The sequence below is a fragment of the Coptis chinensis genome, chromosome 1 (assembly GCF_015680905.1).
Source record: "Coptis chinensis isolate HL-2020 chromosome 1, ASM1568090v1, whole genome shotgun sequence".
Taxonomy (NCBI): Eukaryota; Viridiplantae; Streptophyta; class Magnoliopsida; order Ranunculales; family Ranunculaceae; genus Coptis; species Coptis chinensis.
This window is the reverse complement of record NC_141456.1, coordinates 23305988-23563274: the sequence shown is the minus strand read 5'-3', so window position 1 is coordinate 23563274 and position 257287 is coordinate 23305988. Positions and strand designations below refer to the sequence as shown.

Below are 257287 nucleotides of genomic sequence, written 5' to 3'. Positions count from 1 at the left end.
AATTATTCTTTTCGGTTAGTTCAATACATTTGCATCAAATTCCCAATTTTCTATTAATTGTTTTTTGAGGTCAGTTCAATGCATTTGTATCTAGTTTCTGATTTCCCGTTAATTATTCTGTGAGATTAGTTTAATGTATTTGCATCAAGTTTTCGATTTCTCGTGTTTATTATTTGATAAAATTGCATTTGCATCTGGTTTCCGATTTCCCGTTAATTATTGTTTGAGGTTAGTTCAATGAGTTTGCATCTAGTTTCCGATTTCCCGTTAATTATTTCTTGAGGTTTTGCATCTAGTATATTTTTTGAGATTAGTTCAATGCAGTTGCATCCGGTTTTCGATTTTCTGTTAATTATTTTTTAAGATTAGTTCCACGCATTTGCATTATGTTCCCAATTTATAATTAATTTTTCTTTGAGGTTAGTTCAATACAGTTGCATCCAATTTTCGATTTCCCGTTAATTTAATATTTGAGGGTTAGCTCAATGCATTTGCATCCAGTTTCTGATTTTCCGACAATTATTTTTTGATGTTAGTTGATGTATTTGTATCCAAGTTTTGATTTTCTGTTAATTATTCTTTGAGATTAGTTTAATGCAGTTGTATCCATATTCTGATTTTCTATTAATTACTTTTTAAGATTAGTTTAATGCTTGCATTTGCATCCAGTTTCCGATTTCCCGTTAAATATTATTTGAGGTTAGTTCGATGCATTTGCATCCAGTTTTCCGTTCCCCATTAATTTTTTTTGTCGTTAATTTCATTCAATATTATATATATTTTAAAATATTTGTCATTATTGCTTTGTCGTTATTTTTTTTTTCATTTTCTATTATATATTTTGTATAATTATTTTTAACTATATTTTGAAGCCATGTTAAGGATATATTCGAAATAAGTCGGTGTTTTATCATAGATACTAAAATTGTATGATTTGTAATATGAAATTAGTTTATACAAATCACCTATTTTTTAGCAATTTTTTTTTATTTGATCAAATATAAATTAGTTTTTACTAATCACCTATTTTTTAGCAATTTTTTTTATTTGATCAAATATATAAGAATTGGAACACTAAAAGTGTTTGATTCGTATTTCTACAAATCACCTATTTTTTTAGTAATTTTTTTTTATTTGATCAAATATATAAGAATTGGAAATACACTAAAACTCTTCAAATATAAGAATTAGAAATACACTCAAACTCTTCAAAGATCTTTCATATTATAGTGCCACATAAGATATAAAAAAAAGTTAACTCTCATATTATAGTGCCACATAGGAGAGAGAAAATCCTTCTTTAAAAGTCTCTGCTTTAGTATATATACTAGATAGATATTGGACCCGGACATACGCCCGGGATCTATTAAATATTTTGTGGGATGAAAATGCTTTACAAAATGTCTCACACACATTTTCGAATCAGAATATATTTTTATTGAAAATAAACCGAAATACATTAATGACCAACGATTATGGTACATAAGTACTTGGAAACTAATTAAGAGATCAAATTGAGATAGCCTCATCACTTTGTGGTTTAGGATATTAATCCGTAATTTTCAAATAGAATTATCTTAAACTCGATCTATCTTGTATAATAGTTTTATTATATTTATGGTGATTTAGCGGCAAATTTTTGAATCATAATATATTTTTATTAAAAATAAACCGAAATACGTTAATGAGCAGCGATTATGATGCATAAGTACTTGGAAACTAAGGGATCAAATTGAGATAGCCTATTCACTTTGTGGTTTAGGATATTAATCCATAATTTTCAAATAGAATTATATTAAACTCAATCTAGCTTGTATAATAGTTTTCTTAGATTTATGGTGATTTAGCGGCAAATTTTTGAATCAGAATATATTTTTATTGAAAATAAACCGAAATACGTTAATGAACAGCGATTATGGTGCATAAGTACTTGGAAACTAAGGGATCAAATTGAGATAGTCTATTCACTTTGTGGTTTATAATATTAATCTATAATTTTCAAATAAAATTATTTTAAACTCGATCTAGCTTGTATAATAGGTTTATTAGATTTATGGTGATTTAGCGGTAAATCATCACCGTTCGGCTTACGTACTAATGTGTACAAATCACTAAAACAGATTGATTATTTCCATATCCTCAAATAATACACTACTCTCACTTGAAAAGATTTATCACATGAACATGTCCTACGAACGGGTGTCGTTATATTAAATTATTCTAAAAAATATTAGCAACTATGCATAGCTATGAGATATGAAAATTATATTAATTACTCATTTAAATTTCTTGCACCACTTTCTATAAAAAGAAAGCATCAAACCTTGATAAAATTCATCGACTTTTTTTTATTGTTAGGTTTAACAATAGAAGTTTGATTGAAGTTTTGTGAGAATATCCATTGTGGCGAAGATAATATTGAAGCTACTTGAATAGCAAGGTATTCCCAATCATAATAAAAATAATTATAATAAACACTGCTTAAAATGCAAAACTATATTTGTCGAGACATTTATTCCCCCTACATAAAATACAAATATGTTTTAGGGTTATTAATTCAATGCATTTGCACCAAGTTTATGATTTTCCATTAATTATTCTTTGAGGTTAGTTTAATATAGTATGTTGCATCCCGTTTCTAATTTCTCATTAATTATTCTTTGAAGTTAGTACAATGCAATTGCATCAAGTTTTCGATTTCCCGTTAATTATTATTTGAGGTTAGTACAGTGCAATTACATCCACTTTATGATTTCCCATTAGTTATTTATTAAAGTTAATTTAACGCATACATGTTGCATCCAGTTTTTGATGTTTCATTAATTAGTCTTTGAGATTAGTTCATTGCATTTGCATCCGTGTTCCAATCTCCCGTTAATTACTCTTTGAGGTTAGTTCAATATATTTGCATCCAGTTTCTGATTTCCCGTTAATTGTTTTTCTAGGTTAGTTCAATAGTTTACAATTTCTATACAGTTTGCATACATGTAAGAGTCTGTTTTTATAAACTCACTTTTATTTTGGGTTCATAATTACTTGTAATTATTCATATGAGAAGGCTAAAAAAGTGGATATTTATGCCTTGAGGTCAGTGCGATGCAGTTACATTCGACTTCCGATTTCTAGTTAACCATTTTTTTATGTTATTTCAATGCATTTGCATCCAATTTTTGATTTCCCGTTAGTTAATCTCTGATTTTAGTTTAATGCAGTTGCATCCAGTTTTAGTTTTCCGTTAATTATTCTTTTTAGATTAGTTCAATGCAGTTGCATATAATTTTAGATTTTATATTAATTGTTCTTTGAGGTTAGTTCAATGCATTTGCATCAAGTTTCTGATTTCGGTTAATTATTTTTTTTGTTAGTTCAATGCGCTTACATCAAATTTATAATTTCCCATATTCATTTAGGTTAGTTCAATCTGCAGTTTCATCCATTTTTTAATGTTTCATTAATTAGTCTTTGAGATTAGTTCATTGCATTTGGATCCAGTTTCCGATTTTCCGTTAATAACTTTTTAAGGTTAGTTTAATACATCTGCATCTAGTTTCTGATTATTTATGCTTTGAGGTTAGTTCGATATAATTATATCCAGTTTTTTATTTTTCGTTAACTATTCTTTGAGGTTATTTCAATGCATTTGCATTTAGTTTTCGATTTCCCACCAATTATTTTATGAGGTTAGTTCAATGCAGTTGCATTCGGTTTTTGATTTTATGTTAATTATTTTTTGAGTAAAGTTCAATGCATTCGCATTCAGTTCCCGATTTCTCATTAATTATTATTTGAGGTTTGTTTGATGTATTTGCATACCGTTTCCGATTTTCCGATAAATATTTTTCAAGGATTTGCATTCAATTTCTAATTATCCGTTAGTTACTCTCTGTCATTAGTTTAATGCAATTTGCATAAACTTTATGATTTCCCATTAATTACTCCTTGAGCTCAGTTATATATTTGAATCAAATTTCTAATTTCCTTATAATTATCCAATGTGGTGTATAATATCAACTTCTACTGATCCATCTGTAGTGTCCTTGAAAACATGACATAAAAAGTAAATTATGCTTAATTTACTATGTGGGATTATCGAAGATTATCTAGTTTCCGATTTCTCGTGAATTATTCTTTAAATTATGCATGACTCACTATGTGGAATCTTCAAAGATTATCTACGAATGGGTGTTGTTATATTAATTATTCTAAAAAATATTTGCAAATATGCATAACTATTATATATTAATATTATATTGATCACTCAACCAAATTTCTTATAACGTGAAAACCTCACTCTCCATTAAAAAAAAACTCACCTTTGATAAAATTCTTCAACTTCATTTGTTTTGTTTAATAATAGAAGTTTAATTGAATTTTTGTGAGATTGCCTAATAAGGCGAAGTTCATATATATTGAAGCTACTTGAATAGCAAGGAGTTCCTAATCATACGGAAAGAGATAAGATAAACATCATTTTAAATGCAAAACTATACTTATCGAGACATTCCCACAACATATAACCCAACTATGTTTTGAGGTTAGTTTAATGCATTTGCATCTAATTTCTGATTTTTCGTTATTTATATTTTGAGGTTAGTTCAATGCAGTTGCATCCAATTTTCAATTCCCATTATTTATTTTCTGAGATCAGTTCATTGCAGTTGCATCCAGTTTCTGATTGATCGTTAATTATTCTTTTCGGTTAGTTCAATACATTTGTATCAAATTCTCAATTTTCTATTAATTGTTCTTTGAGGTCAGTTCAATGCATTTGCATCCAGTTTCTGATTTCCGTTAATTATTCTGTGAGATTAGTTTAATGTATTTGCATCAAGTTTTCAATTTCTCGTGTTTATTATTTGATAAAGTTGCATTTGCATCTAGTTTCCGATTTTCCGTTAATTATTGTTTGAGGTTAGTTCAATGAGTTTGCATCCAGCAGTTTCCGATTTCCCGTTAGTTATTTCTTGAGGTTTTGCATCCAATATATTTTTTGAGATTAGTTCAATGCAGTTGCATCCGGTTTTCGATTTCCCGTTAATTATTTTTTAAGATTAGTTCCACGCATTTGCATTATGTTTCCAATTTATAATTAATTTTTCTTTGAGGTTAGTTCAATACAGTTGCATCCAGTTTTCGATTTTCCGTTAATTTAATCTTTGAGGGTTAGCTCAATGCATTTGCATCTAGTTTCTGATTTTCCGACAATTATTTTTTTATGTTAGTTTGATGTATTTGTATCCAAGTTTTGATTTTCTGTTAATTATTCTTTGAGATTAGTTTAATCCAGTTGTATCCATATTTTGATTTTCTATTAATTACTTTTTAAGATTAGTTTAATGCTTGCATTTGCATCCAGTTTTCGATTTCTCATTAAATATTATTTGAGGTTAGTTCGATGCATTTGCATCCAGTTTTCCGTTCCCCATTAATTGTTTTTTGTCGTTAGTTTCATTCAATATTATATATATTTTAAAATATTTATCATTATTGCTTTGCCGTTATTTTTTTTTTCATTTTCTATTATATATTTTATATAATTGTTTTTAACTATGTTTTGAAGCCATGTTAAGGATATATTCGAAATAAGTCGATGTTTTATCATAGATACTAAAATTGTATGATTTGTAATAGGAAATTAGTTTATACAAATCACCTATTTTTTAGCATTTTTTTTTATTTGATCAAATATATAAGAATTGGAACACTAAAAGTGTTTGATTCGTATTTCTACAAATCACCTATTTTTTTTAGTATTTTTTTTTTTTTTTTATCAAATATATAAGAATTGAAAATATACTTAAACTCTCAAAATATAAGAATTAGAAATACACTCAAACTCTCCAAAGAGTTCCATGTACCTGGGGAGACTATTAGAAAATATTATCTTTCATATTAGAGTGCCACATAAGATAGAAAAAAAAGCTAACTCTCATATTAGAGTGCCACATAGGAGAGAGAAAATCCTTCTTTAAAGGTCTCTGCTTTAGTATATAGATAGTAGATATAGTAGATATATATATAGTAAGATAGTTGGATGGGGAAACATACCCTGTGACCACCTGACTCCATTTCATTTTTCTGAAAATGTTTGAAATTTTGGATACTTCGTATTGGTAGGAAATTATCATTGCATCCAAGTGGAAACAAGGACATAAATGAGAAAGATCACATTTCTCTCTATTTGGCTGTAGCCGACCAACTCTCTTCCAACTAGTTGGGAAGTATACGTATTTTTCAGGTTTTTTCTGTATGATCAGATCCGAGACAAGTATGTGAAGGTGGAAGATAATCTCTTGTCCGATTTTCTTTTATGTAGTTTGTCATGCCAACGCTTTTGCTTCACAATATTGGTAAGAATCTAAGAGAATTGTTACTGCCACTTAATTATTGCAACAATTAGACCACGCACACCCACATTGGATTTGAGCCATAAGAATATTGTGATGCTCAGATAATGGACGGAGAGTTCGCCGCTTTCATGCAATGAAGAAAGAATGGGGCTTCCCCCAATTCATATCCCTTACAACCTTCTCAATGACACTTTCGTTTTCGGAGCTGAGGTTTTTGTTTGCAAGAATAAAGGCCAAGGTGAATGTCTCTCACTTATAACAGACGCAAGTAGTATAAACTATTCATGGAAGATTGAAAGAGTTTCACAGTCGAAGGATGATTTTTATTACTCAAGGCGACTACAAATGGTAAATAAAATGGAACTATCCATTCGGCATGTGACTTATGTCATTTTCAGCTTACGAACAAGAAGAATCTTCAACTCTTCTCCATCTTATCTTCTTCTTCGTTTCTCACTTGATTCAGGCAAATTAAGCTATCTCCCAGGGGCTCTGGAATGACCAAAGATGCTAGCATTTCTGTGTATTTAACATTGGATCGTTCAACACCATTTCCTAAAGGTCAGAAAGTGTATGTAGACTACAAGCTTCGAGTCAGAGACCAAACCCAGAGCGGACACACTGAGAAGAAAAGTAAAATCTTAACTTACATTACTACATGATTCTCACGGAGTTTTCTCATAAGGTAAGCCTGAACCCCCTTTTTTTTTTCTTTCTTTTCTCAGCAGCTAACTTTTGGCTATGGCTTTCCACATTTCGTGTCACTTGATGCTCTTAACGACAAAAATACGAAGGGTTTCCTGTTGAAAGATACATGCATCATTGAGGCAGAGGTTCTTGTAACAGTTAGTAAATTTCCATAGACCCTAAACCCTACGGAGCAAGGTCCAACACCACTCTAACCTTTTAGACTCAGTTAAAGTACAACTTAATACCTTATATTACCTATGACCTCGATGCCCTCGAGGTTCTCTAAATTGTTCATCTTTGTTTTCATCTTGGGTTCAGATCTATCTGGTACAAACTATGAAAATATTATTTAAGCTTTTTTCGTTTTGTAAATTTGAATTGCCCTTCATGAATATATTTGCTCTTAGCCTCTTGCCAGTTATCAATCATACAATGCAGTATTTAGCCACATTATTTCTGGACTCCACGTTAGTAGCCTCCTTTTCTGCTCTAAATTACTGGTGACGAGAACATAGGTGAACAGTATATTATACAACCATTGTAGAAATTTGAGATTATCATACAAACATCCATGTTCGTTATTTTCGTAATACAAACACTTCAATTCAGTGTGCCAAGGACATCACGCTTGAGATGACTGCATTATCTCAAATGAATTGATTAATTTTACACCATTTCAGCACATAACAAAGGGAAAAGGAACAATAACAAGGATGAATATTTTGACATTATTTTAACGACATATGGTGTGTTCCTGTGTACATTTTCTGATTTTCCATCTGCGCTTCTTCGGGAGCATACCTGAGTCAGGTCCTACAAGCTAAGTATAATTGGTTTCCTAACTTCTGAGTTCTGACTGGATTATTTCTACACATCATGAAAAAGCCTCCGTATTTGCTCAACAGTTGTAGACATCAAGGTCACTGGACAGCGCTTATACTGTTGTGCAAACAATGAATAAATAAGATCATTTAAAGGTGAAAATTGACATGGTTCAAATTTTTGTAAGGAATGGCATGAAGTTTCCCACCTGCGATACATATCTGAATATGCATGGGTAGCAGAAAACAAACCCTGAGACTGCAACCACCGATGGATTTACACGCTTCTGCGAGCACAGGGGGCAAATTGTTCCATCGGGGTGTAATGGAATTCCCGCCTCTGCAACCTGCTTTACATGTGTTTTTTCCACAGAGTTGGATTTTATTAATTGGGAAATGAAATTATCTAAACTTAAAGAAATCACTATCCAATAGAAGCTAACTCTGGAATCACTAGTAGATGACACCATAACACCTAGTCGGTAGAAAGATTAAGATGTCATTGGTTGCGTCTCCTACCAAACAGTAAACATGTAACAAAGTGGCAGGTTCTAAATTACTTTTCTTATTAAGAAGCCCAATCTTGCAACTCAAACATTCTATGAGAGCAATTAAAAATGCAAAGATTAAAGTTGATGTGAAAGGAGACAGTAAGGAAATATGTGACAGCATGCACAACTGATTCGAGATTAAATAGGTTACATGCTCCTATATTAGCTATTGAGATTTGTTTGTGTGATCATGATTTGTTTACCAATCTCAAGTGTGTTGTGACTGTGCAAGACGAAAAACATTTTATTTAGTAAATCCCTTGCTACTTGGAACATAGACCACATGAGGGAAAATGCAGAAATGTATTAAACAATATGAGTGAAATGGTACATGACAATTACCTTTGGAGGTGGTGGCGGAGGAGGTGGTGGATATACAGTAGGAGCTGACATTCTTTCTTCCGCAGACTGGTACCACCACTCCATCATCTGTAAAATTTCAGTGGTGTGTTAGTTTCTATTAAAACTTTGGAGCATCCAACTCAAAACTAATTGGTGATGAGTGGAGATGCCCAGGAACTTATATACTGTTATGCAAGGTATTCAATATCCCATATGGAACTATATTCTCAACACGCCCCCTCACATGTGCCGTTACTTCAGCCTAATACGTGGACAACATGCCTGGGAAACCTGGAATAAACAGGGCCCTTGGGCAAAATACAATAGCTTGCTCTAATACCATATTAAACCCTAAAGCATCCAACTCGCAACCAATTGGTGGTGAGTGGAGAAGCCCGGGAACTAATAACTTTTTAGTTTTTTTTATAAACCCGGGAACTAATATACTGTTATGCAAGGCACTCAAAATCCAATTTAGGACTGTATTCTCAACTCTTCCAAACTTTTATGGTAGGTGACGCTAGATGAAGGAAAAGAGCAAGCCTGAGTTTAATACTTTGACTGACGAAACATCTGAACTAATCAAATGCATGCATCTCCCTTTATGTCTTTTGAACTAAACATCACCAATATTCTAATTTGATATGAGTGCAATCATCTTGCTTAATACCAGCAAAACAAACTTCCCATTGGCTCCTAGGGTCCAAGGAAAACAAAACCAATCTGACTTCCCTCCTTGACTATCCGCCCATTAAAAACAAATCAAAACAACAACCATTCAGTTCCATCTATTCATCAAACAAGAAACATTTTTAATGAATGACATCAACCAAGGGACATTATGTTCATATGCAGTCATTCACGTGCACTATTGACATGTCTACGTCCATTGTGATAATAATTAAAGAATAGGACAGTGAATGCAACATGAACCGAAGAATTGTTATATAAGATATGAAAGTATTGCATTACCAACCACAGATCACACAGCAATGTTCACAAAATAGCAATGGCACACTCACTTTGAAGAAGAACACTGCAGCAATGAGACCAGTTTGTGCATAGTCCAGTGTGGTGTACATACAACTCAGTAACACTCTTTGTAATGTCTGAAAAATGAAAAAGCATTCGAACGAGAAAATTAAATAGAGCTCAAACACTATCAATTACATGTAAACTGTGTAAGATAATTTATACCTTTAACCAAGGAGGTCCACGAAGTCTCTCACGCTCCCGGCTCCTTATTTTTGAAATTCTAGAAGAAGTGTCCATCTACCTTGACATCAAAACAAATTAAAATTAAGTACAAGGTACTGAGCTTTTGGAAGGAAGGAAAACAAGTGTAAATGGCCCCATCATGTCCTATTTATGAGGATAAAGGGAACATAAGCATAAGAACAGAAAAACGGGCTTATAAAGCCATGTTACCAAGACACGCCAACTTTCACTACGTGATAATAAGAATAACCCCAACGGCTACGAGATGATTTAGTAATGGGGCATCCCTAACTACCCTAATAATTATTCGATATAGAGGTCAACATGGATAGTTGTATATCTGGTTTTCACCTTTACTAAGCCAACACCATAACAAGGAAATCATATGCCATCATCACAACCCATCAAAAGGACAATCAAGTCAACATTGCCTGGGGTATCCACATTGCCAATTTTTTTCCGATAAGGGTATTATTGTCCACATAAACTTAAATTTGCAGGTGAAATATTCTCACAAGTATTGTAACCAGCCCTTGGCTCATCTCCATGCAGGCCCATGAGACATCCTCAATTTAGTGTAGTAGTATCAAACATAAATTTGTGTCATGATAGTTCTCAATTCTCATAAATATGTTATCTACGTGTTTGGGATGGTAAGCAGGTAATCCAACCATAAAGTTCAATGCAATTTGAGTAAATAGAAAGCGACTGGAGAAAGCTTACCAGCTCTTGTCCTGTTGCACGACAGACATGAATGCCAAGTGCATGCAATCCAGGGGAATAAAATCCAGTAGCATCCAACAGATATAACAGCTGGTAAGCAAATGTGAGTCCTGCACCAATTTACTATAGAGCTGAGAGCCTGAGACTGAGCATTCAATGGCAGATATTTGCAGAAGGTACAACTGAAAATAAAAGCCAACAAAGAGACTATAACTCTTATGATTACTTAAGGATAGCTAAGAGTGCCTAGAAATCATTAATCCTGGTTCTCTCATCCGAGTTGATGTTCTGTACAGATACAAGTCAAATCAATGTAGAACTGTGAAGGAGATCATCCAATAGTCTTATTGTTTTGTTCAAAATTCTTTAAATCAGAGAACTTTTATCATGGAACTAAATTAATGTATAAAGGTAATGCCATGCTCAAAATACAACATTGACAGGTTGTTCATGTGCATCCATAACTTTCAGAAAAGGATCATGAAAAACAATCTAAATATGAATTAGATATAATGGTTAGCAAGATATTCATTAAAATCAGTTCACGAAATGGTAGTTTCATTAAAACAAAGAATGGTTTGTTTTCTTCAAGATAGGGCACGAGTCGAGCTACAAATATAAAGAATGAAATTTCAACTCCCATGTCATATAAATAGAAGACATGTAAGCAACAATTACAATATGATGCATTTGATAGTCTCGGAGGAATATTAGGCCTCATGCATAATGCTTTAAGTAGAGACCTTCAACAACATATAATAGACTGCACCGAGTTTTATCATCGTCAATAAGCTCCACTAGTGCAGTAACATTGGCTTAAACTCATATTCACTGCAAAACTTGCTTCCACTAAATAAGCCATTTTACAGGAGACTCAAACCCGTACCACTCGGAAACCAATTTTTTATATTTGCATACTTTTTCCCACTATTACCTCATTACATGTTTCTTCCTACCTGTTCACGGTTTGCCCCCTCGTAAGTCGTAACCCTTAGTGTTCCCGATTTCCCACATCAAGCAAAAAAGTTTAGAGGCCATTTCCAATTTAGCTTTGCCGAATCATTTATGACACGCCCTTCATACTATGGCAACTCCGTAATCTACTACAAATGAAACAACAATATTACATAGCCACACCTGACTAATGACTAATATGCACTTGAGAATAATATGTAAGATCTAGATACTCATACAACAAGGATATTAAAATGATGTGAGTGAGTTTACTGTTTGAAAGCAAACCAAAATAATCCTTCAAACTGATGTAGCTTCTAAACAGCGAAATCTACCTTCATTGCCTGCATGTATCCATGGGTAGCAAGCACCAATAATTGCCTCAATCCTCTTCTGAATGTGTGTCCATCGCGAACCTTCCGAACTCAAAGTTCCTGAGGTAACATGAGAAGTTTCACCGCTATCAAAATAGTCAGAATCATCAAATCTCACATCACTCGGTCCCCATAGACTAGCTTGAAGTGTAGCTTCCCTCTCTTTGTTGTAGATAGAATGCAACTTTGATTTGAAATATGGCAGAACAACCTACAAGATCAAGTAGAAACTGAATATCAATATGTGAACTTGAACGGGGGAATACGCATACACATACATAGAAATATGCGTGCTCCAAAAGATTGTAAGCAAATTAGATAATAGAGTTTATTCCAGGAAGCAAAGGCAAAAACTATCACAATAATGAAATACAATTTAAAAAGTAAAAAAGATATGTAAAAGCGAGACTGCAAAACGCTACAAAAAGGCGCAACAGAGATTGCTAAAGAAGAAGGTTGTACCAGAAATGCAACAGAGAGGACTCTTTGGTGCTTCTCTAGTCCCGAATGATGAAGCCTATCACCTTCTTTTGTATGAGAATTGTCCTTGCTCACTTTTAACTTCACTGCTCTCCTTCGCAAGCCATACAGAGACTCGGCAAAAGAAGCCTCTGCAAACAAGTTTGTAAACCAGAAAACAAGTGTGAAACGTCAAGTGAGGTAATGACTACAAGTTGGGAACTCTATTCACCCAATTCATCCTTATCGAGACCAACCAACTCAAATATTATTGGAAAGGAAATCAAACTCCCAAATCCCAATAACTAGATCTCAGCCAAGTCACTGTTCAACAATCTTTACATAAAATACATTGATGACATGCATATGACAACATGACCAAGTGCTAAATCACACATGGATGACATATATAGAAGAGCAGTAATAATCGACATGAATGACGTGGACATGACAATATGTTGATAGTTGATACATCAACTCTCACTAGGAATTTGTCATGCACTTATTGGTCACCTTATACCTTGCACAATTCTAATACATGTTTTCGTTCATCAAGCACATAAGTTTTTGTGGCTAGCAGTTGTGTGACACTGTCATACTGTGGGAGGTCGTGGGTTCAAACCGAAAGCAGTGACTAGGGAGTTTAATTACTCGTGCAACGATGGCTCTTCGATAGTCAATACGTTCTGGGGCTGGTGCCCTTGAGACACGGTGACGTGGTTTCCGAGCAGTCGAATAGTTTCTGAGCCAAAACATGCTCCTAGAAGTCGTATATTTGTTGTCAATGTCCAAGATAAACAACGTTCGATGAGATCCACTTTGTGGATTTCCAAGAAGAAGTAAACTACATATTTAGTTAGAGAAATGCTAAAGCAGGCTACCCACTTTGCGAATTCCATACATGTCACCTCAAAAAAAAAATGTCTTGGGATTCAACAATGTACTTCATAGTTCAAATACCAAGACCAAAATAATTTCTTTTAGTGATGTGGCATGTATGAAATTCACAAAGTGGGTTGCCTTCTAGCTTTGCTCTAATCCTCGTTCGAAAATCCCAACGAACTCTTTGAAACTTTAATACCAAAATTAAGAGGATACGCAGTCTGCTAAACAAACAAAACAATGGGCAATCTCTAAAACACCTGAAAACACAAGCAATAACTCAAAATTAACAAAACAGACAGCATAACAAGAAGAAAAAACAAACCTGTAGTTCTCAAGCTATGAGTTTCAAGGACCAACATCAACAATGCAAAGAACTCATCATCATAATCCAACACTTTATGTAGAAAAGTTCTTCTCAAAGCCAAAACCTGCATCAAACCAACCAAAAAAACAATTACCCAAACCTTAAATTAACTAAAAAACATCCAAAAATCATAAATTTAAAAACAAAAAGGTGGGACTTACACCAATGGAGTATGTTAAAGCAGCTCTTAGACTTGCTGGAAGTTGTTGTGCTGCTGCCATTTCAAAGAAAGTGGGACGAACCCCTTGTCCACCCACTTGAAACAACATATTTTTTTGAGATTTCAAGTTTGATTAAGTGTTGGGGTTTTTGAGGAATGAGCTCAATGAAGCACAGAAAGAAGGGGGTTCTTCAAATTGCTTTGATTTTGGGTTGGAAATTTACCAAATTCCTATTTTCGATTTCTAGTAGTGGAGGTCTGGAGGAGAGAGAGAAGGGTTTTTTTATGGCAGAATTAAAATGAAATTTGGGAGAGAAACAATTAATTTTACAAAAATACCCCTGTTCGGTTTGGATTTTGTTCATTGATTTCTGATTTAGATTTGGTGATCGAACGGCCGAAATTTTGCTGCCTACCTAGCCGGACGTATAATTGATGTCTACGAGATTGTGATCTATTGATATGTTTTTTGAATGAAGGCCAAGAATGGAAATACAAAAGTTCAATTTTGTTGAGGTTCTCTTAAGATTGTCTTAAGAAAGGATATCAGTAGTCCTAGGATTATACACCAATTTTCACTTGCAAAATTTAGGTTTTGAATCTTACTTGTTAATGCTTATTCATGTACTTATCTTAATTTAAATATTAGTTGTCAAAGACTAAAACATAAATGAAATTTGACTAAATATGCTCCATTTAGTAGGGATTTGATTTTCTTATGTGTCATAATTTATTTGTATTTTGTGTTGGTATTAATAGGCTACATCAACATCTCAACTTCGTTTCGTGTGGTCTCTCAGATTTAATATGTATTCAATTTAAGTCTAGAACCAGTTTAATGTTTATTCTCTTCTACTTTTCATTCCTATAACTCATTGTACATTTTTTATTGTACAGCTTTATTGGCTGAGATTAAAGAAATAAAGAGGACGATGTCCTTCTTGCAGTTGCTGTTGGGAATAGACGTTCTATAATTCCTAATATAGAATTTGAGTATTCTGATTCAGACATCCATGAAGACTTACATCAGATCATAAAATACTCATGTAATGAGGTCTGTACAACCACAGAACAGTTGGAGAAAGTTATGAGGATCTGGACGACTTTTTTAGAACCAATGTTGGGTATTCCTCCTAGGCAACAGGGGACAGAGGACAGTGAAGATGTTGTAAAGGCTAAAAGTCATGTAAAAAGTCGTGTAGCAAGTATAGGAGAAAGCAATGGCAGTCCAGATGATGAAGTTGCTATCGATAATGTCAAGCAACCCAACTCTCTTAGCAACGAAGATGACAACATTCCACCTGAACAAGCAAGTTTTTGCAGGGATGGATTTGTAAATGGGGGAAAAGCTAAAGAAGATGGTGTTCATGGTATAGATCAAATTAGCTGTAGGAGAGATGCTCTTCAAAATGGAAGAATGTCGAATAATGTTCCTGTGGTTGAGAAATCAGCAATAATTAGCGCACAAGCTAATTCTAATAAAAAGCTAACCAACAACAATGCTTCACTTGCTATTAGAGCACAACAAAGTCATGATAACCCCTCAAACATAAATTGCTTATTTGTCATCACTTTTCTATTTTGAAGGTTATAATTTGGATTTATGACTGCTGTGATACTTTCTCATTGCAAGGGCTTAGTGTAACACCACCCAAAACCTGTCATGCTTGTCACAGCCCGATTTTCTAAACAATTAAAATAATAAATATTTGAAATATAAATATCTCAAACATCATTATGTTCAATTGTCTAAAAACCCAGGCTATGACGGGGTGATACAACACATGTCAAAACCTAAAACCCACATCACAACAGGATCAACTTAACAACAAAAATCTCCAAATTCCTCAACTATCACTTTATTCAGAACTTTCTTCCATCCCAATACAAACATAAACAAACTTTAAGAATAAAAATTTCCAACATCGTATTCTCATGTCATATAAAAATGTAACCTACGTTATTACATCATTCCAAAGATCAGACCTAATAAATTAAACTCCCGGGCTGCTCGCCTCCAGAAATCCAAATCACACGCCATGGTTCCATTGCCTTCCACCTATGTTCCTAAGAACACACCCACGTTGCCAAAACAAAGCAAACATGGGTCAAAAAATTGAATTTCTTTGGTATGAGTAGAATAACCACATATAAACATTATCATACTTTAATTATCCAAATAACCACTTTATATTTTCCCATAACTTAATCATTATCGGCTTGGAAGGCAGTAGTTCCGTCATTTCAACCCAAGATAACGTCTTCCCAAGCAAGACTTCCATTATATTAACTCATTCAAATCACTCATTTTAATATCTAAATCATTGCATTAACACTTACCGATATATCCACTCACCAGATAAGGGTAGGACCGGCGTCCTCCAAGAAAATGTTATTAAGTCCTACCCTCCCCAAAAGAAAAAGTTAGAACTTCTATATAATATGTGTAGATATCCTATAGGTATTCAGAAGTAAACCCAAACACACTCGCAATTTCAAATTAATTTCTCTTATTAATTAATCAATTACTTTTCTTATACACATATTTCACAACCTATGTACCTTAGGTCATTCCCGCCACATTCAAGGAATACCTAACCTTACATTCCTGTACACTCAAGGAATACAACTAACCCGCAAGGCGTATACCTTAGTTCCTCTCTAGGGTAGTCCAAACAATCTGGTCATTCATGGCACATTCAATGAATACCCGGGTCATTCATGGCACATTCAATGAATACCCCTATATAACGCTAACGGGCCATTTATGACACATTCAATAAATGCCCACCTAACATATGACATCAACAGTCATAAAAGTCAATTATGAAATTTTAGGCGTGGAGAATTCTAAAAGAGTGCGGTAAATTTATTTACGCATTATTGAACTTTATTTTATATATCATTTAAGATAACGAATGCGTATCTTGATTTCTGTATTTTTTATTTACGCGTTATTAATTTCAGGGATGTCTTAGTGTCATAACGTTGTATATAATAAAATACAGCAAAATCACATAGTAGTTAATACACATACACACGTATATATAGAGGTCTTAGCCTAAAGTCAAGTATGATAATAGCCCTAGACCTATCTTAATAACCCAAATCATAATCCGAGTTAAAAGGTCAAATTTGGTCAACTGGTCAAAGTCAACCCTGGTCAAAGTCAACCATTATGGTCGAAGTCCAACTGTCGTTTCTATATTCAACAGGTTCAGGGTCATAGCCATGGTTCATGACTAAAGTCAAAGTGCGTGGCTCATGGGCTCGTGACTAAGGTCATAGTTCGGACCCAACTGGCCAAGCCCAAACCTTAGAACCCGAAAGTCTCAAACCAACTTATTTATTCCACCTGACCCAATTGGGGTCATAAGGACCAGCCCACATAAATTAGAAACCGGTCCAAAGAAAACTAATTAAACTGGTCCAAAACACAAATGGGTTCGGCCCAACCATCGAATTAAACTGGCCCAATCAATATTAGAAACGGGCCCAAAAACTTATACTGAACAGGCCCAAAACAGCTAATTAGTTTGGCCCAAATCCGGAATAGAACTCGGCCCACAACTAACACTAAACTGAAATTTCGGTCCAACCACTATTGAAATTTCGGCCAAGCCAATAAAACATTTCGGCCCAACCACTTAAAATAGAAATGGGCCCAACACAACTAATGGGAAAAGGGCCCAAACAAAATTAAAACAAAGTCGGCCCAACCAAAACCAAAACCGGGCCCAAGCCCCAAGCCCAAATTCGGTCATCTTCCTCACAGCTCTAGCAGCTCCACCACCAGCAAAAAAATCCGGCCACCAAAAGCTCTAATCGACCACCCACTTTGACCCCATGGTTTCACTCCCTATAACCAACCCTACAACTTTACTCAAAGCCACAAACTCAATTCTTAAGTTTAAAAACTTCAAACAAAACTGGATCTGGAACCTTCATTGCCGCCATTAATGGTCTGCGACAAGCTTCCAACAAAGATTCACGCCTCCTCACTACCCCCTCACACACACCCCTCACAACCAAACATCAACCCATTCATCCACAAAACTCAACAACCAATTAAACCCAAGAAAAAAAACCCAACACCTACGCCATTAACGCCTCCAAGCTTCATCGCCCTCACTCGACATCCCCACACACACAACCCAACAAACCATTCAAGCCGGCGAAATTAAAACAAACAAAACGATTTACGTGGGTCGACGCATTATTGTCGTCTGTCGGAAGCTTCGACAGAGCTTGCCCGACATCAACCAACGAATTTCAACCAACAAAACGCGAAAACGCGTCTTCAAACCATACAACAAACAACAATGACGATCCACTCATAGAGGTTTCTTGGCGAGTTATCGATCCGCCATTAAAACCTCCGAGTTCGAACAGTTTACCCAATTAACAAAGTTCACGACGGTTTAATAACAAAATTCAAATTTAACAAAGTTTAATAAAACGGATGTACCGCGAAAACGATAAATCCAAAGGAAATAGCAAAATAGCTACTCACCTTAACTAACTTCGGCCAATTTTCCTAGCCCGAATCGTCGTGCTCCACCCTCTCCAAAGAAACCAGACTTCTTTCTCCGCTCCATTTTTTTATATTTTATTATCTTCCAAACCCTATTCTCTAGAACAATGTGTTTATATACTTGGGTCCGAAACCCAAGCCCAACACCGACTCGGGCCCAAAACCAAGCCCACGTATCCCCGAGTCCAATCCGACAAATTTTTAAAATAAATAATTAAATTAATTAATTAAATAGAAAAATACGTATAAAAAAACACGGGGTGTTATAATGCTGCTGTTGAGGGTGCGCTTGAGGCTGGACTTTCAAATGAAGCCATACCTTCATCACATGTATGAGCTTACATTAGGATCCCTTGAAGGTCCTAACTATCCTAGTTAATAGAGATGTGCAGTGTACGAATGAAAACCTAGAATAAGCACAGACTATTATGGCCATATTTTTTCCGTAGCTTGATACTAAATTCTTTTACTGCAATGATCACAAAACTCTTGGCTTATTGTTAGTCTGGATTAGGTCTAAGTAGCTATTCGGTGCTCAAAGTACATTTCTCATTCCCTGTAGGATGGTGATAGTACAAAACCAGTTATAGCGACAAATGGGGTGTTGGCAGAAAGCACTAAGGTTGATGATTCTGTTGGTCATAGCAAGGTCGATAGAGAAGAGGGTGAGTTTTTTCCAACTGAAGGTTTTGAAGAGGATAATTTTCGAGTCTATAAAACTTCTGGCACAGATGTCGTGCCAAAAGCTAAGGAATCTACTCCAAAGAGGCAATATGAAGCCAAACATGGACAAGAAGCATTATGCCGTCGTGAGGCAGGAGGCGAAAATGGTGCTGATGCTGATGATGAGGGGGAGGAAAGTGCACAAAGATTGATGGAGGAAAGTGATAATGCTTCCATGGCTGGTGAAGATGTTTCAGGGAGTGAGTCTGGTGAAGGTGACGAATGCTCTCGGGAAGATCATGAAGAAGATGAGGAAGATGTAAGTCATGATACCAAGGCAGAAAGTGAAGGAGGGGCTGAGGGGACTGCTGATGCACATGATGTATACGGAGATAGCATGTCATTGCCATGTTCTAAGTGTTTTCTAGAGAATGTGAAGCCTCTTGCAAAACATTGCAAAACATGTCCCTTCTTTGTTGCATGGCAAAGAAAAGAAAAATTCTCGAATTTTTTATGGGAACGACTCCTTGTATGTGGTTTTTAGGCTTCATGAGGTAAGAATTTGTTTTACTTTTTTCATAAATATACACTCCTTGTAGATACAAATCTTATTTGAAATTATTCATGAATACATGGTTTAATCGTTGGTCACAGACACTTTATGAGAGAATGCTGATAGGAAAAAAGAGCTCATCGTCTCGTGAAAGGAAATGGAGAACTTCAAAGGATTTAGGCCAACCTGACTACTACGCCTGGTGGTTTAATTTCTGACGGGATGTCCTATGTAAAGTGGATTGGTATATACTGATTTGGATTCTCCTGTTTGCAGATTACTGAATGCCATATACAATTTAATTGATGGTACTTCTGACAATACAAAGTTCGAGGATGAATGCAGAGCTATAGTTGGAACTCAGGCATATATTCTGTTCACATTAGACAAGTTAATACATAAACTTGTCAAGCAGGTAAGCTATGTTCTTTTGGTTTTGAATTAGGTCTTAGGTTTTCCCTCTTGTTGATAAAGGATTTATGCTTGGTACTAGTAGTATAGCAGCATGGATATTATTCTTATTCGTGGTTAATACAACTTCAAACGGTTGCGACTGATGAAATGGACAATAAGCTTCTTCAACTGCATGCATATGAGAACTCAAGGAAACCTATAAGATTTGTGGATTTAATCAGTATACCATGAAAATGCTCGTGTCCTCCACGATGAGAATATATATCGATTTGAATGTGAAGTCTTCAGTTGCCAGTTTTTAGTTTCCTTAAGCAGGGTGACTTTTCTTGGATTGCCATGATAATTTTCTTTTCTTTGTTGTGCAGTCTTCTAGTCCAACCCGTTTGTCTATACAGCTGATGGATTATGGTTATGAAAAGCCTGAAGTAACTGCTGTTTCCATAGACCCTAATTTTGCAAGTTATCTGCACGATGAATTCCTGTCAGTTGTTCCTTGCGAGGTATTTAACAAGGCACATCCACATAGTAGTAACTTTTTACGGATTTCTTTAATTCAATGGTTCATATTAATTTCAAGCAAAAATAAGCGAAAATATGCTACTGAAGACGAGTTTTCTGCTTCATGCACTGCCATGGAAGGAGTTAGAGTGTCCAATGGTCTTAAGTGTAAGATAGCTTGCAATTCATCGAAGGTATCACAGGCTGTGTTCTCTAGTCTCAATGTTTAAGTATCTTTCTTGTGCTCTCGTATAGTTTTGTTATATGGGTGTGTTCATGGCTGTGGTAGGTATCTTATGTTTTGGACACCGAAGATTATTTGTATCGAATGAAATGTAAACAGGGAAAGCTCTCATGCCATGACCAGGCAAACTGCTCAAATGGCAATGCTCTTAAAGTACACAGATTCCACAAATTTTTATCCTCCTAATGCCGTTGGTGCATTGATGGTAAATTTGTTACTTATTTTTAGGGTTTTAGACCACCCCCAACTTTAACGTCAACTAGGTTTGACTCTCATCATTTTCGGTTCGAGATCTCTACAACCGGTTACAGAAATTGATCTCTGTAACTGTGTTATCTCACTGTCGATTCGAAATCGAGATGTGTGTGTGTGCCTCGATACCTGTGTGAATACTCCGAGATGTGTGTGTGTGCGTCGAGATACGAGACGTGTGTGTGTGGTACAGAGATCAATCTCTGTACCCGGTTATAGAGGAACCGGACTCTTGACAGTTAGTCGGGTTTTTCATTTTCTTCTAATAAAAAATAATAATAATTAATAATCTAAAACTTCTATGATGAAATGCTGACTATTCCCTTCGTGATAATAGTAGATAAAAATCATTTATATATTTTTGCAGTTCAGAAATCATCACATGCATAACAAATTCCCTAGGAGCTGATTTTCGCAACTGTCCTGCTTGATGTTGTTGTTAAGTGTAACACTGAAGCAGAATTTTTGGACTGGCAACTCTATCAAATTTTTCATATTTTTTTTCTTGTTTAGTTAGCCGATGAATAACCACATAACGGGTCATATGGCTCGTAAAAATCGACAATGTAATGTTTTATATATACTCTTATGGGCGTATTGAGCCACCATCTTGTAAATAGCAGTAATTACTGATGTGTAACTTTGGATCATGTAAAGCTCAACCCTCAACCATTTAGGGAACTAGTGCCAGGTATCCTTTCAAATGGTAAAAGTACGAGTTTTTCGTTAAAACATTTGACATTTTAGGTAGATATTGTTGGAGTTATCCCTCACATGAGGAGAGAAAACAGAGCTGGAGAGAAACGGGCGAATTCGGCGTTGGAAATGTCGAGGCCAGCGCCGGCTTCGGATGAAGCGACTTCGCTCGGGGTTCGATAGAATAGAGGCGACCAGCTCATAGAGGGGCGACCAGCTTCGATCTCGATACATTGGCCTTCGCTTCTCAAAAGAGGGCGTTCTTTATTTCGAGTTTAATTTTAAGTGGGCTTTGCTTCTGATTACACGCGAAATTTGGTTTTGGAGATAAAACCAAAATCAAGGTTTTGGAAAACCTAACCTAACAAGTCGAAGGATTGGAATCCGGACTAAAACAAAAGAGAGAACATTCTACGAGATACAACCCTCAGAAAGAGATAAGAGTGATCTAGTAAGGTGAGAGACCGAAAGGAGAGATTGTAATCTTCCTTCCCACTTTATTAAGAACTGGCTCTTGTGGAAGTAGGCATCATTGGCGAACCACGGTAAATCTTTGTGTTGTGGTTTGCTTTTACCGCTTTTTACATTATTATCCGTTGTTAATAGTTGTTTAGCGAGTTGGGCATGTTAGTATAGGTTGTAGTTGATATTTAGATTTTGTCCGGAGTTGAATTGTGCTAAAATACAAGTTATCTGTGTAGTGGGGAATCGATTGGTATTGATATAATCCCCAACAAGTGGTATCGAGCCTTGGTTAGAATAGCCTTAGGGTGTTATCCGAATCTTGGTCGAGGAAGGTGTTTGACGAAATTCACGAGAAAGATTTGAGGTTAAATAACTTGTAGAGATGGACCATTCCGTGAACACTCGTATGATGAGTCTGAATAGAAAGAACTACACCATCTGGAAAGCCAAGATGGAAGACTTGCTATATTACAAGGACTTGGCACTTCCCATTGAGAATGAGGGAGTAAAACCAGAAAAGACTGATGAGGCTGAGTGGAAAAAGCTTGATAGAAAAGCGATTGGATACATTCGACAGTGGATTGACGACAGTGTCTTTCACCATGTGTCCCAAGAGACTACAGCCTTCAGTCTATGGAAGAAACTCGAAGACCTTTATGAGAGGAAGTCGGGGGGAAACAAAGTGCTAGTCGTTAAGAAGTTTGCGCAACCACGAAGTACCAAGAAGGTTCTTCAATGTCCGAGCATCTTAATGAAGTCTGAGAATATCATCAATCGGATGCATTTGATGAAGATCAATTTGGGAGGCGAAGTTGAGGCTTTGTTTCTATTAGGCTCTCTACCCGAAAGTTGGGAGACATTAGCGGTTTCTACATGGAGCGACCAAGGATGGAATTGTTACCATGGAGATGGCTACCACGTCTTTGTTGAATGAGGAGACTAGAAGGAGTGCAAGCGGCTCTTCTCACTCGAGAGATCCTTTTCACGAGAAACGGGGAGAGGTCAAAACGAAAACCATCTCGTTCTAGAGGTGATGGCGAAATAAATCTAGGGGTGAAGCTAGAACTCCTAAGGCGAGAGGCAATGTTACTATTGTGCCACAAAAGGCCACTTCAGATATGAGTCTGAGAACGAAGAGGGATGAGAAGAATAACCGTGTACATGAAGACATAGTACGCGAGGAACGGAAACACGCGGCGAGATACTACCGCACTAGTCGGCGACCTAGTGGGAATTGTGTCGGTGTGGTGTGTCTTTGCCTTAGTACCTCATGTCGATCTGAGTGGGTGATAGATACGAGGGAGCATCCTATCACGTCACACGCCTGGGGGATTCTTCACTACCTACGGTGTGGTGAATATGGTGAAGTGAGGATGGGTAACGATGGCGTCTCGAAGATTATAGGCATTGGAGATGTTCATATAGAAACCAATGTCGGCTACACCTTGACACTTCGAGGATGTAAGACATGTCCCCGACATACGGTTAAGCCTAATTTCGGCTAGGAAATTAGATGACAATGGCTTTGTAAACTTCGTTTTGGTAACGGGGTATGGAAACCGGCGCAGAGGTTCCATTGTAGCGACCGGAGGGAAAAAAAACTTGCTCTCTTTACAAAACACGCTAGTTTGTGTAAAAGCGAATCTTAACTGTAAGAAGAAGAAGCTTCATCCGAACCGTGGCACAAAAGACCGTGGTCACATGGGCATAAAAGGGATGGAAGTTCTTGCTAAGCAAAAGGCCGTGCCGGACATTAAAAGGTACACATTTAAATACATGTACTCATTGTTTGGTAGGAAAGCAACACCGGTGTCTTTCCAAAGATTCCCGCCTCACGAAAGGACAACGTCCTTGAGCTAGTGCACACGACTTATGTGGTCCTATGAGTGAAGAAGTCCCACCGGGGAGCCGTTTCTTGACATTCATTGATGATCGTCAAAGAAAGATATGGGCCTATAGTCCGAAGACCAAGGATGAAGTATTTGGCGTGTTTGAGAAATTCCACAGCATGGTGGAAAGAGAGACTGGGAAGTTGTTGAAGTGTATTCGCTCAGATAATGGGGGTGAGTACATTGGGTCATTTGAAGAGTATTGCCCGAGTCATGGGATTAAGTCATGAAGCGGACCGTTCCCAAGACACCGCCGCAAGAATGGAATAGCAGAGAATGAACCGTACCATTGTAGAGAGGATGAGATGCATGCTATCTCACTCTAAGCTACCTAGAAACTCTTGGGTAGAAGCAATCGCGTCTGGCCGTGCATGTGATCAACCTGTCGCCCGAAGCAAAGCCTCGAATAGTGATTATCCGAGAGAGTATGGTCGGGCGAGATGTTGATTATGGATACTTGAGGGTATTTGGGTGCGGGGCATTTGTGCATATTCGAGGATGAGAGATCCAAGCTTGATGACAAAGCCAAGCGGTGCATTTTTCGGGTTATGGAGATGAAAAGTTTGGTTACAAACTCTATGATCCGATTAACAAGAAGGTAATCCGAAGTCGAGATGTTGTGTTCTTAGAAGACCAAACCATAGCAGACTTTGAGGAGGGTGAGAAGTTACGAGGCTTTCACCAATGATCTTGTTGATTCGAACTAGAAGTTCCCTCTTGTGGAACGTCACGAGAAGGCATTGAGAATCACAGAGAACCATGAGTTTGAAGCTCATGATGAGAATCCTATTGCTCATGGTGGGATAGACCTATTGGTATAGAAGATGCAGATGAGATGCATGAACCACCACCAGAGCAAGTAGAAGTGCAACCTCCTGAGGCACCAGTAGATGGGGCAAGGAGGTCCGACAGCGGAGGAGACTAGCTTCAACCAGTATCCACCACATACGTCGTCGTGCTACTATCGGATGGTGGAGAACCTATGTACTATCAAGAGGCACTTGAAGGTACCGACAAAGAAAAGTGGTTGAAGGCCATGCGATGACGAGATGGATTCTTTGCATAAGAATCACACTTATGAGTTAGTTGAGAAACCCACAGGAGAAAAGTTCTCAAGAATAAGTAGATATACAAAGTCAAGCATGAGGGAGAACAATCCTCACCCAAGGCACAAAGCTTCGCCTTGTTGTGAAGGGATTCGGTCAAAGAAAAGGGATTGACTTTGATGAGATTTTTCTCTCTCTGTAGTAAAGATGACTTCTATCCGGGTGGTATTGGGTATGGCCGCAAGTATGAACCTAGAGGTTGAGCGGCTAGATGTTAAGACGACTTTTCTTCATGGAGACCTTGAAGAAGATGTCTACATGGACCGACCGGAGGGTTTTGAGGTCAAAGCAAGCAAGGAGCACCTAGTATGCAAGGTGATAAAGAGCTTGTATGGGTTGAAAAAGCACCGAGACGATTGGTACATAAAGTTTGATTCCTTTATGGCTAAGCAAGGATACAAGAAGTCCGCTTCCGATCATTGTGTGTTTGTTCGAGATTTCGGATGGGGATTTCATTGTCTATTCTTTGTATGTGGATGATATGTTGATAGTTGGCCCAAACATCAACAAGATATCAAAATTTGAAGAAAGACTTGAGTAAGTCCTTTGAGATGAAGGATTTGGGTCAAGCAAAGCGGATACTTGGGATGGGATCACCGTGACGAAAGAGTGGGAAGTTGTGGCTTTCTCAAGAAAGCTACATTGAAAGGTGTTGAAGAGATTCAACATGGATCAAAAGCAGAAACCCGTCGGTTAATCCGCGCTGGTGGCCCGTTCATGACCAAAGAGATGTGTCCTAAGGGTGAGCATGAGCAGAGTCGATGGAAAAAGATTCCTTATGCATCCGCGATGGGCGGTTTGATGTATGCCATGGTGTGTACTAGACCGGATATTGCTTTTCGCCGTTGGGGTTGTAAGCGATTTACATCAAATCCGGGTAAAGAACATTGGGAAGGTGTTAAGTGGATATTGAGATATCTCAAAGGCACTTCCAAATCATGTTTGTGCTTTGGTGGAAGTAAGCCCTTACTTGAAGGCTACACCGATCTGCATACATGGCGGTGATGTTGACTTCGATGAAGTCCACCTCCGGTTATCCGGTTACTTTTGCGGGGAGCGGTTTCTTGGCAATCTAAGTTGCAAAAGTGTGTTGCCCTCTCCACTCACTACTGAAGCCGAGTATATTGCAGCCAGCGAGTGTTGCAAAAGAGTTGCTATGGATGAAGAGGTTCTTCGACGAACTAGGGCTAAAAGCGAAAACAGGTTTGTAGTTCTATGTGACGATCGAGGCGCCATCCACTTGAGCAAGAATCCGAAGTTTTCATTCTAGATCCAAGCACATACACGTGCGTTATCATTGGATTAGAGAAGTACTTTCGAAGACAAGCATCGTGTATCGAGAAGATCCATACCGACAAGAACGGGTCGGATATGATGACCAAAGTCTTACCGAAAGGTAAGTTTGATGTTTGTTGTGCTATTGCGGGAATGGCGACACACCTCCTCTGCTGATTTGGCAATTGCATGGAGGTATCCCCCTCACACGTTATTCGGAGGGGAGATTGTTGAGTTATCCCTCACATGAGGAGAAAAAACAGAGGGAGAAAAACGGCGAATTCGGCGTTGAAATGTCGAGCCGCCGGCCTGGATGAAAGCGACTTCGCTTCGGGTTCCAATAGAATAGAGGCGACCAGCTCATAGAGGCGACCACCTTCGATCTCGATACATTGGCCTTTCAAAGAAAGAAAAGAAGCGCTTCAGCGCTTCAGTCTAATTTTCGTGGGCTTTGCTCTGACGCCATGAGAAATTTGGTTTTGGAGATAAAACCAAAATCAAGGTTTTGGAAAACCTAACCTAACAAGTCGGAAGGATTGGAATCGGACTAAAACAAAGAGAGAGAACCTTTACTGAGAGATACAACCCACAGTAAAGAGATAAGAGTGATCTAGTAAGGTGAGAGACCCAAAGGAGAGATTGTAATCTTCTTTCCCACTTTATTAAGAACCGGCTCTTGTGGAAGTAGGCATCATTGGCGAACCACGGTAAAATCTTTGTGTTGTGGTTTGCTTTTACTGCTTTACATTATTATCTGTTGTTAATAGTTGTTTAGCGAGTTGGGCATGTTAGTATAGGTTGTAGTTGATATTTAGATTTTGTCTGGAGTTGAATTGTGTTCAAATACAAGTTATCTGTGTAGTGGGGAATCGATTGGTATTGATATAATCCCCAACAGATATGAAGTACACTGTCAATTTTTTGAACTGTGTTTCAAATTCTTCTTTACTTATCACTTGCTGGCTAGGATGCAAGATTTGGGTCAACTGGACTGTTTCAAGTTCAAAGAAAATTAGAAAAGCAAACGTGGCAGAGGGTTGGTGGTAGCGGAAGCATCCACAGAGAATTAGGGGAAAGCTAGTTCTAAAATATTGAAAACAATAGTTAGATATCTAATTAGTCCAAACCAGAGGATTATTATGTAATAAATATATAACTGGCACCAGTACACTTGTAGGAATGGGTGAAAAATATCCACACCTCTTCTCCAATGGGGTGTGTTGTAGAAACACTCCCTTGCAAATATTTGGGTCTACCACTTGGGTCCAAGTATAAGAACCACAAAGTATGAGATCCTAATTGAAACAGTCCAAAGGCGACTTGGAGGGTGGAGATGCAAACTGATGTCTAAAGGAGCTAGACTTATTTTAGCAAGTAGTGTTCTCTCGAATTTACCAGTTTATTTTATGTCCCTTCTCATCATTCCCAAAGGGATTACAACAACAATTGAACGGTTAATTCGTGACTTTATCTGGGGGTCTTCAAGGGAGCACAGAAAATATCATTTGGTGTGTTGGGAGAAAGTTTGTTCCCCAAAAGAAACCGGTGGCCTCAGGTTACGTAATCTGGCATGTATGAACCAAGCTTTGCTCGGTCGTTGGTTATGGAGATATGTCACAGGTGAAAGCTCATTGTGGTGTGATGTAATATGCGCTAAGTATGGACATGATGAACATAGGTGGTGGCCTAACCAAACAACACAGACTCATGGATGTAGCCTTTGGAGAGGCATTATGAAAGTTCTACCTTTGTTCAGGTAGGGTATGAGCTTCACTGTGGGTAATGGCCGAAAGATTCTGTTCTAGTTAGATAGTTGGATTGGTGGAAAGTCATTGGTAGAGAAATTCCCAAAGATTTTCCAAGCTTCTAACAATAAAAATGGTTTTGTATATGAGTATGCTCATACCCACAATGATCGAGTGACTTAGAACATGTTTTTAAGGAGGCGAAATACTGTTCGGGTTGTACAACATGTGGATGTTTTGTCCAGGTTGTTAGATACAGTGGTATTAAACACAGAAGTGGATAGTTGTAGCTGGAAATGGACAAAGAACAATGTTTTCTCTGTTAGCTCATTGTATGAGGCAATTGTTGCACAAGACCGACATCTAGAGACAACAGTGACCACTTTTCCTTCAAAATTGGTATGGAAAACTCACTTACCTTTGAAAGTGAAAATGTTCTTTTGGGAGGTTATGCTAGGGCGAATTCTGACGGCTGACCAACTGATTCACCGAGGTACTATCGTGTCCCCTACGTGTTCTTTGTGTTCTATGTTCGCGGAGGATATAAGTCACCTATTTCTACACTGTTCATTTGCTTTGGAAGTATGGACAATCCTAGTACACCCTATGCTTATGGCTTTCCCTCTACTAGCTTAGGCAGAGACAATCGAGGAATTTCTTTTTTATTGGCTAAGACGGAGGGACAAATCGTTTAGTGCGAACTTATGAAATATTCCACCTTATGCAGGGATATGGGCAATATAGAAGGCGAGGAACCATCATATTTTTCGGAGCACGGAGCTTTCGATTTGTAACACTGTGCTGGAGATAAAGGGTTTATGTTAGTTTTGGTTATCTAATATGGAGGAAAGACGTAACTTCCACTTCAGAGAACTGGTGCTAGACTGGACAAAGGTGCTTAGAGTCCCTGAGGAGGGACGTTTGCAATAGGGAGTTATTTGTGTTTGCTTTCTTGTTTTTCCTCTTGTAATTCACACTGTCACATGTGAGGTACTCACTCACTCATATACTTGTGGGTTTTTACACTCCTTTCCAATAAAATCAACTTATCAAAAAAAAAAAAAAAAAACTAAATACACCACAATACCTGATATGTAACTAGGGCTGTCAATGGGTTTCGATAACCCGATAACCGACTTGAACCAAACTGATAATAAACGGTTTGGGTTTTGGTAATTTGGTTTGTCCTCCACGACCGAAATCGAACTGATGAGATATTGGTTTGGCACCGACTCAAAACCGAATTGATAAGATATTAGTTTGGTTTCGGATTTGCCCTCCACCAAACCAATATGAATCCGAACCGATAAGATATATGACATTTTAGTAATATTTATGATTAATTTTGTATATATTTATCAATTGTGTGACTAAAATTAATCTATTTAATTTAGGATTTAATTAATTTTATAGTCTTCGGTTCAGGTCGGTTCGGTTTCGAGTTACAATATATCTTATCGGTTCGATTCGGTTTTGGGTTTCCAATTTTCTTATCTGTTCGGGTTTGGATTTTTCAGAACCTGACCCAAACCGATCCATTGACAGCCCTATATGTAACAGAATAGGACAATCAGGAAGAGAATTACTAGCCACACCTGAAAGAATTTTCCAGAGAAAAAAGAGCATGAGGATTGTAATCTTGAACTACACCTTTGTAAATTATAACTAATGTAATGGTACAGGGATCAATGGTTACAATGAATTATATACAATAATATTATGAAATAATGAACATGTCCAAATCTCTGCACCTATAAAACTCTGATGAAAGAATGGAACTCATTCGTCAACCCCAAACTTCAGGGCTAAGGCAATGGTGTTGGTATTGTTATTTGCTGCTTCTGCTGTATAATGTTACAACGCTCAGAAAAGCTCACCTCAGGAGAAACACCATCTAAATATCTCCACCAAGATTTACATTTTCACCCAGCAAACTCACTGATGGGTGGACGGTCCATCACATTAGATGCCATCACCGCAGTTTTTTGCAGAACAGGGTGAATATTGGGTAATTTTGGAATCTGTAACTAACAAACCAGCAGTATAATGTGTTAGAGAGCAAATTAGCAATACACAAATCACTACAATCTGCCACATAAAGCTTCCATCAAGACATACACTCTAATTTTTATCAAGAAAAAAGCACATGTAGGAGATCCAATAGGATACTAGGAGACAGCTGAGGCAATACGAGAGAGTGAAAGAGAAGATCATCACAGAGATCCACATTAGTTTCCCAACCAAAAAGACCTGAAAATTGGCTAGCACACCTTTATTGAAAATCCGCTTTATGGAAATCTCCCATATCAATGTCTCTCAAAACACTTCTATTTATACTAAAAAGGGTGTATTTCCCAGAAGATAAAATTTACGGCTATAAGAGAGCACCCTAAAATCCCCATTGGGAGGAAGTTGGCATTCAGCTAAAACTATGATATGATGATGCAGCAATTGGCAAGTAAATACTAAAAGTCAAACTCTCTTAAAGCAAGAGACTGTAACAATTAAGTGATGAGGATAGTGGTGCATACCTGACACAACAAATCAATTGTTCACCGTAAGAGGCGAGCTAAATCACCCTCATCCATTGCACAATCCATCATAATTTCCCGCCAAGTTAGACCAGAGGCCCAAGCTTCAACCATGCCAGAAAATTGGCTATCCAATCCACATGAGATCTATAAAACGGAAGCACAATTAAAGATGAGTCTGGACAAAATAAGATATGGTCCTAACTCTTTCTTTTTCAATTAGACTTACCTTTACACCATGTTTTTCTTGGAGTAGCATGAAGGAACTTCTCTGGGCCTCAACAATATTTACCACTGCAGTGGAAGGTTCATATATGTAGCTGCAAATAAAATGTTCTAACTCGATGAAAATTCACCTAGAGACAATGTCCAAACTCGACCAAAAAAGTGGAAGCACAATTGGAAACTAAAGAAGTTGAAGGGAAAAAATGGGGGGTGTTGGGGGGAGGATACTACCTGTCGGTTTTTTAGGGACGAATTTTAATTCCTTCCGAAACTAAACTTCCACATACACCAGCAAGCTATGCTGCCTTTAGATCTAATAAAATCTTATTGTGCAGCACAATTGCAAGCCACAAATCATTTTCTCCTCGGATTGCTGCTGCTGTTTCACCTAAAGGAAAGATCATGTGTGTATTGATATCCAATGCTCGGGCTTCATGTATAACTTGGCTAATCTGGTAAACACAGGATATGATAGCAAACTTATAGTACATACTTCCTACATTAAGCATGCAAATTACTAGCATTTTTCTTGAATATACACATAAAGCTCAAGTCTTAGCTAACTAAATAAGCAGAAAACAAAATCCAAACCGTTCACGTAAAAGCTGAGGTGGTTGTTTTCTAGAATAAAATGACTGACATGCAGAGATAGAGAGGAAAGGATAGAGATAGACAGAAATAATTATGAAACTGTATCTCTTATAATTATGAATATAAAACATTGCGACTTATGTAACTAAAAGAACAAGAAAAGAATTATATATCTACTATTGCTCAACCAACAACCAATAGTTTAGTATGAAGTGATTGTTACTTACAATACTATTTCCATTTCTTACAACGCCAATAAAATCTCATAATGCCAATGCCAATGCTAATGAAATCTACTATTGTTTTTTTCAGCAACTTCTACTCGATTCCAATTGTTAAACATACATAACCTTACTAAATATATATATACTTATCAACAGCATTGCACTGCCTTACTGGTGATTCTTCCGTTATAGATCAACCAATAAAGAAACATTCTGAATCTAAGTGCCTAGGTAGTTTATGCCAGATGATATTGAGAAACTAACTTAATTTAAAATGTCCTCGTGCAGTGAGTTAAATACGGCAACTTAATTTTTGGGCTTTTTAGACATACCCCCTTCCCTCTCCAAAAATCCAATTTCCAATGGCTACGAGATGAGTTTTTCTTTTCACTTGAAGTAGCTTTACCTTTGAAATTGAATTTGGGGGCCATGTCTAACTCTGATAATTTCACCATTGTTGTGTGTGTGTTGTGGGGGTGGGTCTAAAAAGCCCTAATTTGAAATGTCCTCATGCAGTGAGTTAAGTAAGGTATAGATACCTGCAGGAATTCCTTCCAACCAGATGGTTCAATTTGCTGTATTCGACCAAGCAAACAAGTAGACCTAGCTTTCAATCGTTCAATCTTTTCTCTAGTAAAGGTAGCCAACTAGCCATATCTATTATCTTCTTATATTCCCTAAAGCCTTTGGTACGTGCAATCTTTTTCTTCAAACGCGAAACTTTATTCCTTTGCTCCTTGTAATACTCAACAGCATCATTGTATGTTTGTGATATCTGAGGCATCTGACAAGATTTAAAAAAATAAAAATAAATAAGTTACAGCAAAAATGAACTTTTGGTGAGGTCCTAAAGACAGATCACAGGGATCATTGCAATAGTTTTCTCTTTTTTGTTTTGTATCAATGAATATATCCGATAGTCAAAATTTACAAAGGGATTACCGGATTACACAATTAGGCAACCACCGAAGCAAGGCGCTACTCGGCTTCTACACAAAGGAACCTTAGACAACAATAAAACCCTCACAACGACATTTTTATTTAATCGATAAACGGGATACATAATTATCAGAGTCACCAATTGCATAAAATCTAATCTAAGTAGCAAGAAGCTACCTATATTAGACATTTAGACCACCACCTAGTACACCCTAGCATAAACCAAAAGAAGAAGAACCAGAAGGGGGAAAAAAGGAAAGAAAACAAAGGAAAATGTACTACAAAAGAGGGGGAAAGCCCAATACAGCTCAAATTCAACAAAGCAAAACATGTAAAGGAATCCCGTAAAGGTATAGATATACCTCGTTGTCACCTGAAAGGGTACTCAAGACCGGCACATTCAAACTCCAAGACCATGTGTCAAGAGATCCTTCCATGCACCATAGCCCTCCAAATTTGGAATCAGCAAGCTTATCCCATTGTATTTGTTCCTTACCCAGGAGCCTCCATATGAGCTCCCGAGGCAAAGCACCACCTTGAGCTAAAGGTACATTAGGTAAGCCTATCCTATAATCAGTTTTAATCCATTTCTCTGTAAATAGGTACCAAGAATTATCAGAACCAAGAGCTATATGATAAGATGGTTTTGCATCAACGTGTTCTTTGTCATCTCCATGATCGAACTCTCTTTCCATTAGTACAAAAGAATCATCCACGTCAATCTGTCACGTAAGAAATTGATGAAAACAACTTAAACTGAGTTATCAAGCATTTAGAATATAATTGTCAAATAGATAGGAAGACTACTAAGACAAAAAAAGAAAAACCGAAAGAATATACAGGACTTTCATGTAACGTATGGCCAGAGAAAAGGGTAAGGAAAGAACTAATACTAAAACGAAAAACCCCTTTATTTACAATAATGGTTAAAAGACATGTATTGCCTTCTCAAATTGAGCAACAGGTTCGACCATATATGCAGGAGAGCTAAAAGGGGGAAAATAAAGAAATAAAATTTAGCAATATTGTTCACACAGTAGTGTAATTCTGAGAAGTTGGATGAAACATCAAAATGAAAGATGTCAATGCCTATGCCTACTTCATTCCCAAAAACTCTAGCCAAAAACCAGTAAAAGTATGAAACACATATATGGCACAGCAGACAGTAAATGTGTAACATGCCAAATGACCAAATACGAATGACAGGGTATATATATGTATGTCCATTTGTGTATAAGAACCTTTGAAAAAAACTCACAAATAGAAAAGGATATTTCTGTGACATTTTCTTTTTCTTTTTCTTTTTCTTTTTCTATTCTATTGTGGTACAACCTTACTTGTACTTGGTGGTTTACCTCTACCTATAGTGAACTAATGGAATAATAAATAAATGAAATGATAAAATGGTTACTTCGAGAGAACCACAATCTCCTGTTTTAACACCAAGGTGCTTAATGATTCTTTTCTGCTTTTCTCATTCATTCAAATGTACTTAAATAGGCCAAGTACACTTAGTGCGACTAAAATAGGTACCACAACTACAACTACTTGACCCCTACGTTCATATCCCTAAAGAATAGGAGAACACCAACAACTCTAATCCTAACTATCATTTACCCATTCAACTTATTATCAACTAAGTAACAATTATTCAAAATGACAATCTACTGAGACCCATGCTCCTGATCCTACGGTACATGCTATGCACATGCATGTAACATATTGTAACATATTTCAAGGTCAAATATTGATTTCTTGGAAACTCAGTAGCAGCAAGAATATTGGTGTAGTTTAGATCCCTGACTTGCAGATCTAGGAGCCTAGAAGAACTAGTCTTATTTATAGACATCAGTACATGACTATGGAACATGACATACAATTTAACTTTTATTCATTTTCAAGGCACAACATTATCAATGGACAGAAGTATGTTTTTATAGAAATGAACCCTATCAGTATTACATTCTTCCACTACTGACGTTGAAAGGATCCGACAGGCATGATAATTGATGTAGCCCACTGGTTCACTTGGAGTTGGAAGTTACAGCTCCATCACACGTTCTGTCTATACAGATTCTTTTTCATAATCATTTTTCATTTAATATGGTTCCAATATCCAAAATCTCGTGCACACCCAAAATAATACAAGAAATAGTGTCTAACATTCCAGTAGGAACTTCTGTACATACAAGAAAGATACAAATAAAAGGATATTTGGAACAAACATTAGATTGATAACATTAAAATCCAAACTTCAATCATATTAAAAATTCTAACAGGCGGAACATATATGAGTATAGCAGGGGATTAGTAATTCTCACCATGCTCTTGACTTTTGAACCATAGAGTGAGTCTATCTTTCCCAGATAAACAGCAGAGACTAAATGTTGAACCCCTTCACTATCTTTATATTGCAAACATGTGAAGGGCAAGTGTCCATCCTCCAACTCTTTCAATAAAGGTTCCAATGAATTCATTCTTTCCAATTCCATCTTTTGCCGCAATTCGGTCCTCAGTCGTTTCTCTGCCTGTGCAAACTCCTCAAAAGTCAATTGTGATCAACATATAAGTAAATGACAACATGTCTGGATGCATGCATCATAATGAACAAAATAGTAGGACCCGATTGTAAATCAAATGATTGGCACTCTGCCACTCTAGATAGGTCTAAACAGCAAAATGCCGATTTCTGAGATTTCCCCGTTAGTTTTTATTTGAGATTAGTTAAATATTTGCATTCAATTTTCCGATTTCATTAATTTTTTTTGAATTTTAAATCGTTAAACCATTTTTTTAGGTTATCGTTAATCATTTCTTTAAGTTTATTTTTTTTTATGATTTTCCGTTAATTATTCTTTGATATTAGACCGATGCATCAACATCCAGTTTTTTATTTCCTGTTAGTTATTTTTTTAAGTTAGTTCAATGCATTTGCATCCAATTTCTGATTTCCAGTTAATCATCTTTTAAAGTTAGTTAAATGTAGTTTTATCCAGTTTTCAATTTCTCGCTAATCATATTTTAGGTTAGTTCCATGCATTTGTATTAAGTTTTTTTATTTTCTGCTAATTATTCTTTGAGGTTAATTAGTTCATTTCAGTTGCCTCCATTTTCCGATTCCCCGTTAATTACTCTTTGAGGTTTGTTTAATGTGTTTGTAACTAGTTGTTGATTTCTCGTTAATAAGTAAGAGGTTAGTTGGATGCATTTGCATCCACTTTTCAATTTCTCATTAGTAATTCAAACTTCAAAGTGGTGTGTAATAATAACTTCTATTGATCCTTCAGTTGTTTCCTTAATTGCAAATATGATATAAAAAAAAAATCATACATGATTTACTATGTGGGTTCAACAAAGATTATCCAGTTTTTTATTTCCAGTTCATTATTCTTTGAGGTTAGTTAATTGCATTTGTATTCAGTTTTCGATTTTCTATTAATTATTATTTGAGGCTACTTCAATGCATTTGCATCGTGTTGCAAATTTCCCATTAGTTATTCTTTTAGGATAGTTTGATTCATTTGCATATAGTTTCTAATTTCCCATTAAATATTCTTTGAGATTAGTTCGATACATTTGCATCCAGTTTCTAATTTTCTATTAATTATTCATTGAGATTAGTTTCATGCAGTTGTGTATAGTTTCCATTTTTCCGTTAATTATGGTTTGAGGTTAGTTCGATGCATTAGCATACAATTTTCGATTTTTCTTTAATTATTCTCTGAGATTAAATCGATGCAATTGCATCCAGCTAATTTATAATTTCTCGTTAATTATTATTTGAAGTTAGTTCAATACAGTTACATCCAGTTTTTTTTATTTCTTATTAATCATTCTTTTAGGTTTGTTCAATGCAATTGCATCCATTTTTTGATTTCCCGTTAATTTTTTTTTTTTGACAATTAGATGCATTTGCATCCAGCTTTTTATTTTCCATTATTTATTCAAGATTTCAAGGTGGTGTGTAATACCAACTTCTATTGATTCTTTTGTAGTTTCCTTGCAAACTTGACATAAAAAAAATATTATACATGATTCACTATGTGTGATCATCAAAGATTATCCCGTTTCCGATTTTCCATTAATTATTCTTTTAGGTTAGTACAATGTATTTGCATCCAGTTTTTGATTTTTCGTTAATTATTTTTTGAGGTTAATTCTATGAAGCTGCGTCTAGTTTCCAATATCATGTTAATTATTTTTTTAGATTAGTTCGTTGTAGCTACATCAAGTTTTCGATTTCCTATTAGTTATTATTTGAAATTAGTTCAACGCAGTTGTATCCAGTTTCTGATTTTATGTTAATTATCATTTGAGATTAGATTAATGCATTTGCATATTATTGTTTCTGATTTTCTATTAATTATTCTTTGAGATTAGTTTGATTCATTTACATTTAGTTTTTGATTTCTCGTTAATTATTTTTTTTTTTTGTTAGTTAAATACATTTGTATCTATTTTATGATTTCCCATTTTTTTTTTAAGGTTAATTCCAAGCAGTTGGGTCCAGTTTCTGATTTCCCGTTAATTATATATTTTTAGTTTAGTTCGATGCATTTGCTTATAGTTTTCAATTTTCCATTAATTATTTATTGAAATTAGTTCAATGTAGTTGCACCACCTACTTAGCTTGCTCATGTCACCAATAGAGTGATCTTCCAAGAAACCCCTCCCTTTCTCACTTATCCAAAAGAAAACCTCACCTTACATGCAAATTTAAACATTTTTGGAGCATTAGGTGATGTCTCTTTTGGGTATAATATTTTAATAAGTTATGGACTATCACAGTATCACTACATAGTGACATGTAATTAGTATTGATAGTCTATACACTACAAAGAGATTTGGGCCTTCTATAGATTTGAGAATAAGATGTTTTCTTCATAAATTCTAAGTCAATCATGGTTCTATTATCATTTTTTCGTAGAGACTCAAATATTGTGTGGTTACTCATGTTTCTTGTCCTTTGTGTAAATTACACTGCTTTACAAGTAAGAAAAAAATGAAAGAAAAAGGACTCTGTTGTCCTCGCTAATTGAGGAAGAATTTCTGTTGTGTGTGTGAGGGGACAGGGGAGTGGTTCTCTCTAACTGAATGCTTGTGTAGCCCAGTGGCTTACTGTTCAACCTTTTGAAGGTTGGGTTTGTGGTCAAACCCACCCATCAGTGGGAACATAGGGACTGTTGGGTTTACAGAAAAATGGTTGGAACTAAAAAAAGAAAATGAACTGTAGTATTGAAGTTCAAAACTTGTGCGATCATTGAGGGTTTTTGATAATCAATTGTAAGTTGGTTTCAGTAACACATTTTTAAGACAATGCACTTTTACATTTCCCCTTTGGTTTTTAGGATCCAATTTCTTAAGAGCATTTCCAATGGGGGTTGTAAATTGTATAGAGTGGAAAGTTTACACCCTAAGTGTCAAAAAACTCTATCCAATAGGGATGCTAAACTGTGGGTAATAGCCTATAGATTGATAAACGGGGATTTCCCATCTCGCTATTAGTTGATAAAATAACCCCAAATTTCATTATGTTATCATTACACTATGGGGGCGGCGACACCCCAAATTTCATTATGTTATCATTACACTTTGGGGTGGCGACACCCCAATTACGATATCTTTAATACTTATATCTATTTTGCCGACCTACCTCAAGGCCATATTACCCAACTCTTATATATTTTGACCGACCTATTTTGATTACCACCCTAAAATTTTCCACCCTCTCATGATATTCATCTAACTCCTTCTTCAAAAATGCATTCTCTTCCAATAGTACCTTGTAGTCTCCTTTAATCCCCTCAGCCTCGCAAATTCGTTTAGCCAATTCCAATTTCTCCCATTTTAAAATCTCAACTTCATCACTCAAAACCTTCTGCTCCCTGAGAACAACAATTTCTTGATTCTGTTTCAACAATTCAGCTTTCATGATATTCATTTTCATCTCATAGTCATGCAAAACTACTTCATTTCTCATAAGTACTTCTCTCAATCGTTCATTCTCCTGAAAGATGAGCGCTCTCTTCTTCCAAATATTTCTCAATCTCACATATTCACTGGCTTTAATCTTATAATTTTCTTTAGCTTCTAAGATTTCTTTAGCACAATCCCCAAGCTTTGATGCCTAAGAGAACAAAAATAATGTGAAAAAAAAAAAAAAAAAAAACACACACACACACACACACACACACACAAAATTACCTCTGCAAGCTTTGAATTCAATATATTAACGGTTTTTCCAAAATCTACACTTCGTTGATAATCCAAACACAATAACTCTGGATCTGAAATATTAGACAAAATAATTTAAAATAATAATATATAATAATAAGTAAATATTATTAAAATAACTATTCAACATCTAACCTTCAATTGCCAAGGCTTGCACGTCTGGAGTGATGAGCACAGGCGTTGTAAAACTGCCGCTCATCCCCTCGGGCATTGAAGAAGGTACAGTTGAGCCCAACAATGATGTTGGTATTAACCACAGTAGACACTTCTGTTGACACGCCTGCATCGGTGTCAATAGAATTCGGCAATCCAGCAGTAGTGCCAATAACAGTTGATACTAAACTCGACACACCAGCAATGGTGCCATCGGCAAAAGTTGCTACATCAGCATTGGTGCCAACAACAGGTGTTGGAACTCCAAAACTACTTCCACCAAAAGGAGTTGGCACTCCAAAGTTGATCTTGACAACAGAAGTTGAACCCTTTGTATCTCCACCATCGAAAACTTTTTCAATCTACATTACCAAAAGAACCATTAAACAATCGATAATGAATATTATTCAAAATCACAGAAACAAGATGAACACTAACATCAAGTCCAGATATACTGTTAGTCATCGCTTCCCCACCGATATCATCATCATCATCAATATCATGCACATCAGTAGTTTTTTGTGCCGGAAGACAAAAAACCTGTCATAATGAAACATCATTCCAAAACATATCATAGGTATTACATATATGATATTTTAAAAGAAATATTATATACATACCATTTCTCGACTCTCAATCTCTTCCTCAATTTTACTTGAGTTATCCCCAGTTTTATTTTTCTTCTTTTTTGGACGTATGCTTCTTTTCTTCTTTATAATATTTTCTTGTCCACTATATTCAGAGTCATCTCCTTCTACTTCTTCGCTATCTTCACTGCTATCATCTACAATAACATTCTTTTTCTTCTTTGAGCCACAGTAAGGTGCTAATTCCCTAGGCTCACTAAGTAGTCCAGTTTCTATATCATGATAATAATCTACAATATCATCTAAAAATGACAGATCATAGACATCTGCATTATGACTAAACAAACTAACAAATTTCTTTTTTATCATCTCGTTGCTAAACAATGATATATTTGGAAACTTCAGAATATCCCCTATAAAAAAAGAACAAGATAATCATAATGTGATGCTAACTATTTAAAATAATTATAAGAATATTAAGTTAATATCTTACTTGATATATTGTTAGGATAATCAATATTTTCGAACCTCCAATTGCTTTTGATCTTAAAACCATACAATTTTGCATTTTTGTAGTTCGAAGGCATCCCATAAAACCGATAATTCTGGTTGTGATGGTTATGATATCCCAACGCATAACTTTTAGAAGAAGGCTTGTTTTGCCGCAGAGGCTTCAATAACTCAAACAAAAGGTCTGACGACATACTCTTTTGATAAACTTTACAAATTCTCGCTACACGGGCAAATATAGCCCAATAGCCAGGAAATAATTGTAAAAGATGTACTCTCCATCGAGCTAATAACTCGGAAACTGATTTTCGAAATGGAACACTACAACCAAGCCAAAAATGTGAAAACAATAAAATTATCTCGTCATTTTCACACTTTTGGTCGATATCGCTACCAATATACTCAATAGAAACATCATCTCCAATATCATACTTAGCTCTCAAACTATCTGCATCAATACTCTTCGCCACCCTATTTATATTAAAATCCCCCTTCTCACCCCATCTCCTCTTCAAGTTATAATTCCTCTCCGTTATCAAATATTTTCAATACTGTCAAAAAAATAGAATAGTATCAAATTAACCCTTATCTCAAAACCAAAGACGAATTTCTTTGCAGAATTATAAGAACTAAACATGGTTTACTGTCTCTTACTAGGACCCAAATCCTAATATACATTCCTCAAAAAAAAAAAAAAAAACCCTTACTATTCATTACATGGCAATTGACTTTTTGTGATAAGAATGAATAAAACAAAAAAAAAAGTGTGAACGGTTAATAGAAACATACCTAACTGCAAAAGTAAAATAAGAACACGAAGGAGATAATTGGAACTTTTATTCTTCTCTTCTCAAATCTAGCTATCTCTATCTTTTAAGTCTGATAATTATTCTGCTCCCACGAGTTCTCCTTTTATAGATATTCTAACTCCAGAGCCGTATACCAATAGGACTAGATTTTCAACACTGACCCAACAATCACTTTCCTAATTCGCTTAAGCTTCACCCTTCTATTAGATTATCTTTAACAGACCTTGTTATATATGAAGTTTGAATTCGAATTTGGAAATTAATTGCAGCATCTTCAACCGACCTTGTTCTATTAGTTTATCTTCAACAAAACTCACTTACTAAAAGTTTGAATATGGCCGATCGAAACATGCCGATCAATTCGTAGAATTCAATGACACAGCTGACAATTTGCCCCATCAATATTTTGAATTGATCAGTTTTTTGGAAAAGAAAGTTGCGGATTTAATTAATTGCCGATCCCTTTTTTCTGATCTCGTTGAACTGCTGATGCCTATTCTTTGAACTGCCGATGCCGCTCGATACTTTGAATTGCCGGTGCGCTGATCCTTTGAATAGCCAAATTGAAGAACTTTGAATTACCGCGGTGGTGCTGATCTTTGAATAGCCAAAAAGAACTTTGAATAGCGGGTGTCTTGATCCTTTGAATAGCCGCTGAAAAACTTTGAGTAGCTGCAACGGTTACCTAAAGGATCATCTTCTGCCAAAATTATCATGAAGAATGGTCTACGGCTCAAATACTTTTGAGGGAAAGAAACGTATTGTGGAGAATGGAGAATGGTCTACGGTTTGAGCTGAATGAATTGCCGCTGCTTGATTTGCCGCTTGTTGAATTTGCCGCTGGCTATAGTAAAATCGAATTGCCGCTGGTTTCATAACAATCTATTTTTTCAAATTGCCGCTGTGATCGAATTGCCACTGTAGGGCATCTTCAAATTAAGTAGATTCGATGTGGTTAAACCCATTCGCATCAATGACTCAGTGACTCAGCAGACGAATGCACGTCTATTGGCAACACCTTTTGCCTTCTATGAGCAAGCTGATAGCATGATACAGAACAAATATCAGCTTTTGATTTGGATGGGTTTATCAAATCTTGTCGAAAATATGACCATTCTTAGCATGCCAGGAACAATAAAGTGTGGCAGAAACACTTACAATTTATCTATCTGGTCCCTGTCCTCATGGCAAATTTGATGAATAGTTTCGATTTTGTTTCATATTCTTCAACAAACTCTCAGTGCTGAGAACACTCAGCATTTGATGAATAAATAATCCGAATTCATAAAGACAGCAACACAGGTAACAGGGTTTGATGACTTTGATCACGCTTTACTGTTGGGCACTTGGGCTTACTGAAGGACAGCAGTGGAATGCATATTCTTGTCCAGGACCACTCACCATTTGTGCATCCTGGGTGTTACCCTTCTAGTTCGTGAATTTCAACTCGCGACTGCACTCTAGCTTTTCTCCTAGAGCATATATGAATGAAACATTCCTTTGTTACATCATGTTATTCATATCGTTAGAATGTGAGCTGCAGTGTCAGTGTGTCACCCAGCTGCTCCCAGCCTCATTTTTCAGCACACCAATACCCAGCCTCTCCCTCATCTTGTCCTTTTCGTCCCACAATCCCCTATCAGCATATATATTTGCCATTAAAAAGTGATCTTTTTGTTTTGATCTTTTTTGGTACATTATTTAGTCCATTTTGCATGAACCCTGCAACCATTGCAGTCCAGGAGATAATATTAGGAGCTGGGATCCCCTCAAAAATGTTAATTGGAGACATCATCCCTTCTTCACATTTTGAGTACATTGTAATAAGTGCATTACCGATAGGCGTCTCACACGCCAACCCAGATTTAATCGCACAACAGTGGTGCTGCATGCCCCGCCCAAAAAAAAAAAAAAAAAAAAAACTTCTTTGCCACACAGGCCTTGCCCATGTAACAAAGAGAGGGCGATGTTCCGGCCCCCACAAATGTGGTCCAATAAAAGCCCAATTCAATATAAAGCCCACGGTCAAAGTCATGCTACAAAAAAGCCCACGCTCAGAGTTTTGCTACAAAAAAGCCCACGCTCAAAACTTATCTATAAAAAAGCCTACGCTCAGAGCCCATGCTTAGAGCTTATCTACAAAAAGCCCATGCTCAGAGCTTATCTACAAAAAGCCTACGCTCAAAGCCTACATACCTACACGTAAAATCAATATCAATTGCACACATGTTTTGCGAGTCAAACAACTTCGACCAACTTCATCCCACGACAGTTCTCCCGCCAGTTTTCCAACTTCATCCCACGATTGGACAGTTCATCCGCCAGTTCGATCTCCAACTTCATCCCACGATTTGACAGTTCTCCCGCTAGTTCTCTAACTTCATCCCACGATTGGAATATTGGAGAACGAGGAAGTAACTATCACCGATCCTACCTATAAAATCTAACCTTCGTCATTTTTCCAAAACTACGCAATCGAGACTTGATCCCAAGCAATACATTTGGGTACGTAGGCAACTTCAAAACTGAAGTCTAGTCTCATATTTTCCCAACCACCATCTCCTTCACCATCTCCAAAAAAACATTACTTCCGACCCTTAACTGGTGTGTTTTGGAAAATCTTGCTAAAACACCTACAATCTTTGAGACTTCATTGTTACCCATATTTACCTCACTAAACTCACCATAGCTGTAGGTAGTGAAGAATCTCATGTGTGGTGTGACGTGATAGGATGCTCCTGTATCTATCAGCTACTTTGTATCCTGGCATGAGGTACTAACACAGTACACACCACATTCTGACACAATTCCCACTAGACCATCGTTGACTAGTGCGGTGGTATCTCTGTCTGTGTTTCTGTTCCTCTGTACCATGTCTTCATATACATAGTTATTCTTCTCATTCCTTTTCAGTGTTCTGCACTTATACCTAAAGTGACCCTTGGTGGCGTAATAGTAACATTGTCTCTCTGCCTTAGGAGTTCTAGCTTCACCCCTAGATTTGCTTCTGTCATCACCTCTAGAATGAGATGGTTTTCTGCTTTTACCTCTCCCCTGCTTCTCTGTGACAAGTATCTCTGAGTGAGAGGAGCTGCTTCGTGAACCCCTTCTTGTGTCCTCATTCAGCAATGCCCCGGTAGCCATCTCCGTGGAAATAACTCCATCCTTAGCGGCTTCATTAAGAGAAACTGTTAAAGTCTGCCAACTGTCGGGTATAGAGTTTAATAGTAACAAAGCCTCAATTTCGTCACCCATATCAATCTTCATCAATTGCAATTGATTGATGATATTCTGTACTTCATTAAGATGCTCATACATTGAAGAACATTCTTTGTACTTCCCACCAGCAGCGTACCTCCTCTTCTTCCTCACCAGCAACGCACCTCCACCATCCACCACTAAAGCAGCCACCACAACCTCCACTAGCCACCACTATTAAACTCATCGGTTTTCATCCCTACGAAAAACCCCATATGCCGATACCATCAAATCTCGATTCCCTCACACTTCAAAAATCACGATTTTGACACCATTAATGACTTTTCAAAACTTCACAGCACTCAAACAATAATTCAACCATTACCCATCATCCCCCGGCAACAACAACCAAGAAATTAATCAACCAAAATTCTCAATTCAAACACAACAACCCATATATTATATTCATTCGGCAGTATACAACAACCCTTATATCTAATCTAAAATGAACAGTATAATACAACCCATATACTCCATCTCAATCGGCAATATAAAAGTATTCAATACCCATTACTTTCAATTTAAGGAGAATTTTTTTGACAGAGCATACAGAATGATTCATAACGACACAAAGTGAATAAAACTTAAGTAACACAGTTATACAGTTATATGTAATCAATTTTGTATAAGAGTTTCGTTTAAGGCACAATTATATGGAATCAGTTTTATGGAATCAATTTTATGAAATCAGTAAACCTTTTGCTTCGAGATAAAACATTCAATAAAAGTTCTGTGAAAGATTAAAAATTTACTCACTCGTGATACGCTCCTGCTATCCGCTGATATCAGCTATCAGTAAATCTCTAGCAAGAAACTTTTCTTCTCCTCTATGTGAAAAACTCTTTTTTTTTTCTTCTTTGTGTAAAAATAAACTCTACCTGTGAACTACCCTTTTGTTTTAAAACCCCCCAAAAAACAAGGATAAAGATTTATCTTTTTACCTATGGGATTTCCTATCCTTACTAATATCTATCCTATTTTTGTTTTATATATTATTATTATTATTATTATTATTATTATTATACTAGGAAAAATAAAAGAAATAAATGGGGTGTTATAATATACACACCTTAAAAGGATCTCGTCCCAAGATTCAAGGTAGAGTGTTAGAGAAAAGCTTAGGATGCATCTGTCGTATTTTATCTTCAAGTTCCCAAGTCACGTCATTTTCCCTTTCACTTCACTGCACTTTTACGAAGTTTACAATCCTCCTTCTAAGGTGTTTCACATCCCTATCTACTATCGTGATAGGCCTCACTGTAAAAGTTACATCATCGTTCAACTTTAGCTCTGCTGGCTAAACAACCTCGGTAGGATCTTTCACACATTTCCGTAGCATAGACACGTGGAAGACATTATGAATCATCGCTAAGTTAGGCGGCAAAGCAAGACGGTACGCCAAACTACCAACGGAGACTACTATCTCATATAGTCCAATATACCGTGGACTCAACTTTCCTTTCATGCCAAACCTCATAACTTTTCTCATAGGGGAAACCTTCAAAAACACAAAATCGCCTACAGAAAACTCAACCCGTTTCCTCTTCAAATCTGCATAACTTTTCTGCCTACATTGTGCTATTTTAATCTTTTCTCTAATGACTTTAATCTGTTCAGATGTCTCTCTCACTATCTCAAGCCCAAGTAATACTCGATCTCCCACATCTGCCCAACAAGCAGGTGATCAACATGGACGCCCATACAAAGCCTTAAAGAGTGCCATACTGATGCTCGACTGGAAACTGTTATTATATGCAAACTCCACCAAAGGCAAATGTTCCTCCCATCCTCCACCAAAATCCATTACACAAGACCGTAACATATCTTCTAATATCTGATTCACCCTCTCCGTCTGTCCATCTGTCTGAGGATGATAAGTAGTACTCATCGCCAAACTAGTACCCATAGCACGCTGAAAACTCTTCAAAAACTCGGAAGTGAACAAAGGATCTCGATCTGAAACAATACTCACTGGAATCCCATGTAACCTGACCCTTTCCCGAACGTACAAGGAAACCAACTTATCTGTATTTCTACACACATCAATAGGAATGAAATGAGAAGACTTCGTTAAACGATCAACAATAACCCAAATAGATTCATTACTTCTCCGAGACTTAGGCAAGCCATCAATAAAATCCATAGAAATGTGTTCCCATTTCCACATCGGTATCTCTAATGGTTACAATAATCCAGAAGGCCTCTGATGTTCTGCCTTAACATACTAACAAGTTAAACACTGAGAAATATATTCTCCGACATCTCTTTTCATCCCTTCCCACCAAAAGGTCATCTTCAAGTCATGGTACATCTTCATTCCTCTAGAATAAATTGTAAACCGAGAACGATGAGCTTCATATAATATCTCCTTCTTTAACTCTACATCATCTGGTACACACAATCTCTCATGAAATCTCAATCCTCCTTCAGAATCAACTGCCCAATCAGACGGACAATCATCTAAAATATCAATGACCAGATCATCTAACTGACTCAAAAGAAATCGATCTCTGTGCTACATGACAATCACTCTATTGAAAATCACTGGCCTAACCTCCAAACTACATATATACCCTTCATCTGTACCTGGTGTAGTCCGGACGTCATAAGCTGCTATAGTCTCCAAACTCTTCCACTCTTGCACCATAAGAGTGTTCAAAACACAAGGCAATCGACTAAGTGCATCAGCAACTACATTGCCCTTGCCTGGGTGATACTGAATCTCGAAGTCATAACTACTTACGAATTACATCCATCTCTGTTGTCTCATGTTCAACTCATTCTGTGAATAAAGATACTTCAAACTCTTGTGATCTGTGTAAAGTTCGAACTTCTCACCATATAAATAATGCCTCCACACCTTCAAAGCAAAAACCACTGCCACTAACTCTATGTCATGAGTAGGATAACGTCTCTCGTGTATCTTCAACTATCGTGAAGCATACGACACCACCTTCTGGCCGGTCTTGCATTAACACACAACCCAAACCAGTTCCACTAGCATCTGTAAAAACCACTAGTTTTCCGTCTCTAGTCGGGATTACTAGAATTGGACCTATAGTCAACCTCTGTTTCAATTCTAAGAAAGCTTTTTCACAATCATTAGTCCACATAAACTTCACATCCTTCCTAGTTAACTTCGTGAGCGGAGCTGCAATAAGCGAGAATTTCTCTATAAATCTCCGATAATATCCAGCTAACCCCAAGAAACTCCTAATCTTTGTAACAGTGGTTGGTTGTTTTCATTCTTTCACTGTAGCAACCTTCTCAGGGTCTACAACAATCCCCTCACTAGATATATATCACATGTCCAAAGAAACGAATTTCTTCTTCCCAAAAATGGCACTTGCTAAACTTAGCATACAACTTATGTTCTCTAAACGTCTGCATCACTATCTTCAAATGCATTTTATGTTTTTCTGTGTTTTGTGAATACACTAAAATGTCATCAATGAAAACAATCACAAATTTATCCAAATAGGGCCTGAAAATACGATTCATCGGGTCCATAAAAATGCAGCGCGCGTTAAATTAACCCAAAAGGCATCACAGAAAACTCATATAAACCATACCGAGTTCTAAATGCAGTCAAAGGAATACTCTTCTCTTCAACTCCCATCTGATAATAACCAGTCCTTAAATCAAACTTTGAAAATACCTTAGCCCCTTTCAACTGATCCAACAAATCTTCAATCCTAGGAAACGGGTACTTATTTTTTATAGTCACAAGGTTCAAATCCCTGAAATCAATACACATTCTCAAGGTACCATCCTTCTTTGAAACAAAAATAGCAGGCGCACCCCATGGTGAATTGCTCAATCGTATGAACCTGGTCATACACACCTTAAAAGATTCAGACCCATATACTCAAAATATGGTTAAGCCAAAAACAAAAATCACAAAAACTTAAACTCTTACCCCTTCCTGAGTAATTCCTCGACTTGTACTTTCATCTCCTCCAATAGCTTAGGCGCTAACCTGTAAGCCGACTTTGAAACTGGTGCAGTCCCTGGTAACAAGTCTATACGAAACTCCACCTCCCTTTTGGGTGGCAAACCTGGAATCTCCTTAAAAACATCCTTGAAGTCTCTCACTACTTCCACATCGCCGATATCCCTCGTAGGTATCTCTATAGAGCATAGGAAACTAGACATCACCGAGTCCTCCTTACTAACACAAGTGTGAATCAACCTCGACTTGCCAGGGGTATTCACTATAACTTCCTTCATCGCACAATCCAAGGTAACATGATAACGCGTCAACCAGTCCATACCAAGGATGAAATGGAAACCCTCAAACCCTAAAACTATCAAGTCTACCATAAAGACACGATCTAAGAAATACAACTTAAAACCTTTGCACTCGTCATATAAGGTAACAGAACCGCCTAGCGGTGTGTCAACACACAAAGGTTTAGATAAAGGTGTAGTTTTAAAACGTTCTTTCTCAACATACTGATGAGATATAAAGGAATGTGAAGCACCCGAATCAAACAAAACTCTGAATATAAACTGAGATGAACTAAAGGTGCCTTCAACATTCCCATGTCCTGGCATAGCTGCATAGGCTCTAGCACGAGTGATTGGTGCTGGTGCTCTATTCTGCTGATTATCCTGCTTGGTAGGGCAATAACGAGATAAATGACCCACCTGCTTACACTCCCAGCAAACCCTTTCAATAGGAACTATGGCTCTAAGTGTTGGTGCTGGTGCATGTAAAGGTAACGCTGCTGGTCGATACAGAAGAGCGGGAACACGACCTTGAAACTGGTTACCCTGCCTCTGCCACTGATTCCTCTGAGGTCTATAGCCTCCAGGCTGCCCCGGTGGCCTATAACCACCCTGCTGTGCAAATCCTCCCTGGGATCGGAATACACCCTGCTGGTGAAATCCCCCCTGAAACCCCTAGGATGGTGGTCTCTGAAACGGACCCCTCTGAGTAATATCATAAGGCCTAAACCTATTCGACTGCCTGCTCTCAAAATGCTGAGGGCCAACAACAGGTATCTCACCAAACTTCCTCTTCCCCCTTGACTCTCTGAGGGTTGCAATCTGCTCCTCATATCTCAACGCCAAATCCAACACACGATCAAAGGTGTCCCCGTCAAAAGGAATTAATTTGTTGGCCCAGTAACTCTCTAGTCCACGTATGAACTTTTGGTTTTTCCTCTTATCAGTATCCACAAGATGGGAAGCAAACCTCGATAACTCATTAAACTTGGTCACATACCCAGTCACAGACTTCTCGTCTTGAGTCAACTCAGAGAACTGTTGAGCCAACTGCTCTTTTATTGCTTCAGGAATAAACTTGCTCTCAAATCTCATCTTGAAGTCCTCCCAAGTCAAAGTTCTAATGTCCAGACTAGGGGTGAGAGCTCGCCACCAAAACCTAGCAGTGTCATCAAGTTGGTGAGCAGCCAACTCCTACTTCTGTACCTCAGTAAGCTGCATACGCTCAAATACATTTTCACAACTTTGAATCCAAGACTCTGCTGTGATCGCGTTCCCAACACCAGTAAACCGCTGCCCACCAAGAGTATCAAACTCTTTATTGCGCTTAGCAAAAGGATCTCCCTGAACAGGCTGGTTATTTTGCATAGCCTGCAACAACTTATTCAACTGTTCTCCTGACATCTGTACTGGAGTGTCGAACATAATGAGTAGAAGAAAAATGCCTATCAAGATCATCTTTAGGAAAATCGACAGTGTTATCTCTTTTAGGGCCTCTTTCCACTAATAAATCTTTGTAATTTTGATCCATCTTATCCCAATTTCGCGGGTCATCAATGTTTACCGGCCCAAATAAGTCAGCCACATTTGTTTGTTGATTAAGTTCTTCATCAACCAAATCCTCATCATCTTCATCCACCAAATCTTCATTGTTTGCAACCACCAAATTTTCATCGTCTTCAGCTACCAAGTGTTCATGTGTGTCATTCATCATATGATCCTCATTATCATTGATAATTGTATATTCCTCATCTACCAAATCTTCATGTGGTGCATCCACCAAATTTTCATGTTCTTCATTCACTAAATCTTCATCAGAACTATTTTTTTTTTCTTTGCCGCTAGAAAAATACTTATGAATAGCTCCTATTTGAGATCGAATAAGTTGTTCTATTTTTTGCTTCTTTTTTCTTTTGCTACTTCCAGATGCATGCATTCTAATTCTAGGAGGCATGATTGTAAACAACAAACACTCCAATCTAATTATCTAAATATTTAATACCAAAAACCAGGTAGAGTGAGTGGAGTTTTGTACCTTTACGTCTTTACTTCTTGAACAGGCGAACAACGACTGAGTTTATCTTTTTTGTTTTGTTTTTTGTAGAAGTTTGGTTTTGGAACAGCGAATAGTGACTGGGGTTTTTTTTTTTAATGTTTCTGTAGGTGGCTTTTTGACTTTTGATTGAAAACATAATAAACTTTCCTTTTGTGGGCTTTTGTAGGCGAGTATAATATGGCTCTTAAATTTGATACTGACTTGGTGGCCCAAAGCAGCGGCTTGGCTTGCTTTGCATCAGGGCCGACATTGAACTAACTCCATCTTTTTCTTACTACTTTTAGTTTCTGAACATATAACATCCGGTTCATGTTCTCGGATGAAGTCCTTAATAGTATGAATTGTCGACACAGAATCCAGACCTCGACAATTTAGGGCTAGAAATTGTAATCATTGACCAAGAGGGATTTATTACTACCTCGAGATATAATTTTTTTTTTCCAGAAAAATGATATTATTTCCAATTCACTATTTTTCTTTGTATTTTCTGAATTTATTTTCATTTAGTGTCTCTCAACTCGAACTCTGTGTAACCAAAAAGCAGATACTGCGTCAAAATTTGTATACTTAAATCACTTCTATGCACTTCATACCTAGTCAACTAACAAGCCTAATCATTCTAATCTCCTACCAAACGATAGTGTCCTTATTTCCTTCTCTAATCATCCATAAGCAATTGCCACAAGTACAATTTCCGTACTTATAACTCATAAGTAGTAGCCATGCACAGACATTGTTTCGCCTACGGTTCTAATCCTGGACCATAACGAAGTGTATACACTTTATGTTTAATGATTAATCACAATAGTTTTTAAGGAAACAATGAATCCAAACGAACAGAACAATCACAGATACTTAAATCCAATAGTTCTAAAATGCAGCTAACCTCTAATTCACTAACTAAATAAAAGTTAAGGTAGAATGAATAATACATACATGAAATTGCATATCGTTAAACCTCCATAACTTGCTCGGTATTCCATTCATGACTCCGTAATCCGCATCATACAATCACTAAAAGTGTTTTCTGATTGGTAGATCTGTTCACACAAAATGAATCTAAATTTTAACTAAAACAAACAAGTGCGTTGCCCTTCACTCATCAAGCAAGGGTTATCTCAACTTATCTCCTATTTTTGGGTTCAAGCAAGGGTTATCTCAACTTATCTCCTATTTTTGGGTTCGTTCTAGATAAGCCAATTAGAATTCCCTCCCTGCATATAGCCAATTAGTCTCCCCCTCCTAAATACACACAAAAAAATATACCGTCAACATTTTTTTTTTTGTATATATTTAGAGAAGATCCTAATTTCCCCATCTAGTGAGGAGAAAAGAATCCTAATTGGCTCATCTAGTTAGGAGTAATACTAGTTAACCCCTTATCTTTTTGCCTACATAATTTGCTCGACTTCATTGTCATTGACACAACTAACTCTTAACTTTCCTTCAATAATTGAAACTTGGACAGGGAGAGTGAACATCCGAACATCCACTCTTTTAATAGTCTGGAACAAAAGAACACGATCATTTCTGTCAACTTGCAAAACAAACAGTTTCCATTGAATCCATTCTCGTCAAATAGAAAGTACCACTAGATGATAAAAGTATGGGAACAAATGACTTGCGCTAGAACAAAATATGAATTACACCTAAGTAATGAAGACAGCTCCATAAAATACTCATGGGTCATCATTTTAAATCCAACAGAATTGGAACCAGAATTCTACCCATTTAAATGTATACTTATTATTACAGCCATATCTTGTGAATTAAAACCTGACAAAGTCACTTGTGTTCATGCATACTTATTATTACAGCCATATCTTGTGAACTAAAATCTGTCAGTGTCACTCACAAGTTCCGTACTTACGGCCGAATTTTCAGATCTCCGCTTTATCATAACATCCATATATGGTTGGATGATTTTTCCTACGGTTAGGAGGTGCAACACAGAAAACTGCATAAAAAGTATATTAAACAGAGTTAACTTGGTATTATAGGAAAAAAAAAAAAAAAACTTGTTATTATTGAAAGAAAAAAAAAAACAGAGTTTACTTGCTCAAGAAGCACTTTTAGCATATTACAAAAAAATTAGTATATCATACTATCGTAGAAGTAACACAAAACAGCTAAGTAATTTCCAACTGTAGGCAAGGATTTCATTAGAGATAGTAAATTCAACGAAAATTAAGAAAGTCAGTATAAATTTATAATTTAGAAAATAGAAAAAAAAAAAAAAAAGTTTAACATTGTTTATAAATTTATAAATTAGACATAACTTTTAAAAAAAATGTGCGGATGACGTACCCATAAAACAAACAGCAAATAAAGATGTGAAACAAACGAAAAATTCATCTAAGATAATTGTGATCTCAAATTCTAAGGCATATTTGTCTTCTTATAATGCCGAAATAGCAAAAAAATTAAATTTAAGATCTAAACAACAGTAACACGGTGAACGACAAAGTCATAAGAAGTTGGTTGGTAGAAATGTCCCTTATTAAAATCAAGGCCCAAAATTTCAATATCGGTTAATATATCGGTGTACCCAAAAACCGATATAAAATATATCGGATATATCGGATATATCGGTTTTTTTGGTGACCAGTCCAAACTATTTAAAATATAAAAAATATCGGATATATCGGACATATAATATCAGAAATATATCGGAAATATCGGATTTATATTTAAAAATGGTCAAAAAGTCAACCGATATATATCAATTATATCGAAAATATCAATTATATCGGCGATATAAAGTTTCATATCGGAAATTCCGATATATCTCGGAAAAAAAGGAGTTCAATATTCGGTGGATATATGTCGGAAATATCGATATCGGTGTACCAATTTACCGAGATATATCGGCGAGATATCGTATATCTCGGCGATATTTTGGGCCATGATTAAAATAAACGATGACATAGATTTCTTACCCTCATTCTCGGTCTTACCACTAACTGAATAATCCAGAAGCAGTACCAGAACATCCTGCAATCCTGCATAGAAACAATCTACGTACGTTAACAACGCTTTAACTTATAAAATATTGGGTTAACTAGTATTACCCCCCACTAGATGAGCCAATTAGGATTTCCCCCCGACTAGATGAGAAATTAGGGTCTCCTCCCTAAATACACAAAAAAAAAAAAAAGTCAAAGTGGGTTGACCGAAATTTTTTTGTGTGTATTTAGGGGGGAGACCCTAACTTCCCATCTAGTGGGGGGAAATCCTAATTGGCTCATCTAGTGGGGGGTAATACTAGTTCACCCTAAAATATTTAATAAATCATTCCTAAACCAGGAATACACTAACCTTTAAGCTTATTTAAGGTTTCCATATCAATTTCAGCAGCAAATCCAAACAGCCCAACACCCTTCCTTCATATCCACTATATTTGTTTCTCCTTAAACATCACCACCAATCATGATCAACTCTCTCTCCCTCCCACTCCATGTGTTAAAGATTATTAGAAAATACACTTACGAAAAACGTTAGTTAGTCAGCACACTTTTGATTTTCAGTTTTTTTTTCCGACACAGCTTTACTTGCGTAGCAAAGTCACCTCAAGACTATAACAGAGCGCTTAGTAAAATAGTAAAAGCTTACCACTGCCGTCCTTGATCCGAGCACTATAGTAGCAATCTTCCCTGATAAACTGAACTCCTCCGCACTCTATAGAGGAAAATATATACAATTAGCTTTAATTGTGAAGAAGCCATTACATACATGATGATATATATATATATATATATATATATATATATATATATATATATATGAGATATCGAAGTCAGCACCAACTAACCTTGAAGACATTTCTGGGTAGCCTCATTGAACTCAGCGCCAAAACCATATGGTCGCTCACACGAAACAAGGTAAATTTTCAGTCTTGCTTGTTCGCTGTTAAGAAACACAAATAATATATAATAAGTTGGTTAAGTTAACATATTATGATGATAAAAGCAGGGTATAATAATAATGTAAATTTTTATTACGTGTGAATGGCAAGAGGTAAAGTTACTGTCCAAGCATAATAATCGAACAACTCTTCCTCTGACAAGGAGTCTAAATCAATGCATTCGCTCTCCACATAAACAAGCCAATGATTTTTATCTCCAAGTTTAGGGGGAGCTTCTAGTGCCTCATCCAGCAAAGATCCAAAACTTTTAATCTTTAGAGGATTCCAAGCATAATCAGACTCGTTGAAGTGATGGTGACCAGTGATTATGATATTATTTTTTTTAATTTCATCAAGAGAAGGTGCTGCGGATGAAGCAGCAGAGTGACGAGCAAGAATGGAATTGAGAAATGATGCTGTTGTTGATTTCATTCGCATTATTGATGTGGATGGAAAAACTGGACTTTTGGCGGAGAAAAGGAAGCTTCTTCGGGCAGCTCTCATTGCAGTAGCCATTGCTCAGGGTTATGAAAAGGTTTCAGTTTCACCTCTAGGTTTTTGTTAACGGCTACATACCGAATCTTTCCTTTTTATTGGAGTTGACCCATCAATTAAATGTGAGTTTGTTTTTGATTTTTGGACCGTTGGATCACACATCTAACGGTCTCGGATCTCGTCCCTATAAAGATATCCTCGGGTAGCTTACTAATATTGGGAAAGTTAACATTTGGGAAAGAATTAATTTAATGAGAAAGAAGATATTGTAGGCCACTATAACTTACAATTCCGTCAAATCCTCCAAGTCAGAAAGCTCATCTGACGGAATGTTACCCGTCAAATTTATTTTGATAGTAAGTAGGTCATTGATCTCTCGAATTTTTTAGTGTTCCAAGTTCCAACTAATTGAGTACATGATTAAAATTGTTTGCCTGCTTAAACCCTTTTAACTTTTCATTCTGCGGTTGATTGAAAAGATAAAACTAAATGCCAACAATTAACAAAAAGAAAATTAAACTGATTTTGTGAAGTAATCACAATCAAATGGATTAAACCGTCATTTTTTGAACATGCCAATGCTCCAGCTATCTGGAGAAGTTGCATGCTTTAGGAACTCTCTCTCTCCTTGATAACTTCTGTTCCTTCAACATCCTTCTCCACTGTTATTTTTTCCACACGCCGAAGCTCCCTCAGTTGCTGCGCTATCTCCTTGAGTAGATGTGTTCCTTCTGTCGCCTTTCTGTAGTGACTGAAAAGCATGCTTTAAGAACTCTCTATCCTTTTCAATAGCTTCCAATCTTGTTACAGCCCGATTTTCTAAATAATTAAAATAAATGAATAATTGAAATATAAATATCTCAACCATCACTTTGTTCAATTGTCTAAAAACCCAGGCTATGACGGGGGGATACAACACATGTAAAAACCTAAAACCCACCTCACAACAGGATCAACTTAACAACAATAATCTCCAAATTCCTCAACTATCAATTTATTAAAAACTTTCTTCCATCCCAATACAAACATAAACAACTTTAAGAATAATAATTTCCAACATCGTATTCTCGTGTCATATAAAAATGTAACCTACATTATTACATCCTCCCAAAAGATCAGACCTAATAAACTAAACTCCCAGACGGCTCCAGGCGAGAATCCCAATCACACGCCCAAGGTTCCATCGCCTTCCACCTATGTTCCCAATAACACACCCACGCTGCCAAAACAAAGCAAACATGGGTCGACAAAATGGAATTTGTTGGTATGAGTAGACTAACCACGGATAAACATTATCATATTTTAATTATCCAAACAATCACTTTATTTTATCCCATAACTCAATCATTCACAGCTTGGAAGACAGGTAGTTCCGTCATTTTAACCGGCATAATTTCTTCCCAAGCAAGACTTCCATTATATAACTCATTATAATACCTCCTTTTAATATCTAAACCATTGAATTAAAACTTACCGATATCCATCAACAGATAAGGGTAGGACGCGTCCTCAAGACAAAATGTTATTAAGTCCTACCCTCCTGCAAAAGAAAGTTAGAACTTCTATATATCATATGTATATATTATATTAGGTATTCAAAAGAAAATCCAAACACTCACATAATCAAATTAATACCACTAACCCGCAAGGCGAATACCTTAGTTCCTCTCTAGGGCAGTCCAAACAATCTGGTCATTCATGACACATTCAATGAATACCCCTATATAACGCTAACGGGCATTTATGGCACATTCAATAAATGCCCACCTAACATATGACATCAACAGTCATAAAACTAAAATTTCAAAAACTTGAGTCGTGGAGCTAGTTCTAAAAGAGTGCGGTAAATTTATTTACGCATTATTGAACTTTATTTTATGTATCATTTCAGAGAACGAATGAGTATCTTGATTCCTGTATTTTTTATTTACGCGTTATTAATTTCAGGGATGTCTTAGTGTCATAACGTTGCATATCATAAAATACTGCAAAAATCACATAGTAGTTAATACACATACACACGATATATAGAGGTCTTAGCCTAAAGTCAAGTATGCTAATAGCCCTAGACCTACCTTAATAACTCAAATCATAATCCGAAAGTTAAAAGGTCAAATGGTCAACCAACTCTCGGTCAAAGTCAATTCGGTCAAAGTCAAAGTCAACCATCATGGTCGGTCAAACTGTCATTTCTATATTCAACAATGTTCAGGGTCATAGCCATGGTTCATGGCTAAGGTCAAAGGTGCATGGCTCATGGGCTCATGGTTAAGGCCATGGTTCGGACCTAACCGCCAAACCCAAACCTTAGAACCCTAAGTCTAAACATTTAAAGACCTAATAGATCTATTTTGAGTCCTATGGACTGGCCCGAACAATATTAGAAACTGGCCCAAAAACTGTTAAGTGGTTCGGTCCAAAAATCTTAAATTGAACTGGTCCACAAATCAAAGGAAACGGGCCATAGACTAATTGGAAAAAGGCCCTAAACAAAACCAACTAAAATCGGGCCCAAAACCAACTAATAGAGTTTTGGCCCAACCCAAAACTTAACCCTTTCGGCCCAAGCCCCAGGCCCAAATTCGGTCATCTTCCTCACAAAATCTAGCGACTCCACCACCACCAAAATCCGCCACCACTCCTCCACACACCACCCATTTTTAACTAGGCGGTTTTACTCCCTGCAAAAACCCCTACCTCTTTAACAAACACACATTCCTCAAATAATTTAAATCCGACATCACCAAACCTAGATCTAAAACCTTATCACGCCATTAATGGCTTCCACCACCATTCAACAGCCCCATATACATCCCCCCACACTCACACTTTAACAAAACAATCAACACAACAATCAACCAAACAGTTCACACGAAAATAAAACAAAATCAATCCTTCAAGAGCCCAAGAACGGCAAGAACGCCATTAACCTTCTTTCCCCGAGCTCCCAAACCATACCCGACCACCGTATTCCATCAAAAGTCAAACAAAAGTCACAACATCAAGACAAAAATCGATGTTACCCCTAGCCTGGGCGATCTCGTCGCCATTAATGGACCTTCAAAGCTTCAGCCTAACTAGAACAGCCCCACTCCTAATCCCGACGTCCATCATATACCAACAACCAATTAATATTAACATCACAGTATGGTTTCAAAACCAAAACCATGAGAGTTCAAATACAAAACGATTTCTGTGGGCTGACGCCATTGATGCTCTATTGAAGCTTCGTCAGTTTACCCAATTAACAAAGTTTCGACAGTTTATATCAAATCCGAATTATAACAAGGTTTAATAAAACAAAAAAAACACAAAGTCCAACACAATCAGTATAATGAACAGTATTAATAGGCCGAAACTTTAGTCGGTATACTCCGATACACGGAAAACCATAAATCCGGTGAAATAGCAAAATAGCTACTCACCTTAACTAACAGCTCGACGAATTTTCCTAGCCCGAATCGTCGTGCTCCACCTCTCCAGCAAACCAGCTTCTTTCTCTGCCTCCATTTTTTATATTTTATTATCTTCAAAACCCTATTCTCTAGAACAATGTGTTTATATATGCTTGGGTCCAAAACCCAAGCCCAACACCGACTTCGGCCCAAAACCAAGCCCCACGTATCCCGAGTCCAATCCGAAGAATTTTAAAATAAATAATTAAATTAATTAATTAAATAGAAAAATACGTGATTTAAAAATACGGGTTCATAGATTCCTCGGCTCACACGCCCGCCATTAACGGCTTCCGAACCGGCGATTTCAACAACACAAGATCATCAAGAATCTGAGTTTGGCGGTTCCATATCAAATCCGAGTTTCTCTAGAGTTTTAACAACTCGACGACATGACGTAGAATAAAAACAAGACAATGAGCAGTATAAAAACATTAGACAGTATACACCGATATACCAAAAACTCTACGTGAGAAAACTCCCCGAAAAACAATGACAACACTTATCCATTTACCTACAGGCTTTTATCCGTAACTGATAGTTATCATCTATCCATTATCTATTTTTATTATCTTTATTATTATTATAAAAAAAACAAATAATAAAAACACGGGGTGTTATAAATCTCTTACTGAGGTTGGATATTTCTCGAGTTAAGACGGTGTTACCTCCATCTCCTACCATCAAGAAAAGCTGCAAGTTTAATGACTCGCAAGAGAAAGGAATTGAAACAACAGCTAGAAAATTTGCAATTCCAAAGTATTACCTTTGCATTCCTCTTCCAGAATAGATATGTCAGAGCTCTGCAGCTCAGAATGAGCTCCAATTTTTGCAGAGTGAATTTTCTTCAACACTCTCAATCGCTCCAGAATATATAATCTCTCACTTTCGTGATCTCACAATGGGTCTTCAAAGAATTCCTAAACAATTGTCTCCCTCGATGGTCCAAATTTGATCGAACTTCACGCTTTGAAATCCTCCACTTCATAGTTTAAGTTAGCAGGAAGGCTACCACATTCAGATATCTAACTAAAGGATGTCTTTGATATGTATTTAAATTTGTGGTAATCATCGTCCGCTTGTGCCTTGCAACCTTCAATGTCAAATGCCTCATCACCCAGCCTTTGTTTGTAAACTTTCACTTCTCCCTCCAGCACCTTGATTTCCTCATCTCTCTAGCTTGGCAAGCAGATCCTTCATAACTTGAACGGCTTCCAGATCATACTCTGCCTACTCCTCCATTATTCTCTGATACTGCAAGGCCTCCATCTGCATTGCTGCCTTCTCAGCTTGCAAACGTGTGATCATTGCCATAGCCTGGTTTGCAGCTAATGCAGAAGCCCTTCTTTCTGTTAGAAAAATGAATTTGCACAAATCTATTAAAATATGAATGAGTAGTTTGTCTCCCAGGTTACCCCACTTGAAATGAAATGAGTTTTTCTTGAAACAGTACGTAAAGTGAGAAAAACCTTTTTAAAAGGATGCACTTATTCAAAACAGTGCAATATGTCGAAAAGGTGCGACCTTTCGAAATGTGCACTGGTTCGAAACAATGCATCATGCCGAAAAGGTGTGACCTTTCGAAATAGGCGCTGGTTCAAACAGTGCTTTATGCCGAAATGGTGTGTCTTTTCGAAACATATGACTTTTCAAAAAGTTGCTTACTTTTTCCCAAGAGTCACTGTGTTGTTTCGAAGAGGCACCACTCACCTATTAATAGTGGATGAATTTGGAAAGAAAGACACCTGATCACACAGAGTTCTGATCTTTCTCTTCTCTCTCTGTTCTTAGTCAAATACTATGTTGTGTTCGCTGAGTCTATAGAATTGAAGTGCTAGCTTTCTATAGAAGGAAATCCGTTCTATCTTGGGAGACAGTTTTCCATCAACCTTCAAGCACTGTGAGGGGGAAAATATGTCTTAAGGACATAGTGAATCTTCACTAGGCTCGGATTTAATCATTGGAAAATTAAGTTCATTAGTTTAACTAAAAGGTTTGTTTGTTTTTTGAACTAAAGGTTTGTTCATGATATATTTGTTATATCAATTTAATTTTCTTGTTTACTTAACAATAAATATATTTTTGGAATAAGTTTCCTACACTTTCTTCATCCAATTCCATGTACAAAGCTATCAGACAATCCCATCCGCATTGAGGAGCAATTTACTAGTTTGTATATGGAATCTGAGCACAAAAGGTTAGTTTAAGATGTCATTTACGAAGAATTAAGTGTGATGGTTATACATTGTATGTTCTTTTTTTACCCTTATCATCTATCTCGATGGCTGCATTGGGTTTTTATGTGTAGAGACCAATGAGTCTTCGTTAATTTAATTCTGTTCAACATTGCTTCTATAAATTGAATTAATGTTTTGAAATCTAGACCAAGTACGTAAGAAAGCCATATAGTTTTAAAATTGTTAAATTCTTAACTGCTGACTCTCTTGGAATGGTCAGAATACATATTCAAGTATCTGCATGGAAGAAGAGTTATGGATCTTATCAAATTTCCTAGTATCTGATATGCTTTTTGACAAGGATTTCTGTGTCTATAATCACATATTTACTGTTGGGTTTGTGGAACCGTCGAGCTTTGCTCCGATGTCCGACCATGTTGCCTTCAGTATGTTTTTCAACTTGGAGAAGAGAGCGCACACACGCTTGACTATAGCTAAAACCAAGGGGCACACGCGCTGAAAACTGCTGGAGGTTAGACACGAAGAAGGCACGCACGCGCTCTCCCCTGCTTTGCCCAAGGCGCGCCCGCGCTCCACCTTTCCGGAATTTTGACAGTTTTACGAAATTTCAGCCCAAAGCCCATTTTCTCACCTTTTTCTATGTATACCTATATAAAGGAAATAGATTAGGGTTTTGAGACAACTTTGAGAGATTCATTTCATGGGAATTGTGGGAGCTCTATTGAGCTAGGGTTTAAGTGAGGTCTTTTTTTTCCGCTAAAGGGTAATTGTATTATACACAAATAAAGGTATCAGTTACATCAAAGTTGCACTGGCTAAATAAGATGAAATAAGGCATCATAATTGCCCTATTCTTTTACATGACCCAACTTTCAACAGAGACTTAGTTCACAAATCTGAAATAGGTGCTCTGTTGGTTCTCTAGCCTATTCATGAATGTTGATCTTTGATCCTACCATTGTTTGACACCTTTAGGTAATCTAGCTCCAAATCTAGCGCATGCGTCTGCACCTAGATTTGTTTCTCTCCAAGCACGTGATAGATTGATCCATTCTACTCTCTGTCTAATATTTTCCCATCTCCCTTTCACATTCCAATGAACTTGGTTGTTTTGAAAGGCTTTGATAGCTGCTTTAGAGTCAGACTCAACCCAGATGTGTGTCCATCCCATGTCTATTGCTATATACTGATCCCTTCCACAATTGCATGACTTTCTGCTATGTAGCAAGTAGTCACCCCAATTCCGCCAGCATAAGCCCCGAGGAAGGTGTCGTTATTGCCTCTAAAGGAAGCCCCCCATCCTCCCATTCCTGGGTTACCTCTACAAGATCCATCTGTGTTTACTTTGATCACACCATTAGGTGGTGCTGCCCAGTAACACTCAAACATTTGTGGTGCTCTTCTTGTTTTGGTGTTTAGTCTTAGTCCATTCAACATTTCCAAGTCTAGTACAGTGTTAGCCATGCAACCCCTCGATAGGTGATAGGCTCTTATCACTGCCCTCCTAATAAAAAAACAAATTTGCTTGATGTTTGACTTCTTGCCATTGTAAATGACTCCATTCCTATTCTTCCAGATACTCACAAGGCATGTAATCGCCCCTGCCTTCCACATACTTTGAATGAGTGTACTTCTAACTTTGAAAAAAGTGAGCATGTGTGTAATTGAGTGTACCTGAAGCTGCTGCTTGAGAAGACCAGTTAAGTATTCCCAGCATCTCTGTGCTAATGTGCATTCAAATAAGACATGATCTTGCGTTTCCACTTCATTTTGACATACTGCACCTTGAGGCGATGTGGAAGTTTTTCCTCATCATTTTATCATTTGTTGTCATATCTCCATGCAATATCTTCCAGCCAATACCTATAGTTTTAGGTTCTGTCAGTGTAGATCGTAAAAAGTCATTCCATGGTGGTTTCACTCCCTTTGTACTTATTGTTTGATAGGCCGAGGCCACCGTAAATTTTCCGTTAGCTGTATGTAGCAAAACTCTAGAATCGGCTTGATTCTGGTCAGGTTGCTGCAACAAGCTAGTGTCGATCCCCAGTCTAATGAAAATGCTTGAGACTTCAGCTGGAAAGTTCCATTGGTTGCCTTGCATGCATGTGCTGAGCTTCGTTGTAAATATGTTGACTCGGTGCATGTCTTCCTAGAAGTAATCTATAATAGCTTTGTCTTGCAACCAGTTGTCCTTCCACAGATTAATGGTTTTCCCATTCCTAACTACTCATCCCTGCATAGAATGCATTTCTTGGAGTGCCCACTTTATGCCTAACCAAACCGTTGAGCTCTTGTAGGTGGACCATCCTCCAATTCTATTTGTGTACTTACCCATCATATATCTAGCCCAATCAGAGTCATCATTGATATTCCATGCCATCTTCATGAGCATTGAGAGGTTCACATCTCTCAGTCTTCTCAGACCAAGCCCTCCCTCCTTAGTTGATTGGCATGCTTTGACCCAAGAGACAGTGACTAGCTTCTTTTTCGTTGGATCCCCACTCCAAATGAAGTTTCTTATGATACTCTCATACTCCTTGATCATAGACATAGGCCACTTGTAAACCGCCATATATATTATAAATAGGAATGCTATTTAGTACATGTCTGGCTGGAACCACTCTCCCCTAGAAAGAGAGCAATTTTCTAGCCCAACTGGCAGCTTTAGCTATGATCTTATCAACTAGAGGTGCTAGAGTTGCCTTATTTGCTCTTTCAATGACCAGCGGAACACCAAGATACTTTTCAGGCAGGGTGCCTTCTGTAATACTCAAGGTGTTTTGTATCTTAGCTTTCCTTCTAAGAGGCATGTGACTCATAAAGATCTTGCATTTCTCCTTGTTGATAAGCTGCCCTGAAAAATCCTGGTATCTTTCCAACATTTTCATAATAACCTTTACATTTCTAATGTTAGCGTTACAAAAAATAAATAAATTATCAGCAAACATGAGGTGTGTGGGGCTAACATATTTAGAGTGTATTACCATTTACTTGAGTTTATTATTGAGAGTAAGCCAATGAATACCTCTACTAAGGCAATCTTCTGCAAGGGCAAAAAGTAGCGGAGATAATGGATCCCCCTGCCTGAGCCCTCTACCTGCTGAGAAGAAGCCCTTTGGACCACCATTAAACATGATCGATATAGTATTATTTGAGATAACACCTTGCAACCATGATATCCATTTCGGGTCGAACCCAAATTGCTTCAGAACAACCCAAAGGAAATCCCAATCCAGAGAATCAAAAGCCTGGCTAATGTCTAGTTTCAAACCCATATTCCCTCCTTGTCGCTTGACTTTAAGCTCATTCACTAGTTCATATGCCAATCCAAATTCTTCATTAGAGTTTCTGTGTGCTATGAACCCGTATTGCTGCTTAGAGACCACCTTCCCAGCTATGATCCCCAGCCTAGAAGCCTTGAGCTTTGTGATCACTTTGAATGCAAAGTTTGCAAGACACAACGGTCTTATTCTATTTAGTTCAGTTGCATTTCTCTCTTTAGGAATCAACACAAGAAAGTTTGAGTTAAAGTGCATAGGTACTCGCGAGTTCTTAAAGCAATAGTGAATAGCTCTTGTTAGGTCATGCCCCACAATTTTCCAGCACTTTTGATAGAAAAAACCATTAAACCCATCTAGCCCAGGCGCACTTTCAACATGTAGATAAAAAACTGCTTCCTTAATCTCCTCCGCGGTTGGAAACTTTATCAGTTCCAAGTTATCCTCATAAGAGATTACACAAGGAACCATGCTAATCAGCTCCATGTCTAACTCATGGTTTACCTTTTTAAACTTCTCAGTGTACTGCTGCACTAATAGGTCGCCGATCTCATCTTGATCAGTGAGCAATTCCCCTTGTGAGTTCTTGAACTCAGTAATCATGTTTTTGTTTCTGTTCATCTTGACTAGTGCATGGAAGTATTTTGTGTTTCGATCATATTCAGTGTCCATCTTGATTCTAGACTTCTGTTTCCAGAGTTGTTCTTCTCAACTCAGTAAGATTTCAAGCTTGTTTTCCTGCTGTAAAACTTTAGTGGCCAATGAGTTGTCATTAAAATTCAGCTCAAGTTCTTCCTGCAACTTCTCTAAAACATATGTTTCTTCCTTTATTTGAGTGCTAAGATGTCCAAAAGTATTTTTGTTCCAGTCCTTGAGTGATCTCTTTAACCTTTTCAAATTTTGCATCAGAATAAAGATGGAATGCCCATAAACCGCTTCAACCTAACTTTCCTCCACCACTGTTAGAAAACCTGGATGAGATGCCCACATATTATGGAACTTGAATGGAGCATTCCTAGGCTTCGGAATCGTGATACACCAACCCACAAGGGGGGAGTGGTCAGAGAAAATTCTACCCAAAACTTTGTATTTCCAACTTGCGTGAACTGTATTCAAATCTACATTAACTAGCATTCTATCCAGTTTTCCCATAACTTTGTTTACCCATAGTTGTTTGTTCCACCATGTAAACTTGCATCCTGTATTCGGAGGTTCCATGAGCTCATTCTGATCAATAGCGTGCCTGAAGTCACCCATAGCAGCACTCCTAGGAGTAAGACCCCCCCTGCTTTTCAGTGGGACTCAAATAAGAGTTAAAATCTCCAAGTACTATCCAAGCCTTGCTGCCAGGATTAATGCTTGAAAGAGAAGACCACAACTGCTTTCTTTGAACATACAAGCAGTGAGCATGTACCACAGTGATGATAGAACCAAGGACATCCACAGTAATGTGTTAGTTTGAAAAGCTAAGAATATTTGGAGTGGGTAAAGTACTCTTCCATAGGATCCATAGGTTAGGAACTCCATTCTGGCTACAATTCATAATGATAGTATTACTCCATCCCAAACTTTGAAGAAAAAGTGTGGGCATGTTGCTACTGTCAATCATTGGTTCAGCTAAACCAATGATGTCAGGGTCCCACTTATGTGTAAGCTTAGAGAGCCTGTCTCTAGTTTTCTCATTTTCTACTCCCCTTAAATTCCAAAAAAGGATCTTCATTAAAAAAGCAAAGAGATTTATTAACTAGTGAGAAAACTCACTTTTGGATTCCCTTCACCGCAGACTTAGCCCTAGTCTTAGGTGGTGGGTTATTCTGAATTTGCGAGATAGATTTGAACTTCTTCTTGGTCTTAGCTAGCCATGCGTATTCATCCATGTCCTCATCCACATTATCATCCATGTCAACCCAATTCACTTTTTGCTTTGGCGACGATTGTTCCAAAGCTTGTCCTGTGTCAAGAGACCCTTTACCCAGATTGTATAGAATGTTTAAAAGTAGCCCTGCTTCTGAGATAGCTTGTTGCTTGTCCTCGGATTTGTCTATGGTACAAGCTGTTGTTAAGCTCTCTTCTACTGGCTCTTTCTCCCCATTGTTTTCTTCAATCAGCACGGCTCATATTGTTTCAATGTGTCCTTCCTCTGCTACCTCAATATAGTCAGAGGAGGCATCCACAAATTCCTCACCTAGTACTCCCCCAATCCCAACAGCCTTGTCAGGGTCAGTTGATACATCCTCAATTATTGTCATTGCAGCCGAGCCTTGCTCAACAATAACTGCTTGTGGTTTAATAATGTCTACCTTGTCACTCTCAATTGACTCTTGTTCAGCCTTATCTGGTTGCAAATGAAGCTTGTCAGGGGTGCTGATCACATTCACTACATCGACTTGCATATTACCCTCAGTGGCCTTGGCAACAGATGTATTATCTTCATCCACCACCACATCTAGAATAGCAAACTGGTTATGGTGAGACTCAATTCCCTTTGCGTTGTCCTTGTTCTGGTGACACTCAATTCCCTCTGTGTTGTCCTTGTTCTTAGTGACCTATTCCACTCTCTTTCTGTTCCTAGGCTTCCTCTTATGTTCTACAGCAAGTGGTGGACTGGTATCCACAACAACTCCTTTAGCCTTATCTTTCATGACTCCTTCCAACCTTTTGCATTCAGTGACCAGATGGCCTACTATCTTACAATGATTGCACATCTTAGGCAACTTCCCAACTATGACATTTTGCCAGAAGTTAAAGGTTGCAGTTTTCACATGCACTTGATCAGGTATATCAACGGCCAAATCTACATCCACCAAGATACTAGCATAATATCCATATTCTCTTCTTAGTGTTCTATCATCAATTTTCATAGGATATCCCACACCCCTAGCAATTGACATGAGAACTTCAGGATCCCAGAACTCTTGACTAAGGCCTGGAAGTCGAATCCAAACCAGGGTAATGTGTTTGCCTTTAGATTTCTGGATTGAAATTAGGACTCCACTGGCTCAGTCTAAGTGGGTTTTTGTCAAAATCCCAAGAACCTTTCGCCCATACACGATTCATATCTTCCGCATTAGAGAATCGAATAAACAAGTATCCCTTACCTATGGGAGTGATAAGCCACTCACCAATTGGCTTCCAAATGCTTTTAGCAAGTTCTCACACTTTCTCAATAGGTACATTCTGCAAATCAATCCTTCCAATGAGGAAGAACTTGCAATATTGCAATCCACGTTTGTATGCCTTTTGAGGGATGGTAACTGAAGGATATTCCCCCATTTTCTCTGGGATTGGAAGGTCATGCGTTTCCACACAATTAAGAGTCACATACCTTGCTGCATCTGCGTAGGAGAAGGGTTTCGCAGCACTTAGACCATTCAAGGTTGATTTTTTTTTCTGTTACAACTTCTCGTGCGCTGGTTTTCGTCAATCTTTTCTTATAGCTCAAATTTTCAAGCTCGTAGAGATCCATCTCACCTTCTTCCTCGTGAAAGTTTAGTGACTATTATCGTAAGTGGAAGTTTTTACTTCTATTATCATAAGGAAAGAGCGAGGTCTCTTGTTCTTGATTCTAGATACCTCTTGTAAACTCTCCAATCTTTACTATAAAGAAAACTCGGCTCTTGTGTGGACGTAGGTAACATTTACTGAACCACCTTAAATCTTTGTGTCTCTTTGCATTTACTTTCTTATTTATTGTTTGCTTGTTATGTGTGATGATAAATTAGTGGTTTTGCTTTGTTGAGTTTGTTGTGATAACTACCAAAGTCTTGGGTGGGTGATTTCCTTGGTGTGAACTCCAAGTTGAAGTCATTTAGGATTGAAAGTAACTAGGTTGAGGTGTGACTTCCTAGTGAAATCTCCTAACAAGTGGTATCGGAGTGCCAGGTTGAATTACTGTATACAAGGTGTGTGAGAAAAAGACTACACCTTTAACATTGAAAGCTAGGTGTTTGTAGAAATTCCTTTGAGAGGTTCTCCACCGTTGTGTTTTGGTTCATTGGAAGTCATGATGACCGATAAAGAAAGCTACAAGATAGAGAAGTTTGATGGTACAAACTTCGGCTATTGGAAGATGTAAATTGAGGACGTACTCTATCAAAAGGATTTGATGGAAACTTTGATAAGTGAGAAGCCCAATGAGATTCCGCAAGGCATATGAGATTTGCAAGATAGAAAGGCATTGGCCACAATCCGATTGACTCTCTCGAAGTCGGTAGCCTTCAATATTAAAATCGAGAAGACAGCGAAGTCTCTCATGGAGGCACTTACTACCATGTATGAACAACCCTCGGCCGCGAACAAAGTCTATTTGATCACCAAGCTCTTTAGAATAAGAATGTCGGAGGGGACCACCTTCAAGGATCACTTAAATGAATTCAACCAAACTAAGGACCAATTGGAGTCGGTTGATATTACATTTAGTGATGAGGAGCTAGCCTTGGCGATACTTGGACAATTGCCTCCAAGTTGGAAGGTGACTATGGTGGCTATTAGTGGCTTTGTGAGAATGACCAAGTTAAAGTTTGAACACATTGCTAGTATGGTACTAACCGAGGAAATCCGGAGACAGGATAGTCCTTCAACTTTGGGGTCGGTATTGAGCATTGAAAGTAGAGGAAGAAATTCATACAAAAGTCGTGTTAAGAAAAAGGGGAGGGGAAGATCGAAATCTCAAGTCCCCCGATTACAAAGCGTTGAACACAATCCTTGAGATATAAGTGAAGTTATATGCTACAATTGTGGTAAGCCTGGCCACTATAATAGCAATTGCCCGGCACCAAGAAACAACAACAACATTAATAAGAACAAGAAAAAGAATCAAGAAGCTAATGTTGTTGAGATGGTAGATGATGCTTTGATATGTTCGATGGAGCATAAGAAAGAGTCTTGGGTACTTGATTCTGGCGCATCTTTCCATGCTACCTCACATCGAGAGTTCTTTGAGAACTACACCGAAGGTGACCTTGGAACGGTCTTTCTCGGTGATGACCAACCTTGTGACATTGTCGGCAAGGGTGACGTGCATGTCAAGATGAATGGCTCATCATGGTTATTAAGGGACGTCAGACACGTTCCAAATTTAAGGAAGAATTTGATTTCTGTGGGGCAATTGGCAAGTGAAGGATTTGTTACAGTTTTCACCGATAATACTTAGAAGGTCTCGAAGGGTTCAATGGTTGTTGCAAATGGTAAGAAAGATGGTACTCTCTACATGACTACACATGGTTGTGAGTCGATTGTCGTGGCACATGACAAAGAGGATCCGAATGTTTGGCACCACAGACTTGGTCACATGAGTGAGAAAGGAATGCAAATCCTTCACTTTTCTGGTAAACTCCCAAAGTTACAGTCGACTGAAATTGACTTTTGTGAGAACTGTGTATTTAGAAAGCAAAAGCAGGTGCATTTTCAGAAGATTGGTCAGACTCCGAAAGCTAACAAGCTTGAGTTGATTCATACAGATGTATGAGGGCCAGCTAATGTCTCTTCACTTGGAGGAAAGTTATATTTTTTGACTTTCATTGATGACCATACTAGGAAGGTGTGGGTCTATTTCTTGAGACACAAGTCAAAAGTATTTGAAGTGTTCAAGACTTGGAAGGCCATGGTTGAGAATGAGACAAGCTTGAAAGTAAAGAAGATGAGATTCGACAACGGTGGAGAGTATGAGGATTCATGTTTTAAGAAGTATTGTGCTGACAATGGCATCAAGATGGAAAAGACTTTGCCAGGGACACCTCAGCAGAATGGGGTTGTAAAGTGGATGAATAGAACACTGACAGAGAAAGCTAGGTGTATGCGTACACTAGCAGGCTTGCCCAAGCAGTTCTGGGCAGAAAGTGTTAGCACAGCAGCTTACCTGATCAATAGAGGACCGTCAGTACCTTTGGATTTTAAGATTCCAGAGGAAGTGTGGAGCGGGAAGGATGTGAACCTTTCCCATTTGAAGGTGTTTGGTTGTGTGTCCTATGTCCACATTAGTGACCAAGCTAGAAGCAAGCTTTGTCCTAATTCACTAAAGTGTACCTTCATCGGCTATGGCGGTGATGATTTTGGGTATCGCTTTTGGGATGATCAAAATTGGAAAATCATTAATAGTAAAGATGTTGTGTTTAATGAGAATGTGATGTACAAGGACAGAGATGAAGCATAAACCAAGGAATTGGTTACAGAGTGTGGCACAGAGTATGTTGAGTTGGAAGACTTTGATGTAAGTCTTGGTATAATGGGAGCCCCACAGTCAGAGGATGACAGTAGTAGTGACTCAGATAATCAAGATACTAGACCGCCGAGTCCATCTCCACCTCGTACCCTAAGAAAGACATCTAGGCCACATATACCGAGTACGAGATATCCACCCTCCACCTATATGAATTACTTGTTGGTTACTGATGGTGGTGAACCTCAATGCTATGATGAAGTATTGGATGTGAGTGATGCAAGCAAGTGGGAGCTTGCTATGCAAGATGAGATGAAGTCCCTCATCTCTAATGGCACTTGGGAGTCAGCCAAACTACCCATGAGAAAGAAGGCTCTACATAACAAATGGGTGTTTAGAGTCAAAGAGGAACATGATGGTTCAAAGAGATACAAAGCGAGGCTAGTAGTCAAGGGTTTTCAGCAGAAAGCAGGTGTTGACTTCATAGAGATATTCTCCCCAGTGGTGAAACTGAATACTATTCGGTCAGTGTTGAGTATTGTTGCAGCGGAAGATTTGTATTTTGAGCAGTTGGATGTTAAAACTACATTCCTCCATGATGACCTAGTTGATAAAATTTATATACAGCAACTGGAGGGTTTCACCAAGAAAGGTAAAGAGAATATGGTATGCAGACTCAGAAAGAGCTTGTATGGTTTGAAACAAGCCCCTAGGCAGTGGTACAGTAAGTTTGATAACTTCATGCAAGGAAATGGCTACTATAAGTGCAATGCTGACCATTGTTGCTACTTCAAGAGGTTCGACTCCAGCTACATCATCCTATTACTGTATGTTGATGATATGTTAGTAGTGAGTTTTGATATGTCAGAAATTAGGAGATTGAAAGAGAAGTTGGCAAGTGAGTTCTTAATGAAGAACTTGGGTGCAGCGAAACAGATTCTAGGGATGAGGATCATAAGAGATAGGCAGAGGAGTTATCTCAGGATGAGTATATTGAGAAGGTATTGAAGAGGTTCAACATGGGTGGTGCAAAACCAGTTTGCACACCTTTGGCAGTCCACTTCAAGTTGTCCAAGGAACACTCTCCCAAGACTGTTGAGGAAAGAAACTTCATGGCTAAGGTACCATACGCCTCTGCCATTGTAAGTCTTATGTATGTCATGGTTTGCACATGTCCAGATATAGCCCAAGCAGTGGAAGCTGTCAGTCGATTTATGTCTAATCCTAGCAAGCAACATTAGGAAGCCATGAAGTGGATATTGAGATATCTTAGAGGTATTATTGAGAAATGCCTATGTTATGGAAGGGGTGTTGTGAACTTGCAAGGGTATGTGGATGCCAATTTTGCAGGTGAGGTAGATCGCAGAATAAGCACTACTGGTTATGTCTTTACAGCAGGAGCTACTGCAGTGAGTTGGATTTCTCACTTACAGAAGATTGTTGCTTTATCTACCACAGAAGCAGAGTATGTGGCCATTACAGAGGCAAGCAAGGAGATGATTTGGTTATAGGGATTGATGGAAGAGCTTGGGATGAAGCAAGAGATGAGTGTGTTACACAGTGATAGTCAGAGTGCTATACATCTTGCTAAGAATTCCGCTTTTCATTCTAGGAGCAAGCACATTGGTCTCCGGTATTATTTTATCTGATCTCTGTTGGAGGATGAGGTTTTGGCACTTAAGAAGATCCAAGGGAGTAAGAATCCGGTGGATATGTTGACCAAGACCATGCCTACTGAGAAGTTGAAGTTGTGTTCAACTTCGGTGGGTCTTCTTGCTTGAAGACCATGATGGATGAGCCAAGTATTTTATTAGTAAATTGGATTTGGATTGAGTTGTTACAATTGAGATGTGATGTGCATGTAGAATCTCGAAGGTTCCAAGTGGGAGATCGTTGGGTTTGTGGAACTGTCGAGCTTTGCTCCGGTGTTCGACCATGTTGCCTTCAATATGTTTTTCAACTTGGAGAAGAGAGTGCGCACGCGCTTGACTATAGCTAAAACCAAGGGGCGCACGCACTAAAAACTACTGGAGGTTGGACACAAAGAAGGCGCGCACGCGCTCTCCCCTACCTTGTCCAAGGCGTGCCCGTGCTCCACTTTTCTGGAATTTTGACAGTTTGACGAAATTTCAGCCCAAAGCCCATTTTCTCACATTTTTCTATGTATACCTATATAAAGGAAATAGATTAGGATTTTGAGACAACTTTGAGAGATTCATTTCATGGGAATTGTGGGAGCTCTATTGAGTTTGGGTTTGAGTGAGGCCTCTTGTTCTTGATTCTAGATACCTCTTGTAAACTCTCCAATCTTTACTATAAAGGAAACTCGAATCTTGTGTGGACGTAGATAATATTTACCGAACCACCTTAAATCTTTGTGTCTCTTTGCATTTACTTCCTTATTTATTGTTTGGTTGTTATATGTGATGATAAATTAGTGGTTTTGCTTTGTTGAGTTTGTTGTGATAACTACCACAGTCTTGGGTGGGTGATTTCCTTGGTGTGAACTCCAAGTTGAAGTCATTTGGGATTGAAAGTAATTAGGTTGAGGTGTGACTTCCTAGTGAAATCTCCCAACATTTACATGTGTCAATTTACTTGTGGTTGGTATCAAAGTCATTGCCACAGGGGATTGATAATACAGCTTCTACCATAACTTTCCATATTGCCAAATTTTGACAGTATATTGTTAGTCAAATGCAAAGGATTATCGGGAAAAGTGAGAATACAGTTTAACTGTTTAAGAATGCTATATTTTTTAAAAAACTTCTTGAAAAGAGTGATAGTTTCTTAAATTTGGGTCATTTTGATAAGATGATAAGAAATGTTTTTTTTGCCTTAGCATAAATAAATGGTGCCTGTTTTTCCCTAACAATAGTTATATGGATAAATAACACATAAGCCTGTTGATGCATATTTTTCCCATTAATTTTATCAATAAAGATTCTTTAGAAGCCCACTTTGTTAAGCTGATATAAGAAGAGTTAAGGAATTTTAGTTTCGGACTCTTTACTTGTTGATACATTTATTTTGTGATCTATTGATATGTTTTTTGAATGAAGGCCAAGAAATTTGAATGAAGGCCAAACATGGAAATACAAAAGTACAATTTTGTTAAGGTTCTCTTAAGATTGTCTTAAGAAAGGATATCAGCAGTCCTAGGATTATACACCAATTTTCACTTGCAAACTCAAATTTAGGGAAATTTAGGTTTGTAATCTTACTTGTTAATGCTTATTCGTGTACTTATTGTGGGAGAAGTCAGAGACATGCATGAAGGCGTGGGTGCGCTCATGATGAAGGCGCGGGTGCGCCCTAGTCGGTTGTGACAGAGGTTCGATAGATTCGTGTGTTTTCTATAAATGAAAGACTCTACTCTTTTTAGAAACAATACAGACGAGTGTGCACTCATGTTGTGCCCATATAAATCCCTGTAACACAACCTTAATCTATCAAGCAATAAACACTTTTCTTCTCCCGTGGACGTAGGCTGCCGTATTGGCACCGAACCACTATAAATCTTGTGTTTTGTCTCTTTGATTGGTTGTTTAATTCTACATGGTATCAGAGCGGAGCGCTTAATCTCTTCTCTAAATCAACCTAAATAAACACAAAACACTATGTCAGATCCAAAACGAAACCCAAAGTCTGTTGTAACAACAAAGACTGATTCTAATCCCGGTTGGAAGCTGTCATCAATTCTTTTGAATAGAACAAACTATATACCTTGGTCTAGGACTGTTTCGCTATCTCTGGGTGGCAAGAGGAAATTAGGGTTCATTAATGGTGTAAAGGTGTGTCCTGCCATTGATGATGCCGAATATGAGAATTGGGTTTCCAATGATTAGCTTGTTCGATCTTGGTTACTCAATTCTATGGAGTCAACTATTGCTGGAATTTTTACTTTCTTTGATTCTGCAAAGGAGATGTGGGATTCAATTGAAGATTTATACGGAAACCAGAACAATTTTTCCCGTGTTTTTGAACTTCAACTCACAATCGGTGCTTTGCAACAAGGTGAGAAGACTTTTATAGAGCATCTTGGGAATCTGAAAAAATTGTGGGATGAGTTAAATATATATCGTCCACATACCACAGATGCTAAGACTTTTTTGGAATGGGCTGAAGAGGATAAAATTTTCATAGTATTTCGTAGTCTTAAACCATAATATGAAAATCTGGAAAGCAATATTCTAATGGAAAACACTCTTCCATCACTTGCTGCTATTTGTGTAACTATTCAGAGAGAGGAAACAAGAAAGAAACCCATGAACTCCGAGGTGAAGTCTTCAATCTCTCAATCCATCAGATATTTTGTAAAACGATTTTCGAAAGAAGTCACATGGATTCGAAAAAGGTAAGGGAAAAAGGGAACCGTCTCACTGTGATCATTGTGGAAAAAACTGGCACACCAAGGACCATTGTTGGGAATTACATCCACATCTTAAAAAGAAACTGTCCAAGAAAGATCATGTTGCAGTAGTCGAGACATCAATGTCCAACTCATATATTAGTCATCAGTTGAGTCAAATTCTCCAACAACTCACTAAGTCCATGCCATTTAGCAAAGGTCAGTATGTCTCAACTCAAGTGTCAGGTAATTTACATGTCTATTTTACTATGCCAGAAAATAGTAATTCTCATGGATAATTGATTCAGGGGCCACTGATCATATGGCTAATTGCCCTCCTCTGTCATAATTTTGTGTCCAAAACTGAAAAACATAATATTTCCATAGCCAATGGCTCCACCGTTCCCATTCTAGGTAGTTGTCAAGTGGATTTTTTTAATCAAAGTCTTAAGAGTGACGCTCTAGTTGTTCCTTCCTTCCCTGTCCAACTTCTATCTGTTGGCAAACTTACAAATTCTTTAAATTGTGATGTCATTTTTTCTCCTAACTCTGTCGTCTTTCAAGATCAAAAGTCAAAGAGGACGATTGGTGAAGGAATTTATTCTAATGGGCTCTATTTTTTGAAGTCGTATAAGAAGGCGTGTCAAGCTAGTGATTTACTTAAGAGTCGTATTTTGCATAAAAGACTTGGGCATCCATCTAGTCATGTCCTGTCAAATTTGTTTCCGCATGTTTCTATAAACTTTGATGATGTTTGTGATGTTTGTCAATTTTCTAAACAAACTCGTTTACCTTTTCCAAACTCGCATACTATGTCTAAATATTTGTTTTAGTTAATCCACTCTGATTTATGGGGACCTGCTCCCGTTAATTCTTATGATGGCTATAAATATTTTGTGTTGTTTATTGATGATAAATCTCGTGTTACATGGTTATATTTGTTGAAATCGAAGACTGAGGTTGTGAATGTTTTCAAAGATTTTCATAATATGGTTACTAATAAGTTTGGTGGAAAAATCAAGACGTTTAGATCTGACAATGGCACTGAGTTTTGCAAAGGTTTGTTACCTGAGTACCTTCGTAGCCAGGGGATAATTCATCAAACTAGTTGTGTTGGCACACCTTAGCAGAATGGTGTGGCTAAAAGAAAAAACAGACGCCTTTTGGAGACCACTCGTGCTCTTATGTTGGGCATGAATGTTTGATAAGCACCCAAAAGTGTATTATGAAACCCCATTGAGACATATAAATTTGGTTCATTATGTGTTTAATAATCATGAAATAAATATGTTTTCATACTTTTGCGTGTATTTGCAAAGAAACATGGAAATATTGGTTAAACCTGCAATAAAGCACGAGGAACGGCGTATATATGAATCCACGTAGAAGCATCATACTTCCAAAGCTCCTACCTCTCGAACCAGGACTCCGAATGCGACAAGAGAGCTGCTCGCATAATCGTATGCGATGAACTCTACGATAGGCGGAAGTTGTAAAACCGCCCAAAATACCGGATCGCCATCGATCGCACATGGACCCACTATGGGGGCCACAAGATTGATGAGTCATCAATCATGGAGCATGTCAAGACAAAGATAACAAATTATTGGTGCAAAGTTGACACCTTGCATGTAATAAATTAGATTAGGTGTTAATAGTGAGAAAAAGGCAAGGTGTCACTTTGTTTTAATGTGGTAGATAAAAATGAATCAATGTGGTTTGATAATTCACGTGGGAGGAAATGAGATTTCTCTCAAATGGAGAAGAAATTAGACAAAGGTGGGGGATACTCCATTTACTCCCTTGACTTATTTTCCTCACATGGCATTATTTTAGTTCCTTAGTGAAAATGAGAAGTAAGTTTTAGTTTTTATTTTGGCAAAAAGCTTGTAATAGTTTTAATGGAGGAACACTTGTTCTTCTAGAGATATAATAGAAGTGAGTTGGTTGTGGATTTTCTTTCTCTCTCTCTCTCTCTCTTTCTCTTTTGAGTTTTTAGTAGTTCATAAGTCCTTGTCCCAAGGATCATGAGCTAACTTCCCTTTTGGGGAGTTAATCCAACTCATGTGAGGGAAAAACATTGGTTGAGAATTTGGTAGGTTTTTAGGATAAACAACTAACACTACATCCTATCCCAAAATGATAGTTGGTGTAGTGTCTAGTTAGAAATCAAACAATGAGCTTAGAGATAAGTCATTGTTTGGTTTCACTTGCTAGCATGTATAAGCTCTTAAGTGAGCCATGCATGCTAGGGATCAATTATATTTTTCCGTTAGGGACTTGTCTATGAGTTTAGGAAGAATAAAACCTATTTCAAATCAACACTAATGGCAGCTCACATGAGGAGGATTAACTCTTCAACTTCTCTTCCAAATTTCTATTTTTAGTATCAAGTGCATGTTTTCAACTTAATGTTTTCTTAATGTTTAAGTAGGAATGATAAAAATCTAACATTTATAATAGACCCTTACTCCTTAGTTCCCTTTTTTGTAACATCCAATTTGTAGTTGTTCTATACTTTAGGTAGTTCAATCCTTATTCTAACTCTACTCAACGAAGATCGTGAGTAAGGAACCTTGATTTCTTTTGCTTCAATTTAGAGAGTTCTAAACTCTAAGTGGTCGTAAAAGCTAATATCAAATGGCGCCGCTGCTGTTCTAAAGCAATAGAACTTGGGCTACAAAGCGAAAGTTGCATCAAGGGGGAACCCCCATTCTCTTTCTTTCTTTCCTTCTAGTTCGTATTACGTTTTTCTTCATTTTTTTTTTTCAGATTTTTGCCTCGCTGACAACCTCGTAATCCAAAAATTTTCGCTCCACTTTCAGTACCAAAAGTTAGGACTGGAAACATCATTTCAGCAAATTCTAAGACTTCGTGAAAATTCAAGTCATTCTCAAAAAAGACCAAGCTGCGGCGCTGCGGAGTCATGGCTGAAGCGAGCCCCAAGGTCCCTGAGTCAATTTTCTTGTTTATCGCTCATCTTCGCCACCAAAGATCTCCTGATCCACCTTGATCCATTTCCAGGCCTAAATATTTGGCCCAAGACTAAAACATTCAATATTCCTTTGGGATTAATCGCGGCTGACGGATCGTTACGCTCGCTTTTCAATTCTTTTTCGCTTAAAACGCTGAAGCTACAGTTCCAATTTTCAAGATTATTGTAAATTTTTTTTATTATTAGTATGTTTTTCTGCATGTATGCCATGTATATAGTATTAGGTAATATTTATGGATCATTATTTAAGTTTTAGCCTCGAATTATGTATGAATCGAAATTCAGATACCGGTAAATATTTATATAATGACACTTGGACATGATCTACATATTAATGTATATTTACATATTAATGGTATTGTTTTGCATAGGTATATGTCTTTCTACGATAAATGTTTCTTGTTACATGTTTGATATTTCACGATAATGCATTACCGGGTCTTGTATATTAAGTCGATTTTGTCAAGAAAGAGGAGAACATTCCAACGGTGGTTAAAATCTTAGTTGGGTAAGTTGTTTCTAAACCCTACACGGGTAAAGTCGCTCTCTATAGGACATTCGCAATCTCAATGAGTATTGTCGAAATCGATTTATTATGCAATACAAGAGTCGATTTTAGTTTGGGTATAATACTTTGCATGTTTAGTTTTGTCATCTATTCTCACAGATGTATAATCGTATTCAGATTCTAAGGTATTTAGATAATGCATGAGTGATTCAAATTCACCTGCTATCGTTGATATACATTTACGTAATATCGATTTACAAATTAGCGCATATATAATGATTATCGATGTATATTTGCCCTCAGACGTATGGAAATATTTATCGATGACACAAGTTTGCCTATTCGTGATAGCTATAATGCATTTAGTAGAGTATCTTCACATGCTAATGCACCTAGTATTGTATGAGTAGATCGATTTTGTATGTTTGTATTTTAAACCTTGCATAAATCTTAAAAAAAAAAAAAAAAAATTAAATTAAATTAAAAATTAAATTAAATTAAATTAAAAATTAAATTTTTAATACCACCTTTGCATAAATTTTAATTCCATAAATCTTAATCATATTCCAATGGTGTCTAGGAAACTTGAAAGATTGAGGTTACTTAATTAGAACCGCGGCTTGCACGGAAATCCTCCCTCATATCTATCTTGTGACTGGCCGCTGGTTTTATGCACACGTATTCCTAGCTTCATCGCTACGCTAGCAGCAGCTTAGGCATATGTTGTTCAACCCTAATGCTTAAGATAATAATAAAATTCGAGTCCTCATAATTCCTTCGTAGTTAGATCTAATTTTATGCTTGCATGAGATTAAGGTCCGGTTCCACTAAAGAAATTGAACAAACCTATCGCCGAAAAAAAATACGATAAGCAATTGCGTAAGTTCTCACATAAAAATTGTTCTCCTTCTCGCTAATTACCTTCATCATAATCCTTCGCCGCCATCAACTTCTCGCCATTATGGCCGACGATCCTCCACCACCCAGAGAAGCCCCCCTCTCGATTTCTATATCGCATTACAGAAGGACCTTCTTCCTCGCATCAAACTTGAGGACATTGTCGGTGATTTTCGTGATCCCACCAAACGCTTTCAGTTTGTTACCAATATATCATGGTTTGGAGCACGAAAAACCCTACAATCATCTTCGTAGACTTCAACAAGTGGCAACAACATTTCATCATCCAAATAGCCTCTAAGGAACAACTCTTGCTTCGACCGTTTCCATTCACTTTAGCGAAAAGCATCAATCCGGGCTAGCAGACACAACAATCACAATCCATAGACACATGGAATAAACTAGTTCAAGCTTTCAGCTTTCAGCTTTTACACTCGAAGAAAACAACCGAATGCTTCGTAAAATTCAATTCTTCCGCAAAAATCCTCATGAATCCTTTTACGGAAGCATGGAGTCGCTTTTATCGATCTTCCTCGTTAGAATGTCCTCACCACCAACTAGAAAAGTCGTCCTTGTTCGCTCATTCTTTAATGGTCCGTTCTGATCATCAAAAAGAAACTCTTGATATAATGAACGGAGGTTGCTTCATGGACAAAGGAGCTACCGGCTTTTATACTTTTCTTGAAAAACAAGCTAAAAAAGGTACACACCGGGTAACACCGAGCCGCCTAGATCATCAAAGGATACCGCTACAAAAGCCACATCTATTTTTGAGGTAAAACCCGATCCCGAAATAAAAATTTGATAGAATCCCTAACTAAAAAGTAGATGCCCTTGCAGCTCAAGTAAACGATCAACTACCAAAACCAAATGAACGTTGACACCACCTCCTTGTGTCCTTTGTCTTAGTCCCGATCATCCCGATGCATATTGTCCTTTGTTATATGCTTCCCCTACTCAACAAGCGGAGGAGGCATGTGCATTCAACATTCCCAATGCACCATGGAGACAACATCCGAATTTCGCCAAGGCCAAAATAACCAACAAACGGGGCTCCTCCCGGTTTCGCTTAATCAACCTGCTCGACCTACCAATAATTTTATTCCATACCGCCAAGGAAATAATCAACAATACCAACAAGGTCAATTTCAAAATAATTATAATGCTAATTATCGCACCAACCGCAGCCTTTGTTCCAAATTTAATCCAAATCCCAACTATAATCAACAACTTCTAAGCAATAATCGAGAACTACTACCTGTTGTACAACCTCAAGCTACAACCATTACGGATAGGACAAATGAGACTTTCCTAGCTTACATGAACCAACAAATTCAAATTTTAACGCCTATCCAACAATCACTTCAAAGAATTGGGCAAAGAAAAGAGTCGAAGGCGTTTTTCCTCGCACAAGCAGCTTCCAAACCCTAAACCAAAAACACACACTTTGAACTCACCAATACCCTCGGTACAAGCACCCCCAACCAAGGTGAGGTGCATGCAATCACTACTTTACGATCTGAAAAACTGCCGACAATCGATACGATGCCGATAATCAACCAAAAGAAAAAGAGGGTTCCAAGGAATCTATTTCTAATAATGAACCTACGGAAGATTCCCCGATTCAACAAAGTCAACACCTCCAATGTAGGAAACAAGCAAGTAGACCCTTTGCCAAATTCACCTAAGGCACCGCTTCAAAGACGCTTTAGCAAAGAATAAACCCGATGACAATTTTGCTGAATTCGAGAGACTTTTCAAAATTTAACAATAAACTTACCTTTTCTCGATGCCTTAAAATTACTACCAAAACATGCAAAATTTCTAAAAGATATGTGCACCACAAAAAGGAGAACTAATGTTCCTCAACAAGCCGCCTCATCAACAATTTCCCATCACCAACACAATGGTATTGTAAAATACAAGGACCCCGGTCGACTTAATCGGTTCCATGCACCTTAGGTGACAAATACACGGCCATCGCTTATTATTAGACCTAGGAGCTAGCGTGAACTTACTTCCATATTATTTATTTAAACAATTAGGTCTTCATGAACTCAAACCTACCACCATGACTCTACAGCTAGCGATCGCTCCATAAAGTATCCAAAAGGAATTGTGGAAAACGCCCTTGTAAAAGTCCAAGATTTCTTCTATCCCGTAGACTTTGTTATTTTGGATACGTAGTTGCTTGTGATTCCATTCCTATCATTTTAGGACGTCCGCTCCTTGCCAATCGCTAATGCTCTTATTAACCGTCCGAGATGGTTCCATGACCATGTCCTTCGAAATCTTTCGGGTCGAGGTGAATGTGTTCAAGCTAATGAAACAAATTCCGAGCCCCGACATTGATGGAGAAGTCAACAGATTGACAAAGATTCCGCAAAGAGTATTTCTCAAACTCTTTTCCCGAGGATGAAGTGTACCAATTTCTTTCCTTTAGCTTAATTCGAAGTTTGAGGACGATAATTATACAAACGGCGTAAATGAGTTATTAGAGTCGTCATTCCATTAATCGACCCTACAAATGTGATGTCTAGTAACTTGATGATCATCCCTCTCAGATACTACATGGATGATGACCTTCCTCAAGAATCTTTAATACCCACCACCCCCCCCCCGAATTAAAACCACTTCCTTCGAATTAAAATACGCATACCTTTGATGTCGATGGTCGCCACCCGCTTATTATTTCTTCACAATTAACCGACGATCGTGAAGCTCGCTTAATTAATGTCATTCAACAACATCGCTCGCTATTGATGGTCCCTCGATGACATTAAAGGCATTGAACCTAATGTGTGCACCCATCGCGATACACCGAAGAAAATGCTAAGACGCCGCAGAACCACAAATACGCCTAAACCCTACCATGAAAGATGTGGTACGAGAAGAAGTGTTAAAATTACTAGATGCGTATTATTTACCCTATCTCCGATAGTGTTTGGGTGAGTCCCGCATTAACGAAGTTCCAAAGAAATCTGCATTACAACTTGTGCGAAATGATAAAGATGAATGCATTTCCGCCAGATCCCAAAGAAATGGCTTAATATGCATCGACTATCGCGAAACTTAATGCCGCCACTGTAAGGATCACTTTCCACTTCCATTTATCGATCGATGCTCGAACGCTTAAATGGTCATGCCTATTACCGCTTTCTTTGATGGTTATTCAGTTATTTTCGATAGTCATAGATCCCGCCGATCAAGAAAAACAACGCTCACCGGCCCATTTGGTACATTTGCATATATAGATCTAATGCCTTTCGCCTTTTGCAATGCACCCGTACTTTCCAACGCCGCATGCTTCATATTTTCAGTGATATGGTTGAACGGTTTATGGAGGTATTCATGGACGACTTTCTCAATTTATGGAGATTCTTTCGATAGTCGCTTATCAAATCTTGAAAAGGTCTTTACACGCCAGAAGAGAAAACCTTGTTCTTAATTGGGAAAAAATGCCATTTCATGGTTACTAAAGGAATAGTTTTAGGACATATCGCTTCAAAGGACGGAATCGGCGTAGACAAAGCTAAGATAGAAAAAATTGCTTCACTTCCTATACCAAAACTGTTCGAGACATTCGCAAGATTCTTAGGACATGCAGTTTTCTATAGAGATTTATTCAAGATTTCTCAAAGGTTGCTAGACCTTTAACCAATCTCCCCGCTTAAAGATGCCGCTTTTGATTTCAATTTCAGTTGCAAACAAGCCTTTGAGGTATTAAAACCGCATTAACTACCGCCCCCTATAATTCAACCACCGATTGGTCTAAACCTTTTGAATTAATGTGTGACGCAGTTTAATTATGCTATTGAGCTGTACTAGGGCAACGCCGGTGAAGATAAGCCGGGTTGTCATTTACTATGCGAGTAAAACCCTTAATGAAGCTCAACGTAACTATACCACCACCGAAAGAGAGTTTCGCGTCAGATATGCCGCTAGATAAGTTTCGCCCTTACCTAGTGGGTTCTCCAACTATTGTCTACACCGACCATGCGCACTTCGCTATCTATTAGCTTAAAAGATGCAAAACAAAGGTTGATCCGATGGATTCTCCTTTTGCAAGAGTTTACTCTCAAATTAGAGATAAAAAGGTAGCTAAAATGTGGTTGCACACATTTATCAAGACTTGTCGCTGATGTTGATACCGACATCGAACCTATCCGTGATTCCTTTCCGTGATGAACACTTGTACTCTATTTTTCGCCCCTTGGTACGCGACATAGTAAATTACTTAGTTACCGAGGAAGTTCCTTTATCTTGGTCTCAGAATGACCGGAAAAAGTTTTTATCCACCGCGGAAATTCTATTTCGATGATCCCTACCTTTCAAGTATTGTTCGCACTAACTAATCCGGCCGCTGCATTCCCGACCGGGAACACAACGATGTGTTATCCTTCCGCCATGAACAATCTTGTGGTGGTCATTTTAGTGGTAAGAAAACCGCGCCAAGGTTCTACAATGTGGTTTTTATTGGCCAACACCGTTTAGAGATGCACATGAGCATTGCAAAGCATGCAATCGCTAAGCCGCCAGCTTAGGTCGCATTACTCAACGCAATATGATGCCCTTAAATCCCATTCTAATTGTGGAAATCTTTGATGTATGGGGCATCGACTTCATGGGTCCATTTCCAAATTCTCATGGCTTCCTATACATACTTGTAGCAGTTGACTATGTGTCAAAATGGATTGAGGCATTGGCATGTCGTATAACGATCATAAAACGGTAGTTTTGTTTGTAAAAGAAAATATTTTCTCTCGATTTGGTGTTCCAAAAGCTATAATTAGTGACGGGGAAAACATTTCTGCAATAAAATTTTTGAATCATTAGTAAAGAAATATGGAGTCACGCATTAAAGTGGCAACTCCGTGATCATCCTCAAACCAAAGGGTCAAGTAGAAGTCTCTAATCGAGAAATAAAATCCATTTTGGAAAAAACATCAATCCATCTAGGAAAGATCGGTTCTACGATTATCCGATGCCTTGTGGGCATACGTAATGCCTTTTAAGACACCTATAGGGATGTCTCCGTGATCGCCTCGCTTTTGAAAACCTTTGTCATCCGCCGGTTGAACTTGAGCACCGCGGCTCTATGGGCCATCAAAAGCCTCAATTATAACACTAACGTGGGGCTTAAAAGAGAAAATTGCAGTTAAAACGAGCTTGAGGAAATTCGAGTGATGCCTATGATCTCTCAAAATCCTATAAAGCCAACATGAAAAGAGTGCATGACAAGCACATATTGCTAAAAGAGTTCAAAATCGGTCAAAAGTTTTGATGTACAACTCAAGATTACACATTTTTCCAGAAAAATTAAAAACTCGATGGTCCGGTCCTTTCATCGTATCTCATTGCCACCCCTTATGGGGCTATCTCTCGTGGAAAAACGTGAAATGATGGTAGCGAATTCCAAGTAAATGGCCAAATTTAAAACATTATCATGAAGTTGCGCTTCCGTGATGTCGGGCAGACTCTTCTCAATGATCCAAATTTACACGCACTAATAGATTCGGCGGTGTATTTTTTCCATGTATTTAAACAGGAAAAGTATGCCATTAGGGTAGCCGGCCCTCTTCTATTTTCTTTTCTAAAATTCCCTAGAGTGAGTGTGGTTGGTTGCAAAACCTTAGTCCACAAAAACTCTAATTCAAACCGAAGTATAAATGTCTTCGATAATCGAAAGCAAACGCGGCCTCCGTGAAAACAATGGGTACCAAAAATTTCAACTCCTTCTTTCTTTCCCTTTTTCTATTCTCTTCCTCGCTAACTCCAACTCATCATTTGGTCCAAATCTCACCCATCTCGAATTGGTAATGGTCGTAGTACTTTTGCTCGAAAAGCCGAAATTTGTAAAGGATGGGATGGGGTGGTATGAACCGGCAAACTCCTTTCTCGTCTGTGTCTTGATCTTTTATCCGAGATGAGCCGTATAAGGTATATTATTGTCCGACACCAGCTCAACAGATAAACTTCGCCGTCCCGCCCCCCACAGCTGATTCCCACAGACGTTGGGATTCGCCTTTGAGAATCCGACGCTAAAAGACTCACATTCGACCTTTCGCCTTGGATCCGACGCTAAAAGACTCCACATTCGTTAAAAGACTCGTTAAAAAAGACTCACATTCGCCTTGAGGATCCGACGTTAAAAGACTCAACATGTATATACACGCTTTTGTTTTATTAGCACCCAAAGATGGTGCCCAAAGAGAGTCGATATGCACCATCGGATATTTCATAGTTCGTGACGGGCAATGGATTCCCCCGTGCCAACCCCATTCAGTTTTCTATGTGATCGCTTTCGGGCGGTTTGAGGCTATACCATATGTACTAAGGGTAATATTATTATTAGACCATTGCACATTGGTCAAGGATGGTACCGCCCTAAACCCTAGGCCCCCAAAACATAAAGGATAAGCCACAACCGGGGCCGATTGGGTTCACCCGAGCCGACATGAAAGTTGCCCGAAAGTTAAGCCGTTTGTGATGTGTTGTTTTATTTGGATTTCCGTGTTGTTGACACGCTCTTCTCTCGACTTGTACATTTGTATATAAAGGATAAATAAATAAAACCAAAAATTGTTAAAAAAAAAAAAAAAAAAAAAAAAAAAAAAAAAAAAAGATTTTGAATGTGATTTTTCATATTCTAATGGATGGCATTTTTAATAATCGATCGCTTCGATATCTCATCGGTAAAATTCGAGTTGAAACGAATCAATTTCCAAGTTTGAAGTTTCGAACATTTCGACATAACAGAATTTCTGTAATTCATTTGTACTTGGGCCAAAATTTTGACCCGACCCAAAACCCAAGATCCGGGTATTAAAGCCCACGCTACAAGGCACCCACGCCGTTCCCTCTATTTTCTTTCTCTCCCACAAAACCGGATCTTGGTCCCCTAACATAAACCCCGCAAGGCTGAATTCTCCACCATCGAAATCGACTCACAAGACGCTGGTCAACCTCCACCAAAACTCCACCCCTTCCTCCAAAGAAGACCTCCTCCACCTCCTCTTACTATTTGCACTATCAAAATTCAATTTAAACCGCTTATGGCAGCACGAAGACGAATTACATACCGAGAGAAATTTCAAAAATCTATATAATTCCTGGATGTTTCACCCATTTTTGATGAGGAAATTGAAAGTAGAGAGAGTGGGAATATCTTTTGCATCGAATCCCAGCTCAATATTCAAGATTTGGTGTTGAAATTTTATAACAATGGAGGTTTCCGGGTGACGAATTTTGATTACGGGCGATGGGATGGAACGTGAACTCACGCCGAGTTGATTTCAATACCGCCAGAGATTTCATTAACTCGATAGCCCGACCCCAAGTTATTGTCGAGTATCCGACCACGAGGGATTTGATGTTTGACACGCTTCGAGGGGAGTACAACATCGCTCGAATCAAGGCGGTACCAAAGATTCGCCGACGTAACCAATTAGCCGCCACTCAATGGTTGGCGACAACGCCATTGGAACTTCAAAGACGCCCGACGTGAACAAGACTTTCTTGCACCTCTGCTGTGGATCCTACAGAGAGGAAGCACACTTTCAGATGGTCCATTTCCGGCCATATTCTTACGATCGCTGGCAAACAGGTCACCTCCTCTTGTCAGACTTGTTACTCACCTTTATGCTTAATTTAGTGGTTCCAAATTTACTACGCCTTTCATTGAAACAAGGGCTTTCGAGAATTTTGGAATTTTTGAGACTTGTGTTTTGGACCATCGGGACCCAAGAGCTAGAGATGACATTGAGCATGATAACGCATCTCCTCCTCCTCCTCTTTCACCACCGATCACGCTTTTAACGAAGATACCATGCTACCATAAATACTCCTATGGATGCCTTGAGGAACATGAATTCTAGTATGCGCAGGATGTTTCTTCGCCAGAAGAGATGATTACTTCCCGCAATGAATTCCAAAGAAGAAATGAGAAATCGCCAAGGCCAATTCCAGAGAATGATGATGGCTAATCAAAGAAGAATTCCAAGATCGGCTTGCTACAAATCTATAGGCCACATTCCCCGCCCAAATAACTCAAATGAAGTTCGTCGTGGGTCAAGACGAGAAACCCGGTTCATCTTCGCTAACCCGAGGATTCCCAAGAGTCGCTTATTTTCTTTGGTTTAAAAATGACTATGTCATTTATTTCCCTAATGCATTGCATTTTTATTTTTAGTGCTAAATTATTATATATCGGGTTGATTTCTCATAATTTTGTATCTCCGTGACGGGTTTAAATGAGAAATTATTTATGTTATGCTAATATAGTACTTTCAAAAATATGAGTTTGCTCCTTGATTCATTGGGCCTACTCTCAAAGCCCAACGGTCAGAACCCAACGGACTGATCCAAACGGTCACATGCCCAACGGTCAGAAACCAAGTTATAAATACAACTCTCCTTTCCTCTTTCACTCATTCCCTTCTCTCAATCTTCACAACTTCTTCTTCACAAATTTTCAATTTCTTGACAATAATGAATAAACTAGAGCGATGGGAAAAGGAGCAACGCGAATGGGCTATCACATTAATTGTGATGACAGTGTTTATCATCATTCTCTTGTCACTCATGCATAACACGATGCAGCATAACTAGATCTATGTAACCGTTTTTCTTTTTTCTGATTTTCATTTTGTATATTAGTATGGTGTGTTAAATAATTCTCACACATTTGTACGGGTTACGTATTAAATGGAGAAGTTCCGTATTAATTAGTTGTGTCTATTAGTTGTCTTTTCGTCTCTAATATATATATATATATATATATATATATATAATAAAAAAAAAAAAAAAAAATAAAAAAAAAAAAAAAAAAAAAATAAAAAAAAATAAATAATAATATATATATATATATATATAATATAATAATAATTAAATAAATAAACAAACCATAACAAAGAAAGGCCATCCAAAAATTCAACAAAATCATTAATGGATACACATGGTGTTCGTGAGAAAATCACGACGCTTACAAGGTACACATAACACTTGTCACACATGCACTCGATTATTCTATCCATATTCTATTACCGAAGTTATGATCATCATTTCTGAAATTACGTAAGTTTAACTACCCCTGTGAAACTTTCCTCCGTATTTTCTAAACATTAAACCATCTCATTAATTGTATTTGGATATCTGACATGACAAAGACTTACTGTGGATCCCCTATGATGCTGTTCATAATCACATGGGTCATTAAATACACTTGGACTCCAGATTGGTATAGCCTCATAGATTGCCTATAAATCTCTTCTTTTTAAAGCCATTCTTATTCATACAATTTTCACTATCCTTCCCTCAGCAATGGCTCAACCAAGAAAAATAACGGCAGAGAAAGACTACCTAAAAACTTTCCAAGAAGGCCGGTTTTCTCCTTATTTTGACACTCAAATCATAATCCGAGGATGGACGCTCTTCTATATCATTCAACAGCCTAGTTATTCCCGAGAATTGGTTTTGATGTTCTACCAATTTAGCGGTTATGAAGATGGAAAATTCTACTTCAATGCCTATGGACAACGATTGAATTGAATAAAGAAATGATCTCCCACATACTTCAAATCCCAATAAAACCCAGAGTCCCTTTGTTCAAGAGTCATCATTTGATTCCGCAAAAAACTTTATCACGAGCTACCGATCTCATGGCGACCTCGAACATACACATCACATGGTTCTTCAACGCTTTTTGAAACAGAATCAACGTGTTGTGCTCCACCGGGTTGGGACATAATGTGGTAGGTACATCACACCAAACTGAAGTCACAAAGCCTCAACTTCACCTACTTTGGATTTTGCAAACTCAAAGAGATGATTTTTGTCTGATCCAACACCTCTGGAACGTAATCACCAAGAAAACAAGAAGGTCGCCAGACTTCTACCCACTTTGGTTACGCAGATTATGATTCGTTGGGGTTATCCAATAATATCTCCAGAGACACCCCTTCAAAGAGCATATATAAAGGTACTTCAAACAGATTACTCCGTTGGTTTTTGGACCCCTGATACTCTGATAGATGAGCAGAACACCTCAAGCTCAAATTCTGACAATTTATTTGATGAAAATGCCATGCTGAATATTATTAATCCCATGGAAGGCATTAAACTTCTTCATCAGGGTTTGAGGGAACTACACGCTCGTCAGAATATCATCATCACAACTCTTCAGATTTCCAAGATCGCCAAGCAACTCATGATGTTGAACAGAAGAGATCTTGGAAACTCATTCTCAATCCTTGCAAAATCACGCTCCTAATGGAAAAATCAAACTCAGACTCTCTCCAGCCAAGGGGACATTCGGATGCACCGCGGCAACAAATAGAAGACCTAAACAAATTGCCGTGCAAAATATGCATCTCCTAGATCAATATCGAATCCATGATATTACTAAGTCAATAAGTATATAATCATATATGTTATTACGCTTTTTTCCGTCGTATATGTATTTTATCTTATCCTTTTGTTTTATTTTGTATGAAATGCTTAGTAGGATTGTCATCATTTCCATTGTGACTAATATAATTTTAACATGTGCTACAGAGGGTCTATTTTCTTACATACTCATTTTTCCATCCAAATGCCGTTATCTAGTTTATTACTTCATCCACTATGGCATCTTCATCAATCACAAAGATCTTCATCATCCATGGTCCCTCCCAAAATCATTCCCCGAAAGCAATCCTTTCAGTCTATGATGGATTCCAATGCCTATGGCCATCTCTTCCATGATTACATCACAAACATTGGGTGGTCCTCCCTAATTCTTCAACCCCACCAAACTTATTCTCCTAGTTTGGCTGCATACTTTTATGCTAATATGGATGACACACCAAAGATTCAACCATGCGCATGGTTTCTACTTAGACGGATTCACAATCCGAAGTTGGTGACACACCTCATATCTTTTCTCAACAACAACTTGCTCTAACTTTGACCTTCCATATCACGAACCTGCCGTGCATCTTGGCAAGACATCTTTCATAATTCTTACCGCCCTTTCAAAGGCAAGCGCTTTCACGACTCTTATGGTGATGGTCTTGAGATCAAACGAGAAGGAGATGGCCATGTGCCATGGCTAAACATCACCATTCCATTAGCAAGCATGACCATGAACATGGGGACTGCCATGTTATTTGTAATTCTAAACATTATGGGAGATTGGCATTTTTCTACGCCAATGAGGTCGCCATGCTGTATTCAGTGCACTAGCTCGTGGTCATGCATTATTTAACATTTTAGGTTGTGTTGTCTCCAAACCAAAACGAGCTCGCGACTTTTTTCAGATAAGTATATACTTTTACCAACACCGCTTGCGAATCATGAAGACACATTTCCCACAGCTTTGCAGCTACTTTTCATGATCGGGTCAAGGTGGATTCCATGTGCCCAAAGAAACGTAATCATTCGCCATTAAGGTTTCGCAAATGGAAGCGCCCCGCCGATACCGAGGCATGTTCGATGTTACCCAAAGGACTAAAAAGATGAAGACCAATTTGAGAGACTCCGAGACAAAGAATGGGCAGAAATTTGGCGACTATTATCTATTGGCTGATGCTAAGGAAATGCATTTCCTTAAAGAGGACGCCGCACCTTCACATCCCGGCCGATGGTAAACTTGAGTTTGCCATTGTACATATATCTAGCTAAACCTTTTGTTTGGTGTGCTATTGTTTTTCATGTTTCATATGTCTTGGGTTTATTATATCGCGGTGCTATGTTTAGTGTGCTATTGAACATTTTCTTGTTCTTTCTAAATAATATATTATGATCTCCAACCTCTGTTCCAAAAGAATCTAGCCCTAATTTTGCTCACGGTTCTCTCGTGTACTTTCTCTTTTAATTATTGATCCTTCGAGGACTAAGCATCATTCCGTTTTTGGGGGTGCTTTAAACCTATAGCAAGAATTAGGCATCTTGTAGCCTATATATAGTTTTTATTTTCATATTAATAATTGTACTTAGTAACAAAGTCTTGTTTCCTTGTCAATGATGAAAATTGTCTAGAAATCTCACATTAGTATCCTAATTAGGATTTGTTTTAAGAAATTTTAGATAATAATGCACGCAATAGTTTTATACATCTTTTCATGAATATTCATGTAATCGAGTATCATTGATTGTACATAGCAAGAAGTTTCGAAACAACGGTTAGTTACTTAAACTATAAATCCCTGTGAGAATCTAACCAAAAGCCTTGATATGAGTGATTTGTGTGTGATGACACAGAGGAGTAGTTTTTCCGATTAGAGGAAATTACGCATCTACTTACTTGATCACCACCCGAACCCTAGGCGAGAATTTAGGCCTTCTTTGGATCGACATAGCTAAAATTCTTACCTGTTACAAATATTACCGCTTAGTCACTCCAATCAACCTTTCATCAAACCTTTCACTTTCACCACAAAAATTCCTTACCCATCTATTAAACCAAATAAAAGAACCTACCTAAGTGATGAGTATGAGAAATAGGATGAAATGTGGAAAGAATAAAGAGAAAGACTTGTCCCAAATTTAAGTCAGTTACTTGCTTCAGAAAAGGAAAATAGAATCATGTTCTTAAGCCTTATAAAAAAAAAAAAAAAAAAAAAAAAAAAAAAAAAAAAAAGTATCCGAAAGGGCTTAAGAACAAGGTTGGAAAAACTCAGTTAGAAGAAGGAAAGGAAAAAAGGATTTCTCTAGTATAAATATATGAAGACCCTATTCTCTCATACTCGTAAATTTTGATTATCCATTTCCATTTTCTTGTACACTATCACCTAAGCCCCACAATACCTAATAAAGACCTCTAGCTCAATTAGGAGTAGGTGGTGTGATAATAAGTAGTAGACGTGATTAATCGACATCGGCTCCTCCTCGACCGTCATTGATGTGTAGGAAACGTGTGCCCACCGCACAATCGGAGTTAACAAAACCCGAAAGTGGAAAATTTTTGAGTGAATATGTGTTTCAACACATACCGTGGAGAACCCATTTAGGTATGCTCTCCAAGGATCCGTAAACAACCCCGCTAGTATATTTCAATGAAAAGTTCACTGCATGAATAATCATATGTAGATGTTTTAATTATTGAATACATATTAACTTGAGTTTCAAAGAAATCAATCCTCGCTCCCTGCTAAGGAGATGTATGGATATCCGAGATTAATTTAGGAAACAAGTTTCACATCGAAGTCGCCAGAAGTATAAATAAAGTTTGTGAGTATCTTTTCTCGAAAACTCTCACGAGGTTATAACTCGGCCCACTAGGGAATTCCTAGTGGTTTAAGGCCTTGTTGCATATGGTCAATGCAATCGCACTCGCTAAACGAGAATTAGTTTAGGACTACACATTTTTGGCCACTTATCTATTTTATGTCTCTTCTTTGCTTCGAGGACAAGCAAAGTGTCGTTTGGGGTAGTGTGATAAGCACCCAAAAGTGTATTATGAAACCCCCATTGAGACATATAAATTTGGTTCATTATGTGTTTAATAATCATGAAATAAATATGTTTTCATACTTTTGCGTGTATTTGCAAGAAACATGGAAATATTGGTTAAACCCGCAATAAAGCACGAGGAACGGCGATATATATGAATCCAAATCCACGCTGAAGCATCATACTTCCAAAGCTCCTACCTCTCGAACCAGACTCGAATGCGACAAGAGAGCTGCTCGCATAATCGTATGCGAACTCTACGATAGGCGGAAGTTGTAAAACCGCCCAAAATACCGGATCGCCATCGATCGCATTATGGACCCACTATGCGGGGCCACAAGATTGATGAGTCATCAATCATGGAGCATGTCAAGACAAAGATAACAAATTATTGGTGCAAAGTTGACACCTTGCATGTAATAAATTAGATTAGGTGTTAATAGTGAGAAAAAGGCAAGGTGTCACTTTGTTTTAATGTGGTAGATAAAAAATGAATCAATGTGGTTTGATAATTCACGGGAGGAAATGAGATTTCTCTCAAATGGAGAAGAAATTAGACAAAGGTGGGGATACTCCATTTACTCCCTTGACTTATTTTCCTCACATGGCATTATTTTAGTTCCTTAGTGAAAATGAGAAGTAAGTTTTAGTTTTTATTTTGGCAAAAAGCTTGTAATAGTTTTAATGGAGGAACACTTGTTCTTCTAGTTATAATAGAAATATATTGGTTGTGGAGTTTTTCTCTCTCTCTCTCTCTTCTCTTTTGAGTTTTAGTAGTTCATAAGTCCTTGTCCCAAGGATCATGAGCTAACTTCCCTTTGGGGAGTTAATCCAACTCATGTGAGGGAAAAACATTGGTTGAGAATTTGGTAGGTTTTTAGGATAAACAACTAACACTACATCCTATCCCAAAATGATAGTTGGTGTAGTGTCTAGTTAGAAATCAAACAATGAGCTTAGAGATAAGTCATTGTTTGGTTTCACTTGCTAGCATGTATAAGCTCTTAAGTGAGCCATGCATGCTAGGGATCAATTATATTTTTCCGTTAGGGACTTGTCTATGAGTTTAGGAAGAATAAAACCTATTTCAAATCAACACTAATGGCAGCTCACATGAGGAGGATTAACTCTTCAACTTCTCTTCCAAATTTCTATTTTTAGTATCAAGTGCATGTTTTCAACTTAATGTTTTCTTAATGTTTAAGTAGGAATGATAAAAATCTAACATTTATAATAGACCCTTACTCCTTAGTTCCCTTATTGTAACATCCAATTTGTAGTTGTTCTATACTTTAGGTAGTTCGAATCCTTATTCTAACTCTACTCAACGAAGATCGTGAGTAAGGAACCTTGATTTCTTTTGCTTCAATTTAGAGAGTTCTAAACTCTAAGTGGTCGTAAAAGCTAATATCAATGTTCCTAAGCAATACTGGTCTCACGGCGTCTTAACTGCTGCTTATTTGATTAATCGTCTTCCCACTCGGGTTCTTGGTTTTAAATCCCCATTGAAAGTGCTCAAATCAAGGCGGTTGGATCTCTCTCATCTACGAGTTTTTGGGTGTGTTTGTTATGTGCATCAGCAAGCTATTTATCGAGATAAATTCGATGCTCGGGCTACTCGATGTTTTTTTGCTGGTTATTCTACCACATAGAATGGCTTCATATGTTACAATCCGGCAACAAGAAAACTGGTTGTCTCTCGTGATGTATGATTTGTGGAATCTGAAGCTTTCTTTCCAAATCCAGCTATGCTTGGGAATCGGTCCCAGGGGAGTGTTTGGCAGATTTGGCACCTCTCCCAGCAGTTATGGCAGATTTGGCACCTCTCCCAGCAGTTGGTGAAGGTATGGGTCCTGTCCCAACGGTTGGTGAAGGTATAGTTCCTACTGTAGAAGTTATTGAAACACATGAAGTTATGGGTTCTACTGAAGAAAGGGGGCGGACAGAAGAAAGGGCGCGGGCACGCTCAGTGACTAAGCAACTAAGGGGAGCGCACGCTCTAGCTCCTAATGACTTTACATAAACAGAAGCGCGGGCGCGCTCACAGAATGAGCAAACGGAGGCAAAATGAGCAAACAGAGGCGCGGGCGTGCTCTAGTGCTCCTCTAGCTCCTCCAGTTTATCGACAATCTGAATGAGAGAGACGACCTCCAGTAACTCTCAAGGATTACTATAAATCTGATAGAGAACTGCATCCTCCAGTAACTCACAGGAATTTTTATTCATTGCATGACGTTTCATATCCTCTACAGGAGTATATAACGTATGCCAATATCACTTCATCTCATAATGCTTTCTTGAGTACAGTCGATGATGTGCAAGAACCCAATAACTTTAGAGAAGCTAACTCTCGTCCAGTATGGAGAAAGGCGATGCAAGAAGAACTTCATGCTCTAGACGAGAATTAAACTTGGGAGATTGTTATGCTACCGTACGGAAAGAAAACATTTGATTGTCGTTGGGTGTTCAGAAACAAGTTCAACAGTGATGGTTCCTTAGAAAGGTCTAAAGCTCAACTCGTTGCAAGAGGATTCACCCAAACATATGGTCAGGACTACAAGGAAACTTTTGCACCAGTTGCAAAGATGAACACGTTTAGAGTTCTTGTATCTCTAGCTGTAAATCAAGACTGGAAATTATTTCAGATGGATGTTAAAAATGCATTCTTACACGGCAATCTTAAAGAAGAAGTGTATATGAGCATTCCACCTGGACATCCGAAGGAGACTAAGGTTGGATTAGTATGCAAGTTAAAAAAGGCTATCTATAGACTTAAACAATCTCCATGAGCGTGGTATGCCAAACTCAGTTCTGTTCTAGCTATGACCGGTCATAAGCGGAGTGATGCTGATCCTTCCTTATTTGTTAAGTCTAGCAGGTCAGGCTCGGTTGTTGTTCTTATTTATGTTGATGACAAAGTTATCACAGGTAATGACCATATCGAAATCTTGAAACTCAAGGATTTACTGCACAATAAATTTGCCATCAAGGATCTGGGTATTATGAAGTACTTTATTGGGATCAAAATTGCTTATTCAAAAAGAGGCATATGTCTTAATCAAAGAAAGTATGTGTTGGATCTTTTGAGTGAATTAGGAAAGTTGGGGGTAAAACCATCTGATTCTCCAACTAACAGTGGAGCCAAGTTGGACAACACTGGTGATCTTCTTATTGACATTGGTCAGTATCAGCGATTAGTTGGTAAACTAATATATTTAACTATTACCCGACCAAATATTTCTTTTGCAATAAGCTTGGTTAGTCGTTTTATGCATTCTCCAAGGACTCCACATATGAATGCAATTTCTAGAATACTGTAGTATCTGAAAGGGTCGCCAGGCATAGGTATTTGGATGTGGAAAAATGGGCATACATCTATTACTGCTTACACAGATGCTGATTGGGCAGGATGTCCAGTTGATTGGCGGTCTACTTCCGGTTATTGTACCTTTATGGGAGGTAATTTGGTCACTTGGAAAAGCAAAAAACATAATGTAATGGCTCGCTCTAGTGCTGAAGCTGAGTACAGGGCTATGGCTTCCACCACCAGTGAAATCATATGGCTTCGCGCTCTTCTAAAGGATTTGTGTTTTGGTTTGTATCTGTCAACTACACTTTACTGTGATAATCAAGCTGCTATGCACATTGTTGCAAATTCCGTGTTTCATGAGAAAACTAAGTATATTGAAGTTGACTGTCATTTTGTGCGTGAAAAAGTGCAGTTTTACATTGTCACTACCTCCTTTGTTCGAAGTGACCAACAGCTTGCAGACATTTTTACTAAGGGACTTCAAACTTTCAAGTTTCATGATATACTCTCCAAGTTGGGATCGCTGGATATCTTCGCACCAACTTGAGGGGGAGTGTGGGAGAAGTCAGAGACAGGCATGAAGGTGCGGGCGCGCTCATGTTGCTCATGATGAAGGTGCGAGCTCGCCCTAGTTGGTTGTGACAGAGGTTCGATAGATTCGTGTGTTTTCTGTAAAGGAAGACTCCACTCTTTTTAGAAACAATACAGACGAGTGTGCACTCATGTTGTGCCTATATAAATCTCTGTAACACAACCCTAATCAATCAAGCAATAAACACCTTTCTTCTCCCGTGGACGTAGGCTGCCGCATTGGCACCAAACCACTATAAATCTTGTGTTTTGTCTCTTTGATTGGTTGTTTAATTATACACTTATCTTAATTTAAAAATTAGTTGTCAAAGACTAAAACATAAATGATATTTGACTAAATATGCTCCATTTAGTAGGGATTTGATTTTCTTCTGTGTCATAATTTATTTGTATTTTGTGTTGGTATTAATAGGTTACATCAACATCTCAACTTCATTTCGTGTGGTCTCTCAGATTTAATATGTATTCAATTGAAGTCTAGAACCAGTTTAATGTTTATTCTCTTCTGTTGTTGAGTTTCTACTTTTCATTCCTGTAACTCATTGTACACTTTTTATTGGACAGCTTTATTGGCTGAGATTAAAGAAATAAATGAGAAGAAGCGTAAAGAGGACGATGTCCTTCTTGCAGTTGCTGCTGGGAATAGACGTTCTATAATTCCTAATATAGAATTTGAGTATTCTGATTCAGACATCCATGAAGACTTATATCAAATCATAAAATACTCATGTAATGAGGTCTGTACAACCACAGAACAGTTGGAGAAAGTTATGAGGATCTGGACGACTTTTTTAGAACCAATGTTGGGTATTCCTCCTAGGCCACAGGGGACAGAGGACAGTGAAGATGTTGTAAAGGCTAAAAATCATGTAAAAAGTGGTGTAGCAAGTATAGGAGAAAGCAATGGCAGTCCAGATGATGAAGCTGCTATCGATAATGTCAAGCAACCCAACTCCCTTAGCAACGAAGATGACAACATTCCACCTGAACAAGCAAGTTTTTGCAGGGATGGATTTGTAAATGGGGAAAAAGCTAAAGAAGATGGTGTCCATGGTATAGATCAAATTAGCCGTAGGAGAGATGCTCTTCAAAATGGAAGAATGTCGAATAATTATGTTCATGTGGTTGAGGAATCATCATTAATTAGTGCACAAGCTAATTCTAATGAAAGGCTAACCAACAACAATGATTCAGTTGCTATTAGAGCACAACAAACCATGGTAACTCTTCAAACATAAATTGTTTATTTGTCATCACTTTTCTATTTTGAAGGTTATAATTTGGATTTATGACTGCTGTGATACTTTCTCATTGCAAGGGCTTAGTGTAACACCACCCAAAACCTGTCCTGTTGCTGTTGAGGGTGTGCTTGAGGCTGGACTTTCTAATGAAGCCCTACCTTCATCACAGGTATATATGACCTTACATTATGATCCCTTGAAGGTCCTAACTATCCTAGTTAATAGAGATGTGCAGTGTATGAATGAAAATCTAGAATGAGCACAGACTATTATGGTCATATTTTTTCCGTAGGTTGATACTAAATTCTTTTACTGCAATGATCACAAAACTCTTGGCTTATTGTTAGTCTGGATTAGGTCTAAGTAGCTATTCAATGCTCAAAGTACATTTCTCATACCCTGTAGGATGGTGATAGTACAAAACCAGTTATAGCGGCAAATGGGGTGATGGCAGAAAGCACTAAAGTTGATGATTCTGTTGGTCATAGCAAGGTCGATAGAGAAGAGGGTGAGTTTTTCCAACTGAAGGTTTTGAAGAGGATAATTTTCGAGTCTATAAAACTTCTGGCACAGGTGTCGTGCCAAAAGCTAAGGAATCTACTCCAAAGAGGCAATATGAAGCCAAACATGGACAAGAAGCATTATGTCATCGTGAGGCAGGAGGCGAAAATGGTGCTGATGCTGATGATGAGGGGGAGGAAAGTGCACAAAGATTGATAGAGGAAAGTGATAATGCTTCTTTGGCTGGTGAAGATGTTTCAGGGAGTGAGTCTAGTGAAGGTGACAAATGCTCTCGGGAAGATCATGAAGAAGACGAGGAAGATGTCGATCATGATACCAAGGCAGAAAGTGAAGGTGAGGCTAAGGGGACTGCTGATGCACATGATGTAGACGGAGATTGCATGTCATTGCCATATTCTGAGTGTTTTTTAGAGAATGTGAAGCCTCTTGCAAAACATGTCCCTTCTTTGTTGCATGGCAAAGAAAAGTAAGATTCTCGAATTTTTTATGGGAACGTCTCTTTGTATGTGGTTTTTAGGCTTCATGAGGTAAGAATTTGTTTTACTTTTTTCGTAAATATACACTCCTTGTAGATACAGATCTTATTTGAAGTTATTCATGAATACATGGTTTAATCGTTGGTCACAGACACTCTATGAGAGAATGCTGATAGGAAAAAAGAGCTCATCGTCTGGTGAAAGGAAATGGAGGACTTCAAAGGATTTAGGCCAACCTGACTACTACGCCAAGTGGTTTAAATTCTGACGGGATGTCCTATGTAAAGTGGATTGGTATATACTTATTTGGATTCTTCTGTTTGCATATTACTGAATGCCATATACAATTTAATTGATGATACTTCTGACAATACAAAGTTCAAGGATGAATGCAGAGCTATAGTTGGAACTCAGGCATATATTCTGTTCACATTAGACAAGTTAATACATAAACTTGGCAAGCAGGTAAGCTATGTTCTTTGGTCTTGAATTAGGTCTTAGGTTTTCCCTCTTGTTGATAAAAGATTTAGGCTTGGTACTAGTAGTATAGCAGCATGGATATTAGAATCACCCAATTATTCTCATTCGTGGTTAATACAACTTTAAACGGTTGCGACTGATGAAATGGACAATAAGCTTCTTCAACTGCATGCATATGAGAACTCAAGGAAACCTATAAGATTTGTGGATTCAGTATACCATGAAAATGCTCGTGTCCCCCACACCACTTTAACGTCAACTATGTTTGATTCTCATTGACAGTTAGTTCGGGTTTTCCATTTTCTTCCAATAAAAAAAAATAATAATCTAAAACTTCCATGATGAAATGCTGACTATTCCCTTTGTGATATTAGTAGATAAAAATCATTTATATATTTTTGCAGTTCAGAAATCATCACATGCATAACGAATTCCCCAGGAGCTGATTTTTGCAACTGTCCTGCTTGATGCTGTTGTTAAGTGTAACTATGAAGCATAATTTTTGGACTGGCAGCTCTATCAAATTTTTCATTTTTTTTCTTGTTTAGTCAGCCGATGAATAACCACATAACGGGTTATATGGCTCGTAAAGATCGACAATGTAATGTTTTATATATACTCTTATGGGCGTATTGAGCCACCATCTTGTAAATAGCAGTAATTACTGATGTGTAACCTTGGATCATGTAAAGCTTAACCCTCAACCATTTAGGGAACTAGTGCCAGGTATCCTTTCAAATGGTAAAAGTACAAGTTTTTCGTTAAAACATTTGACATTTTAGGTAGATATGAAGTACACTGTCAATTTTTTGAACTGTGTTCCAAATTCTTCTTTACTTGTCACTTGCTGTCGAGGATGCAAGATTTGGGTCAACTAGACTGTTTCAAGTTCAAAGAAAATTGGAAAAGCAAACGTGGCAGAGGATTAATATGCAATAATTAAATAACAGCACCAGTAGTACACTTGTGGGAATGGGTGAAAAATATCCACACCTCTTCTCCAAATGTGTACCAAATACACCACACAATATTTAACTAGGATCAGGTAACTAGTGCTGTCAATGGGTTTGGATAACCCGATAACCGACTCGAACTAAATTGATAAAAAAACGGTTTGGGTTTTGGTAATTTGGTTTGCACTCCACTGATTCGAAATCAAACTTATAAGATATTGGTTTGGCACCGACTCAAAACCAAACTGATAAGATATTGGTTTGGTTTCGGATTTGTCCTCCACCAAACTGATATGAATCAGAATCGATAAGATGACATTTTAGTAATATTTATGATTAATTTTATATATATTTATTAATTATATGACTAAAATTAATCTATTTAATTTAGGATTTAATTCATTTTATAGTTTTCGGTTCAGGTCGGTTCGGTTTTGAGTTACAATATATCTTATCGGTTCGACTCGATTTTGGGTTCCCAATTTTCCGGTTTGGGTTTGGATTTTTCAGAACCCAACCCAAACTGATCCATTGACAGCCCTATATGTAACAGAGCAGGACGATCAGGAAGAGAATTACTAGCCACACCCGAAAGAATTTTCCAGAGAAAAAAGAGCATGAGGATTGTAATCTTGAACTACACCTTTGTAAATTATAACTAATGTAATGGTACAAGGATCAATGGTTACAATGAATTATATACAGTAATGTTATGAAATAATGAACATGTCAAAATCTCTGCACCTATAAAAATTTGATGAAAGAATGGAACTCATTTGTCAACCCCAAACTTCAGGGCTAAGGCAATGGTGTTGGTATTGTTATTTGTTGCTTCTGCTTCTGCTGCTGCTGTATAATGTTACAACACGCATAAAAGCTCACCTCAGGAGAAACACCATCTAAATATCTCCACCAAGATTTACATTTTCACCCAGCAAGTTCACTGATGGGTGGACGATCCATCACATTAGGGTTCAGTCTCTTTCTCTCTCTTCTATTACTTCAGTCAAACTGTCAAAGTAGCAGTGGCACTATCTCTACTTGCCTTCACCATTTTTCCCTATCCTCAAAACTCAAAACACACACTCAACACTTCCAAAACCCACAAACCCCAAACACTCACATTCACCATTTCACAATGAACAACACCACTTCAAGAAAAATGCCCCAGCTCCATTTCCTTCTTTTCATCACATTCCATCTCATTTTCATTTCTTTAGCTCAAGAAGATGACTTTAAGTGTCTACAAGGCTTCAAGACTACATTTTTAGATCCGGACTCAAAACTAGCATCATGGTCTTTTACCAACACTTCATTGGGTTTTATATGTATGTTTGTTGGTGTTTCTTGTTGGAATCAGAAAGAAAATAGACTGATTGGTCTACAACTTCCATCAAAATAGACTGATTGGTCTACAACTTCCTTCAATGATGCTTAAAGGTAATATTCCTAAATCACTTAAGTATTGCAAAAGTTTATAGTCACTTGATCTTTAGGGTTTTTAGGGTTCAGGGTTTAGGGTTTTTAGGGTTCAGGGTTTAGTATTCCAAAGTCCTTCAATGTGACTTAAGTATTGCTGAACATAGTACTGAACCAAGGGTTTAGGGATTTCTTCTTCTTTCTATTTTTGTTAATATTTTGATGTACCGAATTAACCCTTGCTGGTATACGTATATATAGGAATATAGTTACTAAAATGACCTTGGGTTTTTGGGGATTTACTTTTTTTTTTAGGGAAGTTATTGTAAAGTACGTTATTATAGTGTGGGAAGTGAAACGGAAAAAGAATCTTAACCAAATCTATCTTTTTTTTTAAGATTTTATTTATCTGGTGCTCTCGAGTTTGTTTAATTTATATTGAGACGTTTGAGGTTATAGAGTGGAGTGTTGTTGGGTTTTGATGATGAAATGGTGGTTGTGGAGAGGGGTTATTGTAGGAGAGTGTAGTATGGGAATAAAATATGATTATTGACTTTCTTGGTGGTACATGGTTTTTATAGTGTCACAATCTTTAGAGATTTCATTTAGGATCTCTAAAGATTTCATTTAGGAAAATTTTGTTCTAACTAGGTTAGTCATTTACATTTTTATCTCTGTTCTACTTCCGTAACGAATAAGAAAAAATATAATTTATTGATTATTTGATGAGAAAATATGATATGCCGGCGAAAAAACTCCATTACCAATTATTGTTGTCGCACATACGACAAAATTAGTGGCGAGTTGTAAATGTGACCAATGAGTAATTAAAAAATACTGACCAATCTAGTTGTAATGCTCACAGTATTAAATGACATTGGTCGTCTTCTAATATCCAATTAGTATACTTAGCTAACAATTTACTTATTCATGGTACATGTGCAATGACTAGTTAATCACGATACATTGACAATCTCTGACACTTTTCGGACAAAGATATTATAGCATCGTACACGTTGAATAAATCATAATGCTAACAATATTAAATAATATTCGTCGTCTTATGAAATCCATACAGTTTAATTAAGATATATTTGTTCATCGTACACGTGCAATAACTATTTAATCATACTACACTGAGAATCTCTGACAATTTCTCATTGTATTCAAAGTTGTAATGCTGAAAATATTAAATTAAATTATCATATTTTGATATCATAATACACTGCTTACAATCTCTAACAAATATCTTATTTTCCGACAACTATTACAACACCGTACTCATATAAAAGTCGTACTGCTAACAATATTAAATGTCATTCGTCGTTGTCTGACATCTAATTAGTTTACTCCACTGATGATTGACATGTTCATAGTACATACACAAAAATGCAATCCTGGTAAATATTGTACTTACACCAAATCTCAACAAAAAAAAATGTACATGCATGGCTCGGATGATTAAGTTATATACAAGCCATATATATGTATGCAGAAAGGGAAACCAAAGTATATCATTAGAGCCTAGTGGTCAATTAGAGCTTAGTGGTGCATCCCTCGAGACATTGCACCAGACATGTTCAGAGGTTAATTCACACCTATACCAAGTTAATGTTGTTGCAAAAGAAGTAGGGATTGGCTTTTACGGAATAGGTTTCCAGCCCACACAGGGACTCCATGGCATACCTACGATGCCCAAGGAAAAATTTAATATCTTGAGAAACTACATGGCAAAAGTTGATTCACATGGCCTTGACATGATGTTTTGCACTGTTCAAGTTAATTTGGACTTCAGTTCAGAATCTGATATGGTGAGGAAGTTACGTGCTAGTCCCTCTTTACAGCCTATGGCCACAACACTGTTTGCAAATTCACCCTTTACTGAAGGAAAACCAAACGGTTACCTAAGCATAAGGAGCTATATGTGGAGTGCCACAGACACTTGCCGCAATGGAATGTTTCCTTTTGTTTTTTATGAATCTTTTGGGTTTGAGCAGTATGTGGACTATGCTCTTGATATTCATATGTATTTTGTTTGTCGTAATAACAAGTACACGAATTGTATAGGGTCGTCCTTTTGTGATTTTCTAGAAGGAAAACTTCCTGTTGTTCTAGGAGGAACGCCTACACTTTGTGATTGGGAGAATCACCTACATACAATTTATCATGAGGTCAGGCTGAGGAGATATTTGGAGATGAGGGGTGTTGATGTAAAGCCTTGTATGACCTTATATGCATTACCAGCCTTTTGGGTTGGGTTGTTATATGACGATGTTTCTCTACAAAGTGTGTTGGATATGACAGCTGATTGGACCTAGCAGAGAGACAAATGTTGAGGGATATGGTACCAAAAATGGGTCTCCAGACACCCTTTCGGAATGGGCTCCTAAGACATGTTGCATAAGACATTTTAAATATGTTGATGGATAGTCCACAAAGAAGAGGCTACAATGAAACTAGATACTTAAATGCATTAGCTGAAGTTGTTACAACAGGTATAACCCCCACAGAAAAGCTTCTGCAATCATACAATGGCAAGTGGAGCCAATGTGTGAATCCTCTTTTCGAAGAGCTGCGTTATTGATGTGAAGTACGTGAGGGAGCAGCTTTATTTGCAATTGGTTCTGAAGTGAAGTACCTTTATGTATTGAATCTTATGTACAATGCACTATATTATGTGGGGTGAAGTGTTGTTTAACTATCTATATGCATTCAAATATAACATTATTAAAAAAAAAACATAAATATGTTATATAGAATATATCAATGGATAGGATGCCTACAAATATCCGATGAGTATTTGCGAAGTTTGGATATGTTTTTAGTGTTAATTTACCCCCTCTAACTTATATATATGATAAGATTTTTGAGATTTGAGGTAGACTTTACACCATTTTTTGTTATATTTATTTTCAACGAGAAAAATTAATCATTTGATTACTTGATTTTTGTTTGGTGTGTATTTATTTCTGATTGAATTTGTTGTGCTTTATTATATTGCCGAAGTCATTGACCTTACGATTCAATGTTCTTAGGTTTATTCATGATGAAACTAATTTTATCTTCATTTTTTATTTGTTTGAGCAAATCTCTCTCCCTCTCTCTCTCTTCGATAATAAACTTTCATTGAAATTTAAACTTTGAACATATGATATGTATTAGGTGCAACTTCTATAATTTTATTGCAATCATGTTGTTTAGGCTAAAATACATGACTAACGGTTTCCATAGAAAAATTTGTTTGATTGTTGGAATAAAGTATTAACCCCGTTGAGAACCTAACAACTACTATAATAGTTTCCCAAATTGGAGAAGTCCCCTACACCCAAAAAAATTATAGTATTATAATATTATATACTATAACATTGTACTCGTATCAAAGTTGTACTACTGACAATATTAAATGTCATTCGTCATCGTCTGATATCTAATTAGTTTACTCCACTGATGACTGAGATGTTCCTAGTACATATGCAAAAATGCAATCTTGATAAATATTGTACTTACACCAAATCTCAACAAAACAAAAACAAAAAGTGTACATGGCTCGGATGATTAAGTTATATACATACCATATCTATGTTATATAAAATATATCAATGGATAGGATGCCTACAAATATCCGATGAGTATTTGCAAAGTTTGGATATGTTTTTTTTTGTGTCGATTTACTCTCTCTTACTTATATGATAAGATTTTTGATACTCCGTTTTTGGTTATATTTATTCTCAACGAGAAAAAACCCTAGAGTTGTTGAATCATTTGATTATTTGATTTTTGTCTGTCGTGCATTTTCTAATTGAAAAAAATTTGTTGTGTTTTACTATATTGCCTAAGTCATTGACCTCATGATTCAATGTTCTTAGCTTAATCGAGGATGAAACTAATTTTAGCTTCATTTTACCTTCGTTGAGTAGCATAATGTATGAGGTCTTAAGAACCTAAAACCCAAAACATAGGCACGACGAATTAGTTAATGATTATTTATTTATTTATTTATTTTTCCCTGATAAAAAAAACCCTAGTCATCTTCATCTTTCCGCATTTCAGCATTTCAGTTTTGCATTGCTAAGCTATGCACTATAATTTATTTTTCGCCTTTCATAATTTATATATGTGTAGATTGTAATAGTCAGTTGGACTTAAAGACCTATTTTTCTTTTTACCAAAAACTCACAGTATGTTTGATGATAATAATGGAAAAAAAGAATTTATAAGCATTAAGAAAAACAAACATTTTGGTGGTAGAAAATCTCAAGTACCAGAGAGAGAAAAAAAAAAGTTTTTTTGTGTTTAATTTGCTCTCTCTACATGTTTCTCATTTACCTCAATTGTTGCATATAAGTCAAAGAGAGAAAAAAAAAATAGATTTGTAAATAAATGTCAATATTATTCGATAGAGAAAAGCTTTGTGTTTGTTCCATGGAAGTCTTCATTTCTAATTTTTTTTATTTATTTCTATTGTATTTTTCATTTAAACTCTCTCTAGATATATTAGTCCATTCACTATTTTTTTTATAAACAAAAAACACTGGAAGCATGAAAGAGTTATTGTAAATTCCAGCTAGCTCAATTGGTAAAACATTTGGGTGGTGATACAAGAGGTAGGTCTAGGTTTCTATCCACGCTTGCACACTATTGAGGTATTCCTTAGATATATATTATAGCTATACCCTCTTGGCTCTATTTGTTAAGGCTTCACAAATCTCCAATTTTTTATAAACTCTAATACTAATTACGAAAAAATAAAATAAAATCCAAAATTATGAGTTTCCATTATCCACGTAAGGGAGGGGGGGGGGGGGGTTCAATGAAGAGTCCTACAAAATAAAATAAACGCTATTTTCCAATTTTTCTTATAAATTAGAAATTTTAACTAGATAAACTTTAGAAAACCCACATATAAAATAACCCCAAAGAAACAAAACCCCCTATATCATAGAGTTAAAAGATTTCATTTTTTTGCAGAAAAACAAGTCAAGACTAAAAACTATTGTTAACAGAGTTGGAGTAGGTAATATGGTTATAAAAGTCAAGCAGTTTACTGGAGAGACATTCAACCCGGACAGTGTTCACTATTTAAAGATTAATGTCAAGTTCAACAGGGTAGATGATCATGTTTGTGACATAGTAATTTTACTGTCCTGATACTTATATTTTCAGTAGCAATATCATGCTTTATATCCTCAACGTCAAGGGAAAATGTCAATCACGTTTTTTTATATGATGACATCCATACACGTCACACGATAAGCCTTTGATAATGAAAATAACTAATGATTGTTAGGAGAAAATTATAACTTCTAAGATATGTAGACCTTGAGTAAAAGAAATCAGATAAAATACGAAACATCGTTATTCTCAAATTCATAGAAGGCCCAAATCTTTTACTAATTTAAAAATCGTGACTCTGACCTACAGTGTCGTAATAGTGATTTATATTTAAAAAAAAAGTGACTCTTGGTCACTTTTTCCTTGTCTGTTTTGCCCTTGTAATTTTGTTATAACTACAAATTTATCCTTACACCCAAACCAAAATCAAATAAATAAATACTATATATTAAAAAAATTAAATAAGTAATTCAATTTTTTGTGATTATTTTATAGATAGAATGGGCTCGAGGTGCGTACCGAGGTATTACGCACCTGCATCAGACTAGTCTCTTTGTAGTGTATAGACTATCAATACTAATTACATGTCACTATGTAGTGATACTGCGATAGTCCATAACCTATTAAAATATTATACCCAAAAGAGAAACATCACCTAATGCTCCAAGAATGTTTAAATTTGCATGTAAGGTGAGGTTTTCTTTTAGATCGGTGAGAAAGGGAGGGGTTTCTTGGAAGATCACTCTGTTAGTGACATGAGCAAGCTAAGTAGGTGATGCAACTACATTGAACTAACTTTAATGGATAATTAACGGAAAATCAAAAACTATAAGCAAATACATCGAACTAAACTAAAAACATATAATTAACGGGAAATCAGAAATTGGACCCAACTACTTGGAATTAACCTAAAAAAAGTAATGGGAAATCAGAAAATGAATGCAAATGTATTGAACTATCATCAAAAAATAATTAACGGGAAATCGAAAACTAGATGCAAATAAATCAAACTAACCTCAAAGAATAATTAACAAAAAATCGAAAACAATATACAAATGCATTAAGCTAATCTCAAAGAATAATTAACGTAAAATCGGAAATTGGATACAACTGCGTTGACCTAACCTCAAAGAATAACTAACTGGAAATCGAAAACTTGATGCAACTATATCGAACTAATCTCAATAAATATTTAACGGGATATTGGAAACTAGACGCAACTTCATAGAATTAACCTCAAAAAATAATTAATGGAAAATCAAAAATTGGATACAAATACATTGTACTAACCTAAAAGAATAATTAATGGAAAATCGGAAACAGGATAAACTTTAATGATCACACATAGTGAATCATGTATAATATATTTTTTCTGTCAAGTTTGCAAGGAAACTACAAAAGAATCAATAGAAGTTGGTATTATTACACACCACCTTGAAATCTTGAATAACTAATGAGAAATAAAAAAACTGGATGCAAATGCATCTAACTGTCCCTAAAAAATAATTAACTAGAAATCGAAAAATGGATGCAACTGTATTGAACTAACCTAAAAGAATTATTAATAAGAAATCAAAAACTAGGTGTAACTGCATTGAACTAACTTCAAATAATAATTAATAGAAAATTAAAAACTGGATGCAAATGCATCGATTTAATCTCAAATAATAATTAAAGAAAAATCAAAAATTGTATGCTAATGCATCGAACTAACCTCAAACCATAATTAACGGAAAAACATAAACTATACACAACTGCATGAAACTAATCTCAATGAATAATTAATAAGAAATTGGAAATTGGATGCAAATGCATCGAACTATCCTCAAAGAATATTTAATGGAAAATTAGAAACTATATGCAAATGAATCAAACTATCCTAAAAGAATAACTAACGGGAAATTTGCAACACAATGCAAATGTATCGAACTAGCCTCAAAGAATAATTAATATGAAATTGAAAACTGAATACAAATACAATTAGCTAACCTCAAAGAATAATGAACTAGAAATAAAAAAAACTGGATAATCTTTGTTGATCTCACATAGTGAATCATGTATGATATTTTTTTTATGCTATGTTTGCAATTAAGGAAACAACATAACGATCAATAGAAGTTAGTATTGCACACCACTTTGAATTACTAATGGAAAATTGAAAACGGGATGCAAATGCATCCAACTAACCTCTAAAAGTAATTAAGGAGAAATCGACAACTGAATGCAAACGCATTAAACAAATCTCAAAGAGTAATTAACGGGGAATCAAAAAATTGTGGCAACTGCAATGAACTAATTAATCTCAAAGAATAATTAACGGGAAATAAAAAACTGGATACAAATGCATGAAACTAACCTAAAAGTATGATTGACGAGAAATTAAAAACTGGATGAAAAGGCGCGCATTTAACTAACTTTAAAAAATAATTAACTGAAAATTGAAAATTTGATGCAAATGCATTGAACTGACCTTAAAAAATAACTAACGGGAAATCGAAAACTGGATGTGGATGCATCGGTATAATCTCAAAGAATAATTAACTGAAAATCATAAACTGAATACAAATGCATGGAACTAACCTAAAAGAATGATTAACGATAAATTGAAAACTGGTTGTAACTTCATTTAACTAACTTCAAAAGATAATTAACGTGAAATCGGAAAATTGAATGCAAATACATTGAACTAACCTCAAAGAAAAACTAACGGGAAATCGAAAACTGGATGTGAATGCATCGATCTAACCTTAAAATATAATTAACAGGAAATTAGAAACTGGTAGCAAATGCATCAAACTAACCTCAAAACATAATTAATAAGAAATTGGAAATTTGACGCAGCTGTATGGAACTAACATCAAAGAATAATTAACGAAAAAATTGGAAAATGAATGCAAATGCATCGAACGAATCTCAAAGAATATTGAACGGGAAATCAGAAACTAGATGCAAATTGATTGAACTATCCTCAAAGAATAATTAACATGATATCGACAACAAGATGCAAATCCGTTGAAGTAATTTCAAAGAATAATTAACGGAAAATCAGAAATAGGATGCAAATGCATTAAGCTAACCTCAAAAAATAATTAACAGAAAATTGAAAACTTGATGCAAATGTATCGAACTAACCTCAAAGCATAATTAACTGAAAATTGGAAACTAGACGCAACTGCATGAAACTTAATAAGACATCAAAGACTTAACTATCCTAAACAACTATTTAACGGGAAATCGCAAACTATATGCAAATGGATCGCTATCCTCAAAGAATAATTAATGGGAAATCAGCAACATAATATAAATGTATCGAACTCACCTCAATTAATAATTAACGAGAAATCGGAAACAAGATGCAAATACATTAACTAATCTCAATGAATAATTAACGGTAAATCGAAAACTGGATGCAAATGCATCGAACTAATCTCAATGAATAATTAATCGGAAATCAGAAACTGGATGCAAATGCATCAAACTAACCTCAAATAATAATTAATGAGAAATCAAAAATTTAGTGCAACTGCATTGAACTACTCTCAAATAATAATTAACGGAAAATTAGAGACTAGATGCAAATGCATTGAACTAACATCAAAACATAGTTGAATTATATATATGTTTATCATAATGTTTTGCTATTCAAGTAGCTTTAATATAATTTTCACCTCCTTGGGTATTCTCCCAAAACTTCAATCAAACTGCTATTTTAATTTTAATTTTAATTAAACAACAAAAAAAGTCAGACCTTTATCAAGAATTGGTTAATTCTTTTTATTATTGAAAGTGGGGTTTTCACGTTGCAAAAAATTTGGATGAGTGATTAATATAATATTCATATCTCATAGTTATGCATAGTTGCTAATATTTTTATAACGTCACCCGTTTGTAGGACGGTTCGAAAGCTAGTGTTCTCTTTATGGCTTGCCCACACACTTTTTTGCAAGTGCCAACTAGCAAGCTTGGTGGGCTCGAACCCTGCTAGCATTCAAGAGTTATTGATCTAATTTAATTTAGGGTACCCTTAATTTAAAACAAGCTTGCCAATCAAAATAAAGAAAGAGATATTAGTTCAAGTGTTTTTTTTAGGCAATGAGAATTGACTTTACATTGTTTTGTTGTATTGAACAAGAGTACTAGGGGTGACTTCAACTCGGATCTGATCAAGGGCTTTAGGAAAAAATTATATATTTTTTTTCCACATGGGCAATTTCTTTTCCGAATTTGGGAAAAAATTGGAATTGGAAAAATCGAAATAAAAAAATCGGATAGTCTTTTTGTCAACCAGTTTTAACTTGTTAAATGTATTAGCTTTTTTCTTCGCAACCAGGCCCGGCCCTGAGCAGGTGCCATGTGGGCGACCGCACAGGCCCTGAATATATAAGGCCCTAAAAATATATGTTTAGGTGAAAATGCCTATTTGGCAAATTAAAATCCCAAACCAACCAAAAGCCCAAAAAATCGGAAATTTCACAATAAACAACCGAAATGTCCTCTCATATTCTCTTTCCTCATTAATTATTTTCGTAAAAAAATAAAATAAGATATATAATAAATGAGGAGATCTTCTCAACGGCCAGATATCTCTCTCTCCCTAATTAATAATATTTTCTTTTGGAAAATCACTCCAATTACTTGTTGCTTGAGTCGCCCCTCAATTACTCAAATACAAAAAAAAAAAAAAAAAAAAAACTCCTCATTTACCTTCTGATCATCTAGTATCCTTTCGTTCTCAAAATTTCTTTATTTACAATTGTAAATTTGTATTAGTTTTCACTTTGATCAATCTCAATTACTTATTCACCTAACTTTTGATTTTTCTTCAAGTAAGCATAGCTTATAGAATTTTGTTGATTGTTCCCGTTATTGTCGCGTTTGCAGAAATAAGTTTTTCAAAATTAAAATGATTGAAATCATATCTTAGATCGACTATATCACAAAAAAGACTAAAAAGCTTCATTGATGATTTTGCAACTAAAAATGCGAGAAGAGCAATATTTCGATGATCCATTTTGTATTGATGGAAGACTGGAAGAAAGCCACATTTTGTTGTTTGCACAGGGCCATTGAAAACTCAGGGATGGCCCTGTTCGCAACCATTTCAAATTTGTTAAAGTAATGATGAATCAGCCAACCAATTTCAAGATTTTGCATACATTTTGAGACCAAACCAGAAACTAAAATAGCCTTTCTAAGAGCCCAAATGCGACAAACTTGATTTCGGACATATCTTGTGCTTCTTATTACTCACTTCAGCAGAACTAGTCACCGGAGTAGCGCTCTCACCCACTGCAGACATTCACCTGTACAGTAAGCAAAAAGAAAATATATATGGTATCAAAATGTATGGACATGGTTTAGTTGAATTAACGAAATGCTAGTTTCAACCAACTGTATCCCAAGTTCACAAACTTAGAAAGTAAACTGTAGCGACCCAATTTGTGATGGTCGAGAGTCCGGCGGGTAATGGATCCAGGAGGAGGACTGGATGTGGGACGAAGGGCCTCTTATTTAAGGTCGTGGACATGGGAGTCAAGTATGGAGGCAGAGAACCGAGGACCGACAGCGTAGAGCCGCGGCGCGGAAGGATAGCTGACTTGGAGTTGTATCATCTGGACACGTGCCCAGCAGGAGCACGGGAAAAACCCTAACGTCGTACGGGAACTTACCACGTGGCAATCCATAGACCGAGAGATGAAGGGATAGATGGAGGGCCCAAGGGAGAGGAGGGGGATTATAAATAGGATAGGAGAGGAGGAGAAGAGGTAGGTCACAACATTTGGCGCCGTCGTGGGGGGAAAAGAGAGAGAGAGAGAGAGAGTGAAAAATAGTGAGATGGCAACAAAAAGAAGAGTGGGGCGACCGAAAAAGACGATGGTCGCCGAGATGGATGTGGAATCAATAAGGAACGAAGGGGAGGAGCAGGATAGGGAAGAGACAGTAATGTCTGGAGCAGAGGAAACAAGGTTGTTGCATGAGGAAATATCGAGGTTGAGGGAGGAAAATGAGGGGTTAAGGAGGGAGAGAGAAACAATAGAGGAGTCGGAAAGGGAGGTGTCTAGAGCAGGGAAAGAGGAGGAAGGGGGAACTGATGCGGAAGAACAAACGGTGGTGGGGCTCACCAAGGAACAAGTCAGGGAAATGATCGCCAGCGATCTGAAGGCTAGCCTGGGACAGACCAAGGGCGTGGGAGGTATGACGAGTCAGGTGGTGGCGGGGTTGAATCGCAACCCACTGGCATATTTGATATGGAAGTCGGAGGTGCCGAAGAGGCTCAACCAGCCAAGGTTTGAAAGGTATGATGGAACAGGGGGCCCAGCTGACCACATTCATCATTTCGCGCCAGATGCCGCCAGTGGCGAGGAGCCGATATGACGGACTAAGATGTATGATGTTCCCGCAAGCTTAAAAGGGGAGCATCCGATTGGTATTACAAAGTTACCTTCTAAGAGTATTAATAACTTTTAGGAGTTGGAGCAGCGCTCATTGATCACTTCATACACCGTAAGAAGCGTGTGGTGGACATCACGCCTTGTTCAACGTAAAGCGCGAGGTCCGCTGAATCGGTGAGAGATTTCTTGTGTAGATTCAAAGCGGAGACTTTGAAAGTGGAGAATCCGGACGAAAAGGATCGGCCGATGATAGCTTTCGAGAGAGGTTACGCCGGGAACAAGCGGGTACATGAGTCGGTAGCAAAGAATGAGATAGCAACATTACGGGGCCTGCCTTGGGTGGAGAAGTACATCGGTATGAAGACACCATCACGCGTAGGAGGTGAGAAGGCCAGGGAAGGCGGTGTTATCGTTGGAGAAAGGTGAGGGGCGTCGGCGATATGAGCCCTCTGACAAAGGGGGCAGCGGATATCGAAGGTATTCGTCGCGGACCGAGAGGAGCCGAGAAGAGGCTAGGAGGGAGAATCGAGACAAAAAGCCCTATCGCGAGGAAGAGCAAGTGCCACTGAATAAATCGTTGAGTGAAATACTACCGTTGATTCAGAATTTGCAGGGGTATGAGGGTCCACGAACCAAGCCAGTGGAGGTACAAGGCAGACCTTATTGTGCCTATCATCAAATACACAATCATGAGACGAACGGCTGCTATGCGTTAAGATGGTTAATTCAGAGGATGATAGGAAAGGGATTGTTGAAGGAATTTATAACGAAAGAGGAAAAAGGAGAGCAAGCGCCTGCCCAGGGGAGGATACTGGGAACGATCAACGTGATCTTCAGTGGAGAGATATTGAGCCACAATGCACACCGAGACAGAATACGGCGGGCGGCAAGTGTACAGCAGGTACATAAGACAGCAGGACAGTCGCGGGCGGATTACTGGGCCGCGAAAGGAAAGAAAAGTATAACGTTCACCGACGCGGACCTTCGAGCCATCGACTCCCCACATGAGGACGCGTTGGTGATCACGGTGTCTATGGGAAATTACATAGTAAAGAGGGTGTTGGTGGACTGCGGCAGTGCTGTAGATTTACTGTTTAGAGGGGCAATGGAAGAAATGAAGATAGAAAGGAAGCAGTCGAGACCCTCACCAACAAATTTGTATGGGTTCAACGGAAGCATGACGGAACCCCTGGGGGAGCTTCTGCTCCTAGTGACCACGGGACCCGTTACAGTGTTTTCAAGATTTAAGGTGGTGGATGCCGACTTTCAAAGATAACGCCATCCCGGGAGGAGGTGGATTCACGAGATGAAAGCAGTTCCCTCTACCTACTACCAAGTGATTCGGTTCCCTACCCCTACCAGGGTACACGAGGTCCGCGGGGGATCGTGTCGGCAAAAACAGCCACCGAGAGTACGAAGAAGAGATTGATCCGCTGGATCGAGGAAGAGACCTCACGCCCGTGAGAAGAGGCGCATAGCAATTACAATTACCCCGTCGGGGGGGGGGCATGAGTTAACGTAAGGACCAAGACCTTGGACGAGATAGAGGTAGTGAATTTGGGGGAGGACGGTGAGGAGAAGTTCACATCAGTGGGGTCCAGTCGGTCTGAGGAATGGAAGGGCAAGTTAATACGGTTCTTGTCTGCCAACAAAGATGTGTTTGCATGGATGATTGAGGAAATCACCGATTAGACCCGCACCGCATGTCATAGGTTACATATGAGGGAAGACGCCGGCCGCGAAGACGTAAGATGCGAGGAATTAGACCGAGGTATGCCGAAGGAATTCGCGAGGAGGTCGCGAGGTTGAAAGCGGGCGGTATATAATACGAGGGTGTCGCTTAATCGACTGGTTGTCAAATGTGGTAGCAGTACCTAAGAAGAATGGCAAGGTGCGGATGTGCGTCGACTTCACCGACGTGAATTTCAAATGTCCCAAAGACAGCTACCCCATGCCGAGAGTAGACGAAGCTAGTGGATAGAACTGCGGGTTTAAAGTATTTTCTTTCATGGACGCGTCAATGGGATATATAACCAGTGGGCCATGTATGGGCGGATCAGAGAAGACAGCCTCAGAAGTGGAAGGTGGGGACGTATTGTTACACAAGAATGCCGTTTGATTGAATAACGCCGGCCACATTTCAGCCGCTAGGGAGAAAATGTTCAAAGCAAGATCCGAAAGGGGATTGAGATTTACATAGACGACATGGTGGAGAAGAGCATGTCGGAGGAAGAGCATCTAGAGGTTTGAAATAGACGCGTTTAAAATACCGCGGTTGTACAATTTAAAGCTTAATCCGAGAAAATGTATCGCTCGGCGTTACTTCAGGGAAGTTCCTGAGATACATAGTTACTCACCGGGGAATAGAAGCCAACCCCGAGCAGATAAGAGCCCTAGTGGAGATGTCGTCGCCTCAGGATGTCAAGGAGGTGCAGAGACTTGCAGGAAGGGTCGCGGCTTTGAATAGGTTCATCTCAAAGTCATCAGATAAGTGTAGGCCGTTGTATCGGTTGCTGAGAAACACTCGGAATTTCGAATGGACCACGGAGTGCAAGGAGGCGTTCCAAGAGTTGAAGAGTTATTTAGGTAAGGCTCCTATGCTGTCGCGACCGGAACAGGGAGAGAAATTGTACTTATATTTGGGGGTCACGGAGTATGCCATTAACTCGGTACTAGTCAGGATTGTGGGTAAATTAGAAAAGTCGGTGTACTTCCAAAGTAAAACACTGCTGGAAGCCGAGACCCGATATAGTAGAATAGAGAAATATGCCTTGGCATTGGTGTTCTCGGTCCTGAAGTTGAAACCATACTTTGAGGCGCACTCTGTAGTGGTGGTGACAAATCTGCCTTTAAAGCAAGCATTGAAAGCAGAGAAGTCGGGGAGGATGCTGAAATGGGCAGTAATGTTGAGTTCTTACGAGATACAGTATCATATTAGAACAGCGGAAAAGGCGCAGGCGGTGGCAGAATTCCTAGCAGAGTTTCCGGCGGAGGACCCCACTTGGGGAGAAGAGATGGTCATGGAGCCGGAAAGGGTCAGGAACAGGACTGGTTGGACCCTTGGGATCGAAGGAATGGATGGAGAGTCTTTGCTGATGGGTCACCTACGCATTAATTTGTAGTGGGATAGAGTGGTGTTGGTCACCGAAAACAATGTAATGGAATTAACCATGAAGTTAGGGTTCGCATCACATAACGGCGAGTATGAGGTAGTAATAGCGCGTGCATGAGAATGGCGAGGATGTGGGGAAAAGAATTGACGCGGTATTCACTCAAATTTGGTAGTGTGCCAAGCAAATGGGGTTTGTAGCGCGGTGCCCACGCATGGTAAAATATTTGTAGGTGCTGCAAAAGAGGGCCGCCGGGTTTGCGAAGGTTAAGTTCATACACTTGGGCCGCGGCGAGAACAGACATGCCGATGCCTTAGCATACGTGGCGGCCGCAATCCCTGAATCTGAAGAGAGAGTGATAAAGGTAAAGCGATTGGAGAAACCTAGTACGAGGGAGGGGGGGAAAGAATGGCGGGATATGTCGGTGAGGGAGGAAAAGGGGGGTTGGATTAAACCCATCAAGAGTTTTTTGTCGGGGAACGTGGTGAAAGATAAAGGGGAGAAAAAGAGACTGGAGCAGACGTCTCGGAGATATGTGATCATAGAGGGGGAGTTATATCGAAGGAATTTCAGTGGGCCTTTGCTAAAGTGTCTCGGGCCGAAGTTAGCCCTAGAAGTGCTGGCGGAGTTGCATGGGGGAGATTGCGGAAGTCACTCAGCGGGCAGAACAACAGCGCACAGATTGATAACACAGGGCTACTTTTGGCCACACATGAAAAAAAGATGCCGACTACGCTTAAACGATGTGAGAAGTGCCGGTTCGATCGATGATCTTTGCGCGCCAGCCAGAACCACTACATAGTGTGTCAAGTCCGTGGCCTTTCGCGATGTGGGCAATGGATATAGTGGGTCCACGCCCATGGCTACCGCAAAAGGAGATTCATGTTGGCGCCACGCATTATTTCACCAAATGGATCGAGGCAAAGGGCCCCGCAACAGTCAAGGAAACTCATGTGATCAAGTTCTTGTGGGGAGAATATCATCCGTAGATTTGGGTTGCCATATATTATCATAGTGGACAATGGAACCCGAGTTCACCGGTCCAAAGTGAAGGCGTTCTTGCAAGCATACAAGGTGAAGCAGGGTTCTCGCCCCATACAATCCGAAAGGCAACGCGCAGGCGCAGTCTTCCAACAAGGCCATTATGAACAATCTCAAAAGGAAGCTAGAGGATAAGAAAGGAGTGTGGGCGATGAACCGAGTCATGTTCTTTGGGCATACAGACCACGCCAAAACGCCAACCGGGAAACTCCATTCTCTTTAGCTTACGGGTCGAGGCCGTGATTCCCACCTGAAATGGTAGCAGCCACGACGAGGACAAGAGCGGTGGAGACAGGGGTTGAACGAGGGCATACCGGGCAAATGGATATGACTTTAGCGTAAGAGAGAAGAGATGCGCGCTTAATCGACTAGAGGAATATCACCGCAGCCTTCGAGACGCTTATAACAAGAGAGTCAAGCCACCTACAGTTCAGTAGGGGATGCCGATATTATGACGAAAGTGACGACGATTACCAAGAGAGAGAATGACGGAAAGTCAGCCTAATCGAGGGGCCCCATATACGGTGGTCGACGTAGGAGGAGCCGGTACTTACAAGCTAAGAACAAATGGAAGGAAAGGTGCTAGAAAAGCCATGGAATGTGAGAATGTTAAAAAAGTTTTATGTTTGAATGTAATGAAAGTCCAGAACGATACACTGGAGCTGTTTGTAAATATATAATACAATGACACTTTTGAGGAGTAAATTTCACCATCCTGCATAAAATGTAACAGTCAGGCTAAACACGGTTTGAGGGCAAGAGACGCCCAAGGACGAGAGGTCCATCTCAAGTTAGAGCCGCGGATCTGAGAGAGCCTTCCGTGGAAGAAAGGCATACGCTGCACCGAGGGCAAAAAGAGAAGCCCAGCGGTCGGCGAAGCCACTCCAAAAGGGGCCGCGGTGGGGAGGAGCCTTCCGCGGTCGAATTGTTTAAATCGGGTCCACGGCATGTTGAGCTGCCCCGATGGAACTCGGTCGACGAAAGTGACTCGGGCGGAAACGACATTCCCGAGCTAGAGGCGTGGATCGCACGTGGGGGCAAGAAGAGAGAAGGCCCCAGTGTAGAGAATGACAAAATGAGAAAGAGTAGAGGCAGGAAAGGACAAACAGCAACATGTCGGACAAAATAGCAATTAAAGCTAAGAGATCATACATATAATCGGGAAGAGTGAAACAGTTCCTAATCAAACCAACACACAAGTAAAAAGGGAAAGGAAAAAATAAGATCAATGGCACACTTAGTTGGAAAAGTCAGTTACAAGATAACTAGTACAATAACAGACAACCAACGTGGGGCTAGTCTAAAGTTTGCAACAAATCTTCGACAAGAGGAACATGGTCGAGAGCACTCGGGACAGGGCCCGGGGAGGTGGCCTCACAAACAGAGTCTTCAGGCAGCGGATCGAGGGGGGCAACATCAACTGACCCAGAAACAGGCTGCTCTGCGGCAATGGGGACCGTGGCTACTGGATCTTCCGACATGGGAGAGGGAGGCTTTTATGGGAGGAGTCGGCCTTCTTTGAGTAAACGTGCATGTTCCTCAGCGAGCTTCTTGGCCACACGTTTGTCAGCTTGAGCTTTGAAGCTTATCCGCAGCTGCTCCATGTCCTGAGTGTGTTGTAGAAGGAGAGCGGCCGTATTCTCCTTATGTTGGAGGACAAGGGCTTCCCGTTGTTTGCTTAAACGGTCATTCACTCCGTCCATAAAGGCCTGGTGGGGAAGCTTCAAAGCCCTCAATTCATCTTCACCGAAGTTTGGCCATGTCCGCGGCGTCGATGATCAGCTTCGAGGCGTGCACATGTGGCCCTTAGTCCATTGAACCGCCGACCTCCTTCTAAGGATTCCACGTAATTCAGGGAAGAGAAGAGGTCGCGATCATATAGGCCATGTCCAAGCTCACCTAGCAAGGGAAAAGCGCATATAATAAGGGGCAAAGCAGAGAGCGATGGAAAAGCAAATGAATAAGGAGCAAAGCGTAAAGTGAAAGGTGGGCAAGAGAGACATACCTTCTCCCACCGCATACATACGAGAGGTGCGGTGTCGCTCAAAGGTCCCGTGAATCGGCATAAGCCAAGTCGCGGGAAGATGGGAGTCGTAGAAACATGGCCGAGGCCACAAAGAGGGTTTTCTAGAGCGTAATCCTCTACATTGACGAGCGGCCGCCAAGACCTTGAAATGGGGCGAAAGTTTCCCGAGCCGCGACCCGTGGAGAGAGCGAAATGGTTTCTTTGCCAGACGCCGTAGAGGTGGAGAGGGCGGAGGAACCGTAGAAAGGCTTGCGGTAGGAGATGATCTGCTGCGCTTGTGGGGGGGCTCTTCAGACGAGAGATCCGTGGACGTGGGGGGGATAGCTGAGGCCGGGACAGCTTGGGAGGGGGGGACTTCACCACTTCATCGCCGAGTCACCGCCGAACGCCTTTAATCTTGGAGACGCCCATGGGGAAGGCCCGAGTCGGCCGGAGGGGAAGTTGGAGGAATATATTGATCATCCCAGTCAGCGAGGGAGCGGAAGGAAGGAGATGTATATTGGCGGGGCGGAGAAAGAAGGTGGGCAGTGGACCTTCTGACTATCTCCTCTAGAGCCCGAGCCCTGGCCTGAGACTTGGTGGTTTTACGAGTGAAGCCGCGACGGCGAGGCTTACTTTGGGAAGGATGGGAGGCAGATAGTGAGGGCGGTGAAGGACGAGGCTTTCGTTCTTTGGGGGGCGGTGGACGATAAAATGGAGCTGAGTATTTACCCAAGGTGTGCAGAGGGTCGGGCCGGTAAAGGGGGTTCCGTGGGAGGGATCTATGCCGAGAACTTCAGCTTTGAGAAGAGCCAGATTATGGATTTGTTCAAAGATTGCGGACTTCGCCGACGTAAAATCGGATTTGGAGTCGACTTCCAACCCGCATGTGAGAGAAATAAAGATAAGGAGAGTCCGTCCGCAAAGATAGTCAATATAAGAAAGAGAGGCAAGAAAGTTTAACTCACCGCGAGGCATGAAGGTGAGATGGTTGAGAGTCACTTCAGATGGAACATCCGCGACAGAAAATTACCAAAGACGCATTGGGGTAATGATGCCAAGTTTTGTCCGAGGTGGTGAGTTTGAGAATGAAGGATCGCTTTATCGAGACGGACGCAGAAAGAGTGATATCCAACGCTCACATCTTTGGTACTCTTGCGTATGTAATAGTGAGAAATTATGTCGCGGAGGACTATTCGGGGCTCATGGTGGAGGTTGTAATAGTTTGCGGCATACATGATACGCCAAAAATTGCCTATACCCTGGCAGGGTGGAATGTTGAAGTGGTTACATACTTCGACATCTAGTCGAGACAGCAGTAGTCGCAAGCCAGAGACAATTTGGCCAACTGTGACCACGAGGCACCCAGGTTTGGGCGGGACCAGATGAGGGAAGTGAGTCACGTCGGGCACGTGCTCGAGGAGGATGTCGCCTGGGATGCCATAGCCAACCCTAATCGCTTCCAGATTAGGTCGGCGGGAGCGTGGGGGAGGCGGTGGAAGTTTGAATTGCCGCCCAGTGGTGGAGGGGGCCACGGTGAGATCAGGCGGAGGAGAAGACTCCTCCGCATATGACCGCGAGGAAGTCGGACCGTCGGATTGGGAATCCGACATGGGAGAGAGCTAAGGAATATGAACGGTTCACGAAAAGAAATGCAAAAGTTAAGAGTAAAGATTACCAACCTGGTGCACCAATCCAGCAGCAAGAGCAAACGCTTGAGCAGGCGAAGTGTATAGAGTGGAGAAGTGGGAGGAAAACTAGAAAGGGGAAGGGGTCGAATGTAAAATGGGGCGAGAGTAGTGTGGGAAGAAAGTGGGAAGTTCAAAAATGGCGTCTGGTAAGGAAGAAGAAGAAAAGTGAGAAAGAAATGAGAAGGAAAGAGGAAGTGAGTGGAAGTTGAAGCGTGAAGGGGGTAAAAGGGGAAAAGAATAGGATCGAAAACCAAGGAGCCGTCAGTTGAACCAGAGGATAGGTGACACGTGGAGGAGCAGGAAATGAGGCGACCCGAACCAAGCACGCGGGGGACACGTGCGCCAAGGATAGGAAGGCGTGAAACAGAAGCCAAGGAAAAAAGCAGGTAAATTGAGTTCTCGAGCCCGCGAACATTCAGGAGGTTCGCGGACTCGAGAGGGGGCATTGTAGCGACCCAATTTATGATGGTCGAGAGTCCGGCGGGTAATGGATCCAGGAGGAGGACTGGATGTGGGACGAAGGGCCTGTTATTTAAGGTCGTGGACATGGGAGTCAAGTATGGAGGCCGAGAACCGAGGACCGACAATAGAAAGCCGCCGCGCCGGAAGGATAGCCGACTTGAGTTGTATCATCGACACACGCGTGCCAGAGCATCGGAAAAACCCCTAACGTCGTACGGGAACTTACCATGTGGCAATCCATAGACCGAGAGATGAAGGGACAGATGGAGGGCCCAAGGGAGAGGAGGGGATTATAAATAGGATAGGAGAGGAGGAGAAGAGGTAGGTCACAACATAAACATACTGTAAAGGTTATATTTCGTCTAACCTTACAGGTGTAGGTAATTTGGAGAGTGGTTGATTAGGTTTGACCGCGTTCGTATGGACGAACTGCCTACGTATTAGGTTCTCTCTCTGGGGGGAAACTTGAATCAGGTCAGACGTAGTTCCTCATTCTCTTTATATAGCAAGGAGCCCGCACCTCGTGCCTTCTTACTTCAGGTCAGATCTAGGTCTTCAGGACACTTATGAGCCATGATGGCGAGTTTTGAAGAATCAATGAGCTGCGGGCCTGAAGGTTGTAATAAAGACATACGTTACCAGCCATTATGGAGCGAGAGGAGCAAGCGCTATAGAGGTCGCTTCGGGGTGAGATCGTCTACTTGACTTGAGTTACTTTGAAGCGAGCTCACAAGTTGAGTACGTGAGATCGGTTGGTGGTGATATCGCTCTGGGTGTGAGTTGAATAAGTTACTTGCTTGAGTGGAGTCACTATGCAGCGAGTTTTGAGGACGAAGATACTAGATTGGTTGGTAGCTCTGTATATGTTGGACACGTGTGTGATATTCATTGGATGTGAATATTACTCCCTCACACATACCAATTATGAAAAAGTAAAAAACACAATATACTAGTATACTGCATTGTAGTGAGGGCATGAGTGGAGAAGGAGTATGTGGAGAAGAGAGAGACATGTGTATTGGTGAGAAAGGAGAGAGAGGGAGAGATGGGTTTTGCAGACAGTTTGAGAGAAGAAGATAATCAAGTGAGGGGGATCAGTGGGCGCGAACGGGGGAGAGGCCAGGTCGGCTAAGGCAAAGTTAGGAGAGAGAGAGAGCGAGTGAAGTCGTGAAGAAGAAGAAGAAGAAGAGAGAGAGAGAGAGTATGAGAGGTACAGACAGAAGACAAATAACATTTTGCCCAATGTTTTTGTCTGTCTATACCGCCCCTATATATACACAATATTTTTCCCAACATTTCTGTATATATATAGCCCGACTCCTAAATTGACATTAAAATAAGTACCAAGTCTAAAACAACCCACAACTTTACTAACAAAATGATTTAAAACTTAATTTTTTGTAGATATGATCTACCAACTATAAATAACTATATATTCTTGAAGGTGTAAGAAACGGCTAGGGGATTTGGTTTCAATTGGTTGTAGCCTAATTGTGATAGTCTTATCAACTATTAGTATGATGGACGGTCAAGATGTGTTTAAATTTCGGAAAAAAGCGTGTGAAAATATTGAAATCGACCGTGTGTTGTATGTAAGTACAAAATAACTTTTCTTCACTTCATTTATCCAGTCTTCCTGAATTTTCTCCCGCCATGCAATTTCTCTCTCCAACAATTTCTCACCCTTCATTATCTCTCTTCCTCCTAAACAACTTCCCTCTTTTCCGTAATAATTACCAAAAACTCCCCACATTAACAAACAAAAACTTGACTACTACTTCACTCCGCGTTTCTCAAAACTCTAATTTTCAACTAAAAAAAAAAACTCTCTCAGACGCCGAAGAAGAAGAAGATGATGACGATGATGATGATGACGAGGCAGCAGAGGAATACGAAGAATATGAGGACGTGGAGTTTGAAGAAGAAGAGGAAGAGGAAGAAGAGGGTAAAGAAGTAATTTCGGCTTCTAGATACGAGGAACATAAGTGGCAAAGAGTAGAAAGACTTAGAAACGAAGTGAAAGAGTTTGGTGAAGCTGCTATTATTAATATCGACGAACTCATTTCTATCTATGACTTCAGAATCGACAAATTTCAGGTACTTTTAACTTTTATTTATTTATTTATTATTACTATTTAATTATTTTAATTTTGTATAAAATAGAAAATGGCAATAGAAGCATTTTTGAGAGGTTCATCAGTGGTAGTTTCGGCCCCGACGAGTAGTGGAAAGACATTAATAGCTGAAGCAGCAGCAGTAGCTACAGTTGCTAAAGGAAGGAGAATTTTTTATACTACTCCTTTGAAAGCTCTGTCCAATCAGAAGTTTCGAGACTTTCGGTATGTTTTGATATTTTGTTTTAACTTGAGGGTTTTGTGTGATGGTTTTTTTTTTTTTTTACAGGGAGACGTTTGGGGAGAGTAATGTTGGTTTGCTTACTGGAGATTCTGTTGTTAATAGAGATGCTCAGATTTTGATTATGACTACCGAGGTTTTAAGGAATATGTTGTATCAAAGGTGAATATGCTACTTTGTTATTCTCTTATTTTAGTAGTCATAATACAAACTCACACAACAGGGTGCAAGCAAATTGGTGTTAAAGTAAGTACCAATTAGTCGTAAGATGTGATGCGCATTGACATTTTTTTTTGGTTCTAAATGATGCCCGCAATGCGACTTATCTTTTTCTCCCTTTAAAGGTTTTGGGATGTTAATTTTCCAGATATGGTATAGTTAGAAGTTTGAGAAAAATCCGACTCATTATGTGATCACAGTTTCTATGGTAAGAGAATGTTTGCCCAAATCAAGGATTTTCTGATACACGAATGCATTTATGTGTATTTTTATAGTTGGGGATGTCATAATATTGAGCTACTAGATACATCAAAAAGAAACTATTCCTATTGAGTTGCGCATTCACACAAACTCACACATGCAATATAAGCTGATCGGTCAGTCTCGAGATGGCTGCTTACTACTGTTTCTTGTGCAGTGTTGGAATGGTTTCCTCAGGCAGTGGATTATTCTCTGTGGATGTCATTGTTCTTGACGAAGTACATTATCTCAGTGACATATCTCGAGGTACTGTTTGGGAAGAAATTGTAAGTTATTCTGCTCCAGTTACCATTTATCGATAATTTTGTTGTATTGGGTGTTTTCATTTCTTTAGGTGGCATTCTAATTGTTTCAGTATGTGCTTCTGGTGTTTATTGCACACAAAGTGTTTCAACTCGTGGCATCCATTTCACAATTTCATTGGGTTAATTGTTTCGTTTCATGCTTCAGGTGATTTATTGTCCCAAGACAGTTCAACTTATTTGTCTTTCAGCAACAGTTGCTAATGCTGATGAATTGGCTGGTTGGATTGGTCAGGTAGATTCATATTTTATAATGATCAGAAAACAATTCTGTAGTGTGACAGTGTTTTTGCTATAATTTTCGTTCTTTTAATTCTTCTCATTTCTTCTTACGGAAAATTGAAACAGGCCTGTGACTAAATCTTGGGCTGGTACTGTACACTTTCTAGCTTGCCCTGGTCTTTTTAGTTCAACTAATTCAGAAATGAAACCCAAACTTTCAAGCATGTATTTGAAAAATTTCCAACTATCATTAAGTGGAATTCAACACATGGGAAAACTAATCATATTAGTGGAAGAATATTCTTTCAACACGATAGCATAAATCAAACATGCCCATAGAAACATGGTTAAATGAGTTTAAGATAGTGGCATATTGCGCTTATCTCTCCTCATTTGCTCTTTTCTCTTTGTATATATAATTCAAAATTTTATGTCAGTAATTCCAATACAAGCAAAAAGGTAGAAGAAGAAATTGTTATCCTCATCTTGTATTAAAACTTTGGCGACTTCCATCCTCCACATCCACACCACCGCTAGAAGAAGAAAGAGAGGGGAAGAAAACATAAAACTTTGGTTATTAATTCGTTTTTGACAAGTCCGGTTGCAAAAAATGTGTATAAGACAATCAATGTTTTTGACAACTTCACCTACAAAATGATTTAAAACCTAATCTTTTGTGCATATGATCTACTAACCATAAATAACATCTCTACAAAAATTCAACTCGTTTGATATCCTCTAACTTATATATATATATATATATATATATATATATATATATATATATATATATATATATATATATATATATATATATATATATATATATATATATATATATATCAGGAAGCTACGCTGTTAAAAGCAACTAGCTGCAGTTTAGGCGCTACAGGTGCCTAGGCTAATGGGCAAGTTTGTTATGTTGTAGTGTCCCTTACTGTTTTTCCTGTAAGTTGATTTCAACGTCTGATGGTTTTGAATTCACAAACATACTATTGATGCATTTGATACCTTTAAATTACATATCGTGACGCTCTTTACTCAGTAGTCAGAAGTTTTTATAAACGATACTGTTTGCTCAGTAATTTAGAGGAACTTTGAGAGATCAGTTGGCTGATTTTCTATATTTGTTCTTGTCTTTCATCTAGATTCATGGTCCAACAGAATTGGTAACATCAACAAAACGCCCGGTTCCTTTGACTTGGCATTTCTCTATGAAGAATTCTATGTTGCCACTTCTTAATGAGAAAGGAACAAGTATTTATAGGTATCTCTCTATGCATTTTCTCCTACGATAATTATTGTAAGCAGTGTTGAGGTTCGATTTTTGTTGGTCCTATTCAATGTGCATATGTAGTAGGAAGTGCCTTAAACCGCTCATATGTGATAGTGCAAAAAAGGATAGAAGTAGTAACTGGACTTCTATGGTCTCATTTTGTTTTGAGTTAAATTAATCCAAGATCATTGAGTGAGTGTGTTGTCGTTCCTCCCTTTATGATGAGTTTCAAAAGCTTTCAAACTAGATACAAGGGAATGTTTAGAGGAAGGATGAAGACAGTCAATTTTCTTATTACAAAGGCCACAATATATCCTTCTTACAGGATAGGAACTTCGTCTTTGAGAGAGGGATTGGTTTGCATGAGTGGAATCAGTGTGACATTGAGTAAGTGTGTTGAGGTTCCTCCCTCTTTATGATGAGCTTCAAAAGTTTTCAAACTAGATACAGGGGAATGTTTAGAGGAAGGATGAAGATGGTCAATTTTTTCTTTTTACAAAGGCCACAATATATCCTTCTTACAGGATATGAATTTCTTCTTTGAGAAAGGATTGGTTTGTGTGAGTGGAATTAGGGTGACATTGTTCCTATTTGTTCTAAAGCATCTAGATAAGTCGTTTTGACCTCTTGGGTGTTCATTTTTAGTTCTTTCAAAAGCCATTACCACCAAAAAGAGGGAAGAGAAGAATATTCTTAGACACGCTTATTGAACTCACTTATCCTTGTTCTTGGAATTTAAACAATGACTTTCACGGGTTATTTGATTTTTTTCCTCATGGTGCAAGTAAAGACTTATTAATACAAGGAGATCATTTACAAAATCTCCAATTTATAATATTCATACGTTTTTAAAGTAATTTGGAGAAACAAGTGCTAAAAGTCTCACAAATTGTACTTGTCGTAGTATTACATGCCTATATAAAACTTGATCATTGAACTATTCAGTGTGTAGTGTACTTTAGAATGTCAAAAAATACCAAGATCATTGAGTGAGTGTGTTGTCGTTCCTCCCTTTATGATGAGTTTCAAAAGCTTTCAAACTAGATACAAGGGAATGTTTAGAGGAAGGATGAAGACAGTCAATTTTCTTATTACAAAGGCCACAATATATCCTTCTAACAGGATAGAAACTTCGTCTTTGAGAGAGGGATTGGTTTGCATGAGTGGAATCAGTGTGACATTGAGTAAGTGTGTTGAGGTTCCTCCCTCTTTATGATGAGCTTCAAAAGTTTTCAAACTAGATACAGGGGAATGTTTAGAGGAAGGATGAAGATGGTCAATTTTTCTTTTTACAAAGGCCACAATATATCCTTCTTACAGGATATGAATTTCTTCTTTGAGAAAGGGATTGGTTTGCGTGAGTGGAATTAGGGTGACATTGTTCCTATTTGTTCTAAAGCATCTAGATAAGTCGTTTTGACCTCTTGGGTGTTCATTTTTAGTTCTTTCAAAAGCCATTACCACCAAAAGAGGGAAGAGAAGAATATTCTTAGACACAGTTATTGAACTCACTTATCCTTGTTCTTGGAATTTAAACAATGACTTTCACGGGTTATTTGATTTTTTTCCTCATGGTGCAAGTAAAGACTTATTAATACAAGGAGATCATTTACAAAATCTCCAATTTATAATATTCATACGTTTTTAAAGTAATTTGGAGAAACAAGTGCTAAAAGTCTCACAAATTGTACTTGTCGTAGTATTACATGCCTATATAAAACTTGATCATTGAACTATTCAGTGTGTAGTGTACTTTAGAATGTCAAAAAATACCAAGATCATTGAGTGAGTGTGTTGTCGTTCCTCCCTTTATGATGAGTTTCAAAAGCTTTCAAACTAGATACAAGGGAATGTTTAGAGGAAGGATGAAGACAGTCAATTTTCTTATTACAAAGGCCACAATATATCCTTCTAACAGGATAGGAACTTCGTCTTTGAGAGAGGGATTGGTTTGCATGAGTGGAATCAGTGTGACATTGAGTAAGTGTGTTGAGGTTCCTCCCTCTTTATGATGAGCTTCAAAAGTTTTCAAACTAGATACAGGGGAATGTTTAGAGGAAGGATGAAGATGGTCAATTTTTCTTTTTACAAAGGCCACAATATATCCTTCTTACAGGATATGAATTTCTTCTTTGAGAAAGGGATTGGTTTGCGTGAGTGGAATTAGGGTGACATTGTTCCTATTTGTTCTAAAGCATCTAGATAAGTCGTTTTGACCTCTTGGGTGTTCATTTTTAGTTCTTTCAAAAGCCATTACCACCAAAAGAGGGAAGAGAAGAATATTCTTAGACACAGTTATTGAACTCACTTATCCTTGTTCTTGGAATTTAAACAATGACTTTCACGGGTTATTTGATTTTTTTCCTCATGGTGCAAGTAAAGACTTATTAATACAAGGAGATCATTTACAAAATCTCCAATTTATAATATTCATACGTTTTTAAAGTAATTTGGAGAAACAAGTGCTAAAAGTCTCACAAATTGTACTTGTCGTAGTATTACATGCCTATATAAAACTTGATCATTGAACTATTCAGTGTGTAGTGTACTTTAGAATGTCAAAAAATATTAGTGTAGAATGTTTGTTCTACTTGTATGTGGTTGCATGGTGAATTTAAAGAATGCAGTTAACTGTGTCTTAGTCATCAATGCGATGCAAAGGAATCTTTTCTTATAAACTGGTAAACTGTAATGTATGAAGACACAACGACTATTCATTTGTTCTTCTCACTGATGTCTCAATGATAAAGATATATAAATGTGGTTTTGCCTAATACTAGGTGCTTCCACACAACAGAGTTGCCCTTTGATGTAGATCAAAATTGATGAAGGAGAAGTTAGTGAGAAAGATTGATTTATGTATTATTTGTTTTTCTCAGATACAAGAATCATGTGCCAGTGTTGTTACTTAACTGGATATTTGGTACAACTATCTACTGGTTAATATGTATGAATCTATTTATCGTAAATATTATCCTTGAGAACTAGTTTAAAAATTCATAATTTCCATATGTTTTTTTCTTTTATCACTAGGATAGGTTGGAGTTCCTCAGACTTGTATGAATCTTTATGCTGCTCTTTTAAACTGAATTGGGTAAACTATTGTGCTATAATAGCTTGTGTGGTGATCTATTTTCCTGGAATCAGTGAGTGAAGCTCTAAGTTCTCTTGGCTTTAAAACAGGAAGCTGTCACTGGATTATTTACAAAATTCATCTCTGGGGATCAAATCTCAGCAGGACTATGGATCAAGAAGAAGAAATTTTGGAAAACGAGAAAAGGAGCAGACCTACAATAGTGGTCCTAATATGTCTGGACAATCACCATTATCAAAGAATGATATTAACGCACTCCGCCGTTCACAAGTATTGACTTTGCTGTCTTCTTTAAATTTTATTCTATGTAGTTGTATTATTATGTTGGGAGTTACCAAAACTTCTATAGGCTAGGAGGCTACAGGTAAATGCCCTTGTAACTTCCATTAAGAACAAGAGATTGGTGGAAACGTCTAAATGAATTCTTCTTTATCAGGTACCTCAGGTTAGAGATACCTTACGGCATCTTAAGGCAAGGGATATGCTCCCAGCTATTTGGTTCATTTTTAGCAGGAAAGGGTGTGATGCAGCTGTTCAGTATGTTGAAGACTGCAATCTGTTAGACGAGTGTGAGGTGGTTGAGGTAGAACTGGCCCTGAAGAAATTTCGTATTCAATATCCAGATGCTGTTAGAGAGGCTGGTATCAAAGGTCTTTTGCAAGGGGTTGCGGCACATCATGCTGGCTGTCTTCCTTTATGGAAGTCGTTTATTGAACAGCTTTTCCTGAAAGGACTTGTTAAAATTGTATTTGCTACAGAAACACTTGCTGCTGGAATCAACATGCCTGCTAGGACAGCTGTCATCACATCTCTCAGTAAAAGGAATGAAACTGGCCGTATCCAGTTACGCTCAAGTGAACTCCTTCAAATGGCTGGACGAGCTGGACGTAGAGGTACAGATGATAGGGGTCATGTAGTTTTGATTCAGACTCCCTATGAAGGAGCTGAAGAGGGCTGCAAGCTTCTCTTTGGTGGTATAGAACCCCTTGTCTCACAATTCACTGCTTCATACGGAATGGTGCTGAATCTTCTTGCTGTATGTGCTGTCACCAATTGTAAGTTCCATGTAACTTCTGGCACACCTCGGTATTTGACATAACGTTTATGCTATTAGGGTGCAAAAGTTACTCGGGGACTGAAGGACAAAGATGATTCTAAAGTTTCTCAAGCCGGGCGGACATTGGAAGAAGCTAGAAAGCTAGTTGAGCAAAGCTTTGGAAACTATGTTGGAAGCAATGTTATGCTGACTGCCAAAGAGGAACTCAGTCAAATACAGAAAGAGATTGAGTTTCTTACTACTGAAGTTAGTGAGGATGCTGTTGATAAAAAGTCCAGAAAGCAGTTGTCTGAGATGGCGTACAGGGAAATTTCTGGCTTGCAGGAACAATTGCGGGTATCTCCATTTGACGTTTTCCTTCAATTTCTTGCATCTGTCACCATGCTTGTTGAGCTATTTATGCTATTTATCGTTTTGCAGAGGATAACATGGACTCTGTTTAGTTAAATTGTTGTTTCTGCATTCTTTTTTTTAATTTTTAGTTTCATGATCTAGATGCTAAATATTTGTTACTTTTTGTTTTTATTTTTTCAATTTCAAACTTTTCAAAATCAAGTGGAACCCTTCTTGGCCATTTTGAAGGTGTGCCATGAAGTGTATACTGACAAATAGATTTTTCTCTGGTTGACATAATGTGCCCCACTGAAAGTTTAAAGGTGTCCAGCGGAGTACTGGTTAAGACTTGGGAGGTTCAGCACTTGAGCCCAAGGTCTTAGGTTCGGTTCCCACCTTCATAGGGGGAAAAAGGGATTTCAGGGGATCTGGGAATAATGGTTGTAATTATAAAAAAGGGTTAACTAGTATTACAACACCCCACACACACACACACACACACACTAGATGGGGAAATTAGGGTCTCCCCACCAAGTACACACACAAAAAAAAGTCAACTTGGGTTGACCGTTTTTTTTTGTTTTTTTTGTGTATTTTGGGGGGAGACCCTAATTGCCCATCTAGTGGGGGGGAATTCCTAATTGGCTCATCTAGTGGGGGAGGGTAACACTAGCTAACCCTAAAAAAAACATAATATGAGATTTACTTCACCTGATACAGTAAATCTCATATATAAGCATGGACGTTCATCAATCCTTCCTCAGATTCAATCTCAATCTTGCATATCTCACGCTCTGATAACATCACATGTCATTTTCACAGTTGATTTGACTTTTGTATTGCGCTATTTTACTTAGTTTTTTTGCTGTTTAGACCTATCTAGAGTGGCAGAGTGCCAATCATTTGATTTACAATCGGGTCCTACTATTTTGTTCATTATGATGCATGCATCCAGAGTCATTTACTTATATGTTGATCACAATTGACTTTTGAGGAGTTTGCACAGGCAGAGAAACGACTGAGGACCAAATTGCGGCGAAAGATGGAATTAGAAAGAATGAATTCATTGGAACCTTTATTGAAAGAGTTGGAGGATGGACACTTGCCCTTCACATGTTTGCAATATAAAGATAGTGAAGGGGTTCAACATTTAGTCTCTGCTGTTTATCTGGGAAAGGTAGACTCACTCTATGGTTCAAAAGTCAAGAGCATGGTGAGAATTACTAATCCCCTACTATACTCATATATGTTCCGCCTGTTAGAATTTTTAATATGATTGAAGTTTGGATTTTAATGTTATCGATCTAATGTTTGTTCCAAATATCCTTTTATTTGTATCTTTCTTGTATGTACAGAAGTTCCTACTGGAATGTTAGACACTATTTCTTGTATTATTTTGGGTGTGCACGAGATTTTGGATATTGGAACCATATTAAATGAAAAATGATTATGAAAAAGAATCTGTATAGACAGAACGTGTGATGGAGCTGTAACTTCCAACTCCAAGCAATGACCAAAAATTAGTTTTACTGAACCAGTGGGCTACATCAATTATCATGCCTGTCAGATCCCAAACTTTCAACGTCAGTAGTGGAAGAATGTAATACTGATAGGGTTCATTTCTATAAAAACATACTTCTGTCCATTGATAATGTTGTGCCTTGAAAATGAATAAAAGTTAAATTGTATGTCATGTTCCATAGTCATGTACTGATGTCTATAAATAAGACTAGTTCTTCTAGGCTCCTAGATCTGCAAGTCAGGGATCTAAACTACACCAATATTCTTGCTGCTACTGAGTTTCCAAGAAATCAATATTTGACCTTGAAATATGTTACAATATGTTACATGCATGTGCATAGCATGTACCGTAGGATCAGGAGCATGGGTCTCAGTAGATTGTCATTTTGAATAATTGTTACTTAGTTGATAATAAGTTGAAAGGGTAAATGATAGTTAGGATTAGAGTTGTTGGTGTTCTCCTATTCTTTAGGGATATGAACGTAGGGGTCAAGTAGTTGTAGTTGTGGTACCTATTTTAGTCGCACTAAGTGTACTTGGCCTATTTAAGTACATTTGAATGAATGAGAAAAGCAGAAAAGAATCATTAAGCACCTTGGTGTTAAAACAGGAGATTGTGGTTCTCTCGAAGTAACCATTTTATCACTTCATTTATTTATTATTCCATTAGTTCACTATAGGTAGAGGTAAACAACCAAGTACAAGTAAGGTTGTACCACAATAGAATAGAAAAATAAAAAGAAAAAGAAAAAGAAAATGTCACAGAAATATCCTTTTCTATTTGTGAGTTTTGTTCAAAGGTTCTTATACACAAATGGACATACATATATATACCCTGTCATTCGTATTTGGTCATTTGGCATGTTACACATTTACTGTCTGCTGTGCCATATATGTGTTTCATACTTTTACTGGTTTTTGGCTAGAGTTTTTGGGAATGAAGTAGGCATAGGCATTGGCATCTTTCATTTTGATGTTTCATCCAACTTCTCAGAATTACACTACTGTGTGAACAATATTGCTAAATTTTATTTCTTTATTTTCCCCCTTTTAGCTCTCCTGCATTTTGGTCGAACCTGTTGCTCAATTTGAGAAGGCAATACATGTCTTTTAACCATTATTGTAAATAAAGGGGTTTTTCGTTTTAGTATTAGTTCTTTCCTTACCCTTTTCTCTGGCCATACGTTACATGAAAGTCCTGTATATTCTTTTCGGTTTTCTTTTTTGTCTTAGTAGTCTTCCTATCTATTTGACAATTATATTCTAAATGCTTGATAACTCAGTTTAAGTTGTTTTCATCAATTTCTTACATGACAGATTGACGTGGATGATTCTTTTGTACTAATGGAAAGAGAGTTCGATCATGGAGATGACAAAGAACACGTTGATGCAAAACCATCTTATCATATAGCTCTTGGTTCTGATAATTCTTGGTACCTATTTACAGAGAAATGGATTAAAACCGTTTATAGGATAGGCTTACCTAATGTACCTTTAGCTCAAGGTGATGCTTTGCCTCGGGAGCTCATATGGAGGCTCCTGGGTAAGGAACAAATACAATGGGATAAGCTTGCTGATTCTGAATTTGGAGGGCTATGGTGCATGGAAGGATCTCTTGACACATGGTCTTGGAGTTTGAATGTGCCGGTCTTGAGTACCCTTTCAGGTGACAACGAGGTATATCTATACCTTTACGGGATTCCTTTACATGTTTTGCTTTGTTGAATTTGAGCTGTATTGGGCTTTCCCCCTCTGCTGTAGTACGTTTTCCTTTGTTTTCTTTCCTGTTTTTTCCCCTTTCTTCTTGTTCTTCTTCTTTTGGTTTATGCTAGGGTGTACTAGGTGGGGGTCTAAATGTCTAATATAGGTAGCTTCTTGCTACTTAGATTAGATTTGCTGTAATTGGTGACTTTGATAATTATGTATCCCGTTTATCGATTAAATAAAAATGACGTTGAACCCTTGAGGGCATGTGAGGTTTTTATTGTTGTCTAGGGTTCCTTTGTATAGAAGCCGAGTAGCGCCTTGCTTCGGTGGTTGTCTAATTGTGTAATCCGGTAATCCCTTTGTAAATTTTGACTATCGGATATCTTCATTGATACAAAACTAAAAAGAGAAAACTGTTGCAATGGTCCCTGTGATCTGTCTTTAGGACCTCACCAAAAGTTCATTTTTGCTGTAACTTATTTATTTATTTATTTTTAAATCTTGTCAGATGCCTCAGATATCACAAACATACAATGATGCTGTTGAGTATTACAAGGAGCAAAGGAATAAAGTTTCGCGTTTGAAGAAAAAGATTGCACGTACTGAAGGCTTTAGGGAATATAAGAAGATAATAGATATGGCTACCTTTACTAGAGAAAAGATTGAACGATTGAAAGCTAGGTCTACTCGTTTGCTTGGTCGAATACAGCAAATTGAACCATCTGGTTGGAAGGAATTCCTGCAGGTATCTCTATACCTCACTTAACTCACTGCATGACAACATTTCAAATTAGGGTTTTTAAGACAACAATGGTGAAATTATCAGAGTTAGACATGGCCCCCAAAATTCATTTTCAAAGGTAAAGCTACTTCAAGTGAAAGAAAAAACTCATCATTGGAAATTGGATTTTTGGAGGGGGTGTATATCTAAAAAGCCCAAAAATTAAGTTACCTTATTTAACTCACTGCATGAGGACATTTTAAATTAAGTTAGTTTCTCAGTATCATCTGGCATAAACTACCTAGGCACTTAGATTCAGAATGTTTCTTTATTGGTTGATCTATAACGGAAGAATCACCAATAAGGCAGTGCAATGCTGTTGATAAGTATATATATATTTAGTAAGGTTACGTATGTTGAACAATTGGAAGGGAGTAGAAGTCGCTGAAAAAAACAATAGTAAATTTCATTGGCATTGGCATTATGAGATTTTATTGGCGTTGTAAGAAATGGAAATAGTATTGTAAGTAACAATCACTTCATTCTGAAATATTGGTTTTTGGTTGAGCAATAGTAGATATATAATTCTTTTCTTGTTCTTTTAGTTACATAAGTTGCAATGTTTTATATTCATAATAATAATTATAAGAGATACAGTTTCATAATTATTTCTGTCTATCTCTATCCTTTCCTCTCTATCTCTGCATGTCAGTCATTTTATTCTAGAAAACAACCGCCTCAGCTTTTACGTGAGCGGTTTGGATTTTGTTTTCTGCTTATTTAGTTAGCTAAGACTTGAGCTTTATGTGTATATTCAAGAAAAATGCTAGTAATTTGCATGCTTAATGTAGGAAGTATGTACTCTAAGTTTGCTATTATTTCCTGTGTTTACCAGATTAGCCAAGTTATACATGAAGCCCGAGCATTGGATATCAATACACACGTGATCTTTCCTTTAGGTGAAACAGCAGCAGCAATCCGAGGAGAAAATGAGTTGTGGCTTGCAATTGTGCTGCGCAATAAGATTTTATTAGATCTAAAGCCAGCACAGCTTGCTGGTGTCTGTGGAAGTTTAGTTTCGGAAGGAATTAAAATTCGTCCCTCAAAAAACGACAGGTAGTATCCTCCCCCCAACACCCCCCATTTTTTTTCCTTCAACTTCTTTAGTTTCCAATTGTGCTTCCACTTTGTTGGTTGAGTTTGGACATTGTCTCTAGGTGAATTTTCATCGAGTTAGAACATTTTATTTGCAGCTACATATATGAACCTTCCACTGCAGTGGTAAATATTGTTGAGGCTCTAGATGACCAGAGAAGCTCCTTCATGCTACTCCAAGAAAAACATAGTGTAAAGGTAAGTCCAATTGAAAATGAAAGAGTTAAGACATATCTTATTTTGTCCAGACTCATCTTTAATTGTGCTTCCGTTTTTATAGATCTCATGTGGATTGGATAGCCAATTTTCTGGCATGGTTGAAGCTTGGGCCTCTGGTCTAACTTGGCGGGAAATTATGATGGATTGTGCAATGGATGAGGGTGATTTAGCTCGCCTCTTACGGCGAACAATTGATTTGTTGTGTCAGGTATGCACCACTGTCCTCATCACTTAATTGTTAGTCTCTTGCTTTAAGAGAGTTTGACTCTTAGTATGTACTTGCTAATTGCTGCGTCATCATATCATAGTTTTAGCTGAATGCCAGCTTCCTCCAAATGGGGATTTTACGGTGCTCTCTTATAGCCGTAAATTTTATCTTCTGGGAAATATACCCTTTTTAGTATATATAGAAGTTTTTTGAGAGAGACATTGATATGGGAGATTTCCATAAAGCGGATTTTCATTAAAGGTGTGCTAGCCAATTTTCAGGTCTTTTTGGTTGGGAAACTAATGTGGATCTCTGTGATGATCTTCTCTTTCACTTTCTCGTATTGCCTCAGTCTCTCTCCTAGTATCCTATTGGATCTCCTACATGTGCTTTTTTCTTGACAAACCTTAGAGTGTATGTCTTGATGGAAGCTTTATGTGGTTTTCATTGGAAGTGCAGATTGTAGTGATTTGTGTCTTGCTAATTTGCTCTCTAACACATTATACTGCTGGTATGTTGGTTACAGATTCCAAAATTACCCGATATTCACCCTGTTCTGCAAAAAACTGCGGTGATGGCATCTAATGTGATGGACCGTCCACCCATCAGTGAACTTGCTGGGTGAAAATGTAAATCTTGGTGGAGATATTTAGATGGTGTTTCTCCTGAGGTGAGCTTTTCTGAGCGTTGTAACATTATACAGCAGCAGCAGAAGCAGCAAATAACAATACCAACACCATTGCCTAAGCCCTGAAGTTTGGGGTAGACGAATGAGTTCCATTCTTTCATCAAATTTTTATAGGTGCAGAGATTTGGACATGTTCATTATTTCATAATATTATTGTATATAATTCATTGTAACCATTGATCCTTGTACCATTACATTAGTTATAATTTACAAAGGTGTAGTTCAAGATTACAATCCTCATGCTCTTTTTTCTCTGGAAAATTCTTTCAGGTGTGGTTAGTAATTTTCTTCCTGATTGTCCTGTTCTATTACATATCAGGTCTTGTGGTGTATTTGGTACACATTTTTAGGTGTGGATATTTTTCACCCACCCAATGGCACAAGTGTACTGGTGCCTGCTATTTTTTTTCTTGGGTAGTTTAAATATTAATCCTCTGGTTTGTACTGACTAGATATCGGACTATTGTTTTCAATATTTTAGAACTAGCTTTCCCCTAATTCTCTCATGGATGCTACTGCTACCACCTACCCTCTGCCAATCTGCCATGTTTGCTTTTCTAATTTTCTTTGAACTTGAAACAGTCCAGTTGACCCTGATCCAAATCTTGCATCCTAGCTAACAAGGGATAAGTAATGACGAATTTGGAACACAGTTCAAAAAATGGATAGTGTACTTCATATCCACCTAAAATGTTATATGTTTTAACGAAAAACTCGTACTTTTACCATTTGAAATGATACCTAGCACTAGTTCCCTAAATGGTTCAGGGTTGAGCTTTACATGATCCACACAGGTTACACATCAGTAATTACTGCTATTTACACGATGGTGGCTCAATACGCCCATAATAAGAGTAAAATAAAACATTACATTGTCGATCTTTACGAGCCATATAACCCGTTATGTGGTTATTCATCGGCTGACTAAACAAGAAAAAAAAATGAAAAATTTGATAGAGCTGCCAGTCCAAAAATTCTGCTTCAGTGTTACACTTAACAACAGCATCAAGCAGGATAGTTGCAAAAACCAGCTCCCAGGGAATACGTTATGCATGTGATGATTTCTGAACTGCAAAATATATAAATGACTTTTAACTACTATTATCACAAAGGGAATAGAATGTTTCAACATAAATAAAATAAGTAACAAATTTACCATCAATGCACCAACGACATTAGGAGGATAAAAATCTGTGGAATCTGTGTACTTTAAGAGCATTGCCATTTGAGCGGTTTGCCTGGTCATGGCATGAGAGCTTTCTCTGTTTACGTTTCATTCGATACAAATAATCTTCGGTGTCCAAAACATAAGATACCTGCCACAGCCATGAACACGCCCATAAAATGAAACTATAGGAGCACAAGAAAGATACTTAGACATTGAGACTAGAGAACACAGCATGTGATACCTTCGATGAATTGCAAGCTATCTTACACTCAAGACCATTGGACACTCTAACTCCTTCCATGGCAGTGCACGTAGCAGAAAACTCGTCTCCAGTAGCATATTTTCGCTTATTTCTGCGTGAAATTAATATGAACCATTGTAAAGAAATCCATAAAAAGTTACTACTATGTCGATGTCCCTTGTTAAATACCTCGCAAGGAAGACATCATGTATTTCGTTCCTGTCAGGAACAACCGACAGGAAGTCATCGTGCAGATAACCTGCAAAATTGGGGTCTATGGAAACAGCAGTTACTTCAGGCTTTTCATAACCGTAATCCATCAGCTGTATAGACAAACGGGTTGGACTAGAAGACTGCGCAACAAAGAAAAGAAAATTATCATGGCAATCCAAGAAAAGTCACCCTGCTTAAGGAAACTAAAAACTGGCAACTGAAGACTTACACATTCAAACCGATAGATATTCTCATCGTGGAGGACACGAGCATTTTCATGGTATACTGAATCCACAAATCTTATAGGTTTCCTTGAGTTCTCATATGCATGCAGTTGAAGAAGCTTATTGTCCATTTCATCAGTCGCAACCGTTTGAAGCTGTATTAACCATGAATGAGAATAATTGGGTGATTCTAATATCCATGCTGCTATACTACTAGTACCAAGCCTAAATCTTTTATCAACAAGAGGGAAAACCTAAGACCTAATTCAAGACCAAAGAACATAGCTTACCTGCTTGACAAGTTTATGTATTAACTTGTCTAATGTGAACAGAATATATGCCTGAGTTCCAACTATAGCTCTGCATTCATCCTCGAACTTTGTATTGTCAGAAGTACCATCAATTAAATTGTATATGGCATTCAGTAATCTGCAAACAGAAGAATCCAAATCAGTATATACCAATCCACTTTACAGAGGACATCCAGTAAGAAATTAAACCACCTGGCGTAGTAGTCAGGTTGGCCTAAATCCTTTGAAGTTCTCCATTTCCTTTCATCAGACAATGAGCTCTTTTTTCCTATCAGCATTCTCTCATAAAGTGTCTGTGACCAACGATTAAACCATGTATCCATGAATAACTTCAAATAAGATCTGTATCTAAAAGGAGTGTATATTTATGAAAAAAGAAAAACAAAATCTTACCTCATGAAGCCTAAAAACCACATACAAGGAATCATTCCCATAAAAAATTCGAGAATCTTTCTTTTCTCTACCATGTAACAAAGAAGGGACATGTTTTGCAAGAGGCTTCACCGTCTCTAGAAAACGCTCAGAATATGGCAATGACATGCAATCTCCGTCTACATCATGCGCATCAGCAGTCCCCTCCGCCTCACCTTCACTTTCCGCCTTGGTATCATGATCTACATCTTCCTCATCTTCTTCGTGATCTTCCCGAGAGCATTCGTCACCTTCACCAGACTCACTCCCTGAAACATCTTCACCAGCCTCGGAAGCATTATCACTTTCCTCCATCAATCTTTGTGTACTTTCCTCCCCCTCATCATCAGCATCAGCACCATTTTCGCCTCCTGCCTCACGACGGCATAATGCTTCTTGTCCATGTTTGGCTTCATATTGCCTCTTTGGAGTAGATTCCTTAGCTTTTGGTACGACATCTGTGCCAGAAGTTTTATAGGCTCGAAAATTATCCTCTTCAAAACCTTCAGTTGGGAAAAACTCACCCTCTTCTCTATCGACCTTGCTATGACCAACAGAATCATCAACCTTAGTGCTTTCTGCCATCACCCCATTTGGCGCTATAACTGGTTTTGTAATATCACCATCCTACAGGGCATGAGAAATGTACTTTGAGCACCGAATAGCTACTTAGACCTAATCCAGACTAACAATAAGCCAAGAGTTTTGTGATCATTGCAGTAAAAGAATTTAGTATCAACCTACAGAAAAAATATGACCATAATAGTCTGCTCATTCTAGATTTTCATTCAAACACTGCACATCTCTATTAACTAGAATAGTTAGGACCTTCAAGGGATCATAATGTAAGCTCATACCTGTGATGAAGGTAGGGCTTCATTAGAAAGTCCAGCCTCAAGCACCCCCTCAACAGCAGCAGGACAGGTTTTGGGTGGTGTTACACTAAGCCCTTGCAATGAGAAAGTATCACAGCAGTCATAAATCCAAATTATAATCTTCAAAATAGAAAAGTGGTGACAAATAAACAATTTATATTTGAGGGGTTACCATGACTTTGTTGTGCTCTAATAGCAAGTGAAGCATTGTTGTTGGTTAGCCTTTCATTAGAATTAGCTTGTGCACTAATTACTGATGATTCCTCAACCACAGGAACATTATTCGACATTCTTCCATTTTGAAGAGCATCTCTCCTACGGCTAATTTGATCTATACCAAGAACACCATCTTCTTTAGCTTTTTCCCCATTTACCAATCCATCCCTGCAAAAACTTGCTTGTTCAGGTGGAATGTTGTCATCTTCGTTGCTAAGAGAGTTGAGTTGCTTGACATTATCGATAGCAACTTCATCATCTGGACTGCCATTGCTTTCTCCTATACTTGCTACACCACTTTTTACATGACTTTTAGCCTTTACAATATCTTCACTGTCCTCTGTCCCCTGTTGCCTAGGAGGGATACCCAACATTGGTTCTAAAAAAGTCGTCCAGATCCTCATAACTTTCTCCAACTGTTCTGTGGTTGTACAGACCTCATTACATGAGTATTTTATGATCTGATATAAGTCTTCATGGATGTCTGAATCAGAATACTCAAATTCTATATTAGGAATTATAGAACGTCTATTCCCAGCAGCAACTGCAAGAAGGACATCGTCCTCTTTACGCTTCTTCTCATTTATTTCTTTAATCTCAGCCAATAAAGCTGTACAATAAAAAGTGTACAATGAGTTACAGGAACTAAAAGTAGAAACTCAACAACAGAAGAGAATAAACATTAAACTGGTTCTAGACTTCAATTGAATACTTATTAAATCTGAGAGACCACACAAAATGAAGTTGAGATGTTGATGTAGCCTACTAGTAATAACACAAAATACAAATAAATTATGACACAGAAGAAAATCAAATCCCTACTAAATGGAGCATATTTAGTCAAATTTCATTTATGTTTTAGTCTTTGAACAACTAATATTTAAATTAAGATAAGTACATGAATAAGCATTAACAAGTACGATTCTCAAATTTGAGTTTGCAAGTGAAAATTGGTGTATAATCCTAGGACTACTGATATCCTTTTTTAAGACAATCTTACGAGAACCTCAACAAAATTGTACTTTCGTATTTCCATGCTCGGCTTTCATTCAAAAAACACATCAATAGATCACAAAATAAATTTATCAACAAGTAAAGAGTCCGAAACTAAAATTCCTCACTCTTCTTATATCAGCTCAACAAAGTGGGTTTCTAAAGAATCTTTATTGATAAAATTAATGGGAAAAACATGCATCAACAGGCTTATGTGTTCTTTATCCATATAACTATGGTTAGGGAAAAACAGGCACCATTTATTTATGCTGAGGCAAAAAAAATCTTCTTACCATCTTATCAAAATGACTAACCAAATTTAAGGAACTATCACTCTGTTCAAGAAGTTTTAAAAAAAATATAACATTCTTAAACAGTTAAACTGTACTCTCACTTTTCCCGATAATCCTGTGCATTTGACTAACAATATACTGTCAAAATCTGGCCATATGGAAAGTTCTGTTAGAAGCTGTATTATCAATCCCCCATGGCAATGACTTTGATACCAACCACAAGTATATTGACATATAAGTAAATATGTGATTATAGACACAGAAATCCTTGCCAAAAAGCATATCAGATACTAGGAAATTTGATAAGATCCATAACTCTTCTTCCATGCAGATACTTAAATATGTATTCTGACCATTCTACGAGAGCCAGCAGTTAAGAATTTAACAATTTTAAAACTCTATGGCTTTCCTACGTACTTGTTCTAGATTTCAAAACATTAATTCAATTTATAGAAGCAATGTTGAACAGAATTAAATCAACGAAGACACATTGGCATCTACACATAAGAACCCAATGCAGCCATCGAAGATAGATGATAAGGGTCAAAAAAGAACATACAATCTATAACCGTCACGCTTAATTCTTCGTAAATGACATCTTAAACTAACCTTTTGTGCTCAGATTCTTTGTGTCTTGTTGCTTGAAGTAGAAGCTTCGATGATCAAGTGATTTGTGATAGTTTTTAGAATAAATCTCAGCCCAAACCTTGTTAAAATCTGAACGACACCTTGACCACTCTTCTTGTTTCTGCTTTAAACGAGTCAATATGATAGGCAACGCCAGAGATGCATTCTTGCGCAGTACATCCATCACATCCAAGCCATGATCACCGTATAAACGTTCAATGCATCTTAGGTTTAAAGCTAGAAAACAGAAAAGACAGAAAATGATCAGAAGGAGCACATCCACGAACAAAAATATCACTGGGTGAATGGAAACATTAAAGTTTATCACTCCTTGTCAGGTTCCATATACAGACCAGTAAAGTGATCCTCAATGCGGATGGTATTGTCCGCTTTAGTTGTATTATCATTCATCTTGTCCAACAGATCTTCCACGCGCTTTGTTGTTGCATTCACAGATTCTAATAGCATGTCTAGTTCAAACCTGATACCATGACATTTTGATACAAATTAGTCATGTTTATTCATAATAATTCTTTTCACCAAAAATAAGTCCAGCAATGAATGATATGCCTAATCATTAAAACTATTTTCTTTGCTTCGCCCATGATGAAATTACATAAAACAACGATATCTTGCTATCCTTCTCTTCAGTGTCTCTGAACAATTCTCAGAAGACAGTAATGTATAGAGTGAAATAATGATCAAGGACAATATGTACAAGATGAACCACAACATGAAGGTAAACACCATTGCAGGACATCTGGAGTAAAATCTTAACCTGTCATCTTCACATCTGAAGAGGCTTTCTTCATATTGGTTTCTGCGCATGTGTTTGAAAGAGTAATCCTCGCTTCCTGAAGTCACTGACACCCAACAATCATTCAACACTTGAGCACCAAGATCTGACCTCTGGCTTGCTGAAGGTATCGGATACTACAGTATGATTAAACATGATGATTAAGCACACAACTCAACTGAAAATCACAGAAGTTTCCATGAGATAAAGAAGAAGAAGATAAGAGGAGAACTTACATTCTTTGGCAGAAGCCTGTAGCTGGGGGTACAACGAGGACAATTGGACAGGTCAAGCTCTGAAATGGGTTTATTCATATACTTATCCTTGCTTGAAGAAGGAGCCTTGTGAACTGCTGATCTATCTCTTTCTCTATCCCTCTCCCTTTCATGGTCTTTATCATTGTCCCTGTCATCCCTTTCACGCTCTTGATCCTCTATCTTTAGGGGCCTCGATAGATCTCCTTCACTCTCTGCATTACAATCAAAAGTTTGGTATCATTTACGACACCTAGGAAGACTAAGACATTTCATTAACAATTAAAACAAATGCCAGTAGAGTTAATACAATAAAGAAAATTTGATAAAAACAAATAATGCAACATTTGAAGAAAGTATATCCATTTACATACTTTTGTTAATAACGCCAGGAAGAAATCCATCTGCAGAGAAATCACTCAATTAGAAACCTTAAAAGCCAAATGAGTAAAAGAAAACCTCTAAACATTATGGTTTTTGCCAATACCAATCTTTTCACATCGTTTCACAAATTCATTGAACCCATCCATAAGGTCTGGATAATTCCCAAGTAAGTCACCCACCTGAAAAACGAAAAATGAAATCAAATACGGCATAAGTATATCATGGCAACATCTAAGTCAGGTACATATATATTACTGAAATGTGAAATGTTGAACAATGTGGATCAGAAATGCTCCCGATGTAAACCAGAAAGAAAGTAAGTTTATAAACTGTTTTATGGGTAATCTGTCATAAAAGATACATCAAAAGAGTCAGTCATTTGATTGGTCAACACTCTTACAACCAACACATAAAATACATTACTGTCCGTGGAATCACAAGATCCTTGTCGCTTTGGCAACTAAAAAGGTATAGTTCTTGTAAAGACACGAAGAGTAGTATACAAACTCAACATTTTATCAATGTGGGAAACCGTTAGCATTCCATCCAAGTTTAGGTAATGTAGTTACCCTAATTGCCCAATTAGGATATAGGTCAATTCTGAAAATGTCATCAAACTCTATCACTCCAATCTCAACCATTTGAAATTGAAATTGATCTAAACCCCAATTTCAATTGAAGAATTTGAAGGTCGAAGAAAAACAAGTGTTAAGAAAATTAGGGACAAAATTTGAGAAATTTTTGAAGAGAGTGAATTGAGTTTCTTTGATTAGGGAGTTTTGTGCAACTGGGGCCATTCAATCGACTAAGTTTGGACGGAATGACAGCCGTTCTTCAGATTGATTAAGTGTTAATAGTTTTGTCCCCAAATTGGGATAAAATGTTTAGAGTTTTGTCCCCAGATTGATAGTGGAAAAAAGTTTTGTCCCTAAATTGATAAGATGGGTAAAGTAAGTGGTCTTTTAGGAAGTTTCTCCTTTTGATACTGATAAAAGAAAAAGTATACGTCTTTTCTGACACAATACTATTTAGTCTATAGTGTTCGTGAAATTGTGATATCCCAAGCAGTAGCACCAAGAGCTATCTGCCACAATAATACTTAACAAAGAGATATGACAGGTGGTATACTATATATCACATAACCACCCATTTATGCACAATCAAATACATAAAACTCTTACGAACCACATTTGTTCACTAGGTACAGTTTTGAAAATCAGTATTTATGGACCTGACACTTAAACAATTTTGTATAGCAAATGTGATGCGTTCATACAACACAAATAATCTCCCTGGTTGATGATGTACATATATAAGAACAAAACCAAGCCAGTGGATGTTTAGCAGCCCAACATAGTTCAAAATCAGCTGAGGATCAAATCAGATTAAAAACATAAAAGTAAGGAACATACCAATGCTTGCAGTTCGGACCTCGTTATGATTTCCTTGCTATAAATATGAAGGCATTTCAAAAACTCCTGGTAGTCATCAGAAGTCCGCAGCTTCTCCTTAACTTTCTCACAGAAAATAAACTCTTGGTTGTACACACCTGCCATGACATGGAGCAAAGCAAGTTATAAAGACCAAGATAAATAATGGAAAAGTAACAAAAAATTTAGATAAATAATTGTAATCCAACTCAAGCATAAACTCACAAGATTAAAACGGCAACATAGTAAAATACCATGATCAAAGACTCACTTTTCAAGACACTTTTATCCTCATATGAAGATGAAACAGAATGTATCCCAAATTTCTCAGTATCTTCCCCCACTTGATTTTCTTCAACCCTACGGGAACTGCGTTTGTGCAGACGCTGTATGTTGAAGTCCCTATTGCTATCGAGATCTACATCCTTCTCTTCTCGATCACGGTCTCTTCTATTGCGGTCTTCCTTCCGCTCTTTTTCCCTTTCCGCCCGCCTCCGCTGATCCCTGTCCATTTTCATCAGCGCTTTATCATGGTCTGGATCAGGACGATCAACACTGAGATCACGATCGGCACGGTTAGCCCTGTCCCTCTGGCAAAACGCAGATTAACAAAATTTTAGGGTTGTGGGTCAGTATATGATGACAACAAACTTAACACAAACAACAGACAAGTGAGAAAAATAATAGATGAGTATGGAAGGACCTTGTTGTCATGCATATGTCGTGAAATGGGAATAGCAGAGCTCCTCTCATCGCGACGAAGAAGAGATGAATTTCTTGCCGCTTGAGCATGCTGGGCAGGGGCTGCTGCCGAAGTATCTGGTAAGAAATGTATGAACTCATCGAGCAGGTCTGCATGGTCATGAAAAAGAGCAGCAACCTGAAACAAAACAGAACAATTAATCAAGACCATAAAAAGCTTTACAAAGAAAAGAGCATTTAAAACAAGAAACAAGCAAGCATTTAAGCCCATGTCAAGCAAGGGAAAAAAAAAATTAAGCAAGTCACTGTCAATGTACCTCACGGATAAAAAAAAAAAAAAAATGTACCTCATGGAAGACCTCAGTGATGGATTTGTTATCCTTCCGATACATATTCAGTATCTCCAAAAACGACTTATAGACACGATCATCATTCTGGAATCTCGTCTGCAGACAATAGTATGAGTTTAACAAGAGAACTTGAAAGCAAAATCACACTTTGCAAATTCAACAAAATCATAGATCATCGTACCTTTATTTTGTTTACAAAATTAATAGCTTCCTCAAACTCAACTGGTTTTTTTGGCAGAGGCTCATCACCCTCAAGTGGAAGGGTGATCTCGTAACCTTTTGGTAAAAAGGTATTAAAACCTAAGATGAGGTCTCTATGCCCTCTGAACAAATCTTTGACCCTCGCTATAACACCCGCAGTGTCAATTCTACAAGCAAAATAAACACTTACAGTTTATTAATGTAAGTTTTACGAAATGGGAAGTTTAATTAAAAATAGTAATCAGACCTCTGAGCCTTGAAATCTTTCATAACATCAAGAAACTCCTCATATTTTTCCCTTTTATCCTGAAACATATCCTTTACAGCTTTCAGATATGTTAGGGCATCGTTCGTTGTTAATGCTTGTACACCACCAGGGGGTTGCCCAGATCTTCATAATAATAATTCAACCAATATTTTTCTTATTACTCAAACAGAAACACTATAACAACAACGACATGAAGAACTGACAACAACAACAAAAAAAATAACTTACGGTTCGCCCCGAGAAGAAATGGGCACTGGCCTTTTAAGTTGAGAAGCCATATAAACATCGTCTCTCGACCTCTTCATCACCAATAAATAAACACACCTCTTCAACAAGTCATTCTTCAAAACATGCAAAAATCAAAAATTTAACCTTATTAAACCATAATTAAATAACATTACAACAGATCTAACAGTAACTTATTCCAGTTTATGAACAGTAACAAGTAAAAAAATATAATATTTATTAAGATTACTTTATAAACACGCAATTATAAACATAGATCGATTCATAAACTTGATAGATAGAAAAAAAAAAATTAGAGAGAAGAAACAAAAGAGTAACCTGTGCTGGAATTTTGTGTGTTTTTGTAAAAAGAAAGAAGGAGAGCGGGTGTTTAGTTTTTTTTTTTTATTTTGGTAAACAGAGAATCAAATACAACAAAATGAGAGAGAGAGAGAGAGAGTAAAATGAAGATGTTATATAGAGAGGGAGGAGAGGAAAGGTAGTTCGACTATATATGATGATGATGATGATATATATAAGGAGGAGTAAAAGGTAAATTTATTAATCATCTTAAGTTCCCTATTATATAACATAGCTAACCTTAAATTTTATGGTTTTTTTCACCCACCTATTATGTTATGTATGGAGTCATTCGAGAGTTTGGTTGCACTTTCTCTTTATTTGTCTAATGTATGGTACGAAAATTTTACTAATACTAAGAAAGTTAGTAGACGCTAGTTACTTGGTAAATAGTTGATTTTTTTTTTAAATGTTATATCAAAGATTCAAATCACCATGAAATTCCGTACATATGGGCGTTAGTGCGCTACCATTAGGGGTGGGCAATGGGCCGGGTCGGGCTAGCCCGGCCCTAAACATTTAAAGTCCTTCAAATATTAGGGCTGGGTCGGCCCGGTCCTAAAGTCAGTATAAGGCCGGGTCACAAGTCTAAACCTTATGCCCTTACCCTACCTTAAGCCCTCTTTAAAGGCTTTAGGTAGAGACTATATATATATATATTTTTTTTCTACATCGTTTTAAAACTCATTTATATTACAAAATGTCTGATAATCTACAAACTCAAAGTCCAACCAATCTAAGTAATAATCCTCAGTATAAGTCCACAAATTTAAAATGCACATTCACAATCTAATGAAACCAAGACATCGAGAGTTCGAATTTGTTCTTCCTTATATACTCAAACCTCACTAAAATTACATTTTAAATTGAAATACATAGACAAAATAATTATATTATCATTTTAAAGGAAGAAGTAATAGATATAAAGAAAAAACATAATAGTTTTGGTTAAGGGTCATGGAAGTTGTTAAACTATTTGTAATATCATAAATTATTTCTATAATAGATTCAAACAAATATAATATTACCTTTCTTCTAATTTAAAAGTGATTCAAGCTTTGTATATGAAAATGAAAATATTGGCTTTTGAACAAGTGATGGAGAAAGGTTTGAGATTACAAATGTCATTTTTCTGACAAATGTTGTTTTTTGGTTTCTATGTTACAAATGTTTGCTCTGTATTTTGCTTTAATGGTGTGGAAGGAAATCTTTAGTTTTAGACTTGGCTTGGATGTGAATAAAAATATAATTTATAAGAAATAAGTGAGAAAAGAAATTGAGAATAATAAGTTATGGACTTTGACTTGATGATCAAAGGAATAAAGTCTTATTTTTTATTAGGTTAGTGCTCATTGTTCTTCATGGTTGTTAAGTTGACAAGTTTTTGTTATATAAGACAAGTTATTGGAAGTACCCTTGGGTGTAAGTGATAAATTACAAAGGACAATGTTATTTTAATTGAAAATATTTAACAAAGAGTTGGACAATTATGGTATGTGTATTTATAGTGAAAGTGTGAAACAGGGCCGATTAGGGCTTGGTTAGGGTCGGGCTAATGAGGGCTGAATTAGGGTCGGGCCTATGTTTTAGAATCTTAGCCCTAGCCCTGCCCTATAGGGCTAGGGCTTTATAGGGCTTAGGGTCGGGTCGGTCAGGACCGGGTTAGGGTCGTTAGGGCCAAATTCCCACCCCTAGTTACCATCAATTGTAATTTGGAAACAGGGAAATCAGTGTACTCCATGGATTTTTCCAATCTGGGCTAAGGATTTGCGTTTTGATTTTGGATCAAAGCTCATAATTGACCCGTTCAAGGCCCAAATTCAATCTAGTGCCAACCCTACTCCTCATCCGCTAGCAGTATATCCATTCCATGGCCCATCTGATATGGGATGCTAACTCTTCTTTAGATATATACTAGATTTTAGACTCGGGCATACGCTCAGGATCTATTAAATATTTTGTGTGCTTAAAAGGCTTTACAAAATATCACATACAAATTTTCGAATCAGAATATATTTTTATTGAAAATAAACCAAAATACGTTAATGAGCAACGATTATGGTACATAAGTATTTGGGAACTAAGGGATCAAATTGAGATAGTCTCTTCACTTTGTGGTTTAGGATATTAATCCATAATTTTCAAATATAATTATCTCAAACTTGATCTAGCTTGTATAATAGTTTTCTTAGATTTATGGTAATTTAGTGGCAAATTTTCGAATCAGAATAGATTTTTATTAAAAATAAACCGAAATACGTTAATGAGCAGCTCGATTATGGTGTATAAGTACTTGGAAACTAAGGGATTAAATTGAGATAGCCTCTTCACTTTGTGGTTTAGGATATTAATCCGTAATTTTCAAATAGAATTATCTTAAACTCGATCTAACTTGTATAATAGTTTTCTTGGATTTATGGTGAGTTAGCGGCAAATTTTCGAATCAGGATATATTTTTATTGAAAATAAGCCGAAATACGTAAATGAGCAGCGATTATGGTGTATAAGTACTTGAAAACTAAGGGATCAAATTGAGATAGCCTCTTTACTTTGTGGTTTAGGATATTAATCCGTAATTTTCATATGGAATTATCTTAAACTCGATCTAGCTTGTATAATAGTTTTATTAGATTTATAGTGATTTAGCGGTAAATCATCACCGCTCGGCTTACGTACTAATTTGTACAAATCTCTAAAACAGATTGATTGTTTCCATATCCTCAAAAAATACACTACTCCCACTTGAAAAAATTTATCACATGAACGTGTCCTACGAACGGGTATCGTTATATTAAATTATTCTAAAAAATATTAGCAACTATGCATAGGGAGATATGAAAATTATATTAATTACTCATTTAAATTTATTGCACCACTTTCTATAAAAATGAAGCATCAAACCTTGATAAAATTCATCGACTTCTTTTTATTGTTAGGTTTAACAATAGAAGTTTGATTGAAGTTTTGTGATAATATTCATTGTGGCGAAGATAATATTTAAGCTACTTGAATAGCAAGACATTCCCAATCACAATAAAAGAATTAAGATAAACACTACTTAAAATGCAAAACTATATTTGTCGAGACATTTATTTCTCCTACATATAATATAAATATGTTTTAGGGTTATTAGTTCAATGCATTTGCATCAAGTTTTTTATTTTCCATTAATTATTCTTTGAGGTTAGTTTAATGTAATACGTTACATCCAGTTTTCAATTTTTCATTAATTATTCTTTGAGGTTAATTCAATATAGTTGCATCAAGTTTCCGATTTCCCGTTAATTATTATTTGAGGTTAGTTCAGTGCAATTGCATCCACTTTATGATTTTCCGTTAGTTATTCATTAAAGTTAATTCAGTACAGTTGCATCCAGTTTTCAATGTTTCATTAATTAGTATTTGGGATTAGTTCATTGCATTTGCATCCAGGTTCCAATCTCCCGTTAATTACTCTTTAAGGTTAGTTCAATACATCTCATCCGGTTTTAAGATTTCCGTCAATTTTTTTCTAGGTTAGTTCGATAGTTTACAATTTCTATACAGTTTGCATACATGTAAGAGTATGTTTTTATAAAATCACTTTCATTTTGGGTTCCTAATTACTCGTATTTATGCTTTGAGGTCAGTGCGATGCAGTTACATCCGACTTCCGATTTCCAGTTAACTATTTTTTGAGGTCATTTCAATGCATTTGCATCCAATTTCTGATTTCTCATTAGTTAATCTTTGATTTTAGTTTAATGCAGTTGCACCCAGTTTTTGGTTTTCCGTTAATTATTTTTTGAGGTTAGTTCAATGCAATTTCATCCAATTTCCGATTTTATGTTAATTGTTCTTTGAGATTAGTTCAATGCATTTGCATCAAGTTTTCGATTTCCTGTTAATTATTTTTTGAGGTTAGTTTAATGCAGTTACATCAAATTTATAATTTACAGTTAATTATTCATTTAGGTTAATTCAATGCAGTTTCATCTATTTTTCAATATTTCGTTAATTAGTCTTTGAGATTAATTAGTTCATTGCATTTGGGTCCATTTTCCGATTTTCCATTAATAACTTTTTAAGGTTAGTTTAATACATATGCATCTAGTTTTTGATTATTTATGCTTTAAGGTTAGTTTGATGCAATTATATTTGGTTTCTGATTTCCCGCTAATTATTATTTGAGATTATTTCAATGCATTTGCATTTAGTTTCCGATTTCCCACCAATTATTCTATGAGGTTAGTTCAATGCAATTGCATTCGGTTTTTGATTTTATGTTAATTATTTTTTGAGTTTAGTTCAATGCATTTGCATCCAGTTTCCGATTTCCCATTAATTATTATATGAGGTTTGTTTGATGTATTTGCATACCGTTTCCGATTTTCCGTTATTTATCTGACATTAGTTTAATACAATTGCATCCAATTTCTGATTTTTAGTTAATTACTTTTTAAGTTTAGTTTATTACATTTGCATAAAGTTTCCGATTTTCCGTTAATTACTCTTTGAGCTCAGTTATGTATTTGAATCTAGATTCTGATTTCCTTTTAATTATCCAATGTGGTGTGTAATACCAACTTCTACTGATCTATCTGTAGTGTCCTTACAAACATGACATAAAAAGTAAATTATACTTGATTTACTATGTGAGATCATCGAAGATTATCCAGTTCCCGATTTCCCATTAATTATTCTTTAAATTATGCATGACTCACTATGTGGAATCTTCAAAAATTATCTACGAACGGGTGTTGTTGTATTAATTATTCTGAAAAAATATTTGCAAATATGCATAACTATTATATATTAATATTATATTGATCACTCAACCAAATTTCTTATAACGTGAAAATCTCACTCTCCATTAAAAAAAAATAACACACTTTTGATAAACCTTTCAACTTCATTTTGTTGTTTATAATTAATAAAATAAGTTTGATTGAAGTTTTGTGAGATTGCCTAATAAGGTGAAATTCATATATATTGAAGCTACTTAAATAGCAAGGAGTTCTCAATCATACGGAAAGAGATAAGATAAACACCATTTTAAATGCAAAACTATACTTTGAAACATTCCCACAACATATAATCCAACTATGTTTTGAGGTTAGTTCAATGCATTTGCATCCAGTTTATTTTTTGAGATTAGTTCAGTGCAGTTGCATCCGGTTTCCGATTTCCCATTAATTATTTTTTAACATTAGTTCCACGCATTTTTATCATGTTTCCAATTTATAATTACTTTTTCTTTGAGGTTAGTTCAATACAGTTGCATCCAGTTTATGATTTTGCCGTTAATTTAATATTTGAGGGTTAGCTCAATGTATTTACATCCAGTTTCCGATTTTTTGACAATTATTTTTTTATGTTAGTTTGATATATTTGCATCCAAGTTTTGATTTTCCTTTAATTATTATTTGAGGTTAGTTTAATGCAGTTGTATCCATATTCCAATTTTCTATTAATTACTTTTTAAGATTAGTTTAATACTTGCATTTGCATCCAATTTCCAATTTCCCGTTAAATATTATTTGAGGTTAGTTTGATGCATTTACATCCAGTTTTCGGTTCCCCATTAATTGTTTTTTGACGTTAGTTTCATTCAGTATTATATATTTTTTAAAATATTTGTCATTATTGCTTTGTTTTTTTTTTTTTTTTTTTTTTTTTTTTTTTTTTTTTTATTATATTTTTTGTATAATTGTTTTTAACTATGTTTTGAGGCTATGTTAAGGATATATTCGAAATAAGTCGTTGCTTTATCATAGACACTAAAATTGTATGATTTGTAATAGGGAATTAGTTTATACAAATCACATATTTTTTAGCAATTTTTTTATTTGATTAAATATATAAGAATTGGAGCACTAAAAGTGTTTGATTCGTAATAGGAAATTACCTTTTACAAATTACCTATTTTTTATCAATTTTTTTTATTTTATCAATTATATAAAAATTGGAAATACACTCAAACTCTCCAAATATAAGAATTAGAAATATACTCAAACTCTCAAAACTCCAAAGAGGTTTTATGTATGTGGGATTGTACACTATTAGAAAAGATTATCTTTCATATTATAGTGCCACATAGGAGAGAGCAAAAAACTAACTCTCGTATTAGAGTGCCACATAGGAGAGAGAAAATCTTCCATTAGAGGTCTCTGCTTTAGTATATAGATAGTAGATTATAGTTGTACCCTCTTGGCTCTATTTTTTGGGTATTCACAAAGTCTCTAATATTTATAAAACTCTTTGACTAATTATAAAAAAGTATGAGACTAATATGAAAAAATCAGACAATTGAAACACTCACCAGACTCCAGTTTTTTCTATACTCTATTACTAATTACGAAAAAAAAAATATATAAATAAGGAAACAATCACATCTAGAGTTTCATAGATTCTTCAACTTTTCATAAACAATATAGCTAATTATGAAAAAAAATATGAGACAAAAAGCTAAATTGCTAAAAACAATAGTTTGCATCGAAAACGATTTTCTTAAAACCCTTACGTCACGAAGAATAGTTTCCACACTAATTTTAGATGAAGTTTAATATAACAAAATTTCTTTTTAGAAAAAGACAATGAAATAACAAAGGAAAAAAAATAAATTGAGTTACCTGAACATTTACTTTCTACCTTTGTTAACCATATATGTGACTGGGACAAAAAAGGAAAATATAAAAGTCAACTAATCATAAAATAAGTAACCATGTACACTCAAAACTAAGTGAACAACAAATAAAATAGTATTATATGCACTATATGTTTATATGGGCCTAAACAAATAAAGTTGGATAGATTTAATGCATCATCCACTTTGGGATTTAGACATTTAGTCATCGTTAATAATTTCAAAAACCACAATAAGTACGACATATTCCAAATAAATTTTTGAATTTATAAAAAATAAAATCAACACTATAATGTAATTTCTAATTTTATAATGTATATATATACCAACCCAAAACAAATTACAGTAGAAAATTAAATTATACAAAAAATAACATCACAAAACATATAATAGAAAATTTTGCGTTCATTCTAATGCAAGCTCACATGTATAAAAAAAATAAAAATAAAAATAATAGCAAACCAATAATAACAAATATTTTAAAATATATATATAATACTACATGAAACTAAGCTCAAAAAATAATTAATGGGAAACCGAAAACTGGATGCAAATCCATCGAACTAATCTCAAATAATATTTAACGGAAAATCGGAAACTTGATGCAAATACAAACATTAAACTAATCTTAAAAAATAATTAATGGGAAATCGGACTATGAATATAACTGCATTAAACTAACCTCAAAGAATAATTAACGGAAAATCAAAACTTGGATACAAATACATCGAATTAACATAAAAAAAATAATTGTCATAAAATAAAAAATTGATTGGAAATGCATTGAATTAACCACCCTCAATGATTAAATTAATGGGAAATCAGAAACTAGACGCAACTGCATTGAACTAACATCAAAGAAAAATTAACTATAAATTGGGAACATGATGCAAATGAGTAGAACTATTTTTAAATAATAATTAATGGAAAATCGAAAACCAGATGCAACTGCATTGAACTAATCTCAAAAAATAAACTGGATGCAAATGCATTGAATTAACCTCAATAAATAATTAACGAAAAATCGAAAATTGGATGCAAATTCATTGAACTAACCTCAAACAATAATTAACGGAAAATCGGAAACTAAATGCAAATGCAACCTTATCGAATAATAAACGAGAAATAAAAAACTGGATACAAATGCATTAAAATAATCTCAAAGAATAATTAACGGGAAATCAAAAATTGGATGCAAATGTATTGAACTGACCTCGAAGAACAATTAATATGAAATTTGATGCAAATGCATTGAACTGACTGCATTTAACTAACTTCAAAAAATAAATAACGGAAATCAGAAACTAGATGCAACTGCATTGAACTAACATAAATAAATAAATAAATAATGGAATTGAAAATCAGAAACTGAATGCAAATGCATTAAACTAACATTTTTTTTTTGCTTAGTAAGTATAAATTGAATTAAGGAAAGAAACGAAATAAAAGAACTGTACATGAGTGGTAGAACCTACATGCTATACGATGTAGGCTCAAAATATTTTAAAATAACAACCATATGGAACCTCCCATTCATATAGCCATGGGGGTCTGCCATTTGATACAAAAACCTCATTCTCAGCTAAAAAAGATCCAAATTTTGCCACCTGATCTGCGGCTAGGTTAGCCTCTCTCCAGTTGTGCAACACTTTCAAGCTTTGTACCTTCGTCGTGCAAATTTTCTATCTACATAGGAGTTGCCAAGGGATGACCCACTGAGTTAAAAGCTATGACAACTGCTGCCGAATCTGATTTTACCCAGAGATTGTTCCATCCTTTTGAAAGGGTAAGCTACACACTCTCCAATATAGCCATGTACTCGGCTGTATAGTTGTCTGCAATTCCGATACCCTTGCTCAAAAGTAAGACAAAATCACCACAAACATTTCTAAAGGATCCACCCAACTTAGCTGGACTTGGGTTCCCTCTAGAATCCCTATCTGTGTTGACCTTAATTTGATCACCAATTGGAGGAAGTATTAAACTAACCTCAAAACATAGTTGTATTATATGTTGTGGGAATGTCTCGATAAGTATATTTTTGCATTTAAAATAGTATTTATATTATCTATTTTCATATGATTGGGAACGCCTTGCTATTCAAGTAGCTTCAATATGAACTTCGCCTTATTAGACAATCTCACAAAACTTTAATCAAACTTCTATTATTAAACAACAAAATGAAGTTGAAGGGTTTTTATCAAGGGTGAGTTCATTTTTTTTAATGGATAGTGGGGTTTTCACGTTATAAAAAATTTGTATGAGTGATCAATATAATATTCATATATAATAATTATGCATTTATAGTTGCAAATATTTTTCAGAATAATTAATATAACATCACACGTTCATAGATAATTTTTGAAGATCCAACATAGCAAGTCATATATAATTTAAAAAATAATTAACGGGAAATCGGGAACTGGATAATTTTTTATGATCCCACATAGTAAATCAAACATAATTTATTTTTTATGTAATGTTTGAAGTTGATATTACACACCACATTGGATAATTAAAAGGAAATCGAAAACTGGATTCAAATACATTGAACTAAGCTCAAAGAGTAATTAACAGGAAATCGAAAACTTTATATAAATACAATAAACCAGACTCAAAAAGTAATTAACTACAAATAAAAAACTAGATGTAACTGCATTAAACTAACGTCAGAGAATAACTAACAATAAATTAGAAATTGGATGCAAATTCTTGAAAAATATTTAACGGAAAATTGGAAACGGTATGCAAATACATCAAACAAACTTCAAATAATAATTAACGGGAAATCGAAAACTGGATGCAAATGCATTGAACTAATCTCAAAAAATAATTAACAGAAAATAAAAAACCGAATGCAACTGCATTGAACTAACCTAATAGAATAATTAGCGGGAAATCATAAACTAGATGCAAATGCATTGAAATAACATCAAAGAATAGTTAACGAAAAATAAAAAACTGGATGTAATTGCATTGAACTAACCTCAAAGCATAAATAATAAAAACTATATATATATATATATATGTATATATATATATATATATATATATATATATATATATATATATATATATATATATATATAGTTGATGCATATATATTGAACTAATCTCAAAAGAGTTATTAACGGAAAATCAGAAACTGTATGCAAATGCAATGAACTAATCTCAAAGACTAATTAACGAAACATCGAAAAATGGATCCAACTGCACTGAACTAATCTCAATGAATAATTAACAGGAAATCATAAATTTGATGCAACTACATTGAACTAATATCAAAAAATAATTAATGGGAAATCGGAAACTTGATATTGAACTAACCTCAAAGAACAATTAACTAGAAATCGAAAATTGGATGCAACTACATTGAGCTAACCTCAAAGAATAATTAACGGAAAATCAGAAACTGGATGCAATTGTATAAAACTAAAATAAGATATTGACTAATGGTAAATTAGAAATTGGATGCAATATCTTAAGAAATATTTAACGAGAAATCAGAAACTTGATACAAATGCATTGAAATAACCTCAAAAAATAGTTAACTAGAAATCAGAAATTGGATGTAACTGGTCGAACTAACTTTAAATCATAAATAACCAGAACTTTGAAACTAAATGCAAATGCATTGAACATTAAACTAACCTCTAAAAATAATTAACTGGAAATAGTAATTAATGAGAAATTGGAACCTGGATGAAAATGCAATGAACTAATCTCAAAAACTAATTAACGAAACATCGAAAACTGGATACAACTCCACTAAATTAACATTAATTAATAACTAACGAGAAATCATAAACTTGATGCAACTGCATTAAATTAACATCAAAGAATAATTAACGGAAAATCGAAAACTTAATGCAACTGCATTGATCTAACCTCAAAGAATAATTAATGGGAAATTGGAAACTAGATGCAATAACTACATTGAACTAACTTCAATGAATAATTAACATAAAATCGGAAACTTGATGCAAATACATTGAACTAACCTCGAAACATAATTGTATTATTTGTAGGGGGAATATAATGTCTCAACAAGTATAGTTTTGCATTTTATATAGTGTTTATCAGTTAAACATCCGCCTGTACTACTCATTGACATCTAAGTTATTACTACAACGTTAAGAGCATGGGCGGACCCAGTGTATAGGTAGGGTATTCAAGTGAATACCCTCAAGTTTCTCCAAAAAAAAAAAATAGTAGGCTTAAATGTTTAATATTTAATTTAACCCATTAGTATTTAGCCAAAAAAAAACTTGGCTCATTAGTTAATGATTTTTAACATTTTGGATTAAGAACTCTCTAAGACCGTAACATAGGCCAAGTCCACACTTTAACTTTTACTCCAATGAGTAATTCATTTCGTTTTTTTTCTATTAAACTTCTCAAATGTTCTCGATTTTTCAATCACCTTCTCTATTATTTGGACATTTTCTCGGATTCATTTATCAAACCACCTCAAATTCTCAATTCAATTTCTCACGGGTATCATTTTGCTTTTTGAAATCATATGTTTATACTCGTTAATTTTTATTTATTTATTTATTTTACATAACACTAAAGAAAATTTTCGTTGTTGAATTTCCGACTTAGCTTGAATACCCTCGACGAAACTCCTGGGTCCGCCCCGGGTTAAGGGGTCAAGTCCTTAAGAATCAATTATGTAATATAGCCGCTTGAGAATCAAGTCCCTTCATCGTCAATATCAACATTTTAATCTCCATATACCAATGAATCTCCATATACCAATGGAAAATGTATCATAGAAAGTAGAGCAACAGTGTTTGAAGTTCAGATATATTACTCGTGCTGGGAACAAGGGTGGTTGCCTAAGCAACATTTTGCCGAGAATTTGAACCATATATTACAAAGTGAAAACAGTTTTCTGTAAACTCCTGAAATGTAAAAGCATAGGCAGTGCAGCTAAATGTATATAAGGTCAATCAGCTCTCAGATCATTCCCCTGGCAAAGGAGGAGTAATAGGTAGGAACATCTTGAAGTCCTCGAGCAAATCCTCGTGAGCACGAAATAGATTGGCCACCTGCACAAAAAATTGATATTTAGCAACAAGCTAGTATATGTACGCTGTTCAACTCAAAGTCTCAAATAGAGAAGGAAAATAAGTCTAGCAAGGTAGCTACATATGGGTAGACTTCAGCGATTGACTGGGTATCATTACGACCTTCCTTCATAATGTCCAGGAAACTCCTATAAACTTGCTCATCACTTTGGAAACGAGTCTGCAAAAGCAAAATAACAATATCAGCCGCATCCTATCATCAGGCAATATACACTTACCAGTCATGCATATAATATATAGTAGATGATGGGGGTTTACAACCTTGATTTTACTCAAGAAGTTCAGCGCTTCATTAATTCCTGAGTCAGCAGCAGTCGAGGGAGCGGGTTCAGGCAAAGATGTATCTGAGGGGGTTCCAGAAGGCAATGGATCGGATGTTCCATCCATTACACGATATCCCGGTAAGAAGATATTGAACCCCGAAATAAGATATCATGCCCTTTGAACAGCAAACTGACTTGTGAAATAACATCTGGACCACTGATTCTGCAAAAATGAAGAGTTACGAAGTAAGTAGACGGTCTAGACGAAGTCACCAAGGCATCTTAAATTCAGAACAAGCTCTCTGGATCATTGATTATTGTTGTTGTTCATAGCATTATGCTTAATTCCTATCAAGGTCTGAGTGCAACGCAATTATTACAGTTAGTACATGATACTAATTGAGCAACATATATAAATCTCTCCAATGGTGACAAGTCTCGCGCATGCATAGACCATATATTGCCATCGTTTGAAACAATTAAGGGTTCATGACTTGTTTTCGACGTATGTAGTGGTGAACTTACAGTAATTAGGACTAAGGATTTAATGTACCAGGGGAACCAAAAACTTAAATAATAGACATACCAATCTTGTATGTGAATATGTGAATTGTGTAGGCCGGCCGGCCGGCCATTGAATGGCGATTTTCACAGAATTTCTTTTAGGGGTGTCCCCATATTCTGAAAGTAACTAGTATTGATCACAAATCTATTCCCAAAAATTCGCAGCAACACGTACTTCAACCACATGTTGGACTTACTTCTCCTTCTCAACTAAATGATTATCCAATAATGCTAAACAAGGAAAAAAGAAAGAAAAACGCTAGGAAACCCTTTCTTATCAAGAATTCTGTTCTAGACCCAACAACTGGAAATAAGAAGCATATAAAGAATCTTGATTACTCATAAAAACTAAAGGAGTAGTACTACATAGAGATAATGATAATCATTCAAACCTTTTCTCATGGAACTCCTTCAAGAGATCAAAAAAAGTTTTGAGCGTTTCTTTGTCATCTTTGAATTCCTCCATGACTTTCTTTGCGTAATTCGAAGTCACTTCAACTGCTGCTCTTGGTCTTCCTACACCTTGAATCACATTTCCAGAACCAGAACTACCACCCCTATAAACAATCAATATAATAGAATTCAGCAAAGAATCCAAACATCAAAAGAAGAAAAAAGGAAACCAAATTAAATGTCGATACTTACACTTGTTCGTTCTTGTTGGATGAAGATTCCATGGAGCAAATTCTTGATGTTTGTTCAAGAAACTAACCCAGGGGAAAAAGAAGAAGAATGTGGGCTGTAGTAAATTAACTGCTACTGTTAAAAGAGTTGCTCGGTGCTATTCCAAACTTAAACTTGATGAAACTGCATGACAAAATGAGAGGGGTGATCTTGACGTTAGTCTGAGACTGGATTTCTGTTTTGCATTTCCCCTACAGGACCACAGTACAATGTGAAAAGAAAGGGCAACCATATTTAATCTCAGCACATACACAATCTAATGTTCATATTTTTTAGTGGAACAATTAAAAAAACAATTCAATAGGAGAAAAAACGACATGGGGCGGATCCAGAATTGCCACTCAAGGGGGCTGCTAATTGCCACTCAGGACTTATACAACTAACATACACCACAAATATCCAGGATTGCCACTCAAGAGAGACTGCTTACAACTAACATACACTACAAATATTTTTTTAGGGAAATTATATACACTATTATAACTAGTATTTTTTTTTTTGACCGAAAAATTGGGTGTGGTGCAACCCCTCCCCCGCGGCATTGGGATTCATTAGGACAACACATGAAAATTTTCGAGACATAGAAATAGCCCATAGGTTTACCTTTGTCCATAATCCCTATTAAATTTGTCCGAGTCCTCAATCAGTAACCAATTTGGAATTCAGTCCTTATTGCAATATGGCCATGCCTGATGCCCCATTGCCTGAAAGAAATAGAGAAATAAACGTAAAACCTTAAGTTGCTCTATCTTGGAGCAGGGGAACCTAATCCACGGAAGCAGCTCATTTATCAAGAGTATGTATTAGGAATGTTGAACGTGTTTCACGAACTTAATATATACTCTTGATAAAGCATAATAAATAGAACTTCAGCAAAATGAGGCTTGAAAGCAATATTGTACCAATATGATAGTGGTGCGCAGGATCTGGAAGATCTCGAAGTATATAATGAATGAACCACTAAAACTCCAGCTAATAACTCGGTGTCTGATATGCAATTACATGCCATTAACAATTGATATGATGTGCCAAAAGAAGTTGAACTTATTTAGCCAACCTTCTTGTTGGTTCTCTCTTTAGAGAACCCGATTAAGTGCATTCTAATATTCTATGCATCAATGCATGTCCGTTCAATACCATTTTACCACTCAGCGAGCTAGTTATTTAACTACCCTTCACAACCATTATTTTCAACTCAATGTCTCCATTGGTCTTGTTGGCCTCTACCATCTTCTTCACCATATTTTCTGTTCACAAGCTTTTTTACCAACGTTCCAGATTCAAGTTCCCAAGTGGACCACGTCCATGGCCCCTAGTAGGAAACCTATACGGCATCAAACCAGTGAGATTCCGGTGCTTTGCGAAGTGGGCTCAAACATATGGGCTGACGATGTCGGTGTGGTTTGGATCAAATTTGAACGTGGTGGTTTCAAATTCTGAGTTGGCTGAGGAAGTATTGAAGCACAATGATCAGAAGTTGGCTGACAGGCAGAGAAGTAGATCTGCTGCAAAATTTAGTAGAAATGGCAAGGACCTTATATGGGCCGATTATGGGCCTCATTTTGTCAAGGTTAAGAGGGTTTGCACTCTTGAGCTATTTTCTCGTAAGAGAATTGAGGCCCATTAGAGAAGAGGAAGTCACAGCTGTGGTTGAATCCCTCTTCAATGATTGCACTAAACTAGGCAAGGCCCAAAATATCGAATTCGGTGAATATTTCGATGTACCCAAAAACCGATATATATAAAAAATATCGGATATATATATATTTTTTTGTGACCAATCCAAACTATCTAAAATATCAAAAGTATTGGAAATATCGGATATATCGGAAGACATAATAGCAACTTTTATTTATCAAGAAAATCATAAAAAAATATTGACAAATAATTAACCACAATGTCATAATCTAATGTACTCAAAGTCTCAAATTACAAAATAGGATAAATAAGTTACATCAATACATAAACGAGTGACGTGGCTGGTCAACTTGCATACTCGCTTTTTGAATCCTAACTGCTTCACAATACCCTACCCAAGTATATACAGAGTTATACCCACCGACGAGAAATTGTTGAACATGTCACTTATATTTTTGTGTTGGAAATTTTAGCATGATTCCAATTCGAAGAGTGTTGGTGTAAGTATACATTGGGCGCAATGCAACAAATCTAGGTGCAGTTCCAACAGATTCATAACTTGGATAGAGTTGTCCATTATTCAATTGCAATTGTATTATTCAAATATCAACTAATTAAATCTACTATCTATATACTAAAGCAGAGACCTCTAATTGAGGATTTTCTCTTTCCTATGTGGCACTCTAATGTGAGAGAGTTAGTTTTTTTTCTTTCCTATGTGGCACTCTAATACGAAAAGATAGTCTTTCTAATAAATTACAATCTCACATACATAGAACCTCTTAGAGAGTTTGAGTGTATTTCTAATTATTATATTTGGAGAGTTTGAGTGTATTTCCAATTCTTACATATTTGATCAAATAAAAAAATTGCTAAAAAAATAGGTGATTTGTAAAAGGTAATTTCCTATTATGAATCAAACATTTTTAGTGTTCCAATTCTTATATATTTGATCAAATAAAAAAAAAAAATAGATAATTTGTAGAATTCCTTATTACAAATCATACAATTTTAGTGTCTATGATAAAACACCTAATTTATTTCAATATATTCTTAACACGGCCTCAAAACATAGTTAAAAAACAATTATACAAAAAATAACATCACAAAATATATAATAGAAAATGAAAAAAAAAATAACGGCAAAGCAATAATGACAAATATTTTTAAAAATTGCTAAAAAAATAGGTGATTTGTAAAAAGTAATTTTCTATTACGAATCAAACACTTTTAGTGTTCCAATTCTTATATATTTGATCAAATAAAAAAAATTGCTAAAAAATATGTAATTTGTATAAACTAATTCCTTACTACAAATCATACAATTTTAGTGTCTATGATAAAACACCGACTTATTTCGAATATATCCTTAACATAGCCTCAAAACATAGTTAAAAACAATTATACAAAAAAATAACATCACAAAATATATAATAAAAAAAAAAAAAAAAAAAAAAAAAAAAAAAAAAAACGGCAAAGCAATAATGACAAATATTTTAAAATATATATAATACTGAATGAAACTAACGTAAAAAAACAATTAATGGGGAACCGAAAACTGGATGCAAATGTATCGAACTAACCTCAAATAATATTTAACGGAAAATCGAACCGGATGCAAATGCAAACATTAAACTAATCTTAAAAAGTAATTAATAGAAAATTGGAATATATATGGATACAACTGTATTAAACTAACCTCAAAGAATAATTAACGGAAAATCAAAACTTGGATGCAAATACATCAAACTAACATAAAAAAATAATTGTCGGCAAATCGGAAACTGGATGCAAATGCATTGAGCTAACCCTCAAAGATTAAATTAATAGAAAATCAGAAACTGGATGCAATTGCATTGAATTAACATCAAAGAAAAAATTAATTATTAATTGGAAACATGATGCAAAATGCATGGAACTAATATTAAAAAATAACTAATAGGAAATCGAAACCGGATGGAACTGCGACCAACTAATCTCAAAAATAAACCTGATGCAAATGCATTGAACTAACCTCAAGAAATAATTAATGGTAAACAGAAACTGGATGCAAATTCATTGAACTAATCTCAAACAATAATTAATGAGAAATCGAAACTAGATACAAATGTAACTTTATCAAATAATAAACGAAAATCAGAAACTGAATGCAAATGCATTAAACTAATCTCACAGAATAATTAATGGGAAATCATAAACTGGATGCAAATGTATTAAACTGACCTCAAAGAATAATTAATGGAATTGGAAATTAGATGCAAAATGTATTGAACTAATCAAAAATAATAATTAACGAAAATCAGAAACCCGATGCAACTGCATTGAACTGATCTCAAAAAATAAATAACGGGAATTGGAAATTGGATGCAACTGTATTGAACTAACCTCAAAATATAAATAATGAAAAATCAGAAATCGGATGCAAATACATTAAACTAACCTCAAAACATAGTTGGGTTATATGTTGTGGGAATGTCTCGGTAAGTATAGTTTTGCATTTAAAATGATGTTTATCTTATCTCTTTCCGTATGATTGGGAACTCTTTGCTATTCAAGTAGCTACAATATATATGAACTTCACCTTATTAGGCAATCTCACAAAAACTCAATCAAACTTCTATTATTAAACAACAAAAATGAAGTTGAAGGGTTTTATTAAAGGTACATGAGTTATTTTTTTAATGGAGAATAAGGTTTTCAATGCTATAAGAAATTTGGTTGAGTGATTAATATAATATTAATATATAAAAGTTTTGCATATTTACAAATATTTTTCAAAATAATTAATATAACAACACCGCTCAGATAATCTTTGAAGATTCTACATAGTAAGTAATGCATAATTTAAAGAATAATTAATGGGAAATCGAACCCGTAATCTTCAATGATCCCACATAGTAAATCAAACATAATTTACTTTTTATGTCATGTTTGCAAAAGACACTACTGATGGATCAAGAGAAGTTGGTATTATACACCACATTGGATAATTAAAAGGAAATCGGAAATTGGATTCAAATGCATAACCGAGCTCAAAGAGTAATTAACGGAAATTGGAAACTTTATGCAAATGTAATAAACTAAACTAAAAAGTAATTAACTAGAAATTGAAAACTGGTGCAATTGCATTAAACTAACGCCGATAATAACTAAAGGGAAATTAGAAATTGTATACAAATCATTGAAAAATATTTAATGGGAAATCGGAAACGGTATGCAAATACATCAAACAAACCTCAGATAATAATTAATAGGCCAAGAAATCGGAAACTGGATGCAAATACATTGAACTAAACTCAAAAAATAATTAACATAAAATAAAAAACAGAATGCAACTACATTAAACTAACCTCATAGAATAATTGGTGGGAAATCGGAAACTAAATGCAAATGCATTGAAATAATCTCAAAAAATAATTAACGGGAAATCAGAAACCAGATATAATTGCATCGAACTAACCTCAAAGCATAAATAATCAGAGACTAGATGCAGATGTATTGAACTAACCTTAAAGAGTTATTAACGGGAAATCGATAACTAGATCCAAATGCAATGAACTAATCTCAAAGACTAATTAACGAAACATTGAAAAATGGATGAAACTACACTGAACTAACCTAAATGAATAATTATCGGGAAATTATAAATGTGATGTAACTGCATTGATCTAACCTCAAAAAATAATTAACGAGAAATCGAAAACTTGATGCAAATGCATTGAACTAACCTCAAAGAACAATTAACATAAATTCGGAAATTGGATGCAACTGCATTGAACTAACTTCAAAGAATAATTAACAAAACACCAAAAACTAGATGCAACTGCATTAAACTAAAATAAGATATTAACTAACGGGAAATCAGAAATTGGATGCAAATGCATTGAAATATCCTCAAAAAATAGTTAACCGAAAATCGAAAGTCGAATGTAACTGCATCTCACTGACCTCAAAGCATAAATGTCGGTTTTTTTAGCCTTCTCACATGAGTAATTACGGTAATTAGGAACCCAAAATGAAAGTGAGTTTAAAAAATGTACTCTTACATGTATGCAAACCAGATAGAAATTGTAAACTATCGAACTAATCTAGAAAAACAATTAACAGAAATCAGAAATTGGATCTGATGCATGTATTGAACTAACCTCAAAGAGTAATTAACGAGAGATTAGAACCCGGATGCAAATTCAATAAACTAATCTCAAATACTAATTAACTAAATATAAAAACTTGATGCAACTGTCTTGAATTAACCTTAATGAATAAGTAACGGGATATCATAAAATGGATGCAATTGCAATCTAACTAACCTTAAATAATAATTGATGGGAAATCGAAACTTGATGCAACTGCGCATTGAACTAACCTCAAAGAATAATTAATAAGAATTTGGAAACTGGATGCAACGTGCTACATTAAACTAACCTCAAAGAATAATTAATGAAAAATCATAAACTTGATGCAAATGCATTCAACTAATAACCCTAAAATATATTTGTATTATATGTAGGGAAATAAATGTCTCGACAAATATAGTTTTGCATTTTAAGTAATGTTTATCATACTTCTTTATTGTGATTGGGAATGCCTTGCTATTCAAGTAGCTTCAATATTATCTTCACCAAATTGGACATTCTCAAAAAACTTCAATCAAACTTCTATTGTTAAAACTAACAATGAAAAGAAGTCGATGAGTTTTATCAAAGTTTGATGCTTCCTTTTTATAGAGAGTGGTGCAAGAAATTTAATTGAGTAATTAATATAATTTTCATATCTCATAGCTATGCATAGTTGCTAATATTTTTTAGAATAATTTAATATAACGGCACCCGTTCGTAGGACACGTTCATGTGATAAATCTTTTCAAGTGGGAGTAGTGTATTCTTTGAGGATATGAAAACAATCAATCTATTTTAGTGATTTGTACACATTAGTATGCGTAAAGCCGAAATGTGATGATTTACCGATAAATCACCATAAATTTAATAAAACTATTATACAAGCTAGATCGAGTTTAAGATAATTTTATTTGAAAATTACGGATTAGTATCTTAAACCACAAAGTGAAGAGGCTATCTCAATTTGATCCCTTAGTTTCCAAGTACTTATACACCATAATCGCTGCTTTCGGCTATCTCAATTTGATCCCTTAGTTTCCAAGTACTTATGCACCATAATCGCTGCTCATTAACGATTTTTGGTTTTATTTTCAATAAAAATATATTTTGATTCAAAATTTAACCTAAATCACCATAAATCTAAAAAACTATTATACAATGTTTAAGATAATTTTATTTGAAAATTATGGATTAATATCCTAAACCATAAAGTGAAGATGCTATCTCAATTTGATCTCTTAATTTCTAAGTACTTATGCACCATAATCGCTGCTCATTAACATATTTTTATTTTAAATTTTCAATTCAAAATATATACATTTTATTGCAACAAATTTAGGTGAGTTCATTTTAAAATATTTGGATAGAGATTATTCAATTGCAATTGCATTATTCCAAAATCAAGTATGGACTATAAATAGAGTTGTCCTAATTAAATTTCAATTACATTATTCAAATATCGACTGTATATCGGATATCTCGCCGATATATATAGAAAATATCGGAAATATTTATATTAAAAATTGGTCAAAAAGTCAAACGATATATATCATAAATATCGTATATATATTGATTATATCGACAATATAAAATTTTATATCAGAAATTCTGATATATATCGAAAAAAAATGATTCAATATTCAGTGGATATATATCGAATATATCTATATCGGTGTACCAAAAACAATATATATCGACGATATTTTGGGCCTTGAAACCAGGTACTTATAATTTTCTGCCACCCCTTCGTTTCAGACTTTCAGCTACACCAAAATATTCAGCCCCATATATATGTTCATGTAAACACCTACTAAATGATGCACTAAGTGAACTTTTTTTTTAGACGAAATGTACTATTCGGGAGGATTCAATTTTTGGTGATTGACCTATATCAATTATTTTTTTTTCGCATATACTGATTTCTTATGAAATTATCTCTATACCACACACATTTTTTTTTTTTTTTCCGCAACTGTGCTCACATGCTTATTGTTTATAGGAAGCTGTGGAAAGAGCGTGGTTCTGAAAAATTACGTGAGTAAAGTAACGTTCAACAACATAACAAGGCTGGCCTTTGGTAAGCGCTTTGTTGATTCCAAAGGCGTGATGGATGAACAAGGAGTGGAGTTCAAGGCAATTGTAGCAAATGGTTTGAAGCTTGGTGCTTCTCTTGCAATGGCCGAGCACATTCCATGGCTCCGTTGGATATTTCCATTAGAGGAGGCGGCCTTTGCAAAGCATGGGAAACATAGGACCGGCTTACAAAAGACATTATGGAAGAACATACACTTGCCCGTCAGAAGGATAGTTGCGCTAAGCAACACTTCGCAGATGCATTGCTTACACTGCAGGATAAATACGATCTTAGTGAGTGTAAAGGGGCGTTTTTCCTTTACATTCAAGGGATAAAGAGGAATGGGATTGGATTTAGGAAAAACTGAGTTCGCTAAGGAGCCAGCTGCCTACATATCTTCTTTTGATTATGGGGGGAGAGAAGAATAAGGTCTCACGTAATTCATGTAGGTGGTATTTATAGGCACAAGGGAGTGTTGATCTTCGAGACACATGTACTGAGATGTACATATGTAAGGTGGAGATTATGAATGTGTGTTAGATTGGTTTTGGTAGGAATTGTGTGAAGAGTGGGAGTGGGTGCAGTAGTTTATATTTCACGGTGATTGGAAGTACAGGTAAGGCTCTGATGATGATTACATCTGGATTAGGAATGGTGTCTTTATTCGAAGCGTTCTACCTTAGGTCGTTCATCTGTCTTAAGGTATTCTTGGGCGAGCTGAAGTGTACCACCTACATGAAGCGAGTTGCTCAGGACTCGATCTTGGAGGTCGATGACATGAGTTCGTTACGCTCTCCGCTTATGCTTAACGCGTGCTTAATATTCCTTAATGAGAATATTACTCCCTTACACAACCCCCTCTCAGTAGATTGTAATGTATATTGAAGCGATCTGCTGAGAGAAAATTGCAGTGCGTGTTGAGCATGAGTGGAAGAGCGGGCTGGTGTGAACGAACCCGACTGGCACACCATAGAGCTCGAGTCGTGTTGTATGACGTCTTGACAGGAAGTGAAACTTGGCACATGGTTTGCGCATGACAGAATCATAGCAGTTGGTAAGGAAACATGTTGCTGCATTTTCCAGAATCTTGAAAAGACAGGTCCTTGAGACATGTGTGTAGGCTAGGGCGTAGGCTGTAATCATAACTCCTTGGTAGCTGAACGGGCGGTTGCACAAAATCAAATTTATGACAACTGAAAAGTTATTTTATGTTTTCTTCTTCAGCAAAACCGCAAGCTAGGGTTTCTCAGGTGAGTGCTTCTGCCGCTTTGCTTTTCCATTTTCAGTTTTCTTTCTTCTTGTTCAAGTGCAGTGTGTTTATTAGGTAGGTCGGTGTTAGGTTTTATTGTTTAAGCTTGGGTATTTGATAAGAAGAAAACGTAAAAAATGTCTGACTCTGATGATACTCAATCTAAAGAGGTTCGAGAGGTCTCTTTAAGTTGTGGTGAGTATGAGAAAGATAAGGAAGAGTCGGTGAGTCTTGGCAGTCGGTCTGAGCATGGTGAGATTGAATTTAGGGAGGATGAAGATATGGAGACGCTGTTGGGGACCATGGATATGGCTACTTGCTTGGTAAGCACTCATATGTTATGTGTTTCTATTTGTTTATTGGGTGACTTTAACTTTGGTATTGTATTTGTAGTTTCTTGCGGGGTATGATAAATTGAAGAATGTTGTGCAACACGCTGGGACTGATGTTAACTCGTACGTCGAGTTGAGATGTATGCGAGCTGCGTGGGGAGTTGACAAGAAAAACCGGAAGTGATGACCAAGAAGTATCGGGATGCTGCTGACGAGAACGCTGTGCTAGTTAACGCTATGGCTGATCTGCAGGGGAAGCTAGCTGAAGTGACCGAGTATGCCAAACAATGTCAGGGGGTGACATGCAAAACGCAATATGCGTATACCATGGCCTGTGCCCAATATGCCAAACTGGATGAGAAATATCACCAGCTGAAAAAGGCGAGTGATGGTGGGGAGCAGGGTACGGGTATGCACGTGGTGCTGAGAGCTGCCAGGCACACTCCCTCGACCAGTGCTGCCTCGAAAGATAAGCATGTTGTGGCTGGTCCTTGATGGTGATTTCTACTCTTGTCTTTGTAATTGTCGAAAATTTATGAGCATTTTGTCTATCCTCCTCTCCGTGTGAGAGTTAAACAATAGAGCTGTGTTTTCAGGCTTGCCTGAGCAGTTCGCCATTTTGATACAGAGAACTGGTTTCCACGAAAGTGGCAGTTTGATATTTTGCTAAGATTGTACGAGCTATCGATCTGGATTTCCTGGGTAGACCCAGCAGATCGGTGGATTTGTGAACTGGTTTCCTGGCGTTAGTCGGGCAGTTCCATTGTTAAATTGTATGGAATGCATGGTTTTGCTTGATTGCTTGTAGCCAGTATTCTGTTTATTATGCTTATGGTGTGAAGTGGTGAAGGAGCCTGAGATTTAGCTTAAGAAAGCGTTTTGCTCGTAAATATCCTTCGCCTTTGGGGCTAGCCACAAATAAAGATAGTATAGGTATGTTAGCAATGTTTTGATATGTGAATTGCCCACACGCAATAACCGTATAGACTGTGAAACCTGGTAGCTTAGGTGAGCGTATTAGTGTGTTATGGCGTAAGACTCGTTGAGAGCGTTCTCGTTGATCTGACCCTAAAATTAAGGGTTTTCCACTGGGTGAATTGGGGAGACGCTGGAGCCTGTGAGCTCAAGAGAGTGTGGTGCTCACGGAGAGCGTGGTAGCTGATGAAAGCATATTGCTCACTGAGAGCGTTCTCGCTGAGTCGATCCTAGAAGTATAGGTCCTCAACTAGCGAGACTTGGAGAGGCTAAGGAGCCTGTAAGCTCGAGAGAGCGTGCTGCTTATGGAGAGCGTGGTAGCTTATGAAAGCGTATTGCTCACTGAGAGCGTTCTCGCTGAGTCGATCATAGAAGTATAGGTCTTCAACTAGCGAGACTTGGAGAGGCTAGGGAGCCTGTAAGCTCGAGAGAACGTGCTGCTCACGGAGAGCGTGGTAGCTTATGAAAGCGTATTGCTCACTGAGAGCGTTCTCGTTGAGTCGATCCTAGAAGTATAGGTCCTCAACTAACGAGACTTGGAGAGGCTAAGGAGCCTGTAAGCTCGAGAGAGCGTGCTGCTCACGGAGAGTGTGGTAGCTTATGAAAGTATATTACTCACTACTGAGAGTGTTGAAACTTCGGACAATGCAAGTGTACTGGTCGTGCTTGCGGTGCGAATTGCGTGATTTGTTGATGCAAGTAAATGAAGTAGATTGTAACAAACATAAGTAGATTAAACTTGAATTTACAGAAAATGAAAACATGGAATATATAACATTGTAGTTTTATTGGTAAAACTTCTTCAACAAATAAGTGTTCCAAGGGCATGGCAATAATTTTCCCTCTTGGGTTTTGATCCAATACGATCCATTGCCTACAATGCGTTCCATTATGTATGGGCCTTTCCATGTTGGTGCTAGTTTGGAGTCATCTTGAGTCCTTTTCAAAACTAGATCGCCGTGTTGAAAAGATTGAGGATGCACTCGTTTGTTGTAGGATTTCTTTAGAATTTGTTGATAAGATGCGACTCTGATGGCGGCTAGGTAACGCCGTTCTTCTAACAAGTCGACCTCTTGTGCTAGGACGAGTCATTGTGACCCGACTCCACGAGTTCGGACCGAGTCGTAGTGACTGTCAGTTTGGTGGAAATAACGGCTTCTGTTCCATAACACAAGGAGAATGGAGATTCGCCTGTGCTGGAGCGAGCTGTGGTGCGATGAGCCCACAAAATGTTCTCTAATTGATTTGGCTATTGACTTTTGTTCTTTTCAATCTTTTTCTTCAAATTTTCTAAGATTGCTTTGTTGCTGGCTTCTGCTTGACTATTGCTCTGGGCGTACTGGGGGGTGAAAAATGCATGAACGATCTTCCACTTGGCCATAAATTCTTTGACTGTTTTGCCCTTGAACTGGGAGCCATTGTCCATCACTAGTGTGTGTGGCAAACCAAATCTGGTGATGATGTGAGTCCAGATGAAATTTCTGACATGTGACTCTTTGACATGTGCTAATGGAATTGCCTCGACCCACTTAGTGAAATAGTCGGTTGCAGCTAAGACGAAGTGGAAACCGGTGCTTTTCTGTGGGATGAACGGTCCCATGATGTCCATGCCCCACATGCGAAATTGCCATGGGCTCGCGATGTTGATCAACTCGTGAGCTGGTTGGATGATGTTGTGGCCAAATGTTTGGCATTTTATACACTTGAGGACGTATGCTTTGGCATCAATTTGCATGCGAGGCCAAAAGTATCCTTGGGAAATCGTTTTGTGGGCCAAAGAGTGACCTCCAACATGGTTTCCACACTCTCCTTCATGAATCTCAGCAAAGATCAATTGACCTTGTTCTGGACTAATGCATCTCAAGTGAGGTCCACCAGCAGATTTCCTGAATAACTTGTTATGGACTAAGCAGTAACAACGTGCCTGATATGGGATTTGTCTGGCCTTGGTACGCTCTTTTGGGAGCATGTCGTGTTGGATGTATTCTATTATGAGCTGCATCCATGTTTGACTCAGCTGATTGTCAGAAAGTGGGCACAGATCGCTGATTGCTGGGGCATGCTCCACTTGATAGGCAGGTCGGTTAACTACCTCAATGAGTAGTTGTCTAGGGGCACAGTTCGGTGTTTGAGTGGCTAAGTAAGCTAAAATGTCGGCGTGACGATTCTCGTCACGCAGAAAATGGTGTATGGTAGCTTTCTTAAAAGAAGGTAGTAAATGATAAACGACTTGGAGATACTTAGAAAGGTTACCTTTGTGGGTAGTGTACTCTTTTACAATCTGGCGAACAACCAGTTGCGAGTCACTAAAGACTTGAAGTTCCTTAACACCAAGCTATAGCGCCATTTGGAGTCCCATGATTAATGCCTCGTACTCCGCCTCGTTGTTGGAGGTCGCGAAGTCAATGTGAACTGATTTCTCTACCATGGTTCCATCTGGGGACACTAAGACGACTCCGATTCTATTTCCTCCAGGGTTACTAGAACCATTGACAAAGAGAGACCATACTGACTTGGTACTTTCCTTTGTGGGTGCGATCTCTGTTTCTGGTTCCCAATTTGGGTCATCGACCGGAAAATCTGCTAGGAAATCTGCCACGACCTGACCTTTTTTAGAAGTGTGAGGGACAAACTCCATGTGGTGTTCTCCGAGTTCTTCGGCCTATACTGCCATGCGAGTTGTCTTGTTTTCCTTGGGGAAGGTCGGTGAATACTTTGATTGGATGCGCTTGAAAATAGGGCCTGAACTTTCTTGCCAAGTATAACAATGCGAGTACTGCTCTTTTAATGTACGAATAATTCTTTTCAGCTGAAGTGAGGGTCTTACTTGTAAAATAGATCGGTTTCTCTGAGTTGTTTTCCTCTTTGAAAAGAACCACTACCAAAAAATTGAGTTTACCCGACAGACCTAATAGAGGTACGCCGACGGCTATGATCTGTTAGATGTTTCCGACGATTCTAGGTAGTTGGCCACCAAATAATGCTCGTCGGATTAGTTATTTTCCATTTTGTTAAAAAAAAATTCTTACTCGACGGACATCCCTCTATTTTATGTTGTCGATATATCTGACGGTTAATAACTGTTATACACTTTTGACGGATATTTCTTGTATGCCGACTGTTTCTAGAGATTTTTAGCAACCGTCATCCCGAAATGGACCCTGGAAAACTCTCACCAACGCCAAAAATATTTTAGTACCCCACAAAAAAAAATAACGTATTCTAAAATTTTTAGGTCACTCACACAACTGCAACAAGAGGGAGGCAAGCTCATCTCCCTCAGCTCACTCCTTAAACTAATTTTCAATATCTCACAAACACTTAGCTCACCTTCAAATTTTTGTTCTTTTTCAGGAAATTCAGCATATATTCTCTCCAAATTGTATCTCTCTTTTCAACGCCAGCAATCAAAGGTAATTTTTTTTTCCCCTTAAACTCATGTGTCTCTTTCCATTCTAACTCGTTCTCAATTTTGATTTTAAAGATAGTATTTTTTTCGACGGGTTTAGCTATTGAGCTCAAATGAAGTAACTTTATTCATTATATTTTTAAAATTGATGTGAACAGGTTTTCTGTGCGTTCTCACATCAAGGTTCATGTTTTTTTTTTCTTCTTTGGATTTGGTCATGAGTAGTCGTTCTTTAATCAGATATGCTTAAAGGTTAAACTAGTATGAAGTAGAAATGGGCTTTCGTGATCATGATCTCTTCTTAGTTTAATACAATATGAAGGTGGTTTTCATGGTCTAGATAGTTAAAACAAACCTGTTCTTGTGGATTGGTCTTTGGAAAAAAGAAGTGGTCTAGATAGTTTAATGCTATATATAGTGTTGAAAAAAAGGAACTTGCGGTTCTTGATATGAAGTTATTAGAGTGATCCAGTAGTTAAGTGTTCTTGTTTTCTTAAGAGTGTGACTAGCTTAGCATTCAGACCAGGGCTGAAACTGATGTGCTCTCCAAACCCCGACCATCTAAGTTCTTGCCAAGAAAATCTTTGAAATACTATCTTCAGAGTGACTGGAGGTCCTGAACTCCTATTGGACAAGTCTTTCTTTAATCAAAATGATTATGAATAATACTTGGACAATTACACTTAAACAAGTAAAATATGGTATAAGGAAAACCTTGTGGCTTGTAGTATAGTTACCCCTTCTTTGAGGCTAGCCAATAATGCACTACATATACTGACCCATCTTTTTGACTCACATCTCTAGAATTAATGTTATCTTTTTTTTTTGAGTATAGTGTACACCTTATTATCCATATGTAATGTAAATAGACTTGGTTAGCCTCATACTATGTGTTACTCGGCTTTTGTGTTTTAATCCTTTACATTACCATGTAGATGGGGAAGGGTCAAGTTTGGAATAATGGTCGGAGCCGCTTGCTACTGCTTGCCTGCCTATGTGCTGCTGCTGTTACTGCATGCTGTTGCTTCCTGCCTACTTGTTGCTGCTTGTTTTGTTGGTTTACATTTTCACTAGTTTTGAAGCAGGGTCTTGAACTGGATGATTTCATTTCTGGGCCTTGTGAGTTGTTGCTAAAATTTGTTGAAGAGAATTATCCTTTGCCGCCAAAGCCCGATTCTCTGCCAGGTATCTATGCTTTCTTTTGCTTTTGATTGCTAATCATGTCAGTCGTAGAATTTCACAAAAAAACTTCATTTTTGTTTTTCGGAAAATCAAGACTGAAACATACTTAATAGTTCGACAATATTCCTTTTAAAAAAGTACCGGCCTTATCGATTTTACGATGTAAATGCTAATTTCCAACCCCCTAGTATTTTCAACTATACTTTAAACTTGAATTTTCCTTTTTTTTTGTATGCTCTAGTCATTACCGCAGTGTTCCCCCTTTTTGAATACCTTTGTTGAAAGTCACATTGTTTTCTTTTCATGTAAAACAAAATTGTTTTTGTTTTAGCATTGATTGGGCGTAATAGTAGTATTCATCTAGGTGGTGGTTGGGATTTGTTCAAACTTCCATAAGATCGAGACCACCTTACCGAGACACATAAAGACATTGCTATATATGAACTAAGCCCTAAGATTGAAGTCTCCTTGTCATCCACACCCTTTAAGTTCTAGAAAATGATCCTCGTAAGAACGATGGGGGAGTAGGTTTAACTTCAATAACACTAGAAAATAGTTTGCTAGTTTATGATTAAAGTAGTCAACTGAATAAACATATAATATTGTTCATGTGTTCTATTGGTTCCTTCCAGGTGGATTTCAAGCTTTTTCATGGGGAAACGAATATGCAAAGCTTTAGGCGGGGGAGTCATTTATGCAGCTCAATAAATATTGTTTCTTTGCTTTAGTTTTAACTTTTTGTAGATGATAATTGATGAACACTTTAACTAGATGCTTGGTTTTGGCTTATTTGTTTTAGCATCGAAATGTTTATTAACATCTGTAACAAGGGAGTATATTAGTCTTGTTCTTGTGACATGTTTATTGTTGTCTAGTGATATCAAGACAATTGTTCTAGCTCTTACACTAACTCTAGTAGATCTTTGTCATCATGCACAGGTTGGTTATGACTGGAGCAAGGGTGCATAAAATCATAATCCATCAGCAGCGAAGAATTACATTTAACTCGACTTACAACAGGTAGCAACACTTAAGTTATTAACTTGAATATAAGTTTATTTACTGTACCATATTATTTTTGTGCCCAACGTTCTTAGGTTCTGGTTAGACTAGAAAACTTCATTAGATCTGGATAGGATAGGTGCTAAACATAAGAATTTGCATGTTCATGCCCAGAGTACCTGGAATTTTTTTGAGACTAAGATTACAAAAGTCTGATAAAAATGTTTGAGTTATCCACGACTATGATTAGTGGTAGTTTATGCCCTTTTCTTTAATGTTTTATCATGTGGGGTTCAAGTGGTTGAATGTAATTTTAATATGAGTAAAGAATTTCTCTCTGACTTTTTTTTTTGTTTGTAGGAAAGTGAAGTCAAAGGGAAACCACGTATTGGATCGAAACAATGGTAGAAAGTGAAAATCTACTTGGTTTTTGTTAGGGTTTGGCTTGGGAAGTTAAAAAGTGTTAGAAGTCTCCATTTTGTTTTATGTAAAGAGCTTGACATCCTTATGGACTTGGGCACTACAGTAGTATGGAGAGATGGTGTTATAATTTCATCGAATTATTGTTGTTACACGTCCTTTCTACTTGTGCTAGATACCAAGTATAACTCTTTTGTAATAATTATGATGTTGGTATGAAAAAGAATGTGATGTTGGGATCTTTTATTAAAATCCCAATATTTTTTTTTAATAAAAAAAAACTAATATCCGACGGTCAAAGGCTGTCGAGTAGCAGCAATACCCGACGATCTTTAACAAAGAATGAATACCTTTGGTCTTTGACTATATCCGGCCGGTCTTTGACAGCATTAATATCCGACAGTTAGTGTCTGCAGCAATACCCGATGGTCTATGACAGCTGCAATGTTCGTCGGCATAGATACCAAACGCCGATGGCCTATTTTGACTGTTTTTAATTGTCGGGAGCCTATGCCGACTGAACGTTTTCCGACGGTCGTGCAATGGTTTCTAGGCTGTTGGGTAATACCTTTGGCGATAGTTATTGTCTGTCGGGTAAAGTCGTTCTTTTTGTAGTGGACCGAGCTAATGGCAAAGTCTGATATGGCTAAATATAGCCCCAGCGTTTCGCCATCTTTTGGTTTTGCCAGGACGAGAGGTGTAGTCAGGTACTTTTTGAGGGTGGAGAACGCTTGGTGGCACTGATCGTTCCACGATAACTGCTCACCCTTTTTAAGAAGTTGCAAGAACGGTCGGCATTTGTCTGATGCCCTTGATATGAATCAGTTGAGTGCTGCTACCATTCCTGACAACTTCTAAATTTGTTTCTTTGTCTGAGGGTCGGGCATGTCCAAGAATGCTCGGATTTGGTATGGATTAGTTTCGATCCCTCTTTGTGATACTTGGTATCCAAAGAACTTCCCGATGGACGCTCCAAAGAGGCACTTCTCTGGATTAAGCTTCATTCGAGTTCGGCGCAACCTGGAGAACACTTTCTCGAGATGAGTGAGGTGGTCTTTCGCTTTCTTACTTTTGACGACCATGTCATCGATGTAGACTTCCATGGTGTCACCTAACATGTCCTGGAACATGTCAGTAACGAGACGCTGATAGGTTGCGCCAGCGTTCTTAAGGCCGAACGGAAGAACGTTGTAACAATAGATTCCTTGCTCTGTGATGAATGATGTTTTCTCTTGATCTTCTTCAGCGAGTGGGATATGGTTGTATCCACTGTACGCATCCATAAAAGAGAGGAGTTTGTGGCCATAGGTCTGGTCCACAAGTCGATGAATGCGAGATAAAGGGAAGCTATCCTTTGACGTTTCTTGATTGACATTCGTGAAGTCAACACAGAGGCGAATTGTGCCATTCTTCTTTGGAACTGCGACGATGTTAGCGATCCAATCTGGATAATCTACTTTCCTGATGAAGCCGACTTGTTTCAATTTGTTGACTTCATCATTGATTGCTTTTTGAAATCTCAAAGATAACCGTCTAGGTCGCTGACGAACTAGCCTAGCATTTGGATTTACATTTAGTCTATGGCACACAACATTAGGATCTATTCCGGGCACATTGACATATGACCAAGCGAAAACATCTTTATTCATGGCCAAAAAGTTTACAAGCTGGGCCTTGAGTGTGGGTCAAGGTTAGCCCCTACATAGACGAACTTAGGATCATCTTCTGTTCCTAGGTTCACTCGCTCTCTGTCTACAGGTTGAGATGCTGTCTTTGACGCTGATGTTTCCTCAGTTGGATTAACCTCTGGAGACACTTTGTCGATCTGCGGGAGAGTGGAACTGGCAGCAGGATCTGGAGCGACCTATGTGGCGACGACAACAGGGGCTGAGGTGGCCTCTGTGGTCATGACAATAGGGGTTGGAGTGACCTTTGGAATCGGTACTGGTTGTGCGAAACATGATGGTGCGACCTTTGTGGTACTGACTGGTGGAGTAACAACAACTGAAGCGATCTATGGGGTCTTAACTGGTGGATCAACAACAACTGAAACAACCTCTGGGGTCCTGACTGGTGGATCAATAATGGTTTGATTGACTTCTGGGGTTTGAACAGACTAATAGACCTTCTTGCTGGAGCCCCGAGCGTATTGTTTTGGTTCTCTGGTCTTGACCTCAGCGACCAAATCTTTGGCCATGGTGTAGCTGGTAGGTTTGTTCCTTATGCTGAGAGGTGGGTCGACGGTCTTATTCGCTGAGAGGATTTGGTTACAATGATAAGCCTCAAGCTGATTGCTTCGAAGCTCCATCATGCCCCTAGGGCCTGGGAAGCGGAGAACTGGTGCAATGTTGACGGTACAACTTGCATTTGATGAATCCATCATCGTCCTAGGATGGCATTGTAGGACGACTTGATGTCTAGAACGCTGAACCGTGTATTGAAGCTGACTTTGTCTTCTCGTGATCCCACGGACACTAGGAGTATAATATCACCGATTGGGTCGGCTCTGGAGCAATCGGATCTATAAAGATTGACTTGGGTAAGTTCATCTCTTGTATGGTATGGTAGAACAAAATGTCGCACGAGCTCCTGGGGTCTATCAAGACGCGCTTGACTGTCCAGTCACTGATCTTGACATGGACGACAAGTGCATCGTTGTGAGGGAGGCAGACCTTGTTGAGGTCGGCCTCTGTGAAAGTGATATCCCCTGCGCTGCGACCTGAACAGAGCCGACATACCTTCGTTTTTCTCTGGAAGATGTCACGGAATCATCTGGGAAAGTGATTATATGAATGATTCTGTCGTTGTCGCGATCTAATGAGTGCTGACGTCGCTCATAGCGAGAACGGTCTCTGGGACGTCCTTTGCTGCAAGAGCGAGCTTGAACATTGTGACGGTCATGGCGAGGTGGGGATCTACTGCGCATTCTGCGAGCCATGAGTTTATGGCGCAAATCACCGTCTGTAATGCTGGTGTAATGTTTGATATGTCGTGCTTCAATAAGGTCCTGGAGGTAGTGCTTTAGCCCTCAGCATGCATCAGTTTCTTGACATTTGGCTCGGTGAAACGCGTAGTATGGTTTGTTAGGTCGATCGACTGGTTGCCGCACATCAGGTCGAAAATATGAAGCTCGTTTGATCCTTTCCAATATGTAACTGGGAGATCGCGTGAGAACAGCGAACTCACGGTCATTGTTCATTTTGTTTCCCGACTTCCGTTCTTGCTGTCGGGGTCGCTTTTTGGAAGTTGGGAGGTTGTCGGATATTATTGCGACCACTTCTTCTTCTGGTAGGTCTTGGCGTTTTAGGCCTTCCTGCAATTTAATGTACTTATCGACTCGAGCATATAGCTCAGATAAAGTCTCGGGGCGTTCTTTCATCAGCAATCTGGTGAGTGCCGTGTTGCGCACACGGCAGGCGTTGGAGAATGTTAAGGTAGCGAAGGACTCTTTCAGACTTGTTTCCATGCACAGTAGTTCGACTTTGAATCGACCTAGGAATTCACAAATTGTTTCGTCTTTGCCAAGTGAGAGCTGGAACAACGAATCAAGATCAGCTTTCTTACGTCTGTTATGGACGTACTGACTAGCAATGAACCGGTGAGCTGCTCGAAGGTCTTTATCGAGTCTGGCTCGAAAGCAAGAAAAACCAATCGAGTGTGCCATCTTTGAGACTGGCGGGAAACAAACGACAGTGGAGATGATCGAACTCTGGTGAGCTGTAGAGTGCAAGGCTTTGAATATAGCGAGCCACGTGCTGACCAGGGCACATGCTGCCATCGTACATCGGAAAACGTGGCTGAACGAAATCTTGAGAAGAGGGTTTACTGAGTACCTCAGTAGTAAATGGTGATGTGCGGTACGTCTTGAGCATTTTCTGAACGATCTGGGTTGTGTCTTTTCTTACTGCACTCTGGCTGATCCTTTACGACAATTCATTAATCTGTTGATTAACTTCGTTAATGTCATTCTCAGCAACGTTCCCAACTGGTTGTTGTTGTGCGTCTACTTGTGCGCGTAGAGCAACATTTTCCTGCCTGAGCAAGGAAATGCTCTCATTCGTTAAACCTAGCTGGTTTGTGAGGCTTTGAACTTGAGCTTCGAGGCTTGCCATGCTTCGTGGGCTTGAGATTTTTGGTTTTTGGTTTTTGATTTGTGTGAAAGTGGTTTATCAAGTAATTAAGACCACAGACGGCGCCAATGTAAAAGGGCGTTTTTCCTTTACATTCAAGGGATGAAGAGGAATGAGATTGGATTTAGGAAAGACCGAATTCGCTAAGGAGCGAGCTACCTACGTATCTTCTCTTGATTCCGGCGGGAGAGAAGAATCAGGTCTCACGTAGTTCATGTAGGTGGTATTTATAGGCACAAGGGAGTGTTGATCTTCGAGACACGTGTACTGAGATGTACATATATAAGGTGGAGATTATGAATGTGTGTTAGATTGGTTTTGGTAGAAATTGTGTGATGAGTAGAGTGGGTGTAGTAGTTTATATTTCACGGTGATTGGAAGTACAGGTAAGACTCTGATGATGATTACATCTGGATTAGGAATGATGTCTTTATTCGAAGCGTTCTACCTTAGGTCGTTCATCCGTCTTGAGGTATTCTTGGGCGAGCTGAAGTGTACCACCTCGATCTTGGAGGTTGATGACATGAGTTCGTTACGCTCTCTGCTTATGCTTAACGTGTGCTTAATATTTCTTAATGAGAATATTACTCCCTTACAGTGAGGACACCATTATTGGCCTTATCTGGGTTAGTTTTGTTCCCTTCAATTTTCTTTTCTCTTGGAATATTAACTATTAAGGAGAAAAGGGTATGGAACTTTACAATTTTTGATAATGTGGGAACTAAATTTTTTGTTGGTCTTTCAACTAGGGTCATTTTTTTTAATTTGTACAATATGGGGACTAGTTACGCATACAGTCTATATTTCTCACATGGAGTTTCATAATTCGAATTAATTCATTGATTTGGTGGTAACAAATTTATTGGGGTAACCAACATATAATTCCTTAGACACCAACAAACCGTGTGAGAAATTTAGACGACATATGTAACTAGTATATTTCCACATTGCAAAAATTAAAAAGTTGTCTCCAATTTGACCGAAAAAAAAAATTAGTCCCTACTACATTGTCAAAAATGTAAAATACCATTTTTAACCCTTTTTTGTTTCCACTAAATCACATTTTATGTCTGTCAGCCTTTCTCCGTGAAAAATATTGTGTCATTTAGTGGATTGTAATATGTATGAATACGATTCTTGTAAGATATTCTTAGCATGCACTCAAAAGATTTTCATGTTAACCACCCTATAGCCATAATCGGTTAGAGGGAGTGCATTTTTTCTTTCAAGATATTTTTGGCATTGACACACATCGTTAGAGCCTGCAGCAGCAGATGTCCACATAGCTATCAATCAAATACAAAATGGGCAAGTCAGAGTTGCTAAAATTAAGCATCATCATCTGTGTACAGGATATGATCACTGCTGGCATGGATACAACTGCCACATCAGTTGAGTGGGCAATGGCTGAGCTCATTAAAAATCCTAGGGTGCAAGAAAAAGCCCAGGAGGAACTAGACCGTGTCATTGGCCGCGAGGATATCATGACAGAGACTGACTTCTCAAGTCTCCCGTACCTACAATTTGTTGCGAAAGAGGCACTCCGATTACATCCCCCAACCCCGCTTATGCTTCCCCACAAAGCCAACACCAATGCGAAAATTGGTGGATATGACATTCCGAAAGAGTCTAATGTACACATAAATGTATGGGCCATTGCTCGTGATCCACATGTATGGAAAGAACCATTAATGTTTCGACCAGAACGGTTCATGGAGGACATAGATATGAAGGGCCATGATTTCCGACTATTGCCATTTGGTGCAGGAAGAAGGGTCTGTCCTGGTGCACAACTTGGAATCAATCTGATGACATCCACCTTGGGTCATCTATTGCACCACTTTCACTGGACCCCGTCTGAAGGGGTCATGCCTGAAGATATCGACATGATAGAAAATCCAGGTTTGGTCACATACATGAAGACACCATTACAAGCTGTACCTACACCAAGGTTACCCTCACATTTGTATAAACGCATGGTTGTGGACGTGTGATTTTTGGCATTTCAGTTTGATGTTTTATTCAACTAATTCGTCAGTAAAGTACAAACGATGTCTACAAGCTAGAAATGTTTAACTTGGTGTTTTGTTTAACTGCATTCCCTTAATCCCTTCTAATATCAATGGAGGCCCTGGTCACGATTTTTAGAACAATGCTACTCGTTGTGTCACATACAAAGAGTTCTAAATCACCCAGGAAAAAACGTACTACTTTGGTCTTTGGATGTGTTTGGACTTTGCACATGCCATCGTTATGGTATGTACCGTACTACTTTGAGTGGTCTATTCTAATAAAATTCATAAACACATGTATGAACCGATAAGTGGTCGAAGCTCCGTTTGTGCATTACTGGGTTATCTTCAGGAGAAACGTACAACGTACCATATTACAAAATATCTCGATATATCGCGATATTTAGGGATATCTATCCAGATTTCAGAGAAAGATATATTAATATCACGATGTGTTCAGAGATATATACGACTGCAAATATTGGCAATATTTCAACGATATTTACAATATTTGGAGATATTTTGTGTATATAACAATTTTATTTAATATTTATCATTATATTTCAAATAAATATAAATAATATATCATGATATATCAAGAAATATCCACAATATCTACAATATTTATTGATATTTTGATATATCCACGATATTTACATGTGAAACAATGTCAAATATCCCCAAAGAGGAAGATATATCTACGATACATATCCGGAAATTGAATATCGATAAATACCCATATCCTGATATTTTGTACTATACAACGTACAACAATTATTGGTTGTTGGGGATTTTTGACTTGAGTACTTAGAGCATCTTTAGAAGTGATATCAACCTAGCATCAAACACCAAATTATTGAATTTGGTGTTTTTTCAATTTTAGGAGAGTCACATGTTGATGAAAACACAAAAAAAAAAACACCAAACCAAACACCAAATCGGCCAATATTTGGTTCAAGGTTTGGTGCTGTATCAAATTACTCATGCGGTTTTGCCAACACCGTGTGGGCTTGGGCTTCTAATTGGGCTTATATGACGCAGTTTTGTGAAATCCGCACCAGAGATTGGAAAAGAAAAAAAAAAAAATTTATGTGCGATACATAGCGCGGTTTTCTCAAAACCGCGTGGGCTTGAGCCTGTCAGTTAGGCTTTAGTGGCATGGTTTTGGAAAAACCACGTGGGGGCTATATGGCGCAGTTTATCCAAAACCGCATAGTTTGATGTCGAAAATTTGATGTTGCTCCTAAAATTGCTTTGTGTTTTTGGTTCAAAATTTTGGTGTTTTTTTGGTAACTCTCCTAAAGAAACCACCCAAAAGCAAGCATGTAGCCCCACCCAAAAGCAAGCATGTAGCCTTTTGAAAATATAATCTGAGTCCCCCCCCTTAATTTAGACATCATCAATTTTCAATTGTCAAATTACCCCCCATAACTTGCTGAGTATGAGTATGAATATTCAATAACTTGCTGGTTGCGCCGAGACCTCAGCCCATCGGTCCAGCCCTCTTTAAATACACGCCCCGATTTCTAAGAGGGCACTCTCCGACCCATAACCGGTTCTGGTTAAGAGAAAATGCATCCGGTTCGCTAGCACGCTCCTTTTGACTGGGTGACTTGGTCTAGTGGTTTTTTCTAATATTTTTCTCAGTAACTTGTAAACAAATTTGGATCTATATCTCTCCTTTCACACTTTCCTCTTGTCTTGATCAAGTAACCTCTCTCTCTCTCTAAAAAAAAAGTGCTACTTTCTTCTCTTTCACATCACCAATCACCAAACCTGTCTTTTCATTACAGATATAGATGTTATGAAACGAAAGTGTGAAAGAAACGGTTTCATGAATCTCAAGTAATTTGTTTGGTAAAGGTTCGAACTTCAGTCCCATTAAAATTTCGAACTTGATATAAAAAAAACCAATTACCTCCATCTAATTTGGGGGGTTTTTTTTTTTATGTAATTTTTTTTATTTGTTATTTTGAGTTATTAATACCCATCTAAGTACCTCCATGTACTATTGATAGTTTGGAATTTTGGGTTTTAGTTGTTTAACTTGTTTCTGCGTGAATCCTAACTTTGCACATTTAATTGCTTTTGTATTCTCATGAAGGAGCAATGAAGGAGCTATCCAACATTGAGTTTTGATTTGTGCATTGATCGTATTTGGAGCTGATCCAGTTATTGTTCTCGCAAATTAGGTGTGTTTTAATTATTTTTGTCATTGTCGCCCTTTTTTATTTGATATTATCTGTTGGTATTGCTTTTGAGAAAGAAAAGCTGATACATAGTTCAGCTTGATATATTATAGTTGCTTTTTATTGATGGAGGAAGCATGTAAAGGTGTATTATAGTTTTGAAGAGATGAGTTTATGAGCAGTACCCAACATTATATATATATATGATTGTTTGGGTAGTTATTTTTTTAGCTTGCGTAAAAAGCTTAATAAGATAATGAGTGAGTACTTAGGTTAATGACAAGGTGTCTAGGTCCAGAAGCATTTGATTTTTGTTTTCTCTTAGCATCAATATGTCTCGAACCTCTAAATGCTCTCATTTTGTTTTTTTTGGTTTAGTCAAAGTTCTTGCAACTGCCATCTCTACTGCTAGTACCCCATCATAACTTTCGGCCTCATAATAAATTAATTGGTCTAGCACCCCCTCTTCGAGGATTGAGTTGTTTTATTTATGTAAAGTCTTGAATTCTTATTAAGAATAAATTAATTAGTAAACGACACATGAACCCTAGGGACATTTACGTACTTGGCCAGTCGGATAGACATTTAGTCTTACGTAACATAATTTAATTTAACATCGACTAAGAAACCAAGTTAGTTAAGTAAATATGAGTCTATTGCCTATAAACATGAAAACTTTAGACTAGGTTAAGTCATCTGGCGATAGTTTCGCATTACTGTATAACGTGTGTGAAACCAAGTTAGTTAAGTAAACCACTTGCTTGATTTACTAGCCGTAGGTGTAGGCTTTGTTTCACATGACTTAGGTTTCTAAACGCAATGATTCTAAGTTTATGTAAATGTATTAGAGTAAATTCACACCCATTCATTGATAAAATTATTATTGTTTGGAGAGTGTTGAAATCTGGACTTGGATTGAGTTGTTATATTTCTCTGACGAGTCTTGGCTTACATTTGATTTGAAGAGTCTGAAGAATTTCTAGCTCTTTCGAATTGTTAAACGTGAAACTCTTACTAAATCCGTCAGTTACTTGAATTCCCTGCAGTATTTTTTGTGTTTTGGAGTGATAGGTATTCTTTTTAACAAAGATATGTCAGAGTTGAAAGAGTAGAATTGTAGAAGTGGTAGAATAAATAAGAGAAAGCATTATGAATAAGAGAATAGTGCCAGCAATATATTCCTTAATTTATTTAGTTGTAGTGATTGAATTAGTAACACGTACATTACTTGTTTCATATATTATGTTATTCATGCCCTAGTAGAAAGTATTACCTATGTGTATGTTGTGTTCATTTCTACCTTTGATGTTGTAGGCAAGAAGACAATCACGTGTTCTTGATGAAATGTCACATGTTTCGCCATCCACATGCTATTTTTCAAAGAACTTCAAAAAAAGAACCGTTGCACTTGGAAGCGTGTCTAGTGATTTACATTTCAATTGGAGATACAATCATATGGCCCATGTCTTTTGTAGAGCCAATTTGATGTGTGTTGGTTAACTTTTTGGTGCATTTTAGTTGGTTCGCATTTTTTGTGTATCCTAGTTAGTTTCACATACACATGACGATGGTTGTACATGGAGTATATGAAAACTCATTTAATGTAATTTGCTACAATATATATTTTGGTATTTTGGAGAATGAAGTGTGTGTTTTGATGGAAGAATCTACTTACGTGTCAATTGTTTTGTGTCGGATAGTTTAGTTTTTGCAGGAAAAATGGATATGAAATGTAGATTATGGTCTTGCTTCTAAGAAAAATGTCTCCAGTTGGTATTTTTTTTACGAATGGTATCTAGCTGCTCAAAATTGCTCAAAATTTTGGTATTCAATTGCTTAAAATTGTTAGTTAGTCAGGTTGTTTTTTGTAAAGTGGTAACCAATCACCGAAATTAAAACTCAATTTCGGTATCCAGTTACTATTTTGACAAATGGTATCTAGATGCTGAAAATTGCTCAAAAATTTAGTGTTCAGTTGCTGACAATTGTTAGTTATTAGTCAAGTTGTTTTTTTTTTTTTGTAAAATGGTAACCAGTTACAAAAATTAAAACTCAATTTCAGTATCCAGTTGTTATTTTGACAAATAGTATCGAGTTGCTAAACATTGCTAAAAAATTTGGTGTTTAGTTGCTGAAAATTGTTAGTTAATTAGTCAGGTTGTTTTTTGTAAAGTGGTAACGAGTCACTGAAATTGAAACTTAAATTTGGTATCCAGTTGCTATTTTTACGAATGGTATCCAGTTGCTGAAAATTGCTAAAAAATATAGTGTTCAGTTGCTGAAAATTGTTAGTTAGTCAGGTTGTTTTTTTTTTGTGAAGTGGTAACCAGTCACCGAAATGAAAAGTCAAATTTGGTATTTAGTTGTTATTTTTTACGAATGGTATCTAGTTGCTAAAAATTGCTCAAAAACTTAGTATCCAGTTACTGAACTATATTATGTTAGGTGAATTATTGCATAATCATAATATGTGAAAACCAATGACATATGTTAAAACGATTTAGAAGATTACAACATTGCTAAAACACATAAACTAACATAAGATTGAGAAGATTACAACATTCTACGATTTCCCTTTTTTTTCCTTTCCTTTCACAAAAAGAAAATAGCTAGACATATACCCAACTTAAAGAAAACAATTGAAGTGGAGAAGATAAGTCAAACAAATTACCTTGCAAGTGTGTGGATTGGGTGAGTTTCCATGCTCACCACCTCCCAAAGTTTTGAATTTTGGTAAGTTTCTATATTAGGAATGAGTAAGAAGTGTTTGAAGAGAAGTATATTTGAGGGTGGGGAAAGAAAAAGAGTAGAAAATGGATAAAATTTGGGTTTGAATTTCAGTTTGAATTTGAGGGAGAAGCCAAAAAGTTGAAAAATGAGTTTTGAGTTTGATTTTGAGAGGGAAATTCAAATCAACCTAAAAAGAGAATAAATTGATTTCGAAATTTCAGAAAAACAATTGGGCAAAATATTGAATCATTAAATAATTGGTCGAAATATCAAAATTGTTTTGAAATATTGAAATAATTGGTCGAAATTAAAACTTAAATTCAATATCCTATTGCTATTTTGATGAATGGTATCCAGTTGCTAAAAATTGCTCAAACATTTGGTGCTCAATTGCTGAAAGTTGTTAGTTAGTCAGGTTGTTTTTTGTAAAGTGGTAACCAGTCACCAAAATGAAAACTCAAATTCGGGATCCCGTTGCTATTTTGTTGAATGGTATCTAGTTGCCGAACATTTGTCGGAATTTCAAGTACTCCACTCTTGTGTCATATTCATCATCTATGTCAATTACATATTCAATATCATTTTCTACATGCTCAATTGGTTTTTCTAACACTATATACTCATTAATTTCTTCAACATTGAGATATGGGTTGTTATATTGTGATAAATCACCCATATGAGAGTTGGGTAATGATGGATTTTCCATTTGAGATGAGGTAAAAGGTGAAGGTATTGAGAGTTAAGAAGTAGATGAAATTTGAGTTGAGTTGAGTTGAGTTGAGTTAAGAGTGTGGATGTAGATGATTGGAGTTGGGAGAGAGTGTAGTTGTATTTAGGGCGTGTATTTTGATGGTGTGTAGTTATATTTTAATGTTGTGTATTTTGATAGTGTGTATTAGTTAATGACAATAGGGCGAAATATTAAATTTTTATTGAAATAATTGGGTGAAATATTGAATTTATGTTGAAATAATTGGGTGAAATATTGAAATATCAAGATATCTAATTCTAAACCCTAAGCCCTAAATTGAAATATTGATAAATGGTATCTAGTTGCTGAAAATTGCTCAAAATTTTGGTGTTTAGTGGCTGCAAATTGTATTTGTAAAACTCAATTTCGGTATCCCTAATTTGATAAATGGTATCTAGTTGCTGAAAATTGCTCAAAATATTGGTGTTCAGTTGCTGAAAATTGTATTTGTAAAGCAGTAACCAGTTACCAAAATTAAAACTCAATTTCGGTATCCAGTTACGAATTTGATAAATGGTATTTAGTTGCTGAAAATTGCTCAAACTTTTAGTGTTCAGTTATTGAAAATTGTATTTGTAAAGTAGTAACCAGTTACTGAAATTAACATAAGATTGAGAAGATTACAACATTCTATGATTCCTCTTTTTTCCCCTTCCCTTTCACAATAATTTTTGTCCTAAACTCATGACATATGTTGTCAACTTCCACTTCCAATTCCGATGTAAACTTTCAATGTGCTTAAATTAGACTTAAATTCAACAAAAAGAAAGTAGTTAGGCATATACCCAACTTAAAGAAAACAATTGAAGTGGAGAAGATAAGTCAAACAAATTACCTTGCAAGTGTGTGGATTGGGTGAGTTTTCATGCTCACCACCTCCCATAGTTTTGAGTTTTTGTAAGTTTCTATATTAGAAATGGAGAAGAAGTGTTTAAAGAGAAATAGATTTGAGGGTGGGGAAAGAAAGAGAGTAGAAAAAGGGCTAAAATTTGGGTTTGAATTTTAGTTTGAATTTGAGGGGGAAGCCAAAAAGTTGAAAATGAGTTTTGAGTTTGATTTTGAGAGGGAAATTCAAATCAACCTAAAAAGAGAATAAATTGATTTCGAAATTTCATAAAACAATTGGGAAAAATATTGAAATAGTATTAAATTATTGAATAATTGGTCGAAATATCAAAATTGTTTTGAAATATTGAAATAATTGGTCGAAATGAAAACTCAATTTCGGATGTCGAGATATCAAAATAATTGAAATATTGAAATATCGAGATGTCTAACCCTAAACCCTAAATTGGGAATATCGAGGAATCTCAAATTTTAATACCATTACAAATTAAAATAATAATAATAAAATAGGTGTTAGATTAGATAATGAATATTAACTTCTAAATGTACTAGATGTTAGATACTAGATTCAAAATATAGTTAGGACTATATTGATTTTTTTTTTTTTTTTTCGAAATATAGTTCTATTATTGTTAGAACTGTATTGGCTAAACCATAAACATATGTACAGTTGCTACATACAAATTCTGAAATCATAAATAATAACCAAAATATTTTATTATGGAATGGAAAATGGGTTTAAATTATATCATTTAATCAAACTTTAATTTGTTGATAAAAATTTAGATGTTAAATCGATTCAAATAAAATCTAGTTAGAACTAGGGTGGCAGTTTTGTACACGACCCGCTAACCTGACACAAATCCGACACGAAATTAGCAGGTTTGGGTCGGGAAAAAAGGCTTTTGGGTCATTTAAAGGTTGACCCGCCGAATCCGTCAAATAAATGGATTGGGTTAGGGTCACATATATTAACCTGAGTAACCCGTTGGTAGACCCGATTAGTTCTCAGGTCTAATGGGTCGGGTCATCAACCCGTGATATGTATAAACTGTTTTAAGATAAGTGAATTATTTTTTAAAATCTCACTATCCCAACAACCTAAAATTAACGACTAAAAGGAGAAGGATTAACCGTCATATTGATTCATTTGATAAATATACATGTTTCGCTATTCAATTTTCATTGATATGTAATTGAATTATAAATGGTTTTTGAGAATTATTATATTTTTTTTGATAAATAAAATCATGAAATATTAAATATTTTGCATATAGGTTGTCTATGAATCCGATCCGGAACTGATCTAAAATCTCATCTATCATCCCAACTACCTAAAATAAACGACTAAAAGGAAAATGATTAGCTGTCATATTGATTCATTCGATAAAGATATGTTTCATTATTCAATTTTCATTAATATGTAATTAAATTATTGATGGTTTTTGAAAATTAATATATATATTTTTGATAAATAAAATCGTGAAATACTAAATATTTTGCATACATGTGAATCTGATCCGAAACTGATTTGAAATTGACCCGCTGGCTTAGAGGGTCACCTGTTGGGTAACCCGTTATATAGGCGGGTTGGGTTTGGGTTTGACAAACTCGACACGATTAATAATTGGGTCAGATTTGGGTTTGCTCTCCTAACACGTGACCCAAATATGACACGACACGAACCCGACCCAACACGTACGACCCATTGCCACCCCTAACACTACTACAGAATGACACTTATACCACTGTTTTTAAGTGTGGTATAAATATATTTACCACTGTTATACAACCGTGACAATAGGTGGTGTGGTATATAATAATAGCAAAACTGTGGTATATATGTTTAACGGATACCACGGTTTTGCAAAGAACCGTGGTTTGTAATACCCATTATATACCACGATTGTCAATATAACCGTGACATATAAGCTATTGAAACCGTGGTTTATATTACTGTATGTGTTATAATACCGTGGTATATAGTTATACTAAACACTACGGTTTATGCCAAACCGTGGTATATATATATATATATTAATAATAGTGCTAGTAGCAGTCTTCCACTTAAAAACAGAACTTGCATAACAAAATTTACACAGCCTGCCTACATACAACATTTCCATCTTCCCAACAAATTCCAAAATGTACAATAAACTATCAAACATTGCAAAAAAAGATAATAATAATAAAAAAAAAAACTTTCATTAATTTTTGAGTGCACTAAGAAAACAAACTTCAAATTCCTTTTCATAAATTAAAAAGGTAAGACCCATAAATTAAACTGGAGGGGTCCGAACATAGCTAAAACTCATCCTCATTCACTTCCGACTGAAACACTCGATTTTCCTGGATGAACTGAATAATATCGAGTCGAACACCGTCAAGTTCATCTTGCGTGTATGTCTCCTTCAGTTCTAAATTTGTTATCTGGATGAGTCAAAGCACAACATCACTACACCATAACAGCCTATTTGTAAGGGATATACATCCGTTACAAAAATGATTAGTAATGGTTATTTTCCGTCGACACAAAAGCGTGACAAATATTAGTAACGGATATTTGTAACGTTTATTAACCGTTATAAATATTACTAAAGGTTATAAAGTGTTACTGAAATTAATTTCAGTAACGGATGGTTTACCGTTATAAGTTATTAGTAACGGTTACCCAATTTGTTCAAGCGTCACTTTGTTTTTATATATCTAACGGTTTTCTATCCGTTACTAACTAATTGTCAGTGCAAAAAAAATTTTATATTACTAACGGTTAGATATCCGTTACTAATGAAGTATCTTTGTATAAAAAAAATTCTGTTGCTAACGGTCTTTATTCGTTACTAACTAATTTTCAGTGTATAAAAAAAATATGGGCCACCTGTACTGGAGAAAGACAGGAGAAAAAAAGAGTGGAGAGAAGACCTGGAGTGGAGGTGTGAGATAGTTGAAAGTGAGGAACTATCATCGATAGAGCTCCCTTGAAAAGAGGCAAGTGTTTTGTAATTGTTAATAAAACAACTCACTTTTACTAATATTGGCCAAGTTTCCTCTACCTCTCCCCATCACTTTACCAACAAAGATTTGCGAGGAATCAACATATCGCCTATTGAGGGAAGTTAACAACCCGAACAAGCGGGTTCCAATAATATGCAAAATATTTGAAAAACAAGTAAGCATAGTCAACAAATAAGCATAAAATACATACCCCTCGCATATGGCTTTGATGAATATGAACCATAGCCATTATCCCCAACCTTGCAAAAGAATGAGATCCAAGAAATAACAAAAGTTTAAATCACGATTCCAAAAGATGAAATTGTTGAAGGAGATCGCTCGAGAATAAATCATGTAAACAAATTACAACAAACTCATCAATTGGATGAGTAGCGGACCTTAGTATACAAATGGACCTTGAATCCTAGGAGAATCGCGATTGGCATGCCAATAACATAGAAGGCTACCAAATTAGTCCACGCGAGCCAAGTGTTGCCACCCACATCCTCTTGACACCCCCGCAAAGTCAAATATTGTGCATCGAGAAACAATTAGAGTGGAAGAAAAGAATTTACCATATACCACTTGCATATTACTCTCACCGATAAAACTCCTTATCGCGAGAATCAAATAATATGGAAATCGCTAGTAGGGGAGTCATTGAAGCGAAGTTTTTCTTAATTACGGTACATTTACTAAAAAAGCACCGCCCGAGATTATGACCAAAGATAAGAGATAGAACAACTACAAGAGCAAGAAAGATTGAAAGCTTGAGTGTCACCGACCGCGGCATTCTTAAGCTATCGGCATTCCCGCTCCTAACTCATTTGAAACTTCGCGTGATGTCACAGTAAGTCTATACTTTAGTACACTATCTAACAAGAAGGGTAAGTTTTTATTTGTTGAAAATGCTATATACCTAAGAAACTATTCAACATACCTTACAGCAAAGACTTCAAACCAGATGTAATCATAAACGTGATGACTTACGTGTTCACACTGCAGAGGTTACAAAAGTGATCATCCAACTAAGCTCAACAAGTTCTCGTGAGTGAAGAGTGAAGCAACCTTACCACATGGCAATCAATGAGGTACTATTTTCTGAATTCGCATCAACCCCGCTAATAACACCCGAAGTTCAAAGGCCCAAGATCTCCAAACTATGATAGTATGAATACCAAATAAAACAAAGTTTATACTTATCCCTAGTGGAAAATGAAAATATAAATAGAGTACTCTGTTATCCCGAAAGGAATCTTGCTCTTTAAAAGGAAGTCAACTATGGATTTCGTCATATGCTATATGATTACTCAACCTCTGATAGAGGGACAGCAGAGTGGACTATTATTAAGCCCATGACTGTACTATTTTATTTTATTTTTTTCTTTGGTTCTTTTTTTTCCCCGGTAAACAATGACTATGTGCGATAAAAAATGTAGATATCACAATGTCACATACCAGACCATCACGGCTGATGGGATTGCCAACTTCATGCTTGGAAGTACATGTTTGAAGCATTCCATCGAAAGTCATTCCCATGTATTCTTGAACTTCTCAGAATAATTCACATAGACCTAACATAATTACCGAGATCCACAATGATAAGCGGTGATAATGCTTGCTCCCTTGAAACCAAGAAAAGTGCAATAAACTAAGACATAAGCTAGTTCAACATTAAATGCCGGTGGCGATATTCTTGAACATCTCGGTTGTTTAGGGACTTAACAACTTTGCACAAGGAACAAAGCGGTTCAATAATAAACAAAATATTTGAAAAAACAAGAAGCATAGTTAACAAATAAGCATAAAATACATACCCTGCATATGGCTTTGATGAATATGAACCATAGCCATTATCCCCAACCTTGCAAAAGAATGAGATCCAAGAAATAACAAAAGTTTAAATACCAAGAAGCAACAAATAATGGCATGGTGTTCCAACTGAACAACTAGAAAAGGGCACATGAATAGTATAGATTATCATTCAAAGTATCCTCATTAGTCCAATTCGTCCTCTCCTGTTAAAACACTCTCTTTACATAAATCCATTCGATCACAAAACAATACATCAAACCATTTATAATAATGCATACCTTAATATTACGGAAATGAGGATGATCCTTACGAATGCCAGTATCAAATATCGCCATTTTAACTTTGGCACATGTATACCCTTTCGCCCATAATGTCTCAAATCCAAAAGTGATCTAACTTGTGATTTCTATATATATATATATATATATATATATATATATATATATATATATATATATATATATATATAAAATAAACTAGTCAAGTAATTAATATTGAAACTAAAACTAACCTCCATATTGACTGACCGACCTCTTTCATGTCTTTGCAAAGACGTCTCTGTGATTTTTTGTCATAACTAAAAGTAGTTAACGAGTCTCGTCCAAACTGTTTATACTAATCCTTGTAAATGACAAAGACATCACATCAGATCTAGCCAAGAATAAAGAGAAGAAATCACATATTAGAGGACACAGAGCGTTAATCAATTTCTCTAAGTGGAAAGTGAGTGTAAAATAGCAATAAATGATTCTAACACAAACCCATGTCCCAGTCACATAATTCTTAGATTCTGATAAATACAATTAAATGAAGACACAAACACACACACACACACACAAAAACTCCATGATATCTCTCTTTATATATGCCTTTAATAACTCCAATGTATTTCTCGACAAATCCATGGAAAACATCTATGAAAGCAAAAGAAAATATGGATTAAGTAGCAATCGACTTTACCTACTTGATACAAGCTCGGGGGCATTAATCCAGACTTTTGACCCGATAAAATCAGACTCATTGCATTAGACGAGTTATAATATCTCTCTAACTATAGTATAATATCTCGTTATATAAGGGTATTATGGAAGTGAACTAATGATCTAGATGGTGTTCTCGAGTTCTACATCATCGAAAGCATCGATTCTCAACCCAGTTTAATTATTTCAAATATTACAAAAGTAGTTTTATAAGTGTTGATTAACAAAAATAAAATGTATATCGAGCTAACTGAATAATGCATTATATGTTTCTCCTTGTACTAATTATCAGTTTATGTTACTAACAAACAATGAAGACTTGGAAAACTTAAAGCAAAGGAAGGAACCAATCTCATACACACCAAACTTCGAGACCTTATGCAGTTAAAGAAAGACCAAACTCAGCCCAATTATTATAGTTACATCTTTACAAACAAATAAATTTTCTTAGGCCTTATTCATCAACAATTAGACCTTATAGAAACAAATAAATTTTCTTAGGCCTTATTCATTAACAATTAGACCTTATAGAAACAGATAAATTTTCAAGATGTGAAACCCACTTACCCAAACTTACCCAAATCTGCAGATTTATACACTTGCTTGAAACCCCAGCAGTGACAAATCTAATTAGCTATTCAAACACCGAAATCCCAACCTTACTTTATCAATTGTCTATTATTAACATATGGAAACATAGTAATTAACACAATAAACACTAGAAAGGCAAAGCTACAATCATTAAGTAGAAGAGTAAAATAAATGAATATGAAAACCTTTGAAGAAACTAAATTGACCTGGGTTTCGGTCAGCAATGATTCCAAGTTGAGACGTTGAAGGGAAAAAAAAAACGTGTCTTTGAGTAGTGAAGAGAAACAAAGCTTGTAAATCCTAAGAAAATTGAAATTGAAATTTTTTGTCAAATAAAACCCTACACAAAAAAATCGGTGCTTGAAATAAATAATTTTTTTGATTTCATTACCTTGTTGAGATGTGAGAAGAAGAAAGAGTGAAAAAAAAAACAGAAAAAAAGAGCAAGTGGCTAATTGTGGGGAGCGGTGGTGGGAAGTAGAAAATTGACCGTTTCTTTGTTTTTGTTTTGTAAAGTTAAACAAGTGATGGGGAAGCAAGTCAAGCAACAGTGGTCTACTAAGCCCAATTCTGATCCCATAACCCACGGTCAAAAAGCGTTGGTGTGAATCTACAAACCCGAAAAAGCGCATGCCGACGGTTTGTCTCGTGGCTGTCACCCACGACCCAAGAAATAGATAAATCGTGGGTAAAGGTATTTAAATAGGCCTACCGAAGAAAAACTATTACCTACACTACTAAAAAATTGACATTTCCCGACGGATCCAAAATAGATATGCCTACGGATCCAAATCCATAATTCTATTGCTGATGTACAATATCCGTCGTCAAAAAAGCCCAGGCCCGTCACAGCCAACTTTTCATCTATTCCAACCCGGTGATGGTTTTCTTAGGGATCTAATCCACAGCAAATTGAACCCTAAAATCCCAAATTTCTTCTCGGTGGCTCTATTGTTCTTTAGACAATAAAAAATTCAGGAAAACCGTCGGGCACATTTAGGCTTGAAAATCTCCCCCCAAAAATTTCTTCTCAGTGGCTCAATTGTTTCAAGAAAAGAAAGTTTTGCCTTAATTTTTTTAAGACGGCGATTCCGCGATTCCGCTGTGAGTTTGAAGACGGTACTTTTCAATCTCAAACTTGATTATTCAATTATTTAAAATGAATAAACTTTAAATAGTTTGGTTTTGCAACTTGATTTTCTGTCTAGGTTCGAGTGATTATTCAATCTCAAACACAAACTTTCCTTCTCTCTCTGCAATTGTGGTAACCTTCTCACTTCTTAATTTGGTTTAGTATAATAAAATCGATTATTTGTTTTTCCTTGGCATGTTTTAATTTACAGCTTCTCGTATCTTTGCAACTTCATTTCGGTCTGTCTCCGCTCCTTGTAGAAAGCGACTGCAACATGGATACAGTTTTATTATAGCCAATACTTAAACACCTGAAATTCTGTCTTATTTGCAAGAGTTGTAGTAAGTAATAATAATGCATACCAGTTCCTTCCAATGACCTCCGTTGAAGAATACCCTGTCATACTGAAGAAGCCAGAGCTAGCGAACATTATAGGACAGTCTGGTCTGGTTGCATCTGACACAACAAATGTCTGTTGAAGCGAGGCCAATGCATCCTTCAGGTCTTGTGAGACTCTAGGACCACTAGATTCAAATCCATAACTTGATTCTTCGGATGTCCTTATGCATCCTGTTCCTGTTCCTGTTCCTCTCTCTTCGGAATTCTTACTTTTATCACCCGATGACTTTACACGCACGGACTTAGTATTACCCTCTTCAGTATAATTTGGGTGCTTGATTTTAGTGGTTTATTTCCATTGATTTTATTACCGTTTTATACCGAATTTAATTGCTAGGACACTAGACGTCTTCCTCTTTAATGAGTTTTGTAGTAGCCATATTCAGGGATGTATCACATAGGTACTGGGCCAAGAGATAAGGCCCAGACCGCAGTATGTGTTGAACCCAGAGAAAGGCCCAAGACTAGACTAGGCCCCATGAGGTAAACCTAAGAGAGGGATATAAAAAGGGAGAGAGAGGAGAGTACAAGGGGGAGGCTAACAAGAGAGGCAGAGGGGGGTGAGGAGAGAGGTGAACTACGGCGGCTTGATCCCGAAATGGGTACGTAGGCAACCAAATTGGTGCAGCCGATCCAAAATATAGAGTGAATGTGAGTAAAGTTAGAGATTGACGAGATTCGCGGTAAAGAGGTTGTAACAAATGGCGCCGTCTGTGGGGACGTCAGGACTTCGGCTGAACTGATAAATTGTTTTCAAAGTCAAATATTCGACTTGCATTCGTGTGTGGAGATCGAGAAATCCATCTGACTTTGTCTATGAAAGCAGTGGATCCGGCTGACTTTGTTGATGAAAGACAAAAAGAGAACACAGAGTCAAGGATCGAACCAACCTAAAACAAATGGGTAGGGTTTCAAGGTTCAAATCTCAACTCTCTCAACAACCGTCGGTTCATGGTTTTAAGCGTAGCGGGGAGAGCTGTTTTTGGTATAATGGCAACGGTAAAGATGGAGTCTTTTAGAGTGGGAAGAACTGGTTCGGCACCATTTTGGAAAACACCACACTTCTTCTTCTTCCCCACTTGAAAAACAAACATTTCTCCTTACAGATCAAATACCCATATCCTCAAAACTCAAAAAAACAACCTCAGTATTCAGATTTGTTACTCTTGTGGAGTGAATTGAAATGCTGGAAGAAGAAAACGTGTTTGATTGATAGTGAAAGCTTGTTGGACAGTTTTTGGGGATGGAAGTTTGATTAATGGGGATAATGTTTCATTAAATCAGTGTAAAATGAGGAGGGTATCTGCGAAAAGAACTTTTCCTAGGGGTTGTGGACGAAATGTCGTGGTTGCTGATGAGGTAATGAATGATGGTGGTGTTGATAACTTGAATGCTGGAGAGGGTGAAATGGTACAATCACTTGACTATGCTAATCAATTTCTAGAAGATCGTCGAGAATATGCCCCACAGGTGAATGTGCAGCTGAGTGATGCTAGTGTTGGTAATGGTTCTGTCGAGAAATCTGATGTTGAAGAGGGTGAAACTGTAGAAGTTGACTCTTGTAATCGGTTCCGAGAAGGTTCTGGGAAGTATTCCCCGACGTTTAATGCGGGCAAAGAAAGTGTTACTAATGGTTTGGATTATCGAATGAAGGATAAGGTCGAGAGTGCACTTGAAGAAGTTGATTCTGCCATGCAATTCTCAGAAGGTTGTGAACAATTGGGCCCACAGATTGTTGCAAAGCCAAGCGGAGAAGGTGTTAGTGCTACCATTGGTTTAGATTGTGAAATGAAAGTTTTTTTGCACAGTTTTGATGCAAAGGCGGAGAGGAGAAGGTGTTTCCATTGGTTTGGTTTGTGAAATGATAGTTAAGAAAGAGGGTGAACCTGACTCTGGCAAACAATCAGGAAGGTCACTATGGTCTGGAGTTCTTGAAATAGGTAGAAGTCTGGTTCCAGATGAATCACTAGAATTTCCTAGCACTTCAACATATGAAACTGTCAAGTCAATGAAGTCTTTGGGTCAACTGGTAGAACCGGAAGTGTCCAAATAAAAGAAAACTTTGGAAAGTATGGTAAATCCTTCGTGGACTTTGAACCTAAAATGTCGACTTGTCTAAGAACTTGATCGATACCAAATTGCTTGAATCCATGAGGGGTTCTAATTTGCCCGACTCCAAAGGTTATCCTAATGTCGCCCACGAAGAGAAAGAGCTGCCTAGTAGTCCGGGGATGCATTTGCGGTTCACTATGATCTTTCGGGCGGCTTTTAAACAAGTGTAAGGATTCAGAGCAGCCTCAAACATCATTCCCTACGTGAAGATGCCGAACGAGCACGATAGAGAATATCCTCAACCTAACCGATCATCGATTCGAGATTTTCCTGCCGGTACGCGTGTGGGAGGAGAGATCTGCTTGATCTTGAATGAGTGTCAAAACCAGGTTGAGTATTACCATGATATGAGGTGGGTGAAACATCTAGTGGAAATAACGTGTCGAATGTACTTGATGGCGGTAAGTTGAAGCAAGATGATATGGAGAAAATCTTTTCAAGCCTTCACTCAACCGTTGATACATAATCTAAATCGTGGCTTAAAGAATTAGCCATTATGGAAATTGTGTCAAAATAATCGATCAGATATGCAGAATTCATTCAAATCCGAACTAGTAAGTGTAAACGATATCGAGTTGAAGCAATGATTCTTAAAGAGGCCTAAGACTTGCCGAAGGGATTGGAGAGAGAAAATAGAATTATTCAAACCATCATAAGACAGCTGCTATTTGCTTTGGATGGACTCCACTCTACAGGGATTGTTCATAGAGACAGGGTGTTCTTCAGGAAGCAGAGCAAAATAACAGGGGGGGATAGTGGAGCAGTTCAAGAGAACGGCCATTAGATCTGCTGTTTCTCTGCATCCTATGTTAAAAGAAATCTCTGAGGGTCCAGCTGTTGGTGACAAGGGCTGCAGAGTTAATGACGAGAAGTTGGATAAGTTGTTAATGAAACTTGATGTTAGAGACGGAGTGAAGGCCAAGTTTTTCGTTAACATATTGGGACTTTGTGAATCTTCTGGGGAAAAGCTGCTTGTGTTATGCAAGTATCTCCTTCCAATGAAGTTCTTGGAACGGTTGGTCGTTCGCACCAAGGGTTGGAGGGTTGGCAAAGAGATCTTCATGATCAGTAGTTGTGTTTCACAGCCAAAGTAAGTGCATGAGGAATGTTTGGCTTAAATGCGCCAGAAAGATGTTGGTTCCGTGGTACATGTGAAAAAGGGAATCCTTCATGAAGGTTGCATAGTGATATGAAGGCGAAGTTGCATGCAAATCTAATAACTCGGAAATCCAGAGGAACAAAGAGATCTAGAGTTTGGGACCGAGATCAACAGATTGGCGTCCGAATACAAAATGGTAAGACGATTACGTAAGAGATGCGAGAGACATACAAATGGCAGGTTCAGAGAAAGAGAAAGATTTGCGCATGCGGAACAGAGTGGAGAGATTGAGCTGATATTTACTAGATGATGTTTGGTCTATTCTTATGTGGGAAGAGATAGAGATGAGCTGCCTTTAAGCCAGAGAGCGGGGGGGATGAGCCCTCCGCGGACCCTCGTGTCCGAATCAAACGTGGGGGAGGCTGAGCTGTTCCCGGATGGGCATTCCGAAGGAGAGCGGAGGGGTTCGAGAAGACCCTTCGTGGATATGTCGTGGGACTATCCGAAGGAGTGCGGGGGGGAGGAGCCCTCCGCGGACCCTTGTGTCCAAACAACGCGTGTGGGGCAGGCAGAGCTGCCTCGAACCGGCGACAACCCGGTCGAGCCCGCGGAGTGGGATGAGCCCTCCGCGGATCAGAGATGCTAAAGATACATGGGGCAATGAGAGAGCCCCAACAGGCGAGAGTCTGAGTGAGCCCGCGGAGTGGGAGGAGCCCTCCACGGATCAGAGATGCTAGAGATACATGGGGCAATGAGAGCCCCAACCGGGAGAGCTCGGTCGAGCCCGGGCGGAGGGGATGAGCCCTCCACGGATCAGAGATGCTAGAGATATATGGGGCAATGAGAGAGCCCCAACAGGCGAGAGTCTGAGCGAGCCCGCGGAGTGGGAGGAGCCCTCCACGGGTCAGAGATGCTAGAGATACATGGGGCAATAAGAGAGCCCCAACCGGCGAGAGCCCGAGCGAGCCCGCGGAGTGGGATGAGTCCTCCGCAGATCAGAGATGCTAGAGAGACATGGGGCAATGAGAGAGCCCCAACAGGCGAGAGCTCGAGCGAGCCCGCGGAATGTGATGAGCCCTCCGCGGATCAGAGATGCTAGAGATACATGGGGCAATGAGAGAGCCCCAACCGGCGACAACCCGGTCAAGCCCGTGGAGTGGGATGAGCCCTCCGCGGACCAAAGATGCTAGGGACACATGAGGCAATGAGAGAGCCCCAACAGGCGAGAGCTCGAGCGAGCCCATGAGTGGGGGATGAGCCCTTCAGCGGGACGTAAAGGCAAGAGACAAAAGGTGTCAAAGAGAGTAGCCCCGAGCTTGGTTGAGTCGCAAGTCGGAGATGCAAGAGATATCTGCGGACATGAGATCCGAACAACGGGGGATGAGCCCTCAGACACGAGATCCGAAGTCAAACCAGGGGCAAAGCGGGGTTACCCCTCATCGACTCCACCCGGAGCGTAGATAATGGGGGATAAGCCCTCTGGGACATGAGATCCGAGTCAAACCTGGAGCAAGTGGAGTTGCCCCTCATCCGACTCTCCACCCAGGCCGGAGACAACGGGGGGATGAGCCCCTCCGCTGACATGATAGAGATTTCTATGAAGGAGAGCTTATGCCCGGCGGAGACCTTCCGCGACATTGTAGTGAGTTATGAGAAGGAGAAATACAGGGGACGAGACACTCCGGGACATAGTGGTGAGTTCCGGAAGGAGAAAGGTGGTCGGGGAGGTGTACCACCGATATGGTAGTGAGTTCTATGTGAGAGGTGTTGGCTGGTTGAGACACATTGGGGCATGGTATTGAGTTGAAGAGAGAGAGCCGGGCGGGATGAGAGGGAGTGGAGTTCTTCTAAAGGGAAATGAAAGGGTGAGACACTATCGCGAGATATAGTAGTGAGTTATGTGAAAGAGAGCTTATGACAGGAAGACACTTCGCGGACATAATGGTGAGTTCTCTGAAGGAGAGATGGCGGTGAGGTGATACACTCCATGAGCCAGGGGCAGTGAGTTCTCTGAAGGAGAGATGGTGGCTAGGGTGATACACCCATGAGCAGGCTGAGTTCCGAGAAAGAGAGCAGGTGGCTGGGGGAGGCATACCGCTGATATGGTAGGGAGTTCTATGTGAGAGGTGATGGTTGGGTTGAGACACATCGTGGGCATTGTATTGAGTTGAAGAGAGAGAGTGAAGGGGATGAGACAGTGGAGTGCTACGAAAGGGAAAGGAAAGGGTGAGACACTCTGCGGATATAGAAGTGAGTTATGTGAAGGAGAGATTATGACAGGGCTGAGACACTTCTCGGACATAGTGGCAAGTTTTCGGAAAGAGAGAGGTTGGCTGAGGTGAGACACTCCGTGGACATAGTAGTGAGTTCTATGAAGGAGAGCTTATGGCTGGGTTGAGACACATTGTGGGCATTGTATCGAGTTGAAGGGAGAGAGCGAAGGGGATGAGATCCTTTGGGGATACGTTAATGGGGTATATGAACAAGAACTGATGGATTGAGTACTTCACAGACATACGGTCCAGTAGCAGAGTACATGGATACGAAATGTCCTAAGGAGGAAAAGACTACGTACAGTCACAAGATATGGTGGATATCTAGAGTTCAAAGAGAGAGACAAGAAAGTTTGAGGACTTCTCGGGTCCACCGTCGTCATCGCCGCCGAACCCGAGAGGGGGCAAATGTAGTAGCCATATTCAGGGATGTATCACATAGGTACTGGGCCAAGAGATAAGGCCCAGACCACAGTATGTGTTGAACCCAGAGAAAAGCCCAAGACTAGACTAGGCCCCATGAGGTAAACCTAAGAGAGGGATATAAAAAGGGAGAGAGAGGAGAGTACAAGGGGGAGGCTAACAAGAGAGGCAGAGGGGGGTGAGGAGAGAGGTGAACTACGGCGGCTTGATCCCGAAATGGGTACGTAGGCAACCAAATTAGTGCAGCCGATCCAAAATATAGAGTGAATGTGAGTAAAGTTAGAGATTGACGAGATTCGCGGTAAAGAGGTTGTAACAAGTTTTATCTCTCGTAAATCTCTCCCCTCATTCGCTCTCTTAAAAAAACTAAAAGCCCAAAAAAAAACAGAGCTCCCCTCTCTACTGCTGATTATCTATCCACTGCCGATTATTATTCATTACTTAAAACCACTACTATGAAACTAGATAAACCTGAAAACTCAGAAGAAGAAAATGGGAATAAAAAGAAATTGAGCTGTTTTGATGTGTTTGTTTGTTTGGGTGTGTTGAGATACTGGAGTGCTACTTCTAATATTATAAGTGATTGTGATGAAGTTTTCAATTATTGGGAACCTCTTCATTATGTGTTGTATAAATCTGGGTTCCAAACTTGGGAGTATAGGTATATTTTTTTTATATTTATTTGCATTTAATGTAGAAATTGGGTGATGGAGTTTATATTTGAATTCATGAATTTTTTAGCCAAGGGTATTTGTCTGTGTAATGTTTTGTGTATTGCTTTTGTCGATATTATAAATGAGCAATCTTTATATACTTGTCTGAGTGTTGTATGGTTTGATATATGTGTAGTGCAACTAGAATGATATTTAATGGAGTGATCAATGTCTGTGAATGAGAAAGTATGCTAGTCTCGTGATTTTCGCCTATATAAACTGGTTCATCTGATTTCTTTGTGCCTAATTATTTGATTTGGTTGATGCTTCTTACATACTAGCTTTTCTTTGTTATATATAGTGGTATGGATGCTTTCGCTTCATCGATAGATAAGAGTTGGATTTCCTTAAAATATCCAGATAAGCGTTTTATAGCTGGTTTAGAGAAATTTGTGGAGTTCACGAAGATACACCATCATAATAAAAAAGGTCATACCCATCCATGTGGCAAATGCCTAAACCAAGGCCCAGCCAAGACCCATGATGACGTCAAAGTAGATTGTTTTAGGCATGGCTTTGACGAAACATATAATGTGTGGTTCGTGCATGGTGAAGTAGCACAAAATCAGTATGTTGAACAAGGATTAGGTTTTCGTGATAATGCATATAATGAAACGGACATGGCTAATGCCCTTAACACTGTGGTGGGGGAACTTGGTGGTGATAATTTGGATACGCTAATGGGAGAACATAATGAACAAAATGACTTATTTGAAAATGACTTATTTGAAGATGTTAAGTTTAGTTCTAATTTGCGTAAGGCGATGAGTGAATTGTATGCTGGAAATAAGGACTTCACCGTTCTTAGATTTGTAGTGAAATTATTTAATTTGAAGATCACACATGGGTGGACTGACCAAAGTTTTACTGCATTGCTTCAACTATTTCAGTTGGTGCTTCCAAGTGGGAATAACACACCAAAAAATATGTATCATGCGGATAAGATAATCAAAGATTTAGGATTGAAGTATGATAAAATTGATGCGTCTGAAAATGATTGTATGTTATACTGGGGAGACTACAAATCTAAGGTTTCTTGTCATATTTGTGGGGTCTCGAGGTTTAAAACTTTAAGCATTGAGGAAAGAAAGAAAGGGGTTAGGTCTGGTGCTGCGAAGATTTTAAGATATTTTCCACTAGCGGATAGGTTAAAGAGATTATATAGAGTGGATTGGGTAGCAAAGGCTATCGTTGGCATTCAACTAGAAAGTCCCCTCCAGTACTTTGGGGCATCCAACACTCGGGGGGTGTGGAAGCTAATTGGTACACAATACCCGGATTTTGTTTGCCGAAGCCTCGAAATGTCCGTTTGGGGCTAGCAACTGATGGCTTCAATCCTTTTGGGTCATTAAGCTCATTGCATAGTTAAGTGGCTGTGATGTGTGTGACTTACAACCTTCCACCTTGGTTGTGCATGAAACCCCAATTCACTATGCTCACAACACTCATCGAAGGTCCAAAAGCAGATGTAAAGATATTCATGTGTTTTTGCAACCATTGGTCAAAGAGTTGAATGACTTGTGGCATGAAGGGGTAATGGTAAAAGATGCATCAAAAGGAGACATATTTAAAATGCGGGCTGTTTTGATGTGGACAATACATGACCTTCCAGCTTATGGAAATATCTCCGGTTGTAAGACTAAAGGAAAACTTGGTTGTCCAAACTTGTGGTCCAAAGATCTTCTTTTTTGGCTTCATGATGGAGGTAAGCATGTGTACATGAGAAGCAGACGTTGGTTGCCTTTGTTAGATGAAGCTAGAAATGATACAAGAGAAAGCACCTATGATAAAACTCAAGAGCTAGAGGAGCCACCAGCAAGGCTAACTGGGATCGAGGTTGATACTATGACAATGAACTTAAAAGCAAAAGTTGGGAAAGGCAAACGAAACACAATGTTACCGAAAGTGCGATGATAACCGAAAAATGAAGGTGAATCGTGGTTGTTTTACCAATAGGTCGATTCTTTGGGTTGGATTATTGGAAGTACATTCAGGTCCCTCATAACTTTGATGTCATGCATATCGAGAAGAATTTTGTGAAATCTTGATTGCAATGATGCTTAATTCGAAAGAGAAGACCAAGGATAATGACAAGGCACGCAAAGACTTGAAGCTTTTGAAAATTAAAAGGAGGTATTGGTTATCCCAGGTGAATGGTAAAACTGTTATGAAGCCGGGAATTTTTTGGCTTAACAAAGTGGAGAAGAAATGCTTTCTTGATACATTGCTCAATCTGAGTGTGCCCGTTGGTTTTAGTAGTAATTGGTCTAATATTGTCAAGGCTGATTCAAGTAGATTTAAAGGGATTGAAGTCACATGACTATCACATCTTGATGCAAAGACTTGCTCCCTAGAGCGATTCAACATGCCTATAGAGATGGCGTGAAAGGAAGCTCGATCCATCATCAAAAGCATTTGTACTTTTTTTGGTGCTTTATGTGCTAGAACAATAGATGTCGAAACACTCAATGTACTTGAAAGAAATATGATTAAGACATTGTGTGCACTCGAGAGACATTGCCCTCCATCACTTTTTGTTATCATGATGCATTTGCCCATTCACCTTGCTCAGGAGGCTCGTGAATGTGGTCCTGTTTGGGCGAGATGGATGTATACATTCGAAAGGTATTAGTTTTGTAATTGTTGTCTTGAAAATTCTGTTTCCTATTAATGTGATTCCTATAATGTGTTCCTTGTCGTTTAAAGGATGATGAAGACTTATAAGGGATCCGTCTCAAACAAAGCACGTCCCGAGGGCTGTATTGCGGAGCGCTACTTGAAAGAAGAGACCCTTATTCATTGTGCAGGCTATAAAGGAGGGGGTGGTATTCTAGAGAAACTTGATAGGATGGCTGAAAATGAAGCTCCACTTGTACCTGATTTGTTTGATAAGATTTATGATCATACTATCAAGGAGGTTGGGCCAATTGGTGTGGGTCATGGCTATGGGTTAGAAGGTGTTGAGTATGAACAGGCACGGAATTGGGTATTAAAAAGCCATGCTAAATATGATTATTGGCAGGAGTAAGTATACCTTGACATTATTGTTTGGAATTGCATACTAGTTTAATCAAATGCAATTTCTTCTAACATGTTAAATAATGTGTAGGAAGTACACCAAATTTCTTGAGGACCGGAGAAGAACCGGGAGGAAGAGGGCAGGCCATTTAAGGATACCTTTGTGTGATAATTTCACATCATGGTTGAAAACACAGGTTGAGTACATAGAGTCAAATGATGTCCAGTTCAAAGATGTTGTGAGAGGACCTACAGGTTTGGCAACAACATACACAAAGTATTGTGTAAATGGTTTTCTCTTTGTCACCAAGGATCATGAACGAGCACGAAGGAACCAAAACAGCGGTGTTAGCACAAGATGCATGACTACTTTTCGGTCTAGTGCTAAGGACAAATATCCAGTTGAAGACTATGTCGAATACTATAGTGTTCTTCGGAAAATTGTCCACTGAATCGAGGGGTACAAGCCCTGTTTTGTTCAAGTGTGATTGGGTAAAATGCTCCCAAACTGGTGTGAAAATAGATGTAGAAACAAACCTCAAATTGGTGAACTTGTCTAGCCTAATGAGTTCAGACCACATGGTGATGAACCGTTTATTTTCGCGGAGCGTCTTTGCCTGTTTTTATTCGAGGGATCCAATGGATCCCGATTGGCATGTAGTCATAGAGGTTCCAAAAAGTTGTATTCGATCATGATGAAGTGTAATGCGCTATCGATGATAGAACGATAAATATTAATATTGATATAGGAGGGCCTTCCAATATGGAAGCCGTGGAGGATGATCTAGTACCTAATGACCCAGAAGATGTGTTTGTGGTTGTTGAGAATAGGAGAAATAAAAAGAGACAAAGATCTAATAGACCTTAGACCATTTCTTTGTTGGTTATTGCATTATATAAAATTAAACTATTTGGTTATGTCCTTATGTCATTAAACTATTATAATTGATTGTGAAATGTCATCATGGGAGCAGAAAATCAGCACAAGTATAGGATTAATAACTTCTTTTTCCCTATGTTATGTTATTAGAATCTTATAATTTGGTATGATGCTCTCTTTGAAATGTCACTTTATTTTCTTTATTTTCTTTTGCTTTTGCTTCATGAAATTCCACATTTTATTTAGTGAACATGGACACTCACTACTCACCTGGTGGTTCAAACTCACTGGATGATGATCAGCTCAATGAAGACATGGGTAATTAATTTCAGTTTAACATTTAAGATTTCTTTTAATAATTATGTATGGTACAAGCTTAAAATGTTGTTTGTTTGTACAATGATGATGCCACAAACATTCCGAAGTTCATCCAGAGTCGCATCTTCTAAAAAAAGAGGCCCTTCAATTGGCATCGAAGAAATTGAGGGTCAACCACGTTCGAAACTTGTAATGCAGACTAACCGAAAAGGCCAACCAGTCACACCCATAGACGTTGTTAGTGAATTTGGTACAAGATTGGGATACATTGCTCGTCGAGACTTTCCAGTATGCTATGAGGATTGGCGACATATTGGTAAGGATCTCAAAGACAAAGTTGTTAAGACTTTGGGACGCCAATTTGTGTTTGAATATGAGAAGACGATAGACACTGACTACACAAGGCAGAAACTGAATGAAGCATGGAGGAACTACAAGCACACGTTGTATGAAACTTTTGTCGAAGATGAAGATCCTTCCTTAGTGAAAGAAGTTGCGCCGCGTAACATTCCCTTGGAGGATTGGCACAAATTTGTTGATTATTGCAATACAGATAAGTTTAAGGTATGTGTCAATGTTTTAATAGGTAGTGCTTCATGTTAGTTTGATTTGACATTGCTTTAAATATGTAGGCCATGAGTGCAAGGAACAAACTGAATCGCGAGCAACAGATCATGCCTTCATCTCTTGGCGTAACTTCATTGCTATAGCTCTGAATGAGCTAGCTTTGGAGAAAGGTATTCCTGAATCGGAGATTACAAGGGCGGACTCTATATGCTTATTCATAAACCAAAGGAAACTGCTCCACAAAGCCGAAGTATTGGTTAGTGTTTTAGTATGTATTTAGCTTATATATACATCTTTAGTTTAAAATGAATGACTTTCATCTTATTTTTGTAATTTTAATGTGATTCGATTAAGAATCACATCTCTCGAGCATCCAGTGAGTCGCAATATGATTTGTCCGAGACGAATTGCTACGGTATAGTTGTTTCAATATCATGATAGGTATTTATTTTAGTTTTGGTACTTGTTATGAATTGCTCAATGAAAAAAAGTGGTTGGGCCGGATAAAAGAGGTCGTTTCGAGGTCTAGGTACGGGGGTTTGTAAAACTCAGACTTTGAAAGGGAGACTCTTTGATGAAAAAGAATGATGGCTTGATGGAGGCAAATACTCTCCTTGAGAGGAGGATCCGAAACTATAGAGGCGAATATGGATGCTAAAATGTCGAGGCACATGGAAGAGGTTAGAGGCCCGTTTATGAGCCAAAGAGGAACTTTCAACGACAATGTTCCATCGCCACATTCTCATGCTAGTCGTCCACAGTACTGCTCCGGTAACTATCAATAACTTAACTTTCTCTTTTTATAGACAATATCATTGCCTTTCTATTTCTTTGTCTTTCTATAGCTTTGTTCTTTACTCTTTTCTTTTTGTTTCTTTTGGCCCTTTTTGTTGTTTATTAACTCATGCACAAAGTAATGGTATTATCATTACCAATAATGCATTCCAGAAAATTGTCCTCATTAAGACACCTGTGAACAAGTTTGGTTTGCAGGAGCACCATTGCTATAGACCTTCTTGAATGTGGAGTAACACTTACAGTTAAAAACAGTTACAGTTACACTTACAGTTACAGTTAAAAACAGTTAAACTAGCCGGCTTACCGAGGTCATAATGATGTTTGATTTACCGAGTCACGGCTGGACAAACATATATGTAGATCAATTGTGTCTTTACAGTAAGATAATAAATATCAGGTTAGTAAAGATTTAATGACATGGCCTAATTACCACATAGTATTTTATCACCAAATAGTTACAATACTATTATGAGCTAATAAGTCTTTACTAGCCTAAGCTTCAAATCGGAAACAATTTTTGTTTTTATCGAAGATTAATGAGTAAAAAATAGTAGTATAATTATGACACCATTCCAGTCTCTGTTTATACTCTCGCTAAGGCTTTTAAGGATACTCAAGATAATATGAATACTGACTAGAAACTGAAAAAAGTGAACTTTGATATCTAACAGACTTACTACTTAGAGGAAAGGGGCTCGAGCTGGGGGCTTGAGCTGGGGCTCGCGCTTCTGCAGCGCCTTTGATGTGGTCGATCAGGACAGAAGCACATGAACTTATGCATCACAAAATCAAAACCACAACGCCCACCGCTTTCTGAACACTCTTCACACCTGCTTGCAGTCCATCTCAAATGAAATCCTTTGTTCAAAACTCATCGATAAAACATATAGCTTATAATGATATGATAGGGACAGTGTACATTCATTATGTTAATCAACACAGGTAGGGGTCTGCCAGTCTGCCTAACCATTTATCTTGTCTGCCAGTCTGCCTAACCTACGCTTGAAGAAACTCTCTGCATGATTCAGAGAAGATAATTCATCTGTTGATCGAGGTTCCATAATGCAGTTACACTGATCCTAATATAAAACTTTGCTAGAGTATCTCATTTGTCTTGTATGATGTACTTGAAAGATGTTGCTCGACTGAAAATTCAGGGAATTGTTAAGAGTCAACAGAACGGTCCTAGCTCATTAAACATTATTACCTGTTTAGTTAGTTTCTAGGTAATTGCTTTTACACAATTCTCTGAAAGTATCTCATTTGTCTACCATAACTTTGCGAAAATGCTCCCGAGTCCCGTGATGCATATATTGTTTGAGATACTGGTTGAGCTGTCGTTCCAATTGCTGAAGCTCTTTTTCTTGAGCTTATTGCAGAACTGAAGTGACATTTGAGGAGCTCTTTTTTGGGTTAGCACAAGTCTGGGTGTTTTAGCGAGGTTTTTAAAGAAGTCCCCTACCCCTATTTTATTCATAAATAAATTCTTGTTACATTCTCACCTAGCATCATCATAAATAATGAGCTCGGGTTAACTTCTATGTACCCTACAGTTGGTACATTATATGCATTTATATTTGCAATTTATTACATTTCATGTAACCATGCATACTAGACTCAAAAAAAGACTAATCTATCTATCTATCTTGGGCAGTCTTGCTGCCATTATATTTCTTGCGTGCCATAGGTTCTCTGATAAAACTTTTCTCAATTGTTGGGCCTGTTTCTGGCCCAATTCTCTTAATCCTTCGTACCACCTCCACCTGCAAATTATCTCATTGAGATTGATCGTGTTTAAACACTCTCTGGTGCCTCACAAAAGATGGTGCTTTCATTGCCTGAACTCCAAGTTGCCCTTTTCCCCTTGTGTCTGCACCCAATTCTGTCCTTGCAACGTCTGCCCCAGCAGTTGAAACAAGTGGTTTTGGGTTACCTTGATGAGGGCGTGTCCAGTCCTGCTTTAGAGTACTCATATTTCCAGTTTTCTTTTGCGCGCCTTCTTCATTCAAATTATTATGTTCAGGTCGCACTCTCGCCCTATGTCTCCGTGTAGGTGTCTGCCATCCTTCACTCTCATTACCCTTACCTCCACCATTTCCTTCCTCTTGTATTGCTTCATCATCTGTTCCTTCATTACTTTGCTCCTGTGACTTGGCTTCATCTTCATCGCTGCCACTTCCAGTACGTTTGCTATCTCAGTTTTTGTCCTCTTCTTTTTCTTGAGTCGCGCTTCCTTCACTTTCGTTAGTTGGAGATTTCCAACCTTTTTTCTTTCCAGCTGATATCCTCCCAGTTTCCTCAACATTGTGAATCTCCTGTAACTCATTGCCTACTGTCGTACTACCTTTAACCTTCTGCTCTTCGTGCTTATCCTCTTGCTGCTCCATATCCAGTGCACTCCTGTAACTCATTAAGACTTTTATATATCTTAGGCTATTCTCCGAAGACTTCTGAAAGTCGTCCGGCTTCTGTTGTCAATCATTTATGTTATAGGTTGTCTTTGTAGACTTCTAGGTGTCCGACATTCACACTAAAAGCGTGGCGGGGACTATATCTAGATTTATAAGCTGATGATGATAACATATACGTACTGAACTACCAGATCCACTAGTTCAAGGAGTACACATTACACAAACTTCCCAGTGTTTAACAAGAAAAGAAGTGGACCTATGTGAAGCATCACATAAATAAGTAACGGCTCTAATTGTATGAGGCACGTTTTTATCCCAAGACTTCAATCTCGAAACTGAAGCCTGACTTATCAAAGGTTTTCTGATTTCACTGAAACAACTTGCTTAATTTAATTTATTTATTCTAGTTTCTTGTTTATTCTGAATTCTTGCTCGGTAGGTTAGTAATAGATTTAGTTTTCTACTCACTTTGTTCTGGAAGATAGAACCCGTAAAAAGAGAGAACGAGTTGCCTAACCAGTCTCTAATAGGTTGAAGCACATTGCTGTTGGTATTAGTGGGTTATGTACTATCTAGCACATGGTCTTGGGCACCCATCATATGTATCAAACATATCCAAGTTACTTCAATAGTTTAAGTTAGAAACTATGGACTCAAATTATTTTGCTGCTGTTACTGTTGGTGTTACTGGTCAACGTGTTGTTGTATATACTTTATTCTTATGCCATGTTTTACGTTCTTTGCAACAAAATAATCACGTGCAATGTAATGAATGGTGCCGCAGACTTTTTAAATAGTTTCTCTACGTGCACGTCTATCTACATGTATGTATTGTTTTAATGTGAAATCTTTATTAATTAAAATGTTTTCTTTTCAGTTGGAAAATACCTACTATATTGGTAAAGACTGTGAGTTGCGTGGAGGTTGGCCGCTTGAACTTGTTGCTAGAGGTGTTGTGCAAGACGTCGACCCCAACACAGAGTATGGTGAAAGGACTTTAGAAGAAGGGAACTTCAAAGTTTATGTCCAGGTCGTGCGTAGGGCTGATGCTATCCTGCCTTTCCCTCACAATGCATGGCAAAAAACACTTGGTCAAGTTGTGCAAAGAGCTGTCATCTGGCCTAAAGAGTTCTTGGTGTTTGCATCTCATAGTTCGTCTTCTTGAAGTGTTTATTGAACTTCTCTTTTGTCTAAAACTAGTAGTTAGCGATCTTTATTTTGCTCTAGTACTTAAGAAATTAAATTGACCTGGTGGAGGATGTGAACTTATAGGTACTTAAGTGATCGCATGAATATGATTTTTGCTAGACTGAATTCTCTTTTAAGTTCAAGGTGTGAACTTATTTTGTAAGTTGAAGATGAGAATTATGACCACAAGTTATATATATATATGAGTTCATGCTAGAAAGTTGGGTATGGATTAAAATGTAGGATTTTGGTAAACATTGATTGAATTAATAAAATATGAGCATTTAAAAAATAATAATAATAATAATTAATTAAAAAAAAAAAAATTCCGACGGACACAATCCCTAGCTGACATCAACTGTGATTCATATTGTTTCGCATACAACGACAGATACCATCACACACCAATCCGTCGCCAAAGGTGACCTATACCGACAGATTCCATCACACACCCATCCGTCGCCAAAGGTGACCTATACCGACGGATAAAATCCCGCACATAACCGTCGGCATAGATATTCTATACCGACGGATAAAATCCCACACATAACCGTCGCTATGCCGACGGTCATTTCCGACGGTTTTTGTCCATAACTAAAGCAATGGCGACAGAGCAAATTAGGACGGCCTAGGGACGGTTTTAATCCGTCGGTGTAGCTCTACCAGGACGGTTTTTATCCGTCGGTATATGTCAATTATTTTGTAGTGCTACGGTCAATAATCGTGGGTGAATCAACAAGGATTCATAACCGTGGCAAAAGATACCGGGCATCCGTGGCCAAAAGTCCATTTTTTTGTAGTGAAGAGTCGTAGAACTGTAGAAGTTGTGAGAGAGACCGAGAGAATAGCGGGAATCCAATTTGAATGAGTTTCATACTGTGTATTTTTTTTTCGCGTATTTGACTATTTGGCATAAAGTCATAAACCACGGTAGAAAGTGGAAAATTTATATACCACTGTTTATGTTTAAGGTAGTGGGGATGTGGAGTACTCTCATGCTGAAAAAAAAACTAACCATGGTATATAGCCTAACTTATCCCACGGTTTTCATGTAACTGTGGCATATACTTAGAAAACCAAACGAATGAAAAGAAATTTCCGTGGTATAAAGTATTTCCCACGGTTTTGGAAGAACCATGGTATAAACGTTCTTATTGACCGTGGTATATGTGTCATTCTGTAGTAGTGTATAGTTAGAATTGTATTGTTTTCCAACCTTAAATCCTAAACATAAGTAAAGTTGCTACTAATTCTGAAATAAAAAATTACAATCCAAACGTTTTATTATAGATTGGAGAACGGGTTAATTTAAATAATTATATCGTCTAATCTAATTTTAATATGTAGGTAAAAATTTAGATATTAGATTCAAACTGTAGTTAGAACTGTACTAATTCAAACCCTTTCCGAAATAAAAAATTATAACCTAAACGTTTTATTATAGATTTGAGAATGAGTTTAAATTATATTATATAATCTAATTTTAATTTGTTGTTAAAAATTTAGATGTTAGATTCAAAGTCTAGTTAGAACTGTATTTATTCAAACCCTAGAGACATGTACAATTGCTACCAATTCGAAAATAAAAAATTATAATCTAAATGTTTTCTACTTGTTGGAACTAAATTATCACCTAAAACAACTACAAATAAGTTAAAATATGCTAATTATTAATCAAATTATTATCAAATAGATGATGAAACATTTAAATATTGGAATTTGACAACACAGCAACAAGATACCGAATGGTTTAAGAATTTTCGGTGTCTATTTGTTGTATCTTTACTTGGTAAATGGTAACCCGACACTGTAATTTATGGTTATGTTTCAGCAACCCATTACCGTAGTTTATGGTATTTTACGGTAATGTGTTACCGTTCCTCAAAATAGCATATACATCAAGATTACACAAAATTTATTTTGAAATCTAAGATTCAAACTATCGTAATCCATTTAGTTTCAATTTCATTAGGCAATTTCAATTATATTTTTTCATGTTCAATTGGTTCTTCTAACATCATATAATCTTCAATTTATTCGACATTGAGATGTGAGTAGTTGTATTGCGATAAATAGTTCATTTGAGAGTTGGGTAATGATACATACTCCATTTGAGAGTTAAAATATAGATGTATTGAGAGTTGAGAAGTAGAGGAAAATTGAGTTGAGTTTAGTCAAAGAAAATTGAGGTGAACGTAAATAATTGGAGAATAAAAGTGTATTTTGATAGTGTATAGAGTTGCATAGTGCAAATTAGTTAGTGAAAGACAATATAATAGGAGGTTACCACTATTTTTGATGGGGAGTGCCCTCTTAGAAAACATAGGTTTTAAGTTGGAACACAAATGTAATAACAAATTTTGGGTCGGAGAGTACCTTCTTAGAAATGGAGAGTGTATTTAAGATTACCCTTTAAGTATCATACCTTCATGTAATTGATTGGTATTGACACTAGTAGAAAAAAGGGTTTTTGTGACTGTTTTAAAATGTTATTTGTGACTGTTATGTTCGAAACGGTCACAAATGGCAAAAAAGGGTTTTTGTGACTGTTTTAAAACATTTTTTGTGACGTGCGTTTCGAAACGGTCACAAATGGTTTTTTTTTTTTAAAAAGGATACATACGTGCACAACTATTTGTTCCGACACGGCAGTCACATAATTAGTATATATTAATTGTCACTGTTAAAAACTGCTGACATATCTACGCTATATGGAGTAGCCAATTTAAGATCTCTTTATTTAGAAACAAGTGCCGACGAGTCACGACTCGGAAAAATTCTAGAATTGCCCATGCACTAACTCACCACCTATTTAAAAAAAAAAATCCAACTCTACACCAAAATTCCACCCCTCTTATCAAAAAACAACAAAAAAAACTTCCATTTTTTTCAACGAAGAAATAGGATTGCGACCGGTGTTCTGATCTTGGTTACAAAGAGGATTGATTTGCAACGATCAATTGAACCATGTTAGTTATTCTTATCTTTATCTTCTGCTCTCTTCCTTGTTAGGGTTTCTTTTTATTTTTTTCCCCCTTCATTTTGCTAGTTCTAAATTAGAGCGTTTGATTCTGGATTTCATCATCAGCGCTTCATTCATTGGAAGTCAATACTTGCTCCCACTCTCTTCATTTCTTCTTCAAATTCGAAGGTATGGGTGGTGAGGTTTATGGTAGTCTGAAAGCTTAACTACGATATTGCAGATTGTGTAGAACCCTAGCCAGAGCATGAGCCTTCAAGGTTCTTGCTTTGGGTGGGTTTGTGATTTCTTTTCGTTTTCACTTATTCCCCGTTTTTCTTTTCATTCACAATATTGTTGCTTATCGTTCTTTAACTATGTGATGTACCTTTAATCAGGTTGCTATAATGGTAATTCTTGGAAGTTGGAAAGCTGAATTGAAAAACTGAATTTGGGTGTTTTTTATTTTTTTAAAGTTCTTTTCTTGGTTAAATTGACTTTAATTGTGCAAATATGTATCGTGATTAATTTGCTTATGCAAACTATGATATCTCTGTTTTGCCGAACTTTGAATGACTATAACTTCGGTTGATGGTAGAAATTGGGTTTTTTCTTTGTCAATTTACTTTTTAGTTTTGTTTAATTGGTTTTTGGGGAATAATCATCCTTCTAATGTTCTTGCAGGAAGTGAATTGTAATGCATGTATGAGGTAAAATTGGTTATTAGTTGTATTCATGTGTTGTTGTGTTCGATAATTAAGGTCGTTGTCTCTAGAGAATGGTTAATCTGAAATTATAGTTCGGACATAACACTTTTGGTTTTCTATGCAAAGGTTTGGAACTTGTTAAGGTACTATGAGGACTTTAAGTCAGGTTCGTATGGCACATGCTACTGCTGCACAAGCATGTCAAGCTCACGCTGCTCAGATGTAGCAAGCCCATAACTGAACGGCAAAAGATGCATCTGGTATGACTTTTAACATTGCTTCTTATGCTTATTTGACCTGATGCTCTAACTTATTTAATTAATTGAAATTATTTAATTGCACTGCTTGCAGTTTTTCTTGCCATGACGGTCACTAGGTATACTCATTTTTCCCATTTTATTAAGTAGTATATAACTATATATATACGTGTTACATGGATTTCTAGTGTTCTTAGTAGGGTATCCATTTTATAATTGTTAACTTTGTAACCACTACTAGCTTTAGAACTTTGATAGCATTTGCACCGATTACATGATCAAATAATGGGGATTTTAACCAATACTCATCTGGTCATCTTGCATTGCGTTCAATGGTCCATAGTTTAGCTCCACATTGAGACGTGCTATCAGTAGCTATGTAGCAGCCACGAGATGCAACTAACCATGTATACTAACATGGTATGTATCAACTAAATGATTCTTGGTATCATTGCACCAGAAGAATTTTTACTGCATGAGATGCATTTAGCATTTCAGAGCATGATAATGGTATGCTGGTGCGGAACAAAATTAGCTTTTGTGCCAATAATCTATTAACCCCTTTTTCTTACATTTAAACTTTGTTAAGTTAACTTTTTGCTTATACAGTGAGATTCTAGGCTAGGTTGATTGGACCTACAAAAAGAACATTAACAAATAAGAACGAGATATTTAGGTAAATTATTTATACAGAGATAGACAACACTATGTGATTTATATCATTCAATTTAGTGTATGAGCACTTTTATTATTATTAAATAAGTTCAAATGCTGTCTCTCAAATTATGCAATCAGAGAAAGTTATGCATGGTCTTTAGTGGCAATTGTAGTATATTCTAAGATATTGGTGATTGGTGATACTTATTGTAGACTTGACACATGTTAATGAGGTGAAGATGCCCCAGCTTTGTAAAACTATTAACAAACTGGTTAAGGCCTTTTTGAAAGTATTGTTCATGATGACTTTGTAGTTCTCTCAAACTGCCAAACTTTGTTGAAAGGGTCGTCCTTGCCAACAGGTCTGGCTCCTTCGGCAGCTCTTGGATGGGTCACTGCAAGTCACTTGTCTCTTTATCCTTCTGTCCTATTGATACCAGTAATTTTTCTTTTCTTTTGTTGTTTGCATGTCAATTTGGTTATTGAAATCTGACTGGGAGAAGCCCACTTTAATGTTTATGCCATTGTTCCATTTTTTCTAATCAACCCCCTATTGTTGGCCAGCTCCTATGGTTTGGGGTTCTTTCCAGGTGATTCTTTTGTTAGGATATGGCCCAGATGCTCCATCAAGGAAATTGTGTCTGCAAAAAGGTTCCAGTACATACAGGAACAAACCAGATCTAGTTGGTCGCTCTTTTTCATGGAGACCAATCATATATTTCTTGTTAAGGGCAGCTATATGGTCTATCTACACGTTATTTGTCTGCAACATCTCCCTTAAACAGTACGGTGGCCTGTCTGAAATGTTTAAAAGGTTAGTTAATGAAGTTTTAAGTCTTAGCTGTATTTCGGTGTTGGCATGCATTTTATGGTTGGGCACAATGATTTCATATGGAAAGGATAATGAAGAGAAGCAATACTCATGATTGATAGAATGTTGGAACCCCATAGAACAAATTTCATGTTACACATTTTTTTTGCTATATGTTGCTGATCTTATCCATGTTGGACATATCATATTCTAGGAATCTAACGCTTTGTTACTTGTTGGTTTTGCTAAAAACATGTTATCCATGAAAAATGTTACTTCTCTTTCGTCATGGTGCGCACGGTTCAAAATATGTGATGATTCCTTGATCCTATTAAGGCAAGAGAAAACCTTAGTCTATTTAAGGGACAAAAAGGCCATTTCCAAGGTGGGAAGTCACTAGTAGACAAGTGTCGGCTTCAGTATATTAATGAGGCAAGTGATCCTACATTCCTTCTGCTTTACTTGTTATACATTGGATACTTGGAGATTCTAATATGTTAATGTATGTTTTGTAAGGAAGCACGGCGTAGCTTTTCAAATTATTTTAGACAAGTGCTTGCAAACATGCAATAGTTTATATCATACATTGAATGTTTAGTCATTAACATTAACGCTACCATTCCCGTTCACATTAATGTTCACTTTAATTTTTTACGATAAATAATTGCCCAAACGTAGTCAAGTGATTTTGCCTTGTTCATTACTTTGGAAATGTACTCTTCATTTGTTTCACATGGTGATTCTTGCTCTTGGCTAGTTTAAATATGAAAAACTTTCACTTTAGGATACAACAGTATTGACTTACACTCGCTAATTGTTTTACATGTAGGATGAATATGAGAATCAAGTTGTGGAGGGAGCTATACTGAGGGTAGTCCTCACCTTGTTGGGTACTACAGAATATTGTAGTTATGCTAGAGTTGTAGGCTATTAGCAAGGACGCGGGTTTGTTGGCTTCATCCAATAATGTGTTGCGTTTTGGCGGGATAGGATGAATACGTTTCTATTCTACTGGGATATGTTTAATTTTGATTTATATTCAAATACATATATCAGCTTATCCAAGTCCATCTTGGTTTGTAAAGTTTCACCTAAATTAGTAATTGTAAATACTATTTTGAAACTTAATGGATTATGTTTGTTTGTTTAGAAAACTTTTATCAGTGCAGATATGAAATGTAGGTCCAATTTAATGCGGAATGGTCTGTTTCTGTTTTCACAAATATTCACTAATTTTTTTTTGAAAAAGAAAATATATTTATCACTGTTTTAACCAAACTGTAATGACTAGTTGTCCTTTTTGTGACGGTTACAACATGATTACATTACTATTTCATCAAAACTGTCACAAAAAGTACGATTTTTTGTGACGGTTTTGAAATACTTGTTACTGTTTTATGTGGTGGATATAGGCTTATCTAGACGGATAATTTGTCACGGTTTTGGTAAAAAAAAAATGACTCTCACTTGGTCACGGTTTTGGAAAAAAAAAAAACAGTGATAAAAGACTTTTTGTCACTGTTTTTAACAGTGATATAAAGCCTTTTTTCTTGTAGTGTGAGTAGTAATCCTTGCTCAACCCATGAATGAATGCTTGGTAGAGGAGGTCATAAATGTACGAAAACAGGTTTGCATTCATAGATAAGCTTTTAACAATTAATGATGTATTTACTTAAAATGGAGGAATTTTTAGATGTCCAAGACTGGATGCTGTATGCCTTGGTTCTTGGCCAATCATCATGGTTAGTGGGTGAATCAAGTGAAAAACATATACATGAACCACTCTAGCTGTCTATAATCCTATGGATTGGGTCCACTACAACTGTAACAACTCTTTGATTCAAAACATTATAACTATGCAAATAAAGTTGACTTAAATTAAATGAAAAGTTTTCAACACATAATAAGAACGAAGAAACCGGCCTATCAAAGAAAACAATGAAGAATCGGCATATCCACTAACATGCTATAAGATCATAAATCCTTCCAAAGAAGCAAAGAAATGAAATAAGAAACTAATAATATTCTCTTCATGTATCCCATTCCAATGAAGTCCACTGAAAAAAAATCTGATGTAGTACGCTAAAATGTTCGATTGTGATAAAATGATACTAAGAGCTATATTGACTTAAATAACATGATGCAAAACATTATAATAAATGATTTCAATGAAGCGAGTTTTTCTTCAAAATCAATATAAACATATCTTGCTAGTGTTACGTTGTGGATTCCTCATCAAACTCCCAACAACTTCCAAACACACAAACCTAGGGAATATTTCATATACAACTCATAATCCTTTGAAAAAAATGTTTACTCATGTATAGGAAAGATGACAAACTAATTAACCGAAGTGACAAACTAATTAAATATTTGAAATAATGAGAATTAAATCCAAAGATTTATATATACTGAGCACAAACAACAAACAATGAAATAGATAAAGAAGAAGAGAGAATTGACCATACCTATAGCAAATCGACCCTAACAATGCTTTGAGAGTTTCGTTTCTGACATCGAAATCAGCAGAACGAAAATGAAACTTGTAAAGAGTAGATTTCCGTAATATAGCTTTCGATGATTGTGCTGTGGTAGCGATAGAAAAGAAGAAAATAAAATCTCTTAAATTGCGAACCTTGCAGTGGAATCAGCAGTTGGTTTCCCATAAGTGTTAGATATATATAATGAAGAGGCGAAGCTGAAGATAGAAGGGCGTGAAAAAATAAGAGCGGAAGTGCGGAATAAATAAGAGGAGTACCGTTTGAGTCTTTGAGGAGATGGTGAAAGAGTATTGGTCTTTTCGAGGGTTGGACATTTTCATCTAATATTTGGGCTTTTTGGGGAATAAAGTTTGTCAAATATTAGCGAATAATTTTTTTCAGGTTGCGGTATTGACACCCCATTTTATAGAATTGGCACCCCTTTGACCAATTCAAAGGTACTAGTATATCTCCATTAATCACATAAAAAACGACTCACGATAAGAAGTTGCCGCGAGATCGCACAATCCACGACATCGGGTTGCCGCGAGATCCCATATCCCACAGAAGGTGGTTGCCGTGGGTCATTTTTTCTTAAATTTATTTTTTAATAGCCACCGTAAAAAAAGTTAGTTGCCGCGAGATGGTTGTGTTCATTAAAATGGAGTCTTTGTTTGTGTTAATTATCAAAACTCTTCTTTATTAATTTGATCACAAATTTTTCTTATAACATATGAAAATATTTGCTGCGAGATAGCAAAATTATGTCTCGATTGTATATATATTTTTTTTGTCATGGTTTTGGTGTTGTTCTTGGAATGTATAAAAAATCTTTAAAGAAGAAAATGAGGTATCCATATATCGTGTCTATTCAATACGCAAAATTTGAAGTGAAAAAAAACAAAAAATACAAAAAAAATATTCCGTGGCAATTGCCTACCGTGGGATATGGAATCTCACTGCAACCCGATATCGTGAATTGTGCGATCTCATGGCAACTGCCTGCCGTGGGATATAGGATCTCACAGCAACCGATGCCGTAAAAGTGTAGAACTATCGGGCATATAGAATGTAAAAGAACATATAAAGAATAACTATTATTGTTTTACTTTTTACCAAAAAAAAGGCCAATCCCATAAAGTAAGATGCTAATATCCCATAAAATGGGTCCAATACCGCGCCCCAACTTTTTAGTTATTTTGGGGAGTCTGCTTTATACGATTTAAACTTACATGGCAAAACACAAAAAACTAAAAAACAAGTGTTTCTCTCACAACAACAGTGGATATTTGACAACACCCGCTTTCTTTTGCAATGTCCTAATTTTGCCTAAGAGTGGAATTCGAGCTAAACAAGCCGAGCTTTACCATACTCAAGCTCGGCTCGCTAATTACACGAGTTTTAAATTGAGCTCGAGCTCAGCTCATATAGTTAAATGAGAGAGCTCGAGCCGAGCTTAAATGAGCCAAGCCCGAGCCGAGCCCGAGCCACTCGGTTATTTTACACTATAAATATGTTATTTGAGCTAAACGAGCCGAGTTTCATCAAGCTCATTTGTTATACGAGCTTTAATTTGAGCTTGAGCTCGGCTCATATAATAAACGAGCGAGCTCGAACCGAGCTTAAATAAGCCAAACCCAAGCCGAGCTTCGAGCCCGGCTCAAATTCCACCCTTAATTTTGCCAGACGCATGGCATATGTCCCAATTCCATAGTATATTTCCAATATCTGTGTTCAGTCACTTAAAGCAATACAAATTGATGATGATGATGGGACTGATCAATATGGTGGATATTTAGACTAATCCACTGTTGGATCAGTACGTGTTGCGCTTTCCTTGAGTGCTGACGAGAGCATAGTAAACTCCATTGGCTCCCTTTCCAATAGTGACGAGTGAGTCCCTTTTTCCACCAGAGCACGTTGATCCAATACAGCAATCTGATCACAGTTCTGGATAGTACTCAACCTATGGGCCACAACAACACTAGTCCTGTTCACCATCACACGGTCCAAAGCTTCTTGGACCACATTTTCCGACTGGCTATCAAGAGCACTTGTTGCTTCTTGAAATAGCTCTTTAGTCGTAATGTGGTTTTGAGAAACTAGTTTACCACCATACCAAAAATCAAGAGCCCAACTGAAAGAAATTACGATCCGAGCCGTAGCAAGGGCCAGTCCAGCAAACCCAAGAGTGACGAACACTTTCTACGTGGCCTTCTTGGGCTCGATACAACATTTCAAGAACCCTTGATTGAGAAGAGAAGGCAGTAATGGTTCGAAGGCTTGAAACTGCAAGCTGCTTTCATCTTGTGATTCTCTGGCCTTAACGTAGGTTGAGTGGCAATGATAACAATTAAACCTGAGAATGTGCCATTCTATCTCCAACCAATGATCTTACCTGTGAAATCGAACAAGAAAACTCCTATAAACAATTCATTATAGCATGAAGCTAAGAAAATGCTAAATTGTGAAATCAGAATGTTGTAATTAAATAAAGAGAAAGAGAGCCTACCACACTGGCATCCTTGGTGAGCCTAGCACAAATTGCTCCAGTAGAATTCTCATCTTGATCAAACCATCCGATTTCAAAAGTCAAAATCTTTGACAACATTCTTTCTCGGATCCTCTTTGTCAAATACTCGTCCATGCAAAATTGTAGTGCTGAATAATATTAATCACGAAAGAGAAAACACCTAAACCAAGGAAGCATAGCACATACATGCTTCCCATTAGAACGGCATATAGTCGTTGCACCCCACCAAATATTAATCCTAGTCTTTGATTGAATTTCATCATGATCAGTTAAAAAGTAGACAGATAGCATGCTTCCCATTAGAACGGTGCACACCACCGAAGAGGGTTACACTTACGGTCCCCAAACCAAGGCCCAAAATATCGCTGATATATCTGATATATCTCGGTAAATTGGTACACCGATATCGATATTTTTTATATATATCCACCGAATATTGAATTCTTTTTTTCCCGATATATATCGGAATTTCCGATATGAAATTTTATATCGCCGAGATAATCGATATATATGATATTTACGATATATATCGTTTGATTTTTTGATCATTTTTTAATATAAATCCGACATTTCCAATATATTTTCGATATATTTTCGATATTATATTTTTGATATATCCGATATTTCCGATATTTTAAATAGTTTGGACTGGTCACGAAAAAAATAAATATATCCGATATTTCCGATATATCCAATATATCCAATATATATCGGTTTTTTGATCACCGATATATTCCTCGATATCGATATTTTGGGCCTTACCCCAAACTAGCTTGTTTCCACTCTGGAAGATTTAGAAGTAATCCTACCTATATTAATATCCGTTTCTCCCAATATGCTGACAGAAAGCCACATCAGTAATATTTTTAAAAAAGTCCTTATTTAAAAAATAATTACTATATTGATTACCAAGCTAGCCTTATTATTGGTGTGTTTAGCAAATTATAAAAAAACGTTTTGGTCTTTTCTCATGTCTAGGAAAACAAAAACCAAATACACGCTCATATTTGAATTATACGTCGGGGTAATTGAGTAATTAACCACCGAAAACATAAACAAAACCTCATCCTACTCCAAACTCTCTCAAAATATCAAAATATCAACATATCTCTAATCTCTCTCCCTATACAATTTCTCTGAAGAAGAAGATCTGAAAAATGGCTTTGGACATCAGACAGAAACCAATAAGAAAAGAGATAGAGATCTCAAGAGATAAAGACCCCACCCTCACGGCCTCACTACTTGCCTTGCAAAAAACAAACCTCATCAAAAAAGGTTATGGAGGAGGAGAAGAGTACTGCAAGTAATGTTGCACGTGCGATAGCTGCAATGATGGATTGGAGTTCTTCTTCAGAAACTAGAAACGCTGCTCTTTCTTACTTAGAATCTGTAACTTTTTTTTTTTTTTTCTTCAAATCCTTCAATAGTGCTTTTTAATAATAGACTGATCAATACATTTGTTTGTTTGTAGATAAAAGTCGGAGATATTCGGACTCTAGCAGGTACATCCTTTATTTTAGTCAGGAAAGATTGGTCTTCTGAGATTCGGTTGCATGTGTTCAAAATGTTGCAGGTTCCTCCTGTTCCACTATTCTTTCCTGTTTTATTATGATTATTATTATACTCCTGTTTTAGTATTATACTCTTTGCTTTTGCTGATAATATCTTTTCTTACTATGTACACTGTATATTGTGGTTCATTCAAATGCTGAACACTTTATGGAACTAAGGAAGTTAGTATTTGCAGAAATAGCAGAGGAAAGTAATACTAAGGAACATCGCTTAAGGCTTCCAAAACAGTAAGTGTATATGTACACTATCACTTCTAATTGAATCATCAAATTCTAGATAAAATTAGAAAGTATGTACGTAAGAAAATAAGTCATGCAATGAATAATTTGATGTTTTCTCATAAACATTGTATGGGTTTCCAAATCACTTACTTAGTGGCCAATGACTTGGACAGTAGTGGTGATCAAGATGCTCCTAAGCGTATGAATGGCTTGAAATTTACTACTGCAGACACGAACGCTATTAGTGAAGCTCCACATGAACATAGGACTGTTGTGGTAACTATGAATAGTGATGATTATGAATTTGCTGAGTTTCTTAATGGCGCACTTAAAGATAATCCTGGCACGGAGTCTTCTGTTGATGACCTGGACAAGAATAGTAAAGCTTAAAATGAAGATATGAATGCCACGGAATCTCCCACTAAAATGGACATATTACCATCAAATAAAGGCACTAATTTAGGAGCAGAACACAGGGTCAGAGCATCTACTTACAGGGCCAGTGGACCACTACGAATCCGACATGAAAGAGGGATTTGTGATGTAGGATTTACCCGTAAGCTGATAGATGGAAGTTCACATCCTTACAGAAGACGCAATTCTCCAAACCAAAGAAAGGGAAGTGTTGCAGGTAGTCATAGAAGGTATGTTGACAGATGGCAAACAGAACATACTTATAACATCAACAGAAATTGCGAACGTGCTGCTTGGGTAACTCAGAATAGTGTTGCTGTACCTGAGGTAAGAATTCAGATTGCAAGAGCTTTTGGTGCTCGGTATTGACATAATATTTCTGTATCTGAACTAAGTTCTCTGCTGGTTTGTGCGCAGTGTTGGAACAGTACTGCTACAGCTGAAGCACATTCACACCAGATTGCTGCTCAACATAGGAATGATATTAATGCTCCATACCAAGAACACTCGCATTGAGTTTCTCAGTATAGGAACATTGCTTCATCTGTAATGCATCCCCAGTGGGTTGTTGGTCAGGATAGGAACAATGGGGTTGGGGTGTTTGATCAGTAAGAGCTCATTCGTATTGATCATGGTCGATGACAGTGATAAAAGTGGTTATATGAAGCCAAAATGGCTTAATGTTTTTGGACACCATATGGCCAGGTTATTCATGCTTATTTATATTTATATTTGTATTCTTTTATTTCATTGTAAGAACTTATGACATCTTTCTTCAACACAAACTTATGAGCTTAATAACAAACATACCCAAAATACTAATCTCTATAATAGTAAGCCTGGCCATAGGACAGGCAGATTAGCTAGTAATCTTCTAAATGATGAGACAGAAACGTCTTTCTTTGAGCCAACTCGTCTCTCGAATACTGAGTTTGCTGAGTTGGACCGACTCAATAAGCTGAGTCGTCGACTACTACCATGACTACTGTGGTAATTGTCTTTGTTCGTAATGTGAGACAATGTACTAATGCTTTCTTCTTCTTCTGTTGCTTTATCTATTTGTTGGAATCTAACTTGTGATGCATAGAGCCCATTTTCCTCTTGTATCAATTTGTCATGTGAGCCGGTTTCCATAACACGTCCATTCTGAACCACAACAATAACATCTGCATTGTGAATTGTAGAAAGACGGTGTGCTATTACTATTGTCGTTCGGCCAACCGAGGCATTATCAAGTGCTTCTTGAACAATTCTCTCCGATTCTGAATCCAATGCACTGGTTGCCTCATCCAAGAGTAGAATTCGAGGTGCTTTAATTATAGCTCGTGCAATTGCTATCCTTTGTTTCTGTTCACCAGACATCTGAACTCCTCTTTCACCTACCTATTACAGTTATCAATAAAAAGACACATACAAACACAAAAGAAGTTGGTATAAGATTAGAAAAATGTAACACCAGGAATTAGCCAAGTAGGCAAGTTGGGTATTTCTTCATCAAATAGTTTATTTTTGAGATAAACACCCCACTTTGCGAGCTAAAAGCCTAGCCAATTAATATATAAGTTCCTGGGGCTGCCTCGCTCATTGCCAGTTGGTCTAAGACTTAACATTTATTTTGATAATCAACAGAAAATCACTGACCTGAGTGTCACATCCTTCTGGAAATTGAGAAATGAAGTTGTGAGCGTTGGAAGTTTTTGCTGCTGTCATGACTTCGTCAATTTTATGGAAGTCGCAAACAAAGTTGGTTCTTGGCTGACTAGACCAATTTGTAATCTAAGCCATTTAAGCTGGAGACTGTTAATTGAAACTCCATCAAGTAGAATCTCTCCACTAATTGGATCGTAAAACCTTTCTAATAGAGCAATGACTGTAGACTTTCCTGAATCACTTGCACTTGCACCAACTAGTGTTACTGTTTTCCCTGCTGGAACTTTTAAGCTGAAATCTTGAAAGATTGTGGTTTCTGGCCGTGATGGATATGCAAACTTAACATTCTTGAATTTAACTTCCCCTGAAACACTCTGCAGAACCTCACCATCCATATTATATATATCTATATCAGGTAGCCTCTTAATTACTTCCATTGTTCTTTCTGCAGCTGAAATAGCTTCTGTGAAGTACTTTAAATTTGAAAGTCCACTTCCAAGAGCTCTAATTGAAAGAAGTATATATAAGAATAATAAGACATGTATTATATATGTACACCTATTCAAAAGAACTATAGAAAAAAAACAGGCTGGTCAATTAACCACATCAAGGAGGGTAAGAGAGACTTACAGGCCACCTATGGCGATTAAAGCACAAACAACATACACACTTCCACCTTTGCCATCATGATACATAACCAATCTGCTCACATACCACGTTAGAAATGCAGAAACACCAAAAGTAACACCAGTACTTCCAATAGTTACACCTTTAACTAAACCTTGCTTCAATTCCAACTTCAGTGACCCTTGAAGTGAACTAGAGAACGCAGTCATAGTTTTCATTTCCCCCACAAATGAGTATACTGTTCTAATGGACGAAATAGCCTGCTCTGCAACTGAATCAGCCTTGTTATGCTCCTCCCTTGTCTTTCGTATCAATCCCACTAAAATGCGAGCACATAGCAAACCTGGTACGATCAAAAGCAAAGCAAAAGGGAACCCGACTATGACCAGTCTCCACATAATCACAAACGCCATTTATATAACCTCCAAGAAACGTGAACAAGTTCATCAAGAAATTTGGTATCTGCAGTCAAATTGATACCCTCAGTTACTTAATTAATAATGTGAACTGCAGAGGTGACACCAACAAGGTCACCTAAGTATGTGACAATCCAATGCAAACGGTGGATTTGAAATAAAATGCATAACCAATGCAAAACTCGACTATATCAAATTGTTGTGCATCTTGATGCTAAACCAGCAATGTGCATTGTGCATTTGTGTTGTTGCCTAGATAGGTTACAGAGGGTGTGACTGACGTTCTGAACTTCCATGCATGTAGCAGAATTAATGCTGTTAGGGGTTGGGAGTACTAACAACCAGGGACAGAATGAACCAGGAATCTAAGTTTGGGGATGTGTTGCTTATCTTTATGGTTTTGGTGTTGGGAGATTTCACTAGAAAGTCACACCTCAATCTAGTTACTTTCTATCCCAAATGATTTCAACTTGGAGCTCACACCAAGGAAATCACCCACCCAAGACTTTGGTAGTTATCACAACAAACTCAAACAAGCAAAGCCACCAATTTATCATCACCCATAGCAAGCAAACAATAATAATGGAAGTAAATCATGCAAAGAGACACAAAGATTTAAGGTGGTTCGGTAAATATTACCTACATCCACACACAAGAGCCAAGTTTCCTTTATAGCAAAGATTGGAGAGTTTACAAGAGATATCAAGAATCAAGAACAAGAGGCCTCACTCAAACCCTAGCTCAATAGAGCTCCCACAATACCCAAGAAATGAATCTCTCAAAGTTATCTCAAAACCCTAATCTATTTCCTTTATATAGGTGTACATAGAAAAAAGGGGAGAAAAATGGGTTTGGGGCCGAAATATCGACAAATCGTCGAAATTCGAAGAAGTTTCAAAACTCTAAAGCTTGCTGGTGAGATACCGGAGCTTCACTCGCTCGACGGTTCCACAACCCAACAATCTCCCACTTGGAACCTTCGAGATTCTACATGCACATCACATCTCAATTGTAACAACTCCATCCAATTCCAATTTACTAAAGAAACACTCGGCTCATCCATCATGGTCTTCAATCAAGAAGACCCACCGAAGTTGAACACAACTTCAACTTCTCAGTAGGCACGGTCTTGGTTAACATATCCGCCGGATTCTCACTCCCTTGGATCTTCTCAAGTGCCAAAACCTCATCCTCCAACAGATCGGATAAAATGATACCGGAGACCAATGTGCTTGGTCCTAGAATGAAAGGCGAATTCTTAGCAAGATGTATAGCACTCACCGGTCAGCATGTAACACACTTCTCTCTTGCTTCATCCCAAGCTCTTCCATCAATCCCCGTAACCAGATCATCTCTTTGCTTGCCTCTGTAACGGCCACATACTCTGCTTCTGTGGTAGACAAAGCAACAATCTTCAGAATGGCGAAAATCCAACTCATCAAGCGGTAGCACCTCTTTGTAAAGACATAACCAGTAGTGCTTCTTCTGCGATCTACCTCACCTGCAAAGTCGGCATCCACATACCCTTGCAAGTTCACAACACCCCTTCCATAACATAGGCATTTCTCTGTAGTACCTCTCAGATATCTCAATATCCACTTCACGGCTTCCCAATGTTGCTTGCCAGGATTAGACATAAATCTACAGGACTCCCCTTTGCGGCTAGCTATATCCGGACGCTGCAAACCATGGCATACATAAGACTTCCAATGGCGGGCGATGGTACCTTAGCCATGAAGTTTCTTTCCTCAATAGTCTTGGGAGAGTGTTCCTTGGACAACTTGAAGTGGATTTGCCAAAGGTGTGCAAACCGGTTTTAGCACTACCCATGTTGAACCTCTTCAATACCTTCTCAATATACTTTCGGCTGAACAACTCGAATACCTTTACGCCTATCTCTTCCGATCCTCATCCCTAGAATGCGTTTCACTTGCACCCCAAGTCCTTCATAGAGAACTCACTTGCTAACTTCTCTTTCAATCTCCTAATTTCTCGACATATCGGGAACTTGCTACTAACATATCATCAACATATAGCAAAAATGATGGCGTAGGCGAGTCGAACCTCTTGAAGTAGCAACAATGGTCGGGCGTTGCACTTATAGTAGCCATTTCCTTGCATGAAGTTATCAAACTTCCACGTACCCTTTACTAGGGGCTTGCTTCAAACCATACAAGCTCTTTCTCGAGCCTGCATACCATATTCTCTTTACCGCTTCTTGATGAAACCCTCCGGTTCTTTGCATGTAAATTTCCTCAACTAGGTCACCATGGAGGAAGGCGGTTTTAACATCCAACCTCCAAGATACAAATCTTCCACTGCAACAATACTCAACACTGACCGAATAGTATTCAGTTTCACCACTGGGGAGAATATCTCTGTGAAGTCAACGCCTGCTTTCTGCTGAAAACCCTTGACTACTAGCCTCGCTTTGTATCTCTGGGAACCATCATGTTCCTCTTTGACTCTAAAACACCCATTTGTTCGTAGAGCCTTCTTGCCCATGGGTAGTTTGGCTAACTCCCACGTGCCACTAGAGATGAGGGACTTCATCTCATCTTGCATAGCAAGCTCCCACTTGCTTGCATCACTCACCTCCAATGCTTCATCATAGCATTGAGGCTCGCCACCATCAGTAAGTAGCAAGTAATTCACATAGGTGGAGGGTGAATATCTCGTACTTCGGTACATGTGGCCCGGATGTCTTCCTTGGGGCCGCGAGGTGGAGATGGACTTCGGTGGTGTAGTATCATCATTATTCTCTCGAACTACTACTCTATCCTCCCTCGATCGGGGGCTCCCACTATACCACGACTTACATCGAAGTCTTCCAACTCAACATACTCTGTGCGGCTCTCTGTACCCGATTCCTTGGTTTGTGCTTCATCTCTATCCTTGTACATCACATTCTCATTAAACACAACATCTCTACTACTTAATGATTTTCCGATTTTGATCATCCCAAAAGCGATACCCAAAATCATCACCGCCATAGCCGATGAAGGTGTACTTTAGTGACTTAGCATCAAGCTTGCTTCTAGCTTGGTCACTAATGTGGACATAGGACACACAACCAAATACCTTCAAATGGGAAAGGTTCACATCCTTCCCGGCTCCACACTTCCTCGGAATCTTAAAATCCAAAGGTACCGATGGTCCTCTATTGATCGTAAGTCATTGCTAACACTTTCTGCCCAAAACTGCTTGGGCAAGCACGCTAGTGTAATGATACACCTAGCTCTCTCTCGTCGTTGTTCTATTCATCCGCTCTCTGAACCCCATTCTCTGGCGAGAGGTGTCCCCGCAAAGTCTTTTCCATCTTGATGCCATTGTCGACCACGATTTTAAAACCTAAATCCTCATACTCTCCAATCGTTGTCGGATCTTAGCTTCTTTACTTTCAAGCTTGTCTCATTCTCAACCATGGCCTTCCAAGTCTTGAATACTTCAAATACTTCCGACTTGTGTCTCAAGAAATAGACCCACACCTTCCTAGTATGGTCATCAATGAAAGTCACAAAATATGACTTTCCGCCAAGTGAAGAGACATTAGTCGGCCCCGGACATCTCAGTATGAATCAACTCGAGCCTTCTTGCTTTGAGTCCGACCCATTCTCGAAAACTCACCCGCTTCGCTTTCCAAATACACAGTTCTCCGCAAGTCAATTTCACCGATTTGTAACTTTGGGAGTTTACCGTAAGAGTGAAGGATTTTCATTCCTTTCTCACTCATGTGACCAAGTCTGCGGTGCCAAACATTCGGATCCTCTTTGCCATGTGCCCGCGGCAATCGACTCACAACCATGTGCGTCATGTAGAGTACCATCTTTCTTACCATTTGCAACAATCAATGAACCCTTCGAGACCTTCCAAGTATCACCGGTGAAGATCAGAACAAATCCTTTTACTTGCCAATTGCCCCACGAAATCAAATTCTTCCTCAAATCCGAACGGTGTCGACGTCCCTCAATAACCATGACGAGCCATTCATCTTGACATGCACGCCACCCTTTGCCGACAATGTCACAAGATTGGTCATCACCGAGAAAGACCGTTCCCAAGGTCACCTTCGTGTAGTTCTCAAGGAACTCTCGATGTGAGGTAGCATGGAAAGATCGCCCGAGAATCAAGTACCCAAGACTCCTTAGCAGGCTCCATCGAACATATCAAAGCGTCATCTACCATCTCAACAACATTAGCTTCTTGATTCTTTTCTTGTTCTTATTAATGTTGTTGTTGTTTCTTGGTGCCTGACAATTGGGGCTATAGTGGCGGGCCTACCACAATTATAAGACCACTTCACTTATGTCTCGAGGTTTGTGTTCAATGTTTTGCAATTGGGGGCTTGAGATTTCGATCTCCCCTCCACTTCTTCTTACCACGATTCTGTTTGAATTTCTCCCCTATTTTCGATTAACAATGCCGACCCGAAGTTGACCCCAAGATGAAGGACAATCTTGTCTCCGGATTCCTCGGTTAGTACCATACTAACAACGCGTGCTCAAACTTCAACTTGGTCATTCCCTGAGCCACTAAATAGCCGCCAATTCAGAGCCCTTCCAACTTGGAGGCATTTGTCCAAGTATCGCCAAAGCTAGCACCTCATCACTAAATGTAATCTCAACCGACTCAATTGGTCCTTAGTTTGGTTGAATTCATTTAAGTGATCCTTGAAGGATGTCCCTCCGACATTCTCATACTAAATAGCTTGGTGATCAAATAGACTTTGTTCGCGGCGGGTTGGGTTGTTCATACATCGTAGTAAGTGCCTCCATGAGAGACTTAGCCTTCTTCGCCTTAATATTGAAGGCTACCGACTTCGAAAAGACTCAATCGGATTGTGGCCAAAGCCTTTCTATCTTGCAAATCCCATTTGTCTTGCGGAATCTCCTCAGGCTTCTCACTTATCAACGTTTCCATCAAATCCTTTTGATAGAGAACGTCCTCAATTTGCATCTTCCAATAGCCAAAGTTTGTTCCATCAAACTTCTCTATCCTGTAGCTTTCTTTTGTCGGTATCATGACTTTCTTGAATCAAAACCAACGGTGGAGAACCTCTCAGAGGAATTTCCTCAAACACCTAGCCTCCAATGCTAAAGGTGGAGTCTTTTCCTCACACACCCTGTAGCTCTGATACCACTTGTTGGGAGATTTCACTAGAAAGTCACACCTCAATCTAGTTACTTTCTATCCCAAATGATTTCAACTTGGAGCTCACACCAAGGAAATCACCCCACCCAAGACTTTGGTAGTTATCACAACAAACTCAAACAAGCAAAGCCACCAATTTATCATCACCCATAGCAAGCAAACAATAATAATGGAAGTAAATCATGCAAAGAGACACAAAGATTTAAGGTGGTTCGGTAAATATTACCTACATCCACACAAGAGCCAAGTTTCCTTTATAGCAAAGATTGGAGAGTTTACAAGAGATATCAAGAATCAAGAACAAGAGGCCTCACTCAAACCCTAGCTCAATAGAGCTCCCACAATACCCAAGAAATGAATCTCTCAAAGTTATCTCAAAACCCTAATCTATTTCCTTTATATAGGTGTACATAGAAAAAAGGAGAGAAAAATGGGTTTGGGGCCGAAATATCGACAAATCGTCGAAATTCCGAAAAAGTTTCAAAACTCTAAAGCTTGCTGGTGAGATACCGGAGCTTCACTCGCTCGACGGTTCCACAACCCAACATTTGGTATATCATCGCTATAACTAGTACAATAAAATGGAGTTTATTTTAAATCTTAAAGGTGCGGTATATAGCACCGGGGTTCCAAGATTGTGAACATACCTTTTCACTTATAACATCTTGAATAAGGAGGCTATCGTTAGAAACACTAGTGACCACTTCAGATGTGCTGGCCACCTTGATATCAAAATAATCCACATCTTGCCTTAACACTGCTTTCAGATACTTATGTCTCATCCTTGAAGCTTGTCTCTGTGCTGTTCTTGTCCAACAATACCCCGCTACACAAATGATTTCAATTATATCCTTCGTTCAAGAAAGAAGTTTCAGTGTAACATACCTAAGAAACAAGCGCAGGAAGTGAATGCACCCATGTACAAAGAAATTCAACGCATTCTGCAAAAGTACGCGTTGAGTAAGTGCTAAAATAAATTTGATACAAAAATGCATATAGATTTAAGAAAGATATATACTTTGGTAATTGTTCAAAGAAAGAGACCAGGGCCAGCACCAATATTATTCATTGCCTTGCTTGTGAGAAACAACATAATCGGTGTACCAAAACCATCACCAATTGATCCGAAAAGTCCCAGAGTCACTATCAACATATCTAGGCGATCTACATGCATGAAAATCAAACGAAATGCATTACTCTTATTTTCTTTCTTCTTGCTACCCTCATCCACCTTAACACCCATTTTTAGTCTTCTATCCTCTGGTAGACCAAAAACAGGTACCAAAGGAAAAAACATCTTACTTGGTCTTGTACTTTTACTTCATGAATGAAACAGAACTGAGGTAGTTAGGTATGAATAATATTGAAATGGTGTACTAGAATGCATCTATAACTGCGAATATTATTGAATAGATGGTCTTAAAAAATTACTCACGTAGCGAAAATTGCAAGAATTTTGTTCTTAAGATGCACACAGCACACATACAGAAATATTGAAATTACATCAAACTTTTGTGCTTTTTCAAGATCAATTAATGGCAAGCATTTGGCTGTCACCTAGGTATGTTAGAGTGGATGTCACATTATCTTTGTTCACTATATACATTTACGTCTAAACTTTCACAGTTAATACACGTAACACCATTTCTTTTATTTTGGATCCATGGAATGCGGGTTATTTTATTGATTTTAATCTTCAATGCGATTTGATGCTGATTCCTTTGACTAAATGATGTATAAGATAGTAATAACATGCTAAATGCTTCTCTGAGAATCATAAATTAAAATAACAATTTGGCAGGCTTGCTTTGCAAGCAATCAAATTTGGCACAGGTCAAGTAATTTTTAGTACGTGGCTGTTATTTTACTGATGGATACAAAATACACTATAATCAATCAAAACCAAGTTGAACCCAACTTCTTTAGCTCACTAAATTATTTTCACCAAATACACAGTGGTTTTAATTTGGTAATTTATCTTCTGTAAATAAATCGAAGCGTAACTTGCTCTTGACTTACAGTTTTGCATACAACGTTGGATCAAGAAGTGTTTAATTGATGTTCGGCTTTTATGGATGCTGACCAGGGCACAGTATGTGCCAATAGGTCCCTTTGCCAGCAGTGATGAATGAGTCCCTTGCTCCACGATAGAACCTTGATCCAATACAGTAATCAGATCACAGTTCTGTATAGTACTCAATCTATGGGCAACAACAACACTTGTCCGGCCCATCATTACACGGTTCAATGCTTCTTGCACCACCTTTTTCTGATTGACTATCAAGAGCACTAGTTGCTTCATCAAGCAACAATACAGCAGGATTTTTCAGTATGGCCTGGCTATCGTGATTCACTGCTTCTGACCTCCCGATAGCTGCAATCCTCTGTCCCCACAAAATGTATCATACCCATCTTTTAAACCGGCAATGAAACCATGAGCATTCGTGACCCTGGCTGCGTTTATGATCTCAACTTCATCGACCTTACCAGACACGCCATAAGCAATGTTCTCTCTGAGTGTACCACTGAACAGTGTTGGTTCTTGACTCACAAGTGCTATGTGCTTCCTCAAGGACCTAAGATGGTATGACTTCACATCCCTTCCGTCAATGCTGACTGTTCCTTTTACCAGATCATAAAATCTCTCAATCAAGCCCATGATAGTTGACTTTGACCGGCTTTGTCCCACCAGTGCCGTTGACTTACCAACCTCAACGCTTAGGGAAAATCCCCTTAGAACGACCACATCCGGTCTTGTTGGATACACAAAATGGACATTGCTGAACTCTATATGCCCGGATAATTTTTCTGGTTGGTGACCTTGTGGGTCTTCGGGTTCAGTTTCGATCCAACACATAAAAAATTGATCCAACTGCGTCTGAACCCTTGGTAAGATCATTTGCCATGCTACCAGCATCGGCAATCACTCGGCTAGTAGTTACCAATATCAAGAATGTTTGAAATAGCTCTTTAGCTGTAATGTATTTTTGAGAAATGAGTTTCCCACCTTACCAAAAATCAAGAGCCCAAGTGCATGCAACTATTCCTCGAGCCAGACCAAGCCCTAGTCCAGCAAACCAAGATTGGCAAATGCTCTCTTTTCTCGGGCCATCTTGGGTTTGATCTAACATATCAAGAATTTGTGCTTGAGAAGAGAAGGCAGTAATGGTTTGAAGGTTTGACACTGCTTCACAAGCAAGTTTGCTGAGTTTGCTGCATTCAGCTTGAGATGTTCTGGCTTTGCTAGACATTTTTTTTTTAGTAAAACTTGGCGTAGGTAAAAACACAAGATGATTAATGGTTGCACTGCAATTATGACCACGGTACATCTCCATGCAATGAGTAGTCCCAATGTGCATGCCAAAGATACTGCTGAGAAGGTTTGTATGAGATGAGCCATTCGATCTCCCACCAACTATCTCACCTGTAAAATCAAGCAATACATAATCAAAAAACATAAATGAATTAATAAAGCATATTCATACTTGATTTAACGAAAGATAACATACCACCCTAGCATCCTCGGCGAACCTAGAACAAACTGTGCTGCTGGAATTTGCATCTTGATCAAACCAGCCAACTTCAAATGTAAAAAATCTTTGACAACATTTTGTATCCGATCCTCGTTGTCAAAATTTCACCCATGGCCGCAAAGTTATAGTGCAAAAGCGGATATTAATTACAAAAGAGAAATTTAGGATTTTATCGATATCTCATGCATGATTCCTACGATATATACAATTCGTTATACCACATGCATAAAATAAATAAATGAAAACAGTAAGATCGTGACCTTGGTCACAAAATTTTCAATTTGAAGTTCCAAGCTTTTGATCTACAGGAAGAAGATGTTCTTGGCACACTCAAGATCTTCTTCTTCTTAATTTTGTTGAGTCAAGTTCCAACCACCGAACGGGAAGCAACCTTTTACACCTAACCAAGAACCAAGAACCGACAATGGCTAGGGAGGATACCACCTATGGAATCTCTACAAATTACCTAAATTCTACTTTTAGAAAATGTTGGAAAGCGCCATTAAAGGAGAGAGAGCTTTTCTTATTGTTCGGATGATTAATATTTGAGAGGTGGGAGGTCTATTTATAGAGGTTCCCACCTCCTCAATATTGGATAGGATAGAGTCCTATACTCATCTAATATCAGACAGGATAGAGTCATATACTCATCTAATATCTGATAGGATAAAATCCTATACTCATCTAATATCAGATAGGATAGAGTCCTATACTCATCTAATATCTGATAGGATAGAGTCCTATACTCAGTGGTTTATCCTTATCTTGGTGGGCGTCTATCCAACCTTATTTCCAACAAGAAACACAGCCAAACCAAGAAGGCAGAATGCGTATATCCTGGTCTTTGATATAATTTCACCATGATCAACCAAAAAATAAACGGATATCATGCTTCCCATAAGCAATGAATAAACAGGTTGAACTGCGCCGAATAACATTGCACTTATGCATCCCGAACTTGCTTGTTTCCACTCTGGTGAATTTAAAAGCAACAATCTTCTAAACGATGGTTTAGGCAAGTCTTTCTTAGTGTTCATTTCACCCAAGCCAACTCGTCTCTTAGACTCAAAGTTCGTCGAGTTGGACTGACTCATTACATCTCGATTAGTACCAATACTATGGTTGTCATCTTTCTTTGTAGTTTGAGAAGATGAGCATGATGGTGAAGCATTCTTATTTGCTCCTATTGCATAATGTATTTGTTGAAATTGAACACATGATGTATATAGCCCGTTATTGTCCTGAATCAGTTGGTCATGTGATCCCGTTTCTGCAACTTGACCGTTTTCAACCACAACTATTAGGTCTACATTACGAATTGTAGAAAGATGGTGCGCGATGACTATTGTGGTTCGGCCTATTAATGCATTATCAAGTGCTTCTTGAACGGTTCTCTCTGAGTCCGTGTCCAATGCACTTGTCGCCTCATCTAGGAGTAAAACTCGGGGTGCCCTGATTATAGCTCGTGCAATTGCTATTCTTTGTTTCTGTCCACCTGACATCTGGATGCCTCTTTCGCCAACCTAAAAGACAATTAATATAAGAATTCTATTGAAATCATTTCATCCCATTTCTATGTGTGTTCCACTTATGTTCTATCCATAGTTCGTGATTCCGAACGAAACTCCGGAATTCCGCTCGGAATTTCGGTTTTTCAAAAAATCGAAATTTTAAACATAGTGTCGAAATAATTGAAATTCCGAATGAATTCGAAATTCCAAATTTTATAGGGTCGAAATTTGCTGGATTTCGGTTTTTGGATTTACCAGAATTCCGAGAATTCCGAAATCCCGAACTATGGTTCTATCCCAGTGCCTCCTCCTATCTACACAAGAATTGGCCCTCTCTACAAGTTCTCTAGCTTGTAGCGTAACTGGCGCCTTGTTGCTGTCACGGCATTTGCCACAAATTCTGTTCCTTGGACACTTCAGGCTCGATGGAATGACATACAACATGCGGTGAACTCTATGCTCATCACATGTTTTCAGAGAAGCCAATTTCTCAGCAGATTGTGCTTCAAAGGTTGGTGCATCTATGTAGCTTGGGCATATGGAGATTCATGTGGGTAGACCACTTGGCTACACACTTGGGAGGTTCCACACCAAGTCTACTATACATAGATTTTGTTAATTCTCCATGTACAGAGCTCCATACATATTTTAAGGAATGGACTCTAGTTTCAGTACTAGTTTAGCTTGAAGGAGTCTGTTCACACACAGAACCCACCCAATTTGCAACTCAAAATTTTCTTTTTAATATAATTAACCTTGCCAAGCGAAAAAAAACTGGCGCCTTTACAATATATCAACAAGATCTCGCTTCAAAAAATTTATGGAATGCTAAAGAGACTCAACACACTGTATAACTTTGGCTTGTTGAGCTGATGGCTCGCCCTTTAAGCCAAAAAAAAAGAAAAGAAGGATCAGGGTGCTGACCTGAGTATCGTATCCTTTTGGAAACTGAGAAATGAAATCGTGAGCGTTGGAAGCTTTTGTTGCTGCGACGACTTCTTCAAAAGTGGCATCTTCTTTGCCGAAAAGAATGTTTTCTTTAATAGATATCGCAAACAAAACTGGTTCTTGGCCGACTAAACCAATTTGAGATCTAAGCCATTTACGCTGAAGCTTACTAAGAGATATCCCATCAAGTAAAATTTCTCCACTATTTGGATTGTAGAACCTTTCTATTAAAGCAACTACAGTAGATTTTCCAGAACCACTTGTACCTACAAGTGCTACTGTTTTTCCTGCTGGGACTTTGAAGGTGAAATCCTTTAAGATAATTGTGTCTGGCCTTGAAGGATATACGAATTTAACATTTTTAAATTCAACTTCCCCTGAAACACTCTGCATAACATCGCCTTCTAGGTTATCTGTATCGATTTCCGGTACCCTTCTAAGAACCTCCATCACCCTTAGCAAGCTTACAGGCCACCTAAGGCAATTGAAGCATGTTGTGACCTACCTCTTCTCCTCCTCTACTATTCTATTTATAATCCCCCCCCTCTCCCCTGGGCCCTCCATCTGTCCACTCATCTTGTGGCTTCTGGACTGCCATGTGTTATGTTCTTGTACGACGTTAGGGTTTCACCCTTTCCCCTGCCAGGCACGTGCTCAGATGGTTCGATTCCATGTCAGCTGGCCTTTCGTCTTGCGCTGGTTCTCCTATCTGTCCTCGTCCCTCGGCCTCCATACTTGACTTTTTCGTCCCATCGCCTCCACGTAGCTTTGTCCGTCATCCCACACCTTTCTTTCTTCCGGCTCCATCATCCGCCATACCCATTGCCTCGTAAATCAGGATGTCGCTACAATGCCCCTCTCGAGTTCAGCGGACCTCCCGCGAATGTTAGTGGACTCGAACCCAAACAATCGCCGCTTTTTCCGTAAAATTGCCGCGCGCCTTTCCATTATTGGCGCGACGCGCGTCCCAGCGTGTTTGAGTGCGTATTATTAGCCTCGGTTTTGCCCTCCACGTGTCACCTTCCCTCTCGGTTCCAGCGGCGGCTTCTTGGTTTTCGCTCCTATTTCTTTCCCCTTTTTACCCTCCACGCTCCAACTTCTACTTATTCCTTCTTTCCTTCTCATTCCTTTCTCACCCTTCTACTTTTCCTTACCGCCATTTTTTCACCTTCCTCCTTTCTTCTCGCTTCATCGTAAGCCCCGTTTTCTGATCCACATCCATCCCTCTTCCCGCTTTCCTCCCACTCCTCCATTCTACACACCTCGCCTTCAAACGCGTTAGCCTCTGGCTGGCGGATTGGCGCACCAGGGTTGGTAGTTTTCTCTCTTTACTTTTCACATTTGTCTTGTAAAGCTGTTCATATTCCTTAGCTCCTCCCATGCCAGTTCTCAATCCGACGGTCCGGACTTCCAGCGATTGATGCGGAGGAGTCTTCTCACCGCTTGATCCCACCGCGCCCCTCCACCACCGGGCGGCCTTTCAAGCTTCCACCTCCACGCCCCCGCCGACCCTAATTTGGCGATTAGGGTTGGCTATGGCATCCCGGACGACATCCTCCTCGAAGCATCGCGTGCGACGTGGACTCACTTCCCTCATCCGGTTCCCCCAAACCAGATGCCTTGTGGTCCGCGATCGGCCAAATTGTATCGGCTTACGATCGCCATCGTCTCGACTAGATGTCGGCGTATCTGCAACCATTTCAACATCCCCTTGCCGGGTATCGACAATTTTGGCGATATCATGTATGCCGCTGAACTTTTATAACCTCCGCCACGAGCCCCGAATATCCGCCCGGCGACATAATTTCTCATTATTACATACGCAAAGTCACGAAGATGTGAGTGTGGGGTACCACTCTTTCGTCCGCCTCGGCAAACGATCCTTCATTCTCAAACTTCACCACCTCGGACAAAACTTGGCATCACTACCCCCATGTTTACGGTAATTTTAGTGTCAGCGGAGGTTCCACCAGTGACTCTCAACCATCTCACCTTCACCTTTCGGGGGTGAGTTCACTTTACTGACTCTCTTTCTTATGTTGACTTATAATGCGGACTCACTCCTTGTCTCTATTTCTCTCTTGTGCAGGTTGGAAGTCCGACTCCAAATCCCGATTTTACGTCGGCCTGAAGTCTGCCATCTTTGAGCAAATCCGCAATTTGGGCCCTTCTCAAGCTGAAGTCCTCGGCATAGATCCCTCTCATGGAACCCCCTTACTAACTGACCCTTCTTTGCACACCTTGGGTAAATATTCCGCTCCCTTTTATCGTCCTCCGCCCCCAAAAGAACGAAAGCCCCGTCCTTCTCCATCCTCACTATCCGCCTCCCATCCGTCCCAACGTAAAACCCACCGCCGCGGCTTCACTCGCAAAACCTCCAAGTCTCAGGCCCGGGCTCGGGCTCTAGAGGAGATAGTCAAAAGGTCCACTGCCCACCTTTCTTCCCGGCCCCGCCAATATACATCTCCTTCTTTCCGTTCCCTTGCTGACTGGGACGATCAATATATTCCCCCCAATTCCCCTCCAGCCGATTCATCACCTCCCCCTATGGACGTCTCCAAGATCAAGCTGTTCGACAGCGACTCGGACGATGACGTGACTGAAGTCCCTCCTTCCCACACTGTCCCGGCCTCCACTGTTCCCCGAGTGTCCGCGGATCCCTCCTCTGAAGAGCCCCCCCACAAGCGCCGCAGATCTTCTCCCTCTGCAAGCCTTTCTGCGGCTCTTCCGTCTTCTCCTCATCCACAGCGGCGAAGAAAAGAAACCGCCGCTCTCTCCACAGGTCCGCGGCTCCAGAAATTTTCGCCCCACTTCAAGGTCTTGGCGGCGCCGGTCAATGTAGAGGATTCTGCTCTAGAAAACCCTGCCCGTGGCCTCGGCAATGTTCTATGGTTCCCATCTTCCTCGTGACTTGGCTTTATCTTGATTAAGGGACCTTGAACGAAAGATCGCGCACCTCCTTGTATGCGGTGGGAGAAGGTCGTCTTTCTTGCCCTCTTTGCACTTTCTGTTTTGACCCTTGTTACGATTTGCTCTTCCCTTGCTAGGTGAGCTGGACATGGCCTATATGATCCGCGGCCTCTTCTCTTCCCTGGATTACGTGGAATCGCGGAAAGGAGGGCGGACCTGATGGATTACGGGCCACCCGCGTGGCGTCTCAAAGCCGAAGGCCGGACGACATGGCCAAACTCCGAGCCGAGGATGAACCGAGGATCGCCGAAGCTTCCCACCAGGCCTTCATGGGCCGGGGTGAACGACCGCCTAAACAAACAACGAGGCATGCCCTTGCCCTCCGGCACCGGGGAAAATCTGGCCGCTCTTCTTACGCAAACACACTTCGGGACATGGAGCGGTGCGGGTAAGCTTCAAGGCTCAAAGGCGACAAGCGGGTGGCCAAAACTTTCGCCGAGGAGCATGTCGCGTTTACTCAAAGAAGGCCGACTCCTTCCCGAAAAGCCCCCCTCTCCCATGCCGGAAGATCCATCCACCGCGGTACCCTTTGCCGCAGAGCCGCTGGTTTCGGAGTCTGTTGATGTTGCCCCCCTCAATCCGCTGCTTGAAGGCTCGTTTTTGGCCGCCTCCACGGACCCGACTTCGAGTGCTTTCGTGACCAAGCTCCCTTGCAAGATCCGGTGCGAGAATTTAGACTAGCCCCACATTGGCTGTCTGCTATTGTTTTAGCTATTTTGTAACTTACTCTTTGAACTATGTGTGCCCCTAACATTATTGGTTCTTTCCCTTTCACTTGTATGTTGGCGTGGTTGGAGCCTGTTTCACCCTTTCCGATTACACGTATAATCTCTTAGTTTTAATTGTTGCTTTGTCTGGCACGCTACTGTTCGTCATTTCTTGCCTCTATTTCTACTCATCTCGTCCTTATCTGCGCTGGGGCCTTCTCTCTTCTTGCCCCATGTGTGATCCCCCCTCGCTTGAACTTCTCTTTTCCTTTGGAGTCACTTTCGTTGACTCTAGGTTCCATCGGGGCAGCTCGACTGCCGTGGGTCCGATTTGAACCATTGACGCTGGAAGGCTCCTCCCCGCCGACCTCTTTTTGGGTGGCCGCCTTCCGTTGGGCTTCTCTCTTTGCCCCGGTGTAAGCGTATGCCTTTCTTCCCATGGGGCGGCTCTCCCCGACCAGCGGCTCTATCTTGAGATGGACCTCTCGTCCTCGGCGTCTCTTGCCCTCACCGTGTTTTAGCCCGACCATAGTTTATTAGAATAGTGAAATTTACTCCTCAAAAGTGCCATTGTATTATATATTTACAAATAGCTCCAGTGTATCATTCTGGACTTTCATTACATTCAAACATGAAACTTTTTTAGCATTCTCACATTCCATGGCTTTTCTAGCACCTTTCCTTCCGCTGTGCTTAGCTTGTATGTACCGGCTCCTCCTACGTCGACCACTGTATAGGGCCCCTCCCAGTTCGGCCCGAGCTTTCCATCAGTCTCTCTCTTGGTACTCTGAGTTACCCGTCGCAGCACGGCATCCCCTACTCTGAACTGTCTTGGCTTGACTCTCTTGTTATACCGTCTCTGCAGGCTGCGGTGATACTCCTCTAGTCTGATTCGCGCCTCGTCTCTTCTCTCTTCTGCTAAGGTCATATCCGCTGCCAGTATGCCCTCGTTCAGCCCCGACTCCACCGCCCTTGTCCTCGTTGTGGCTGCCACCATTTCCGTGGGAATCACGGCCTCTACCCCGTAAGCCAAAGCAAAGGGAGTTTCCCTTGTTGATGTTCGAGGCGTGGTCCGGTATGCCCATAGAACATGACTAAGTTCATCTGCCCACACTCCTTTCTTATCCTCTAGCTTCCTTTTGAGATTGTTCATAATGGCCTTGTTCGAAGACTCTGCCTGCCCATTGCCTTCTGGATTGTATGGGGCCGAGAACCCCTGCTTCACCTTGTATGCTTGCAAGAACGCCTTCACCTTGGCCCCGGTGAACTGGGTTCCATTATGCCGCTATGATAATATATGGCAACCCAAATCTGGATGATGATATTCTCCCACACAAACTTGATCACGTGAGTCTCCTTGACTGTTCGCGGGGCCACCGCCTCAATCCATTTGGTAAAATAATGCGTGGCCGCCAACATGAATCTCTCCTTTGCTCAGAGCCGGGTAGCGGACCCACTATATCCATTGCCCACATTCGCGAAAAGGCCACGGACTTGACACACTGTGTAATGGTTCCGCTGGCGCAAAGATCATCTGAGCGAACTTCTGGCACTTCTCGCATCATTTAGCATAGTCAACGGCGTCCCTTTTCATGTGCGGCCAAAAGTAGCCCTGTGATATCGATCGTGTCTTTGTTGTTACGCGCTGAGTGGCTCCCGCAGTCTCCCTCATGCAACTCCGCTAACACTTCAAGGGCTAATCTCGGCCCGAGACATTTTAACAAAGGTCCACTGAAATTCCTCCGATATAGCTCCCCCCCTATGAGCACGTATCTCGGGATGTCCGCTCCGGTCTCCTTCTTCCCCCTTTATCTCCCACCACGTCCCCCGTCAAAAAGCTCTTGATGGGTATGATCCATCCCCCTTCGTTCTCCTCTGCCTGACATACCTCCGCCACTCTTTCCTCCCCCTCCTCCGTGCTAGGCTTCTCCAATCGCTTTACTTTTATCACCCTTTCTTCTGATTCAGGGATCGCGGCCGCCACGTAGGCTAGGGCGTCGGCATGTCTGTTTTCACCGCGACCCAAGTGTATGAATCTAACCTTCGCAAACACGGCAACCCTCTTTTGCAGCACTTCCAAATATTTTGCCATGCGTGGGCACCGCTACAAACCCCCGTTTGCGACACACCACCAGATTTGAGTCGAGTTACCTCGTCAATTCTCTCACCCCTACCTCTTACGCCATTCTCATGCACCTGCTATTACCGCCTCATTATTACTGCCGTTATTAGATGCCGCGAACCCCAACTTCATGGTTAACTCTATTCTGTTGTTTTCGAGCGTGACCAACACTGCCCCTATTCCACTGCAATTGTCTGTAGCCGACCCATCGGCGAAGACTCTCCATCCATTCAGCCGATCCTGGGGTCCAACTAATCCTGTTCCCTGATCCTTTCCGGCTCCATGACCATCTCGTTTCCCCGTGGGGGTCCTCCGCTGGAAACTCTGCTAAGAATTCTGCCACCGCTTGCGCCTTTTCCGCTGTTCTGATATGATACTGTATCTCGTAAGAACTCAACATCACGGCCCATTTCAGATCCTTCCCGACTTCTCAGCTTTCAATGCTTGCTTTAGCGGCAAATTGGTCACCACCACTACAGAGTGCGCCTCAAAGTACGGTTTCAACTTCAGGGCCGAGAACACCAATGCCAAGGCATATTTCTCTATTCTGCTATATCTGGTCTCGGCTTCCAGCAATGTTTTACTTTGGAAGTATACCGGCTTTTCCAGTTTACCCACAATTTGACTAATTGCCGAACTAATGGCATATTCCGTGACCCCCAAATATAAGTACAACTTCTCTCCCTGTTGCAGTCGCGTCGCGGCATAGGGGCCTTACCTAAATAACCCTTTAACTCTTGGAACGCCCTCTCGCACTCCGGGGTCCATTCGAAATCCCGCGTATTCCTCAGCAGCCGATATAACGGCCTACACTTATCGGCGACCGAGATGAATCTATTCAAAGCCGCCGACCCTTCTCGAAGTCTCGCACCTCCTTGACATCCTGAGGCGGCGGCATCTCCACTAGGGCCCTTATCCGTTGGGGTTGGCTTCTATTCCCGGTGAGTAACTATGTATCCTGGGAACTTTCCGTAGTGGCCCGAGCGTGCATTTCTCTCGGATTAAGTTTTAAATTGTACAACCGCAGTATTCTAAATGTCTCTTTCAAACCCTCTAGATGCTCTTCCTCCGACATGCTCTTCTCCACCATGTCGTCTATGTAAATCTCAATCCCCTTTCGGATCTTGCTTTCGAACATCTTCTCCCCTAGCCGCTGAAATGTGGCCCCGGCGTTCTTCAATCCAAACGGCATTCTTGTGTAACAGTATGTCCCACCTTCCACCACGAAGGCTGTCTTTTCCTGATCTGGCCCATACATGGCCACCTGGTTATATCCCATTGATGCATCCATGAAAGAAAACACTTTAAACCCTGCCGTTCTATCCACCAGCTCGTCTACTCTCGGCATGGGGTAGCTATCTTTGGGACACTCTGAATTAACGTCCGTGAAGTCGACGCACATCCGCACCTTGCCATTCTTCTTAGGTACCGCTACCACATTCGACAACCAGTCGGTAAAGGACACCTCTCGTATTATACCTGCCCCCTTCAATCTCGCGACCTCTTCGCGAATTCCTTCGGCGTACCTTGGTCTAATCCCTCGCATCTTCTGTCTTACTGGTTTCGCGTCCCCCCTCATATGTAACTTATGACATACGAACTCCGGGTCCAATCCGGTGACTTCCTCAATCATCCAGGCAAATACATCTTGGTTAGCAGATAAGAACCGTATTAATTTGCTCTTCCATTCCTCAGACAAACTGAACCCTACTGATGTGAATTTCTCTTCACCGTTCTCCCCCAAGTTTACTACCTCTATCTCATCCAAAGTCTTTTGTCCTTCTTCTAACTCCGTCGATCCCTCCCCGACGGGGCACTGTAATTGCTATGCTTGCCTCTTCCTGGACCGCGAGGTCTCTTCCTCTGACCCGCGGATCAACCTCTTCACTGTACTTTGGTGGCTATTTTTTGCCGACACCTGATCCCCGCGGACCTCGTATACCCCGGTCGGGGTAGGGAACCGAATCACTTGATAGTAAGTGGAGGGAACTGCTTTCATCTCGTGAATCCATCTCCTCCCCAGGATGGCGTTGTACTGCGAGTCGGCATCCACCACCTTAAACCTTGAAAACACCGTAACCGGTCCCGCAGTCACTGGGAGCAAGAGCTCCCCCAAGGGTTCCGTCATGCTCCCGTTGAACCCATACAAATTTGTTGGCGAGGGCCTCAGTTGCTTCCTGTCTATGTTCATTTCTTCCATTGCCCCTCTAAACAGTAAATCCACAAAGACTTTGCAGCAATCCACCAACACTCTCTTTACTATGTAATTTCCCATAGTCACCGTGACCACCAACGCGTCCTCATGCGGGGAGTCAATAGCTCGGAGGTCCGCGTCGGTGAACGTGATGCTCTTCCTTCCTTTTGCGACCCGTAATCGTCGCGGCCGCCTGCGGTCTCATGTACTTGCGTATGCTTTCGCCGCCTTATCATCTGTCGGTGTGCATTATGGCTCAATATCTCTCCACTGAAGATCACGTTGATCGTTCCTAGTATCCTTCCCTGGGTAGGCGCTTGCTCCCCTTTGTCCCCTTCCGTTACAAACTCTTTCAATAATCCCCTTGCTATCATCCTCTGAATTAACCACCTTAACGCATAGCAGCCGTCCGTCTCGTGATTGTGTATTTGATGATAAGCACAATAAGGTCTGCCTTTGCCTCCACGGGCTTGGTTCGGACCCTCATACCCCTGCGGATTCTGAATCGGCGGTAGTATTTTGCTCAACGGCTTATTCAGTGGCACTTGCTTCCTTGCGGTAAAGCTTTTTTGTCTCGACCTTCCCTTCTAGCCTCTTCCGGCCCTCTCGGGACGCGATGAATACCCGATATCCATTGCCCCCCTTTGTCGGAGGGTTCATATTGCCGACGCCCTCTCGCTCTATCCAACGATAACACCGCCTTTCCCCGGCCTTCTCACCTCCTTCTCGCATGGTGTCCTCATACCGATGTACTTTTCCACCCTCGGTACAAGTCCCGCTGAGTTGCTATCTCATTCTTTGCTACCGATTCATGTACCCTAGTTCCCGGGCGCAACCCTCTCTCGAAAGCTATCACCGCCGTCCTTTCGTCTAGATTCTCCACTTTCAAAGTCTCCGCCTTGAATCTACACAAGAAATCTCTCACCGACTCTGCAGACCTCTGCCTTACGTTGAACAAGGCCGCGATGTCCACCACCCGCTTCTTTTGGTGTATGAAGTGATCAATGAACGCTTGCTCCAACTCCTGAAAGTTATTAATACTCTTCGGCGTAACTTTGTAATACCAATCGGATGCTCCCCTTTTAAGCTTGCGGGAACATCATACATCTTAGTCCGTCATACCGCGACTCTTGCCACAACGGCATCTGCTGCCGGAAATGATGAATGTGGTCCGCTGGGTCTCCCGTTCCATCATACCTCTCAAACCTTGGCTGATTGAACCTCTTCGGCACTTCCGACTTCCATATCAAATCTGCCAGTGGGTTGCGATTCAACCCCGCCACCACCTGACTTGCCGCGCCTCCTGCTCCCTTGGTCTGTCCCAAGCTAGCCTTCAGATCGTTGGCTATCATTTCCCTGACTTGTTCCTTAGTGAGCCCCACCCCCATTTGTTCTTCCGCATCCGTTCCCCCTTCCTCCTCTTTCTCTGCTCTAGACACCTCCCTCTCCGACTCCTCTATTGTTTCTTTCTCCCTTCTCAACCCCTCATTTTCCTCCCTCAACCTCGATATTTCCTCATGCAACAACCTTTTGCTTTCCTCCGCCTCCGGACATTATTGTCTCTTCCTATCCCGCTCCTCCCTCCGCTTCTTGTTGACTCCATCGTCCCTCTCTACGATCGCGCCTTTTGGTCGCCCCACTCTTTCTTTTTGTTGGCATCTCACTATTTTTTCTTATTCTCTCTTTCTTTTCTCTCCCCACGCCACGCAAATGTTGTTGTGACCTACCTCTTCTCCTCCTCTACTATTCTATTTATAATCCCCCCTCCCCCACAGGCCTCCATCTGTCCCACTCATCTTGTGGCTTTCGGACTGCCATGTGTTATGTTCTCAGTCACGGCGTTAGGTTTCACCCTTTCCCCTGCCGAACCGCGTGCTTTCGGATGGTTCGATTCCATGTCAGCTGGCCTTTCGTGCCGCGGTTCTCCCCTATCTCTCCTCGTCCCTCGGCCTCCATACTTGACTTTTCTGTCCACTGCCTCACGTAGCCTGTCCGTCATCCCACACCCTGCTCTCTTCCCGGCTCCATCATCCGCCATACCCGCGGCCCTCGTAAACTGTGTCGCTACAAAGCACCAACATCATAAACAGTTCCACCTTTACCATCATGATACATAACCACTCTACTACCATACCAGGCCATGAAAGCCCAAATAGCAAAAGGAACACCATTACTACCAATAGCCACTCCTTTAGCTAATCCCCTGCTTCATCCCCAACCGCGCACACTCTTGAAGTAGATCGAGAACTCATTCATAGTTTTACCTTCGCCGCAAATGAATAAACCGTTACGTCGAAGAAATAGCCCGCTTTCTACAACCGAACTAGCTTTAACATACTCTTTCCTTATCTTCCTCGCAAAATCCCATTAATATCCTACCATAAATCAAACCCGGTATGATTAGAAGTCGCGGCAAATGGGACTGCTACTATAGCCAATCTCCACACTAACAGAACGCTATTACGTAACTTCCAAGGAATGTGATCATGTTCATCAATATATTTTGAACCTGATATCAAAGTGTCACAGTTAAAATTGTCACGTGGCCAGATGATAAGCAGAGTATTGTGTAGTTGTGAAACATACCTTCTCACTTATAATACTCTAAAATAGGCAAAAACATCCAAATTATATCTACTTCTACTATCTACTATCTATATACTAAAGCAGAGACCTCTAATGGAGGATTTTCTCTCTCCTATGTGGCACTCTAATATGAGAGTTAGTTTTTTGCTCTCTCCTATATGACACTATAATATAAAAGATAATCTTTTTTAATACTGTACAATCCCACATACATAGAACCTCTTTGGAGTTTGGAGAGTTTGAGTATATTTCTAATTTTTATATTTGGAGAGTTTGAGTGTATTTCTAATTTTTATATAATTGATAAAATAAAAAAAAAATTGCTAAAAAATAGGTGATTTGTAAAAGTTAATTTCCTATTACGAATCAAACATTTTTAGTGCTCCAATTCTTATATATTTAATCAAATAAAAAAATTGCTAAAAAATATGTGATGTGTAGAAACTAATTCCCTATTACAAATCATACAATTTTAGTGTCTATGATAAAACAACAACTTATTTCAAATATATCTTTAACATAGTCTCAAAACATAGTTAAAAACAATTATACAAAAAATAACATCACAAAATATATAATAGAAAATGAAAAAAAAAAAAAAAAAACGACAAAGCAATAGTGACAAATATAAATATTTTAAAAAATATATAATACTGAATGAAACTAAATATATAATAGAAAATGAAAACAAAAAAAAAAAACGACAAAGCAATAGTGACAAATATAAATATTTTAAAAAATATATAATATTGAATGAAACTAACGTCAAAAAACAATTAATGGGGAACCGAAAACTGGATGTAAATACATCGAACTAACCTCAAATAATATTTAACGGGAAATTGGAAATTGGATGCAAATGCAAGCATTAAACTAATCTTACAAATTAATTAATAGAAAATTAGAATATGGATACAACTGCATTAAACTAACCTCAAATAATAATTAAAGGAAAATCAAAATTTGGATGCAAATATATCAAACTAACATAAAAAAAATAATTGTCGAAAAATCGAAAACTGGATGCAAATACATTGAGCTAACCTTCAAAGATTAAATTAACGGAAAAATCAGAAACTGGATGCAACTGCATTGAACTAACCTCAAAGAAAAATTAATTATAAATTGGAAATATGATACAAATGCGTGGGACTAATCTTAAAAAATAATTAATAGGAAATCGAAAACCGGATGCAACTGCACTGAACTAATCTCAAAAAATAAACTAGATGCAAATGCATTGAACTAACCTCAAAACATAGTTGGGTTATATGTTGTGGGAATGTTTCAATAAGTATAGTTTTGCATTTAAAATGATGTTTATCTTATCTCTTTCCGTATGATTGAGAACTCCTTGCTATTCAAGTAGCTTCAATATATATAAATTTCACCTTATTAGGCAATCTCAGAAAACTTCAATCAAACTTATTTTATTAATTATAAACAACAAAATGAAGTTGAAAGGTTTATCAAAAGTGTGTTCTTTTTTTTAATGGAGAGCGAAGTTTTCACGTTATAAGAAATTTGGTATAGTGATCAATATAATATTAATATATAATAGTTATGCATATTTGCAAATATTTTTTAGAATAATTAATATAACAACACCGTTAAGTAGATAATCTTTGAAGATTCCACATAGTGAGTCATGCATAATTTAAATAATAATTAATGGGAAATCGAAATTTGGATAATCTTGATGATCTCACATAGTAAATCAAACATAATTTACTTTTTATATCATGTTTGTGCACTCTGATAGATCGATAGAAGTTGGTATTACACACCACATTGGATAATTAAAATGAAATTGGAATCTAGATTCAAATACATAACTGAGCTCAAAGAGTAATTAACGGAAAATCGAAAACTTTATGAAAATGCAATAAACTAAACTAAAAAAGTAATTAACTAAAAATCGGAAACTTGATGCAATTGTATTAAACTAACGTCAGATAACTAACAGGAAATCGGAAACGGTATGCAAATACATCAAACAAACCTCATAATCGAAAGCTAGATGCAAATGCATTGAACTAAACTCAAAAAATAATTAACATAACATCAAAAACCGAATGCAATTGCATTGAACTAACCTCATAGAATAATTGGTGGGAAATCGGAAACTAAATGCAAATGCATTGAAATAATCTCAAAGAATAATTAGCGGGAAATTAAAAACCAAATATAATTGCATCAAACTAACCTCAAAGCATAAATAATCAGAAACTAGATGCAGATGTATTAAACTAACCTTAATGAGTTATTAATGGGAAATCGGAAAATGGACCCAAATGCAATGAACTAATTAATCTCAAAGACTAATTAACAAAACATTGAAAAATGGATGAAACTGCATTGAACTAACCTAAATGAATAATTAACGAGAAATTATAAATTTGATGTAAGCTGCATTGAACTAACCTCAAAAATAATTAACGGAAAATCGAAAACTTGATGTAAATACATTGAACTAACCTCAAAGTACAATTAACAAAAAATCAGAAATTGGATGAAATTGCATTGAACTAACCTCAAAAAATAATTAAAAAAACCAAAAACTGAATGCAAATTGCATTAAACTAAAATCGAGAGATTAACTAATGGGAAATCAAAAATTGGATGCAAATGTATTGAAATAACCTCAAAAAATAGTTAACTGGAAATCGGTCGGATGTAACTGCATACTTGACCTCAAAGCATAAATCACAGTAATTAGGAACCCAAAATGAATGTGAGTTTATAAAAACAGGACTCTTATATGTATGCAAACCGTATAGAAATTGTAAACTATCGAACTAACCTAGAAAAATAATTGACAAGAAATCGTAAACCTGATGATGTATTGAACTAACCTTAAAGAGTAATTAACGGAGATTGGAACCGGATGCAAATGCAATGAACTAATCTCAAATACTAATTAACGAAACATTGAAAAATGGATGCAACTGTACTGAATTAACTTTAATGAATAACTAACGAAAAATCATAAAGTGGATGCAATTGCACTGAACTAACCTCAAATAATAATTAACGGGAAATCGAAAACTTGATGCAACTGCATTGAATTAACCTCAAAGAATAATTAATGAGAAATTGAAAACTGGATGCAACGTATTACATTAAACTAACCTCAAAGAATAATTAATGGAAAATAAAAAACTTGATGCAAATGTATTGAACTAATAACCCTAAAACATATTTATATTATATGTAGGGAAAATAAATGTCTCGACAAATATAGTTTTGCATTTTAAGTAGTGTTTATCTTAATTCTTTTATTGTGATTGGGAATGTCTTGCTATTCAAGTAGCTTCAATATTATCTTAAATACAATGGATATTCTCACAAAACTTCTATTGTTAAACCTAGCAATAAAAAAAAGTCGATGAATTTTATCAAGGTTTGATGATTCCTTTATATAGAAAGTGGTGCAAGAAATTTAAATGAGTAATTAATATAATTTTTAGAATAATTTAATATAATGACACCCGTTCGTAGGACACGTTCATATGATAAATCTTTTCAAGTGGGAGTAGTGTATTCTTTGAGGATATGGAAACAATCAATCTGTTTTAGAGATTTGTACACATTAATACGTAAGCCGAGCGGTGATGATTTACCGCTAAATCACCATAAATCTAATAAAACTATTATACAAGCTAAATCGAGTTTAAGATAATTTCATCTAAAAATTACGGATTAATATCCTAAACCACAAAGTGAAGAGGCTATCTCAATTTGATCCCTTAGTTTCCAAGTACTTATACACCATAATCGCTGCTCATTTACATATTTAGAACTTATTTTCAATAAAAATATATCCCCGATTCGAAATTTGCCGCTAACTCACCATAAATCTAAGAAAACTATTATACAAGTTAGATCAAGTTTAAGATAATTCTATTTGAAAATTACGGATTAATATCCTAAACCACAAAGTGAAAAGGCTATCTCAATTCAATCCCTTAGTTTCCAAGTACTTATGCACCATAATCATTTGCTCATTAACGCATTATTTAGTTTATTTTTAATAAAAATCTATTACGATTCGAAAATTTGCCACTAAATTACTATAAATCTAAGAAAACTATTATACAAGCTAGATCAAGTTTGAGATAATTTTATTTGAAAATTATGGATTAATATTCTAAACCACAAAGTGAAGAGGCTATCTCAATTTGATCCCTTAGTTCCCAAGTACTTATGCACCATAATCATTTGCTTTCATTAACGTATTTTGGTTTATTTTCAATAAAAATATATATTACGATTCGAAAATTTGTATGTGGCATTTTGTAAAGCCTTTTAAGCACACAAAATATTTAATAGATCCCGTATGCCGGGTCCAAAATCTAGTCTATATACTAAAAAGAGACCTTTAAAGGAGAATTTTCTCTCTCTCCTATGTGGCACTCTAATATGAGAGTTAGCTTTTTCTCTATCCTATGTGGCACTTTAGTATGAAAGATAATATTTTCTAATAGCCTATAATCCCAATATATTGAACCTCTTTATACTGGTTTGAGTGTATTTCTAATTCTTGTATTTAGAAAGTTTGAGTGTATTTCCAATTTTTATATATTTGATCAAATAAAAAAAAATTGCTAAATAAATAGGTGATGTGTAGAAAGTAATTTCCTATTACGAATCAAACACTTTTAGTGTTCCAATTATTATATATTTGATCAAATAAAAAAAATTGCAAAAAAATAAGTGATTTATAAAAAACTAATTCCCTATTACAAATCATACAATTTTAGTGTCTATGATAAAACACCGACTTATTTCAAATATATCCTTAACATGGCTCAAAAAATAGTTAAAAACAATTATACAAAAAATAACATCACAAAATATACAATAGAAAATGAAAAAAAAAATAACGGCAAAACAATAATGACAAATATTTTAAAATATATATAATATTGATTGAAACTAATGTAAAAAAAACAATTAATGGGGAACTGAAAACTGGATGCAAATGCATCGAACTAACCTCAACGTAACTAATATTTAACGGGAAATCGAAAACTGGATGCAAATGCAAGCATTAAACTAATCTTAAAAAGTAAATAATAGAAAATCGGAATATAGATAGAACCGCATTAAACTAACCTCAAAGAATAATTAACGGAAAATTAAAACTTGGATGCAAATATATCAAACTAACATAAAAAAATAATTGTCGAAAAATCGAAATTAGATGCAAATGCATTGAGCTAACCCTCAAAGATTAAATTAACAGAGAATCGGAAAACTAGATGCAAAATTTGCATTGAACTAATTTAAAAAAATTAATTATAAATTGGAAACATAATGCAAATCGTGGAACTAATCTTAAAAAAATAATTAACGGAAATCGAAAACCGGATGCAACTGCACTGAACTAATCTAAAAAAATAAATTGGACGCAAAACCTCCAGAAATAATTAACGGAAAATCAGAAACTGAATGCAAACTCATTGAATTAACCTCAAACAATAATTAACGGAAAATCGAAAACTAGATGAAAATGCAACTTTATTAAATAATAAATGAGAAATCGAAAAATGGATGCAAATGCATTAAACTAATCTTACAAAATAATTAATGAGAAATCAGAAACTAGATGCAAATGCATTGAATTGACCTCAAATAATATAACAATTAACAACAAAAAATTGGAAATTGGATGCAAATGTATTGAACTAACCGAAAAGAATAATTAACAAGAAATCAGAAACTAGATGCAACTGCATTGAACCCGATCTCAAAAAATAAATAACGGAATTGGAAATTGGATGCAACTGCATTGAACTAACCTCAAAATATAAATAATGAAAAATCGTAAACCGAATGCAAATGCATTGAACTAACCTCAAAACATAGTTGGGTTATATGTTGTGGGAATGTCTCGATAAATATAGTTTTGCATTTAAAATGGTATTTATCTTATCTCTTTCCGTATGATTGTGAACTCCTTGCTATTCAAGTAGTTTCAATATATATGAACTTCGCCTTATTAGGCAATCTCACAAAACTTCAATCAAATTTTTATTATTAAACAACAAAATGAAGTTGAAGGATTTTATCAAAGGTGAGTTTTTTTTTTAATGGAGAGTGAGGTTTTTTCCGTTATAAGAAATTTGGTTGAGTAATTAATATAATATTAATATATAATAGTTATGCATATTTGCAAATATTTTTCAGAATAATTAATATAACAACACCCATTCGTAGATAATCTTTGAAGATTCCACGTAGTGAGTCATGCATAATTTAAAAAATAATTAACGAGAAATCGGGAACTGAATAATCTTCGATGATCCCATGCACATAGTAAATTAAGCATAATTTACTTTTTATATCATGTTTGTAAGGACACTACATATGGATCAATAGAAGTTGGTATTATACACCACATTAGATAATTATAAGGAAATCAGAAACTGGATTCAAATACATAACTGAGCTCAAAGAGTAATCAATGGGAAATTAGAAACTTTATGCAAATTGCATTAAACTAACGACAGAGAGTAACTAACGGGAAATTAGAAATTGGATGCAAATCCTTGAAAAATATCTAATGGAAAATCGGAAACGATATGCAAATACATCAAAGAAACCTCAAATAATAATTAATGGAAAACCGGAAACTGGATGCAAATGCATTGAACTTAACTCAAAAAATAATTAACAGAAAATCAAAAATTGAATGCAACTCAATTGAACTAACCTCATAGAATAATTGGTGGGAAATTGGAAACTAAATGCAAATGCATTGAAATAACCTCAAAGAATAGTTAATCGGGACATCGAAACCGGATATAATTGTATCGAACTAACCTAAAAGCATAAATAATAAAAAACTAGATGCAGATGTATTGAACTAACCTTAAAGAGTTATTAATGGAAAATCGGAAACTGGATCCAAATGCAATAAACTAATCTCATAGACTAATTAACGAAACATTAAAAAATGGATGAAACTGTACTGAACTAACCTAAATGAATAATTAACAGGAAATTATAAATTTGATGTAAATGCATTGAACTAACCTTAAAAAATAATTAACGGGAAATCAGAAACTTGATGCAAATGCATTGAACTAACCTCAAAGAACAATTAGCATAACATCGAAAATTGGATGCAACTGCATTGAACTAATCTCAAAGAATAATTAACGGAAAACTAAAAATTGGATGCAACTGCATTAAACTAAAATTAGAGATTAACTAACGAGAAATCCAAAATTGGATGCAAATGCATTGAAATAACCTCAAAAAATAGTTAACTAGAAATCGAAAGTCGGATGTAACTGCATTGCACTGACCTCAAAGCATAAATGTTCACTT

General features: G+C 37.7%; 9 protein-coding genes, 2 long non-coding RNA genes and 7 pseudogenes across 27 annotated transcripts; 10 read left to right on the top strand and 8 right to left on the bottom strand.

Annotated features, from left to right (window-relative positions):
- Window positions 1-6205: 6205 nt before the first annotated feature.
- On the top strand, window positions 6206-8728 carry LOC147523027 (uncharacterized). Its single transcript, XR_015215499.1, has 3 exons — window positions 6206-6350; window positions 6452-6698; window positions 6817-8728. It is a non-coding gene; the product is annotated as an uncharacterized LOC147523027 (long non-coding RNA).
- On the bottom strand, window positions 7579-14439 carry LOC147523026 (peroxisome biogenesis protein 12-like). 2 transcript variants are annotated; one of them, XM_086596600.1, is made up of 10 exons: window positions 13893-14439; window positions 13690-13795; window positions 12486-12634; window positions 11985-12234; window positions 10696-10805; window positions 9952-10026; window positions 9777-9863; window positions 8755-8841; window positions 8071-8211; window positions 7579-7979 (listed from the first exon to the last, which is right to left on the bottom strand). In XM_086596600.1, the coding sequence occupies exons 1-10, from the start codon at window positions 13998-14000 to the stop codon at window positions 7908-7910; spliced, it is 1185 nt and encodes a 394-aa protein (XP_086452726.1). In that variant the 5' UTR covers window positions 14001-14439; the 3' UTR covers window positions 7579-7907. The 2 variants fall into 2 exon arrangements, with proteins under 2 accessions (XP_086452726.1, XP_086452732.1); XM_086596606.1 differs by having other exon boundaries at window positions 8071-8208; window positions 13893-14431.
- On the top strand, window positions 14048-20996 carry LOC147523025 (paired amphipathic helix protein Sin3-like 3; annotated as a pseudogene). The gene is made up of 9 exons (XR_015200209.1): window positions 14048-14147; window positions 14818-15420; window positions 18688-18755; window positions 18988-19642; window positions 19743-19843; window positions 19918-20052; window positions 20175-20335; window positions 20421-20747; window positions 20843-20996. The product of XR_015200209.1 is annotated as a paired amphipathic helix protein Sin3-like 3 (transcript).
- An 8903-nt stretch (window positions 20997-29899) lies between these two features.
- Window positions 29900-35378, bottom strand: LOC147523024 (DExH-box ATP-dependent RNA helicase DExH15 chloroplastic-like; annotated as a pseudogene). The gene is made up of 7 exons (XR_015215495.1): window positions 35057-35378; window positions 33098-33457; window positions 32336-32580; window positions 31213-31433; window positions 30986-31076; window positions 30757-30903; window positions 29900-30246 (listed from the first exon to the last, which is right to left on the bottom strand). The product of XR_015215495.1 is annotated as a DExH-box ATP-dependent RNA helicase DExH15 chloroplastic-like (transcript).
- A 16846-nt stretch (window positions 35379-52224) lies between these two features.
- Window positions 52225-55018, bottom strand: LOC147523023 (multiple organellar RNA editing factor 5, chloroplastic/mitochondrial-like). The gene is made up of 5 exons (XM_086561199.1): window positions 54574-55018; window positions 54384-54478; window positions 54185-54250; window positions 53512-53574; window positions 52225-52529 (listed from the first exon to the last, which is right to left on the bottom strand). Exons 1-5 carry the CDS (start codon window positions 54990-54992, stop codon window positions 52453-52455), a joined length of 720 nt encoding a protein of 239 aa, XP_086417325.1. The 5' UTR covers window positions 54993-55018; the 3' UTR covers window positions 52225-52452.
- A 40045-nt stretch (window positions 55019-95063) lies between these two features.
- LOC147523022 (paired amphipathic helix protein Sin3-like 3) lies at window positions 95064-98649 on the top strand (annotated as a pseudogene).
- A 1971-nt stretch (window positions 98650-100620) lies between these two features.
- On the top strand, window positions 100621-103868 carry LOC147523021 (glutamate--cysteine ligase, chloroplastic-like; annotated as a pseudogene).
- Window positions 103869-113470: 9602 nt separating this feature from the next.
- On the top strand, window positions 113471-114013 carry LOC147523020 (uncharacterized). The gene has a single exon (XM_086569253.1). The coding sequence runs from the start codon at window positions 113471-113473 to the stop codon at window positions 114011-114013; it is 543 nt and encodes a 180-aa protein (XP_086425379.1).
- An 8644-nt stretch (window positions 114014-122657) lies between these two features.
- EMB25 (DEAD/DEAH box helicase) lies at window positions 122658-136618 on the top strand. Of its 2 annotated transcripts, XM_086596571.1 has the most exons (16): window positions 122658-123143; window positions 123210-123385; window positions 123450-123563; window positions 124039-124147; window positions 124332-124418; window positions 125554-125672; window positions 128865-129045; window positions 129212-129811; window positions 129890-130168; window positions 131172-131378; window positions 133004-133363; window positions 133902-134138; window positions 135010-135230; window positions 135368-135467; window positions 135550-135696; window positions 136223-136618. In XM_086596571.1, the coding sequence occupies exons 1-16, from the start codon at window positions 122700-122702 to the stop codon at window positions 136319-136321; spliced, it is 3480 nt and encodes a 1159-aa protein (XP_086452697.1). In that variant the 5' UTR covers window positions 122658-122699; the 3' UTR covers window positions 136322-136618. The 2 variants fall into 2 exon arrangements, with proteins under 2 accessions (XP_086452697.1, XP_086452705.1); XM_086596579.1 differs by lacking the exon at window positions 123210-123385 and having other exon boundaries at window positions 122981-123143.
- Window positions 136619-137037: 419 nt separating this feature from the next.
- Window positions 137038-147071, bottom strand: LOC147523018 (paired amphipathic helix protein Sin3-like 4). 2 transcript variants are annotated; one of them, XM_086596560.1, is made up of 24 exons: window positions 146906-147071; window positions 146570-146682; window positions 146321-146464; window positions 146054-146240; window positions 145870-145968; window positions 145524-145700; window positions 145092-145410; window positions 144803-144939; window positions 143494-143569; window positions 143381-143410; window positions 142989-143221; window positions 142735-142889; window positions 142310-142437; window positions 141939-142193; window positions 140000-140653; window positions 139810-139901; window positions 138935-139579; window positions 138734-138834; window positions 138521-138659; window positions 138236-138385; window positions 137983-138146; window positions 137794-137905; window positions 137541-137700; window positions 137038-137453 (listed from the first exon to the last, which is right to left on the bottom strand). In XM_086596560.1, exons 2-23 carry the CDS (start codon window positions 146644-146646, stop codon window positions 137560-137562), a joined length of 4215 nt encoding a protein of 1404 aa, XP_086452686.1. In that variant the 5' UTR covers window positions 146647-146682; window positions 146906-147071; the 3' UTR covers window positions 137038-137453; window positions 137541-137559. The 2 variants fall into 2 exon arrangements, with proteins under 2 accessions (XP_086452686.1, XP_086452693.1); XM_086596567.1 differs by lacking the exon at window positions 146906-147071 and having other exon boundaries at window positions 146321-146379; window positions 146570-146658.
- An 11231-nt stretch (window positions 147072-158302) lies between these two features.
- Window positions 158303-221160, bottom strand: LOC147523012 (paired amphipathic helix protein Sin3-like 3). 3 transcript variants are annotated; one of them, XM_086596551.1, is made up of 7 exons: window positions 220783-221158; window positions 160759-160859; window positions 160117-160278; window positions 159864-160028; window positions 158906-159130; window positions 158706-158804; window positions 158303-158605 (listed from the first exon to the last, which is right to left on the bottom strand). In XM_086596551.1, the coding sequence occupies exons 5-7, from the start codon at window positions 159029-159031 to the stop codon at window positions 158519-158521; spliced, it is 312 nt and encodes a 103-aa protein (XP_086452677.1). In that variant the 5' UTR covers window positions 159032-159130; window positions 159864-160028; window positions 160117-160278; window positions 160759-160859; window positions 220783-221158; the 3' UTR covers window positions 158303-158518. The 3 variants fall into 3 exon arrangements, 2 of the variants coding, with proteins under 2 accessions (XP_086452677.1, XP_086452671.1); XM_086596545.1 differs by lacking the exon at window positions 220783-221158 and adding an exon at window positions 161058-161664; XR_015215483.1 differs by lacking the exons at window positions 158303-158605; window positions 158706-158804; window positions 158906-159130; ... (1 more) ...; window positions 160117-160278; window positions 160759-160859 and adding an exon at window positions 210767-211724 and having other exon boundaries at window positions 220783-221160.
- On the top strand, window positions 161354-182678 carry LOC147523017 (cytochrome P450 98A2-like; annotated as a pseudogene).
- Window positions 196904-197247, bottom strand: LOC147523016 (uncharacterized). Its single transcript, XR_015195843.1, has 2 exons — window positions 197087-197247; window positions 196904-196991 (listed from the first exon to the last, which is right to left on the bottom strand). It is a non-coding gene; the product is annotated as an uncharacterized LOC147523016 (long non-coding RNA).
- On the top strand, window positions 204049-205657 carry LOC147523015 (uncharacterized). Its single transcript, XM_086569243.1, has 2 exons — window positions 204049-205006; window positions 205251-205657. Exons 1-2 carry the CDS (start codon window positions 204049-204051, stop codon window positions 205655-205657), a joined length of 1365 nt encoding a protein of 454 aa, XP_086425369.1.
- LOC147523014 (uncharacterized) lies at window positions 206207-207213 on the top strand. The gene is made up of 2 exons (XM_086569232.1): window positions 206207-206767; window positions 206853-207213. Exons 1-2 carry the CDS (start codon window positions 206451-206453, stop codon window positions 207211-207213), a joined length of 678 nt encoding a protein of 225 aa, XP_086425358.1. The 5' UTR covers window positions 206207-206450.
- LOC147523013 (uncharacterized) lies at window positions 215653-219468 on the top strand. Of its 8 annotated transcripts, none has more exons than XR_015215469.1 (8): window positions 215656-215892; window positions 216012-216074; window positions 216567-216592; window positions 216716-216849; window positions 217866-217942; window positions 218068-218317; window positions 218651-218746; window positions 219144-219468. XR_015215469.1 is itself a non-coding variant. In XM_086596516.1 (8 exons), exons 5-8 carry the CDS (start codon window positions 216952-216954, stop codon window positions 219181-219183), a joined length of 381 nt encoding a protein of 126 aa, XP_086452642.1. In that variant the 5' UTR covers window positions 215662-215892; window positions 216012-216074; window positions 216567-216592; window positions 216716-216849; window positions 216941-216951; the 3' UTR covers window positions 219184-219468. The 8 variants fall into 8 exon arrangements, 1 of the variants encoding a protein (XP_086452642.1); XM_086596516.1 differs by lacking the exon at window positions 218651-218746 and adding an exon at window positions 216941-216965 and having other exon boundaries at window positions 215662-215892; XR_015215471.1 differs by lacking the exon at window positions 218651-218746 and having other exon boundaries at window positions 215653-215892; window positions 216012-216176; window positions 216281-216592.
- Window positions 221161-222594: 1434 nt separating the features above from the next.
- Window positions 222595-234944, bottom strand: LOC147523011 (ABC transporter B family member 15-like; annotated as a pseudogene). Its single transcript, XR_015200173.1, has 9 exons — window positions 234397-234944; window positions 234026-234229; window positions 227815-228273; window positions 227176-227688; window positions 226387-226917; window positions 224088-224136; window positions 223554-223675; window positions 223307-223516; window positions 222595-223192 (listed from the first exon to the last, which is right to left on the bottom strand). The product of XR_015200173.1 is annotated as an ABC transporter B family member 15-like (transcript).
- Window positions 234945-235272: 328 nt separating this feature from the next.
- On the bottom strand, window positions 235273-239820 carry LOC147523010 (putative multidrug resistance protein; annotated as a pseudogene). Its single transcript, XR_015215462.1, has 4 exons — window positions 239347-239820; window positions 237698-238434; window positions 236888-237045; window positions 235273-236802 (listed from the first exon to the last, which is right to left on the bottom strand). The product of XR_015215462.1 is annotated as a putative multidrug resistance protein (transcript).
- Between the last annotated feature and the right edge of the window lie 17467 nt (window positions 239821-257287).

Coding starts and splice junctions, on each gene's coding strand:
- LOC147523014 (XM_086569232.1), top strand. CDS start 206,451: ATGATGAAGACTTATAAGGGATCCGTCTCAAACAAAGCACGTCCCGAG. Junction 206,768..206,852: donor AAATATGATTATTGGCAGGA/GTAAGTATACCT, acceptor AATAATGTGTAG/GAAGTACACCAAATTTCTTG.
- LOC147523018 (XM_086596560.1), bottom strand. CDS start 146,646: ATGAAGAGGTCGAGAGACGATGTTTATATGGCTTCTCAACTTAAAAGG. Junction 145,411..145,523: donor GACATATGCATGACAACAAG/GTCCTTCCATAC, acceptor GCGTTTTGCCAG/AGGGACAGGGCTAACCGTGC. Junction 139,902..139,999: donor TAGAGCACAACAAAGTCATG/GTAACCCCTCAA, acceptor TCTCATTGCAAG/GGCTTAGTGTAACACCACCC.
- LOC147523015 (XM_086569243.1), top strand. CDS start 204,049: ATGGATGCTTTCGCTTCATCGATAGATAAGAGTTGGATTTCCTTAAAA. Junction 205,007..205,250: donor GGGGGTGTGGAAGCTAATTG/GTACACAATACC, acceptor CATTGGTCAAAG/AGTTGAATGACTTGTGGCAT.
- LOC147523012 (XM_086596551.1), bottom strand. CDS start 159,031: ATGGATGGAACATCCGATCCATTGCCTTCTGGAACCCCCTCAGATACA. Junction 158,805..158,905: donor ACTTCTTGAGTAAAATCAAG/GTTGTAAACCCC, acceptor TTGCTTTTGCAG/ACTCGTTTCCAAAGTGATGA. Junction 158,606..158,705: donor TCGCTGAAGTCTACCCATAT/GTAGCTACCTTG, acceptor TTTTTTGTGCAG/GTGGCCAATCTATTTCGTGC.
- EMB25 (XM_086596571.1), top strand. CDS start 122,700: ATGCAATTTCTCTCTCCAACAATTTCTCACCCTTCATTATCTCTCTTC. Junction 124,419..125,553: donor TGGCTGGTTGGATTGGTCAG/GTAGATTCATAT, acceptor TCTTTCATCTAG/ATTCATGGTCCAACAGAATT. Junction 133,364..133,901: donor CCCTTTCAGGTGACAACGAG/GTATATCTATAC, acceptor AAATCTTGTCAG/ATGCCTCAGATATCACAAAC.
- LOC147523026 (XM_086596600.1), bottom strand. CDS start 14,000: ATGTTGTTTCAAGTGGGTGGACAAGGGGTTCGTCCCACTTTCTTTGAA. Junction 10,027..10,695: donor GTGCAACAGGACAAGAGCTG/GTAAGCTTTCTC, acceptor ATGTCAAGGTAG/ATGGACACTTCTTCTAGAAT. Junction 9,864..9,951: donor GTGGACCTCCTTGGTTAAAG/GTATAAATTATC, acceptor TTCATTTTTCAG/ACATTACAAAGAGTGTTACT.
- LOC147523023 (XM_086561199.1), bottom strand. CDS start 54,992: ATGGCTACTGCAATGAGAGCTGCCCGAAGAAGCTTCCTTTTCTCCGCC. Junction 53,575..54,184: donor TCGGATCAAGGACGGCAGTG/GTAAGCTTTTAC, acceptor GTTTCTATGCAG/GATTGCAGGATGTTCTGGTA. Junction 52,530..53,511: donor TGGTAAGACCGAGAATGAGG/GTAAGAAATCTA, acceptor CTTTTTATGCAG/TTTTCTGTGTTGCACCTCCT.
- LOC147523013 (XM_086596516.1), top strand. Junction 217,943..218,067: donor CTTCTGTCCTATTGATACCA/GTAATTTTTCTT, acceptor ATTGTTGGCCAG/CTCCTATGGTTTGGGGTTCT. Junction 218,318..219,143: donor CTGTCTGAAATGTTTAAAAG/GTTAGTTAATGA, acceptor TTTTACATGTAG/GATGAATATGAGAATCAAGT.
- LOC147523020 (XM_086569253.1), top strand. CDS start 113,471: ATGATAGGAAAGGGATTGTTGAAGGAATTTATAACGAAAGAGGAAAAA.